The 202,749-nt window shown below is 52.1% G+C and overlaps 2 protein-coding genes and 2 long non-coding RNA genes across 13 annotated transcripts; 3 read left to right on the top strand and 1 right to left on the bottom strand.

The window, feature by feature from the left end:
• Nucleotides 1–3,698: 3,698 nt before the first annotated feature.
• Nucleotides 3,699–29,322, top strand: SREBF1 (sterol regulatory element binding transcription factor 1). 4 transcript variants are annotated; one of them, XM_044980134.1, is made up of 19 exons: nucleotides 3,699–4,069; nucleotides 16,697–17,068; nucleotides 17,842–18,008; nucleotides 18,115–18,255; nucleotides 19,134–19,352; nucleotides 19,762–19,876; nucleotides 20,329–20,528; nucleotides 21,217–21,418; nucleotides 21,889–22,058; nucleotides 22,673–22,934; nucleotides 23,343–23,509; nucleotides 23,857–24,025; nucleotides 24,556–24,664; nucleotides 25,008–25,117; nucleotides 25,477–25,609; nucleotides 25,939–26,101; nucleotides 26,863–27,048; nucleotides 27,230–27,341; nucleotides 27,988–29,322. In XM_044980134.1, the coding sequence occupies exons 1-19, from the start codon at nucleotides 3,964–3,966 to the stop codon at nucleotides 28,209–28,211; spliced, it is 3,327 nt and encodes a 1,108-aa protein (XP_044836069.1). In that variant the 5' UTR covers nucleotides 3,699–3,963; the 3' UTR covers nucleotides 28,212–29,322. The 4 variants fall into 4 exon arrangements, with proteins under 4 accessions (XP_044836069.1, XP_044836068.1, XP_044836067.1 ...); XM_044980133.1 differs by having other exon boundaries at nucleotides 16,697–17,122; nucleotides 17,845–18,008; XM_044980132.1 differs by having other exon boundaries at nucleotides 3,700–4,069; nucleotides 16,697–17,122.
• Nucleotides 29,323–37,747: 8,425 nt separating this feature from the next.
• RAI1 (retinoic acid induced 1) lies at nucleotides 37,748–165,703 on the bottom strand. 6 transcript variants are annotated; one of them, XM_044980052.1, is made up of 8 exons: nucleotides 77,490–77,626; nucleotides 75,430–75,645; nucleotides 73,574–73,666; nucleotides 72,682–72,822; nucleotides 46,355–51,977; nucleotides 41,801–41,894; nucleotides 39,494–39,543; nucleotides 37,748–37,910 (listed from the first exon to the last, which is right to left on the bottom strand). In XM_044980052.1, exons 5-8 carry the CDS (start codon nucleotides 51,959–51,961, stop codon nucleotides 37,896–37,898), a joined length of 5,766 nt encoding a protein of 1,921 aa, XP_044835987.1. In that variant the 5' UTR covers nucleotides 51,962–51,977; nucleotides 72,682–72,822; nucleotides 73,574–73,666; nucleotides 75,430–75,645; nucleotides 77,490–77,626; the 3' UTR covers nucleotides 37,748–37,895. The 6 variants fall into 6 exon arrangements, with proteins under 6 accessions (XP_044835987.1, XP_044835986.1, XP_044835985.1 ...); XM_044980051.1 differs by having other exon boundaries at nucleotides 72,682–73,666; XM_044980050.1 differs by lacking the exons at nucleotides 75,430–75,645; nucleotides 77,490–77,626 and adding an exon at nucleotides 74,212–74,336.
• LOC123344171 lies at nucleotides 164,624–172,548 on the top strand. The gene is made up of 3 exons (XR_006572476.1): nucleotides 164,624–164,853; nucleotides 171,475–171,588; nucleotides 172,224–172,548. It is a non-coding gene; the product is annotated as an uncharacterized LOC123344171 (long non-coding RNA).
• Nucleotides 172,549–174,013: 1,465 nt separating this feature from the next.
• LOC123344170 lies at nucleotides 174,014–182,931 on the top strand. 2 transcript variants are annotated; one of them, XR_006572475.1, is made up of 3 exons: nucleotides 174,014–175,536; nucleotides 176,170–178,141; nucleotides 182,490–182,931. It is a non-coding gene; the product is annotated as an uncharacterized LOC123344170 (long non-coding RNA). The 2 variants fall into 2 exon arrangements; XR_006572474.1 differs by having other exon boundaries at nucleotides 174,018–176,339; nucleotides 176,442–178,141.
• The last annotated feature ends 19,818 nt before the right edge of the window (nucleotides 182,932–202,749 follow it).

The following is a 202,749-nucleotide window of genomic DNA, read 5'->3' as shown; positions in this document are numbered from 1 at the left end:
TCCACTCTGGCCGGGCTCGCCCATTGGCTGCTTCCCACTGGTTCTACAGGCGGGGTTTCCCTGCTTCTCAACCAAACTTCAGCCGGGGAGTCCCGCCCCTGAGTGTAGCCCATTGGTCGCCTGAAACGCGTCCCCGCCTATGGAGACTCGTCCTGTTTTAACCCCTTCTTCTCCCCTCTAGCCGGCATTGTTCTACACGGGACCCTGAGGAAGCGTGTGTGGGTCTTAATAATCCCGCAATAGGCTGCATCCACATTAGAAGGGGCTGAGCCCTGCAAAATTCTGCTTCTGCAGAGCAGGGAGCTTTCTGAGGGCCAGGAACAATAAATACTTGTCACGGTAATTCCTCAGGGTGGAGAGCCACTGTAGATTTTGTGTGTGGACCAGTAAATGTTCAGGACCATCTTTTAAGGCTGATAACTCCTGATCTTTCCCCTGTGCTGTTTAAGTCCGAGATCAGCCTGAGAAGCTCTTACTACCCCTTGGGATACACTTCAGGAACAAGTATCAGAGGGGTAGCCGTGTTAGTCTGCATCTGTAAAAGCAGCGACGAGTCTTGTGGCACCTTATAGACTAACAGACTCACTTCAGGAACAGTAAGAGATTCTCTGAAAGAGAACATAAGAACAGCCGTACTAGGTCGGCCCAATGGTCCGTCTGGCCCTGTATCCAACAGTGGCCAGTGCCAGAGCTTCAGGGGGAGAGTACAGAACAGAGCATTTGGAGTAATTCATCCCTGGCTTCCCCTCCTGGCAGGCAGGTTTAGGGTCACTCCAAGCATGGGGTTGCATTGCTGACCATCTTGGCTAGTACCCATTGATGGATCTTTGTCATAAACTCATCTAGTTTTGGCCTTCCCAACATCCCATGGCAATGAGTTCCACAGGTTGTGAAGTGTGTGGAAAAAGTACTTTTGTTTGTATTAAACCTGCTGCCTATTAATTTCCTTAGGTGACGCTTGATTTTTGTATTGTGGGAAAGGATACATAACATTTTTCCCCACACACACCATTCATGATTTTACAGACCTCCATCATATTCCCGCCCTTCACTGTCTCTCTCCTAAGCTGAGCAGCCCTCATCTTCTTAGCCTCTCCCCATATGGAAGTTGTTCTATACCCTTGATCATCAGAGAAGGGGAAAGCTATTACATGATGCTTGCTACTGTGCCTTTTGCCCAAGAGGCTGAAGCAGAGGAATTTGTGTGCTCTAGATTTTAGAGCAGAGTGGTGAATTGGAACTCCTGGGTTCTGGTCTCATCTCCGCCTGGTAAATCCCCTACCTCTCTGTGCATCAGTTTCAAGCCTCTGCTGAAAGGTGCTGTAGGAAGAAAGGGTATTCTGCTGTGTGTAGGCCACCACTTTCAGTGAGATACATCCACATTCTATGGCAGGAGTACATCATGTGTTGCTTGTGTTTAAAACATGGAACAAACTGAAAGATGCTGTCTGGATTGGAGACAGGCAGGCACCTGCAGGTTTCTCTCTCTGTGCATTAATTTACAGCTAGCTCTAGACTGTGTCAGAGGGCTAGGAGCACCAGCCTGGCTGCTCATTACCGACAGGGAGTGAGGGGGCATGGAGGGATGCCAGCTAGTCATGTCTTTCAGAAGCAGGTGGCTGTTCTTTGATACTTTCCACTGAATGACTGATGGTTTGTTTCATACCTGGGAACAATGGCCCTGCCTGAAAGATACTTCTAAAGTCCTTTGCCACGGTTTTGGGTGAAAGCATCTGTTACGCACACTAGGGTCAGGCAGAAGGGTATCTGATTTCATTCCAGGCATTGAAATAGGCAGACTTGTGACACGTGCATATGGAAAAACCTTTCCAGTTCTGTCACCTCTAGACCATCCTTCAAGGCATGGTGTGAGACTGCATGCATAAAGCGTGAGTGCTTAGAGCCGTGCATGGATACAAAATTTGTATCCCCATCCAATCCGTGATCCGCAGACATGGTCTGCAGGTATCTAGATATAAAATTTGGGTCCAGATCGATCCAAAAACATAGTCCATGGGTGGCTGCAGATATAAAGTGGACAGCGGTAGATTGTCATGGCTCTACTAATGTCACTGACTTGATATGAGCTTATTAGATGATTACACGATGGTAACTACACCTCAGAAACACAGCCCTGGGCCTGTTCAGGAGAGTTCTACTTTCCAGGTTCACCACCACCTCTTGCTTCAGAGTAAGTCTCCTTCCAAAGGGTTCTTGCTCGCAGGTGTATGTGAGCACTGACTTCTGCAGAGTCTCTCAGACAAGCTTTGCAGAGACTAATTGTGCTGTCTTCCTGGGCTGTTGCCTCCATTAATTCAGACTCCTCTTGGTGATAACACAAGGGATTTCTTTGAGATTTGGGGGCCAGCTAGGTGGCACTGTCTCTAATCCTCCTCTTCCAGGCATTTGGAGTCCTGCAGCTCCTCTTTATCCTCCTTGTTAAACCTGCTAACTGTCTGTGAGGGCGGGGGAGTCATACCGGCAAATCATGCTGCAGAGCTGTGCACAAACCTAGGGTTAGGTTGCTACCCTGCAATCGCTCTCTTAGGAGAGGGCTACACATGACAAAAATAAATAGTCCCTAAAAGGCAGGCAGGGCTGGGGAAGGCTTTACTTTCCTCTGGGTCTCTTTCCTCACAGCAGTTCTATCTAAACCAGATATAAACCTCCTAGAGGGTGAGTCGACAAAGGACACGGGGTGGCTACAGACTGCACATAGGGATCATGTTTTCTCCCCAAAAGCCAGGCCTCCTGAATGTTTCCTCCCCGCCTGGCGGTGTGTTCTCCGTGCCTATGGCAAACAGAAGGGGTAGCAATTCTAGCGATTGTTTTTCTAGTACAAGGCTGCTGCAGGGTAGGCGAGACAGGCTGTGGCTGCACTGTGCTAAGCCCCAGGGCTTTCTGCTGTGAATAACGGTGGGTGGGGGATAGACTAGATCGGGATAGGGACGCTACCTGCAGAAGCGGAGACCCTGCCTGGAATTTTATATTCCCAACGTAGCCTTGTGCCTCTGCTCGCTATGATGGAGGGGAGAAAAACCCCGCTTGCATTTCTCCCCCTTTCGGAGTCTGCGCTGCAGTCACAGAGATTAGCCAAGAATCAGCCACGCGGCGCGGATTTTTACTTGCAACGTAGCAACACTGCAACGTATATCGAGGCGAGGTGGGAGAGTAACTGTACCCCGGGTCAAAGGAAGAAATGCAGCACCACCCCCACCACATGAAATCCCAGGCGTGCTGGGTCCTGCGCCCCGCTCCCACTGCAACTCCCCCGGCCGAGCCAAGCGGGGGGACCCCGCTTGTCACCCGGCGTACGCTGCTCGGTGCATCTGGAAGCGGAGGCTCGAGAAGTGCTGCAGCTCGCCCTGCTGCGGGACACACGCCCGGTCTCCAGTGCACACGGCGGAGCCCTGCGCGAAAGCCCTGCCCGCCCCCCCGCCAGCAGCCCTGCCCGTTGCATCCAAAATCCAAACCCAATCCCGCCGCTGCCATGGGCCGCTCCCTCCGGGGGCACCTCCGCGCCTGCTCCCCTCACGCAACGGATCCCCGGCGCTGCAGGCTCCCGCTCTGGTCCGCAACCCGGTTCAGCCCAGGGGGAGGGGGAAGGGTGCGCCTGCCCTAAAAGGCGGTGGCTGTCAATCAGGCAGGGGAGGCGGAGCCAAAAGCTGGAGCCCCGCCCCTCCCTCCCCTCTCCAGTAGCAGGTTTGAGCACAGTTCAATTGAGCAACTTTCCCCCCCCCTCCCCAGCCCTAGCCATGGAGGTGGGGGCCGCGGGCAGGCTACGGCTGCTGCCCATAAGTTGGGCTGCTCCTGTTTGCTGCTGAGTGGCGTGTTTCCATGGGCTTCTCCGGGGGGAGGATTTGTTAGCAGGGGGAAAAAAGGGGGGGAAGCCCCCAGAGCCCAGCAGCACCCGCCAAAGTGACCCCCCCAGCCGGGGGGGGACACTACCCCGCAGAGCCGACAATGACCAGCCTCGGCTTTGATGACACTTCCCTGGACAGCCTGGACCCTTCCCTGACGCTCCAGGAATCCAGCGAGATCACTACCGCCCTGCTGAGCGACATCGATGGTGGGTCGCGGCCGGGCACGCGGGGCAGGGCTGGGGGCGAGGAGCGGGCATGGCTGTGGGGCGCCTGGGGCAATGGACAGCTGGGTCCTGACCCCAGGGTCTGGGGACAGGGAGGAGCAGGGGGTGGGGATGGGGGGGGGGCTGAAGGCGCCTGTGAACCCAGACGCCTGGCTTAGGCAGGGGGGGCGGCGCTTTATTTCAGTGCTTTTCACCCTTCAGCGTGGTGGGGGTGGCTGGGAGGGTCCCCCCCCCCCCCCCGACCCGTGGCTCTGTGTTTCTAAGATCCGGGGTGAAGCCGCTGACGTCGCACACGTGGGTATGCGAGAGGGGCAGCGATCCGCAGGCTGGCACCGCCTTTCGGGGTCCCTCGGTGCATGGGTGGGGGGCTCGGTGCATGGGTGGGTGTGGGGGGGGGGTCTGTGATTTCCGATCACGCTGGGGGCTCCCCAGGTCATTACCCCCTGATCGATGTGGCTTTCCGGAGCCTGCTGCTGTCCCCTGCCCACCCCCGCTCCCCGGGCTGCCGGCTGCAAGTGGGGTGCACGCTCGGGGGGCTCGGAAGCCAGGCCCGCTAATAATAAACCCAGGCCGGCCGCGGGGGTGGGGACGCTCCGCTCCGCTCTGGCTCCGCGCCCGCTGCGGCGCTGAGTTGTGGCCCCGAGCCCCGCCCCTTTGCTCCCGGGGGCGCTGACGTCAGCGGGCGGGTTACTCGCGGTCATTTCCCTCTCGCCGAGGAGAGTTCAGCCGCGAGCGCGCGGGCGGCCTGCAGGCGGCGGGGGGGGCGTGGTCCGAGGGGTGGCCCGTGCCCCCGGGCCGGGCATCCATAGGCGGGCAGCAGCCCTGCTCCTGAGCCGCTCTGCCTGCGTGATGCACCCGCTGCCTGCTCCGCACCGGGCCCGCGGGCTGCCCAGAGAGCCCCCCAGGGCCGCTGGAGAACAGGGGCACAGTGCAATGGGCAGCCCCCCCAAACCGGCATCTTCCCCGGGCCGTGGGGAACCCTGGTGGGTGATTGGGTCACTGGCCCCTTTGCCCGAGAGGCTTTGGGCAGGATAAAGGCGTCTGGCGGAGCGTGGCGCAGTGGGTTGGAAATGCAGCATCACCGGTTCGCCCGGCAAACCGCTCCTTTGCGAGCCCTGATGGGTCCCGCGAAAGGCTGTAGCCCACAAAAGCTGATGCTCAAATAAATTTGTTAGTCTCTAAGGTGCCACAAGGACTCCTGGTCTTTTTTCCGGGCGGTAGGGAAACCTTAGGAGCCACTGCTGTGGTTCGGGCTGCCCACGGGTCTCCGTCAGAGCCTGTGTTCCTATGGGTCTTGTTTATTTGGGGAGAGCCCAGGAACGGGTCCCATCGTGCTAGGCACTCGCTGGAACGTTCGCCTCGTGAACTGCGGCTCTCCAGGCCTGGACAGTGCCTGGATTAGATTTTATCACATGCCCTTTTTTGCGTTCAGGGACAGTGGGGATGAGGGGGCACATTTCGGGGGGGGGGAGAACCCCCAAAGTAATCATGGGTGGGTGTAAGGGCTGGATCCAAAGCCCAGTCGGGTCAATGGGAGGCTTTCCGGTGACTTTGGATCAGACTCTAAGTGAGCTTGGTGTAACAGAGATGACATTTGTGTGGTTCTGCACGCTCAACCCGTCCTTTCCGACGTCCGTCAGTCCAGGAGTGTCGTCACATTCTGGTTTTGTGAGTGATCTGAAGCCCCTGAATCAGTTCCAGTGGGTGCTGCATGTCTAGCTAGTCAGAGGGTGCATTTTGTGTCTCAGAAGGGCACCTGTGGCAAAGCCACTGGAGCTTGTGAGGTGCTTAGGGCAGCTAGCTGTGGAGAAAGGCATGCATGCGGCTGTTGGACTTGTCAGCTGAGTTTGTAAGTGGTGGAAGGCAATTTCTTTTTCTGCCTCCACAAATTAAAAGCAAACAAACTGGAAAATAACCTGCCAAGAGGGCACTTTAATCAAGCAGTCAAAGGCAGGAGGAGATCAATGGCTGGAAGACACTGGACTAACCCAAAGTGGAGTTAAGGGCCACGTGTTTAACAATGAGGGTAAGTGACCATTGGCCAAGGGAAGTGGTTGCCTCTCTGTTATTTGGCATCTGTGGGTGAAATTCTCCTTCTGTTGGAGTTTTTCCATCGATTTCAATGGGGCCAGGGCTACACCTTTTATCTCCAGAGTGGATGTCTTTCCAAAAGACTCGCTCTAATTCAACCACAAGCTTAATGGGCTTGATGCAGGAATCTCTGCGTGGAATTGTCCGGCCTGCGTTGTGCCAGAGGTCAGGCTAGATGATCACAACGATCCTTCTGAGCTTTAAAATGGATGGAAAAGTGACAATTAAATGCAATCTGAAGTCTGTGCGATCGGTCACTCAAGTGGAGGATTGCCCAGTGCTAAGCCTTCTCCTGCCATGTTGCCTGGCTGGTAGTTTATATTCTCTGAAGGAATAACAAAGAGCAATACATTAAGGGTTACATTTAACATGGGAAAGACCGTGGGGGTGTGTGTGGCTAATGTGGCAAAGTTTTAAGATTGCACTGGCAATATTAACTCCTACCATCATCTCTTCTGGGGGGTTAATTTCACAGCTTAATGATGCAATCATGCTGGCTTTTTACATTGACTGTCCTTGAGCAGATTAGTAAAAGGCAGTTATGTTATATGGTCTATGTATTGCACACCCATGGGGCCCAAGCTATGGAGCTGAGAGCCAGAGCAGAGGGAGCTTTGAATCTGGTGTTCGTGGTCCAAACCCACCTCCAGTTAATTGCATTCTATTAGACAGTAAAACCTGCCTTCATTAACCACTCAAAGGACCTCCTGCTCCCCCATTCCCTGCCATATAGTCAGAGGTTTGGGGCATGTGCCCTTCTGCTAAAGGTGGAGATCCTGCAAGCTGCTGACCTGGGCAGACCCTGACCCGCTCGCTGAGTCAATGAGGGCTCTGGCTCAGGGTTTGCTGCGCTGACCTTTTTTGAAAGGGGTGCTTGAGTGGGTTCCCTGAGCACTGTGAATAGGTCACCCCTGGGGCCCTGCTCCTACTCCCGTTGATGTAAGGCAAGTAACCTCCAACATTGCAAACATCAGAAGATTCCACCCTCCTCCAATCACTGTGAGAGCTGGGGGAAAGGCAGGGGCTGCTCAGTGGGTCCCTTATCGCTCCCCCCACCCCCGCCCCCCGAGGCCCTGTGCACGCCTTGTCACGTATGAAACGAGCACTTTTGTATTAGCTCACGTGTGAGTCATGTATGCCCAGCACAAGCCTGACCCCACTGATTTTGTGCATTCAAGGGGCCCTGTTGTTCCGGGCACTGCATGGACATGCAGGGAAAAGCAGCCCCCACCCATGGAGCTAGCAGGCTGACTAGGGCCGAGACATGTCGCTCGGGTGGCATTCATAAATACAGTGAACCCTGCCGAGAGGCCACCCGTCCTGCCTGAGCAGCTCCCATGAGGATCCCTTCTCCCATGATCCGCTCCGGCATCTTCCTTAGGAGAGCCCCCTGCTGTGCACACCCCCTGCCTCGGTCCCTTAAGACTGTCGTTTCTTTCTGCCCCTCCCTGCCCCGTGAAAGCTGCTGGCAGCACATCTGACATCACCATCCTGCAGCGTTGTATGCGGCGATGCCAGTCGCCTCCGTGCGTCTCCTCACCAGCCAGCCCGCCTCGGGGGTTCTCCCCAAGCTCCGGCAGAGCCACTCAGAGATGGGGACAGGTTGTTTCTGCCGATGCCGATAGGAGCTGAGCTCACCTGCAAGCTTGGCTTGCTCTGAGATGGCCTGTGTGGTTCCTCCAAGCAATGAGTAATCCTGATGGGTTGGCTGCTGCAGCCGTGGGCTGGGTATGGTACCAGCAAATAGGCCCCACTGGAGTTAGAGGGAGCCCTGCTGAGGGTGTGGAGAGCCCCTGATGTGAGCTGGGGAAGCTGGAGCAGGCAAGGGCTCTTGCCAGCAACCCAACGGCAGGACTGACCTTTGCAAGGACTTGAGCAGCGTTGCATTGTGGGGTCAAGAGCCCAGCTTTACTGCCGCTGCCTCGCTGTGTGATTGTGGGCTAGTCACTCCCACTCACCTTTGCAACCCCCCTTGAGAGCTGCACAAGGAAAAGCACTCAGGGTCTGATTTTCAAAGGTGCTGAGCCCCCGGGGCTCCGCTTGATGGCCATAGGAGACACGGACACTCGGCATCCGTGGAAATCACTGCTGAGTGCCAGGCAGTAACCTCGCTCCCAGGGGAAAGATGGGTGCATCAGCAGCCTCTTCCGACGCAGAGAAGAATTGGGAGCTGGCGCAGAGACAGTGAACCCCAGCCTGGCACCTGTGAGCCTTGCAGGTGGCTGCATTTGCTCTTTGCCCTGAGGGTATGACTGGTGGAGCAAGACTCACTCTCCCCTTGTGTCAAACTGACATCCCGGCATTCCCCAAGGTGGGCACGATGCCCAGAGCTGTTTTAGACGAGAGATTGACAACAGTCTGAAAAGCAAACGTGCCCTCCTGCTGCTCGGGGAAGTCAGAAGGTAACTTCCGGTCAACTGCAATTCAAACGTGGACTTTATCCCAGGGCAAAGGGCTCGCCCTGTTTCGGAAATGCTGCACAGCTGTTGCTGTTATCTCCAGGAGCACAGTGTGGCTAAATTCCTGGCAGGGCTTCAGTTTTGATGCAGATGTCAGTGGCTTGCTTTTTGTCCCATGCTATGGGCCAGATCCCCAGTAGGTCAGTTGCATTCTGTCTGTTAAATTCCTCCCTTCTTCTGTTTTTAATTAGCTGCCGTGTCTCTTACTCCCTGTTCTAAATGGCTGTTCCAGTGTTGCTGTGCGCGGTTAGTAGCTGCCGTGTTGTGCTCCAGAGGTGGCTGCATTTTGGCGATGCTAGGGAGAATGTCATTCCTGGTAATAAATAGCTTGAGCTTTGGCAGCGGCAGACTATCCCATTTCACGTGCTCCCATTCCGCGGCTGGCTGGGATGACACACGTTCCCAAGGGGGGACGAAAGACAAGGGAGAATGAGGATAAAAGGGTGGGGAAGAGCTAAGGGGTCTGAACTAGGCTATTTTGCCACCCACGCCCATTACCCCTCATCCTCACAGCACAGCAGTGAGCTCCCGCCCTGGGGCTCCGCCGGGGATCCTGGACAGAGCAGTGTGGTATTTGGTGGGCAGAAATGAGGCATTGTGAGTATCTTCAGGGGAGTCTTGCTGCATTTCTCCTGGGTCCTGGTTCCCCGTTGAAAGAGGAGGGGGCATGAGCCGACTATGCCGGGAGCGCACAGCTGGTCGGAGATGGGTGGCTCAGGCCAGGGAGCTGACCAGAAAAGGGCCAGAGCTATCCAAGTACGAGGGAACCCCGCAGCACAAGCAAGTTTTCTCTGACCCTCTAACAGCGCATGGACTTGTCCCTTTGGGCCAGCGTCATTCCCTATGGCAGCTGGTTCCTCCGTGGGGCCTTTGGGTTCACGTATTCGGTATCGGCATCCTCTGGATTGTGTGTTCCTTGCTGTGAGGCAACAATAAAGAATTTCTCTGTTGTGGAGTTAGCCATTCCCCCCCCCCCCCCCCGCACACACACACACACACACACACCCAGCTGGGGTGACCTAGGCTCTCCTGCCCAGTCAGACGTGCCCTGGCGGCATGTGGTGCCCACTGACAGCAAGAAGCTTCGGGTGACCATATATCCGGAAGTGAAAACGGGTCACTGCGTGGGGCTGGCCCCAGGCCCCTCCCCCCCCCGATGGGCTGGCCCCAGCTGCTCCCCCAAGGAGCACCCCCCAGACTGTCACTGGTCACTCGAACCCTGCAGGCCCCCTGCTTGAGGCTGTCACTGATCACACTCGCCCCCCACACCACACCACACTTTTTTGACAGAAGTGAGCATTTGTCCTGTTTGCTGCTGCCAACCTGATCAGTCAGCGGGAGCCAACGAACGGGACAAATTCCCTCTTTTGCCAAAAAAGTCAGGACGGCCAGGACAGGGCTTAAAAAAGGGACTGTCCCGGCCAAAATGGGAGGTCTGGTCACCCTAGGACAGCGCCACCTCACATCTGGAGCGGAGGGCTGTGTGGAACTCTCGTGAAGCCACTTAAATCGAGAGGCTGCAGCTTTCTCCCAAGTTGCAGACCTGGGAGTTTGCAGGGTGTGGCACTGGGGCTCCGTGGGAGAAGCTGCGTCCTTTGCTCCTGATCAGCTCCAAGTCCCAGCCTGCTAAACAATCCTGCTCAGGCCCCGGCACGTGGCTCCCATCCAGGGATCCTCCAATTCTTCCATAGCGCGGATCGCACCTTAATGGAGGGACTGTCTCGTGGCCCCTCCGTTCCCATGCACCATCTCTTAGCCACCCCTCATGCATGACCCCATGACAGCCCTATGGCTACAGCAGTGACTGCTGACTTGGACAAGCACATCAGGGAAGCGTGGGATACCATTGCACGTGCTTCTAATGCTGTTCAGCAGCTGGGTCTGAGCAGAAGGGGCCAGCCCCATGTGACAGGCCAGCCCATTGGGCTGCAGACTCCCAGCAAGAGCTCCACGGGCCCTGGCCTGGGACTCTGCGAGCTAGTTCACCCCTTCCGTGTCTGCTGAGTGGTCCTCCTGCACTCCCAGGCAGTCACAGGTCTCTAGATGCCGCTAGACTTCAGAGAGGAGCTCTGGAGTCTCCAAGCACCAGGGCAGCGCCAGTTCCAGGGGAGGAGGCAGCTCGAGATTGCTTTCGCTCCAGTGGGTTTATTCGTGCGAGGGGGGCTGGAATCGGTGGATGCTCATGGTGTCCCTGCTGCGCGGTCCTGGTGTGAAAGGTGCTGATGGTAGAAGTGGGAGGGGTGGATGGGGACAGAGAGGTTACACGGCCGCGTTTTTGTTATTCATTATCTGTGTTATTGCAGTGCCCGGGCCCCCCGGTGCTAGGCGCTGTACAAACTTGTGCATGGTTGCCCGTTCCTCAAGCAGGCCACTAGGGTGTCTGGGGGCCAGGGGCTGGCTCCAGAATAGAGCCTCGACTTGTTTCCAAGGCCAGATGGGACCATCTTGGGCACAGATAGCTGAGGGCCTTGGCTCTGGAGGGTCCAGCAATCTGCCCTGCTGCCTTGGCGCTCAGGGCGCAGAGCTGGCGCAGTGCCACTGGTGCCAGCAGCCCAGAGGGCTGTGCACGCTGGCACCAGGGTGAGCAGGGCGGAGATGCAGCCCTGGATTCTGCAGCTTGGCAGGGTGGGGATGGAGGAACTGGTTCACCTGCCCTGTTTTCGAATGGATTTGTGCTATTCCCCCCAAAACCCGCCCCGTTGTCGGCCCGGCCAGCGCCGGGGGCTGGCCCCAGGTTTTTAGATTCTCACTGCGTGACTTGTCTCTGCTGTTTTTATGCCAGTCCCCCGGCCGCACCGCTGGGCTCCAGCTATGCTGCGTTTCCCGGGCTCAGTTGGGCTCCCCGTTTGGCCAGTGTGGCATGGGAGGGGGGCTCTGCTTGGAGCCTGGCTGGCAAACGGATGGGGCCACATGTCCCCTTGCCTCGCATGGAGATGCGGCACCCAGCTCTACCCCCGATGGTTGTCGTTGGCTTGAAAGGCACAGGGCCAAATGCCTTTGTTCCGAGTGGGCAGCGTCTGCCGTCCGCTCTGCCCACTGTCTGATCCCCGAGCCTGGGATCCTCCCTCGCTAAGGGGGGTGGGGGTGCAGCTGTGTCAGGTGGAAGGAGAGAAACAAGGCACTGCAGGGCAGCGTCCTTCAAAAGCGCCTGGCTCCCAAGGGGTTAACTGTGCATGACCGAGAGTAACCCTGGCTGGCAGCGCCGGGGTTAAGGCAAACGGCCTGGAGTAACCCAGCGCCATTCACCTTGGAGGCTGCGCGGGGAGGCCCAGGCTGTCTGGGGGCGGTTGGCAGGGCCGGATAGCGAGGCCGGGCAGGCGGGTGCTGATTGGCGGAGAGGGATCACCTCATGCAAGAGCCGTGATTCACAATTCCACCCGCACTCCTTCCCCGACGCCTGGGGAGGCGGGACAGGGCGGGCGGGAGGCACCCGGGTTTGAAATAACCACACACGGCCCCGCTGCCCAGACTCTGCCACTCTTCTCCCTCCAGCCGGCCGGGCTGATCTGGGCTCGTGGGCACCTGGCCTGTCCCTGGGCCACGGCTGGGATGGAGTGCACTTTCGAAGGTATCTCCCCCCCCTGCGCACACACTGCTTATTCGGTGCATATGGGCGTCCAGATGTGCAGTCTGCTCCCCCCCCCCCGCCCCGCCAGATGTGCACCTGTCTTGTGGGGAGACTGAGGTGGGACATGTGGGCGAGTGTCCCCCGCCTCCCCCCAGCAGGCGAGGGTCACCTCTGTTTGCGGTGCAGGGGGAGGCTGAAATCTCTCCTGCTTGGTTCCATTGAATGCTGCCCGACCAGAGAGCTGGGCACCCCCTTCTGTGGGGTGCAACCCATTGTTGGCCTGCAGCACTTGCTGAGCCCAACCGTCCCGGCGGAACTCCAGTGCCACTGGAGTGGAGTAAGAGCAGTGCCTGGCCCCGTCCCTTTGGAAGCTGCATTGAGGGGAGGGAGGGAGGATTGCACGATTCTGCAGGCGACTGAGTCTGGGGAGCGTGGGGTGAGCGAGTGGTGGGAGAGGCGGGGAACTACTCACCTATAACGGGTGACAGCCTGTCTCCTGCGGGATCCACTCGCTCAGGGACTTCCCTGGGCTGCAGGCTTTTGTATTTTGCCTGAGTCTGTCACTGTCCTTCTAGCAGCCCCCAATCCATGTCCCCACTGCCCTCCCACTTGCTTCCTGAGCTCTCCCTTCTTGCTCCGTTTGGAAAAGGACATTGACAGCATCCCTATAAAGCGGAATAAACGTGTTTGTGGAAGAGTGGAGTGGGGGGCTGTTACCTGCCAGCTCTTCGGTGACCACCTGGAAATGCGCCATGCAAGACCTCTGAATTATGCCACGAAACCATGGTGAAGGCCACATCGGAAATAGACCAAGTGCATGCTCCATAGTGTGCGTGCGTGTGCGTGTGTGTGTGAGAGAGAGATTGCGTTATAAGTATCTAATCACACTATGTGATCTCAGATAGTCCATAACCCCTACAACGTGCTTCCTAGCGGTGAGAGTATTGTGTTATAATTGTATAATGCTGCTCTGTGCAGATATACAGACCCAGAGTGCAGCCGTTTGTTACCTGCGCTGAGGCTCTGCCCAGCACCGTACAGGTGTGATCACAGCAGGGACAGGAGTTACCCAAGCGGTGCTAGGCTCTGCCAGAGTGTTACAAATCTGCCCTGATTGCACCTGTGGCCTTTTTGTGTGGCAGGGAGATGTGAGCAGTGTTCTCAGGCGGCGGGATGGGTCGGAGCAGGGGCCTGGGACCCAGGACTTCTGGCTTTTGCTGACATGGTGCATGAACTTGGGCAAACATTTTCAGCCTGGTTCTGGGTGTCTCCAATTTTGGGAGCCCAGCTTAGGACCCCTGGGGCCTGGTTTTCCCAGGTGCTGAACAACCACAGCACTTCAAGCAGGGTTAGAGGTGCTCAGCAGCTCTGAAAATCAGGCCCCACGCGGCCCAGGCCGAGCTCCCAAACTCAGTGCTGAAAATGTAGGCTGAGATTTTCGAAGCTGACTAGGAGAGTTAGAATCAGGACTCCCCATCCAATGAGCGGGGCTGTGAATCTAACTCTCCTAGTCAGCTTTGGAGACTTCGCCTCAGAGACCAACCACTCCGTGCCTCAGTTTCCCCAGGCACATGGTGAGGACAGTGATATCGAGCTACCTGGTGGCTGAGCTGGAAGGATCAGTTTGGTAAGAGCCGGCAGAGGAGGCACCAGGGCAGCGCACAGTGTTATTAGTGGCCGGTGCTAATTGCAGCAAAGCCGTGGCCATCAGAAGGCTGGGTTCCGCTCGAGAGAGGCCAGTGGCTCAGCGTGTGACCGGGGGCCATCTCCCCGTGCCGCACTTGTAAAACGTGGTGAAAAAAACCCAGCAGCTACTGCTGCGTGGGAGTGGAGTCGTCCAAGGTGAACAGATGCCACAAGAGACCCCGCGTGGCCTGGCTGGCTGCAGCTTTCTCCTTTCCCTGCTGGCGTCAGTGATGCCTGCGCAGCTGGTGCCTCCTGCAGCCCCAGGCCCATGTGGCAGCCTTGTCTAGGTGAGGAGGGAAGGGCAGCTCCCAGGATCTGGTGGAAGACTGTAGCTCTTGAACGCAGGTTGACCCTGGATGTTCAGAGCGTGCGTTTCCTGCCCACCTGCCAGAGGCTAGAGTAGCGTCCCTGTGGATTCTGGCCCTTTCTCACCTGATCGCTGGGCGTGGTGGTGGAGTAGCCATCCCCTCCCCCCCCAAACTGAGATGTTGGCCCATGGGAAACACTGCCACGGCAAGTGAGCGTGATCACCGAGGGCTGTGTTTACCCGGCTGGGGGCCCTGTCCCCTCCTTAGTTTGAGCAGCCTCAGGGCGGTATAGACAGGAGGGTTGCAGGTCCTCTCACACTGCAGGTCACGAGCTCATGCCGTGGGCCCCGATCTTGGTCCCTGCCCTGCACTCCCCCTGCAGAAACCCGGACGCCAGGCTCCATGGTGCAGGGAGAACTGGGGCAGCCTGCAGGAGACAGCAATACCTAATGGGATGGGTCCAGCTGACTGGAGACATCTCCTCTGTGCCGTGCCTGGGCTGTTTCCTTTCTGGGGGTACAGGATTGACATGGCTCAGACCCAGATTCTCCGCTCCAACTGCCTGCAGCTCCCCAGCTCTGTCTGCAGGTTGGGCCTGGCCCCCAGGTGCTTTGCTCCAGTGTTGGTGTCATTGGGACATTGGATCACAGCTGAATTTACATCAGAGAAGTCCACGACAGGGGCACTGAGCAGCCATGTGGAGGAGGAAAGGAGTGGGGCGGGGGTTGGGTTTTTTAGTACAGTTGGTCCAAAAAAGCCTCTGGAAGCCTGAAGCAAAGCCCAGACGGGGCTGTAAGTAGCGGGAAGCATCGATCCACAGGGAGAGGGAGGGTGATGGCTGCTGGGCTGGGACACGAGAGACCCAGGTTCCATTCCCTGCTTTGCTGTAGACTCCTTGGGCTAGTCACTGACTTGCTCTGCGCCTTGGTTTCCCCTCCGTACAACGGGGCCAGGACGATAATCCTGCTTTTCCCCTTCCCGTTGTTGTGGGGCTGGGCAGCAGGGCTCTGGCTCTCGTCGTGAGTACGTATCGCCCCTAAGCCAGTGGGTCTTTATTGACCCTCTGTGCTACCGCAATACAGAAAACAATAATAACCCTGCCCCATGTACAGCCGGCACAGGACGGGGCCCTGCAGCCTCTGCTCCAGCCCAGGCAGGGGGCTTGTCAGCAGCCCAGGACGTCTCCCTCCTCCTGTTCATTGTTTTCTTGCCATTCAGCCTAAGGGTCCCCTGTCAGTTCCCCCCGCGGGCTGGATGGGGTAGAATCCGGGCCCAGCCCCCTTGCTCGTGTGAGTAGCCCCCTGTGAAGCCAGGGCAGCAGCCCGCGTGAGGAAGGGCTGCAGGATCGGGCCCTCTGGGGTCCGGCCGGGCATGGGGCAGCCGTAAGAGGAGGGGTGTCTCCTCCCTGCGTCTCCCACTTCTTGCCTGGATCCCTAAGAGTCTCCCCTTGGTGGCTGGTCTTCAGGCTCCGCCTGCTGGCAGATGCGGTTATCACACCCACCGCTGACACATGCCAAGGACGGTACCCGACTCCCCTAGGCTGGCGCGCTGTGCGTGGGTGGTTTGTACAGAGCTGGGGTGGGCTGGCCAGGGCCCAGTGGGGCTGAAGGCTTTCAGTCCAGCCTGCCCGGCTGCCGTTCTACCCCCTCGGAAACCCCTCCCCCCCCCCGCGGTCCTGTGCGTGGCACTGATGCTGCAGCTGGGGGCAGCTGATGATGGGGACTTTGGCAGCTGGCCCTGCAGCCACCCAGTAGGAGGTGCTTGAGGAGCCCTGCCTTCTCCCCCGCACGCCGTCACTGAGCGCTGGCGGCTGGGACCCCGTGGGACAGGCCGGGATGGAGGGAGCTTTAAAGCACAGGTGCCGGAAGCCAAAGGCAGCCTGCAGCCACTGAATACGGAGAGGTGACCCGCGGGGGCTGCGTGTCCCAGCGCGCCCTGCTCTGCCCATCACGGAGCAACCTGCTTGGCCTGCTGGCAGCACGACATGGTCTGGGCGGGAGGGTGGGTATCCCCTGCTGGTACCTGCAATAGCCAGAGGAAGGTGCAAACGGGAATGCTGAGTGTGTGCAGTAAAACTCGGCCTTTGGCCCCAGTTGTTGGTTCGGTCCAGCCTCCCCTCTCCCCCCCCCCGGCAGCTGAGATGAGTGTGTGGGGTTCAACCCCGTTTCTAAAGGTGCCCACTAGTCAAACACCAGATTCAGCGGCGAGGCCCAGGGTGCTGTGCCAGCCCTGAGGCTCAGCTGGTGGGGCAGCATGGGGGAGCTGGCCTGGCTGGGGAGACAGGGCCTCCGGGTTCTGTTTTATCCAGCACCAGCCTCTACCCTGCTGGCAGTGTAATAACCGAGCTGGGTCTGGTTGCAATGTGGGCAGCCCTCACCCCGCAGGGTGTGTGGATCCCCCTCCCTGCCAGACAGCAAGCCCTGTATTCAGGGGGACGTAGATCTCTGTGGTACGTGGGATCCCTCTCACGGCTGGGCTGGCTTGGGGTGTTTTCCAGACATGCTCCAGCTGATCAACACCCAGGACAATGAGTTCCCGGGCTTGTTTGACACTCCGTTCGGCGCACCTGCCACCCCGATGCCAGAGGCCAGCACGCCTGTGGGGCTGCCGTCCACACCCGGCTCTCTCGACGGCTACCTGGGGCCCAGCCAGGCGCCCCCCTCCACTCCTGTGAGCATGTACCAGGTGCCTCCGCCGCTGCAGAGCTTCTCACCGCAGCCCCAGCTGAGGGCCGGGCCAGGCCTGGCGGTGTCACCTGCGTCGGACATCAAGGAGGAGCCCATGGCAGTGTCTGCCAGCCAGCCCCGGCCTCTGCCCCAGCCACAGCAGGGGGTGATGACAGCCCAGAGCTTCGTCCCGGCTTCCCAAGGCCAGTTCACCCCACAACCCTTGCTGGGCTACCAGGGGCAGCACGGCTTCACCGGTGAGGCTCGGGATGGGGGCAGGGCCCCTTGAGATGGGGCTGGGTCCCGCTGAGCTCCCCTGTCTCCTGTGGGACTCCGAACTGGCCCTGAAAGGGCTGTAGTCTATGGGGCAGCACTGGAGTGGGATCAGCTCCTGTAGATGATGCAATGTCCCCCATAGCTAATACTGTAAGGGGTTCATTTAAAGGCATTCTGTCAAGTAATTTAGACCTAATCTTTTGGCCTCAGTTTTTTTCTACCCTGGGTGGGAATATTCTTTTGGGTCTTTAAAAACATGAATTTAAAAACCAAATCTCACTGAACAGTGGGGTTTTTTTGTTTTGGAAAAAAAAGAAGTGGGAGACAGTGTTTATATAGGACCTATAATATTGTCACCTCTGCTGCTGACGGGGCAGCCAGCGGGAAGAGTGCAAGCTGAGCACCAGTCATGAGGCCCTGAGGGGGATATCCCCGTGGGGGGTCTGATTAATGGGGAAAGGGCAAAATGGGTGGGAGGCGTGGGTTGATTTCAAGGGTGTGATCAACTCTGGCTGGTCCCCTGGCAGAGTGTGGGGCGTGATGGGTGATTGACAGTCTCTGGAGCATCCCGAGTGAGGACAGTAGATGAGCTGGGCCCTTGGTCTGCCTGGCTGACGCAGGCTCCTGGGTGGGCAGGGCCCCTGGAGTGTGAGGAGCAGGCTCCACACTGCGTCTAACTCGCTCTCCTTTCCACCCTCAGCAGTGCAGCCCGGAGGGGCTGCCCAGTCCCCGGCCAGCCTCCCTCACTCCTCTCCACAGATCCAGCCCGTCACCCTTCAGGCTCACGTCCAGAACATCTCGCCCCAGCAGCTGCTGGCCACGGCCACCACCTCCCAAGCTGTCTCCTCCCAGATCCAGCAAGTCCCGGTAAGCTGGGGCCAGGAGCGTGGACAGGCAGCAGGAGATCCAGGCACTCCTGCCCCCCGAGCTGGGGGTGTGGAGCTCCTGCGCTAACCCTCTGCCCACCCTACAGGTCCTGCTGCAGCCCCACTTCATCAAGGCCGAGTCCCTGTTCCTGACAGCTGTGAAGACTGATGTCTCTGGGGCAAAGACCTCCAGCCACACATCACTGGCCACCACAGCGGCCGTCCAGTCTGCGCCGCTGCAGGTCCCGGTAGGTGAAACCCTCTGGGGTCCCTGTGTGTGAGTCTCCCCCACAAGCCCATGTCTCCACCCCCAGGCTGGATCTGCTGCTTGGCCTCAGGCAAGGGGGAGGGATAGCTCAGTGGTTTGAGCATTGGCTTGTTAAACCCAGAATTGTGAGTTCAATCCCTGAGGAGGCCAGTTAGGGATCTGGTGCAAAATCAGTATTTGGTCCTGCTAGTGAAGGCAGGGGGCTGGAGTCAATGATCTTTCAGGGTCCCTTCCAGCTCTGTGAGATAGGTATATTTCCATATATATATATTTTTACCTTCCCTTCCTCCATATCCTTCCTTGGTGCGGCAGCCAGGGCCTGGGACTGCCAGCCCCTCAGCGGCTCTGTCGTGGGGCATGGCTCATGGCACGTCCCCCCTGCCATCTGCAGACCCCCGCCAGAGGTGGGGACCTTCCCTGGAGACCAGCAGGGGCTCAGCCAGTTAAAGCCATAGATAATATCTGGGAGCGGGGTCAACGCATTGGCCAATTGCAGCTAGAGGGCAGAGCTCGGGCCCTGGCTCAAAGGGGACGCGTTTGGTGGGTCTCAGCAAGCTCCACATCTCAAAACTAAAATGGAGCTTGGCACGGTCGAATGTCAGCCCCAGAGCGGTTCACGGGTGGGAATGTCAGGAGGGGGCTGTGGGTTGGGATTGGGGGCAGGAGCAGGGGTTGGGGGGATGGAGCCCAGGGCTGGAACGACAGGGCAGGGGGCTGCTGTGTCAGGAGCGAGGCGTCCTGGCAGAGCTGTGTGGGGGAGCTGTCTGGGGTAGGCGGAGGGGCTCTTTCCTCCCTGCACTGTGGGAGGGTGGGCATAGTCCTGGCTCCAGCCGGCCCCAACGCCCTGCTCTCTCGCAGACCCTGGTGAGCGGAGGCACCATCCTGGCCACGGTGCCGCTGATGGTGGATGCCGACAAGCTGCCCATTAACCGGCTGGCGGCCAGCGGGAAGCCAGCCTTGGTGCAGAACAAAGGCGAGAAGCGCACAGCGCACAACGCCATCGAGAAGCGCTACCGCTCCTCCATCAACGACAGGATCATGGAGCTCAAGGACCTGGTGGTGGGCTCGGAGGCCAAGGTACCCGGGCAGTGGTGGGGCCTGTCGCGGCAGGGTGGGGGTGTCTGTCCCAAGACGCAAGCGCTGTGGTTCCCCCCTCCCTCCAGCTGCTGGGTGCTGGGAGGTGCTGCAGGCTGGGAATGAGGGGCATCGGCAGAGCTGGCTGGGGGTACGGTGGGGCGGGGGCTGACGGGGCTCCTGCCCGTCCCTGTGCTGCCTGGGTCTGGCGGCCATGTCGCATCCTGTTGCCACCGTGACACGGGCATGGCCAGTGGGTTGAGCTCTGCCGCCCGGTTGCTCCTCCGCAGGGACAGCACCCGACAGCGGTCGGCACGGGGGTGGGGGGAGGGCAGACCTTCTCCCCGGGGTTGGCTGCGTCCGGCGGTGGGGGGCAGCTGTGCCTGAGCACCCGTGTCCCTCTCTCGGGCAGATGAACAAGTCGGCCATTCTGAGGAAGGCCATTGACTCCATCCGCTTCTTGCGGCAGAGCAACCAGAAGCTGAAGCAGGAGAACCTGGCCCTCAAGATGGCCGCCCAGCAGAACAGTGAGTGCGGGGTGACTCTCCCAGCTGGAGGGCAGGCGGGGGGTTGGGAGTTGAACCCAGATTATGCCACCAGTGAAGTGAGTTTGGTGGGTCTCAGCCTGGCCGCAGCAGAGGCCCAGGACTACAGTAGCAGGTGTGAGGTGTCGTGGGGGCTGTGGGTTGGGATTGGGGGGCAGCAGCAGAGTGGAGAGGGGAGGTGGGACTGCATGAGGGCTAGGCAGGGGGAGATGATGTGTGGTGGCACAATGGGGAGAGGGGCAGTGGGAGGTGCTGTGGGGTGGGCCAGGCAGAGGGGCAGTGGGGTGGATGCTGTGGGGCACTGCCCAGCTCAGGGCGATGAATGCCCCAGCCCATTGCAGGGTGGCACAGGCTCTCCAAAGACACGGGGCTGGCTCAGCTGCCTGGCGGGAGCTGTAAGCGGCAGCCTCTCCTCATGCCCCCTCTGCTTTCAGAGTCCCTGAAGGACCTGGTGGCCACATGCGGCGGGAAGACGGACGTGCCCATGGAGGAGATCAAGCCAGAGATGATGGACATGCTGACGCCTCCGCCCTCGGATGTGGGCTCCCCCTCCCACAGCAGCTCCCTCTTGCTGAGCAGCGGCAGCAGCAGCAGCGATTCGGAGCCCGACAGCCCACTGTTCGAGGAGACCAAGGTCCCGTGACGGGGGTGCTGGGCTGGGCAGGAGACAGCTCTGATGGGACCCCGCCTGGATCCAGGGGTTGGCGGGTGCCCATGCGGACCTAGGGACGGTCGTGTCAAACACCTGACCCAGGGGCGAGCCCTAGTCACACTGCTTAGAGTCGGTCCCTGGGCCTGGTCCGTTACCCAGCCGGCAGACATGCAGGCTCCTCTCGGGCCCAGCTTGGTTTGCCCTGGGTGAGGGGGTGACGGATCTGTGCAGCGCAGACTGGCTCCCAGCCCCCCAGTCATAGCTGGTGCCTTTCACCTTAGAACCATAGAATCATAGAATCTCAGGGTTGGAAGGGACCTCAGGAGGTATCTAGTCAAACCCTCTGCTCAAAGCAGGACCAATCCCCAACTAAATCATCCCAGCCAGGGCTTCGTCAAGCTGGGCCTTAAAAACTTCTAGGGAAGGAGAGTCCACCACCTCCCTAGGGAACCCATTCCAGTGCTTCACCACCCTCCTAGTGAAATAGTGTTTCCTAATATCCGACCTAGACCTCCCCCACTGCAGCTTGAGACCATTGCTCCTTGTTCTGTCATCTGCCACCACTGAGAACGCCCTGGCGCGCTCCGTGGGTACCGTCCCTCCAGCTCAGCCGGAGCAGACCCACCGCCTGTAGCAAGGACTCACGCCCACCTCTGTGCTTGGCTTTCAGGGGAAGAAGGAGCAGCAGCTGTCCACCGGCAGCCTGGGTATGCTGGATCGCTCGCGCATGGCTCTCTGCGCCTTTGTCTTCCTCTGCCTCTCCTTCAACCCCCTGGCCTCTCTGCTGCGGGGCACCAGCCCCGAGGGCACCCCAGAGAGTGGGGCCTCTCCTGGCCCTGGCAGGAGCATAATGGGCCAGCCGGATTCCATAGGTAAGTGCTGGGAGCAGCACGGAGCCAGACATGCTAGAGAGTGGCAACCAGGGCCAGAACCCCCAGGCTAGGTGGCTGTGGTGATGGGGGCCAGGCCTGTGGGTATAGGGGCTGGGTGGCTGTGGCGATGGGGGCCGGGCCGGAGGGGAGCAGGGGGCTGGGTGGCTGGGGCAGTCGGGTCCAGGCCTGGGGGCAGAGGGGGCTGGCTGGCTGGGGCGATCGGGGCCAGGCCTGGGGGTAGAGGGGGTTGGGTGCAGTCATGTGTCCAGGGTGCTGGGAGGAGCAGCCAGTGCTGGCGGGGGGCCCTGCGTTTGGGGGGCGTCCCCACGTGGCCCAGTGGGCTGTGACACCCCTGCTGGGTGATGCAGTCCGTAGCGTGGGGGGCACTCCGGGCCGTTGATGGGGCTGGAGGTAGCTGTGATGTGCTGCTAACGCCGGCCCCCCCATCCCTCTCTGCCCCCTGTGCCCAGACGAGGCCTCAGGCTGGCCCACCCTGATCTTCTGGCTGCTCAACGTGCTGGTCGTGCTGGGAGCCTTCGTCCGGCTCTTCATCTACGGTGAGCCTGTGACCCGCCCCCACTCGGAGCCGTCCGTCCTCTTCTGGAGGCACCGCAAGCAGGCAGACCTGGACCTGGCCCGGGTAAGGAGCAGCGCTGGCTGGCTGTGCCCTGGGAAGGGGGCTCCAGGCTCCCATTGCCCCAGGGCAGGTCCCAGCCCGGAGCCTTGTGCATCCACCCCACGTTGGCCCTGGTTTGATTTCTCCTTCCTACTCACTGGGTGCTCAGCTGCTCCTAACAGCCAAAATCCTGCCCGCCTGGCACAGCCCCACCCCCAATTCCTGCCAGGAAAAGCCCCACCCCTTCCTGCCCGCCTGGCACGGCCCCACCCCCAATTCCTGCCAGGAAAAGCCCCGCCCCTCTCTGCCCACCTGGCACGGCCTCACCCCCAATTCCTGCCAGGAAAAGCCCCGCCCCTTCCTGCCCGCCTGGCACAGCCCCACCCCCAATTCCTGCCAAGAAAAGCCCCGCCCCTCTCTGCCCGCCTGGCACAGCCCCACCCCCAATTCCTGCCAGGAAAAGCCCCGCCCCTCTCTGCCCACCTGGCACGGCCCTTCCCTGGCCCTGCCCGCTTGCCATGCCCTGCTCCCAACTTCCCAGAAAAAGCTCTGCCCTGGCAGAGGCCTGATACTCAGTCGGGGGATTCCCCACCCCGCAGGCCGCGCGTTAACACCCTGCATCCTCTCCGCGTTGCCAGGGGGACTTTGCTCAGGCCTCCCAGCACCTGTGGACGGCCCTGAAGGCCTTGGGCCGCCCGCTCCCCACCTCCAACTTCGACCTGACCTGCAGCCTCATGTGGAACCTCATCCGCCACCTGCTGCAGCGCCTCTGGGTGGGGCGCTGGCTGGCCGGGCGGGCGGGCGGCTTCCGGCGAGACAGCGAGCTGAAGGCTGACGTGCGCAAGAGCGCCCGCGATGCCGCCCTGGTCTACCACAAGTTGCATCAGCTGCACATGACAGGTAGGGGGCATCTGAGGGCCTTGCTGGGGCTGTGATTAACTGGGGGTTGGGCCAGAGGGATTGGGTCCCCCATGGGGGGACTGGGGCTGGATATGTGGTTGCCCCATCCCTGAGCGGGTTCCGTGCCAGCCTCTCACTCAGCTGTGCCTGTCCCCGTCAGCCCTGACCCACAACTCCCCCCTACCGCGCCCTCCCCGCGATTCCAGCCCGTGCCATGCAGGGGGCAGAGGCGCCAGGTGTCCAGCTGCTACCCCCCTTCCTCCCGCTCGCGCCGCGGGTGACCTGAGCCCTGTGGGGAGCCAGGAGCCCTCGGGGGCCATGCCCCCCGACAGGACTGAGTGTGGGGGGCCTGGCAAGGCAGGAGCGCCCCCCGGGCCAGGCTGATGTCCCGCATCCCCTCGCCCACAGGGAAGCACGTTGGGGGCCATCTCTCCGGCATCAACATGGCGCTGAGCGCCGTCAACCTGGCCGAGTGCGCCGGCGACACCGTCTCTGTGGCGACGCTTGCTGAGATCTACGTGGCCGCGGCGCTTCGTGTGAAGACCAGCCTTCACCGGCGCGTCCACTTCCTGGCGGTGAGGATGGCTCGGGGGTGGGGCTTGGCTCAGGGGAGGCGGGGTTCCTCCATGCCCCGCCCTCCCAGATTGCAGACACCGACTCCGGGCCCACCCGCTGGGCTCCTCCTATCGGGGACGCTATGGGAAGCCATCTAGCCTGGCACCCCAGCACCACTGGTACCCACTGCCAGGAACCTATCCACTGCACTGGGCCCATGTAGCTAGATATCGCCTCTCCCTACCTTCCTGCTGCCTCAGACCTGCCCCTGGAGCTGGCTGCCAGCTCTGGCCATGGCTCTCTGCCCAGACAGCACCATCCTGCCTGGCTGCCCCAGCGGGGCTGACCCGTGTCTCTGCCCTGGCAGCGCCCCTTCCTGTGCAGCGCCCGGCAGGTGTCCCTGTCACACAGCGGCACTGTGCCCCCGGCCATGCAGTGGCTCTGCCACCCTGTGGGCCACCGCTTCTTCGTCGATGGCGACTGGTCTCTGAAGGGCACCCCGAGGGACAGTATCTACAGCTCCACCGGCAACCCCGGTACCCCCCCCCCCCCCCCCGCATCCCACTGCCCAGCTCCGTCTCTGCGGGGCACCAGACTGGGGGTGGGCACTGCCCCGGTGGGAGGCAGACAGGGGCTGTGCCCACACTTCCCATACTCAGCTCTGCCGATGCCCCTCACTCCTGACCCACAGCTGCCCTGGGTTCACCTGCGGCTCTGCCGATGCCCCTCACGCCTGAGGTTTAGACACTGTGGCCTTTGTCTCCAGAAAAATGGGCCTCTGTCACACGACCTAAAGTGAGCCTTGCCTGCCCTGCCCTTGGCAATAGGGATGCTGGGCGCCCTGCCAGGCTCCAGCCTGCCCTTGCCTTTATTAACATTGTGGTGCCTGGACCCCCTGTGCCTGGCAAGGGCCCCGGGGTCTGGAGATGCAGTGTTTGGGCTCCAGTGCCCCTCAGCTGGTTCCTCCCCCCAGCCAGGATGCTCCAGGCACGGGGAGGTGATAGGGCCTAATCCCCCCCTGCCAACCAACTAACAGGCCTCTCTTGGCCTTTCCCATGGGGCCCAGTGGACCCCCTGGCTCAGGTGACCCAGCTGTTCCGTGAGCACCTGCTGGAGAAGGCCCTGTGCTGTGTAGCCATGCCGGAGCCCAGCCTGCCAGTGGCCCACGGGGAAGGGTAAGTACCAACCGTGGGGCCCAGGGCAGGGATGCACCCAGCTTCTGGCTTCCTCCCAGCCTGCAGCACCCTGCCAGCGACCACTCAGTCCCCGTGCTGCAGGGATGTGGCCCAAGCATCCACCTGAGGGTCATGCCTGGTGATCCCTCCCACCAATGGCTCTGTGCCACCAGCAGGGCCCTGAGCACCTCGGCCCTGCTGGGGTGAGCCAGTGCCACCCCATATCACCCGGAGCCCAGCTGCTCCCCGCAGCCCCTCTAATTCCTGGGGAGGGGGTGGGGACCCAGGATGGTTCCTTCTCCTGGCACCCGTCCCTAACGGCTCTTCTCCTCCTCGGCCCCAGGGAGTTCTCCGATGCCCTGGAGTACTTACAGCTGCTCAACGGATGCTCGGACACCGCTGGCACCCCCAGCTGCACCCTCTCCATCAGCGCCGGCATGGTGGCTGGCACAGGTGAGGCCATCGCTGATGGGTGTAGGCAAGGGGCAGGGGAGGGGGGCCCGGAGCCTGGCATGTGGCCTGGCGCTGAGACGCAGGGCTAAAGCTGCGGCTGGGGCTCTGCATGGGAAACTTCCTGGAGCACACGGCACCCGGGGTGTGCAGGCCGAGGTGGGCACAGTGACCCCGGGGAGCGTGAAAGTTACCGGCTGGAGATCCAAGGTGGGGCAAGTGGGTATGGGATTGGTGTGGGGGGTGCTGTGCAGGGCAAGGCATCTGCGGGGGTAGGAGGGGGTCGGCCAGGGCAGGCGAGTGTCTGTTGCTCACCATGATAGGTTGGCTGATGCCATCGGTCCCGTGTCCCCCACTCGCAGGCAGCGACCCTGTTGCCAAGTGGTGGGCGTCCATCGTCACCGTGGCGATTCACTGGCTGCAGGGGGATGACGAGGCGGCTGAACGGCTATATCCGCTGGTGGAGACCATGCCGAGGGCCCTGCAGGTGTCAGAGTAAGTGTCTGCAGGGATCGGGAGGGGGAGCGGGGCGGGAGGTGCATTGCTGCGATGGGAACAGCGTCCCCTTGGGACAGCTGAGCTCTGCAAGAGAAATGCACCAGGGATCTCAGGGTGGGGGAGTGACACAGTGTCATGTGATCAGCTGTGCGGTCACATGATCTCCAAAAGGGGGTGCCCATTGCATCTCAGGGAGCCAGCTTTGGGGGTGAGGCCAAGAGATGGGGCAGGATTGAACAGGGGTCGGTTATCCCAGCCCACCCCTCAGTGCTGGGAGACCCCAGCCGGGGGCCCCATGATGACCCTCTCCCCCTCTGCTCGTGTAGGAAGCCCCTGCCCAGAGCCGCGCTGCACTCCTTCAAGGCCGTGCGGGCCCTGCTGGGGAAGCAGGACAGCAGCCAGGCCAGCCTGGGCCAGTGCGAGAAAGCCAGCGGCTACCTGCGGGACAGCCTGGGGCTCAGCTTGCCCGCCACTGGCACCCTTGACAAGGTGAGTCCCTGTGGCCTCGGCATGGGGGTGGGTGAGCAGCTGTGTGTGATCACTGACTGTTCTCAGGCGTGTAACTGGACTCTCCCCTAGCGTGCACCACATCCACTGAAAGGCAGCCACCTCTGGGGCAAAGCACGCAGGGCTCCAGGAAGCAGGGTACGGTGTCGTATGCAGTGGAACCATCTGGCTGTCTCGGGCCACGCATCTAGCCGTCCCCGGGGCCTGGCACACCAGACGCACGCCTCTGCAGGAAAGGACCATCCGGGGGGCGCAGCACAGTGGCCGCAGCTGTGGTGCATTGTAGTTGCATTGCATGTGTGAGAACAGGTGTGCAATGCCCCTGCAGTGCAGCCCAGATGGGGCTTCTTCCAGCACCGAACATCAGCCTGCAGCAAGGCGCCAAGGCAGCAGTGCCCCCGCTGGGTACTGCAGAGGGCTACTGTCCAGCACCAAGCACCGGCCCTGGCAGACCCCGGGGAGACGCCCCCAAGCCATAATTCCCTCGCACCGGCCATCGCCTGTCAATGGGGCATCACCGTAGCCACCAAGGGACTTGGAAAGATGGGACTCAGATGGGCCAACCAGTTCCATGGCACTGCGGGGAGAGGCAGGGGAGGGTCAGGCCCAGTCTCCCTGGGCCGCGCTTGCTCTCTGTAGTGTCTCTGTGGGCACAGCCCTGGGTGGCGTCTGTGTCACTCAGTCTGTCTCCGCCCAGCGTCTGGCTGCCCCTCCCCCTCACTGGTGCCCCTCTCTCCCCCCAGGCGGTTCAGCTCCTCCTGTGCGATCTGCTCCTCGTGACCCGCACCAACCTGTGGCAGCAGCAGATGAATGTCAGCCAGCAGCTGAGCTGCGTCTACCAGGCCTCAGCCCTGGAGCTGCGGGGCTTCCAGCAGGACCTGAGCAGCCTGCGGCGCCTGGCCCAGACCTTCCGGCCAGCCATGCGCCGGGTGAGCCTCGCGGGGGAGGGGCTTGGGGGGGGGGTCAGCTCTTTGATTGCTTTGTCTGCTGAGCACATGCTTCCCCCATGGCTGGCACTGTGCCAGGGGATGGGGTCAAAGTCCCTGGGTGCAGACCCTCCCTGGGGGCTGGCTGCCCGGAGGCTGACTGTCTATGTGGGCTGCTCCCCAGGTGTTCCTGCACGAAGCCACTGCCCGGCTGATGGCCAGAGCCAGCCCCACCAGGACCCACCAGCTGCTGGACCGCAGCCTGCGCAGGAGAGGGGCTCAGAGCAGCAAAGAAGGTGAAGAGGGAGCCTGTGGCCCCGGTGGTGTGGGAGCAGCAGGGGGAAGGGAGCCCATTGCCTTCTGCCCCCCAATCTCGGGGGGCTCCTCTGGGCTAGCAGGGACTGGGGCATGTGCCCAGCCCTGCCCTTGGGCTGGGAGGAGGATGCAGCCTCCATGGCCCTGTCTGTCCTGGGACTGCCAACCGGTGCCAGCTGTGGGGCTGTATGGCCGCCCCTTATGAGAGGGGCTGGGACCCAGCAGCTCATGACATGGAGAAGTCCCACCAGCTTAGGGCATGGGTGGGCTGGGCTGAGGACTGCATGCCCGAGTGGCATGGCACCAACCCACCCTGCCTGTGGCAGCAGATGGGCTCAGTTCAGCCTACCTCTGCAGCCTGCTTGGTACAGGACTGCGGGGGGCCAGCCCCAGGCCAGGCCGGCGTGTAGGGATCAGCAAGATCCCCAGTGTGTGGCTGGCAGGGCTAGCGCTGGAGCAGGTGTTGGCACCCTGGGGACAAGGGGCAGGACCAATCCCCCCGTCCATCTTTGCACATCCCCCTCTGTGCAACGGGCGCGTGATCATGGCCTGTCCCTCCCCTGGGGCCCCTCTGTCCGTGCTGGCAGCTAGCGCTGAACCAGCAGGGCCCTGTGTTTGCTCTTGCAGCCAGCGAGCCGGAGAGCCACCCCACCCCGCGGGAGCACGCCGAGGCCCTGCTGCTGGCTTGCTGCTACCTCCCGCCCAGCTTCCTCTCTGCTCCAGGCCAGCGCGTGGGCATGCTGGCCGAGGCCGCCCGCACCCTGGAGAAGCTGGGTGACAAACGGACGCTCCATGACTGCCAGCAGATGATCATCAAACTGGGCAGCGGCACCACGGTCACCACCGGATAGCGCTGTGGCCGGAAAGCCATGGACCATGGGGGTGGGGAGGCCACCGCTCTAATGGGACTGATCCAGTAAGAACTGCTCCATCAGGGCTGCTGTGCTGTGTCGTGGCCAATGTGTCTCCTTGCTTAATTGGCGGGAATGTTAGTCATTACTGCTGGGAGGGGCTGGGAGCCAGGACTCCTGGGTTCTATGCCTGACTCTCTTCTCTGACCCTGGGCAAATCACCCACGTGTGCCTCAGTTTCCCCATGGGTGTAATACACTTCCCTACCTCAGGGGGGTGCTGGCTGCCAAGTGGTGACACTGGTGGTGGGGGGCTGCCCTGGGAGCAGAGATGCTGTCATGGCGGGAGGAAAGGGCGGGTGCTCTGAGGGGGCAAAGTGTAGAGGTTGGGGCTGGTGGGTGGGGGGTTGCTGGCCGGGGGTGATTGCTGAGAACTGGCCCCCTGCACCCACAGGTGGAACGGGTCCAGCCTGGCCCTGGCTAGAAGAACGCCCCCAGCATGTGTGGGGTGCCAGGGGCCCCGTGGCCCAGGCTCTGTGCGGGCGACCGAGCGCTGGCCCTTGGAGACACAGCCAGGCCCGGTCCGTGGGCACCCAAAGAGCCTCCCACCCCTCCCCTGTGCTAGGGCCTGGACTCCCAGCTGCTCTCCTGCCCTCACCCTCCAGCACAGCCCCCCACCCTGCCCCAGCTCTCCCTCCCTGCTATGCTGGGGGTGGGCACTGGGGACCTCTAGTGGCACCTTCTCAGTATTACCGTATGGGTCCCTTGCTCCAGCCCTTCTCCCTCACCTCCAGGCAAAGCGTTCTAGGCTGCTGCCCCCGCCTCTGCCCCAGCCAGCGCCCACCCTAGAGTTCCCCGGTGGAAGGCCTCTGCCTCCCTCCCTCAGCCGCTGGCAGTGCCTACCCCGGGCGTGCACAGTGCTGGTGCTGGGCATCAACTCGGGGGGCTTCAGGGAAAAGGAAGAGGGCAGTGCTGAGGGGGTGGGGGGGCATCTCCCAGGGCTCACAGCATTGCCCCCCCCCCGCCCTGGCCCCTTCGCCTGCGTTTCCTTTTTAAAGGTTATTTTCATAGTTGGAGAGTTTTGTACAGACAATTAAAGCTGCTTATTTATAGCTGTGCCTGTGCTGGATTGGGGGGACCCGACACCCCACCTTGGGACAGTCACCGAGCGCAGCCTCGCCAGGGCCAGGCACATTTGGGGGTGGTATCGCCGCATCTCCCCAGCAGGATCCCGCCGGGGTGTGTTTCATCCAGCCCATCAGCTGAGCCCGCAATAAATGAGGATCAGGAGGCTCCCGCTGCAGCCGGTGCACCTCAGGGGAGCCAGGTGCTGCCCTCGGCCTTGCTCCCCCCTGCCTCTGGGGACGCAGCCTGGGTGCAAGGATCATCTGGCCTGGGCCTCTCCTGGAAGGGCAGGGGCACTAGCATGGACCCAGCAGGGAGTCCCTGTGCCCGTGGCCTGCTACTGCTGGCTCAGCGCCAAGCACTCAGAGCTGCTCCCCTAATGTTGGAGCCTTTGGCTTTTTCATGTTGCCATGGAAATCTAGGGCCAAATCCCCCCGGGTGCCTGGCGGGATGCAGCATGAATGTCAATTCCCAATGGCTGGGTGCCAATATGGCCCCTCTTGCTGTAGAAATTGGGGGACCCCGTCTCTGCCCTCACATTTCAGCTGAACAGAGGCTGACTTTGCTCCCGTCAACGGGGTTCGTAGCTCACTCCGCACCGCGTCCCCCGAGCACAGCCTGTCCCGGCTGGCTCCCATCACAGCCTAGGTGGTGCCTGGAGAGCCAGCAGCCTCAGAGGGCCGAGAGCTGCTCGGCTTTAGGGGTGGGGTCTCCAGCGCCCCCAGCTGGTTCTAAGTAGAGTCACCATGATCCTATCCCACCCTCCTCCAGCTGGGAAAGGGTCTTGCGCAAGCCAAGACTCCTGGGTTCTATTCCTGCCGGCCATTGCCTGGCTGCATGACCTACAGGGTACCACTCCCCCTCACTGGGCCTCAGTTTCCCTCGCTAAGGGCAGGAGGGACGTGCTGTGTCACAGGGGCACCACCTGTGATGCACATGGGGAGGGCAGAGGCACAGACTCCTGGGGCTGGGCTGTGATGAGAAGAGGGGAGGCCAGGGCATCAGCACAGGGGGGCCAGGGGATAGGCCCAGCTCAGCAGGGAGGGGAGGGGGACAGGGGAGCAAGCTGGCCCCTCCTCCACTCCCCCTGCTGCTATCAGGGACAGGGTCTCTTCCTGGGGGGCACATCACCCCACCTCTGAGTCTGAGCCTCATCCATGTGAGCTAAGCTGGGGCCCACATGACCTTCCCCCTTCGGACCCCTCCCCTCTTGGCTGGCTCTACTGCTACCCTACCCCCCCCCCCGCGCCGTGGCCTGGCGCGGAGCGCCCCAAACCATCACCACACACCCCATGGCCAAGTGTCACACGGGGCAGGCTCAGCCAGCCGTGGCAGCTCCGCCAGGGCATGCCCAGGGTGGTCAGCAGGGCTGGATTAAGCCTTGTAGGCCTGGCACCAAGAATGTTTGTGGGTGCCTATGGGGGTAATGGAACATGGCACCGGGGGGGGGCTGGCCAGGGTCATGGCATGGCAGGGGTGGCCCTACTCCGCCCAGCCCTGTGCGAGGGCACTAGTTACAACCCGACAGTTGCCAGATGCACAATGGGGTGCCCGGCCCTGTGCTGCCAGCATGCCCCATGCTGCGCCACACATCCTCCCCGCCCAACACTGGACCACCCTCCTCCCCGATTCCCCATGGCCAAAGCCCCCCTGGACCCACTGTGCCCAGCACCCCCCCAAACCCTGCAACAAATGCACAGTGCCCTGCACAACATCAACCCTGCCCAGCACCCGCCACAGAACCCTCCCCACCCAATCCCTAGTGCCCCAACACAGCGAACGTCCCTGCCCCCTCACAGCCCAGCACCTCCCCCCAGAGACCCACTCCCCCAAGGGCTGCCTCCCGGCCACACTCACCGGCTCTGCGGTGAGGCAACTGTCTGCCGGGCTGAGCCGGCAGCGCAGCCAGGGCTGGTCCCAGGGCGAGGAATCGCTCTGTCCCCTCGGGAGTGGCACAATCAGGCAGGCCAGTGCCTGGCCCGGCCGGGGGGGGGGTCCCTCAGGACCCACTTGCCTGGAGGCTGCCCCCCTCCCAGCCCCCAACTGACAGAGCCTGGCCAGGCTTGTGCACCGGTGCCAGGCGTCTCAGCTCCGGGGAGAGGTGGGGCCCCACAGGGGGTGGGAAGCAGAGCCTGCCCGGAGCTGGAGATGCCCTGGGGTCCGGCCGGGGGCAGAGAGAGAGAGAGGCTGGAGGGTGAGGCTAAGCGATGGGGTGGAGCCCTTAGCCGGCCGGCGAGCAGGCCAAGAGGAGCAAGTGGGGGGCGGGGGTCAGCGGGCTGGTGGGAATCTCAGGCCACAATGCCAGCAGAGCAGGACAGGGCCCCTTCTGAGCATGGGCCCAGCACCATGGCGCCATTGTAAAGCCAGCACTGGTGGGCAGAGACGAGCTGTGGGCCCCACCGCAATGACTGGGTTTCCGCCCATGGCCTAGGCACGGCTCGGCTGAGTGATGCTGGATGTGTGGGGTGGGGGTGGGGGTGTGTGCTGCTGGTGCGCGTAAAGCACAGGGTGGTGAGGCGGTCCCAGGGGGGCAGCCCTGAGCAAGGGGTGCGGGAGAGCAGTTTATTAGACGCTGGGTTCAGGCCCCAGGAAGTGGTGGCAGCCCCTTTGTGTGAGCTGTTTAGGGCTGGCTGTGGCCAAGACCAGGTTAGGGGACACCCACCCCCCCCCCAACCCCGCAGCAGCCAGGGAGCTGGGCTTGGCTAAAAGGGCTTAGCCAGCTCACCCCCTCCCCCCCCCGCCAGCCAGTAGGCCTCATGGGAGACCTCCCGTGGGGTGTGTAAGTACAGGAGCACCATGGGCACTCAGTGCCACCTGCACAGGGCAGAGCTGGCAGCTGAGCCAATGCGTTGGCGCAGCCCCATGTGTGCACACGCACCACCCCCCCACCTCCCCGCCCCCCACACACTCCCTGCCCCACCCTGCGCTCCAGCCCAGCACCACGGGGCAGGGGCTGCTGCTTAGCCTGCAGGCCCCAGGGACGGGGCACGGGCGATGGGCTCCCTGCCGCTAGCCAGACAGGAACGAGGAGCTATGGGCATGGGGCTGCCTGTGGTGTGGGACAACCTCCCCACCCCCCATGTGCCTGCGGGGGCGGGGGGAAGGGATTACGTGCCCCTCAGGTAATGGTAGGCAGGTGCCTGCCCCACGTGCCCACCTCCCAGCAGAAGGGCGGGGGCACCAATGCGGGGTCACTAGGCACAGCCTCAGGCTTCAGCTGGGTTGATGCTCGGGGAGGGGCAGGACTCTGGCTGGCACCGGGCTGGAGTGGCCCAACAGGGCCTGTGTCTGTGCGGCTTCTGGTGCAATGGGGCCTCCCCCCCAGTCCCAATTCTGTCAATGCCCAGTGCTCCGGTGTGGCACATCGCTCCCCCACCAGGGGGCATCACGCTCCTCACTGGCTCTGCAGCCCTTCGCGCTCCCGCCTGCCCCCAATCCACTTGGCTCCTTGCACTGGCCCACCTGCCCCATGCCCCCGCTCTGCTCCGCTGGATTGGCAGGGCAGGGGCCTGTGGGAGCAGCATGCGTTGGCGTTAGCGCAGCAGGAGAGCAGCCCAAGGACCAGCCCCCCCGCGCGTCTAATTGCTACAGAGGGGGGGTCTGACTGCTGAGCTTGCAGCACCACACCCAGCTCAGTGCTACCACCGTGGCATCACTGGCCTAGATCCCTGCATCCCTCGGCATGGGGCACATTAGCCTTGTGTGGGCAGCCCTCCCTGCCACCCCCACCCCGGTCCAGTTAGGGCAGCCAGGCCAGATTTGGAGGCGCTGGGACCTCAGGGGAGCCGTTTCCAACACCGTGTTGTGCCCTAGCTAGGCACAGCAGCAGTGCCCACAAGCAGCGGGATACCCCCTGCCAGCCCAGGGAGCTCAGGCCGTGCCAGTGCCTGCTATGCAGGCATCACCGTCGGGCAGCAATGCAGCCACACACAAAGCCGGCAGTGAGGCTCCGCAGGTGTGACCAAGGCTGGAGATGGTACTAAAGGCCAGCTCCTTCCAGCCATTAGGCTGTGAGCTCATAGCGGCAGGTGGCAGAGGGGGTCTGGAGGTGGCCTGCAGGGTGGCTTTGGGGCTCCCTCTGGCGGCCGGGGGGGCGGGTGCTGCTATGGCAGAGGGCAGGGCGGTGTTTGCATGAGCTAATGATTCCTGGCCAGACACAGCTGGTAGTGTTGGCAGGAGGAGACCTGAGGGGACCCTGGGCCGGGGCAGATGCAGGAAGGGGCTCCGAGCCCAGAAGCTGGACCGTGCTGGGCTGAAACAAGAGGAGTCAGTGGAGCGGGGGAGATGACACGGTCAGGCCAGGAGCAAGGCTGGGTTTTGTGGATGTTGGCGAGACCCCAGGAGGAGGACGCAGCCGTCAAGCTTGGGAGGCGGACAGGGAGCTTTGGCTGGCTGGGCCGAAAGAGACAGGCAGCCTTGCAGAAAGCAGAACAGCAACCAGGGCACCAGCCAACCACTGGGGTGAGCAATCCCCATCCCGTGCTGTGCTGCAGCCTGAAGACAGGCTCCCAGCCTCGCTGGCCCATGCGGGCTGAGCCATTCTGGCATGGGCCCTGAAGGAGGGCCAAGGGGGAGGAAAGGAACTAGTAAGGGCAGGCCAGAACTCCACTTGCTCATGTTAGCCTGGGGCTGTGTGCACAGAGGGGAGCTTCCTAGGAACAAACACTCCCGATGGGAATGGGGAGTCAGCGAGAATATGCTCTGACACAAGGCCCAGCGGGAAATCATTGTTGCAACCTGCATTCTCTTCCTCAGCTGTTGCCAGGGGAGGCGGGTCGGCGAGAGAAAAAACAGGCTACGACTGGACGTCCACATACTTCCAAAACAATTGTTGAATCTTTATTGACGTTCTGAATGCAATGACCTGTTTTTTACTCTTAAGGAAAATAAACATCTTTTAGAAACAGCTTGTTACACACAATCTTCAGTGTGAAGCAATATACTAATAAGTACACTAGTCTTAACATTTACAGTCTTCATATATATTATATATATGTATATGTATACATATATATACACTATATAATGAGGCAATATATAATACACACGATTTACCATTTTACAGTCATATGTACAAGATGCCACTAAAAATAGCCAGGATTTCAGGCAATGGTGCCAGGGACGCAGATAGTTTTTTTTCCCATGGTCCGTGGCAAGCTTCTGAAACAACAGACATTTCTTGGCCAGCAAACATTGAGGGTGAGGTGAGTGGTGGTGAGATGGCTAGCCAAGCGTGGCAGCATGAAACGCGCACACTACTACCAACAGACAGGTTACAATGGGTGAATTGGCTTTGCTTGGGGAGGGGTGCAGATTCTTGTCTGGCACGATGGAACAACTGCTTAGGCTGTCGGGGATAGGCCGGGGGGGGGTTGTTGCTCACATCCAACCATGTGTGATTCCAACCCGAGTGTGATGTTAAACAGCTCTCAGTTCTATATATATATATGTAAGTAGAACCTCAGCGTTACAAACTCAGCGTGAACGGAGGTTGTTCATAACTCTGAAAGGTTCGTAACTGGGAACAAAACGTTATGGTGGGTCTTTCAAATGTTTACAACTGAACATTGACTGAAGAGAGCTTTGAACCTTTACTATGCAGAAGAAAAATGCTGCTTTCCGTTCAGTAGTTGACGTTTAACACAGTCCTGCTCTGGATTTGCTTTTGTTTTGTTTTGTTTTTGGTCTCAGCTGCTGCCTGATTGTGTAATTCCGGTTCCAAATGCGGGGTGTTTGTCACTCTGGCGTTCGTAAGGCTGAGGTTCTACGGCAAGTCATTTTCAGACGGGCTCATTCTTTCTGGCGTAAGGCAGCATGGCCAATCTTCAGTAACAATGCCATCCAACACACTTGGGCAAATACCAACCCAAACTGCCTTTGACCCTTTTAAACTGTGCGTGCGGCTCTAGTTCGTGTCTCTACGTTGCTGACTATCATGGATCGGATTTTGGAAATCTCCCGTAGGTCATCTCATTGGTGTCAACGGGCCAACACACCCAAGGGCTGGGTGGGTCTAGTTCTGCACTAGTGGGCTGTTTCCGTCCCGTTCAGCCCAATCCATTTACTATCCCTCCAGCCCCTGTGATGGAGGCAGCATTCCCACAAGAACAACGAATGGGCTGTGACATCATGGAGTGAACCAGCTAAGTGGCAAAGGGGCCAGGTCATGGTTACACAAGTGTCTCTGCAACTAGCAATGCTGGGGAACCAAAGACACGGGGCGCCTGTATGCTGTTTTCATGGGGGGGAGTGTGTGTGCGTAGGGGAAGGAGCTGGTAAATTCCCACAGCTCTAAATGGTTGCTGGCTGCTCTCCGAGGGTGATTCTAACAAGGGGCGCTGGAAGGTCACCTGGTTAGGCGTCTGTGAGTTCAGGACTCACTAGTTTTAAAAAAAGGATGGGAACAAAGCTAGAACTGCTTCCAGCCCCAGCCGCCTCCAGCTGGAGCCCAGTTAGCCAGCCCCAGGGGTCACCCAACCCAGCAACGAGAGAGGGCACTGCAGAGCCCATCACCTCTCCTGTCACATGGGCCTGTTTCTAACAGCACGCTTTCAAGCGGGAGGTGATGCCAGTGGCTGTTTGGGCTGGCTCAGGCTACAGCTGCTCCGCGACTGAACTGCTGCTCCGCATGGTGGCTGCCAGCTCATCACAGGGTACGGTGAGGGAGCGCCCTTCGCCCACCTGAACTCCCACCAGTGCCTGGGCACAAGGGGCGGCTGTTGAGCAGCACAGAGCAGACGAGCTACGGCCCTTGCTGAGGTGAAAAATGCTAGGGGGGTCTGAGTGGCCCAGAAGTCCAGTTTCCAGCACGCCGGAGAGATGGGAGCTTGGCCCAGGTGTGACCCCCAGGGCAGGGTGCTGGGTGAGTGTAGGTGGCCTCTCAGCCGCGTACTGAGCCAGGCCAGCCCTGCGGAGAGGGTGAGATCTGACAAATCCCTGCCCAGCAGGGCGACTAGGACAAGTGCCAAAATCCACATCTGCTCCTTAGAAGCCAGCTGCCAGCCAGGCACCTTGGTCACTCTGTGGTTCCTGGTTATGACAACGATGCACTCTTATCTAGCCCAACAGCGGGGAAAGCGCAGCCGTAAAGCTCACCAGCGCACATGGCGGGGGGAGGAGGGAGGGGTTGGGACTCTTGCATGGCACACAGCAGCAGCAGGCAGCGTTGGGGACAGAGGGAAGAATGGCGTGCCGGGTTGCTGAAGCCAGCAGCCAGGGCAGGGTCCAGACTGGTCTAATGGTTAAGTATTGCTTGTCACTCCCTGCCTGAGCTGCTGCGGGTGCACACAATGCTCCCCCTAGAGCAGCACACACCAGTACACAAGTCCGGTCCAGAGGGAGAGGGAGTGGGGGCAAGAGGGAGGTGCTGAAGGCCCAGAGACAATGCAGGGAGGCGGGGTTGAGAGCAAACTCCCTTTTCCCATCCTGAAGCTCAGCCCAGCCTTCAGTGTCGCTGCAGCAGGGGAACCTCCGAGGGCCAAAACCGCGTTTCCGCCTCCCCATGCACACACCAACTTCCACCCCCCCAGCGTCTCCCACAGCAGCCTCTGCCAGTCGCCCCCCGCCTGCCCACATGCGCCCCCCCCCCCTCGGGGTCGCAGCAGAGGACCGGGGCTGAAAATGAAAAACCAAACCAAAAGAGCAAAGTGTTGTTTCAAACATCAGGCCATTTTTTTTCTCATGTCGAGCACATATATACAGACAGACACCATGAGGTTTGCTGAAGGCAACATCTCAGATCAGATCAGAGTGAGATATGGAGGACTGGAAAGCTCTCATTGTCCAGCTGTTCCAGAGTAAGACAACATCATCAGTAACCCTTTTACACTGTACCCCCGCCCCGCCCCGCTCCCCATCCCACCCCATCCCCACCCCTGTGCAGCTAATGTAGTTCTGAAACATAGTCTGTGTTTGCCATGGGTTTTGTTATTTGCATCATCTGGGACCGGGTCAGAGAAGCCACCGTCCATGCGCCGCCTTCGTTCTCTGGTCAAGGGAGTCCCACCGCAGCAGGTGTACCCAGAATCCACTTCAAAGGGAGGTGCTGAAAATGCTCCAGGCCGGGATTTACCCGGGGCCTTGTCCCAGGTGAAAGATGTTACTATCAGTGTCAGTTACAGGTCCTAAAGGGGAGAGGAGGAAAAACCTGGAACTGGATTTCTTTGCCCACTGGCTCCGGGGTAGAGTTCAGAGGGGGAAGGAGAAAAACGTGGAACTGCTTTTATGTGCCCACCTGGAATGGCTCTGGATAGAGTTCCAAGAAGACCCTGGAGCTGGATCTCCGTGCCCATCCGGAATGGCTCTGGTAGAGTGTTGGGGGGAGCAGAAGGGAAGAAGTAGAACCTGGAACTGGATTCCCACCTGGCCTGTATTCTGGGTGCTCCCCCGTCCCAGGTAAACACTATTGCCCGGGGGAATGGACGCAGATGGGTACATTCTGCACTTTCGTCCTTGCCTTTCCCTGTGGGATCTTGTCGCTGGCAGCCACCGCTGAGACAGGCACCAAGGAGCCTCTGGGGTGACCTGGGCCTGGCGGAGGGGCGACTTCCCGGCAGATGGATTATAACGGCTGCCTCTGCAAAAGAAGCCGAACAGGTTAATGGATCGGCAGCGAAAGGGTTAACTTGCTGCTCTGGGGGGCCCACCCCCTCCGAGGAGGAGCGAGAATGGTGTCGCCTTCCCGCTGAGCTGGCTGAATGCCAGGCCTGGCTTTGCCAGCACACGGGGAACAGGGTGGCATGAGGCAGCCGGAGCCACCTTGAGGACTCCCTGGGTTCACCCTGCGGCTGGCACTGCTCACCTGCGCCAGGCACAGTGCGAAATAACAGCACACTCCAGCCAGGCTGCAGGCCTGTATCTGCAGCCTGTCAGAGATACAGAGAACGGCCACCACCGGGGGGCAGGAAGACTCATCTCTCAGAAACCTGCCCTCCTCTGGCTTCTCCCTTTGGGTTCAGTGCCACGCTAGCCATCTGCTGGCTTGCGGGTATCCTGCCCTCCCCACGGTCTTCCAGAGAAAGGGATGCGTGCACCTCCCCCCGCTGGGACAGGTGTCCTCTTCGCCATTGGTCCTGCACCACAGGAACTGCCCTGCACGGCCTGTCCCTCCAGCCTCAGCTATTCACTCTGCATTCAGCTTCACAAATCCGCTAGTGGGAGCCCATTCGTCTACGGGGTGCTGGGCCCACAGCCCCTGGCTTCCCTCCCTGGACATCAGCCCGGAGCAGCTACCAGACACATCTGCACATTTCTTCCCACTCATCAGACCAGCTGGTGATAACCTGCCCGGTCTTGTCCCAACCGGATTACAAACGACAGCTGGGCCTGGCCCAATCTGCCCCCTTCTCCCCACCCGATCCAAACACTCAACCCCCAAGCTTAGTCTGGATCCGGGTTGTGCAGCCCCGACCTCCCGTCTGATTGTCTGTAATAAGGTGCACGTGCTGGGGAAGGAGAGAGGCAGGAAGCGCTTTTAGCGCTGATTAAATTATCTCCCGCCCCATCAGCATTTGGAAATGAGTTCCTGAGGGAAGACAAAGCCCTTTAGTCCCAGCCCTTCTCCCGTTGCTTTGTGGGGAGGTGGTGGCAGCAGCAGTGACACTCCCCACCCCCCCACTCACCTCTTCCCCTCCAACGCTCCCGCTTCAACCTCACTTTGTTCCCTGCCTGCTTACGCCAGGCAGAACAACGCCGACAGGCGCAAACGGCTCAGGCTGCCCGAGGAGCAGGAACCTAGAGGCAGCTTGAGGCCTTCTCTCTGGGAGCTGGAAGGGAAATCAGGGGGTGCGTTTCCCCAGGAGGGCAACAGACGTCTGGGACGAGTTGCCAGAAGCTGAAGCCAACAGAGCAAGATGTATAAAGAGGCTTCAGAAGGAGCTGAAATTTGGGGGCAGGAGTGGAGGGCGACATGGCCAGAGTGCAGAGGTGGCTTGGAGGCCAGGCGGGGTGGACAGGCCGTTGGGTTTGATTCCTGCTCCATTGGGCTGGCCATGAGTTGAGCCCCTGGGCTAGGAGGACGGCAGTGGGGCTACCCCAGCCAGCCTCCACTTCCCTCAGCCTGCTGGGAGCTGTGCAGGGGAACACACAGAATTGCCGGGGCTGTGGCCAGGGAAGCCAGGAGGAGAGGACAGATTCCTGGGTGGGGGGCTCTGGACTCACCTTATGTTTGGGACATTTCAGAGAGAAGTTCTCTTCAGTTAATAAGCAACCTGTGAACAGAAAGCAGAGCCCTACTTTAGAGGGTGCGGGTGAGGCAGCCGTGTGTCCCCCCCAGCCTCTCACAACCACTCACCATTAGCCCGCGGGCTGAGTGCAATGAGCTGGGGGCGGTGGTGGAGCTGTGAAGCCTTCTCCCTACCCCTGCTGATTTCCCCTTTGCCACAGGCATTGTCCTGCAGTGGCCTGAATGGGACTCACTCTAGTGTCCATAATGGCTCCTCCTCCAGCAGCCAGAGGGGCCGCTCCTGGCTGATGGGAAGCCCGGCTTACATCAGCCACAGCTAGAGCCCGGCAGGGGCCGTGCCAGGCCCCCCACGGCTCCCCCAGGACTCCTGACCCTCGACCTGCAGCACCCACAGAGCTCTGCCTCAGCTCCTCAGCCTCTTAAAGCCCCAGGACTGGGCTCTGCTCTGCTCTGCTCCCCCAGTCCCGCCATTGCCCCTCGGCCCCGAACTCGGGTCTCTCCTGCCAACCACACTTCATTGCGCTAAATGAGCAATGGAGTTTGCTGTGGCCACGTTTCTGCCAAAGAGCTAAGCTGAGACTGGTCATACGTATTCCCCTGGGGGCTTGAGTGGGATTTGACGCAGGCCGTCCAGAGGGTAGAGTCTAGGGAGATCTTGCTCGGTGGAGCTGGTCCTGCCCCATCCCAACCTGACACACGTGCCTGGGTGACTGCTGGGGGAGCTGGCGCTAGCTGGGAATAGGGCTGGCAGCAATTCCAGGCCTCTCCTCTCCGCGGGAAAGCTCCCAGTACCAGTGGATGTCTGCGAGGCTGCCAGTATGGCAGCACAAGCTGTGAAAGAGGCTGGGGCTGTTCACAGCCTCCTCCGGCTTGACAGCTTCCCCCACCCGGTGAGGCCGCCAGGGGACGGGACACAGAGAGACAGGGGATGGGGAATAACGCTCGTGGCTGCTTTGATTCGAAAGCGCCTTCCCAACACCAGGCCCAGCCGTGTGACTCCTGCGGAGATCTACAGGCTGACTCTGGCCCCTTTACCTTAACTGCTTACTGCCCACAACATCTCTGTGCGGTGGGGTCCTCACCCCCATGGATACACTGAGGCGCTGCGTGTGGCAGGGTGCGGATGGCAGGGATGGGATCAGAAGTGCCCTCCTCAGCCCAGCACCCCACACTGCTCTCTTCCTTTCACTCTCACCCTGCATTCCTTCTTGCCTTTCTCACCCTGCCTTTCTGCCATCGAACCCTCTTCTCCCAGCAGCCTCCAGGAGAGGGGCTGGGTGAGCTCTTTATAGCGCCCCCAACGGGCATCTTGCTGCCTACGACAAATTTGCGATATGGCAACAAACTCCATCATACTGCAATGCCCTTCCCTGCACAAGTCCCTCGGCCGGGCCGAAATCCTCCCTGAAATCTGCGGGACACAGAGTGTGGCTCTAAGACTGGCTGTGGCAAAGTGCCCAATGGTGCCACGCTGAAATTACCTTTAAGACTGGGTCAGTGGTTTTTGACTGCCCCATAAATACCGTCCCATCTCTCTGGCGCACGTGCATGGCAAACTGACACTCAGTAGTAACAAAATCGATTGCAGGGGTGTGCAGAATAACACACTTGGTCCTGGCCTGTTAAAAAGGCTTTTCCCTTCTCTGGAGCCTTCCCGATACAGATCACCAGTAACTCTGGCACCATGAACGAATGGGAGGTACCATTATACCCTTTCACAAAGGGGGAAGCTAAAACCCAGTGAGATCGAGTAACTTGCCCAAGGACATGCAACAAACCTACAGCAGAGGCAGGCGTAGAATGCAGACCTGACTCCCAGCCCCCCTGTTCTAACCACATAGTGCCACCCTGTGAATGATCACGAATAGGACATAATACAAACTAATCAGGCCACCCGTGGTTCCTGTGAAGTGGGGACTAGGCCTGGAATAGGAGGCACACTGGTCAGAACTGGCAGTGCACTGGCAGACCTGCTGAGGGAACTCAGGCCTGGCATGAGTGGCAGAGGGCCGGGTCTGAAGTGCATTGAGGAGCGCAGCCAAAGCTGGCTGCAATGCGCTGGTGCCTCTCATTTATGAACCCCCAAATCCCATGGAGCGTTAACGCTCGGAAAGGGGGTCTCCGAGCCAGCCGCAATGGAGGCTTATTCCCCATCTTGTATAACTCTCTTCATGCATAGGACTCGGGAATCGCGCCAGGAGCAACCGAACTCTAGGGAGCAGGAAGTTGAGGTCCTTCAAGCCCTCTTGACCCAAATCCCTCCTCTCCTAAGCGAGCCTTACCTGTGTCAATGGCACATGCGTAATGATAGGTTTGGACACATCCCTTGTGGCAGCACCCAACGGTTGCTCCTGCTTGTTGGCAACTAGAGCATCTCTTTAAATCCACCAATGGGGCAGGGGGGAAAAAGAGAGAGAGAATCCAGTGAGGTCCAGTGAAGTAAATCCCAGATACAAGAACTAGCTAGTCCCCTGGCAGCCATGGAAAGGCCAGGAAAAGCTGCCACCTTCACATCCCCACCAGGTTCAGATTTACCCCGTTCATTCCTCAGCCTCACAAAGCCTGGCTGAGCCCTACTAGTGTTACCAAACTCATTCACTTCCTCATGACGGTGCGATGTAACCCTTACTGCGGATTTGGCAACAGAGCATGCTTCCATTGCTCCCAATGACTTCAGTGGGCACATGGCTGGTCCCTGGAATAGCACTCCTGCCCCCTTCCTAGCCCCTCCAGTACAGGAACTCTGCCCCAGTTACCCCCTTTCCCCCCACAACCACTAACGAGTGAGCTATGCAATGGACATAGCCTTTAACCTGTCCTCTCCAAGGCCTACCACTGGGTTTTGTTAACCACCCCTTTTCCGTTGACTGGAACCAAAACTGCAGGCCAAAGAACACCTGTAACCAGACCCAAATTGGACCGCTCAGAGGCTGTGGCAACCCTTTATGTTCTAAAAGGGCATTAGCCCAGTGGGGTGCTGGGATGGGGTGGGGCTAATGCAACCTGACTGTGTGTCAGGGGAGGCAACTCCTCTTATTGCAGTGGCACAAAACGCTCTTCCGGTGACTGCCCAATGAACTTGCTTGATGTATAACAACGGTCAAAATACTCTGCCCTTCCTGGTGCCTTCCACCAGAGGATCTCAAAGCGGTTCCCAAATATTCATTAATCCTCACAGCCCCCTTGTGGGCTAGGTAAGAGTCGTCCTCTCCATTTTACGGAGGCACCCACACGTGGAGTGACCTGTCTGAGGCCACCCAGTGAGTCAGGGGCAGAGCTGGGTCTAGAATCCCAGCTCTCCATGTGCTCCTGTCTCTAGCTCGCCCTGCGCTGCGTGCAAAACGTGTATGGATTTTGGGTGTGCTCCTCTTTCTGCACCGTTCTGGGAACATGAGCTGTCCCTTACAAGGCCTGGAAAACTCGGAGTCTGCATACGCTGCACAGCATCGAACGGCCGTGCTGGAGAACCCTCCAGGTTCCCATAAAATTGTGGAAATCCATCACCCGTGGGGACTCTGAGATCCCAGTCTGCATACGCTGCACAGCATCGAACGGCCATGCTGGAGAACACCCAGCCAGGGACCTGCAGGTAGAAGGGGCAGGATAGAGAGGGCACCTTGCACTGTGCAACCTGCAGAAGCCCAGAGGGTAGGGTGCATGTGGAACATAGCCCAGAAGGGGAAGATGAAAACTCTGGAACTGCGGGGAATTGACTGTTTGATCCACCCTCCTCATGCTAACTGATCCCAGTTCCTAGCCATGACATGGGGTTCACTGCCTTAGCATATCCTCGGGCCATATCCACTCACTCAAGCCAGCCTGCTCTACAGCAGAGCTCGAGAGCAGAACTGGCCCTTTGCCTCTCCGCTGTCCTGAGACTCAGCAACTCCAAGGTACATCACTTATAACAGTACAAGTGCGAGGTGCAGGCGAATGGCGGTCCAAGACAAGGGATGGCCGAGCAAGCTGGACAGACCCACCCCTTCAGGGGCTTTGCAGCTGGTGATAGAGGGCGAATGGATGTTTAAAATGTTCCAACCCTGATTAATTCATAAAGCTATTTAAATACTAGTACTGACATGCTGTAAAAACACAGCAGAACGCTGTATGCCATTATCTGCACCCAGCGATACCTCTCCGCACTCTGAGGGCCAGATCCTCGGCCGTCATCAATCAGGTTAGCTTTGCTGAAGCCAATGGAGCTATGCCGAGTGACACCAGCTGAGGATCTGGCCCTGATTGGCTCTCCTTTGCCCAGCAGGTTCTGATGATGAATTATTACCAGTTCAGTGGCCCCGCTGCTGAGCATGGTGCTTCAGAGACACGGAAGAGGGCGCAGAAGAGATCTCTGCCCGGAGAAGCTAATAATCACTCTGCTTTTGAGCTTGTCTAGTCTGCTTGTGGAACGGTGTGTGTACAAATGAGGAGACACACTTAGGCACAGGTCTAAATGCGCCCAACAGTGTAAATGGCGCAGGCCGAGGGACATTGTAAGAACAGTCCAATGTGGCATATCCACTGACAGCCTCAAACTACTTGGTGTTTTGGGGCATGGCTGCCCCTTCGGTAAAACCATGGATTTACAGACTTTCAGCTGAACAAGGGCCATTATGATCCTCTAGTCTGACCTCCTCCATAGCCCAGACCAGACAACATCACCCACTATCCCCTGCATCCAAATTTGGCGGAGCTAAAGGTTTTTTTTAGAAAAACATCAAGTCTCGATTGAAAGGCTTGGAGCCTTGGAGAAGCCATCACATTCCCTAGGTAAATTGTCCCAGTGGTTAACTACCCTCACGGTGCGTCTTACTTGCACTAGATCTTTTCGGCACAGAAAAGAAAAAGGGTAGAAGTGAAGGAAGAAGGGTCCCTTGGCCCTCTACTCTGCCTGTCACTGTGGAATCTGGCCAGGCAGCTTCTGTTTCTTCATCCCATTTCCCCTTTCCTGTCCCTCCCTGTTCCCAGCTAGCATTGCACCTCTGAGACGCACGCCAAGCCGGCTGCGGTAAAGGTGGAACAGTTTGCTTCCAGCGGATCTCAGAGTCCCCACGGGTGATGGATCTCCACAATTTTATGGGAATCTGGAGGGTCACCTTCTCGCACAAAGAAAGTTTAATTTAAGGCCTAAATAGGCAACTTGAGTGGGATTTTCAAAGGAGCATGTGTCTCACCGAAAGTCAATGGGACTTGTGCAAATACATCACTTGGGTGCTTTTGAGAATCTCGCCCCTGGCTTTCAGCTTCTGCCTGGGCCTGATGCATGGTTACAGGACACCTGTCGCCAGACAAACCCCATCTATGCCTGTGCATTATTTTTAATTTCCTGGGAGCAACATTTCTTAAGACAATTGGCGGGTTTTCATTGTTGCTCCTCAGGCTTTTTATTAACGCACCGTTAAGCCTGGCTGTCTAACTGCACCCGTGGTGCTGCTGTTTACTGCGTGTGCAACAGCACGGGAACCGCCTGGGGGGCAAGGGCAGAGTGGTATGGGACACTGTTCTGTCGCCCGCCGCCCATCCACAAAGAGCCTGGGACTGTAACTAGAGCCGTGGAGACTGGTGAGGTGAAGGTGAACGTGCTAAGGTGCCATTTGGAGCCAGTCGACAGCAGCAGGTAAGGATCACGTGTCTGACTCAAAATGAGGTAGGTATTGGCTCTTCCTAATAAGACTCGGCTGGTGAATGTTTAAATCCCCTTTTCCTTCCACCTTCCTCTTCTACTTATTAACACTGTGTCAAGTCTGGGGACGCCAAGGAAAGCTCAGTACAGAGCCAAACCCTGCAGTCTTTACCCAGGCTGACTTCCCACTGGAGTTGGCAGGATGTGGCCCCAAATGAATACTAAAGACACATGGTTGCTCATTAATTGGTGTTCCGGTTTCCAATGGCTTCCCACCAGGGGGCACGTGGCGTTTCGCTGGTGAAAAGGGCCCTGTGGGGGGGTTTAATTGCCCTATTTGAAAGTCGGCTGTGTTCTATTGGGACGGCTAGACAACGGGCTCTATTCGGGACGAGCATCGAATGGCCAGAAGAACGGGAACACGTCATGGGGCTCAGTGCAGGGGTAACCGGGTGAAAATGCTCTGGCCTGCGAGATACAGATGATCTAATGGTGCTGTCTGGCCTTAACATTCTCTGAGCCTCTGACAGCCTCCCGCTAGTCTTCAGTCCTATATCAGAAAGGGTCTGCACAGGCCAAACCCCATATTTGCGTGTGGACGTTGCACTGCATGTCTGTCTATCTGCCCAACTGCAAAGGCGGATGCAGTCTCTGCGGGCAGGTTCAGAGAGGCTCTTTGGGAATCTGGCGCTAAGCACTGCGGGCGTTACCTGTTTGTTCCTGCGTTCAAATGGGGGCACCCAGCGCAGGGGCATTCAGGAGGATGCCCTGCCTAGGCGGGGCGTTAGCTATCTGGAGGGCCTAATCGTGTCAGGTGCAGTGCACCCTTTGCTCCAGCGGAGGGGGCTCGACACCTTGCAGGATGCAACTGCGAGGCACCCGGGGTTGGAAATCCGAGCCTGCCTTTCAGGCAGCCCCGTGCGCACTGGAATTCCTTTCCTAGGATGGCCTCCTAAAGGGCGACACCTCGACTCCCCAGCCAGTGACTGCAAAGAATGTGGTTAGACTTGTTTGGAGGATACAATCCTTATGTCTTATGGTAAGGCTCCTCTCCCTCCCGCCCCAAATGCCCCTCGCACAATCACAGCTGTGGGTTTGACCTGCCCTCTCTGATCTGGGCCATCCCAGACTTTGGCTAACGGGAGGCGGGTGTGTAGGGCTGGTGAGCGGGTGTGCACGTTCCAAATGGCCCTTTAGCCTAAGGAGAGGCTCTTACCACTTCAGCAGCCACCTTTATCGCCTCCTGTAGCCCATACAGCTTCCCTGCAACCAGGTAAACCCCAGCGGTCCATATAGCACAGGCTTCGTGAACCCAGTGCTCCTGCGTGTCTCCCACTGACTCCTGAGACGGGGACTCGGCTTTGTTGCACTCGTGCCGTCTGGGCTTCTCTGCCGCCTCCTCTCCCTCTGTCCTCTCATCACAGCAGTAACAGCTTTGTAGTTTCCTAAACATCCCCCTGGAACTCGACCGGAGAGCGCTCTGTTTCGCTGAGTCAGCGGCACTGTCCAGCCTTGGCGGCTTTCCACTGATTGTACTCGTTGTACAATTATTATCTGTCGTTTTGAGCGTTCGCTCGGCCGGCGAAGGCACGGGAGCCTCTTCGCTGGGCCCCTCCACTTTAATCTTTTCTTTCAGCCTCGATTTCTTTTTCGGCAGGCAGTGCTCTGGGTAATACGGACCACAGAGGTCCCCAAGGTCTTTGTAATTGGCTGGGTTCCGGCAGAGGCAGCAGACCAGACAGGCTGCGTTGAGGGCCTTGGACACCACTGGGCCCAGGTGCATTGTGGAAGATAACGGCAGCGCCGCCTTGGGCTGCAGGGAGGCCCCACCCGAAAGCAGGGCCTGGGCCGAGGACGAAGGCTGCTGCTCCTTGTGGAGCCGGGCCTCCTCCCCGGCTGAGTTGATGATGGTGCAGGTGGTGGTGAACTCGTTGTGCTTTTCCACCCGCACGTAGGGGGAGAAGGGCGGCGCTCGGCTGTCCGTCCGCAGCCGCTTGCACGAGATGTACTTGAGCCTGATTTCGGGCTCCGCGGGGTTAAGCAGAGGGGCCTGCTGCTGCCGCCGCCGCTGCTTCGCCCTGCTCTTACACCTGGAGGCCACGTTCTTGGCCTTGCTACGGGTGTGCCGTTTCCTTTGTCTCTTGGAGTAGCCGTTGTAGTTGGAGTGGTTCACTCGCTGCTTCTGCGCCCGGGTTTGGGTCTGGGAGCTTCTCCCCTCGGGGGGTTCCTTCTTGGCAAAGTCTTTGTCCTCGGTCTTTGGCTTCTTCCCGTCCCTTTGTCCGTCTTCCCCGTTCCCCAGCGCGTCCCCCGCGCCTGCCCGCTCTCTGGCCGTCAGGAGCAGAGCAGGGGCCAGATGCGCCCGCCTGTCCAATGGGTTTTTGGCCACGCTGAAGGCTGCTGCTTTCCCTTTTCGGTTCCTCTTCTTGGGCAGCAGGCTGATGTTCTTTGCAGCCATGCTGCTGCTGTTGTACTGCACTGTCTCAGGAGATGAATAGGCCTCACCCTTGAAACAGTCAGAGGACAGTTTCTTACTGTTCATTAGTTTTCCTTTTAAGGATCTGTTGTTCGAATTTCTGCATAATTGCTCTGCTACTGAAGCGGCAGGAGCCTTTTGTGCCATGCCCTGGTTTAATGGCCCCGCTTCTCCCACCGCTGGGGTTACACTTGCATTCTTTAAGGCCCGCTCCTTCTCTGCGCCGGCAGGGCTCAGAGGATTACTGTGTGCAGTAGCGGTGGCAGCGGCCGTTTTGCATGCAAACTTCTTTAAATTCGGCGAGGTGATCTTCTGCACAATGGCCTCCAGCTTGAGGCCCCTGCCTTTCCTCGGGGGCAGCACTTTTGTCTTCATGGCCCCCTGAAATGCTGCCCGGGAGGTGATTTTAATACAGACGTTGGGGGGTTCTTTAGCTGGAGGGGGCGTCATGGCCGCTTCGCAGGAGCTCTTTGTGGGCAGTTTAGCTCTTGCCTTTTTGGTTGATGGCATCCTTTTAAAGAGATTGGGGGAGGCTTCAGGCTTCTCCTCTTTTGTGCTGCTGCTGCTGCTCCTTAAAACTAAATTTCTCTTTTTGGTAGGGATAGGGGACACGAAGGTGGATTTTCTCTTCAGCGAATGCAGCGGCCGCTCAGACATTTTGCTGCCCATTCCGGGCCCGGATTTAGGGAGTTTAATTCTTTTGCTCACCTTCCCTTCTTTGTGTGGCCCCCCTGGGGGTGTGATCTTGAAGGTGGGGGGTAGATGGTTGTTTGAAAGGAGCTTCTTGGGTGTTTTACAGTTTTTGATCCTGACCTCTGCTGTCCTCTTCTCCCTTCTCCTTTTCGTATAGACCTCCTGTGTCTTGGTCCTAGATCGCAGGATCATGGATCTCTGGTCCTTCACCTCTGCATCGTGGGGCTCCAGGCCTTTAGCCTTCTGGCCAATAAAGTCCTCGTTCTGCACCAAGTTTGGGACCAGGAGAGAAGTGGGATCGCTGGGATTTTGGACAACTTTTGGGGCTGGTCTTCCGGTGCGTTTCCTGGCTTTGAAAGCAACTCTCTGCTTCATGCCACAAACTGGTTTCTTCCCTAACTTTTCTTGATGGGCCAACATCTTCAGTCCTTCCAGTGGGGCTGGCGTCCTGGGCTCGCTCAAGGCAGTGAAAGAGCGGGTACACATCCGAGCTGGCAAGCCTTCATTTGGAAACCTAGGAGTTTGGCCATGGGCATTTTTGCTTGTTGTTTCTATCGGGCCATCTGGCCCTACACATGTGTTGGCCACCATGCCAGCTGCCTGGATGTCTTTGAACGGGCTTGGTACTGGTTTTCTGGATTCCTCTCCTTCTGACAACCTAGAATGAACCCTCTTGCTGCGAAGAGTCTTGCCCCTCGAGATTGATTCTGATTTTACCAGCAAATTTTCCGGTAGCATTTGCTTCTTTACCTTGACCAACAAGGTTGTTTCGGTCTCTGTCTTCTCCTGGAGGACACTTTCACCTACCGTTGAGTCCTCCTCAGGTTTAATGTGAGGCAGGGAAGATTCAAACCAACTTTTCACCTTGGTTTCAGTGCCGACTGCCGGGCCTAAGAGGATAACAGACTGTCCAGATAAACGAGAAGAGGGACCTGAATTTTCTTTCTCCACTGTGCTTACAGTTTCTTCTGCTGATACCGGCACATCCTTGGAGGAGAGCACTGCAGCATTCTCAGGAGGTTTAGGTGGGGATGTATCGTAGATCACAGACTTCTGCTCTGAACTAGCCAGCTCACACAGAGATGAATATTCTTCTGGTTCCAAATCAGACTCCTTCAGATCTGGAGATGATATCATCGGGATTTCACTGAAGTCCCCACCTGAACAGCAGTGCCTGGTATCCTCCAGCCACCTCTCACTATCTGCTTTGGTGGCCTCATCATACGTCAAAGTGTCTTCCTCTTCCTCCCCCATCTGCTGCTGGCTGAAGTCCTCGGCTTGCTCATTCTTGGCTGGCTGTTCACCGTCACATATATCCATGCAGCAGGCATTTTTTTTCTCTTTGCAAGACCCGGCCAATTTGCTGTGGAACAAACCCTTGGAAAGATCTGACGATTGTAGGCATGGTCCAAGCTCCTTCCACCTCAGGCATGATTCACTGATGCTTTCATCTGGCCAGTCAAAAGTCTCCATGGTGTTTTCAGAACCCACTGAGTTGGCCGTGGTGTTTGAATAGCAGCTGTAACTGGTGGCCCCAGAACTCGAAGTAGCAGCTGGGATATTGGGTTTGGAATTATATGCTAGGGAACCGGTGACTTTAAGAGCATTCTTTGTTTCAGTTGTTGTAAACTCCACCTGGGCATTCTCATAAACCTCTTCACTGAAATCCTTACTGTTGTTTCCCCCAGAGGCTTTGTCTAATTTCAGGGGTTCGGTGTGGGTACCCGAGTCGCCTTGGTTGGACCAGGTGCTCTTAACCATTGAGTCCAGACACGTTCTGTGATTTTCTACGTGGAAAGGGGATTTCACGGAGTCTTTGTTTAAAGCAGGGGAGTTGGCCCAGGCTTTGTCTGCCTTCTCGTTGATAGCGTCCTGTAGCACAATGATTTCGGAAGCCAGTTCCTCCTGAGATAGCGTACTCAGGAGAAGCCTCGGGCACTCCCTTTCATTGGTCATGTACTTGGTGAATGTTTCCAAGGGCAGGCTAGCATGAATACTCTGGAAAGAATCATCGGACTTTGTGGACATGTCGTCTGGAGAAGTCACCGAGCAAGTAGAGACCGACTCTGGCTTGGCCTTGGAGTTGCTGTTGACCCTCGCTGGACTGCGGCTTTGACTGCAATAAAGGAAATTTCTCTCTAGCTGATCTTCAGACCCGCTCAGATAATCGGCATCCTGAGTTTCAGCATGGACTGACTGAGGAGTGCTAAGAGGGTCCGACAGGGGGGTCCCTACCTGCTCGGCAGAGTACGTGCTACTCTCTGGACTGCAGTGTTGGCCTTTTAGCTGTTCTGGTGTCCTAGGAGGGTTTTTGATGCCCTTTTTCTGGGGCACTGCTGATTTTGAAAGGAGAAGCTGCTGGACGGTGTTGGAAATATTCTCGACTTGTGAGGTGAGTGCAGTTAGACTTTGCAAACTGAGATCGGACAGAAGATTTTCAGGGATCTTCTCCTTCTGCAAGTTTTTGCAGTTCCCAGACTGAGCATCTGGACTCGTCCCATCTGTTGGAGAAGGATTCAATAAAGGCATGAAATGGCTGTGGTCAGTGATGCCTGCAGGGAAAGACCCTGTGCTGAGAGATTGCTGGCTGTATTGGAAATTCTCCAGGTTTGGCATCAGAGGGGATGGAGTGGAGCTATAGGATGGAGATCTACCAACAGAACGAGCTGGAGAATGACTTGAGCTAGGACTAAATGTCTGGTAATATTGCTCTGGGGTCCTCACTGGAGCATCAGTCTGGCAATAGGTCTGGCCTGGCTGGTTATAATGTTGGTACTTTGCTAGGTTTTGATAGTGAAGTGTTTCCTGGGCATGATGCCTTCCTTGCAAGGGCTGCTGCTGCTGTTGCTGCTGTGGTTGCTGCTGCTGGTCGTAGCTAATTCGGTTTGCCTGATAGCCATGCAGGTTCTGTACTCGCTGCCCAGATGCTAGGTTAGCAGCCCCTCCAAGAGGCCGCTCGTGCTGTTGGCTGGAGGGCGCGGTGCAGCTTTTATAGGAGTGAGCTGCCTGGCTCCCTCCTGGGACAGAGGAGTACGTCGAAGATGCTGGGAACTGGGACTGGGAGTGCTGGGTAAAGTGGCCGGTCTGGGAAAAGGACATGGGTGAGGAGACGTCATTTTGGATCTTCTGCCTTTGCAGCTTGGGATACGTCAAGGCAGGTGGCTGCGGCGGCGGCTGCTGCGGCAGGTGCAAGGAATGAGTTCGGAATGGAAGCTGAGCCGTTTGCTCGTGGTACTGCCTGCTGCCGGCGGGAGCCGGGCTCTTTTTCATCAAGTTTTCCTCATACTTTGCCACTCCTCCGGCTAAGGATTGTTGCTGAGCTCCCCAGGGCTGCAGGCTCTCCTCCCCAGAATAGCGGGCCGGGTATGGGCTATTCTCTTGGACTGCGTAATTCGAAAAGGCCGGCCGGCCTTGCAGCTGCTGGCCAGGCAATTGCTTATTTCCCCTGTGATATTTCTCCACGGCGCTGTTCTCGTACCCCGGGTAAGGCAGCTGCTGCTGACTGTAGTACTCTTTCGCCACCAGCCTCTGACGCTCGCAGTTCGGCCCTGCCTGACTTTGATGCCTGTAATTCTCCAGGCGTGATGTATCTTGTGAAGTCTGCTGGTAGTTCTGCTGGTTGCCATGGAAACCACACCTTTCTCGAAAGGACTGCATGGCTCGGGCTTGTTATCTGTGAAGAGAGAGAGAGAGGATTCAAATGAACCATTTTCTTTTACCTTGGCTTTGGGAAGGGTGGGGGTGGGGTGGGGGGGGAAGGTGCGTGTTATTTTGATGTTTGTTTGTTTAAAAGCCGGTGCGAGATTTTAGAGATTTGTGCCTGTATTGCAGCTGTTGTTTTGCAATGCAGGCCTCCCTACAGTCAGACACCCCCCGCCCCCAGCCTTTAAAGGGAAACAAAACAAAACCAAAAACCCCAATGACAATTCCTTTCCCCCCTTCTTTCTCCCTTACCAGCTGCAGTCTATTGACACCCTCTGGTTCAGGAACACTGAGCCCATCCTGCCAGCCCCAGCATCCCTGTGGGCTCAGATCTGCCAAGGACGGCAACCAATGCAGGCGGCATCTGGATGTGGCTTGAATGGTGTTAGGTTGCTCAGTGTTTCACGCACCTGTTTTCTCATCCCCCTCTGCCCCTCGAGTGCTGACAATCACTTAGCAAAACGATCCTCCCTCCTTTCCCCACACCCTCCCTTGGGATTTCAGGATCCTGTAATCCAGTTACAACGCCTCGGGTTTTTTTAAATTATTAATCATTATTGTTGTGTTATTATTTGACCTATCAGCACGGAGGACAGAAACACGGGCTCTGCTATGGAAAGTCATTTCAACTTCCTGGTTCTGCTTCTCTGCCCCCCCTCCCCCCCCAACAATAACCTCCTCAATTGGTGTGATCCCATCTGGACTCTGTCTGCCCCTTGAAGCAGACGTCTATCAGAAGAGCAGTGAGGCACAGCCATCATAAAACGTCCCCGGTTCCTATCCCCAAATCTGTCAGGAAAGAGCAGCGCCTGCCTCACGTCTTCCATCTTCTAGGTAGGCAAACAGCTAACGTGCCGTGAGACAATGCGTGCTCACGAAAGGGTAAAGGTACATCAGCATGGACCTTAAGGGCCCGATCCTGTGAGGTGCTCAGGGCCAATGGGCATAGAGGGGGCGTAGCAAGGAGCAGGCCCCACCAGTGTCTCTCTAACTTGCTTTCCTTGGAGGGGCCCAGGGTGAGGATTTACTGTTGGCTTATCTGCACCCTGCGCCGCCCCAGAGTTTACCGAATAGCGCCAGTGGCGTGTGAAATCCCCTTGGTGAGGGATACCGCTGCCTCTCCCACCCCAAACCACCCTCACAGCTTCCTCTATGGCCTGTTGCTGGGGCCAGGCACAGGTATATTCCCACACTGGAAATCACATGATCTATCCACATTAGAGAAGGATTCTGGTCATGCGGGTTTCCTTCTGACTCCTTCCAGGGGGAGCTAATAAACGCAGAGGGACCTTTCTGGTCACATCCCACTAAGGGGATGCGGTCACAGCACAGTTAACCCAGGATCTTACCTGGGGGTTTAGCCCCAACCCCCTACCATCCACACACCATGTGACCTGGGTTTGGAGATGCTTTAAACCCGGGCTGCCTGACACGGCTGGGGGTACAGGTGAGAGCGCAGGCTCCGGTTTAGCTCGGGCTGAAACACACCCGCTTTGCAGCAAGGCTGCATGCAAGAGCAAGAGCTGACAGTCCTCCAATGCCTTCCCACAATTCCCTTCCAGTTCTCCCACAACTGACGGAATGGATTGGGAAAGAATCCTGGAGTGTCTCAGCACAAAGAACCTGGGATACGCCCCACATGGGTGAGTGTAGAGACGGTGAGGGCGCAGGGCTCACACCACCCAGGCTAGACTAACCCCGGTGCCAATTGCCCGGGCTAACTGTGCAGTGAAGACGTCCCCTACAACGGGTGAGAAAGAGCTCGTTCTGCAGGCCTGTCCCCAGAGATGAAAGGAGGAGGAGACGGAAAGAAAGAGGAACGGCTTAGCCGTGTGCAAATGGGGAATCCTCCACGTGAGTTAGAAGGGTTGGTCTGACTCCCCTGGGAAGCACAAAAGGGAGGGGGCACCTGGAGGGGACCCACTAGTGAGGCAGCATCCCCATTCTTGTTGATTGACTGGCCCTAAACAAAAGCACCGTGAATGCTTGGGGGGCCCTGATCCCGGCCAGCCAGCCTGCTTTCCCCACCAGGCGTGGTGACAGAAAGGGCCAGTGCCCCATCGTAGAAGCTGGGGTGGGACACACCATAAGGCCAGCCCGGTTCCTCTTCATACCGCTCCCATTCTCTGAGGAGCAATCTCTCTCTCTCTCTCTCCCTTCTGTCCTCTCTCCGTGTTTATTAAGGAAATGACTTTAACACGGGGAACAGCCTCTCGCCCTAGTTCCCCACTTCGATTCCGGCTTTGGTTGGTGCATCTAACACATTACACCAGACACCTGCTGAGAGAGTCAAACCAGAGCTGTGCACAGAGGCGGGATTTTTTTCTCTCTCTGTTTTTTGACACGGGCGTCTCTCTCTCTGTGCAGATCTGAGCCGTCATCTGCTCCTTTCGCTAAAGACTTCAGGCTGGCTGTTAAAAACAAACCACCCCCACACAGACCCACACGCAGCCCTCCCGACACATGCAAAACACATGCACACACATCAAAACATGTGCACGCATGCACCCTCCCACATGCAGTCAGACATGTGTGCACGCCCGATCAAACATGTGCATGCACCCAGACACACAATTTCATTCCAGTCTCGTAACAAGCGCGGACACAAATCCCCATCACAATGGCCCCTGCAGCATGTAGCCCATGAAACAAGGTTACCCCCGCCCCTTTGCACCTTCTCCAGCGTGACCATAAAATCCCCACATTCCATGCAGCCCCATCCAGGGAAGGTTGCGCCCCCCTCGTTCTGTTGCACTGGGGGGGCGGCATATTTACGAGGCCAGAATGTGCAAAACTCTGCGTGGCTCTAAATGAAGCTGCCTGCACCTTTGCCTGTTGAGCCTTGTCTATCTGCACAAATTACATTTCTGCTTTTATTAGTCCCAGATTGCTCTCATTTCCTGCTGAGTGTCCTGTGGATATCATTAACATTTCAGCACCTTTTATTTATTTATTTTGAAAACCGAAGCCTCCGAAATACATGACCAAAAAACGCTGTTAAAAGCTACTAAGAAAGGTGGCATTGCTAATTTCCCAACCCCTCCAGCGCCCCGTTATTCCACTCCCCCTTCCCCTTGAATGGAATGCTGGCTCCGCTTAATCGAGCTCTTCTGTATTACAGCTGGATTTCCCAATACGCACAAGCAGCTGGATGCGGTTAAAGCATGTATCTCGGAGAAAAGACAGTTCGATTAAAATACGGTGAACCTAGTGCTCAAGTCACCCGACGCAGAAATCATGGCTTAACATTCCCCCGTCCCACCAAAGGGGTTAGGGGGGAAGGAATCGGGGAACAAAAGAACACAAATGAAAGAGAGGCCCTGGGGACACGGGGTGGAGGGAGAAAACGAAAGGGTGGAAAGGGCCCAAAAGCTACACAAGGAAGTGGGTTTGAAAAATGAAAGCGGCTTGAAAAAACACTGAGCTGTTGCTTTAATGGAAGACTCCTTCCTTTCTCTTTGATTATTAATTATTATTACTTTTCCAAAGAGCCCAGGGAACGCCAGGCTGAGATAATGACACCGTTTGGCTGTGGGGGAAGGAGGGACGTGACATTAGCACAGAGAGAGGGGAATGAACCGGGGGAGATGGCGAGGGAAGGATCCAATTAGAATCAAAGCGGGTTTGGGTCGCGGTGACATTTCCACTGAACTGATCCCCTGCTGGAAATGCACCGGGCTGGATGAGGATCCTCGCATGAGGATCTCCGGATTTGTCTCTTACCCGCCAGCCTCCAAAAGCAATAGTCTGTGAAGCCCCTGGAGCCAGCGAGGAAAGAGAAGGCCTGGAGCAGCCTAGCAGTGGGAACTGATTAGCACTGGGGAATGTGACAAGTGAGGACAGCAGCCGCCTCCTGACAATAGCTCCTCCAACAATTGATGGCTCTGACGATCTGTGCCTCCCAGACCGTAGGCTCCCCTCCCCCAGCCCCACACATTGGCCAACACTGAGCATCAAGGGCCCCATCTATCTCTGATGTAACCCCTTGGATTTCTATGGGGACCCCTCACTTCTTTGATACTCACACAGTAGCATTAGGCCCTGTTTGCATTATGCCACACATTGGTAGCACAAGTGGGTTGACACCCGCTTTGGTTCAGCAGTGTAGTTAGGGCTGACTTTTGCTACAGATCCTAAGCTAAAACCTGGCTTTCAAAACCTGGTTATAAACCCACCTGCGCCCATCCACTCCGGCTGTGCAAACCACATGATCGCGCAGGTCAGCCACACAGCCGAAGTCAGCGAAACGGGGTTGTTTCGCCTCTTAGCCAGGTCCTTCAAGCCAGTGCAGCAGCATGCAGCATTCCAGGACAGCATGCCCTGCTGCACAACAGCCAGGGAGAGGGTTGTGTCAGGGTGACACAAATACCGTAGGGCTTCATGCCATAAAGCGCCTTCCCTCACTCTCCCCTGGACTGAAAGAATCCGAATGCAGAGATAAGCGACAGCAGGGGGGAGAGGCGGATTCAGAGTTATGGGCAAGGGAGAAAGCTGCTTTCAGAGGAGACCTGAAAAGGGAGAGAGTCAATGAGGCCGAGATGATAAAAAGCGGCTGTTGCAGAGACTGTGGGGGGGGGGGGGGGAGAGACACAGGGAGGAGGCTGATCTGTATGAGGGTTGGAGCAGGGACGAGGCTAGAAAGGGGGTGGGGTCTGCGATACTGGCTACAGCAAAACCATGGAGGGTTTTAAAAACAAGGCCGATGAGCTGGTTCAGGTCAATGGGAGTTTCACCCCCGACTTCAGCAGGAGCAGGATTCAGCCCAAGGGGAAGCAAGGCAAATAAAATCGACAGAAGCCGTGGGCCGAAGCCGTGGGCGGATTTCCTCCTGAGTACGTCTCAGGGGCAGCCCATCAGCACAAGGAAAACACCCACACAACCCTGGATATTCCCCCTGGATCCTCTGCTATGCTTGTTACACACAAGGCTGCATTCTGCTCTCTGTTACTTGGGACACATCCAGAATTCCTCCCCCCAAGCCCAATTCTGCTCCCGGTGAGGCCGGTGTAAATCCAGGGAGGAGCTCTGTTTGGAGGAGTTCAGTGCTCTGGATTTATGCAGCACAGAGTTTGGCCCGTTTCCTTTGCTCCCACATGCTGAGGGTCCTGACCCGGGACACTCCGGATCAGATCCATTCCCACAGCCTGTGCTGGCTCCAGCGCATCAGACATTCCATCCCCCGGCACCTCAGCCCCCACGGCTCCAGAGCAGCGAGACCTTGGCAGTATGCAGTTGCCATGGGGACAACCTCTTATCTGACCAGTGGTTCGGACGATCACACTGTGCAGTGCAGGAGATGCTGTTCAGCTGCCTAGAGCCCCTCCCCCACACCGGCTCACAACTCTGACCGTGGGAGTCTCACAGAGGGAGATCCCCCAGAAATTATATTTCACGGCCATGGGAGAACAGCCATCACTTTGGAGGGGAACATTATTTGCCCGTGATTTTGACCTGACTCCTCTGAAAAGAAGTCAGCGGAGATGAAAATGCTGGAAAAACCTTTGCAGAAATCTATGTTGTTAAAAATAATATATAAATGTTGCCTTCCTGGAATGAGCGATGAGACCTAAAGTGCATCAATAATGTACAAATGCTTTGCCCTTCACAACCCCTCTGAGACAGGGGAATGTCATCTCCCATTTTACAGGTGGGGAAACCGAGGCACGTATTAGGCCCAGGAGGGTATGTAGGTAGCTCCCTGCAACACTCACCACAAGCCCCTTTGATGAGGCAATTTTTTTTCAGCTGCAAGGAGGAATGATGTGGCAGGGGAGCTTTTGAGGGCAATGATCACAGCATAAGGTGGGAAGGATGTTGCGATGGGCAGATAATGGAGGTCATGGCTGGAGAACAGAACCTGTGAAAATATCTCTGCTCCATCTTGGAAGGGGTAAGGGAGAGGGGAGAGCGTCAGCTGCTCCAGCAACAATCCCACTGAAATATGGAGATCCATAAATACAGTGGCGGACCCTATGGAAACTGTTTTAACAGCATGAGTCTTACAGACATTGAAGATGATAACTGGTGCCTCAGAGCGCCTGTACATCTCCCTGTCCTGCCCCGGTCAGATGGCGTCTGCACTTGTTGGACTGGTCCCAGTCTCTCTCTTTAGAGGGTTGCGTCCAAGGGCAGCTGAATTTTCCTGCTCATGAATATTAAGGAGCAGGCAAGACTGGCATGATAAGCAGTGATGACGGGAACTCCTCATATCCATCTGAAGCACCAGTGCCCTGTGTAAGCTGACCAAGAGTGACCCTCAGTGCCCCGGTTAAGATGTGATTTTATTCTTCATGTTAGCTCAAATCAAGGCCTCGCCCTTCCGCAGGCTGGCCATTCTGTTACAAAGCGCTACCCGGAGAGACTACACGACTGACACACAGGAAGGAGGAGCCCTATGGAGTCCCCATTCAGGAGAACAAACTCCTGGCAGTGTGTATCTCGTCCTTCTCTACTGCCGCTGGAAAGAGAGACCTGGAGACAAGTTTGGATCAGATCACGCGTGAAATAAGCTTACTGTGCTCCCTCCCCACCCTGCAAACTGTGCACACAAACTCAGCACTGCCAATGATCCCTGGTCAGGAGAGCTGGCCCAGCAAGCGGACAGGAGCAGAGCTGCAGGTGCTTTTAGGATGGGGTGTGGGCTCAGGACTGGCACAGCTGGCCACGCCTCAGGTCAGGCTTGAAGTGCATGGTGGGCAGGCCTGGGGCGGGAGTATCTGGCTGCATCTGCGGGTCAGGCTTGCGGAGCCCTGGCCGAGCTGTTTGGGAGAAGAGGGGGGAACATGCACAGCACTCACTCCCCAGCCAACAAACACTGAACAGGAATTCACTTTCCTCACTCCCACCCCACAGAAGGAGGCAGATGAAGGGGCTGACCTTACGAAGTGCTGACATCAGCAGGACTGGAGGATGCTCAGACCCAGCCAAGAGCAGCATAGCACCCTGCAGGATTGGTTCTAAATGCAGGTCCCAGTATCCCTGCTACCTGCAAGAGAGCCAACCCCTCCCTCCCTCCCTACGTCCCCTTGCTAGCAGTCTCCCAGCCTGTGCTGTACGGCTGGGCTTAGCCAGGCGAGGTCTGTCTCTTCTCAGCAGGTGCAGCTTTGACACAGCTCCATTCCCTCACCTCTTTCCCTCCTGACGCTCTGTCTCTCCTTGTGGCCTGGCTAGCGTGGAACTTAACAGATGCTCCAGCCTCTGATGCAGGCTGGCCTCAAGTCAAGCTGTCTACCGGGCTGAGACCTAGCCCCCTCACCCCCACATTCATGCTCCCAGGTGCTCCCCCTGCCCCCGCGAGACTGCTCAATGCCCTATTCTCCAGGATCCCAGCTTTCAATTAAGAAGTTTCTAGCCCAGCCCCGTGATCACAATCACAAAGGAAATCAATAGGCAGCTGTCTCATTGAGTCTGCAGCCTGACAGACTGAAACAATAGCACTGAGGCGAGGTGGGAACAGCCTCTCAGCTTAACCTCCACAGCCTAGTTCAGACTGTTGAACCAGCAGGCCCAGCTTGCCAGGGTTTTGACTCTGAGCCTAAATAAATACTGCAAAAATAAACCAAAAAAACCCCACAGTGGCACCAAGACTCAGAGCCCGGGTCAATTGACTCAGGCTCAGGGGGCCTGGGCTGTGGGGCTAAGAACAGCTGTGTAGACATTCCCGCTCAAGTGGAGTCTGGGCGCAAGGGGGAGGGTCTCGGAGCCGAGTGGGGCCAAGGCTATTTTTAGCCCGGCAGCCTCGGCCCCAGTGAGCCCAAGTCAAGTGATCCTGGCTCTGAGACTGGGTGCCATGGGTTTTTCTTTGCAGTGTAGACACACCCAGAAAGCCCATCCAAACAACCACCCCCGCTCTCCACCACGCACCAGCTGTGCACACCCAGGCGTGGGTCCGGGCCGCAGCCCACTCCTGCAGAAGGGGATATTTTCTGAGGGCACGGGGTGGGGGGCGGAGACCACCAACAGGGGGCATTCGCTTGTCAGAAAAGCAGTGTGACAGCAGTTCTGATGAGCGTGAGAAGCAGAGGCGGGACCCAGCAGCACTGGCCGGCTCCAAAGGGCAATGAGGAACACTCTTTGGCTAGAACGGCGACCAGGAAGGGGAAGGAGAAAAGCAGAGGCTCCGCAGAGGAGCCCCTTAGGCAGACGGAAAGCTCCAGGTACTGCCCACTACCACCTTTTCACGCAGGCGACAAACAAATGCCGGCGAATGGCAACTTGGGATATTGGAGGGGCACTTTCTGGAGGGTCCCCACACATTTCCCTGCTGAGTCGGAGACTCCACTCCAGCGCCCCTGCAGACATCAGCGGCACGCTTACCTGTCTGTCAAGTCCGACACGGGCGCGCTCGGCCAGCGGGACAGACGTTCCCCACAAGAGTACAAAGAACCCCTCTCTCTCTGAGGATCTCAAAGCACTTTACACCACTCCGGGAGTTGTGTCTCACAGCCCCTGCCCCGGCGAGGAGGTCAGGCTTGTCCTCATTTTACAGAGGGGGAAATGGAGGCACAGTGCGGGTCAGGGACACGCCCTAGATGCTATAATCCTATTTTCTAACTAAAGGACCTATTTTTACAGCCCGTTGCCCCCTGTAACTTCACTTCAGTTTTCACCTCTCCATTTTGGAGGGGGATAAGAACACGAATTAGCATTAAAACACCCACTTGACGCAGGGCTGGGAACGTGCAGTCACTGGCCAAATCCGCTACAATCCTTCACTTCCTTTCACAGGGACCCGCCACTTGTCATCAGCAGCATCCTTGTGAGTGGTCCACAGCTGACCCCTCTGTTGCACTAGGAGAGGTGGGCCCAGAGCTTGGGCTGGATGTGGGGCCAAGTGCTCCACAGATGGAAAAGGTCAGAGAGCCTCAGCCATTCCCAGCAGGCGAGCTGGGAACTGCTTAACTCACCGCCCATCTCATGAGAAACCTGCATACTCTGTGCGCACCAGCCCCTTCAGGTGCCCCAGACAAGGGGTTTACGCTGTCGGGCCGGACAAGCGAGATGGAGCCATGCGGTGGCGTTGAGGTGTCACGACACAGCTGTGCAGACGCTCGCGGCAGTGAACGCCAGCCGCTCAGATGCACTGAGCCTTCCGCCGCCGTTTGTGATGGTTTTCTGATGCCCGCTCGGGGGGAAGAAAAAGACACAGAACTCTGCAAACGAAGGCGCTGATCCAAAGCCCTCTGAAGTCAGGGGGACTCTCCGCACGGACGTCAGCGCGCTGAATGAAAGAACGGAGGCTGAGGGACGTCACCCTCTGACGTCACGCTCTCTGCTCGGAGGGGCGGCTACCGGGAATGGCACACGTTTTCACTGACAATGCCTTTGGACCTTGTCACTCGCCCCTCCAGCCACTGCAGTCCTGGGCTGCTCCAATCCTCTGCCAGCTCCCCGCACCACTCCAAGTCTGTCTCCTGCTTCCAATTCTCTAAGGGCCTGATCCTGCGAGAGGCTGAGCGCCTGCAGCTTCCACTGACTTCAACAGGACGTGGGAGTGCTCAGCTCCCCACAGGATCAGGCCCTCGCTGCTACCACTCAGCTGCTCCAGCCTGTTCTCTCAGTCTCTGGTTGCACGCTCTTCGGGTGATGTGACATCAGCAAGGTCTTGCAAACTAAAAATAACCAGTGCTGTTGCATGGTAATAATCTGGGGAAAGCACTGTCATTACGGCTCCCTGACTGTTCCCAAGCCCCCAACCCCCCACTTCCCCCCGGAGCTCTCCAGATGGAGTGTTACAAAATGCAGCCCCCTTGCTAAGCAGCAACCCCGGATGCCAGCTGTCAAGGCACCTAGGCAGCAGGCTGCCGACCATCTAGCCTAGATCCTGGGTCTGCCCACCCTCCGCCAGGGTAGTAGGGGAAACGGCAGCCCCATGCGGTGACCTGCCCCCGCCCCCCCAGCCCCACTGGGAAGAGAGCTGCAGTGGGCGGGGGGGGGGGCAGGTTTCACATTGCAGCCCGATCATCCTTTGCACGGGGAGCCGTGGAAAGGCGGCAGAGGCTGGCACGGTGCAGCCCTGCCCCCTGGGCAGAAAGCGCCTGGCAGCCCAGGAGCTGCAGGCTGGAGATGCCAGCAGCACTCCCCAAACCATGCTCTGGCAGGCTGCCACACCGCAAACTGCTGCGTGTAATTTGATTATTAAGGCGGGGGGGGGGATCAGAAATTGCCCAGCCCCCGCCGGGCTATGCTGCGCCGTGCTAAGATGGGGGCCCCTCTCCAGCTGGCAGAGGACAGAGCTAATTGTGCAGCCACTCTCTGCTCGTGGGCACTGAAATGAAGCCGGGGCCCGCTCCCAGCAATTAGGCTGCGACTCAGGGATGATGTCTGTTAGCAGCCTCTGAGCGAGAGATGCGCCGTGACCCCCCCCCCCCGCCCGCAAACTGCATGCACCCGCTTGGTGGGGGATCTGGGTGCACAGGTGCTTCCCTCCCCAGGGGGGTGGTTTGTGTGTGTGGGGGGAGGGGGGGTGCCTCCTGGCGCCCATGGGGTTCGGGCACCCATGGCTGGGATCCGAGCGTGGGGGAGGTGGCAGCCAGGGCGGCTGCTCGCGACAGCTGTTCCCTCGGCGTGCTAGACCGGCAGCAGCACGCCCTGAGCTGCCGGGGGAGTGGCAGGAAATCCGCAGGACTCCCCCGGGGCCAGGTAAAACTTCCTGGGGCTCATTTCTGCTCTTCGCAGCCCGCCCCCTTGTCCTGCCTGTGCACCGGCACCCAGTGGGCTACTTGGGGCGATGAGCAGGCGCCCAAAGCCCCTGTCCCTGCCCGGGGCAGCCTGGTGCAAGGTCACCCGGCAATCTCGCCACTGCCTCCCACTGCAGGGACACAGGGTGGGAGAGGGGCAGGGCAGCCCCGGACTTCTGCCCCCCCACCCCAGTATTAATTAGAGCAGAGGGGGAAGGATTCTTAAGCCACCATCAACAAGCCGCAGCAACTAGCCCCTTGGCTCGGCCTTTCCAGACATGAGGGCACGCACAGGGACGCAGGGGAAGGAGGGAAGGGGGGCGGCTGGGCGAAGGGGACCCCCCCCCCATAATGGGGAGGAGGCAAGAGAAAGCAGCTCTCCTCCCCAGCCTCCCTCATTCATCTTCCTCGATTCCCCGCTGTACGCTCCCTCGGAAATCAGCCGAGTGAAGCAGCTGTTCCTTGCACACTTCACTTGACCACAGATGATGATAAATGAGGCTGGGGCTGTGCCGAGAATGTGCGCGTGGGGGGAGGGGGCGGCTCACTCGCTGCGGCCACTTGCAGCCCCCCTCGCTCCCCCCCCACCCCCCCAGACAGCGGGGAATGCCCTAGGCGGGTTCCTCCGAGCTCAGCACAGGGCGCAGTGTGAGGGGCTGGAGCCTGCCCCACGCTACACCGACGGCACCGGCTGCGAGCCAGCGGCAACGCCAAGCCCCCGCGGGCTCCGGGAAACGCGGCGCGGGGCTCGGCCCCTGAGAAGCCCTGCAGGGCGCAGCGGTGCTGCCGGCAAGACGCCCTGTGAGAAGGGCCACGCTGGCTCAGCCCAGCAGTCCATCTAGCCCAATAGCCTGTCTCCGACCATGCCCAAGCCTGCGCCTGGGAGCTCCGCACATGGGGCTCCATTGTGCATCACTGCAGGCAGGCAGAGCCACCGCTTTGTCCCCTCCCTCCAGCTCCACTGCTGCTCCTCCTCCTCCAGGCTCCACCTTGGAAGCTCCCCCCCTTCCCACCCCCTAAAGGCTTTGGGTTGAGCCTCCCCGCCTCAAAAGCGCTAATGCCTGGGTCCCTGCTGAGCCCCTCCTCCGCCTGGCGTGCATCCCCCTACCCTGCTACCCATTAACAACCGTAAATAATGGATCTCTTTCCTCCAGCCGCCTGCGACGCGAGAGGTGGCGGCGGTGGATGGAGATTGCTGAAGGATGCTAATGATCAGGTGGCACTCGGTGGCAGCACGCAGGGCTCTTGGGGCGCTCAACCTCCTAGTTAGCAGCGCGGCTGGCGCTCTCCCGGAGGGCTTTGCAATGCTGGAAGCAGTGCTCTGAATTCAAGGGGGAGCCCTGTGAATGCCCGAAATGCTCAGTAACTTCCCGGCCAGACAATGCCTCCTCCCTTCTCCACTGGGGTATCTTCCTTCCTTTGATGTAATACATTACGCTGTCCACTGCAGCTTCTGCCCACTTCCTGCGTCTAGCTCGTCTTAGAGGCTTGTTGCTCTCTGCGTTTATGCTCACACTCATCCCTGTACCCATTTGGAAACCTCAGCCTAGCCCTCCCTTTGGTCCTCAGCCTGGAGACTCCACTCCTCCCAATCTAGGAATTTCAAAAGAAAACACTGGCTGGAAATCCGGATAATGACTCAACATTTCTTCCTACCACCCAGGATCCGATTCTCCTCTTGCATGCATCGCTAATGCTCCACCGACTTGCCCCACGTCCGTTTGAATCAGAGCGTTCTCACTCTTCTTTTGGAGAACGGCTCAGATGCTGGCTGTGGGGTTTTTCCTAAAGTAGCTCTGGTGCATTCAGTCTCACACCAGATGTGGAGGAGAAACGGCCTGGGTGTATTAATCCCTGTAACCCACACCTCCCCCCTTCCGTTTTTGATTCTTTCTTCCTCAATTTTTCCTTTCAATTCTCTACCTTTCCCAAGCAACTTAAAAAAAACAAAACAAAAACAACAAACTGTCAGCCCTTAATGTCGTCACAGGTCAAAAGGGCAAAGGTCCGTCCTTTTCACCTCCTCCCAAGGCCGCAATCGCCAGTGGAATTACAAATGAGTGAGGGGAGGCATGTTACACTGAACTCCAGCCATGAGAATATTGGGAAGATCCTGTGTTCTAAAACCCTGAGCAAGTCTCCTAACTCCCCAGTGCTTCAGTGAAATGCCAGCTGGCACGCTTGGTTCAAAAAAAGCCAGGAACCTCCCTGCAAACCAGATGCTCAACCTGAGCTGAGCATTCCCAGGCAAGTGATTGGTACAGGAGGGAAGGATGCAGTGGCGCAGAATGCATAGCCCAGGCTTAACATGTAGGGAGGAAAAACTCTTGTTTATTACTTTTCCCACCAATCCCCCCTCCCCTGGATTGGCATCAACCTTGAGAGGCTTGCAGGGGAACGGCAAACAAGCCGATCGTTATGCAGAAAACAGAACTAAGGGTAACGAGGGACTTGGCACTTCAGCCTCTGCACCTAAATCTTTTCGGCACTCTGCCTGAAGCTTGTGACGCAGGAAGACAAAAGCAAGGACAGCTGGAATGATATACTGACCCTCTGGCCTTCACGTCTCTCACTGTGCCTAGGTATTGCAGCAGGTTCAGAGAACTGATTTCAGACCAGTAACCACTGGAGGAACAATACAACGCCTAATGAAAGATAGTGCCTCATATACTCAGTACTGACCTGATGGCCTTCTCTTAACCGACGGACTTCACAAGTACTGTCCATCTCTAGTTTGGAAGTGTTCACACTAACAAGACTGACGCGAAATAGTGGCGTGGGAAGACTTAAAGACCCAGTGTTATGAGTTGTCCGTTCTCAACCTGCCCCAAGTGGAGGAAGAGAGACGGTGTATTAAGTTCATTCACGGGGGTCCCCACAACGCACCAGACAAAAGCATTGGCAGTGACTGAATGGAGCCTCTTGCTTGTCATATCCACTGAGGAGCGTATTGTGGTGCCAATCAAAGAACAGTTCCATAGGTGGACAGAAGGGCACACGTCTCCGTGTAAGCGCCAAAGCTTCTCTCTCTCACCAACAGAAGCTGGTCCAATAAAAGATATGACCTCACCCACCTGGTCTCTCTAATATCCTGGGACCAACATGGCTACAACAACACCGCATATGTCCCTACTGTCACACATCTGCTTGGCCTGTCCTGGCCCCCTCTGCATACGTACTCGCTTATGCAGCCTGCGCTGCAGCCCATGACACTGCATCCTGATTGCTACTTTTAGCGAGCTAGCCAAGTTAAATCTAGCACAGGTACGTCTACATGAGCTGTCTGATTACACATCCTAAGGCCTTGGCGGAGCCCTCCATCACCTCGAAAGAGCACCCGGCCTCTTCTTTCACCACCATGGCCCCACACCACTTCAACCAGGCTTCACAGGAGGATCAGACGGGGTCCCTTCAAAGCCCAGCAGTGCTGATCCTTAAGAAGTCCCTACAGCACTTTTGTCCATACCCCTGAAGGAGAAAACCTCCACTGGTTTTGTAAAAGACCCCACTAGACATGTTGCCTTTTGTGTGAATTTCACACGGAGTTCTTGGGCTCCTACCAGGTGGCATGGATGTTGAGCACACACTGGGAGCTGAAACGAGGGGTCCTCTCACCGCTCTAGATCTGAAAACAGGGAGTCCTAGTGAAAATGCTGACACAACTTTAACTATAAATTGCCTGAAAGTCTCCCACAACCATGATAAGGTTTGGATAACCCTCCGCTGCTACTCAGAAGAAAGCGATGGGCCGTCCGGATGGAAAGCATTTCCTTTTTTTTTTAACGTATTTTCTGTCTTATAGACTGTGACTTTCCTTCCTTCAAAAGAACTATGAGATTCCACAGTAGTTTAAATGTAAAAGAAAACACCCCAACAACCTTGTGTCTTAAAAGAACCAAATCATTCCCCATGCTTCTTTATAGTATCATTCTGTTTTAAATTACAGACAGTTCATTTACACATTTCTAGTTAACCTATACCTCACTCTCATTCACCATTTTCAAGCCATTACTGGGCAAGAGCTTATAAAATTTTAGGTGCATTCAAAATCCACACATATTTAATCATGGAATTAACTCATTTGCTTATGCAATCACAGTGAATGTCCTGTACGAAGGGAACACATAGGAGTTGTCTGATCACAGCTTGCCAGCAGAAATATTGGTCCGGGCCTAATAGAAGAGGGGAATGGTCTTGTGAAGCAAGGTGTGTGTGTGTGTGTGTTCTAGTCCCAGCTTTGTTATGGACCTCCTTAGGCGAGTCACTTCCTCTCTGCCTCACTTTTCCCATCACTGAAATGGGGATAGTAATGCCTACCTAGGAGGGATGTTGTGAAACCAAATTCACTGCAACTTGTCACAAGCGTTACAAGTGCTGTTATTACTATTAAAGCTTTTTTATCCTGCCTCTCACTCTAGCGCAGGGGGTCTCAAACTGGGGGTCAGAACCCCTCAGGGGGTCATGAGATTATTACATGGGGGGTCGTGAGCTGTCAGCCTCCACCCCAAACCCCACATTGCCTTCAGCATTTATACTGGTGTTAAATATATTAAAAACTTGTACTTTATAAGGGGGGTCGCTCTCAGAAGCGTGCTATGTGAAAGGGGTCATCAGTACAAAAGTTTGAGAGCCACTGCTCTAGCGCATACTGTGTATGGATCACAGAGTCTTCTCTGCCTGAGCTGATAATGGTGAATTGCTCTAGGAAATTTAGTTCTCTGCTCTCATGCAACTGGTTGGAGAGGCCTCCTCCATCAGACCCAGTTAAGTAGGGTGTGAAATGCCCTTTTACCAGCACTGTGATCGGACAAGCTGTGTCACTGAAACTATAGAACAGGGGTAGGCAACCTGCGGCACGCGAGCTGATTTTCAGTGGCACTCACACTGCCCGGGTCCTGGCCACCGGTCCGGGGGGCTCTGCATTTTAATTTCATTTTAAATGAAGCTTCGTAAACATTTTTAAAACCTTATTTACTTTACATACAACAATAGTTTAGTTATCTATTATAGACTTATAGAAAGAGACCTTCTAAAAACATTAAAATGTGTTACTGGCACACGAGACCTTAAATTAGAGTGAACAAACGAAGGCTCGGCACACCACTTCTGAAAGGTTGCCGACCCCTGCCATAGAAACAAAAAGGCTGTTTCATTATCACGAGGCCAGGTGAGGAAAGGAACCACCAGAGTCCATGGGCCAAATTCTGCAGTGATGGAAACGGCATGGTTAGGTGTCAATCGGTGTCAGTCAGAACCTCGACTGATTTGGCTTTGAGTGGGTATGCAAAACGAGGCCACCTAACCTGCCGAGGGGGCAGACGAGGGTGGGGAGGAGAGCAAGAAAAGCAGAAGGAGCGGGTATGAGAAGGTGAGCAGCTCGCTGGTTTACAACCTCCTTTTGCCCCCTGTGGCTGTCTTAGGAGCCAGCGTCCCAGGAACTGAGTGCCCACAGTGCTTCTGGAAATGGGATTTAGCCATCTCAGTCACTTAGGCCTTGCAACTCTACGCGGAGCAATGCCAAGACACCTATAAAAATCTAGGCCACAGTCACTCCATTACCTGTTTAGGCTCTAGATTTATATCTGTGTAACCGAGGGCAGAATCTGGCCCCGGTCTGTGTCTATTACCCTCGCTTTGCACACTCACTGAATGTCAAAGGCATTTGGTTTTACCCTGCTTCACCATTTCCATCCACTTTCTGACCCACTTACTCCCACTGAGTAAGTTGCACCATTGTTTACATCGCCTCTGAAGTCAGCTCCGAGGCGTCCATGGGCTCCGCTCTCGCTCCGTGCTGACTCTGGGCTCCAAGGGGACCACGCTTGAAATACTGGTTCTGTCTGTTTGACGAAGGAAATTAACCTTTTAGGAGTAAAGATCAAATCAATCCTTTGCTCTGTTTATGGATCACACTGCTTTGTAAGCCGCTTCCTCCTTTTCCGGGGCTAAGCACCTACCAGGGTCTTCGGTTCTGCCTTCATTTGCATTTGAGTGTTTCTTGCGGTTTGCTGGCTAGAGCTTTCAAGTCCTGTCTGAGGAAGCTCTTATATGCTCTGTCTACCAATACCCTGGGCTCCACACTGCTGGAAACTCCATGCTCTGTCTGGATGATGTGTTAAATAAAGACCAGACAACTGAAATCCCGGTAAAGACTTAGGCCAGGGGTCTCAAACACGCGGCCCGTGGAGTTATTTGCTGTGGCCCGCCAAGCTCCCTGCGCCCTCCCCGTCCCCCCCAAGTTATTTCTTGCGGCCACCAAGCTCCCCTCACCCGACACCCCCCTCCCACCCAGTGCGCTGCATCCCTGCTCCTCTGCCTACCTCCAGGTGTGTCCCGCCACCAAACAGCTGTTTGGCGGCGCTTAGCACTTTCCAGGAGGGAGGGGGGAGGAGCGGGGAGCCATGCACTCAGGGGAGGAGGAGGAGGAGAGGAGGCGGGGCAGGGGCAGGGATTTGGGGAAGGGGTTGGAATGGAGGCGAAGAAGGGGTGGGAAGAGGTGGGGCAGGGGCGGGGCCTCATGGAAGGGGTGGAGTGGGGGCGGGGCCGGGGCAGTGGGGGGTGTCAGTGATGCGGCCCTCGGGCCAATATACTAGTCCTCATGTGGCCCTCACGGTCATTTGAGTTTGAGAGAGGAGAGGGTTAACCCTTGAGGTGCCAGCCCGTGGGCTTTGCTGATTCGAAGCACTGTTTTCCTAACTCTGTGATCCCACCAGATCATATAAACTAACAGGGTTGCGCCAGGTCACGATTTGCACTGAGGCCTACGGCAGGAAGCGGCAATGATGATTCAGCAAGTGGTGTGTAGCAAGGCTGTGCAGTTGGAGGTGGTCTCAGATGAGGCTCTGGCCACTTGCGGTGACTGAGGAGCCTAGGGCATTTTTCGTAAGAGCGGGCGTCTTAGTGTCTGAATAAACTCCACCTCCAGTCATTGCGAAATGCCTGTTTCAATTCTACCGGCTGTTAACTGGAGACTTCCTCTCCTAAACTGATGTGGAGCGTTGCTGGGAATTGGAGAACAGCTGCTGAGTAACAACACCCGTGTGGGTGAACTGTTACCTGTGTGCTGGATCCCTTTCCTGTTGCTCCAGGACGTGGCCAGTCCTAGGCCGCCAATGTCTGTAAAGCACTGCCAGATCCCGGTGCTGTAGGAAGTCTAAGAGCTCATGCTGACTCTAAGGGAACTGCTCCAGTCGCACATCTCCACCAATTTCTCACTAAGAGAAACACCTTGTAAAAACCTAGAATTAGGGACTACGGGGACGACACTACACGGGGCACCAGAAACTGATATGGTGTAAACAACACAGGCTTGTTGGCGCTTTTCCAGGGGAGACCTCCCACTGGTGTCACTGGGAGCAAGACTGGCACCGAGGGTTCATTTCTCACCTCTCCGCCATCTCCAATCCCAAGGTTTGCCAAAGCAACTCCCGCATACAAAACAGAGAAGCCACAGGGCTGCTCTAAATTAGGCCCATTAGACTAATCCCCAGGGAGCTATTCTGCCTGCCCAGGATCAGCAAAAGGCAGAGTGCTTTGCCTGCCTTCCCACCTCGATAGGCCCCCTTCTTGGAGATGTGGCGAGACAGAACTGGATTCATGTTCCTGGGAGATTCCCCAACAACAGAGGAATCTCCAGCTGCTGTTTTACCCCACCAGAGGAGCACAAAGGGGACTTACTCTAGGCGGAGGATCAAGTCTCCACATGGGTCCAATGAGGAATCAGAGCCAGAGAGGAGATTCTCCCACACTTTGCACGAAACTTGGCTGACATCTGTAGAGGTTGGAGGTATTTTCGGACGGAATGAGGCAAGGAGCCTAAATAAACCTACTCTTCCCTTGTCTGTGTTAGACAAATATTTGTCCAGAATTCAAAGGACGATTCCTTTCAGAAGACAGAGGCGGCTCTGTGCATTCCTGCCCTCCCTGAACCTTGCTTAGGTCAAGTCTGTGCCCAGTTGTTGTTCTGCTCAACACTAGCCCAAACAGACACACGCGTTATCTCTCCTCTCTAACCCCTGCAGAAATGATTACACCTCAACAAGGTCACCGCTTAGCCACTCCTTTTCCAAGAAAGAGAGACCAGGGGCCTGATTCTGCCCACATGCTGCCATTCCCCGATGGACCTCAGCGTGGTTACATCCTCACTTACGCCACGGCAAGATCAGAATCTCTCAGCATGCTGGCAGCACTGTGCCATGTCTCTGGCCCTTCTAGTATATCATGTATTTGTATGGTGCATCCCCCATACAGAGCATCACAGAACAATTGAGAGAGGGAGAGAGCACCCTAATCAGTGACTGGAGAGAGAAGGCTGTTAAACTGCAGTTATAGTTTAAGGCTTAATCACCAATTATGGTCCCAACATTATTGCAATAAGGACCCCCCCCCAAAAGTCAATAAGGGATGTCTTAGGATGAGATTTACCCCTATTAGCGTTAGGCGGATGGGGACAGTAGCCTCCCATCCCCATGCTACCCCCGAGGCTGAGATCTTGGGATATTCCAATGCCAATTCCTTTTCTTCTTGGGCTTCTCTACACTTAAAATGTTACAGTGGCACGGCTGTAGTGTTTCAATGTAGACACTACCTCCCCTGACAGGAGAGGTTGTCCCATTGGTGTAGGTAATTCATCTCCCTTAGAGGCAGTAGCGAGGTTGACAGAAGAATTCTTCCATCGACCTAGTGCTGTCTACATGGAGTGGTAGGTCGGTATAGCTGTGTCTCATAGGGGTGTGGATTTTTCTCACCCTGAGAGATGTCGCTATACCACTGTCAAATTTCAGTGTGGACCCAAACCTCTGTTTCTCTAATGTTTGGAGCAGATTCGACAGACATGGCTCCAGTCCCCAGTCCTGTCCTTACCTCTGCTGCCTTCACGCCCATCTTTGCTTTCATTCTTGCAAATCTCTGAGCGGGAATCCTGACCCCATGAAGCCAATGGTAAACTCCCACTGACTTTGATGGGGCCAGGACTTCACCCTATGCCATCTCCATTCCCATCCTCGATCAGCGGTGTGTATCCACTGCTGCTTTTCCTTCCAGTCCCCTACGTAGCCACTGCAAACCAGGGAAAGATGGCAGCCTCTCCCCCAAAACTGAAACACAAACCAGTCGGAAGTAGGAGTTGAGCTAGGAAAGGAGGGTTCTGCTGGAGGAAGGCTCAGGGGTGGGATTCTTTCAGGGGAGAGGTTGGTGGGGAAAGCACTAGTGATTGCTTTAAACTCGGAAAGGTCCTGGAAGTGTGCAGTGGTGGATTACATCAACTATACACTGGACAAGGAGAGAAAGGCGGGAGGCAGGCAGCTACTGAACTGGAAGGGGACTGATGGCAGAGGAGATGATGGGAGGTAGAAATGGGACGCTGAGTTACAGGTGAATAAATGGAGAATGAAGAGTCAGTGAGCAAGGCAGAAGTGGGAGTCCTATATGTTTTTTAATCTTTATTCCGTTGATAACCCAAAGATCAGAAGGGCACCCAGTGCTCCAAATAGGGCCTCACAAATCCCTTAGTCAGAGCTAGAATGATTTCCACCAAATAATATTGGATGGGTCTCTCTGTGCATCACCATAGTACGCTAGCTGTCTAGTGCTGCTGCTGCCAAGCACTACACAAAGGGCTCCGATGTTTTACTCAAGGGCAGTGTGGTTGAATGGTTAGAGCAGGGAACTGACACCGTGTGACCTTATGCAAATCAACCTCACTGTGCCTCCATTTCCCTGTCTGTAAAATGGGAGTTAATGCCCATGCCAGAAGGCTACTCTCTAGCTTAATGAACTACAGTTGTAAAGTGCTTTGAGATCCTTGGATGGAAGTTGCTACGGAAGGGCAAAGTATTACTATGATTCCTCTCTTGTGCCGTGTATTTGCAGCGTATGGCCAAGCTGGATAAAGCCCTCTTCCACATCCACCATCTCCACCCTCCTCACTGCCAACCCATTTCAGAGGCCTGACTATGCCAGGTTCCATGAGGATCAGAACATTTCTAGTGCGCTCACCTCCCTTCTTAGGAGCTTCTGCTTGCAAAGCGCCCACTGTCTTTCAGAGCCGTGCCAGTTCTATTTCCACTCAAGCAACTTCCCACCTCTGATGTTCGTCTCCCTGAACTCTTGGAAGAATCTTGCACGGCATCAGAGGACCTGCATGAAAAATAGGCCCTGGTCTGTCTGTTCTGTGTTTCTGTAGTGCCCAGCACAACAGGGCCCCAGTCCATGACCGGGCTCTCAGGTGCTGTCACAATACAACTCACCACTAATAACAGTAAATTATAGAGATGTGCCAGGACCCAACTCCTGGGCCCACATGGAGCAGTTTGGCTCTGTTGCCAGTCAATTGTACCCACAGCTTTCTCCTTATCCATAACTGGATCTTAGATCAATGGGATTCAGGAATGACATTTTCCCAGGGACGTGATGGAAACTGCTCCCACTCTTTGAGACATTCAGAACTAGGCTGAACACAGAGCACTGCCTGAGAGGCCTTTCCCCATCTAACTTCTAAGGGTCAAATTCCGCTCTTGTTTTCAGCAGTGGAAATCCAAAGTCGCATCACTGAGTTCCAATGGGCTTACGCCGCTGTAGCTGAAGCCAGAATGTAGCCTTTGGACTCCGTAATGAGCATTCCCCAGATCTGCCCCCACTCATGCCCGTATCACTTTCCTCATGAAGACTATGCACCTGATTCCACTCACTGTGGCCGTGTTATACTGAAGTAAGTGAAATCAGTCCCTAGGTCCAGCTCTGCAGTTTCCTGGTCCTCCTCTCAATCACTCCTTGGTTACAGTCTCTTTACATTAACTTCTCCCATTTCCAAAGAGGTTTTAATCAGATGGAAGTCTGGGGCTGTGCATGGTATTTTGTCATTCTTCAGGCATCGTCATTTTTTGCTCACCTATACAAGCCCCGGCCTGATTTTCTTCAATATTTCTTCTCCTTCCCCAGGGAAATTTCTTTCTCCTGTTCCAGGATCCATCCTTTTTCTCTCCTTTGTGAACATGGAGGTGAAGAATTCATTTAATTTTTTTTTAAAGCAACGATTACCTCTTTTTGCCAATAAATTACCCTTTCCAACTCGTAGGGGCTCCTGCTGTCTCCTCCTCTGACCTCTTGTTTCTTGTGTACTTGGAAAAGGTCTTATTATTTATCTCAACCTTTTATGCAATTCTCCCTTCAATCTGCACATTTGCTTTTCTTACCATCATTTCACTCTCTTAATTTCTGTCAGTAACCTCCTCTGTTACCCCATGTCTCACGTCGCACACAGCCCCCCGTCTGACACTTGATTGCTATTTGCTCTCCCTGGCTCAATCCACATTGGATTTTTCAAAACACACACACACACACGCTTTTTTGCTCCCTCCCCACTGATGTGCAGCAGGATTTATGTCGACAATTCCCAATAGCATTATTAAGTTTTACCCACATAACCTCCTCCACCCTCTGCCACGTATCAATGTGAGACCAGACCACCCCAGAGTGTATTTATTGCTTGATGTTATACCATAACCCTTTGGGCATAAACGGATTTACCTTTGAACACTCTCCATTTCCCCTCTGTGTCCTTTTCGCTTTATTTCAATCAATTTCACCTGAGCGTGCTTTCAAAATGGCTCTGCTGAAATTCAAGGGCTCAAATCCTGCTCTTGGTTACATCACTGTAAATTCAGAGTAACATCTGGAAATCAATGGAGTTACTCCTGATTTACACCAGTGGAACTAAGAGCAGGATTTGGCCCCAGGTCTTCATTCCCTTCCCTGACCCCACCCACCCTTTCTTTTCTTTGCATTAAAATGGGCCAGAACCAAAATCCCAGAACTTGGCATCTCATTGACAGTCTAATGAGTTCATAATCACAACAGCTTGGCTGCTCCCCCATTGGTCCTCCCAGCCCTCTAGTCACATTGCTAGGATACGTAAAATCAAGGAGAGAGTTACTCCCCGCCTCATTTTCCTGTTTAGTTTAGTTATTTTTAAACATATTGGGCCCAATTTTCAACAGCCCTCTGAAAATGCCGCCTCCAGCCCCTGTACGTGCAGGCAGATAACAGGGCCTCTGTGCGTCAAGATCAGGCAGACGCTTGCCCGGATTTTCACCTGCTGGCTTTTTGTGGGCCCAGAGGAGCACCCTGCACATTTCAGCAGCAAAAGATTTTTGTACCTTTCACAGTCAGGCACCCAACTCCCATTTAGACCATTGAAAATGTCCCCTTTAGCGAATGCATTTTCAGAGGGTCTCATAAAATGTTGTGTAAGGGAGCTGCCTTGCGCTGCATCCACAAAAGGAATCTGAGGCCAAGTCGTGCAAATCTGGAGCCCCCAGCAAAGCCATTTGATTTATGTTCCCGATATAGTCCCTCCTGAGGCATCGAATGTTTGGATTCCCCTACACCTCCATCTGGCTCACCCTTGACCTGAGCCCCCCGCCACAGCGGGAGGTTTGGCAGCCTCTCTGGGCCGGGTCTGCTGATCAGAGTAATGCAGCCTTAGTGAAGTGTGTTGTAGACCCTGATGCTTTCCCCTGACTACACAGTCCTTCAAAACAGACTCCTGAGAATAGAGACCATCTCTAGACACAAAAAGAGGCAAATGCCCCTCTGAACAACCCGTGTGACGCGCAGTGTTCTGCAAATCACGCTGCGTTCGCTGCATTTCCTTCTCCCGGCGTTTAGCAATTGCAGAGACTATACTTCACCAACTAAGGAAAACCTCCCCCCCACCCCACCCCGCCTTCTTTCTCCTCCTCTCACCCGTTTGAGGCTGAGCTTTGGCGTCTGCCGGCAGACAGGTCTGTACGCCAGAGATGTATGCAGCTGTACTGCTGCCAGGAGAGCCCTCTAAGTCATCTCCCTGAGAGGAGCAGACAGCTCTGTAATGAAGCGTAATGCTCTGACGCTCCCATGAATGACACTGGCCAACACCAGCTGAGTCTCAGCAGCTTATCAAAGCCTCATTTTTCTTTTTCCCTGTTAGAAAAAAAAATTAACATAAAGCCCCCTTTAGAGCAGTTATCGTGCGTGTAACAAAAGAGGCATTTCTTTAATAGAGCCCCCGCCCACGCTACACGCAGCCCTTCCTGTGTGCAGCCAGGTCAACGTCTGGGTCTGGCTCGCTGACTCCAAGCTGTTGGCCATGGGGAGGGGGAAGGTGGGGCAGAGAAGACAGGAAAGCTAAAGGAGGAAGAGAGCGGGGAGGGGTAAAGGTGGGTGATTGCCTTCTTCCTCCAAAGGAGAAGAGAAGATAGAGAAGCGGGTCAGAGCTGCCTGCACAGCCAGCCTTGGTGGCAATGGAAGGAGATGGTTCTAGGAAGCAATTTCCTCCCCTTTCCCAGAGAGGGAGGGGATGGAGGACGGCTCTCAGCAGCGCTTGGGGGCCATTGGAAGGAGTAGGCGGCTGCTCCACAGGGAAATACCCCCCCTCCCCCCCAAAAGCTCTCTCTCACTGACAGGCTCAGCGGTGGAGTCACAATTACTCTCCTACTCTCCAGTCCCAGCCGGTGCTTTCCCAGTCCCTCCGCAGCCAGACGCAATCCTCACTGTGCACGCTGCCCCTTGGACGCGCTGCACCCCCAAATCTGCTCCCCCCTTTCCCTGGAGGCAGTGTAATGAAAAGACCAGGTGTGTGTGCAGCGGGGGGAGATTCAGTGGGGGAGCTCAGGGGAAATGTTACTGCAGGCTTAACCTATTTCACAGGACGCCAAGCAGGAATCCCAGGGAAGGAAATCAAGGTCTGCTGTGTGGGGAATTATTTCGGTATTATACATTCCCTCTCTGAATCCTGAAGACAAATACTCCTGCAGGTTAACTAGGAGAGCAGGTTTTCAAAAGGCCGCCTTCTCTTGCCCTTTTATTGACTCTGTCAATCATCCCAACCAAGGCCCCTAACCTCACCTCCCTGTAAAATCTTGGCTGTTCCTTTTGTTCCAGCTGGGGAAAAGAAGGGGGGAGCGTGAGGGGGAATTTGGGGCAGGGAACTTCCAAAAGGGATGATTAAGGAGTTAATCTGCCTGAGATAGATAAGGAGCTTAGAGCCGCTGGTATTTTACTGTCCAAGTTTGGATTCAGTGCGTCTTAAACACTGGCTGGAATGTACTTAGATATGACCAAAGTACATGTCCCCCTGGGGAATTACTAGGCTGCCAATTAGATTTGCTTCCTAGATTCACTCATCCCCTCACAAGCTTCTTCAGAGGAGGAAAATTGCTGCCTGTCCCCAGAGATGAAAGGAGGAGGAGGCGGAGAGAAAGAGGAATGGCTTAGCCTGCTGCTATACATACGCACAATCAGCGATGCTGCTTTCCTTATGAATGAATAAATCAAGGCTACTCGGATGCAACTTGGGGGACTGAACAGCTGAGTGGTGCTCTGGATGCATGGGCAGGCTGGGAAAGCTAGACCTGGGGCTTTTCGGGGCCTATGTCCTTTTTCGTTTCCCGTGAACGGGAGAGAACAATTATGGAATTCGAGCAGAGCCGGCTGACCTTTTGACCTTGACAGGTATTAGCTATGCTGTGGTCAAAGTGTAGTCGCTGCAGGAGGGGGAGGGAGCGAGGTGACGGGGGACGTCTGGTGCCAGGCAGACTTGCTCAAGAGACAAGCCGCTGTGACACGGAAGTGGCTGATTCCCAGGAGTAAAGGAATCCTAACAGTGAGTCACTTCGAGAGGCCTGTTTCTATGTGCTTTGATTTCCTGCCTATTACAGAGAGCTCTAAGTGCACACAAGCTCAGCCGCTCAGCCGTAGGAAAGTCAGTATTAATAATAATTATACATGTGCAGGACAATAGACAGCTAGACAAAATAGATCCAAACCTCTGGAGGCTTCACAAGCTAGCCCTGGATCCAGATCGGAATGCGACTGCTGGTTCCTATGTGATCACTAGAAAGGGCTCGGTTTCTCCCAAAGGAAGGAAGAGGGCTGCAGAGTCAAAATGTGAATCTGGTCTCATCTGTAATACAGATTTAACCCAACGTGCTCATGGCTGTGGTTCTCGTGCACAGACAAATCCAAGTGCTTCCAAATACAATGCAAATTAACCAGTAGAGACTCCCCACCTGAACGGGAGTGATCTGCCCCTCTCTATATGCCCTTGCACTGGAGCACAAGGTTGTATAGTGCGCAGACGCAGACCCATGGACACTGCTAGTTAAAGTCTCCAATCGTGAGTGCACGAGTGCACAAGCATCCTGCGGTGGAGCACCCACCAGGACACTAACTCAAAGAAGAACCAGAAGACAAAGCCAGCCCCTTTGGGCAAAACCTGACCAAAAAGAGGCGCTACCCTCCATGCTCTGAAGGTTGACGAATTCTGGTGATGCGACGGGGGAAGCGAATGTCAGAGTCAAGGGCCCGATGCTGAAAAAGCCCAGCCATTTAAATGTGGGGAACCTCTACTGAGAATACACCAGCTGACTTCAGTTGCCACGGCAGTGCAGAAGAAAGAAGCAAGGACCCAAACCACAATACACCAGCAGATATACATATATGCAGCAGGACCTCACTAATTGATACTCATGGCTAGGAGACGTACGGCAAATTACTAGGATTTGCGAGTTGGCAAGTAAGTGGAGAAATACAATCTAAAAAGCAAAATCCAAATAAGCAATAAGAAAAATAAGCAATAAAAAGCAAAGATTTTCCATCACAAAATATCATTTGTTCATTTATTTTCACTACTATAGTCTAGTTTTCATTATTTATGATACTCCGTAGTGAACTGGCAACGTGCTGGAGTCTATTTAGTAAAAGTAATGAAGTTTGGGGATTATGAGACTTCATTACAGCGCTGGCTTGGCCATTAAATCTTTTCTGAGCATGGAGAGAGAGATATTTGGGGGTAAAAACGAGAGAGCACGTGCATCAGCCATACAGAGAGCAATATTCACACACCCAGCCAGCCAATGCAAAGCGACAACATAATCTGAGCCGTTTACGCAGTTGGCCCTACCCAGGCTACTCGAAGTACGGAATGTATGTTATAAAACTCTCGGAGCTAGAGGGATGCGCTCTGTCTCTCGGAACATCTGTCTTCCCCAGTCCAGTTCTCTGCCCTTCTTTTTGCTATCAAGACGTGATCCTCCCACTGACTTCAAAGTGGGCAGGGTCAGCCCAAAGTCAGCACCACGGAGGCTGGCACCGGCAGCTGCTACAACAGCGAGCAGATTTAAGGCTAAGGGATTGGTATTATATGTAGCACCTAGAGGCGGCCATCAGGGATCACGGCCCCTCTGTGCTAGGCACTGCACAAATGTATAACAAAAGGACAGACCCTGCGCCCCAGGGCTTTCAACCTGAGAGATGACGGGTGGATACAACAAAGTGACGAGGGGACACTGACGATGCAGACGAGCCCAAGGTAACAGTGAGATGATGATGATTGGCGGAACAAGCAGTATTCTCAGCACATCAGCAACCTAGGACTATGTTCGCTGGAGTCCCGCAGAGCTCAGCATATGGCCGCTCTAGGCAGCTCAGCTCAGCCCATTTGGTTACACACGTTCACCACACCTTTTTTGCCCCCTCTTGTTCCAGCTCTAATTGTTGTTGGGCCCAATCCTGAAAGTCTCGAGTTAAGCTCTGGATCCAACAGGACAACTCACGTGCTTAAAGCTACACACAGGCTAAGGCTGCATCTACACTACGAGCTTGGGTGCAAGTCCCCTGCTCATGCAAGCGGTCGCACAGGTAGTGGCAGCAGAGGCACGGCTGAGCTGTGCCGAGTACAAACCCACCTGACAACAGCGGGTACGTACTCAGCACTGCTGTTTATACTCCCACTCTCTCCCAATCAGCTACCGCGAGCATGTGTGCAGGAGCCGGGGACTCACCCCCATAGGTCGGAGTGCAGGCAGCCAAAGAGAGGCGTTCACAGATAGTTGCATAGATCAAATCTGCAACCACAAAACAGGTGGACTTTTAAGTATGCAGACAGCTCACAGCTAGCTACTTATCCTGGCCTCATCGCCATAGCAACTGAGTGCCGCACAGTCATTAATGGATTTTATCCTCCCAGTGCCCCGGGTGAGGTAGGGAAGTGTTACCCCTATGGTACAGATGGGAAACTGAGGCACAGGGAGATTAAGCAATTTGCCCTGTCATATAGGAAACCTGTGGCTGAGTCAGGAATTGGTCCCCAGTCTTTGGAGTCCCAGTGCCATTAGACCATCCTTCCTGCCCAAACTTTAGTCACGTAAAAGGGGTCAGGAAAGGAAAGGGTGGTGGTATTGTAGTTTAAGGCACTGGACGGGGACTCAGGAAATCTGGGCTCATTTCTTAGCTCTATCACAGTCTTCCTAGGTGAGCTTGGGCAAATCACTAAGACTATGTCACAGTACAGAGGTTAGGCCGGCACAGTCCCCTAGTGCAGACACAGCATACACAAATAGGAATATTTCTGCTGGCACTCTTCTGTCGGCATAACTGTGTCTACCCGAGGGGTTTTGTCAGTGTAGCCATGGCGGTTGGAGGGTGGCTTTCCTACACCTCTAACAGACACAGCCATGCTGATATAAACCTTAATCTCTATGTACCTCTGTTTCCCATCTGTAAAATGGAGATAATTATCCTACCTTTTGTCAGTCTTGTGTATATAGATTATGAACTTTTTGTGACACATACTGTCTCTTACGTAAGTACAGTCCCCGGGAAAACGGGACTTTCATCACAAATGGGGCCTCTGGCTGCCACTGTCAGACAAAATAACAATGATCTAGAAGTCAAGGCAAGGAATTTGAAGACAAGCTTCTAACCCAGACTCCGCCACTGACTTGCTGTGTGGCCTTGAGCATGTCACGTGACCTCTCTTATCCTGCTGTAAAACAAGTATAACAATACATCCCTCCCTCCTGGGTATGTTATAAAGCTTCTTTCATTACCGCCCCTTGAAGCTCTCAGATGAAAGGAAATACATAAATACAAAATATTACCATTGTATTATACACTCACAACGATACCCACAGTAGCGGGTGGCGATAAAATGTCATGTCTCCAGGATCCTGACGATGTACTCCCCATGTATATAAATACATATATATAATTTACAACAAGGAGAGCTTGTATGGGCTGCATTTGCTAACTCCCTGATTAGTTTCTCTGATTGTTTTCAAATCAATTGAACATGTACCAGGAACACCAGCATGTTTCTTGCTGGGCCTGTCTAGTCATCGTCATCCACCGCTGGAATACGCTGCTGTGATTTAAAGTTGTTGGAACATCAGCGTAAGATGCAGAGTGTCTTGGTAACAGTTGCTATGTAAAACATTCTGAGGTAGAATTTACTGTCACAGTTAATAATAGATGAAGGTTTTAGAATTTTTGATGCTTTACATTTTAAGCCGTTTGATTTTTAATGTTTCAGAAAAGGGGGGGGGAAGAAAGGGAAAAAAGGCAGAAGTGGAACCGCAGCATGCGGTAAACACACTGAATCTTAAGACGACAATTGTAGGGGTCCATTTCTCCATTGCTACCCACATCTCACGCACAGTAATGCTGACAGGTATCACCTGTGCTCAGTAATGGGAGAACAGACACCGATTAGTGGGCCAGATCCTGCCTTTGGATATTCCCATAGAAAACGCCCCATTCAGTACCCTAGGGCAGAATGTGGCACAAAGGGTCAAATTCATCCCTGGTGTAACTGCAGCGAGGTCTTCAGGGCTTGATTCTGATTTCATTTACCCCAGCGTGAATCAGTGGAGTTACTAAACCAGCGTAAAACTGGTGAGCGAGGAGAATCAAGCCGGTAAGTGTTTAAATCGCTCACAAGGCATCACTTTCTTTCCCCTATGACATCTTTTATCTTTGCCTCTCTAATTCTGCAGGCACCTTGTGGGTGTTTTCCGATGGGAGGGCTGCTTCTGTCATTTATTTACGGGGTGCTTTTAGGTTCTCTCCCCTCTTGCAGGTGTATTTCAAGTAGTCTCCTGAAATAGAACAGGTCTGTGCACCTGTGGTGGCATGCTGTTGTGCTCTGTTGATTAGAAACACGGTGCCAAAGAAAAGAAGATAAGGTCTTATTTTCCTTTTGAGATGCTGTTGTGCGTCTTACAAGATCCACTGACGCCTCATGGTGGGAGAGTGCTGTGCTGGGGGGCAGGTTCTGATCTCAGCTACCCCAGTGCAAACTGGGTGTAGCTCCACTGAGTCCAGCGAAGTTACTCCAGATTTACACCTGTGTAACTGAGATGCAAAACTAGCCCTGGCCTGGAGACAATACAAGGTCCATATTACGGGTCAAAGGCTGAAATCTTTACTTCGTTTTTACTCTCTCCCTTCTTCGGCAAAAGTCTCATTTAGATCAGTGAGAGAACTCCTGAAATCCTTCCTTAGTTCTCACTCAGGATAAAACTCCTTTGGGGCTAAATCCCACAGTCTTTATCTGTTTTCTCTTGGTCCTCATTCAGGCTAATTGCCATTGACTTCAATGGCAGTTTGGCCTGAGAAAGGACTCAATAAAACCTGAGTAAAGACCTCAGGATTTGGCATCAAACATATTCTCAATTTTCTTCCCTTTTTAAAAAACAAAACAAAATAAACACACCGATTAATATTCAGGCTCAATCTTGGGGGCAAAAAAATTCATGGTGTCACTTAGTCGATTGACTGAAGTGAAGTTACACCAGGGAAACATTTGGCTCTTTGTTTTTAATAGACTGCAGAGCTCCTTGCTCACCTGGAGCTATAAATCCTGGTACATCGCAATTGGCTGCTGTGAAACCATTTATATGACCACAAATATTAAATCCTTGAAGGATCAGGATGGCTTCAGGAAGGGAATAATTAGCAGGAGCGGAGGAACTCTAATGACACACTCTTGCTGCTTTGGCACAGATCTCCTTGGTAATTAGAGCGAGGCAGGAAATTTAGAAAACTTTTGATAAAACCTGGGGAACAAATTATGAAAGACATTTTCTGTTTTCCAATCAGCCCTACCAGTAATAATGAGCGAAGGTAATACAAGGACTGGTCCAACTGAAGGCAGTGGCAAAGCTCCCTGGAGTTCAGTGGCACCAGAATTTGCCAACTGTGACATACAAAACGAAGGGAAATAATGATGTGGCTGGGAATCAAGACAGCTACGTTATACTCATGGTTCTATTTCATACTTCCCGAGTGACCACTGGCAAGTCGCTTAACTCGCCTGAGCCTCGATCTCTCCCGCTGTACAAGACGTATAATATTTCCCCTCCATGTTGAGACTGGCATCATTAATGTTTGTGAAGCACATTGAGAGCCTTGGATTTCAGGTGCTACCATATGGAAAGGCAAAGTGGGATTGTTCTACAAACCAGAATTGTTTGCAGGTTTCCATGAGGTCTCAGCAGTGCAGGAGGACCTCATGCCCATACATGTTCTGCCATGGCTGAATACTGATGTGGGACGCACTGTTGCATGAAGCTCTCACAGACACCCTGGTGAGTTCTTTGGCTGCTTCTCCAGACCTTGTGATCTTACATTATCTACAGGAGATAGATTTTCAACGGAAAGGGCCAAGTTCCACCCTTGACTGAACCAGGTGTATTACTCCCATTGAAGTCATCCTCGAGGATGGTCAACAGCATCATCTGCAGGAGATCACCCGGAAAATGAGGCCGTGACAGGTACATTTCCACCTAGATGGTGCACTGCAACCAGCTGTGAGTCCGCTGGAAATGCCTGGTGACTCATTCGAACACGTATCCATCTGCAGTTAACGGGAGCCTCCTTGAGCATCCAAGGGCACAAAGTTGGCTTTACACGTTTGCATTCAACTTACTGGCAAAGCCACATTACCGGTCATCACTGACAGCAACATTAAAGCCAAGTGAAAACTGACTTGCAGTCTTTGCCACGGTGTGCCACATCTGCAGAGGTCACCACCAGCAAGATGGCGAATGTGCAGCAGGTTCACATAAGCCAGCTTTGGGCCTAATTTTCCGTCATTGTATCCAATTTTACCTGCACAATCGGCTGCCCCTCCAGAAGTACTCATGGATTTGTTTGGGACATTCATAAAGGGAAGTGGAGCACTTGGTGGGTGAAAATGTAGAATCTGCATGCACAAAACAGGTGCTCACCCAGTTTTCAGGATGCAATCAGTTGCTTGCGCAAAATCAGAAGCTGGCTGAAAATTTGGCCCTGTAGTTTATTTACAGTTTATGAATTTGGAGACAAGTGCTCGTCCCCGTGTCAATTTCTAGGCGCTGCTTTTTGCCCTTTCAGAGAGCGGCCCCACATTTTCAGCTATGACATGATATGCATGTCCCCAGCCCTCTGTTACTCTTACCTAATTGCGGTATTTGGAATTCCTGTGAGCACCAAGCTGAATATGTACCCACTGATGTCTCAATTAAGGATGGTATACTGCCTACAGCGGGATTTGCATAGACACAGCCTCTACGAGGGATAGTTTCCTTATAAAACTTCTTTGACAGATAAGGTCTCTTCCCTTAATGAGGAGAATATTCTACAAAGATCCATTACTAATGGGCTTCAGTATGGGTAGGAACTGGAAGCAAACTCCTACCACAAATGATGAACCAAAACCAACTTTATTATTTGTCTGGTTCCCACCAATCTCTTGAATTCAATTAAAGATCTCGCCTCCACTCCATTTCCTCTTTGGTCATCCTGCGACTGGTTTTTTTTATTTTAGAATTTCTTGACATTCAGAGCTCACATATTACATTATCCTCTTCCCTCCATTTCCCAACTGCATATCAATAGCACATCTTCTGGCTTCTCTTTATAGTCACCTCAAGTATCACCCCTCCATTGTCTCAGAATCCGGCTTTCCAGCACGGGATCCCTCCCATTAGCTTTGTATCTGTTGTTGCATATTAACCTCTGCTCCATGCAGTTCACTACCGTAGCCTCCTCTCCAAAGCTTCCACTCTCCCATGTCCCCCAAAGTCTCAGCTTCCCAGTTTCTCTTTCCTTCTCGTTTTGTTTTCCAGCTGAACAACAGACCCCACATTCGATGCTGTATTTGGGAACCTTTCAGAGAATACACTGTGCTGTGGGCAGATTGCTGTCTTTGCAGGAAAAGTATTTCCCAGTCCCAAGGAGTATTCGAAATATAACGCTTTGTCAGTAAGGTATGCAATTCCACCAAGTGCAACTGAAACCTCATAAGCAAACTCAAGAGGGACAGTTCCACCAACGCTCCAAACACGACATCGGGCTACAAACATTACATCATCACAACAAACCCACCATGCGGTCACCCTCAAAAAGCCCAACTCACATGGCAGCTGGTTCCTTTGAAGGTCCTGCACTTCCCATGATGGGGACTAACTGGCTGACTCTCTCCCCAGTGGGAAGAGTAGTCAAGTGTATCTCCCATGGTCTCATGCACAAACTAGCTAACTATAGCTGAGGTCTCTAGCCCAAGAGGCGCAAACCAGCCCAAGAAGAGCACTGGGCTGGCCAGCCAGTCTGAGCTATTTTGTAAGCCCTTCTCTCCATGAGGACTTCAGTGCCTAAAACTTTCCCCATAGAAACACAGGTGTTGAGGTCTTTAGGGGCATAACCCCCCAAGGGGTCAATGGATCACTGCTGTAAATCACTGCTCTCTGACAGAGAACACTGGCTGCAGACGCTACGGTAGCCGTAGGCCCGCAGAAGGGGCCGTGGAGCAGTTCCGCTGCCACTCCATGAAGTGTGTGTGTGGAAAATCCATAATCCCAACCGCACCGGGCCCTTTGCATCTAGCCAGTCAAGGTGCAGGAGGAGAGGATTTGCGCTTACAAATGGTAACATGTGTGACTGTATGTGCATTCATGTCACACGTGTGTTTGCTGGCTAGGAATGCTGAAGCAAAGGGAACCGCTTGCTCTGCTCCTTTGCATGTCAATACTCAGCATGTCTTTTCCAGCTCACAGCTATTACACAGCAATGCTGGTGCCTGAGCTTTAGGAACAAACGGAAAGGACTGAGTGTTGCCCCTGGGTGCCTTCCACTCTGCTCTGCAAGCCAGAAACAGAGCGAGCTTTCCTCTTTTCTAGCCTCCAGCCCTTTCTTGCAGGCACTGTCTACGTACAGCTGTCGGGGATATTACAAAGGGAACAGTGCAGTGGGCTGGTGACGGATCAGATCATGCCAGACGCAGGTAAAACTGCTGCAGAGGTTGAGAGCGTTCAGCCTGTTACCAAACATACGCCCTCTCCCTCTCTCAGGATTGAAGATACTTGACCCTACATCGGATCCTAAGCATATGGCGCTCCGGTAAACTGTATGTATTTAGGTATCTATATATAGCTCTCTCTAGTCCCTGAGGGTACCTCTGTCTGCAGAGGGTGCCTCATTAGCCTTTCTGATTCAGGAGATTTGGTGATGCTAAGTTACCGAGCTCAGTGTCTCTGCCCTAGACACCCTATAATACAAATATAAGTGCACTGAGTCCCAGGGCACTGTCAAAATATATTAATAGAAAGGTACAAAAAATAAGCAACAACAAAAATAAACTACATAAAGGCTATAGGCCTACTCCTGCTGCCCTTACTCGAGCAAAACTCCCACCAACTTCAATAGGGGTTTTGCCTGGGCACGGGCTGAGTTACGGCTGAAGAATTTTGACCTATTGCATTGAAATTACACACATTTTCCTTCCCTCCTTCCCCATCTCCATGTAACCATGTAAGATGGAAAAGGCTGGCAGATACACTAGGTCTGTCCATGAGCAATTAGTTCCAGAAGCACGAGGTACTTTTCTCTCTACGTGCAATTATAAGGTTAGGAATGTGGAGTCAGGTCAAAGTGAATAACTTGAGGGGGAAATCTTGCCCTGCTGATGGCGATGGGAGTCTTGCCCGTGCTGCTTGTTTGAACAGATAAACAGCTCTGTTCTGTATTGTTGTAGGCGACGGTGCTACCAAGAGATTCCAGGTGACATCCTGAATCACGAGAGGAGCCCCAACAAGCGGCTGTCCCTAGCATTACAAGATTTGCAATTGCTGAGCCAACCCAGTGATGCAGAGGCAGTTGGGTAATGGTGTAAGCAAAAGAAAAACTACCAGTCAGGAACTGCTCAGTTCTCATCCCGCTTCTACTGCGCACCCTGTCTGTGGTCTTGGGCAAGTCGCTTACTCGGTCTGCCTCAGTTTACCCATCTGTAACAGGAAGGTAACGATACTTGGCTCCCTAACAGGATCGGTGGGTATTTAAGAGCCCTGCGCACACTGAAAATGTAGAGCCCATGTAAGTGCTAAACATGAGGTTTAGTTCTGGTCCCCCCTAGAGGAAGGCAGCTTCCTTTCCCCTATTGAACCATCCTGCTCTCTTTGGCCTTAAAGATAAGTCAGCCCAAAATACAGGGGTGCCTGATCGGTTAGAGAATAAAAGAGGAAATGCAGAGAACATGCTTCCCCAAAAACCAACATCCGGCCGTTTCTATTTGGGAGGTGTGATGTGGGCACAGGGGTGGGAGTTAGGAACTCTGGCACGCTAGTTCCCATCACTCCCTCGCTCTGTGCCTCAGTTTCCCCACCGGTAAAAAGGAAAAGATAATACAGCCCTCCTGGGTGGTTTTCATGTCTCTAACGCACACTGAGACTCACTGAAGGGAGGTGCTAGAGACATGTAACGTCTTATCATCATGTGTTTAAAAAAAACCCATCAGTTATAGCGTCTGCCTTACCGTGGGTGTAGAGCAAGCATCAGCGCTGGGGTTTTAACCGGGAAACTGCAGGTAGGGGAGGCTTCTCCCGAATGGAGAAGGAGATTGATACGCCACCTCCCTGCCCCCTCCCCCCGAGAAATAAAATGCTTGCTCCTTCCATGGGAACCTCTCTCTATCCATCCAAATACATGCATTAGCCCCGGCGCTTGCAGGGCGGCTGGAATGAATGCACGTACATACCTCTGCCTCAGCATGCGTGTTTGCTCTTCTCTTCCTCGGCTGTGATTGATTAAAGGATCAGGGACATCTGAGAATGGAGGCAGCCGCGGCAGCCGCGGCTCCCTTTAGACTTGAAGAGCTTCCTTGCCTGCTGCTTGCTGCTGCCGTTGGCTGTCAGGCAGCTTTTAATCAAGGTTTGCTTATATCTGCAAAGGCCTTTCCCAGAGGGATGAAGGGGGGGGGGGGGAGAGTGCATTAACATGCCAGCCACCCTTCCTCCCCCTCTCCTTTGTTTATCGAGAGGGTCAGTGTTTAGAAATGCCTAATAGGGATGAGGAAAGGGGTTGCAGTGGGGTGACAGGGGGCACTGGCTAGGGGAGCAAAGCGTCTGGCTGAATGGTGGCATATCCCTGCTCTCGGCTCCCACTGAGCTTGGGGGATAAATAGGCAAGTTAGGGTACTGGACAGAAGGGCAACGTATTTATCTGATGAGGAAACAAGAGCCCAGATCCTGTTGGCCCTTACTCAGGGAATCAAAATCTCCTCCACTTCAACGTGGGCTGTGCCTGACCGGGGACTGAGGAAGGACCTCAGGGTTCGGCTCAGTGAGGGCTGGAAAAAGTCCAGATTCTTTAGGAAATGTGGTTACACCGTATGGAAGGAGCATGGTCTAGTGGTTAAAGCCGGGAGCTGGGACTCCGGGGTGCAAGTCCACTGACTTGCTGTGTGAAGGGGGGCAAGACATTAGACTCTGGGCCTCAGTTTACCATCCTGTACCATGAGAATAAAGCCTGCCTGCCTCCCAGGGGTGCTGGTGAGAATCGAGCCTGCGGGAGGAAAGGGCTCTAGTACAAAGCAGCGGTCTGACTCTACAGTTAGAGCTGGCAGCTCAGACCATCACAGGGGGAACGGGCCACGGAAGGGGAATTACTCTCCAGAGTCCTTAGGTGAGTATCCCTTAGGACCTGCCATAGACAGAGGGAGGGGCCTTTTCAAAGTGCTCTACAGACTTTATTTAATTAGCGCTCCCAACCCTCTCCAGACAGATATCCCCCTGTTTACTGATGGGGAAACTGAGGCAGAGCTGTGCAGCAACATGCTCCAGTTCCTAGAGAGAGTGAGTAGCAGAGCCAGGATTAGAACACAGACGCTCAGCCCTGCGCCCGCTCTCCATGGAGACGTCTCAAACAGATTTTCCCTGATAAAAGCGGGAGACTCAGGACTGCCATGTCTCTTTACAAAGAGCAGAAGCAACCTATTCGGGAACAAACCGGGGGGGGGGGCATGTTTTCCAGGTATGTCAACGTGCTTGTGACCCCCCCTACCCTGGCAGGCTTCCCTGGAAATCAATGGAGCAGGGTGCTGCCATCCAAGACAGGGCCCGCTAAGTCCAGTGGCATCGTCACACGCTTATGTGGGGGGGCCGTTTAGAACAAGTCCTCGCAGTAAGTGCTGGGATCTAAGGCTGGCCTGGCAGCGAGGAGGCGGCAGAACACTGTCCGGGCGGGAGGGGCACGAAGGCAGAGTGCCACCTGCTGAAGGAACCGTCCCATTGGTAAAGTGAGTCGGGCCGTCAACGCCGGAATCTGTCCCCGGCGCTGGGCCGCGTGGGTTAGCACAGCTAGGGGCCAGCCTGCCGCTTCGCGGAGCTGCTACGGGTCTCCCCATGGGCACCCACTCTGATCCCTCCTCCTGTAGGACTGCAGAGCTGGGGCCCAACCCAGGCTTTCTCCTTCCTCCAGCGTGGCCGTGAGGGAGGGCCAGACAGGGCTGTCTCACCTGACGCTGTGAAGTGGGTTGGCAGACTCCCCGTTAATCTGCACTGGGTTCTAGCTCCTCACACTGAGCCCACATGGGTGATGAGGACAGAGTCTGCTGGCTCCACCTGCCCAGCAGCAGCCTCAAGAGCAGAGCAGCAGGGGGGGAAACGAGGAGGCTCTTTGAAAGGCAGGAGGCAGGAGAGCTGGGCTGGAAATCAGGAGTGTTTACATGTGTGGCTCATTCCTGTTTATCCCTAATGCAATCTCATTTCGCCCTCCCCGGCTAGGACTTGCAAAAGGAGTGAGCTAGAGCTCAGGGATGGTGGACCGTGCCCGGCCAAATCTTTTCCCACTGCAGCTCCTGACTGTGCTGTAGCTCCCCAAGCAATGACTCAGGCCCATTATCCCACACGGTACAAAGGCAAAGGAAGACATGGTCCCTGCACACCAGCTAAACAGCCACCTCACACCTCTTCTTCCCGATTCCAAGCCCTGGAGGCAGGTCCCAGCTCACCGCCAACCCCTTCCCATTCTGTGATCTCAGGGCAAGCCATGCATCTTTCTACGGGTTGCCAATTCCCCCTGCCCCTGCCTCACCTCACCAGCTATGAGCCCCTCCTCCCCCTTTCCCTCTGGCACTGCCCAAAGCAGCGTGGACTGGCATATTCATCAAGCCATCTTAAGCTGCTCATTTTGAAGCAAGCCTCTGCCGTCTGCTCTGTGCCACCCCTTTCCACAGCAGCATCCCTCTCTGCCCCTCCCATGTCAGCTGCTGTAACTATGCAGCAGGCTGACACTCGGGAGGCTCCTGGAATCAGGTAGCAAGGATGCGCTAAAACCAGCTTCTGCCTCTGTGGGTGGATTGTGTCACAATCCATGATGCTCCCGGCAAGGAGCCAGGGAATCTGTCACTCCTCGGCCCACTCCTTTCTCTCTCACACACACCAAACTCGCTGCTTTTGTTTCTTGCTGTTTACCTGGCGATTTGGAAAGTTCCCGTCACATACACAGCCCCGGCTCATGCTCGTTTGCTGCCGGCGCTTGCATTAATAACCCTCCATGATTTATTTGTAGGGGAAATCCAGCATCACCCTCCCTCTCAACTATCTGCTCCCTGGCTCTCCACAGCCAAGAACTCCCCTGCCTGGGAATTTATTTTCTTCCCTCTCGGCTTGTCTGGGGGACTGATCCTGCTGCCGCTGGCGCCAATGGGAGCAGGAGCCGCCCCTATAATGGTCTGGGGCTGGCATTGTCGCGTATTCGCAACGGGCCAGCGCCCGCAAACGTGGGCACGCAGGAATGGTCCTGATTCAAGTGAGCCGTCCCGGGAGAGCCAGTGACTAAGGAACGCTCTCAGGCTCGAAGCACCACCCCCGTTTACCTCTGCCTGCAGCTTCGAGACCTTTGCCAGTCGTCCCACCCATCCAGGAATTTCACATGTAAATCACTGATAACCCCATGCCTGCAACAAGACTACAACAAGGTTCCTAAGCCCCTCAGTTCATAGCTTTGATTTTATCTTCCATGACCCTCTAGGGTACTTTCTACGCTTCTTTAACACACTGCACAACAGCAGTCTTCTCTCGCTCTCTCTCACACACACACACACACACACTGGACACATGGTTTTTATTAATTCCTACTCGTTTTGTTTTTTAACTGCCAGGTCTGGAGCAACGGCTCGGCCCCCAAAGGGAACGTCTGTCAGCCTGCGTCGCTCTCACCTCTGCTTCGCCGAGGCGCCCGCGGGCTGGCAGTGTGGCTGACAAAAACAACAACAGGACCGAAACCAAAGCAAGTCATGCACGGCAGCGAAAACAAGGGGGCAGATTAGCGGCTCGCCCAGCCTGCTGCTTTCCCGGGCTTGCGTTTGAGACAGAAACAAACCCGAATAATCTGGAGACGAAGAACCCCCCCCAAAGCGTTCAAATACCAAACCCGTGACCAAAACCCTCCAGTCCATTTCTCTCCTTCTGCCTGGTTTATCCTGACAAACGGCTCCAGAAGGGCAGGTCATTATCCACCCTCCCCCACATGCCCAAATGAACACAGTGTGAATTTTTCTCAGCTGCTGTTCTAGCGCATCACTTAGGTTCTCCATGTTGTCCTATTGCTCAGCTAATGACCTGCTAAAAGTATTATGTGAAAAACCCCACTCTTAGCCAGCCATTAAACTGGTTAGGACCAGCAGGTCATGCTTTATTGCCTTAATAACTGAGTTTATGAAAGGTCGTCTCATAACTGATAACATGCATAATTTTTGTAACTTAATTAATGCTGCTAATATAGTGAAGTCTCCATCAGTAGCTGTTGCAGCAGCTGTACAGTTTGCATACTGATCGCAGATTGTTACCGTTACCCAAACCAGATTGCGTCCTGCCTTTCTCACCCAAGGAAGGCATAAAAAACCTTGGACTGACTCAAAACTGGCCCAATCTCAGCGCTTACAGCAAAGATGCCATGTAACTTCTCACTTCAGCTGCCCCCTTACCAACTGGTCCTTTCAAAAGGGCCACTGGGCGATTTGGGTCGGACAAGGGGCTTTTTTCCCTTTCTTTCATGCACGCAACGTTCCAAATGTAAATGAAATCTCAGAGCCTGATTCTATCCTCTTTGTTCCTGCTAAGCAGCGTCTTCCTCACAAGCGCCCCAATGAGTAACAACAAGCCTTCTTGTGAGTACGGTAGTACTCCAACGTGAGTATGGATGTCGGAAGCGTGTCCTTTATGTTTGACACCTCTTGGGCCAAATACCGCTCCCAGTTACCCTGCTTTAAATCAGGAGTAACGCCACTGACTTCAGCAGAGTTTTAACCAGTGACTTCAGGAAGCATTTTGCCTGAGTAAGGACTGAGGGTCTGATTCTCCTCTTATACTGGTGTAAATGAGCAGTAATTCCATTAAGGCAATGAAATTTCATGGGTGCGCAAGTGACACAAGAGGCAAATCAGGTGCTGAGTAAATATGAGGAACCCTGAGTAAGGACTCCAGGGTTCAATCATATGGCAGTTTTGCCCGACTAAGGGCTTCAGGATCTGGCCTCTAGCTTACTTTTAATTTCTCTTGGTTGCTAAATCAAATCAAGATCCTGGAGGCCAGATCCTCAGCTGGTGTCGATCAGTGTAGCTTTATTGGAGTAAATGGAGCTATCCTGACTTACACTAGTGGGGGATCCGACTTGCTATTTTTCTCCTTAGTGCTTCACACTTGTAAGTACATCCTTCAGGGCCAGGATGCATTTTTCTCATTTTAAAAAAAGAAATCAACTTTTCCTCGTCAGCTCCTAGTGCCTGCACACCTGGAGAGCTGGAACCCACGTTAGGAAGAGTCTGACTGCCAGAAGCTGGGACTGGACGACTGGGGATGGATCACTTGACAATTGCCCTGTTCTGTTCATTCCTTCTGGGTCACCTGGCATTGGCCACTGTCAGAGACAGGATACTGGGCTAGCCGGACCATTCGTCTGACCCAGCATGGCCATTTTTATGGTCTGATTTTAATATGCTGGCAATTCTAGGCACTCTCCACTGAGCATTGTAACTGCACCCAGCCCTTGCAAAAGAATGTAAATAGAAAACCAGGTGCAGCCAATATGCAATTCACTGATATGCGGCAATGGGCAAATATGGTGATCTGCAAATCTGAGGCACTACAGCTAGTATATCTAAGCCGGCAAGTGCTAGCTTCTTTAGTACGTCTGCTTAGTTTTGCAAATTATTTTGTGCTGGCTGAGAAAAGCCAATATGTCTGCTGCTACTGTTACACTGCAATAATTGTTCTGAGCCGGTTGTCATACTGTCAGAAAGGCACCAGCTACTGCGGAGAAACTCAGCTTGCTTTAAAGGCATCTATATTATTTCGTAGCAAATTAAGTTTCCCAGGGAAGCTGGAGGAATCCTCAAGCCTTTCTGCTTTTGTTTTTTAAAAAGAGGTGCACAGGAATCTGCTATTGTACAATCCCCTCTGCTCTAAAACACCCGTACACACATGCAGAGTCGTCCCCCGGGGAGCAGAAGCTTTGCCCATATTCTATGCAATGATCCTGCAGAATGAGGCTATGATCTTTCATCAATCATTGCCTGAGCAGTCATGCGCACGCACGCACACACACACACACACACTCGCCCACCAGAGTGTGCACATTGCAAGTACAAATTTTGCAGCCCTTTTTTCCAAAGGGACAAAGCCACCTGGTGTAATTTCCCTGGTCCTGGTGAGAAACGTATTTAGAGATAGGTATATGCATCGGCTGTGGGGAAAGCAAATGAACCCAGACCCTCAAATTCAACTCAAAGGGTACCTGGGATTGGTTGATTGCTGCAGGCTGCTCATCGTACTGTCCAGTATTTTCTGTTTGAGCTACCGTATCTCCAATCACACACAGCATGCACTGTGCAAATCGGGGAGATGCAAAGGCTGCATATAAATCATAGCGAACACTCACATGAATACCATTATCTGCTCCAAAGTTACAGCACCTCCTCCCGTCACTGATCCTCATTAGAAACATCATCTCCCCCCCCACTCTCTCCCCGCCTCCCCTCCACCACCCTTAAGTCACAAGCCACTTTCTCGCTTCTCAAGAAGCCTCGCAAAGAAGGTTGATCTCTAGCGTTTAAGCCGAGTTAAACTGTGGCTCTGTACTCACACAGCTGACGTGGCCATCTAGGACTGTCGCTGGGGGAGCCAATTAGACAGGGCTGAGGCCCCCCCCGTGCTCCCCCAGTGTGGGAAGCGGAACCTCGCTGCGTAGGATTCCTAGCACCATCCTTGCTCACCTAGCGGGCTGAAAGCAGGATCCAGATCCACAGTCTTTGAGAGTGCAGCGCAGTCTGCGTCTGAGAGAGCGCGAACAGGCGAGTTCTGTGACTCTCAAACGCCTGGGCTCTCAGTTTCCTCTAATAACCAATAAAAGGCACTAGCCTCAGAATAGAAACAGGAGCACAAAGCAACAGCAAGAACAACACAACTTCTCTCTTGGAAAAAAAAAACCCCAACAGCTATTTGCTCATTCCATCACCTCCCATGTATTCATGGGTGCCTGTGCGGAGATCCTTGCTTTCTATTCTGTTCTGTTTAGGTTCTGGCACCACTCTAATCACGCTGCTAGCTGAGTGCCTGCTGTCTCAGGGTGTGCATGTCGATGTATACTCCAAGGGGAAAGCTCAGTTTTAATAGCTGATTCAGGATCTTTCCTGTCAGGCTGCTAATTATTATAGCAAGAAGGAGTGAGAAAAAGAGAGGGGAAGACAAGGAACCTGGTTCCAATCTTACTCGCACTGGATTTGACAGCAGAGTCACTCTGTTGACGCTAGGGGAGTTACTCCTGATTTACTCTTGTGAGTGAGATCAGGATCAGACCTACGGTTGGCGAGGAGGGAGAAAGCTGTTTCCCCATTTAAGAGAGGGAAAACGATTTCAATCTAGAGACTCCCCAATACTTGGAGAAACCTGGCACCCTGACATCCCTCCATCTCTCCCGTTCCCCTTTATTTGTGGATCTGTCTGCATCCATATATCTGCGAATACCAATTATGGTTTGGGAGAACGTATATCTGAGATGTGCAAACACAAAAGGCAGGAAATAAAAGTCATCTCTTACTGAAGAGGAGAGGTAACCATGACTACCTGGGACCTCATTTAAAACTGTGCTGGCCGCAGGCTAAGAGGCAACACTTCCTATTGTCATACGCATTTACGGAAAGCTTTGAAAATGCTAAACCCCTGGAAACCATCTGGGAAGTAAGAATGAAAATGAGAAAGGGGGGAAAATAGAAAAGATATGTATTTCTGTTGGGTTCTTGTTTCCCTACCCAGGAAAGCAAGCAAGCTTGAGGTTCAAATGAAAAACTTTGGAGGAAAACAGGAGCTGATCATTAGCTCTCTTCCCTCCATCCCCAAGGTGGGGAGGGACCAGAAAAATACTCATTTTCAGAAAAACAAGCTTATGCTAAAGAAGGGTTTGAGGGTTTAAGGTACTGGGAATAAATTCTCTTGACAATTTAGCCCTGTTTTCCAGTTTGTGACAGGATCCTGATTGCCAGAAATGCATTCATTGTTTGTATTTGCCAAATGGTTTGGATGAACAATTTTCCGCCTATGGGATGGTTTGCAAACTGTTTGCTAGTTGTTATTCATGGCATGCGATTGGTCACCTTGATCATGTTGCATGGTTTCTGCTTCCCGATAGGACAACCGACACTTTTAGAACAGGAGAATAACAAATGGCGAACAGTGAGTAATGACTACTCTTCTTCGCTCATGTGAATGGGGCATTCATACGAGATGTAACTCATTCCTCTGCAGAGAGACCAGGCACGACTGAAGTCCTTCGGAAGCCCTCACAATAGGCAGGGCCTCTGTACTGGGGTGAATTTCACCCAGGAAGAACAACCATTTCCCAGTGCTCACAAACATCAGTGCTTCAGTGCTCACAAACAGGTCCCCGATCCTGTGCGGTGCTGAGCGATTTGGCCGCAAACCAGCAAAGCAATTATCATTGCTGCCAGCTCTGGTGATTTTATCACAAGTCTTGTGATACCTGATGGTTCTCTGATAGCCCCAGCTCCAGGAGCGCAGTGGACAAGGCAGAATCTCGGCTTTCGTTTAAAACAATCGCACATACCAAAAAACAAACAAAAGGTAAGTTTCTAGCTCTCATGGTTGTGGAATTAAAGCTTGAAAATGTGAACCTCAAAGGCTCAAAAACCAAAAGGCAAATAAAAGGACCCCGAAATCGTCTTTTTTTTTTTTTTTTTTTTTTTTTTTAAAGCTTCTGATTTTTAAGGCAAATTCATGATTTTGGAAGCCTGGCTCCTGATTTCTGCATGCTTGAGGCTGGCAGCACTGACATGTGTGTGCTGAAGTTTAAGCACAAGCAGTGGCACTGAACTCAGTGGCATCACTCACTTGGAGTTCAACATGAGCTTAAGGACTTTGCAGGATCCGGGCCCAAGTGTTCGGGACCTTGCAGGATTGAGCTGATAGCGGGGGAAACAAACACGGTGAGACTAATTTTTTCAGAATTTGAATGAATGTTCACGATCTGGCAGCGTTCGACCGGCTCTAGTTTAAAGGCTACACACGCGGTGCCTTGCTCTGTGCAGGGGAAAATCCACGACAGTCTTCATTTATCCCCAGCCCTTACTCTTCTACAGGCCTCAAGATAGGGCGCCCTTATGGCCTCATCCTGCGCCCACTCAAGTGAATGGATGGACTCCCATTGGCTCCAATGGGCCTCAGCAAAACCTAATGGGAAGAGCATTCACAGGTCTAAACGCCTTCTGCCATTTCTGATCCCAGATGGGACAATATCATCTAGTCTCCCTTGGAAAGGGAAGAGCTCCGAGGATGGGCCCAGTGCTTCAGCTGTGTGCTCCCCGTTCTTCTAATATAATCCTGCTCTTCTTTTAAAACCTCAGGGAACTGCAGACCTCTTGAAAGTGAGCACAAGCAGATGGCAATCAGGTTTCTCCTACACAGCTCTGTTAATGGATCTTAGCACCCACCCCAACACACGCACACACACACACACACACACACGCTTCTAGATTTTGGGAAGCCTGGAGCAGACTAGGTACTGGGCCAAACTCTGGGAGGGTTTTGTGAGCTGGATGAATGTCTCCTAGAAACAACGGGCCTCCTCCGCATTTACACTAATAGAACCTTAGCGTAAATAAGAATCAGGCCCCAGTGAGAAATACCAAGTTTCCACGGACCCATGATAAAAGTTAAGAGGATGAACAGAGTGGCCATATGTAGACTAGGAAAATACAGGAGATCTTTTTTTAAATGTTAGCTCACACCTTTAAACTAACAGATTTTAAATGCTAGTGTAGACAGGACAAGTTGTGTTTGAACATGTGTTAGCTGCTGCTGGGCAACCTGGAGGGGCACCTAGGTCACCCATGACTTCTAATGTGTATTTACACGACCTGCCCTGTCTACACACGGGTTTGCTAACATGTCTTTAAAAACAACCTCCTTTCCTACTCTAGACAGACCTTGTGACATGACATTCACTGCCCCTCAGACATCTTACTTCAGGCAGTTATAAACTAGCTGATTCACCTACTCTCCCACTTCGCTCTGACAGAAGAAACTCTCAGCTGTCCCATAACGGGGATGCCACTGACCAACATCCTTAGGCCTAAACACAGTGCGAAGTGCCCTCTAATCGAGGCTCCTGTATGCCAGGAACTGGGTTTTTTTTAGCCAAGCACATGAACAAAGCGAAGGTTGCTACTTCTCGTTGCCCAAGTGGGCATTTGTAGCGCCTGGCCTGGTTGTCAAAAATGTTCATCCCTGAGGGGAAAGGTCAGAATTCCCTGCTCCACCAAGCCTGAGTCCAGCACTTCTCTCCGAGACGAATGTCCCAATCCAGTCACTAAGACAGACATTATTTTTAAAACCCTTCCCGTCTTTGTTCCCTTCATCTTTCCCAAAAATCGTTTGACGGGTGTGTCATCCATCGCCTTCCTGAAGAGTCCTGAGCTGGTCCTGTAGCTTGGCTGCATGGTTCAGGCCATGCTGTGAATGCTATCAGAGCAGGCTGCTTGGACTGGTTTCCTCTTTATCTGAAACAATCAGCGCACTGGTAGGGTTGTCACCTCGGAGAGGATAAACAAACAGATGTTTCTGTGAATCTGGAAAATACTGGAGGTGCCCAGAAGTCTCCATCCAGATAATAAAGGTCACAGTGCTGACCCTACTCCTTACAGTATTTTATATATTCTGTGTGTGATGCAGATTTGCCTGTATGTACATGGAAATGTAATATCTCACATGCAAAGACGCTATCAACATTAGCCTGTGTCAAGAGACACCAGATAGGAATAAAAGGAACAGTCCCTTAAAAATCTACAATGAGCCAACGTGTTCTAGTGGTTACTATATAAACATGAAGGATGACAGGGCTAGAGAAGTATAATCCTCATGCAGCCATTTATTTGTTGTTTGGCAACAAAGAAAATTAATGATCATCTTGTTCCAAAAACAACCTATGTGTAAAACTGGGCAGGAAAGTGATCCCAATGGCCAGAGCAGGGAACTGGGGGTCAGGGCGCCTGGGCTCTATTCGAGACTCCGCTACCAACTGGATGTGGGGAAAGACACTCTGACCGCCTCGTGCCTCAGTTTCTCCAGCCCACAGAATACTTACTGAACAGGGGGCTAAGAGACCTAATCCACAGATATCAGCAAAATGCTCTAAGACATGGGGTGAAAAGGGAATGGCAAAGCTCTCTGGGGCAAGGGCTGTGTCTGTACAATGCCTCGCACCAGCAGGCCCTGGTTCAGGATTGGGGCTCCTAGGCACTACTGCAATACAAATAAATAAATCAGTAATAATAATCATAATAATAAATTAATAATAACTAGACCCTCGTTTAAAGAGCAGGAATGTCACCGAGAACCAGCCGCTGCTTTTCAAGTGAGCTGTTTTGGTAACAAGGGTAATGGAGAAGATGGGTGTCTTGGATTCTGGGTTACTGGGTACGGTGGTGGGCACGGCAGCAGAAGAGACTCGGCGATTCCAACGCCAGAAGGGATTGCTGTGATCATTTAGTCTGAACCTCCTGCGTAACGCAGGCCAGAGAGCGCCCCCAAAATACTTCCTAGTGCAATTCCTTCGCTTTTACAAAAACATCCCATCTGGATTTAAACATTGTCAGTGATGGAGAATCCACCACGACCCTTGGTAAATTGTTCCAACGGTTAATTACGCTCAGTGTTAATAATTTCCGCCTTATTTCCACTCTGAATTTGTCCATTTTCAACTCCCAGCCATTGGCTCATGCTATCCCTTTCTCTGCCAGACTTAAGAGTCCGTTATCAAATGTTTCTTCCCATGCAGGTACTTACAGATGGTAATCAAGTCACCTCTTAACATTCTCTGGTATCCGTTCCATCTCGCTTGGGATTGCACAAGGGAAAACCCCAAGACAGCACACTTACTTGTGAGAAGAGGATACAGATACCTTGTAACTTCCTAGGGCGCCAAGACCAAGGGCCATCTCTGTGGTGGAGGTGTAAATCCAGAGAAACACTACTGACTCCAGTGGGTTTCCTTGTGCTTAGTCTGGTGTAACCGAGCGGAATTTAGCTCAAAGCACTTACTGAAGGAAGTTTAGCTTTTTCTTCTGCCTAAACCTAGCTTCTGCCAACAGCAACCTCATTCTACCCAGGGGTCTATTATTCTCTTTTGAGGAGATGGTCTTCCAAGGTTTCAAACTGGACTAATCAACTTGCTTTTATCCCTTAGGTGAGCTCCCCTTGGTCAGCCACCCCACCCGCTTCGCTGCGGGTTTCCTGGGGAGATTTCACCTAGGACCACACAAACTGGATTCTTCCCCTCCAGGCAGGCACCCAAGACAGGAATTATGGTCTGTACAAAAGACAATGACAGTGAATCTTGTTACTGGCTTTCCAGCAAATGTAATTCCTTTTTATTAGAAAATTAAAGGGTATGAAAAGCTTTCCAAAGCTGAGGAGCTGAAATGTGCTTTCATAAAATATGCGGTGTCTGATAAAACGGATTTGCTCGTCTGCCTTCCTCACCCCCCTCCTTATTATTATTCTAACAAAAAAGGTGATGCTTTTTGCCAAAATATTGACTCCTTGTTTGGCCAGCTAACACGTCAACACTCTGTTAAAAAGGATGTTGGTGCACCTCAGCCCCCTGAATTTCTGCTCTGGGATAACTACACAGGTTGGATTTTTTTAAACTAAATAAAATTCCGAAGGACAATTTCCCCTCTTCATCTTGATAATCCAAGGTTTCAGGTGAAGGCTGACAACAGCTACTCCAAACTGAGCAACAAGGAGGCAGGCAATTACAGAGAGAAAGATAGGTAAAGAGAGGCAATTACTGTGAGAAAGATATAGATTACCCCCTAGCCATCTCACAAAAAGCAACTATTAAAAACCTCCTAGGCAGTCCTCTCCCACAGAGAACTCCTTGATCCCCTCCCATTCCTTGGCAGAAATCACGACCAAGGGTCTCTCTCTTGTTAATGGGGCAATCCAGAGCTCTCTGGAGAATCTTCATATACAAAAGGTGATGAGCGCCTGGAAGCTGGAGTCATTAGAAACTGGGTAACTAAGGTAACCCGAGGAATCTAATTTTCTTTTCTTTAATGTTTCTCTCTCCTGGTCTCTCCTTTTTCCAATGGTCAGATTCACCCTTCCACGTTTGGAAGTTTTAAGATTTCTTCTTCCTCGCGCTTTTTGTTTGGGTGTCTGTGTAACTCCCATTAATAACGCTGCCCTGCTTTTGTACAGGCTAATGGGAATGGCATGCAAGTGCTGTCCATGTGTCTGATAAGTGGATATTACAAACAGAAGACGGTTCATATGCAGTACTCCAGCCTCTCACCTTTCAAGGGCAATGTATTTCTCACCACCCTTCCACAGTCGACAACAACGCTGGATTTTTCCCCCTCCCTTTCACAGGAATAGGCTAGTTTTGCCTAAACTTTGCTCTGTACATTTCCCCAAAGCAACCCAGGGACTGTAACATAACCAATGCAGGACAAACACGACCACGGCAAAGGGAGGGTTTAAACTGAATTGCTGCTAAATGCAATCATCAGGAACAAAAACACCACAAAAGGAGCTTAATATTTGCTATGATTCTAAAAATACCTCCGCATGGCCTTCCTCCGCACCTGCCACCCCGTGGTCACAAATTACGGCTCACAAAATCCCTCGCTTTACCGATGGGGAAAGTGAGGCAGGGCGAGGTGATTTGACTTCCCTAAGATCATGACTGTGAGCCAATGGCAGAATCGGAGATTTGAACCCAGGAGTCCTGAGTCCTAGGCCCTCGTTCTAACCATTCGACAATGACACGAATTGCAGAGAAGCAGATAATTTGAGGGAATGGGTCGGGGGGAAGGAGTCCGTGTGACCAGAGAAAAGAGGGCGCTGTTTCTGCCCTCTACCCGGGTGGGCTGTAGTAATGAGCGATGACCCCGTCTCACAGTAACGGTAGGGTGGAGGGTGAGCCTGCTGTCCCTTTGTCTGGACTGAAGGTGAGTGGGTCGGTCTGTGTGGTAAGCCGGCTGGCTGGCTGCCTGCCATCAGCGCCTGAGAAACAGCACTAGCTGCTGTGGCACGCATCCCAAAGACAGTCTGTAGGTCAAGCAGAGCCAATGACAATTTCACTTCTGATGGAGGAGCTCCCTGGCACTCCTCCTCCCCATCACTGCAATAAACGAGCGAGCCCCCGGCCCCAGGGCTCTGTCAGCACCCCCCCAGCCACTGGCACCCACAAGTGAAGCAGCATTCAGAGGAGGCGAGAGAGGGCTAGCCTGCCATGGAATCCAAACCAGGGACTGGAATAAAAGACAGAAGGAAACTAACCTAACCTAGGGAGCTGATTTGATCCTGCAGCAAGGAGAGCTGGGGAGGGAGGGAGGAAGGAAGCTGGGGGGGGGAGGGGCGACAGCTAGCACTAGAGAGACAGAGGGTCACTTCCCAGCTACAGAGGTTTTATCCTCAAGCCCCGCAGACCCTCCCTTTTGGTGCACAATAGCCATGTCATTGTCCTGAGTTACTACCGGCACAGCCACTGGGGGGGGGGGGGGACAAACCCTCCCCCCCCCCCCCCCCCGTACTTTGCGATGTCCCCCTCGGTATGGCTGGAGAATTAATGCACACTCACTCCTGGGCTCCCTCAACTTCTTATTTTTATGCGGTTGCACCGCTGTGGCTTGCTAAGCAAATGTACCACAAATGAGATATTGGATTTTCATTTACACCCGGTATTCATTTCCCCTGCTTCCCCGGAGCTGACCTGTCCGGTCCCCCTCTCTTTCTCAAGCAGGGCTGTGCACGTCACTCCTTCTCGCTCACTATTACTACAGGAAAAGCTGTAACGTTACAGCCTCAGCGTTCAGCCCTGCTACAAATCAGGGTCAGTCAGCAGTGCTGTTAGACAGAGTCTCACCGTACGTGCTTCTGATCTTAATGTCTTCCTGAGCACACTTAATGGGGACAGGGAGGAGAGATCGGTGCAGCAATGGAGAGACTCATTCCAGCTGCTAATCCAGGGGTTGCTGCCCTCCACTCAGTCTCCATCACAACCACTCCAGCTCGGGGCCACACGCTCCTTTTCCACATTAGCTGTGTCTTGCCAGAGCCTTCAACTCACATTGCGATCACTACTGCATCACGGCCGAAACACTCCAAGTCATGGTCCCCGGGAGGCTGGGCGCACGAGCAGCGGGTTAGCGCGGTAACCTCTCACCACTGGCAAACCCCGAGTTCTACTCTGGGCTATGTCCTGAACTGGTCCTCATTTACACACACCGTGATGCTTTCCCGTACATCCTGCAGAGGGTTAAAGCTGGTGATGCTGGGGAGTGAGAGGGGGAAACTTCTGAAGGGCTCTGGGATTATTTTTCAGCTTCAGTGCCTACGGAGTTGGTCTGACTTTACCTTCACATCTGCAAATGTGGTTAAAAGTTTGTTGATCCTATTTTTAGAGCCTTTCACCACATGCAATTTCTCCACCGTGAGACAGGAAATGCTGATGAGGTCGTTCAAAATGTAGCTTATTTCTCCTCTCCAAACGGTCTCTGAACTGGTTCGATCGGTTCATTATTGCAACATTCTCTTGGCCTCCCTCCCGTCACTAGCACCCCCCATCCAGCCCCCGCCTTTTTTTTTTTTTATTCAAAAATGTTGGTGAACTGTGGTGCTGGCGGAGGTGAAAGGACTCGCCCTGGCAAGGTGTGAGCTCAGCGAGGTACTGTGTAAAGTTTCACCTTGCCAGAATCTGTCACGCCGATCTGCAGCAGCCTTCCTCCCTTAGCAAACGGGTTGGGTCTTGGCCTCCGTGAATAATGGAGCCAATGTTTAGGGAGCCGCTTCGTGGCGCAGACAAAAAATGTGCTAGGAACTTGAGTGCGAGACCACACTAGGAGCTAAGCTGAGACCACCCAACTCAGTTCAAAGGACTCCAGCCAAGCATCTAAAGGTGGAGAGATCCTGCCTCCCAGACGCAGTTTAAGGTCTTGTCCACTCGGGGATGGGAGCTTTGCTCACTACAGTCCTACTTAAACACAGCGGCTGCGAGCAGGGCTCTAGCACGGTTTACCTGACCACCGCAGACAGGAACTTTTTTTTATTGGAGAACCTGTCTAGCCAACCCACACGCCAAACCATCTGCCATGGTTCTAACACTGTTCTCAGACCAAAGCTCCTTGTCCATGGTGGTCTAGGAAACCATCATGGAACTATGTTTAACCAAGCATGAGTCTGCTCCTAGTGTGCAGATGGAGGCAGTGTGAATTACACCCAGTGGTTCTCTGCTTTTTCCATGTTACAAAGGGAAAAGGGCCAGGATTCCCGTCCCAGCTGGCCACACGGGAAGGCTAGACCTCCACGTTGAGAACCAATCTACTGGGTAAAGCAGAGGACTTGGAGTCTGGAGAACCAGGTGTCTATCAATGGCTCCGGCTCACGGTATAACATTATGCAAATCACTTTACCGCCATGTGCCTCAGTTTACCTATCTGTAACATGAAGACACTACTAATTGACCTTTGTCTAGCTCTTTGAGATCCTCCGATGCAAGGTGCTAGCTGGGCCCGATCCCGCAAGGCACTCAGGCCCAGATCCTCAAAGGTATTTAGGCTGATGGGAGCTGGGTTCCTAAGTCCCTTTGTCTCTTGAAAGGAGCCGAGCGTGCTCCGCTCACATGGAAGGACTGGGCTCTAGAAGTGCAAAGGTCAAGTTCTGAAGCCTTCCATCGGCCCAAGCTCACGCTGGCATCAGTGGGCAACTGACTTGATTAAGGATTGCCTAATTCGGCTTGGCTTTCCTAGTACTACTGTCGTTAATAATAAATGCTTCCCGAGTAGAAACCGAGAGCCCACCTGCCGTCCGTACTCCCTTCTGCTGCCTTTCACAGCCCCGGCTCCCCCGTGCCTGGCTCTGCACCATCTCCACAGATAGCAAACAAGGCTCATGCTATATGGTACAGTACCTGCTGTTTGAATGTCAACACCTCATTTGTATGGCTTGATTGGCCCTTATCAGCCATGCTGTGCTACACCTGATTGCTGGCTGTCATCAAGGGGTGTCGTGGCAGTCTTCAGATGATAATTTTATTTAATTGGCCCTCTAGTCAAAGCAAAAAAAAAAAAAAACCCAAAAAACAAAACAACGCCCCCCCAACCCTTTGTTTTAAAACATTAAAAGACAGCACATTATTAATAATAATACTAATAAGGCTGGTATGTCGGGAAGCCATCAGTGCCGCTGGGGGAGGAAATCCTTTTCCACAGCCTCATTAGGGAATGGCTGGCTAACCCTGCAATGGCTGTACCATCCCATGAGTTATGAGATCGTTTGCCCACCTGTGGATTCAATAAATTTCCTCTCCCTCTCGGACCATTACGCAGCCCTCCGTTTATGTCATGCTTGCCTGGGCCTCTTCCCTCGCACGTTCTAGCAAGTCACTGAGGCTGAAATTTCAATTAAGAAAGAGAAATAATTACCCACCGCTCCAGATTTTCCTCTAAAATGGTAGCCAATGTCAGTAGACCAAGTCATCACTTCCTGTTGCATCGTGGCATGTAAGAATGGGCTGGTACGCGTGACGTTTACAGGGAGATTTCCAGTCTACAGGCTGCTCGCCAGCAGCGACCACTTACAAAATAAATGAAACGAGGGGGGCAGAGCTATCTGGCTGTGGGAGGCACTTGGGAAAAAAAAGGCTGTTTGCTCTCTTTGAAAGAGCAGGAACAGCCTGAGCCAGAGTCCCCGTCTTCCCCCCATTCCCATCACTTAAACTCGCCTTCTTCCCTGTTCCTGCCGCTCACGCCATAAGTTGCCCTTTTGGTCTCCTTGTCACAATCTCCCCAACTGCAGGCTGCCACTGTTGTGGACTCCCTCTCGGTTGTGTGTCAGAGGCTCTCCTCTCACCTGAATGGCACTGCACGTTGAGATCTCTATAGTCCCGTGGGAGAATTACTCAAAGACACAGTCCCCAGGAGGCCGGGCAATGGGTTAGCACCCTGGCCTTTCCCATCTGAACACCCTGAGTTCTATGCCTGGGCTAGGTCACAAGCGATAACGAGTTGGCAGTTCTTATCCTAGTCCCTATTTAGTCACATCAGGGAATCTTCACACAATTTCCTATGACTGGCAGCTTCCGCTCATGAAAACTGGGAATTGTAGGAGGCTGCTGAGGGTCAAGATTGAGATGCACTGGCAGAGCCCAGCATGGCTTTCAGGATTGGCAGCTCAGGGATGCTGCAGATTAGGATTGAGGCAGAATGGCGGTGCTTTGTGGGGGGGTGCGGGGAACGATTAACGAGGGCTGTCACAGGTCAGGACGGAGGTGCACCGGCCAAGGTGGGAGACGTGTGTGAGGGGAAGACTCAGGCCAATGTGATTATCTGAAGAACTTTGTATTCACTCATTACCAATGTGTGCTCGCTGGAACGTGATATACCGCAGGATATTTTGCAGGAGCAAGAAATGAGGGACACCAAGAACAGGACAAGGCGGGCCTCCGGGAAGCTCCGAAGATCTTTTCTAATGGGTGCAAACCCCATCAGTCAAGATGGCTCATATCCCAGAATTTTTTCTTAACATTTCCCCGCAGTTCGGACCTTGTAACATACAAATGTACTTGTTCTACCTTAGAAACAGGCTGCGCACGTCTTCAGCCTCCCACAAAACAAGCATTGTGGTTGGAGAGCACAATCATCTACCAAAGTGAAATGGTCCTCTAGGAACTGAGGGGCTGAACATGAGCTCCCAACGTGATCCTTGGATGCATAAACTGGGACTCTCAAGTAGGAACTGGTTATTTTACCTCTGTATTTAGCACTGGGGCGACCACTGCTGGAATACTGTGTCCAGTTCTGATGCCCACCATTCAAGGAGGAAGTTGAAAAATTGGAGAGGGTTCAGAGAAGCGCCACAAGAATGATTAGAGGATTAGAAAACCTGCCTTATAGTGATAGACCTAAGGAACTCAATCTATAGTTTACCAAAGAGAAGGTTAAAGGGAGACCTGATCCCAGTCTTTGGTTAAACAACCGCAAAAAAAACGGTTACTAACCTTTCCGTAACTGTTGTTCTTCGGGATGTGTCGCACACGTCCATTCCGGTGTAGGTGTGCGCGCCCCAAGCACAGTCACCAGGATTTTTCCAACTAGTGGCATCCATTGTGTCAGCTCCAGCACCCTCTGATAGCGTGCGCTCATAGCGCCGGTATAAAGGGCCCGGCCAACCCCGCTCCCCTTCAGTTTCTTCTTGCCAACTGCCTCTGAAAAGAGGGGATGGAGGAGGGGTTTTGGAATGGACATGTCACGTGTAACACATCTTGAAGAACAACAGTTACAGAAAAGCTAGTAGCCGTTTTTCTTATTCAAGTGCTTGCACATGTCCAGTCCAATGGAGGTGACTCACAAGCGGTGGTCCAGGAGGTGGGTTCAGAGTTCAAGGACAGGCTGACGGCAAGGCTGCGCAGCTGAAACCGGCCTTGTCTCTATCCTGCTGTGTAATGGCCTAGTGAGTTGTGGATGGGCGAACCGAAGACCAGGCTGCTGCTCTGCAGATGTCCTGAATCGGGACTTGTGCTAGGAAAGCGGCGGAGGAAGAGGCTTGAGACGTCGTGGAGTGAGCCGTTAGATTAGCTGGGAGCGAGAGGCTCGCGAGTATGTAACATGCCCGGATACAAGAAGTAAGCCATGAAGAGATTCTTTGTGCAGAGCTAGGGAGACCTTTCATTCTTTCCACTATCGCTAGGAAGAGCTGAGTGGGTCTGCAGGAAGGTCTGGTTCTTTATCAGTAGAAAGCCAGGGCCTGCCTCACATCCAACGAATAGAGGCGCTGCTCCTCTCCATTCCCGTGCGGTTTAGGGTAGAATACTGGCAGGGAGACTGCTTGGCCGCAGTGGAATTGTGATACCACCCTTGGGAGGAATGACAGGTGAGGTTGTAACTAGACTTTGTCCTTGAAGAACACCATATATTGGGGCAGGCCGAAGTGATGGCTACCAGGAAGCCCACTTTCCAGGAAAGGTGTAGCAGTGAACACGTTGCTAGCGGCTTGACCAGGGACCCCGTAAGCTTTGCCAGGACAAGGTTCAGGTCCCAGGGGAGAATGGGATTGCCAATTTGCTGGTACACTCTCTCCAGTCCTTTGAGAAAAAACCACTAGGAGAAAGATTGCCTGAGCAATGCGGGATTCCAGCAACCGTCACGGGCGGTAAGAAGGAACTGACGGGGAGCAGCGTTGGCAGGGCCCTTTATACTGGCTGTATGAGCGCGCAGCCCAAGAGGGCACTGGAGGCGACCCAACGGATACCACTAGGGAGAAAAAAATCCTGCAACTGTGCTCAGGATGAGCACACACCTAACATTGGAATGGACATGCACAAGCACTCGAAGAACAAAGAGTAACTATTAATGGAAGGATGTCGGACTGGAGGGAGGTCTCAAGAGGGGTTTCACAGGGATCCATTCTGGGTCCGGTGTCATTTAACATCTTTATTAATGACCTGGATGTAGGAATAGAGAGAATCCTAATCAAATCTGCAGATGGCACAAAGCTGGGGGACGGGGGAAGGTTTGCCAACACTTTGGAGGGCAGAGCTAAAATTCAAGGGGATCTTGATACATTGAAGAACTGGGCTATAAACAACAAAATGAAATTCAACCAAGACAAACATATGGACCTACACTTAGGGAAGAAAAACCAAATGCACAAATACAGAATGGGGGGACACTGGCTTGGCAGCAACACTGCTGAGAAAGATCTGGGAGTTGTAGTGGATCACAACCTCAGTGTGAGTCAGCAATGTGATGTTGCTGCAAAAAAAAAAAAAGCAAATACAATTTTGGGTTGCATTAACAGAGGCATAGTGTGCAAGTACCGCTCTACTCGGCGCTGGTTAGTCCTCAGCTGGAGTACTGTGTCCAATTTTGGTCACCAATGGACCAATAGAAAGGATGTAGGCAAACTGGAAAGGATCCAGAGGCGAGCGACGAAGATGATCAAGGGGAGGGAATGCAGCCATACAAGCAAAGGCTGAAGGAACTGTGAAAAGAGGAGATGCAGTCTTCAAATACTTGAAAGGCTGCCATAACAAAGGTGTGGAAAAGTTGTTCTCTCTTGCCACAGAAGGCAGGGCAAGAGGCAATGGATTCAAACTACAGCAGAGCAGATTTAGATGAAATCTCAGCAAAAACGTCCTAACAGTTAGAACAGTAGGTCAATGGAACAGACGGCCTAGGGAGGCTGTGGAAGCTCCTTCACTGGAGGTTTTCAAAAGGAGGCTGGAGAGCCACTTGTCTTTGGTGGTTTAGACACAACAAATCCTGCATCCTGGCAGCGGACTGGAACAGATGACTTTTGAGGTCTCTTCTAACCCTATGATTCCAAGTATCTACCTGAGGAACAAATATTTGCTAATGGGCTCTTCCATCTAGCAGCGAAAGGGAGCTGGAAGATGAAGCTAGACCAATTCAGACTGGAAATAAGGTGTCAAGTTTTCACAGTGAGAGTAATTAACTATTGGAACAACTTACCAAGGGTCATGGTAGCTTCTCCATCACTGGCAACTCTTAAATCAAGATGGAATCTGCTCTAAGAATTATTTTGGGGAAGTTTTACGGCCTGTGCTATGCAGCAGGTCAGACTGGATGGTCTCTTCTGGCTTTGGAATCTATGAATTTTTAACAAAAAAACAAAAAACTCTCCCCTATGGAAGACAATTGCCATGGTGGTGGAATACTGAAAACAGCTGTCATTTGCCCCATCACACATTTTCCTCCCCCCTCTTCTGAACTGCTACATGTTGCTATCCCAAAAGACCTACCACCGCCAAAGAAAACAAACTACACACACCCCTAGGTAACCTAAGCTATACGACGTGCATACAGAAGAGAACTAAAACGAAGCCTCATATGATGATCTTTATTTTTAATCACCCAGAGAGTCGCACGCAACCGAAGTTCCACCAACACTGGTCCTGATTCTCATCACACTGACATCAAAATGTCAATGGCACAGGACCCAGCACTGAAAAAGCAATTAACACGAACTGGCTTAGCCCACATACTGTGAAGATGGCTGCTCTAGAGACATGCCAGACAGATAGATATAGATATGTTAGTGCTTGGCAACGTCACTGAAATCTGCCTGTGACATCCTGTACTACAGTAGCTGTTACCTGAGTGAATAATAATTACACTTTGCACTTCTACATCTGAGGATCTCAACACGATTTGCAAATATTCATGTTGCCGCACTATCATCTCAATATCGCCAACCCCAAGCCTTCAAAAATCATGAGTCAGGCCCAAAGCCAAAAGACAAGATTGGCTCAAAAATCATGAGATTTTATTACAATATAATAAATGTGGTGTTCTTTTTATTTGTCTTCTGGTTTTTGAGCTCCTGAGGGTTTCCACCTTTTCCCTGCAACCTTAAGGGCTAGACATTTTTTTTTAAATGAAAGCTGAGATCTAATGTAATCACCTGACTCCCGGAGCTGGGGATTTAATAAAAACATTGTGAGATATCATGAGACTGCAATAAAATCATGAGAGTTGGCAACAGTGTTAAGGCCTATGATGCAGATTATCCCCATTTTACAGCCAGGAAAACTGAAGCACAGAACGGTTAAGTCACTTGCCCAAGACCACCCAAAACATTTCTGCGGGAAAGCCAGGGATAGTACGTAGGGCTCCTGTCTGCTCTAAACCACATCATCATCCTTCCTTCCCTGGGAAGAGAGACCAAGGCAAGACCACAAGTCTCTCAGGAATTCCTGTAACGTTAGACCCCAGCATGTGACTTCATGGCTCACACACGCTGGAATTATTTTGCAAACGATTCCGTGTGCATTATGTGTACAGGGTATGCATTCAAAATTATAATACAGTGGCTTTTAAAGCCCCATCTAAATGCAAATCTAATTACGTTTTCCCCTGTCTGTTTGGCCAGCCAAACTGCAGAAACTAGTTTAACCAAAACACTGTTTAACTGAGTTTAAATACGGTTCCTTAACACCAGCTAAAACATGTAGGAGACTTAAATTGCATGGCAGCCGCAGCATACAGCCATTCATGTCCCTACAAATAGATACGTTCCTTTCCTTACCACTGCAGCTAAGTGCCGCACAGTCTTTACCCACCCTTCAAATGATAATTTATGACCCCTGACCACTTACCCCTTCTAAATCAACCTGATCAATAGAGAAATCAGACAATCCTTTTAAGAAACGAGCCCATCTGATCCTTCCAGCTAATGATCTCTGCTCTTCTTACAGCTGTTTGCAGATATGTGGCATAGGCTGCTGAGGAGGGAAAAAAGGAAAAGGTTCTGAAAGCCATGGGGCAAAATGCTGCTCTCATTTACATCCAGAGAAAACTGGAAGCGACGCCACTGAAATCAACTGAATCATTTCTGATTTACATGGGTGTAACTGAGAGGAGAAACTAGCCTGTTCCTTCATGAAAATGAGCACATAAGCTCCTCTCCCTGATCTATTAGGTGCTGTTCTGAACACTCCTGCAAACCTTATCTCAAATGCCAACTGCTGAGCTGCAGATTGCCTGAAAACGCTTGCTCCTAAAATGTGCCTCCTAATCAATCTCTCAGTCCCTCCTGCAAACAGTTGTGAACTTTCCCTTCCAAGACCCACAAATGTCTCTTATCTTGGACTCATTCATCCCTGCTCCTCCTGCAAATTGAAATCTCTCCTGATGGTTTTGCATCATGTCCCCTGCAAAGAAAACCCAGCGAAACAAAAACAAACCAACATCAACAGAATCCCGTCACCAGCTGGGCTTCAGCTGCTTGCTCTTGTGGTCTACAGCTGCACCTTAAAGACCTCCCAGAGGGACTGGCACTATGACTTTCTGCTTTGGATTTTATAAAGGGAGATCTAATAGGAGAGCCTCTCTTTCGGAGTAAGACCACTGGCATGCTATGTCCTCACAGCCCAAATTACTGTGACTGCAAAACCCCGTTCCCTCCCGGGACCCCTTTATATCTCTTCGTCTCTTTACCAAAAGGTTACAAGAACATCTACATTCTGCCCACATATTAACTAAAGCAGTTTGCTAAAGGGGAAAAAAATGTACAGTGCACTACATCCATTCAGAACATTTTAAAAAAAAAAGGCAAATTTATACAACAAAGCCTCTGTATGGCTTCACTGTCCACCCTGATGTTTGTATTTAAGGAGTAGGGTCAACCAGCTAATATGGACGCATCACAGAACCCTTTACATCTTCACAGTAAATCAGCTCCTGAAACGACTGCACTGAGCATGGCCCCTACTTCTTTACATGCATGGGGTTATTTTTACATTTATTGCACCGCTAGAAAACCAGCCAGAGGAATTTCCCCCCCACTTCTTTCTATCGAATACATACTCCATCCATTTCTCTGCCTGAGGCGTCGGGTAGGGATTTCACTTATAATGCAGGCAATATATGCAAACACAAGAGAGCCCAGTTAATCTGTGAACCTCCTATAATTCATCTCTCAAATGCTGCAGATGGAGCTTGAACCTGCTGGGTGCTGGATACTCATTCAGGGTTTGATCCGGCTCCATTGAAGTCAGTGGGGGTTTGCCACGCACTTAAATGGGAACTCGTCCCTATCCACCCCCAAGAATCACTGCTGCAAGGTGCTAAAGGCTCTCAATCCTTACTGAAATCAGCTGGAGTTGAGGGAGTGACGCAGCAGTCAGTATCTTCCAGGATTGAGCGCAGAATGTACATTCAGAGCCCAAGCCACTACCGACTTGACCTAAATCCTGCCCCTAGTTTCAATGGGGTATACAGCTTTTCACTTCCTGTTTTGTTTAGCAGTGTTGTTATGAGCTTTTAAACAGTGTCTGTTTCCACTCAAGAAGCAGATGCATTTAAGCACTGGGGTAACTGTCTCTTGCACACAAAAAGTTTCAGAAGTGGTCCTTTGGTGTGAAAGGTGCTGTCTAAATGTTACAGCAGCATACAGCTGAAGGAAACGGACATGTTCACAACATCCTACAGGGTATCACTTTGGTGTACTATATCCTGCGAGCCCAAGGAGCAAAGATAAAGGGAGAGAAGTATTATTACAGGGCTTGCTATGAAACAGCAATAAAACCACTTAAATGCCTCACTTTGGCCTCTACTGTGATTAATCTATGATTCCTTGGTCCTCTGCTTTGCTTCTTAGATCGTAACCTCTCTGGGTCCGGGCACTTTGTACGTGTTTGTGCAGTACCTGGCACAATGCGGCCCCCATCCTCACTGGGACCTCACAGCACTGCCGCAACAGAACAACAATAACAAACGGCACCAATGCACAGATGAGGCGTCTACAACTACCCATAGTGAATAGCAGTGATTATACCCTTTCTCTGGCTTTAGAAGGGAGACGACTCCATCGGACCACGTTATTAACATCTGCAGGGGAAAATTTATTTTCACTATAGAGTAGGTGCCCAGATTGATTTCAGGTAGATCAATCTCTACACACCCACTGAAGCCTTAAAGATCTCCTCACTTAACTCAAATTTACACCCCCACCTCCAAAATTCAGCATCATCGGATCTGAGCTGGACAAGACTGGGGTCTCTTCATGGGCATCAGTTCTGCAAGGCCTTCCCTTCTCTTTTCCCTCCCTTTCAGTGATTGCTTTACTTCTCCCTACTTTCTTTCATCCATCTTCTCTTGGTCTTCTCCCTTTGCCTGTATCCACTCTTATCTCTTGTCCCATTTTCTCTTCAGCTCCTTGCTTGGTTTCACATTTTTTCCCCCAGTGGCATTAGTCCTGGCTCAGAAGCCAGACAACAGATAGAGAGGATGCTAACGCCAAACAGTCTTAAAAACTGACACAACATAATACAGGGCAGGACTGTTCTGTGGATCACATCACAATAGTCACAGTGAATTACAAGGTATTAGAGGACTCTACTGTTGTGTGTCTCATATAGCAATAGTCACGCTGAAGGACATGGTATTATAGGACTATACTTTTCTCAAGCGCATACAGCAACAGTCCTGGTGATGGGCCATAGTATTACAGACTATACTGTTCTAGAGATCATCTAGCAATAGTCATGGTGAAGGACATGGTTTTATAGGACTATGCAGTTCTGTAGCTTATATAGTAAGAGCCATGGCGAAGGTCACGCTATTTGGTGAATACAGTGTTCTGTGGCCCATCTCTCAACAGTCATGGGGAGGGATACAGTATTACAGGACTAAATCATGACCCTTCCCCCCACCCCGTCTCAGCAATAAACCAGGTATTAGAACATTAGCGATGCATTCATTTTAGCAGTCAATAGGCAGAACCATTTTTAAAACAATTGTTCTTGTCTGTTGAATGCAGTGTTAACTTTTCATTTGCATGAACGCCTTGTCTACATGGGGACAGGGACTGGAATGGCTCTTTCAGATCAGCTCCCCACACAGACCTTCAATTGCGGATAGCGTCCACACGCGGCCTCACAAGGAGCTAGTCCGGAATAGCTTATTCCGCCATAGGGATTCTGGCCAATTTCCCTGTGTAGATAAGGCCTACGGGCACTGCCCTGCCAGTGTGATTTACACTCCCTTTAAGGTAGTGAGCACAACAGCAAGTTTTAGCCATTACCATAAATGCAGCAAAAAAGGTATCCCCTGGTGAGACATCAAGCCGTGACTAACAATAGAGATGCAGTTAAAGCGAAGAAAGCAAAGTCTGACTGTAAGAAAGTAAAAAATAACCCCCAAAACTCAAGGGGTTTTACTGAAGATGATATTCCAAATTAAAATGAAACCAGCCCTGTTTCATCTGAGCTTAAAACCTGGGGCTAACCAGAGTTTAGCCTCTTTGCACCAGGACTGAATTTGAACCACATTTATAAGGCATGACCCTACACTCCTGAAAAAACCACAAAGCTCCCATTGAACTCAATGGGAGTTCTTTTTGCATCAGGACTGCAAAGCTAGGTCCCTTAATGGAACAAATTTTACACACACACACACACACACACACACTCTCTCTCTCTCTCTCTCATTGGCAGGTGTGGTGTAAATCGTGCACGGCTTGACATATTTATTCATATTTACACTGCTTTAGCCCCAGTGACATAACCATTCGTGATTTTTGCTTTCCCCATCCACTTGGGTATAATGCAGCCACCACAAATGGAGCTGAATAACTCTTGTTTCAAATAAGTCAGCCCTACAGCATATTCCCTACATACCAAACACTACACAATGGGCCAAATTAATCTCCAATGTATCTCCACTGACTTCAACAGAAGGATTGGGCTCGTTCTTTTAAATATGGCACCCTCCATTTTTTTTATTTCTTTTATGCTTGTGAGTAGATTAAATAGATAGATAATCTATTTTCTATATCCATCCATCTAGATACACCGCTATCTCGATATAACGCCACCCGATATAACACGAATTTGGATATAACGCGGTAAAGCAGCGCTCTGGGCGGGGGGGGCTGCGCACTCCGGTGGATCAAAGCAAGTTCAATATAACACGGTTTCACCTATAACGTGGTAAGATTTTTTGGCTCCCAAGGACAGCGTTATATCGAGGCAGAGGGGTATATGATAGGAATTTCTCTGTCCACTCTCTAACTTCTTGTAGGCAAGTGGGATATATGCAAGAATGTCTCAATCAAGACATAATAATTTTAATTAGCGGGTGAATCATTTTCTGGGCTGATCTCCTTGGGGACAAAAAGGAAAGAATCTCCTTTAAGATTTCCTTTTGCCTCGCTGCTCTGGTCCCCCCCCTTTCCACTAGTGTATCTTCAATCTCAAACGCTGCATAAAAGGAAAAACGCCTTGATATTTAGCCTTGACTTTTGCTAAGACTGGGACACATAAGAGGGACTTGAGGTGTTTTGTTTGGTTTTTTAAACATTCAAGATCACCTTTTCCACAGGGGCTGGGGGAGGTAGAGGGCAGAAAGGAGAAACATTTTTTCCCCAGCTGCGATGCAAAGGCTGTTGACACCTTCCTTGCAGCCTGGCTGTTCCCCAAGGGCAGGGAGTTGAAAGGTTCACCTACATCAAGTCATAAGTAATGCAGCAGGAAGCTCAAGCATATTGTAGGCAGGGAGGACCCGTAGCTAGAGACCAGCATCACATCCTTTGCAATTGGTGCTTATCCTGCATCCTCCTCCTATTCCACGGATCCGGAGCATAGGACAACGTCTCTCTCTCTCTCTCTCTCTCTAAGTGAAAGTGTGATGCGGGAACTTCACAGGCACTGACTGACTGCAATTATTGACTGCCTGCTGCAAAGGCTCTCTCTTTCCTTCCCACTCTTCTCACTTGTTTTCGTCTGTGCAGCAGAGTGTGAGCCTTCAGAGAGTACTGCTGCTGGAAAAGGCTGGGACTCACGGAACGTTGGCTTTTAGCGATCACTTTCATGCGGGGAGCAGAGGGTGACCAGACAGCAAGTGTGAAAAATTGGGACAGCAGGTGGGGGTGTGTGTGTGTGTAAATAGGAGCCTATATAAGAAAAAGACCCAAAAATCGGGACATCTGGTCACCCTGAGGGAGCAGTACGTGTCCTGGTCCAGTGACAGAAGCTTGGCTATCTCCAACACCCCCACCCCACCCCGTTGCAATCAGGGAGATGCACTTAAGCCACAAGAAGCCTTCTCCTCTCGGCCTCAGCCTGCTTGTGCTTTTCTGACGCTCTCAAGATGCTAGGGGAGAGGAGAGAGTGGAAAGTAGCAAAAGGGGAAAGGATTCTTCTTATCTGAACAGTCCGCCCTTCTGTGGGATTTTCCTCAAAAGTTCTCGAAGGGTTTGACAAACGTGTATTGCCTACCTCAGGCCTAATTAGGTGTCACAAGGCCCATTTGATAGATGGGGAAACTGAGATGCAGAGCGACCAAGCGAGTTCCTCAAGATCACCCAGAGAGTCAGTGGCCTGGCCAGGAATGGAAGGTCTGAGTTCAGACGCCCCCTCTCCCTGCATTAACCACAAGAGACACTGGGGCCAAACACTGGACTCGTTAAAGTCAACAGGAGTTTAGCCATTGACTCAAATTTGGCCTTAATCAAAAGACAATTAAAAGCTGAAGAGCTGTTGAAGGACAGGTTCTTGTAGCTCACGTGCCTATGCAATTCCCACAGGTGACGTCAGGTGCCCAACTAGAGGTTTTCCTATACTGGAGATCTATAGAGATGACACAAAAGTGGAGTTCCCGCTTACGTGTCAAAGGAGAAGAACTCTAATAGGGAGGCTGAGAGACTCAAGGCACGTCTACAGATACAGTGCTGCGGTACACCTGGTGAAGATGCTCTATGCTTCCGGGAGACAGCTCTCCCATCGGCATAATAAAAGCCCCTCCACGAGAGGCGCAGCCATGTTGGTGGGAGAAGCACGGTCCACACCAGCATTTATGTCGGTGTAATTTGTCTCTCTCAGGGAGGTGGTTTATTCGCACCCCTGAGCAACATAAATTAAGCCAACATAAGCTGCAGTGTAGACACAGCTTTAGTCTTTGCAAAATGCTTTGAGATTGTCACATGACAGGCGCTAAGTAGTATTATTTTGTACAGCAGTGCCTGAAATTAAACCCAACTCCACGCCTGTGACACCCTGTAATGGAAGGACAGGGACCAATGATATAGAATCTGTAGCTTCTGATGCATCACTGTGAATGTCAATATGCAATCCTTTAAGTGAGCTGAAGTCTAGGTTAACTGCTTCCCTTCATTCTAAACCTACCTATTGATGGTATTTCTAAGGAAGCGTTTAAGCACCAACCTTTCCCCTTCTCCCTGTATTATGTAAGTCTGCAGCCTTGCAAACTGCAAATACCACAGAGCAAGAGCCGATTGCTCTCCTGATTTTTAAATCTACATCTTAATTGTAGCTGCAAAAGGTTTCTAGCGGTGGGAGAGGAACAAAAGTGGAGTGAGTCAGTGGGGCTTAAGAACTGGCACACCTAGGAGTCTGATCAGGCAAGCCTCTCTGCCGCACAAAACCCGACCAGCCTAGTCATTGCGTCCTGCATTGCTGTTCAGGAGATGCCAGTTCAGCTCCCAGGTTCGGCCCTGTTTTTACCCAGAGTGGCAAAGGGGATGCAAATGCTATGGACACTCAGTAGCAATCTCTAGCTGATTAAGGAGCAGCGTTACTAGGCATCTTAGTGGATCCCACTGTATACTCCTCGTTGGCCAAGTTGGCTGTCAAGCAGTGCCTGGGTGAGGGACACCAGGAGCACAGGGGGAAAGGACAGAATCACACTGGCGGTGACAAGGCTACTCTCAGAAGACCCCTTAAATTAATCCAAACAAATATATGACCACTCAGCAAAAGAGATCCAACATGCTCACAGCAGGGGCAGGAGTGGTGTCTATGGTTCTTCAAGAGGTCCTCCAATCCCCTAGAGAAAACTCCCCCCAAAAGGGGCAGATATTATTATATGGGAGGAAGCGATCACAGTGAGAAAGGAAACAGTGAACCGAGTCCTACATTATGGGCTAGATCCCCCTCGCCCCAGCTGTGACTGAGCTCTGCTCAGTGCAGAACCTGAGAAGGGGGCAAAGGGAGCTGTACCCCAACTTTTTGCTCCCCCTTCCAATCCCGGGGCTGGCCCAGGGCCAGTTTGGCTGTTGACGCAACTTAGAGCAGTCTCAGGGCTGCTACAGTTTGCTTGCAGCCGTAGCAGCCCCCGGGATGGCGGCACAACTCCGGCCTCACTCCCTTCCCCAGTTGCACCCCTGGCCCGCCTCCTATGCTGGCAGTTGGCCGTGCCAGCTCTATGCCACCGGTGAATTCCTGAACGCAAGGGGAATCCTCAGCTGGCTGCTTAGGAGAACTTTAAGTCTGCTTTGCACTGCTCCACTGGGGAAAAGCAGACTTGGTGAGGCTGAGGATCTGAGCCTATGTACCCAATAGAAGCTTTGCTCTGACTTGGGTCCCAGCTCCTACGGTCACCTCCCCTGCTCCGCCTCAGAAAGGGTGCATGCCTATAGCAGGGGCCCATGTAAATTTCACTCTCGAGTCTCATCATAGTTACCCTGACCTCAGTGAGGATCCTCTGCGTTTACACCACTATAACAGAGATCAGAACCTGGCCCTTAGTGTCCCACGGAGCCTGAAGGACACTCAGGCACGGAGATTGCCTATTTTTAACCCTTTGAATTCCAGAGTTCCAGGGTGTCTCTCAGCTGACCCTGGTGCATCCATCAGAAAACGCCAAGCCTACCCAACCTGAAAATAGCCTGCGTACTGGGCCACTTACACTGAGAAGATGCCCTGGCTGTGTACGGGGGCACCTTGCCTGCCAGGGGCCAAAGTGGAGGGTTTAAAAATAGCGCGTCTCTCTCACACACACCAAAAAAAAACCCCAAACCCAGACCGAGGCAGGAATAACAAAAGCAGTGATCAGTAAAGAATATCCCAAGAGGCTGTAAGTTCTTCAATTAGAGCTCTCATTCCAGGCCGAGAAACGCCACTCTCTTCTGTACGACGAACACATTTTTTTTTCCCTTTTAAAGAAAAAAAGGAGGGAGGGGAAAGAGGAGGAACGCTGCATCTTTAATGCCACAGACAGGTCTGCTGAGATTCACTTTGGCTCTTATTTTGACTTTCATCTAAAAGAGCTGCCCTGGGAATCCATTAAGTCCAATTTAAATCGACTCTCCGCCCCCATGCTTTCTCCCCGCCCTTCCCAACCCCCCCCCCCCGACTCTTCTCCCCTTGGAAACAAACAAACAAAACGAGCCGGGGGAGGGGGGGGGAGCAGAGCCTTGCAGGAATGGGGTTTTTTTTTATTTTGAAAGACGTGCTCCAAGGAGTTCACCCCTCCCAAGGCACTTAACAGATTTTTATTGCTGCACAAAAATAAAATCCAGAACAGTGGCCACACTTGGATAGGGTCTCAGTATTAGTATCTCAATCACCACCTTTCTCTGGCTGATAAGGTTTCAAAGTCCATGGGCTCACGCTGTACTTTTGGTTTCTAATTTTCACGTGTTTTTCCTCTTCTAGCTTTTTTTTTTTAATTACTATTAGCTGGCTTTGTAACAATATCAGCCAGTAAAGTTTGAATGGATCTGATTTCATGTACCACTTCAGTTCCGGTTTTCCTCTGCTAGTTCGACAGTTGCAAAAATCATTCTTTGCATTCAAAAAAATCAAATTCCATTCCACACACACGCAAGCCCCTGTGAGCTGCTCAGTAATGATAGCGAATGGACAGCCCCCCTTGGCTGTCATGTACTACACGGTCATTCAAGCGCTGCTTCTGTAGTATAAGCACTTTTCCAACCCCCCGCTCTCCCCCTGCGCCATACACACACATTCTGCATTGCATCCTATTCATATGTTTTCAATCATTGCCATTTCTTTATTTAAAACAAAAGCTTGCTCGCTCTGTCTCTCGCACACACACACATTCTGAAAAGTGAAATCTCTGTAAGGGGGCTGTGAGTTGGTTGTTTTTTAATGACAATGGACGGGTTTTGTATAAATTTGCCATGGGAAAGGAGGAGCAGGAGAGCATGTGAAAGTCTCACAGAGGGGGTTTCCGAACACCCAGCCAGATGTGCAAATCCTGGGATTACTCAGATCTCGGCTAGAACAATTTTTTCTGGCAGGCGCGCCTGATACACACCAAATCAACGAAAGACAACAAATCAAATCAGGGTTCTCACACAAAGACAACAGCAATGATTGTGGGACGCTGGGGCTCATCAGTGCTGGAACTTTTTAAAGTAGAAAAACATGCACACGAATAACTCTACCACTAAAAAAAAACCTCCTTGACAGACCTCATTCCCATATTCATCTATAAACCCCGGTTTTTATTATTATTTCAACTTCCAAAAAGTGGAGGGCGAGACTAGCGACATGAAGAAATCTCTGTCGTACACACACACACACACACACACAAATATTCGGAGTCTCAGCTGTATCTCTGTTCAGATGCCCATTACCAATAAAGTCACTACAAATTTGCAACAAATTCAACCCCCTTTTTTAATTACAGAAAAAAAACAACAACAAAACCCCCCCAAATATTGGAAGCAGGACACAGACAAACTCGGCAACGCCAGAAACGTACGGTGTCGTCTCAATTGGAAAGGGCAGCAAGTTGCACAAGAGAAAAATAAATCAGGAAAAAGCGCTAGAAATTCCCAAAGAACATTCTGCAGACCCTCCAGTAAAAAAAAAGGCACAAAGATGTAGCTGGTAACAATACCTGCAATGTTTCTTGTGCTCCTCTCTCTCTCTTTCCCTCTCTCGTGCTGTCTTTCTCTCTCCTTCTCCTCTTCCAGAACACAGTAGCCAGATTAGATCCTTAGGAAAAAAAAATGTGAGAAATAGCACAATTCTTTTTTTTTTTTTTTTTGCTTTCCTTCTCAGCAACCCCTCTAAGCTCCTTCAGTAGCCATTATTCATGGACCACTAGGGGATATAAGGTAATTAGAAACGGCCCTATAGCATCCAGCCTGAAAATTTAATGCCAGTGGTAGGAGTGGTTGGGGGGTTTGGCTGCAGGCTGCTACACCAGACAGGAGGGCGCTTTGGTGGAGCTAGGGAAGAGGTGAGGGTTGGGGGTGGAGGGGAAGGAAGGAAGAGAGCGTGGTTTGTCCAATCTCTCGATAGAGCTGTCAGGTCATTGGGCAGGATGGCCAGAGATGCAGAGGGGCTAGTGACAGTGTGGGTCTTTTTATTATTATTATTAATTATTATTATTATTATTATTGAGTGGGTAGCAGGCTTGCCTTGCCTGTGTGATCTATGCTAGGTTTGTGTGTGTGAGTGTGTGTGCGCGTGTTTGTGCCAGGAATAGCAATCAGCAGCAGAAGCAGCACACAGAGCACAAAAATGCCATCATGCAGGGTCAACAGAAAGCTGCAGACATTTTTTTTTTTGGCTTAATCCTCTAGAGGGGGAAGAGAGAAAAGGAGGAAGGAGGTTGCTGGTTCCTTTATAGTTTTTCATTTTTCTTTCCTCAGTCTCAAGTGGTCACATTAACAACAACAAAAAAAACAAAACCACCCACCCACCAAAACATCCCAGCTCTGAACTAAGCCTGCATCAGAGAGATACAGAACAGTCTTGGGGTCTGAGGCTGTGTTTCATTTTTGAATGCAATGATCAGATAGGTGGACGCGTAAGGTAGCTGGGAAAAGAAAGAGCGCGGCAGAGAGGGGGGCGGAGAAATGAGAACAAATCACACCTGCAGCTTTCTCTGTTCTGCGTAGCCAGCTGCAGCCAAGGCAGTGACTGACAGGAAAAATACAGAAGCTCGGACGCCAAGCTTTGTGCATCTGTTGGGATTTAGGTAGACGGTGGCTGGCAAATTAGATCTGACGGCAGCTAATCTCCTTGCATGGTGGTTTTAGGTTTTGTGTTTGGAACGAGGGACGGGGAGCATTAACAAAGAGCAATCCTTCCCCATGCACCTCTTCTAAATGAAAAATCATGAGAGAAACAAGGACGTTAGGCACTGCCAGGTTAAAGGAAATCAACGGCCCTATGAAAAGTTTCAAAACCAGAGGAATCACCATGACACTGCAGACCATTGGTCCCCAAAGCCAGGTGTCCTGCTTCCAAGTGTCCCATGCTGGCTGCCCCAGAGGAAGTTGTAAAACCCTCTCACTACAGTTCTTTGGGTCATACTCGCCCATGGGGAGAGTGGGAACTTTTGCCTGACCCCAGCTGGTGATCAGACGATGCCCTGAAGTATGAGGATTGATATCCCCTTCTGCAAGGGCTACTCTTATTTTTTTAACCTTACTAAGTTATTCGCCTCAATGATCTCCCATGGCAGCAAGTTTCAGGGTTTCATCGTACATTGTGAAAAAGAGAATTCACCGGGATCCATTTCCAGTCTGTTGGCTTTTAATTTCACATGGAACCCCCTGTTGATGAATTATGGGGTAGAGCACATGGGAGCCTTCTTTTCACTATTATTTTTTGTATATATTCAGAAGTCAAACAATAAATAGAGATCAATCCTCATAAGGCGGCAAAGGTTTGACTCTTAGTCTTCCATGAAGTCCAGAGTCATTCAAAATATCTCCTCCTTCACCCAATTTCCCACTCCTTGGGACTGTTCTTCTCCCAGCTGTCTCCTCCTCCTCCCCACTCCTCCAAGCTCTCTCCTAGCTCCAGACCCAGTTGGGCTGATTTATTCTCTAACATAATACACTATAACAAATCCGTGATCACTTAGGACTTCACACGTGTCACTTTGCTGTACACCCCAGCCAGTCAGAACTTCAAGGCAGTAGTGGGGCTAGCACTCAGATCCTCTTAATCCAAAAACACAGATCCCTTTCTACCACTTGACCTGAAAGAAAATCTCCTTTAGCACTTAGCAGCAGAGGGGCTATGACCCATAGCTGGACATTTTTTATTCCATAAAGCAGACGGGAGACACACACTAGTTAATTCATCACAAAAATATTTTTTCTAGTACCGATATACAGCTCCTTGGTCTATAGTTTTTATGTCACCTTTGAGTCCCATAAAATATGCAGTATTGTCAACTCTATCATGCTGTCTTAAATCCCCAGCTCCTGGAATCATGTGATTGCATGAGAATCTCAGCTTTTGTAGTTGTTAAGTTTCTAGCCCTCACACTTTCAGAGAAAAGCTTGACTATGTGAACCTTAAAAGTCCAAAAGTCAGAAGGCAAATTAAAACAATCCAAAATGTACTATTTTTAAAATCTCATGATTTCAGAAGTGTCTGCCTCATGATTTTGGGATGTTTTGGATTGGCAATGCTGACTATGGTTCAACATTGCTTACCCGTTGGTGTACTGGTACAGTAGCTATTTTAATGATACGTTACAGCTGTCTCAGCCCGATCCAATGGAAGTTTTGCTTGAGTAACGACTATATCTCACGCCTCTGCTTATCAGATTAATTACTTTATTCTTTAGCTCCTTCAGCGACCCCAAGTGAATTATACCGTCCAGTTGCGAGGAATGGGAGGTTGGGGTCCACCTTTGTTCCTGGAGTACTGCTCAAGCAGCACACGGGGATATCAAACAAAGCCCATTCTTTATTTTCAAGATCTTGCAACAGTGGGTTACAGTTCTCTTGCTTAGCACGGTCAGTGACCAGCACCAAGCAAATGACCGCCATTGCCAAGGTACCATGAATACAGGGAACGATAAGACACTCTAGCGCATGGTACAGAAAGAACCGCCTCCCTGCTTCACCACTTATCACGGCCCCTTGTTCCACACCCAGCTCTAGAGGGCAGAGTTCACTAGGCTAATAAGAGGCAAGGGCTTCCCTTCAAGTAACACATCCCCGTTGCACCATCACTTCTCAAGCTGTTAGAACAACGCCACCCGAGTTCTGTCAGCGTCTCAGCTTTGCCACCTACAAACAGTAACTGCCCTGGTTGTGATCTGCTGGGCTGGGAGCTCCACCGAGTCTCCCATGGGGCTTTCTATTTCCCAGATATTGAATTCATTTCTTGTCATTTCTCTTTAAGACATAGGCTCTTCGTTCTGCACATTTCCTCTTCAACTCCAGTTTACGCCTAACCTCACAAAGTTTACGTTCTGTTCTATCATCATTACTCAGTCTGGATTTCCATTTTCTCAGGGATACTTGGCTTGAAACAACCCTCGTACCTTGCCATCTCGCTGTACTGTTTACTTCTTGTCCTTTGATTCCTTATTTGTAGGGAATATTCAGCCCTTCTCTGACTCCAGTAAAGTATCTTATGCAGTCTCCAAGCTGAGCCGATGGATTTTCATTTCCTAACTTTGTCCTTCAGGCTGTTTTCTACTAGCTTCCTCATTCTGAAAAAAAATCCTCACAGCATTAACTCTCAGTGTGATTGCATCTGCAAGGATGTTGGACCTTAATTATCTGTGGTCACTGTTATCTGTGGCCAGTCACACCTTACTTCTTGGGCCAACTCCTGTGCATGAGTCAGAATTAGGTCACGAGTCACCTCTCCTCTTCCAGAACAAGCTGTTCCATGAACCAATGGCTCATGATCTTGAGAAATTTTTTCTCCAGATCATGTCCTCATGTGACGTTCAGTTTATATTCAGGTAGCTAAAGCCACCCATTTTTACTGTTTTGACTAGAGTTTGTTCCCTCCCTGACTTCTCACAGCACTCGGTATTCACCACCCATGTTCTGATGCAGAAATTGACAGCACAACTCACTGTTTTCATGACCTGCAAATTATATCTACAGGGATTCAGCCTCATGACTACACATCCCCTCCCCACTACGTGGATGCATTTGTGTAGCTAGGAATTACATCAGCCCAATGGTTATTCTCATCACAGATTTCAGAAATGCCAGTTAACGTCCAAGCCTTCTTCCAGTGCAGGCTGGTACAACTTCCCCTTTTGCTTTTAAGCTTCTCACACTGTGACAAATAAGGATGACAAATGGTGACAGAGCAATCTGCCCATTTTCCATAACTCTTTTTGCCAAACCGTTACCTTATTGGACGGCTCCTCCTGGACCCCCGCCTCCAACCATAGTCACTGCCTTATTCTCTGCCATCCAGAGCAGATTTCCTTGTCCAGCATGAGTGCGCCTCGGCACCTGCTTCTCATTTAAATAACTTTAATTTTCTTCATTTGTCAGCCGTCAAGCTCTCAGCTGATTCCAGTGGAGACTTTCTGTGCAACCTGTCCCTTCCTCAAAGGCGTTCCCCTATGTCTAATCAACTCAAATCCTACACTCCAGCTTCAGCCTAGCTGGGGCTACATGGAACCAGAAGCACGTCAGAGGAAGCCACTGTAGAGGCTTTGAATTTCAACAGTCACCATCAGAATGATCTAAATTTAGTTTCCAGGACTTCCTTTCTGCAGCTCCTTACGCCACTGCTGCTGACATACACTGTGATCACAGGCTCCTCCCCAGTCCTAAGGGACGGAGCCTGCACCTACACACGTCAGCAGGAATTTTGTCATTCACTTGAGTGTGCGTAGGATGGGATGTAAAAGGCTATGAGCCTGACGCTCCTCTCACTTACGCTGGTTGTACACCACTGACTTGAATGGGGTTACTCCAGATTTACACCATAAGTGAGCGGTGCGTCAGGCCCCATCTATACACCTTGTGAGAGCAGACACCCTTAAATATGGTAATCGGCTGTCTCTATGAGCCATACAATCTTTGTCACACACTCAGCTAATGATCCAACCCCCTGTGACCACAGCCTGTCCACTTAGCACAACCAGGTCCCCTGCTCCCCGAAGGGCTGCACTGGTGGGGGAGGAGTGATTATTTGTCTCAAAGGGTCTGTTATAATGGAAACCATCTCTCCATTCCTCCTTGGTCTCCTTCTGCCTTGACCCAGGCTTCCTTGAGTGGAGTTCTGTTCTGAGTCAGTACCTTGTTTCCATGGAAAGAATGAATAGCAGAGTTCTCCCAGTGGTTTATTAGAATTCCTTTTACTTCAATGGAGAGTCTAGAGTGGAGTAAAAGGCTTTAATGTGGGGCTAATGGAGCCCCTGGGAAGTCCAGGAAGGAAATCTCCCCTGGAGAAGAAGAGGCATGAGGGGAGAGAGGGGAACTGGACAGGTTGAAATTTTTGCAGAAGCCATCTCAGGCAGCGAGAAATGGAAATGAATGTTTGTTTTATTTTTAACAGATGTTACAAAAGACCTGCCAGTAATTCAGCGAACGATGCAAAACCTAGATCCCACTCACTTTTCCCCGCATGCCTCCCATCTCCTCCCTCTCCCTAGGCTGTGTGAATGCTTATTTGCATTTAGCAGATCTTTTTTTTTTTTTTTAAGGTAAGCAATAAAATAATCTTAAGCCATTTCATTTCCCCTCTCCCCAAGGTTTTGGTTTAGATCCTTGGTCCTCGCAGCTATTAATTGTTTTTCATAAATTTCACTGTCTCCTCACATTTTACGAAACCATGTACTTCCCCGCTTTGGCAGTTCACTTCTTCTCCTTTCCCCGCGTCCGTTTCTGTGCGCCATGTTCCCGGCACTGCAGCTTTCGAGTCGGCAAAGCGTTATGATGATAATCACACCTACGCTGCTACCTGAGGATCTCAAAGCGTTTCACAAACACCAGTGAAATAAGACTCACAACACTCGGGGGCGGGGAATAAGGATTATTCACCCCATTTAAAAGACAGGGGAAGATGAAGTATAGGGAGATTATACCTAAGATAATACAGCAAGTCGGTGGCAGAGCCATGATTTGAAACCAGGGGTGAGCCTGTTCTAACCTCTTTACACCTCAGAAAAGGGTCTGAAAGGCATAAAGGTCTAAAAGACCTCTCTCCTGCAGCAGGAGGGTTCTCCTGGGGCAGGCACCGTGTAATATAGCCTCTGAAGAGCCCCCTCATAAGCCTTGGCCTAAGAGTACGTTGAGGGCAGGGCGGCAGCCCACAGTGCTGTGGAGATTCTGGGCAGACTCCTATAACAGACAGGCCCCTAGAGTGGTCTACGTTGTGCTGGCAGCCTCTCCAGAATCTCTCCCCCCCGGGCGCAGCACAGACTCTCAGCCCAAGGCGCCTGCCTCCCATTCCTGGGCTCTAACCACAAGACCATCCTCTACCCTAACTCTCCCTACAAAGCACTGGGTAAGAGAGTGCTTTATAGGGAACGTTCGCTCTCCCTCTCACGGGTACAATTATAACACACAGCACTTTGTTAGCACAGCTTCTAGGGGCTGCAGGTGCCTGGGCACTGAGCTCCTGAACACGGGAGTTTAATACCCAACACTGGCACACTGGAAAACCATGATGCAAAGCTAAGGACCTCCACTCCCGATATCCCGTACCAGAGCGTTACAGGAGAACAAACCACACACGCAAAAGCTGCCCCTACAAGGATGCCAAGAGACGCTGATGTTCCCAGCTCATCTTACCCCTCCCGAAGCCTTTTGCCGATTGCGATCTTTACCACACAGCAAGAATTACTCCCCGAATCAATGGCGTGATGTACATTAAGAGTTGCACTGCAGTGTCTTGAGTAAGGCCCTGATTTGAAGCTGCAGTGGACACCAAGAAAACGGCTTCAGACCTTTCCAATCGTGTACGGCCCTCTTTTCTAGTTCTGCAGGATTACGAGGTGTTGGGCCTTAAACCTGTCACTGACAGCACTAAATAGTGCCCATTCTGGTCCTTGGGCCTGCTAAATTTTCTGGGGAGGCAATTTTGAACCTGATTGTAAACTGAACAGAGTCCTAGTAGAGGCATTTGAGGATAGGTGTGACACAGTCATGGCTTTTGCTGCATGCAAGATGGCAAGAAACAGTATTGTACACACAGTGGAGTCTGGAGTTCTGAGATCTAGAGACGTTATGGAAGAGGGACCTCCAGAAATCATGGTCAGATGACATGAAGGCCTAGATAGGAATTCTAATTGTGCTGTTGTTTACATGGGTGCCAGGTTCCTAGAAGCTTGGCAGCTAGCACTGAAACTATTTGTTAAAATTTGAAAATAAAAAATAAACCAGAATGCCAGGTTTTTTGGTTAACGTTTAAAAAAAACAAACCAAAACTATGACCCCTGTCCTCCCTTCGTGAATCCAGCCTTTAGCAAAGCAGGTTCTGAAATGACAGTATATACACCTACCAGATTCTTTCCACCAAAGTTGATAAGCCCCATATCAACTTCACATATCCAGTGCATATATGGATAATGGATTTCAGCATTTCTCAGCATGTGGTAAACTCCCACATACTGCTGGGAAAAGCTCTGAGGACTTCTACAGATTTTAGTCACAGGGGAAGGGGGCTTGCTTTTCAAAGCAAGATTTGGTAGACAGAAGGGCAGAAAACCCAGAAGCCAACTCTGTCTAACTCAGTTCTCATGAGTTTTAATGTTGAAGTTGCACTGGTATCCCACTGAATGTATGGGTTCACTATCTTCATTTGGGAACAGAGGGTCATCATAAAGCTTAGCAATGAAAGGACCAACATTTTCCATTTCTAGCTAAATATAAAACCTCTGTATGTTGGATTTCTAGATGGAAAATGGAAATCATGTACATTCCCCAGGTGAAGTAGGAAAATTTGCTGCTATCTTTGTGCCTTCTCTCTGTCACCAACTTGGATTTTCCATCCAGGTAGTGGTCCCGCAAAGGCTAATTGTAGCCAAGGTTTATATGTTCACTAAGTTCGATCCTTGTTACATTGCGGTGGGATACGTGTCCGTATTTTGTGAGTAGACTGTAGCTGCCTCACGCTTGGGTGGATCACAAAAGTTTGAGTTTATAAAAACAAAAATAAAAAGACAACCACCACACAGGAACATGTTTATTTCACAAGCCGGGTCAGCTCCACGTGTGCCTCAAATTCACATGTGGCTTACGGTTAAAGGGAAATCAGTTCATGTGATGTTGGTACAGCTGTCCTTTCACGGAAAGTGCTTTTAAGGGGTTAGGATTTTCTAGCTGGCCTGCTTTTAATGCATGGTAGAAGGCCCCATCACTAAATCTCTTGTTTGTATAGGGACTGATCATCTGAGGCACTGAACACTCACCTCCAGTTGGGTGTGAAGATCACTCCGCACCTCACAGGATCAGGCCTTAACAGAGTAAAGGGCTGAAACTAGCACTCAGCTACCTCATTTTGTTGTTGTTGATTTCAAATCGCAACAAACACCTGTCCTACAGCTTCTATTTCTGGACCCCTCCTGGGATGATCACCCTCCGTTCTCAGCCAGCCTCAGAATATAAATGGTTTTGCAAGAGGCTTGAGTCCTTCTGAGGCGATGCAGCTGGTGCCGTGCAGGCTTTAGGGCTGCTGCTTCCACAAAACCCAGCAGCTTTCATCTCGGGGAGAGAGAGGCAATTGTTGTTTTCCTTCACTTCTCCCTACAAAATGGAGAGGAATTGATTCTAGAAGGAAATCGCTTTTGTTCTAACCCCCTCACTGTAACCGGATCTCCTCGCATTTCGGCGCGGGAGCCTGAGCTGATCACAGAGCGTTTATTTCTTCTCTTGGTGCCAGACTGTCATAGTCTCACAACGCTCCATGAGGGAAGGGGAGGTATTTCACAGAAAGCTTGTTTACCTTGGAGCCAGTACCTTGTTAATGAGGAAAAGCTGTGAGGAACAGCTTTCAAATTTGCAGCATCATACCAACCCCCCCCAAACTCTCAAGCTGCCCCTCATTGTCAAGGTGCCCCACGTGATCCCCCCATTTACCTCACTCTGGTACAGTCTTGCCATTATGGGTACATCAGTTTGTCTGCAGAAATGCTGATTCACAGCGCACAACTGGAAGCAAAGAAAACCACACAACCCCTCTAGGTGCAGTCGTCTACCTGATCAGTGTCTCAACCCGAGTAATCTCTTCTGAACCCCTTTCTCCCAGCCGCCCGGGCCTTCTCCAGGTGCTTTCACACTGGTGTTCGGCCACAATACTTGGATGTGAAGTTTCTGCAGATTCATCCACTTTGTGCTCATGTGACACCTTTTAGTCCAGGGGCTCATCATTCTTAGAAAGGTTTATTACATCACACAACCCCCCAGAGGGGTAGCGCAATAATTCTATCCTCATTTCCATAAAGGAAAAACTGAGGTTCAAAGATTTGCCCAAGATCACACAGCACAGGTCTGTTGCAAATCTAGGCCTAGCTGTCTCTAGCCACTAGCCCATACTCCCTCCATCCCTGTCTCTTTCTTCTGCTGCAGAAGAAGCCCTACCCTGGCTTGGCATGTAAACTTCAGAAACATGTCACGGTCAACGCAATGTGATTGCAGTGGCTGTGGCAACATGATACGACTCATATCAGCTTCTTAATTCCACCACACCTACTTTATGATTTGCCTGGAGCCCAGTTCACCTGGCACTGTGCTCCTGTCAGATCTCACACGTTAAATGGCCTCAGTCTTTGGATGGGAGGGTGGTGCAGGAAGTGGGCCTGGTGTTTCCATACAGCGGGAGGCTCTCTGCCCTCTGAGCATACAGCGAACCAGTTGTACGAGCTGCTGCCTTCTGGAAGGCCTGAGGATCTTGTTATCAAAGATCTGATGACAATTTTCATACGAGGCGTGTTAACCTCAAGTCGTGGCTAAGTTCCAACTCAGGGACGTACATTCAGCCCACTTAAATTCACCCTGCATTGTCAATTGCATGCAGCGTCATTCTGCCCTTCCTCCCCTTGGGCCTACACTTCACCCCAAAGTTGGCTGCATTTCAGAGATGGATGCAGTGACCCATATACGCTGACTGTAAAATGCTGTAGCACCTCGTGGGTTGAACGGCACTATGTAAATACAAGATATTACACACTCAGCCGTGCAACTTCTATATTGCATAAGTGCAGCCCTCTAAGCAGGGCTCTATTCAGGCTCGATCTCACACACTGCAGGGGACGCAATAATGCGCCCTCTGAGCAGAAGGCAAAAAGGGATGAGCAGGGCAGTGAACACGGGGCACTGGATCCTGCTTTGGTGAAATTGCTGCTCTGCAGCAGCCTAGCTCCTCCTGCCTGATAACAGGCAGGGGGCTATAAAGGGAACTGCACACCTAAGCCCAAGGGCATTAATAATTTTTGGATAGGTCCCCAAGACAGCCTCCATTCTATAGGCATATTCTTGCATTCCCATGATCATGCATCAGTGTGTGAATTCATGCATGCATGCACCATGGTGCACACGCTCATTAACATATGCAGCCGTGCACATGCTGATGATCACGCATCTGGCCACACACCTCCCCAGGCACTCACCCATTTAAGTCCCATTTATCCTGCAGCATGAAGGAATCTGCTGCCTCCGCTCTCCAGTTTCAACCCTCCCCCTGGCTCCCAGCACTGAAGAGGAGGAACCTGCAGGTGAGGGTGCAGAGGGAGGAGACCCTGACTGACCACTCAGCAACAGGCCCTGGTATAGGAGGGAATGGAAGCAGCAGCAGTGGCTGGAGCTGATAAGCTGCCAGCAGGCCTGCCTGCCCCGGCTCAGCCAAAACCCAGAATAAATTTGAATAAATTTACATCTGCAAGTGTAAAATCCACAAATGGGTACCCCAAAGCCATCAGTGACCCACACACAAATGAATCAGCTTCCTACTAATACGCCGTCAATTCTCCATCTTCCCGCTGCCATTATTCCTGCTCCATCTGGTCAATACACCTTTCTCCTTGCACTCCTTCAGTCCTACCCCTAGTTCTCCCCTTCCGCCCACCACTGATCCTCGTCCTCCTCCACTCACCCCAGTCCCTTACACACCTGCTAAGCTGGCAGCTTTCCTTCCCTCACTCCCTCTCTGCTTACCCTGCAGGCTGCTAGTGCTCCCTCCTCTGCTTCTCTGGCGGGACCTCAGGGCAGGGGTCTCCCTGGCTGGTGGGCACGGGAAGGAGGAAAGGGAGTTTCAGCCACTGGCTGCACCCACCCTGGCCCCCAGCCAAAAGCCAGCGTCACAGCAGGGGGAACAGGGAAAGGAACCCACAAAAGCTGGCGGTTAGGCAGGTCTAGATGCCAGAGCACTGCTGCTGGGCACTGTGCCTGGAGGCCCTTGCACCCCAGTGCTTCATAACATCCGGAAGATTAAGCCAGCTCTGACACACCCACTGTCTGCCCACACCCTGCCCCATCTTCACCCGTCGCTGAGCAGAGGCGTGGGCTGGCAGAGGGCTTGTGATTTATGCCTAGCGCTTAGCCCAGTCCCCACAGGCATCCTCCACTTACAAAGGCCATGCACGACCAAGGCCACGGTGTTCTTCCCTGGCGGCATCGCTAAAAGAAAACAGTCCTGCTAAAAACAATGTGCAAAGGGCTCTCCAACAGCAGCAGATGCGGAGACAGGAAACAGAGCTGAAGTCTCTGCATTAATCCTATCAAATCTCCTCCTTTTTCATCCATTTCGAGTCAGGGCAAGACGAGGTTCATACGCTCGCCTAGCAAACCGCAGAGGACGACACGGGGCCTGTCTCTTGCATTGCGAGCAGAGCGTGTCAAGCAATTAGCAAGTAATCAGGAATTCAGACACAGTGGACAGGACTGGGTCCCTCCAAAGACAGAAGGCAGCAGCAGGAGCAAGCCCCATCAGGGAGCTTTCAGGTCAGGCAGGGAAGGCAGCAGAGAGAGAGCAGGAGCTGTTGGTGAGACATCTGCAGTGAGAGCAGACAGCTACAGTGGCAGCACAGTCTGCTAGCATAAACCATCTCATGTTTAGCTTGTGCTGTAGCTAAGAGGCCCCAGGCATTCAAGCATAGAATTTCCCTCACTCATTTCCAACGTCAACCAGGAGCTAGGCCAACTGCAAAGTGTAGGTCCTAAGGCTTTCTCCCAGACACTGCATTCTGGGACACCTGAGATTCCCAGGATATTCCCTCTCTCCACCCCTTAGCCGTACCCTGCACCTTTACACCAAAAACCAGTGTTACTGCCCGAGGCCCCCGACCCCAAACACACACTGGATTTCACTCAAAATCCTCACTCAGAGCCAAATCCTGCTCTCATTGAAGTCGGCTGCAAAACGCCGACTCATTTCCATGGGAGCAGGTTCTAAGCAGTGATGAAAACAGGACGATCCCAACTTCATGAGAATGATCCCATTTCAAACCTCCCGTTTCCCTGGTGGATTCTCCTTATTTAGGCCTTGTCAAGTCTGGCCAAACAAACATTGGCACAGTGAGTAAATGCTGCCATTTTACGGCAATCTAGGGCTGGGCCCCAATCGCACCCCTTCGCTGGATTGGTAGAGCAGTCGCTCCTGACCACCCGGCCAGCGGGGGCAGGCTAGACCCACCCAAGAGAGGAGATGAGGGGATGGAAGAAAGGTCAGTGTGACGCAAGACCTTTTGCTGTAGTTGAGAATTTGAGGATCTCACTGGATCCTCCTGGAGGGGCCGGGGGAGACCATGAACATTGTTTCCAATCGTACCTCTCCCAGCCCCAAACAGTGTGTCACCCCTAGTCCCTGTGAACACACCCTGCAGCGGGGATGATGGGACACAGGCACAGACAGGGTAAGCGTCTTGGTTGAAGACCACACCAAGAGCGAGTGGCAAATCTGGGAACAGAACTCACCGCAGTCTGCAGCGAGGCTGCAATGCCACTAATAGAGATGGAGTGTCACGTCATGCAAGGAAAGCGGCTGGCTTTGTTGGTGACTTTCAGAAGGGATGTCTAGTCTTCCACCCTCCCTTCCTCCATGAGTCGAAGGTGACCAGCCTCCGGAGCCCCACCCCGTCCAATGAAGGAACGCGCTGAGGTTGCATCTCGCACGTAGCATCCTATGAAGCTATCTGCTGGGTTGTCAGCCTGACACATTCCCTTCTTCCCCTTCCATCTGTCTCCACATGGGGATTTTTACCACTCCAGCCAAACTAATACAAAAATGGATCAACGATGCTTTGCTAACAAAACAATTTTTGTGTGTCGAGCCCTCTTCCTTGTGGTTTTTCTGAGCCCCCACTGGGTCAGCTTTGTGTGGCGTCCTACATTTTTTGGTTTCTTTCACATTTTCAAGGCTCCATATTCTGGTACAAAAGGGGCCGGCGGAGCAGCCTTTATCTGGGAGGCGTGATTTGACACACGCGCATACCACAATTGCGGCAGGAGCTTTGTGATGCGGCGGTGAAGGCTAGTGTCAGGACCTTCCGAATGATTACGCATTATTTTCAGAGATTTGTGCCTCTGGGATAAATATTAGTGGTGGGCTGATTCTGTATATTACGTATCTATGGGGGCTGCAGTCATGAAAGGGATAGGATAGATGAGGCAAAAGAAAGCTGGAGGAAGGGACGGACGGCTTGTCTTCCGCCCTGGGACATTAAACCTTTGCAATGGTGTTTGCCACCCTTTGTAAAGACCTTTGAGATCTGCTGATGAACAGCGCTACACAAGAGCTAGGTACTCAGTTAAGGGCAGCTGTGAGCCATTCCCCAAATCAGGGGCTTGAGCCCCTACGTGAGGAGCAGATGTCCCAAAAGCTATATAAGGGTGAGGGGTTTAAAACACGAAAACCAGACCTAAGGCTCTTACTCTGGGCAGCCACGGAGACCCTGTGACCTAAACCACAAACCTTTCTTTTTTGTCCAGTAAGAACGCAATGGCGGCCTTGAAGCCTGAGCCCTCAATCCCGTAGGGTACGTCTACACAGCACTTTGGAGCGAATACCCGGCCCAGGATGACCAACTCTGAAGCTGCAGCTTGGGCTCTGAAGCCTAGGTATGGCTTTCATACCGTCCCAGGTGACTTCCCCCCAGGGCAAAGCCCTGCTCACCTCTCTCCTTTCTCAGGTGAGCGGCAGCCAGGATAGGGAGCCCTCGGTGAGTTCTCAACAAGGGCTGGCCTGGCGTGGGAATAAGAACTTTTGGTTTTGTGTCCATCATTTTTCTGCTCTGTCCGTCTCCTGGGACTGGCCCCTGGCTCAGAAATCAAGAGAGAAGAGGCCCAGATGTCAGTCATGTCCTCTTCTCTCCAGCTAGGACTCAGCTCCATCTGTGGCTCCCTCCAAAGCCACGTCCTATTGTTCTTCTACAGCTTTGTGCTGCCTCTTCCATGGCCTGTCTCTGAGACTGCTTTCCACCGCTGCTCCTTGCGGATTCCCCTCTCCCCTACAAAGCTGGGGTTGCACCCTTATCCTAGGGGCGGCATGGCACCCATTTCCACACAACCATGCTCAAAGAACGCTTCTCCCATTGGGTCCCTTCAAACTTGGCCGCATCCTAGGAACATCTGAATTGCCACATGGGATCAGACCCGAGGTCCTTCTAGCCCCATATCCTGTCTCCAATATTGCCAGCACCTGATACTCAGAGGAAGGTTCACAAACCCCAAACGCTAGGCAGATGTAGGATAATCTGCCTCCTTGAATGTCACATCTTAATCCCATACAGTTCAAGATTGTCTTGAACCCTGCAGCATGAGATTTTATATCCCTTCCAAAGTTTTTGTTAGCACTAACTATTATAACTCTGGAATATTCTTGTTATCCATGTAACTATCTGATCCTTCTTTGACCCCTGCTAGGTTCTTGGCCTCAGCTATTTCCTGTGAGTTCCACCGTTTAATTGCACGTTGCACGAAAAAGTATTTTCTTTTGTCGGTTTTGAATGTTGCCACCTGTTTATTTCATTGATTTCCCTTGTTCTTGTGGTATGAGACCAGGAGAACAGTAACTCTTGATCCACCTTCTCTAGACCTTCATTATTACAGGCAAGACTGGTAGTGCTGTCTATTATTAAAGTTGCCCAACACGTCTCATTTTAAGACCTGGTTTTCAGTTGTGCATAACTTTGCCAAACTTTAACCATCTGGGTTGAAATTTTCCATGTCAGGTGTCAGTCTCAGGGTGAATTTTTTTTTTTGGAAAATTTCAGCCAAAACAGTTCAGCCATTTCCAAGAACAAGGGCAGGGAAAAAAGGGTTTTGCGCTTATAAAAAAAATTCTGGTGGCCTTTTCTTTGAACACTTTGAAGCACTCCCATGCTTTGGAGCAGGGACTTGAAATTCGGCGGGGGGTTGGCCTTTGTGTCAAGGATGTGCCTTTTGTTGTCCCTGGGAAAACCCACCCAAGTGTGGCCAAATTATAAGCCTTTGAGGAGAAAAAAACATCACAGTTTGCACATGGTAGGTAGAGAATAATTCAACTGTAGCAGCTAAAATGGCTCAAGATTCTGTCCTCACTGAGCATGGTCCATCCCCTCACAGACCCTACTGCTGACCAAACTGAGAGTCTGCCATCCCCACAGGGACAGGGGTGCTGAAAGAATATGTTTAACTCTATTACATTCACCCTTTTTTCTTGCACCTCATCCTAATCCTTTGCTGAACCACAGGCCAGAGCTCTCTCTTTTCAGGACTTTCAGAAAGCATTGCCCACAGCTAAACCTCAGGGCTATTTATGCAAAACCCTGAATGCAGCTGCTCCAGCCAGTTGAATGTCTTAGTATGACATAACTACTTGTTAGTAAACAATCACTTACTACACACAAAAACATGGTTAATGGTATTTGGACTATTTCGGAATACTTTTAAAACATAAGCTATTAGGCAGTAAATCTACTGGTTCTTCTCCAGGCTTCCCTACTTTGCTGCTGTTACATATATTTAAATGCAAGGTTTTGATGGAACATTTACGCTTCTGTACTTTAGCATACACTCTCCCATCATCTTCTCTCAGAGATGAATGCTTGGTCTCTATAGTGGGGCCGTAACAGGTATTGTGTCACCTGGATTCTTCAGGGCTTGAGAATAACGGCAGCATCTATGTTCTTTTCCAAACATTTCAGCGCCTCGGCAGCAAACAGAAGTCTGGGGATCCTTGCAGCTCTTGGGTTAACTGCTGACTGGTCTCCTTCACTGCTGGGCCCAAGTGGGATCAGCATATAAAGAATCCATCCCTGGATTTCTATAAGACTTTCACTCAACAGGCCACTATCTTTTCCCCATAAGCCCAGCTAAAGCCAGGTAAGACTTTACATACCTTCACCTCACTGAGCTCTACCCTGTTCTCTCTTTAACTTGGACAAAATCCTAGTTTAAAGCAGTTAAATGCAAATTCTTTAGGCTCTGTAGCCTCGAGGAGTGAAAAACGCTCCCCTCCCAGCTCTCCATCTAGGTCCAGAAAACACACTCTGCTAGCCCACACCCTGTCTAAATGGAGGCTTTCCCTAGTAAGTAGATCTGGAATAGCACTCACCTAGATCCAGAATGATACGGATATTGTCCCCCCCGCAACAGACATCTCTTGGTCCTGCCTCCATCAGCAGCTGACTCCACAGGGCTTTCATTAACTCTGACATTTATAACCTTTTCCCTGAGCTCTAATAGGCTCTGCTCTCGGATGGTGAATATATGTGGGGCCTGGAAGACTGCATGTCCCAAATGAAAACTTTTTATACAGCATCTGAAACAGGTACCGAGTACGTCTCCTGACACCCGCATCCTAGCTCTGGGAATTGCTGGGCCTCTCTAGTTGATTGGCCTTCCCCCGCACTCTGCATATGCGCAGAGACACAGAGTATTCCAACAAAAATCCATGGCCCCTGCCCACTGCTTCACTCCCTTTCTCTGGGTCAAAGAAATCAAATGCTGCGGTATAATGCATGTGGGTTACACACAGAATCAAAGGGTTAGAAGGGACCAAAGGGTCATCTAGTCTAATCCCACATCTGCCATCTCCACGACTAAGCATGTTTCAGCCCAGGGCTACAGGAGCAAAGCCGGGCTTCGCCTGTAATGGCTGATCCCAGCTGAGGTGGGGCTGTGCAACCGAACTGAGAGCAGGGAGCCTGCCTGTCCTGTGCTCTCAGTGATCCCCCCCTCCCAGTACCTGCTGGCGCCTGGGCAGAGTAGAAGAGGATTCAAATTCAGAGTGGCCAGATGCCAGATCAAGTGGAGGGAAGGGAGTAGATTGAGCCAAGGGTTCTGGTGAGACTTGGACTGGACGGATGTAGGGGGAGTGAAAGTGGGATGGGCTGCATATGGAGACTGGGACTGGGAGCTGGAGGGGAGAGGAGGCCAAGAAAGGAGACTGGGACGGAGTGCCGTGGTGTGGGGAGACTGGGACTGGAACTGGCGAGGGAAATGGGCAAGGGGACCTGTTGGCTATGGGGGAAACACTCAGATTGGACGAGGAACTTGGGGGATGGAGTGGAGATGGGAACTTGCTGGACAAGGTGACTGGGAGTAGGAACCAGTGGCAGGGAGAAGGGAGGGGAGGTAAGAAGGTGCAGGGAGAGAACTGGGACTGGCTGGGCAGAGAGATTGGGAAGAGGAGCCAGGGAGCGGAGAACTGGGACAAGGAACTGGAGAGGGAGGACTGGGGAGATTAAGAGGAGCCTGGGGAGACTAGGACTGGGAGGCCAGAGACAGGTCTGACAAGAGCCAAGAGGAGGAGACTGGGGCTGATTAGGGACGAGATGTGGCCGGAGGGGGGAGCTGGAACTGGATGTGGGTGGGGGGGAGACTGGGCATGGCAGAGAGCGATTAGGACTCGGAGTGAGCCTGAGGACTGGCTGCACGAGGAGACTGGGATGAAAAAGCTTGAGGAGTGGAGACTGGGAGGGGCAGGCTAGGAGAATGGAACTGAGACAAGAGCCAAGCGTTCAGGACTGGGCCAAGGACAGGCTGGAGGGGGTGAAGCAGAAGAGGTCAAGCTTGGGGGAAACAGGCAGAGAAGTCTGTGCCCGTTAGCACGCGCCCCTCCTGAGTCTCACCATTCCGCTGCTGTCAGTAAACATCTGTTAAACTCACTGGCAAAGGGTGTGTCTTATCCCCTTCTAGTGCAGGTCCACGTAGAAGATGACAACCTACTACTGCTATAAGTTACTCTGCTAGCACAAGTTGCAGAGGTCTGTGTGGTGGATCTAAACTCTGCCGATGACCCATGTGGGTGTCAATATAATGCCACATGATTGAATTTCTGGTTTTTTCCCCAGTTTGATTTTTTTTTAACATTATTAGGGTTGCAAAGTCAAAAACTCAAAAGTTAGGAAATGCCAAAATTAAGGGTGCCTTTGCAACCTTAATTTGGCACCCTTGTAAGCATGAGGAGTCTTTAATTACATGATTGCATATTATTTTTTCCACAGGACTTCTTCATTCAATGCCCAGGACGGATCTGCCCTGGGGATGAGTCAGGGTTGTGTAATGAAGGAGGCTGTTGTCTGTTGAATCCTGATTTATTTGCTGCAGAAGTGAAAAGGTCTGTAGTGACCGAGGCAGGGGACTGCAGGAAGAGAAAGGGAGGATCTCACTGTTAAGGCAGTTGAAAGCTGCCTTGGAGAACTGGATTCTATCCCTGCCTCTGCCACAGAATTTCTTTGTGATTCTGGGAAGTCCCTTAAGCCAAACTTTTCAGAGGTGGTCACTGATTGTGTGCACTTCATTTTCTGGGTGCCCAACTTGACACCCTGGGGTCTGATTTGCAGACTTGCTGAGCACTCACAACTGGAGCTGGGCTTTGAACACACAGAGCTAAGGACTCTGAAAAACCAGGGCTTAAGTGTCTCAAATTGGACACCCAAAATTAGTGGAAATTGTTTACCTTAATCTCTCTGTGCCTCAATTCCCCAGCTGTAAAATGGGAATAATACCATCCCCACGTCACAGGGATATTGTGAAGATAAATCCACTAACATTTAAAACACAGTCAGATACTACTGTGATGAGCATCAGAGAAAAGCCCATGAGAAAATGAATAATTCTGTCTTCAGAGCTGGGTCTGAATAGCATGCAGTATGTAAGGCCTGGGGCCAGATATTGAACAATAAGGAGAAAACCAAGTATTGATCAGCTGCTTATTAAGTGAGTACTGTCCGTTCTGTGCACCGAATGAGGCAGGGATCCTGTGGAAAAAAATAGTATGTGATCACGTATCATAATGCATACGCACAAAGGGGCTGGATTAAGGTTGCACAAGCAACTTTCATACTAGCATTTCCTTACTTTCGAGTGCTAGACTTTGCAATCTCAATAAGGGTTAACAACAAACAATCCCAGTCTTTTCAATCTCTCTTCATAGGAGAGTTTTTCCATGTCCCTAATCCTTCTCTGAACCCTTTCTAATTCTGCCATATCCTTATGAAGATGGGGTAACCAGTACGGCACCCAGATGAGGCCCTACCAACTTCCCCTTTGGTGCTCTCTTAAGACTCCCCTCAAAGGCCTTTTATCGGCCCAGCCAGCCCCTTGGTGGTCTTTCCGCCATGTCTTTTATGCAAATCGGCCTCTGACAATAATTGTATTATGCAAATAAACCCCCTTACACATAGGAGAGGGAAGGGGGGAGCAGGGACGGTTTGTAGAGTGGCAGTTAAACTGCCATAATGGATTTTCTTGCTTACTATTAACCCAAGGAAAATCACTATGGGGAGAGGGCGGGAGGGGGGGTGTATTTGGAGGGATTTGAGCCCTGCCACTCATCTGAGCCCGGCTCAGCCACCATATCATACTACGCGATTCCTTTAGTTTCTAAAAACAGTCCTAGTGAGTTATGCCCATGTCTTTATTGCTATTAGTTAATGTTTGTAAAGCCTTAGGTAAGTGCTCAGATACCGTTGTAATATGTGTGGGAGGGATGGACAGTTAGGCCAAGTCAGCAGTTCTCAGAAGGTGGCCCACAGAACAGTTAGCTGTGAACCTGTGGAGAGCTACACTGGTTTCACTGCCTAACCTTCCAGTTGGTTCTTTGGGCCTGCAGGCTCTTCCTTGTAAAGAAGAGCCTTGGTATCTATAGAAGCAGCTGGAAACAAAGAGGAGCAGCCAGCCTTGCAACCTTCGCTAGGGGCAGGTCTATACTTAAAATACTGCAGCTTCGCCCCTGCAGCACGTTAGTGAAGACATCAACTTAGTGCTGTCTACACCGGGGGGTTAGGTTAGGTTGATTTAACTGTGTTGCTCAGGGGGTGGATTTTTCACACCCCGGAGCAACATAGTTATATTGACCTGATTTCCTAGTGTGGACCTGGCCTAGAAGTCGCCTCTACAGAATACAAGGAGGAGAGAAAACAGGAACCACCTTAAGGGACCAGAGCCACCAGCTGAACAGTTAAAGATGACTAAATACTTTCCTGACATATATTATTTTTCCATGTAAGCAATTGCTGTTATTGCCCCTGGGGTGTTGCACAATCACTGGGAGAGGAGGTTGTTCAGATGATTGTAAACGAGGGAGGAGGTGAACACGTCAGTGTGAAAAGAAGGCAGGTGTCCAAAAAAAGGCTCTGCCTCCAGTAAAATGTGGTCCACTCTATGAAAACACTTGGGAACCCTGTCGTGGGTATTAGGAATAGTCCCACACGGCCATGCTTTCCACTTCCCTTCCTCCACATGGAGGACTGAATGGGAATCCCTTTAGGACCCATCCACACCACACGCCAGAGGAATGACAAGCGCACTCTCTCCCCAGCCCCTCGGGCTAAGCATGTTGCCTCCACAACTCTTCTAGCATCTGCTGCCTCAGGGGGCAAGAGGGCGAAACTAGGAACTGAACCCAGGTTATGCTTCATGGCAACAAAGATGCAAAGGCTGCCATTCAGCCTCTCTCTCGCTCTGGACCTTCGTTTCATGCAGAGCAGCTGGTCTTTGATGCAGCGGGAGCATCACACGGAAGACCGGGTGGTTAAATTCCCGAGCGCTTTTATTACTGACGCTCAGACAGGGGCATCAGACTCAACCCTGAGTCATTTTTAATGTGATGATCGATGGCAGGACACAAAACAACACAGAACTAACATGGATCCTATTGTGCTTTCTATACCAGTCCAATGATATTGCAGGTAAAACACTGGCCACTACAGACACCAGCTAATCTGCGAACGTGCTGGATCCAGGCTAGATGTTCAAAACCGTCAGCTCCCAAAGCAGCCTGCTGCTGCTTGAGCTAAAAAAGAATCTCTGTTAGATGTAGTGGCAGGTCTTAAAGCTGCTGTGGGCCATTAGACGGCAGTGCTAGTCATACAGCGAGCAGGCATCCAGCAGAGAACAGTGCTGACGCACATGCACCTAGCCGCTATATAGCCATTCGTTAGCATTACCTGAATATATAGCACCATGCAAAGAGCAGCCTCCTTTTAGCAACATACCTCCTCCCCACCACACCCTGCCCTTAGAAGAATGACTTCAGCTCTTTTGCGGTATACCGGTGCTCGCATTCATTCAAGGCGCACGGATGGCACACGACGTTGCGAGGCGTAACTATACGCCGTATCTGGGACGCGTTCCTGTACTTTCGGGTGGCTCATCTTCATCGGGCCTCATAAATTCGTAAGGCAACCTCTGCCCATAGCTGCTTCTACAACCACAATAAAATTCCCCTGCTCTCCTAACAGATAGATAAAGAACAGTGTACCGGGGTGGTTCACACTGAGATCTCTCTTAAATCGCTTTCAGACAACTTATTTCGTGCCTTGGGATGAAAGGGGATGCATACAAAATGCCTTGTGCACCAGTGATCACCAGCTGTGTAATGCCCCGGGGAGTCCCTACCAGCCAGTGGGAATTAGAGCAGCCCCTAAGGCTGGTTGTGTGTACTCTAAAGACTGAATTTTAAACCACCTTTGCATTCCAACCTGTGATTCCAGGAAATCTAGGTGCCTTCAGTGGAGCTATTTCCAATGAGCACCACTGTAATGAGAAAAGAATCGTGCCCTCTGAGGTATTCAATCATAAGCCTTTGACCACTAAGCCTTCCCTCCAGTTCTGTCCGTTCTTTTATCTCCCTTCAGTCCCCCAAAGTCTGTCACTATTCCCTCCATTCCCACACCAGCCTTATCTCATTCCCCTTTCCACTATGATCGGGTCTTTGATTGCGTGATCACACAACTATAATGAGACAAATATTTATTTTGCAGCTATCGCTTAATCAGGCTGCAGGTATAGAAATATTTCATATACTAATCAGAGTATCTTCAGTAATCAGTATAGTAAATAACTCGGGTAAATTAACACAGGAGAACTTCCCTATCAGGTTTTAGCCTTACACATATGAACATTAAGGACTAATTTCCTCCCAGATTTGGGCCTGATCCTAAAAGGTGCTGCGTCCTAGCTCCCATTGATGTTGGTGAGAGCTGCGAGTACTCAGCCCCGGACAGGATCAGACATTGGTGAGGCGTATTTAGTCATGCAGCCGTTATGCTTTGTTTTCTGTGCATCTCCAAGGACTGTGCTGTTTGCATTCGTTTCATTGCAGACTGTCACCGAAGACACACTGGGGCAGGTTCTGTCCCCTGCTCTGGTCTCCATATGCCACTCTGGCCATGACTAGGGACCATATAGGAAACTAGCCAGAGGAAAAGTCCTCCTGCACTCGCAAAGTGCAGGGCAGCCATATGCAGCCCTATGCTGCACTCCTTGTAAGCCCTGGTGGAGGGGCCACGCTGGAGGTGGGGTTGGGAGGGGACAGGTCCATAGCACATGGCACTACAGCCACTCAGGAGGGGTTGACATAAGTTAGAGCAACTGGGGGTTCTCCATGAGAGCCAGGGAGTCTCTCCGCATTGAATCCTTCAGGTGAGACCTGAAACAGACAACCTGCCGGCTCCGCATGGACATTAATGATCCCAAATAACACTTTCTGTAAGTGTAGGGGCTGCCCAGGTCAAAATGCACCCCACCCCCACCCCCAAAGTGTGCAGTTTGCTGTGAACAGGCTGAAGCCTTTTAAACCAGTCCTGAGGCGATTCCTATAACTACAGAGGGCTGTATTCTGCTGTTCTCACTCAGTCACAACTCCCACAGAGCACAAACCAGGCTGGGACTTCAGGATTTTGCCCCTAGTGTGTGAAATGTTTTGGGATCCTTGTGACTAAACAGTACTAGATGAATGGGGGATATTAGGATAATGATGACTATAAATGTAATTAGTGCAGGAAGCTCCTGAGTGGATTTCAAACGACGTCGCAAATCCTTGTGTGAAAACAAGCCTCTGTATTGTGGTCTGGTCTTGTTGGTCAACACATGAGTCCCCACTGAGCTATCTGACCAAAATCTTTAGTGCATTCTTTAGTGTGCCTCCTTTAGCCCGAATTTTCCCACACACTGTCACATTCCCACTGTCTGGAAAACCTAACCATAGAGCTACAGATGTGCAACTGTCTGTCCAGAGTGTCATTCAAAAGAACCCTTCACTACAGCCCAGACACGCTATCCCGCAATCTTAACTAATACATCCTGGGGCCCTCAAGGAGTTGATAGATGTATACAGTTCCTCTTCCCTACAGCTGCAGCCCTTTAGAGTGGGTATCTAGACTCAACAATAGACCTGCTGTTGCTTTCAAGAAAGAACCTCTTCAGCCAGACTGAGCTAAATTCTGCCCTCGGTTACACCCTGGTGATTCTATGAAAGTTCAAGAGGGTTGCCAGGGTAGAACCGAAAGCAGAATCTGGCCCTTTGGAGACAGTGTCTGTAGTTTCACCTTGCGCAACAGCCTCAGAGAAGTCTGGGAAACTGGCTGGAATTGAACCACTTTGGGGACAAGGCAAGCAGAGAGGAGCAGGTAATAAGATTTCTAACTGGTGCCGGTAGAAAGAAGGAAATATAACAGTTTAATTAATCTGTGCCTATTAGCGTTATTAAAGAAAACAGGGAGCGATTGGAGATTTACCTCCGAGAATATCATCAAATGGGGGAAACATCTGCAGGGAATTATGTGTCTCAGTGCCCAATTTAAATACCAGCATGGAAGTGTGGTGTTACTGACAGGTAGTGCTCAAATGCCACAGTGCTTAGAAGTCATTAGCTGGGGAAACAGGGAGAAAGAGAATGGAGGAGGGGGGCAAGGGAGAAACAGAGAAGGAAGGAAAGGAATTAATTTAATAATTTAATTAAAAATGATCTTTAGAGTCTGCTTCTTGATTGGTGTGGTTTTGGGGCTTGGCGGAGCTGCGGAGAACGGTATGGAAGGAAAATCAAGGTTGCTGGGGCTTTTTGAAGCTGATAAAAAAAATAAGCACACTTTTCATGTTCAGGAAGATAAATCCCCATTTTCTCAGTCTCAAGACAATCCAGTTATTTACTGACAGTTTTACTGTGAAATAAAAAGGGCTTTAAGCTTCTTTCTACTTGATGTCTCCATAGCCTGAATATTATTAGATCCCACCCTGGTGCAGACCGAGTTTTGGTTAATAAATTTAACGTCATTAGACAGGAAAGCCTTCTACTGAATGCTGCAATTTTTTATTATTTTTTTTCTGTTGTTGCAAGTCAGGCTGTAAGTAGGTGGCAAGAATCAAAAGAGAGGAAGTGTGCTTGGCAAACGGGGGAACTCAAAGAAAACATTTCAGTTGGGCTAGGGTTCAGCACGTGGAGGTTTGTTTTGCCAGGGTGATACTCAGCTGAATCACAATCTGGATAGACTGAGCGCCTCTCCCGTCCAGTAATGTCCCCCCAAAGCTGAGAGCTGGTGCCTACTCTCTCTAAAAATTGAGCATTTGTAGAGCTGGTGTAAAATTGTGGATCCCTCACTTAAAGCATCTTTCTATAAATGCTCCTGCTTTTCTCAGAACCCAAAATCAAAATAGAGCTTTTTTTTTCTGTTGCAAAGGTAACATCCTTCACTATAATCGCCAATGCACTGCCGCCCTAGGAACCCAGCCTAAACCACACCCAGCGACAACCGACAGCAGCAGTAACGGTGGAACTATTAACCAAGTTACGGCACTAAAGGTGACACACAGCTGGGAAAAGAATGGTCTTTATTGCCTGGTGCTAGTCACCTGACAAAGGACAGGGTTACCCACCGCACATCAATATCTATTGGCTCCAGAGGCAAAGGCACAGTTGGGACCAATCACATCCTTTCTTACCGGCAGTCACTTAAACCAAAGCCCTGACCCTCGATAGTGAGATACGTAACTATGATCTTTACTGATCGCATCTGCACCGCTTGGGCATCCACACAGCTACTGCTCATACAGTCTCTCTTCATGGCAGGGCCCGGCTTAGGGTACGAAATGGGATGGATTTTCTGGGGAAAAGTCTCCTCTTTAGCGGATCCAAAGTCTTCATCAGGAATGTTGAGGGATTGCACCCAGGACCTTATAGGGTGGGCCATTTAATATTAAGGATTTAAGAAACAAACACTCAGCTTGAGTGTATGGACCCGATTCTTGGATCCACGACAGCCCTTTGGGGCTGCAGAACTAGTGAATCTGGCCAGCCCTGCCATGGCTTTTCTCCTTAAACGGAGGTTTCATCTCCCACAACACAACACTCCCTCTGCACGCAGGAAATGAATCAGCTGATAGGCAGGACCGAAGGACTAGAACCCTCTTCCCCCTTGCCAGTCCGGAGACAAAACCCACTTCTTCCCATCAATATCATCTCCAGAAGCTGAGGCGAGCAGTGCTGTTTCCCTCGAGAATCCAGGCCCTCCATGTGGCTTTCCCTGTCACTTACTCACCGATTTTTATAGTCTGGCCACTGTGCATTTGTATTATAGCAATCACGCAAGTGAACTAGAGGAGGTGAAATGCATCAAACCACTCAAAGTTAATTCAGGCAAGGGAGTTGGCCAAGAGCGGTATCAGTTGTTTGGGAGCAAGTGCTTGGTCAGTTACTGGGGGCATTCGCCTACCTGCTGCAGGAAAAAACAACTGGCAACTATAAACACAGACCTCTAATTCTGGGTCAAACCCTGATGCAACAGCAACAAACGTGTAAAAGAAGCCAAATCCCACAAATTTAGGGATTAAGGAAAGATCTTTAGATCTTTGGGATCTGGGCTCAGCTGAGTGTGGCAGCAAGTCCAGAAGAAACCAAGAATCAAATCCTGCCCTGACCTATACCCAGGATTGTGATTTTAACTTGTGTAAAAAGCATAAGAGCCTCGGGCAAGCCTTTTTAAAAATAAATACTTAAAGCTGGAGGATGGGGAGAAGGATAGGAGAGGAAGATCAAGCAGTGACGGGGGGAAGAAGTGGAAAGGAGAGTCTGCTCAGTGAACAGGACTTGGGGAGGAAGTGAAAGGAGCCCATAGGTTAGGGGACTGGGAGGAAGTGACTGTCAGGAGTCGGGAACAGTCTGTTTTGGGACACTGGGGGAGAGATCAGGGAGGCCAACAGGAAGCAGAACTGGCTGGGAGGAAGTGTTCAGGGAGTAGGATTGAGAGGAAGGCTCCTTTGGGGGTGGGGAGGAAGGGTGCATGAGTAGCGGGGGACCGAGGAAGAGACTGTGCTAGGAGCGTCATCGTTTTTGGATGGCCCCTGCAATACTGCTGGGTTTGGGCCCTATCTGTTCTCTGCACAAAAAGTGCTAGGTTCCCCCAAGTGCTTTTTCTCTGGTGAATAAAAACAAAACGAATAATTGCACAAAGCGAGTCGCGTTAATTAGCAGCAGATGGCTTGCAGTGACAGGCACCTTCATACCTGTGCACCCCTACTTAACCGCCTTGCACTTGGAGGTGCTCCCAGATTCTGCCGCTTTCGCCAGCGGAACAATCGCAGACCTGCGAGAAGCCCAGATACTGTAGCAGAGACAGCAGCTCCCCGAGCTGCTTTAGGGAAATCCAGTTTACAGCCAAGGCAAGGCATGCGGAGTCATTAATCTAGGTCTTCTGCCAACAGGGATGGCTTTGCATTAGCGCCGGGCCCCTTTGTAGTTCAGACAATCAGCCGTATTCAAACAGCGCGAGATAACACTGCAGAAAGCTGAGACCCCACTGCAGCTCATTCCTCCTGTAACTGGGGGGAGAGGATTTACAGGCGAAATAGCATTGCATTAATGGGACTGCTCAGTATTCTGCACAGACGCTGGCGGATAATGTCTTTGCAAACTAACTGCAATAAATTAATTAAATTAATCTACTATGCTGTGCTTTTCCCCACCCAACAGGAAATCCAAGGATGATCGGGGCTTGCCTTATTCTCCATAGCCTATGAAAGAATCTGATCTTACTTTCTCCGAGTTTCTGAGGCACTGAATTGCAAAGTACCACCTGCCTCACTAAACTAATCACCAGCCTGGTGGTTTAGATCACATCAGTTTTACATGTAATTAAGACTGTCCAGGAGGGCATGCAGCTGCTTACATGGTTGTTCCCTCTATACAGCAACCGTGCCTCCTGCTCAGATAGGTGCAATTAAACAAGCCTGTTCACAGTCATTAAGCATTAATGCACCTCATTAGCATAAGAACTGGAAGAAGCTTTGATGCAGGGAACCCCGCAGGAGAAAGCGATAGAGAGAGACGTACACATAGACAGAAAGGCAAAGGGCTGGCCCAGTATTTCCTTGTGGCACCGATCAGCCATTCTGGGTCCATTTCTCCAAAGCAATGAGCCATACCACGGCTCCCTCCCCAGAAATGCGACTGGGTTTTCTCCTCCCCTCCCCCTTTCTAAATTATGCTGGTGGGGAAAAAATAACTGTTGGGATATTAACCGAGTGAATCCATTAATAAGCTGAACTCTCTCTGTTGGCTTTGACACTACACACTAAAGCTTTAAAGAGACAGTGCCCCAGACACTGGAGACGGGTCAGGGACAACGGTGCTAACAAAGAAGCACTGTTGCCATCAGGGAGTACAATCCCTGGCAGGTCCGGTTCTCTTTGGAGTTATGTTTTTCATACACAAAGAGCAGCTCTATATTTTCAGTCTGAATGACTTATTTGATGTTAAGGAAAATGAAAGGAAAGAAAGAACCAAAGCAAAGTTTTCATTGGAGAGAGCACAGTGTGCGCGCGCCCTCAGTAACAAGCTGCGGACTTCGGAAGGCACAATGGCTGCTGTCTCTGCAACACAGGCGGCATGCTCTGAAATTTACAGCAGTGACGGTATCAGTGTGAGAGTAATATACACCTCTGAGAGCAAGGTTGGTGAGTGGGGACTTAGATTTACTTAGCTTACTTAAACTGCAAGTTCTCGTTATTGTGTGTTTGTCCAGGGTCTAGCTAGCACAACAGGGCTCTGCTCTGCTCTCTAGGCACTACTGTGATACAATAATGAACAACAACAATCTGCCTAAGTAGATTGGAATCTTCTTAAGGCCGCGACCATGTCTTCCTTTGCGTTTGTACAACACCTGGCACCAATGGAACCGCTCTGGACATAGGCGCCGACTCCGTGGGTGCTCCAGGGCTGGAACATCCACGGGGAAAAAATGGTGGGTGCTGAGCACCCACTAACAGCCAGTGCTCCCCCTCCCCCACCAGTACCTCCCGCCCACTGGCGGCCCCGCCGATCAGCACCTCCCCCTCCCTCCCAGCGCTTCCTGCCCGCTGCGGATGGATCAGCTGTTCCGTGGCATGCAGGAGGCGCTGGGGGGAGGGAGGAGCGAGGGATGGACGTGCTCAGGGGAGGAACAGGGTGGGAAGAGGCAGGGCAGGATGGGAGCTTGGGGGAAGAGGTGGAGTGGGGGCGGGGGGGGGGGCTGAGCACCCCTCGGCAGATTAGAAAGTTGTTGCTGCTGGCTCTGGACACCAGCACAATGCCAGTAAGTGACAACTCCTCAGCCACTGGCCACAGACACAGAGATTCCCAGTACAACTCCACAGGCGCTTGAACCAGAATCCCAAGCTCAGTCTGGGAGGGACTGATCTCTCTACGGTGGTCGTAACTGGAAACCAAAACTGAACTCTGGCACAGGGCCATGCAAAATCTAGACACTCAATTCAAATGTCACACTCGGTGCCTTGATCCATCAAGGGATGAGTCCAATACACGAGCGGGGAGGTAAATTAGAGATCCAGATTTCTCCCCCTACTGAATCTTTATCATGGGCCAAACCAGGACCCCACTTTGAAGTCGGACTTGAAATCCAGGTCTGAAATGTCCAGCTGCGGCTCCTATATTATAAAACCTTTGCACAGCACTGAATCATAGAAATTAAAGCTGAAACCTGTGAAATCACCTATCCCGCTATTGATAAAGTGAAACAAGTGCAGGCTTGTTCCCTACAGAATATTCTCTGGCTCAGTTTTAAATGACCCAAGTGTCCACACATTCACCTCCTCCCTGGGAAGAGCGGCACACAGCTTAACCAGATCTCACCAGTGGACAATATTTCCTAAGACGCACCCTGTACTTTTCTTTCCTATTCCTCATTCCATTGCTGCTCGTCATGTCCCCTTGCACCAGTCTCTCCCTCCTTGGCATTTATATCCTCCAGCTCTAGACAGTTATCATATTTCTCTGAGTCACCTGGCCAAGCTATGCACATTGATAACAGCACCTTCCCTTCTCTAGCACCTCCTATCTCGGGGTCTCCAAGCATTTTGCAAACGTTAACTGAATCAGTCTCGCAACCCCCTCGTGCAGTAGGTTAGTATCTCATCATCCCCATGTTACAGACGGGAGACGCTCAGGCATGGACTGGTTACAGGCCGGATCCTGCTAAGTTCTGGGTCACCTCAACTCCCACTGGACACAATGTGAACTGAGCGCACTTTGCATTTTATAGGATCTGCTCTTAAGTCACCTGAGATCACACTGGGAGTGAGTGGCAGAGCCAGATCTGCACCTGAACCACAAGACCATCTCCTCTCCTTAAGAACCTGACCCACAGCCCACCAAAATCACTGGCAAGGCTCCCATTGACTCCAGTGGATCAGAGCAGGCCCTGACTTGGATTAATGCGGCTTTTTTGGGACTAATCAACCAGCGAGCTGGGCTTTTAACCAGCAGTGGGCTGGGAGAAGGACTGATGCTGAGGATGATCCTTGGTGAACCCAGCATAGCACTGCTCCCCAATCCCTCCCCACCTGCCTTTTTGTTATTGCAATTGGGAAAATCACCCTCTCCGCCATTGTCTGGACCGAGGCTGGCTCGCATCTGAGCACTGCAGCGCCCGGCCCGCTGTACTGTTGAGAACGGGATAGGAGACGCTTCGGGTTTTATTGAAGGCAACTTCAATGGCACATGGAGGAAAAAGCCTTGAAAATCCGCACCTCTCCTCTCCCTGCCCCGCCCCCCCAAAAAGCAGAGACGGTCTTTGTTATTAAACCAATGCCTCCTTCCTATAGCTCTGCCCAAAGTGAGGAAATTTCTCGCCAGTAGCAGCCGTCCCAGGGCTGTGACATTGCTGTAATGCTTGGCGCTCAGCTCTCTCTCTCTGGCAGCAGCAGTGTCCTTTTGTCATTATTGGCTGTGATTGCAGGGGGTGCAAGCCAGCTCTCGCGCTGACACAGAGCTGCCTCCTCCTCTCCCCTCCCTCTGGACGACCTGCCCTCGGAGAGGGAGTCCGTCTGCCGCTACCTCCCCTCTGTGAGCTCCACAAGCCCAAGCCCACATGGATAGGTAGGAGTCCCAAAGGGGGCAGCTGGGACGCTCATTAGGAAAGTAGTGACAGATGCATTTGCTATTATAAGGGTGGGGGGAGGGGGGGAGTTTGCGATCAGAACTAAAAAAAAAAAAAAAAAAGCGTCACAATTTTAACACTGTCAGATCCTTTTCGAAAGGGTGTTGTGAAGCAGGAGGGGTTGGGGAAATCTCTCCCGTCCCCATACTTTCTCCGTCTCACATAACTTGCAGTCCAGACCAGTATTTAGCATGTGCCCACCAGCAACGTATCCAGCATTGACCATCCACTGTGGAATACCACCAGCCCTCACTGCTTGAGTTAGGTTTTTTAATGGGACTGTGTTGGGTCCCCAACCCCCACCCCTCCACATTGCCCCAGGTGCATCCAAGCCTCTCCTAAGCAAGGTCACTGGCACCTTGCTGGGAACCCAAAGACCAGCCATAAAAACAGAGATACCGAGGTGCAGCTCAGAGAGACGACAGGTCCCAGCATGAGACGCACCTTCTGGATCTCAGCAGAGGCTGCTGGGATTGCACAGGAGCATCGCGTGCTGAGACCTGTCGGCCGTACAGGCTCCAGCAATGTGTTATATAAAGGGACGGTCACAGGTCACATTGTATAACTTCAGAGTCTGTGCTTGGCCCGCCGCTGTGCTCTGGCCACCTCTGCATTGCCCAGAGCACGACTGAGAGAAGAGCCAGATCAGCCCCACCTAATGCTGTTAAGAGAACAGCTCTAGTGATAACCAGAGAACAACAGATGCTGCACCTGCAAGCCAACTCCAACACAACACAAGAGTCGGAATTCACATCGCAACCGCAACAGCAAAGACCCTTCTACAAACAGCAGCAAGAAGCTGGGATCAAAACGCTGCTTCCCAAAACTCACTCTCAGCACATCTATTGCCTTCACAGATTTTGTCTTTAATTATTATTATTCTACGACACAGAGCACTGCTAATACCGAATGCAAGAGGGGCTATTTACAGCTGCAATCATGTCTCCTGATCTTCTCTGCTCCTGCTTTTTAAAATAGGCTGAGATTTTCAAACCCAACTGTGGGGACTTTTCCCCTCCAACTCCCAACAGGAGCTGTGGGGCTAAATGCCCTTAGTTACCTTCAAATTGCAATCAGAATCTATAAACCTAGGTATAAAAAGCAAAAATCTCCCCACTGGTGAAATTCTAGCTGGCCCCCAGATGCCTTCCAACAACCCCAAATGAACCAGGCCTATTGTGTGCATAAATCTTCGCACGGGGCCCACACGCCTCCGCGCTATTGATAAAGTGAAACGAGACTTAAATATTTAATAAGCGAATAAACCTGTTAAGAGGATATGATTAACTGCATGCCACAGCTCTGCATTTAAGCTATCCCCACCGTACCTTTACAGGGGTCTTATTTTTAAGGGAAATCAGCAGCAGCAGCTGTTGGTAGCAAGAGGCCATGGAATGTGTGTGCTGTACCAACAAGAATGCTAACACAATGCTCCACTTTGGAGGCATAAATATGCCATGCCAGTGTATGTTATTAAGTGGGGGGAAGGGTGGGGCCTTACTGACTCACTCTGATACCAAAAGAGAAAAAAAATAAACCCTAGAACTGAAGAGATTCTACAAGAGGTGGCAGGAGCCAGTCTGCCGGTTAGAGAAAATGTCTGAACTCTGTGCACCATTTAGTTTTGATCTCTAAATGGGAGAAAGGAGGCTCTTGTGGTCAAAGCACCAGAGCAAGAATCAAGAGATCTTAGTTCCATTTCCAACTGTATCACAGATCTTCTGCGTGACCACAGGCGAGTCACTTGGGTCATAAACTGCCCTGACTCCAACTCTGTGAGAGACGGCTGGAGTCTTGTTTGCACAGGGTGTAAATCAGGGAAGTATTTGGTCCTTGATCTCGCTCTGCTTTACTTGCATCCTATTCTGCAATGAACACCAAGGATCAGAAACTGCAGTATAAAATGGGATCACAACACGGACCAAACTCACAGAGGGCTTTGGCTCAACTAAACGGTGTTTGTAAAGCACAATAAGATCATGAGATGGAAGGGTTTATAAGCAAAGTATTGTTATTATCAATGTCTTTTTACAACATTATTTTTATGTATGAAGATTATTTTGATTATTATTATTACTGGAACTAGGGGAATTCTGCAAAAAAGTCTCCATAAACCTTCACTCGAATTTCTACATAAATGAAATTCGGCTGCACTTGTGCCACTTTTGTGTTTACATTCTCTGAATGTTGATGCCAATGCGTTTAGCAGCAGGAATATTCGCCAAAGCAGTTATTTTTTGAACAGGGATTGCAGGATATTTGGAGAAAGTGGATTTAAAATTCTTACCCGCAAGTACTCGCACCAGAAACCTGACTCTAAGAGTTACACTCATCCAACCAGGAAACAGAAACATAGCATGTGACCTAAGAAGCCAATTAAAACACCGCTAATTTCTGAAATTGCATATTCACAATGAACGCCTCACAAAAAAGCGAACATCAAGAATTATTTGCAGAAATCATCTAGAGAATAATTGTGAATAACGAATACAATTGGGGGAACTCAGAAAGTAATTTTGAATAATGAATGCAACTGGAGGAAAGCACAAATGACTTGTGAACAGAAAAGAAGTGAAATTCATTGAATAAATTGTTATGAATTATTCACGCAGCATTAATTATTATATGATACCAGTGCCCAGATGCTAGGATAGATAGATCGATCCCACAACATTCTTGGTACTGTACAAAACACAGAAGAAAACACACACTACAGCTTCAAGATGTATAGAATTTTTCATGCAAACTCTAATCCGAAACACTTTCCAGAATTAACAGTAACAGCAAGATAAATTACGTATTGCAGGCAAGGGGGAAATTATTTGCAAACCAATGGCAAGTTAATGAAGCAACGAGATACAGGAAGGCTGCTCCAGGTGACAGATGCTCTTGCACCAAAAGCAGTTTGGTTGCGTGTAGGGACCAAATGTAGAGAAGCAGAGTGACGCTGAGGTCCCTGAGACAGGCTGGGCTGAGCGGGTTTAAAAACAAGGAAGACATTTCGGGACTGGGTCTTGAAATGAACAGGGCAGCCAATGCTGGCGTTTGAGATTGGGGTGATCTGACAGAGTCCTGGTTTTGCTTGAGAGAGCGGGCTACACCATTCTGCACGTGCTGGAGGCTAGACAGTTGGAACTCAGGGCAGCCTCAGAACACAGAGTTGGACGAGTAAGAGGAAAGGTAAAAAGCGGAAGGCCAGTGTGACAGATTTAGCCATTTCCTGCAGTATCCCGGACAAACCCGACTGAATTAAGTTAAACCTTATCAAACTATGTTTAAGCATTTTAGGAGTGCACTGTATTGAAAATGCAAATATTTATGTACAATTGTGGGATTATCTAGAACGTCTCTGGGGGGGGGGGGGGAGGAGACATGACTAATGTAAACCCCGGGAGGTGTTCTGAGTCTTTTAACCAATGGTGCCAGACACGAACGAACCCTTTGCTGAGTGGGGTTCCTAGGAAATACATGGGAGGAGGGGAATACAAATGCTCACTTCCAGACCAGACATGCCAAACCCGTGAAAAAAAGAGAGAAATTGGGCTTGGTTTTGGGTTAATTGGCTTGTGCGTTGCTTGTTGGTTAGTTTTTGGCTTGTAGCTTGTTTGGCTTGTAATTTGTTGGTTGCTGTAGCTTGTTGCATCTTTTTTTTTTTTATTGGCTCCCGGCAAGCAGGGGCAAAGGGGGGGGGGGAGAGTCAGGGGTGCACAGCGGGCCCACCACAGTCCCAGACTGCATGCTGGGGGGCGGATCTAGTCACATAGAATGTTGGGGTTCTTAGGGACTGGCTTGTTTTGAACTGAGAGTAGCTTGATTTTTGGCTTACTGTGAAAGTCGGGGTGCTTATTTACCGTGTGAAAATTGGCAACTGAGCTCCAGACCCAACCTTTTGAAGCTATGTCCAGAGGAGTTAACCCATCGTCTGTTCCCAGGGTCCCAAAATCAAAGGCCCAACCTGTATAAAGCAGTGACTCTCAGATTCATGGGGTGGGGGTGTTGTTCTGAGCAAAAGGTGTTGAGAACTTGTAACCACAGAAAAACCTCTGGGTGGGGTTTGAAGGACTGATCACCTGCCAGAGGCCATGTCAGTGTTAGGATGATCTCTGGTAAAACTTATTAGCATGCGTGCAGGTTCTTGTATTGGTTTTAATATGTTTTCTCTGTAATGCTTTCACCTGCAGAATACACGTGCTTGCTTAGAGAGCTCTGAGTGGTAACTGCTAACTGTGGGCAATTACGCTGCTTATAGTCTCTGGGGAGAAAGCGAAGCAGGCCTGTGTTGGCTGTCCGGCTCGCTGGGGACCTCAGTGTTGGCAAGGAGCTGTGCAACCTGGAAAAACCCATCAGGAGGGAGAGAGACGCAGGTCTCTACACAAGAGACGTGACAGCTTAGGAGCCGGGAGCCTAAAGTGGGTGTCATTGCTGGACCATGGAGGGGAAGTACCTGTGTGACTGCCCTGACCTGTGACAGATGGCCAAGTGAGTAAGGCTTCAGCCTGGGACTTGGGAAACCAGGATTCAATTCCCTGCTCTGCTACAGACTCCCTATGTGACCTTGGGCAAGTCACTTAGGCTTAGAGTTTCAGAGGTATTTTGGCACCTAACTCCAATTGATTTCAATAGGAGTAAGGCCCCTACATATCTCTGAGGAGCTGGGCCTTAGTCCTTCAGTTCCCTCATCTGCCTAATGGGGATAATAGCACTGACCTACCTCACAGGGCACGTGAAGATATATACATTAAAGACTGCAAGGCACTCAGATACTCTGGTGATGGAGGGGGCATGGTAGTCAGATGAGATTTTGTCAGATCCCAGCACAGCTCTGTACTTCCCGCTGTACCAGGCTGAGTCAAATCCCCGGCCTCATCATGTAAGTGGTTAGAGCAGCCTTCCAACCTGTTTTAATGTGTCTGTAGCGGGGAAGGGCTGAGCAGCCAGAGGCAGGCAGCTTAGCCTGACCTGTCCTTTACGCTAGGACTGAAACGCTAGGGGCTCACTTTGATTTTATTACACGGTGGGTTTTGTACGGCCGTCGCCCGGCTCGGCTGCTGAATCCCCAAGGGGGCTGGGCTTGCGCTGATGGGGAGGTCGGCCTGAAATAGGGAGCAGGGCGGTAGAGGGGCGGTGTAAAGGCAGATGGAGCTGGGAGCAGGCAGGCATTTCAGGGAGGCAGCAGAGGAAGGAAGGTGGGACTGGAGCCTGCCGTTTAGGGACCATCTGAGAGGAGAGGCACGGGGCACGAAGGGGGCCCTGGGCATGAGAGTGAGTTGGGACGAGCTGTTAGGGTACACGGCTGCAGAGGACACGGTGTGAATACAGAGCTGCGGCTAGGTCAGGGAAGGCTGAGGGTGTGTAGAGAAAAGGGCAAAAGGAGAAGGGGGCATGTTTGGAGGAAGGGGGCTGCACTCAGGAGCTGGGGGCGCTGTCACGACAGCCATGCCAAAGCTAGTCGGCTGGAACAGCTGACTGGCACCAGTGCGTCGCTAGGCTGATTGGAGAAACAGCATCTGTCAGTCACCAGCCAAGTGGATCCGTTAATTTGCACTGCCGCCTCCCATCGCTCCTTCTCTCCGTTTCTTTCATCACTGCTAGCTAGAGCCACTATAATGTGCCTTTCATTCCTTTGTGTTTCCCTTTCTTTTTCACCCCTTCTTCTGCGCTGCTCTGCTGGAAAAAATACCAATGAGGGGTCCTGGCTTTAGACCAAAGGGCTGGTACATCCTCACTCAGAGCGGGGGATTGGAGAACAGCGGCCTAAGCTGACAGGGCTTGTCCATCCTGAAAAGGATTAAATGTCTTTTAAAGTTCTCCGTGGACCTCCCCAGCAGGTGGCAATGAACACCACTGAGCCTCACAAGGGCTGACAGCTCCATGCGGCTTGGTTAACGCCATCGATAATAGCGCTGGTGGCCTGTTTCCCTGGCAGGCAGAGTGAACCAAGAGCAGCCAAGATGGCCCAGGCCCTTACATTTAACATGGAGGTCTGGGCCTTGTAGACTACATGACCCAGCATGCAATGCTCCAACTGGATCCAAGTGAAAGTCCCCTGCCTCAAGATGGAGCACTGAATGCTTGGAGCCCCATTCTCTGTGTAGGAACCTCACTGCTGTGTCAAAGATGGGAATTCTGCAATTGGCGCCCTATTTTTGCAAAGCTCTTTGCTAGTGGTTCACTTTCCCTCTGCTGGGCAAAGCCTGTTGGTACCGGGTGGATCACGGGTAACACTATGTGAGGATACGGACTTCGACAGGTATTACTGCTGTAATCAAGTGTGAGAACACGGGAGTGCTGGGCTGACAGGAGACTGGTTTTATTTCCAAGTGACATGAATGTCTTACCCCAGGTCACACGACAGGGGTTGGCTACCACTGCACCTTCCCTTTCTTGTGAAAAATCAAGTGCAACAAAAAAGTCAACCAAAACCACCCACCACAAACCAACGCTGGCAGTTACCAAGGGACACAAATAGAGACGGCCAGGGTGGAGGCCATCAAGAACTATTGCACCATCTCTAAATCTCAGGGGTTTTCTGATCACGCAGACACTTCTTGACAGCCAAACAATTCCTCTGGCTGTGATCTGGCTGGCTGCGGCGGCAGGTCTGCCACCTGGGGCCTACCTTTGCTGTTTTTGTCATTGTCGGTAAACTAGAGGGGCAAGTGTTACTTTGGTGAGTGCATGGGCACCTGCAGCACCATTCTGAACGTGCTAAGGAGAGAGCCCAGCTTTTTTTGGTTTGCTTCAACCGTCTTTTGTTCCTCCAGCAGCACTGACCCTCAGGGTGGGTTATCATGTATGACACTAATGTGGACAGTACAGTTGTTAGCTTGGCCGCTTGCCAGCCATTCTCTTCCACTTGCAAAAGGGGTTTCTCCTCCTCTAATTTCCTGGTGTATAGCTCTTTTGCAGCTACTTCAGGGTACATGCTCGTTGGCTCTACAAGCTTGCTACAGCCAGATGCAGGCATTATGGTGTTTGTCCTCATAAGTCTCTGAACTGGTGATCCTAATAAAGCATTGTGAGATGCACTTTCATTGGAACTTGTTCAAGTATCTTCTATTTGTACCAATTTTTGATGAGTGTGCACAGAAAGGGCTTGGCATAATGTGCTTGGACTGATGCATCAAAAAGAACGGTTGAAATTCGCCATTCATGAATTGAGGGCCACTCATCTGGAATCCCATGGTGAGCAAACTACATTTTTATAATGTGGTGTTGCTTTGTTACTTGATGTGTAGTGCAACAGACCAAATTTTTAAAAAGTTGAGTAGCCCACTAATAGGAGGTAATCTTTCCTATTTAGTTCCCAATGACACCAACCTTGGACTAAGGGCAATTAGGAATCTCACTGTGGCTTCAATGGCTCTTTTTGCATTCTCTTTTCTGTGTTTATTGCCGTTTCATATTTGGATACATTATCTGGTCACAGTAGGCCATCTCAGACTCTGTTCTTACACTTCTCCATACCCAAGTAGGCACTGGGGATGACTCTTAGTATTTTCAGATTCACTTTTCACCTCTTTCGGCAGAGCCAAACAGTGTCCCCTGGAAGGAAAGTGATACTGCACCTGATCAAAGCTCACAGAAGATGCCGCATGGGGAAGGGGAAAAAAAAATCAGCATCTTTTCCTTTTCTTTTCAAAGAAAAAAATCAATGGAAAAGCTTCCAAAGATGGGAAATCATGCCAGGGAGACAGAGAGCATCCCAAACTCAATGGGCTCTCCCGATGTCTCCTGCAGTAGGAATGCCCAAAGGGATTAACCTCAGCAACAGCTTGGTGGCTATGGTGTTTGCATAATAAAACAATGTTATGCTTCAAATAGTGCCTTTAATCCAAGGCTCTCAAACCTTACAATGGTGGGTAGCTATCACCATCCTTGGTTTGCTGAGGGGGAAGCTGAGGCCTGGCACTGTTAACTGAGTGGTCCAACGTCACAGCACGAGTCAGCAGGAAAACCAGGGAGCAGAACCCTGGCATCCTGATGTTGTAACCATCACAAACCATCACAAAGCCTCATCTTCGGCCGGTCTCTCTCTCTAGACTGAGTCCTTGCTTTGCTACCAGGCGGGCCCGCTTCCTCTCTGCCATTGCGTAGCGCCCCTCTCCTGCCCCAGCGCCAGTCAGCTGGGGAGGGCAGGCGGTCACCAGGACTGCCAGATTTCCCTCCGCATCCCACAGAACCCTTCTCCGTTGTGACACAAGCGGCTTGCGTCAGCTTCGCCGTGGCTGGAAACAGCAGGGCTGACAATGACATTTGCTGCCGAGCGCCTGACATTGAACTCAGCCAGTTAGAACATCGGGTGTCTCGCTGGCAGGAGCAACCGCTCGGCTTCGACACCGCCAGCCAGCGCGGGGACAGGGGAGGGAGGGGAATGAAAAAGCAGAAGCGGCAGCCAGACAGCTGCCTCCTCCTCCTCCTTTTGTGCAGAAATGTGTTTTTGTTTGTCAGTCAAACAGATTGTTTCCCCCTTCTTCACAGGCCAATTGTTTCTGCTGCCACGAGATAAGGGATTGAAAAGGGCTATATTTTGATGGTTCTGAATCTGGGACCTCAGAATTGGAGGGTAGACATTGAGGGGGAGGAGATTCATGTTCAAATTGTCCCTTTTTTCCCTGTCTCCCTCCTTCTCCTGCCTGGAAGCTGCTTCTGCCTCCCAGCTCTCCTGCTATTTAATCTCCGCGTCTCTGGTGCACTCAGGAGGTTTATGCAATTTCGTCCTCTTTGCACCAGCTGCCGAGAAGAGTCCTTCTGTCACCTCGCTGGTCTCTCGCCACGGCTCCTCCCTCCATTCTCCCACTGAAAAATACCAGCAGAACAGAGCTGGACCCTCTGCAGACGTACATCAAAGGGCGAGGCCTTGGTGAGGTGGTCCCCACCATGGTGAAGATTCTGTGCAGGAAGCTCCTAGAAGGGTCAATGCCCTCAATGGGCTTGGACAGTAAATGGAGACGTGGAAATAAACTAGTTGGTAGGAACAAGACTTCATCCCAAGAAGATCAGGACTGGCAAAAGGCCAGCCTAGGACAGGCCACCAAAACAGCGCTGACGTCCAAGTTCAGCTGGAGGGAGCGTCTTCTGCAATGACCCATCTTGGCTGCTTCCCCAAAAATTAATACTGGCGATATTTAGGCCGATTACACCAAGTTTCTGGGACTGTGGAGAGATGAGAGGCTGGGGCTGAGACCCCCCAAACTCTGTATTATTAGGATAAGTAAATTATTTATGTTCTGGGAGCACCCAAAAGACCCAATCGGGATCAGGGCTTGTGGTGCTGGACTCCGAACAGACACAGATAAAGAGAGTCCCTGCCCTAGAGGCCTTCCATCTAAGATATCAGGTCACACTGGAGCTTGGGGGGGATCAGTCACTGATGCGAAGGCCCAGAGCGAGAGCCCCTTTGCTCCTATATACTGGTCACATCTTGTTTAATTATCCAGTGCTCAGGAGCAGAGGGAGGGGCTTTGCCTCCCATCCTCTGGGGATCACAGCCTGGAAGGGGCCAGCGCGGTTCATATCCAGCTCATAAGCCTCTCAGAGCTCAGGCTTGAGGAGTGAGATTCACTCAATTAATTTTGCTTTGGCAAAAAGTCCATTTTTATTGCTATTTCATGCCTTCAGTATAGATTTTCTCTGCTCGTCTCAAAGGGATAATAAAACCCGACTCGTTCTTTTTATAAGAAGTCTCACACTCCCTCTCACATCGGGCTGTCGTGTTCCCCACCTATACATGTAAATTTAAAGGCAAAGAGGTGTCACTTAAAGACAAAAAAATGACTCAGGGAGCCAATCTGTGAGCAAAACCCAGCATACCCTCAAACTAGGGCACCCAAACTTGGTGACATCAAGGGCTGCCCTGTCAACATCTAACTGGCCTAGAATGGAGCAGCCTGGAGCTGCCCGTCCTATTTATTAGGGTGGAGTGGCCTGGGAGACAAGTCCTAGCAGGCCATGCTCCATCTTGCTTCAAAACTACTAAGATCAAGATGGCCGAGGGCCTGCTGGGAGCTATAGTATTCATGGGCTGCACAACCACATTACAGGTGACGGCCACTTGGGCTGCATTCGGCTCCTTGTCCACACTAGGGCTGTCTTTGCTGTAAAAAGTTCCACCTGGATGTGCTAGACCTGATTCCCTTCTACCTTACGCCTCGGGCCCTAGTGACCATTGCTGTGCAGTGCTGACACAAAGGGGTCACAGGGCAGGTGCCAGGGTTTCCCCGGGGGAAGATCCCTGGTGCACGTGTCCCCTATGCCAGGAACAAGGAATGTTGCGGCGTGGGCTGAAGGAGAGGGGACAGGAACCCCCCCGCCCCAAGCTATTCCACCCCCCTGCAAAATCTTACTGGGGCCACTGCAGCAGGGTTGCAATTTAAGGGCATCCCTCAGAGTTGCCCTAGCCTGCATTAGAGGTCACAATGAATAAGGGAGGTGCAAATTGTCTCTCCTCTGCTGCTGCCAGCACATGGATGATTCCTGGTGTTGTCACTTACATGAACAGAAAGGGGTATAGGACTACACCATTCCGACGTGGCAGCGTTTTCACACTCAGGGTAAATGACAACCCAAGGTGCAGGGCAGTGGGGAGTCGGGTGGCAGCAGCTGATAGGAATAAGGAGAAGACTTCAGCTGAAACAAAGTCTGTGTTTCCCAGCTGTAACTGTATGTTTGATACAACAACCTGCATCTAGGGGCCTAACCCTGCAGCAGAGCCTACCTGAAAACACTGGTCCTGATTCTCCTGTCACTTACGCTGGCGTGAACCAGGAGTAAACACCAATGGAGTTAATGAGGCAACATCTGTACAAAATCAGGCAAGGCCCTGACTTCATGGTGGCGTTTTGCAGAAATGTAGCTATATCAGCGTAGCTGCATAAATGCAAACCGTTAGCACAGATATGCTGCGCTGATTTGAAACGGGGCTTCTCTCTGTATGGACCAGGGTAAAGTGAGAGGCAAATCAAGCCCAGCTGGTGAGGATCTGACTGTTTACGGTAGATTATAAATGTGGAAGTTTGAGAGGAATAATTGTTTTGTCTTTTTTTCCACCTAACCTGCCCCCGCACCTCCTTTCCCAACCCAGCCTGTCAGCCATCCTGTCGGGTCGCTTTTCCACTTCGTTCTGTGAATGCAAAGCCTCCGTTGCCAGGCATGCAGCACCCGCAGCGAGAGGAAACCCACAGATGGGTCTGCTCCTGCAGGTGTGGCTGCAACTGACAAAAGTTTTAAAGGTGGCCTGCGCTGGAATGGGGGAAAACGATAAGAGGAAACCCGTGAGAATAAAACCCTGGTTAACTGAAACTCTCGGGGTCCGGAGGTCGGTTACTGGCATGTCGCCTAGGGCTCAGATTCACGGTGCTTTCAGGAGTTCACGTATGTGAAGCTGCAGCCTGGTTCTACCAGTTAAACGAACCCTCTAGTATCCCAAAGGTTCGGGTGTTTCCACTGACCAGTGAATGAGCAGGATTCACAGCTCACCTTGTCTTTAACAGCCAAGCACTAGGTGGTAACAAAGATGTAATTTAACTAGGGATGGTCCTGAATGTAAAGCCTAGATCTAAGCAGGCCTGTATTTTGGAGAAGTTTGGGTGTGGAAACTTCATGGGTGAGCCCTATATGGAGTGGAACCAAAACCCAGATCTGAATATCCCCAGATAAGAACCTAACATTTGCAGCTCAGAAGGAGGTTTAATGCAAGAGAAAAGACTGGCTTTGAAGGGCTCTCAATGAAGTAACAGGTGAGGTCCCATCTACAAGGATAAGCCTCTAGGCTGCCTTCTTCCAGCCTGTGGCTCCCCCTACTTGGGATCTGGCAACAGTTTGTGGGGGAAATCAAAATGGACCCAGTTACTCAATCTACAGAGTAGTAGTAGAGTGACTCAGAGACAATGGGTGGTGGGGACTTTTGGGAGAGGCAAACCATTTACCTGAGTGCAAGGTGTGTGTGTGACAGATGGGCCCCTTAAAATACATGGTTAGCAGCAGTTGCCCTGCCTAGATGAACCCAGAAACTCTTTTCTGAGAGCTGAAGAGGAACACTGTGGATTTCCAACTATACTGGGAGATGCATCTTATGGGTGAGGCATTGGACACAGGTCCCCAGCATGGGTGATCTTTTCATGAGACGAGGATGGTATCCGTAGTTGTCTTGTAACTAAATTCCCAATTTAGATCTATTCTACTTCTCTAAATTTCCCCATGTAGCTTTGAGCGGGTGTAGTATTCTTCCTCATTTCCTGTTCTGAACAACTCATGTCCCACCCTAGAGGAAGCTGCATTTGGTTGCTGAAGTGACCTCAGTGCAACCTGCAAAGCACTTTGCAGGCCTCCTGGACAAAAGGCAGTAGAGAAACATTAAGTCATTGTCATTATATCATGCGGCTGCTATTTTTAAAGCCCTGTCTTAATGTAGTTGGGGACCTGGGTCATCCTTATGTCAGTGGGAGATTCAGCGGGGTAGGAGAGAGACCTACCATAAAACAGGTCCTTTTCTCCATTTTTACCGGCAGCTTAGTATCCTTTTCTAATCCATCCCCCAACATAGCTCAAGCTGCATTTTCATCAGCCATTGGGTGCAACGGCTGAGCGATTAAGTCACGACTACAATCCTGAAGGTTTGCATTTGAGTCTCGCTGGATCTCACACTGAAAGGTCACCTCCAGTTCACCCAGCTGCAAAATGGGTACCCAACCCATCAGGTTAGGGCAGTCCAAGGCAGTGGGATGTGATGCGGGCCACATCATCACTTCCTCCTGTCCCTTGGCTGGGACAAGGGACATGCTTCAACCACATCAGCCCAATGAGCCAATGGTTCAGGGGAACTTTGATTGGTATAAATGAGGGAAGTCCAGCGGATAGGACTGGGAAATCAAAACTTCTGGGTTTTAGACCTGTCTCTGCAACTGACCCCGGGGTGAGACCCTGGGCATAACCACTCCTGTCCCTCTGCTCTCCAGTCTTTAAAAGCAACCTTTTTATCCCCATTTGCAAAGTGTTCTTAGGAACAATGAAAATCCTTCCTGTTACAGTGCCCTGGGCGCGGATCATTACGTGACCCAAGAGTTGAATACAACTCACAGACCATCCCCTCCATCACAACAGCAAGGCCGATGTCTCAGGTTCTAGCACTACATTGGTTCTGTTCAGATGTTGGGGGGGGGGGGAGCAGAGCTGTATCCCTGGGGTGGGTAGGATCCTGCTCCTCACCATGTGCTGTCAGGGAGGCACTTTTACAGGTAGCGCCGAAGACACGCAGCATGAGGAAGCTGCCGGGTGCTGAAGCGTCTTTGCAGGCAGGAGCAATTGGATCTGCCTTGTGAGAGGCCCTGCACCTTTGGGGGCCCCAATGTGATCAAACACCGTGGCCATATGAGCCCAGCCCATCCTCTCCCAGGCCTCTGGGCCACTCCCCTAGCCGGAGTCCCCATCTCTGATTCAGGCTGAGTACATGGCTCCATTCTGAGCCCTCACAAGAGGCCAGCTGGAGGGGCAGGTTGCTTGGCAGCAGCTGCACAGGGAGCAGGTAGGGCCCACTGGCCGCCGCAGGCTTTTGCAAAGAAGGGATTGATCGTGTCTCAGGGGCCGCTTGGTTTTCCTGTCCGGGCAGCAGGGAGCAAACAAACACCCCAGCCGTTCTCCTGCTCTGACGTCAATTAAAGGCTCCGACAGGTCCGCGACGTCAGCCAAGATGTATTGCAAACAGATGGAAAGCCCTTGAAAAGTCTATTCCTCGCGGAAGGGAACTAATATACAGTGTCTCCTTCAGGCTGGCGCTCAGGCCGCCTGGTGCAGGGGGCTGTTTACTCGCCGTGGAGAGGCCTCAGGGCTCCCACTGCCTTTCCTGTCTGAGGATTTCTGTGCTGTAGCCAGCGCTGCACAAAATCAGGTCTGCGGCTGAAAAAAAATCTGCTCCAGCAGACGAGGTAGACTGGGGCTGCCAGGGCTCCCAGGCCGGGGGTCCTCAAACTTTACTGTGAAATGCAAAGTTCTGTCTCGGTGCTAGAGGGTTTGGTTCAGGGGCTCCCTGCGCTTGGGAACCGCAGCAGGAGCGGAGGGAAAGAGCTGATCAGCAGGGCTTGTCTTGTTCCTCTCCCCGGGAGCCAGGCACGGGCAGCTGCCGGGCTGGGCTCGTGGGGGTGGGTGCAAGGGAGAGAAGCGCAGCTCGAGGGCTCCCTGGGAAGTTGGCAGCAGGGCCCTGGCGGGGAGACGCCCCCGCAGTTAGGGAATCACCGGGGGGGCCCGGAGCACAAACCCCGCGCGCCCAGGGGTGGGCTGCGGCCGGTCGGGCCGCTGCGACGTGGAGTCAATTGCCGCCAGGGGCTCTCGCCTCCCCGCGGGGCCCCGGATCGGTCTCCGGAGCCGGGCAGCGGAGACGTCCCCGGCCCGGCCCCGGCGCCTTGTCCGCCAGCCCGGCCCGGAGCCCCAGGGCACGCTCGGGCCTCGCCTGCCCGGGGAGCCGCTGCTGTCGCAGCCCCGTGCGCTCCGCTCCGCTCCCCCCGCAGCCGGGCGAGGCTCCGCCGCTCTTACCTCGCTCCGCCGCCGCTCACCGCCGGCGCCAAGCGGGGCAGCCGGGCCAGGGACGCGGGGCGCGGAAGCTCCTCCGGTGCCCATCCATGGGAGCGCCCCCCGCGGCCGGATTTCCGCTCCGCTCCCGCGGGCAGGTCAGGGACTGCGGCCCCCGGCGTGGCCCCGCTCCGCCTGCAGCCGAGCGCGCTCCGGCGCGGGTGTCGATGGCAGCCAGATCCCACTTCGCACAGGAAGGGCGAGCGGGCGAGGAGGGGGGGAGAAGAAAGTTAGAGGCATGGCTGGATGCTGTCGGAAGTGCACGCTCATGTTTCCCTCCGGGGAAATCCAGGTGTTCTGCCCGGGCCGACAGCCCCATCTGCCGGCCGGCCGGCTCGCAGCCCGGCTCGCCCGCCTGGCAGCCCGGCCCTGCCCGCTGGGGTTGCAAAGCTGCCCCGCCGTGGGATGGGCCTGGCGGGGCGAACCTCCCCGCCGCCGCCGGGCCAGCCGCTGGGGGTGTCCCGCACGCAGCCTCCCGCAGGACGCTTGTGGCAGGGAGCCATCAACTCAGGAGGGGGGGTTGACTTAGGAAAGCCAAACTTCTAGCTGGAGACAGGGCACTGAGGCGTCTGGCTGAATGGAGGTGGCGTATTCCAGCGGTTTGGGAAGCTGCCTCTCAGTGGCAGTTTTGCTGTTAGAATTGAACAGGGCTTTCAGAGCCCAACCTAGGGGAAGGAGGGTGTATTTGGAGCTGAAAGCTCCTGTGTGGGCAGATGAACCTCTCCTCCGATGGAAGTGCCCTGAGAGGTGATAAATCCACAGCCAGGTGGGGTCACCATGCTGCACACGCTGGCCACTTGGAGGGGATTTCATATACTCCGGCTCCAATCCTCCATCCAAAAGAATAGTGATGTGAAGGAGAATCTCCATTAGCAGGGCAGGGGCCTAGGAAATCCAGGCCAATAAAGAACAGGTTTCTGTCTACACTTTAGCTTGAGTCCCAGAATTATAAACACATAAGGAAGTGGCAAGACAAAACGGTATTTATTTAGGTTGGCCTGGCAACTTGACAGTTGTGTATCTTTGCATGGAGTCAGCTTGAAGGAAATGGGGTGCGGTGGGGAGGCAGGGCAGAGGAAGCATATTAAGTGAAGAAAATTGGCTGTAGCCAGCTGTACTGACTAATGCTTATTTTGTATTTTCCTTGTTGTGGTTTTACAATCACATTTAAACAAGTATTTTCCTCTCCCACGTTTTTGCAAAAGCCCCAAACAAAAAGAGGGCAAAGTGCCTATGCTCAGAGTGCTGTGAAATGTGTAGAGCAGGGGTAGGCAACCTATGGCACAGGTGCCGAAGGCGGCACTCACACTCCCCGGGTCCTGGCCACCGGTCCAGGGGCCTCTGCATTTTAGTTTAATTTTAAATTAAGCTTCTTAAACATTTTAAAAACCTTATTTACTTTACATACAACAATAGTTTAGTTATATATTATAGACATAGAAAGAGACTTTCTAAAAACGTTAAAATGTATTACTGGCACATGAAACCTTAAATTAGAGTGAATAAATGAAGACTCGGCACAGCACTTCTGAAAGGTTGCCGACCCCTGGTGTAGAGGAAACGAAGTGAAATACAGAGGCTGTTTTTCCTCTATTTTCTTAGCGACAGCCGTTGTAGCTTTGGCTAGTAGCGATAGTGGGGGGAAACCATTTGTAGACAGATGTATGATTTTTAAGTTGACGATTTTCCTTTAATCACAGAGATGGCCATCATCTAATCTCTCTCCCCCCCCCCCCCCGTGCCTGCCTGCCAGCCAAGGCAAGTGATAGTGAGCAAGTGGTGTAGGGGTCCTGCAGGCCGAGGCCTTTGGCATGAATGTCCTGGCTGACTCACCTGTGCTGTCTGGCACTAGCCTGACAAGGAGAGGTTGTTTCTTTGGTTTGAGTTTTAACAGATCTTAGCAGCTGGGTGCATTTTGGGTTCAGCACGTCCCTTTTGAAACCAGCTAGACATGCAGATGGAGGCCAATAGCAGGAAATACCTGCAGCTCTGCTGCTTCCCACTGCGAAAACCAAACAACAGCGAAAGTGTTAACAGGGCTTCTGCCCTATTCTACGCTGCAGAATAGCAATCCCAGGCAGAAGGGGTCTCCAAACAGACAATACAAGCCATTGTTTCTTCAACTCTTGGGATGCTAATTGAGGTCAGCCTGTCGTTTGACTCCAGTTGCTATTTAGACTGGTCTAATCCCAGGCTTTTAATAGGAACCTAGCAATTGCCATACAGGGATCCATCTAGTATAGTATCCTGCCTGTGACAGTAGCCCAGAACCCGTTATGGGATATTCTGCCCCCAGGGAAATTTTTCTGCCAGCCCCCAATAGTTAGAGCTTGGCTTATGCCCCGGGGCTTATATCTTTTCCAAAGCTCTTGTTTATATTTCTGGTGTTTACTGTTAGAACGCTGGATAGTCTTGTTATCCATACACAGGCCAAATCCTTTTTTGAATCCTACTTAGCTCTTGGCCTCAGTGATACCATGTGGCAATGAGTTCCACTGGCTACTTGTGGGTTGCATGAAACAGTATTTCCTTTGATCAATGTAAAATTTGCCACCTCTCAATTTCCTCAAATGGCTCCTTGCATATATACCTTACATTTACATCACACCTGTTAGTCCCAAAGAGCCAAGAATTCTTTTTTTTAAAAGCACCACATATGTGATATTGCAAACCATTTTGTACTCAAGTAGTTCCATAGAAGTCAATGGGCTTACTTGTGTGGAAAAAGTATTATTCCTGTGAGTGAGGGTTTCCAAGCTCTGCCCTATGTGTAGTCCAGAAACAACAAAAAACATTGAAAGAAATAATCAAGGTTGCCAAGTGCTAACAGTGTATTTCCCTATCACATCATCTAGAAGAGCAAGGAAATTAAAATCTAAGGACTTTGTGAATCTTAAATTGGCCACATAATAATAGTGGCTATCTTCTCTTAGTTCTGTGTTTTTACAGTGCCTAACCTAGCACAATGTGTCCCTGGTCCAGACTGAGGAACCCTGGGCCCTACCACAATGCAACATAAATAAGAATAATACATTTATTATAACATTATAATATAATGGGAGATATAAGATAACATATTCTTGCCCCCTTTGGCCTGAGCGTTTAGCCAATTTTGGGGGCCTCGCTGGGTTTTTCTAGTGAGAGGAAAAATTGATGAGCTGAGTATTTATTTATAAATTGACAGAAGTTGTTTTTGGCCGACATAACTGCTGTTTCTTTAGAATAATGTTGAATATGTACAATATAACTCCCTGGTAAAATTGTGGAGATGTTCTGTATGGGCTTGTATTTGAAGTTGATCAATATGTGTTATTAATATGTACATACAAAATTTTGTATTTTGAGATTGCTGATGAAGGAATCATTTTTATTTTGGGTCAGAGATAAGGTTGTTGTATGTATATGCAATTCTAAGCCAGAACAACGTGTTTCTATTTATTATTTAAGCTATGCTGGATTCATGGTGTCCTTAGCTATTCCTTTCCTTGCTTTTAAGAGCTTCTGCTTTTACAAATGATGTGAGAGTAAATACATTTCTGTCGCTTAGTGACCTTAACTGGTTCTTTAAACAAAGTTTTTTTGGTTTTGGAATTTCCCTGGTTTTTTATTTTTAAACATCTTTCATTTTTTCTTGTGTCACCAAAGCTGAAGAGATCATTTATAAATGTTAACTAAATGGAATGGAAGGGTCAGATAGTTAAATTAAAGAAGTGAGCAGAGCTGTCCGAGTTAATGAGGGCTGCCAACCTACCTCTAAAATCCCCTAGCAGCTTTGAAATTGGAATGAAATGACTATCAGTGAAAATGCCCTGTCCACAAGCAACTCACTACCCCAGTAGCTTTGCTTTGGTCACCGAAAGACCCTGTTTTAATAGGGGCCATCATCAAATATATTCTGTATTCTTTCTTTTCCGCGACTGCTTCAGAGGCAGAGAGCCTCGTCTAATCTTCCAGCACTAGCCATGTCTAAGACATTTTCCTACTCGTGCCCTTAGAAATGGCCTCTTTCACCAACCAGTATCAAAGTCTACCTCTGGCTCAAATGTTGCGGCCTAACGTGACCTTGTTAGGCAGATAGAGGGGTACAGTGTTAGGGTCTGTCTTCACCGCAGAGTTAGCCTAGACACTGACTCAGGTGTTGCCCCTAACTCGCCTCCTTTCCACACACCAAACCTTCTCACCCGATTTCAGTGATGCTTTCAACCCAGGTGCCAATTCCCTGCGTACGCCTCGCAGGACAGATAAGAGCTCCTACAATTTCCTGGAAAAAAAATCCTAGCTCAGCTCAGTGTGCTGCAGCGCAGGGAGCCATCGGACACGCACCCCGAAATCCTAGCAACACACATGAGGGAGGAGAACAGCCCCAGTGTGGACACAGTAACTTGGGTCAGGCTGTGCCGTGGGGCTGTTCACCCGACAGCGAGGCCAACCCTGGTGCTGATCCGTTGGGCTAACTCTGCAGTGAAGACATCCCCTCAGGCGCTTTGCCAAGACTCTGTCGAGGAGCTCGGGGCAGCGTTTTGGGCCATTGCTGTCGTTTTGAAGAGAGGCTTTCCCAGCAAGGTGCATGGCAGGGCTGGGCCCCGGCGGCAGCAGAACGCTAGCTAACCTCTCTCTCCAGCAATTGCTGTGGCCATTTGTGGGAAGAGAGTCGCTTCCAGATGGAGGCTCCTTGGCTGGTTTTGTTCAGAGTGTGAGGGGCGGAAGTGTCACTCGCAAGGGGGCATCATCACCGACGTGGGGGCTGGGGGAATGAGGAGAGAGAATGGCATAGAAATGAGAGCAGCAGCAGATCTGGTAGATCCTATAGGAAAACAACCATCTAGCAACCATCTCATGCAGAGAGCTGGGGTCACATGTATTGTGTGGTGAAGACACTAAGTCAAAGCCCTGGAGTCCCTTCTCCTTTGATCTGTGTCCCAGGGCCAGCTTTGCAATTTGCAAGTCTCCACGCCCTAGTAGGGTCACAGGCTGCCAGAGGGGGTGGGTTTGGACCGGGAGCTCCCTCCTCCTTCTTCAAGGAGCAGTACAGAGCAATAACATAAGTCAAGGCTAGAGAGGGACCCAAGCCCGTATTTGTGTTTTAGGCTGCCCCTGCTGTGTAGCCAAGGGGATTTCCCCAGGCTTGGGAGGCTGAGCTCAGAGGGGAGGGAGACAGGAATCTGACAAGATTAGAGGGGTGAGGGCCCCAGCCGAGCCAGCGTGCATTTGAGTCTCAATAGATTTCAGAGGCTCCAAATATGTTTTCAGATGAAAGCTGCTCCGAGCCCCTCCCCCGCAAAGGCAGGTCAGTGCAGGAAGCTCCATGCATGGAGAGAGGCTGCAGGCACCAGATTTGTTTGACTTTCTTGTTATTTTGCTTAAAAAAAAAAAACACAAAAAAACCCCAAACCCACCACCACACCAAGAAAGGAAAGAGCTTTAATAAGCCCAGAAGATGTCACCATAGTAACAGAAATCAGAGCCACTCCAAGGATTCTGCCGCCTGGGAAGGAGATAAAATGTTTTCTATCGATCGCTGTCGGGAAAGTCACTGTTGATAAGCCATCCGAGGCGAAATGGGAGCAGACACAGGAAAACGGGAGCTCTTCAAATGAGTCTCCAGATGCTCCCACAATCTCCCCCGCTTTGCAGTTTGGGGTTGGAGGGAATCAATTGCTCCTTTGTAGCGAGAAGATTTCCAGTTCTCCCGCTTTGCTGTGTGTGTTTCTGTGTCCCTGGGTGGGTGTTTGTGAGAGTGTTTGTCTCTCTTGGGGTGAGGTTGAGAAGAAATCTGGGAGCGGGGGGGAGCGTGGGTGCAGATGTTTTATGGGTGTCTGTGCACGAGCCATAATTAACACACAGCAGAAAGCCCTACATAATTCTCCCGTTTAGCAGCTTTTCAACGTGAAAAAGTGGATAAACGCTCTGTTTTAGGACTGTCCTAAATAAAGAGCCTGCAGGTGACTTTTCACCCACGCTTCCCCCTCTGCTGTTATCAGGCATGTCACTGCCGTGTGGGAGGAGAGAGAGAGAGAACATGGCTGTGTCCACACGGAGGATATTTCCAAAATTACCCCACTCAGACCTCCTTTTACCACGGGGGTTAACAGCAGGTCAGTTGAATTGGTGCTAGCACTAGTGGGGAATTTTTGTTTGGTAAATTTCCCCTTTGCGGGCAAAGCGTGCATGACTCAGGCCTGTATCTCCTCCATATCACCCTCTCCTAGGTGTTTGGTTGTGGTGTGGGAGTTTGGTGGGGTTCAATCCAGCTTTATCTCCATCACAAAACCCATCCCCACGGCTAATACTAACTGTCCCCCTCCTTGCCGACCATCTCAGCCGGGAAGCCAGGGATGGAACGGGTCATTGAGACTGACATAGCCTCTCGGCTTTGGAGCGGATCAGTTCAGGTTAGGTTCGAGGCACATCAGCGGGGCAGGTCTGGAGATAGATCCAAGATGTTGGTCTCCAGGCCTGCTATCCTGGTCTCTTTCCATTCCTCTTGGCTGTGATCACCCCTTTGATATCCATCCAATATGCCCATCACTGTCACTTGGGCTGGGCTGTTCTGTAGCTGTCTTATAAATACTACTACTATTTGACCGTCTCCTTCCTGTGGCAATGCCTGGCAAGCCCGCTAGCTGCCTGGTGGCTGTTTCTCAGCGCTCTGCTCAGCAACGGGGGGGGGCTGGCCTGCGTGCCCTTTGAAGAAATGGAAAATCCTATTATCTGCTCATTCTTTTCACAGCATGAAGCCACAGAGCATTCACCAGGAATGGAGTGTGGTCTGCAGCTCAAAGCCCTGCACCGGCTTGGCTCCCACTGAGATGTGAAGGTGCCCGGGTCAGCACCAGAGGATGGGCAGCCTCTCAGCTCTGCTATCCATATTCATGTAGCTGGAGTGGGAGCTCTGGGTGAGGGCAGGGGGACAGATGGGGGCGCAGACCAGGAGAGAGCAGCTGAACCTGGGAGCAGAGAGCAATCAGCCAGACTTTGTAGGTCTCTGGCCCTTGCAAATGCCTGATCATCCCCCTTCATTGGGTGGCAGCACTGCCTATGGGGACCCAAGGGAGCTTGTGTATGTATGGGGGGGCTGGGTCATTTTTTTAACCCCTTGAGCACTGCAGCTGAGCATGTTCTGCCCAGGTAGCAATGTGAGAAACTTGAAGTACCTGTAAGGGTGCAGACATCAGTAGGGCAGGGAAGGAGTTAATGTTACATTCTCTGCTGTTGGCAATTGGCAGCAATAAAACGGGCAGTGAATTTGGGTCTGCGTGGAACCAAGGCACATTCAGTTCTGCAATGAAAACTGCACTGGCAGCAGGGGGCATTGGAGGACTGCGCTCCCAGACATGATTTGCAGCCCTTGAGAGCTGGTCAGATGCCACAGAAGGCACTTGCTAGGGATCGTGTTAACGACGCGGGCACAAGCCTTATGCCCTGGCCTGTGCTAAAACCCTGGCTCGCAGAAGCTAAAGAAGTTTGGCTTGATCTTATTCCAGGTGTTTGTCTCTGGCTTGTAGAATACTTGTCTGTTATTGGGGTGGCTCCATCACGGAGATAAATAAATAAGAGGTTAGTGGGTAATTTAATTTGTTTTTAAACTGATACAGGACACTTACCTTAGTCGTTTACTTCTGAATGTTAAAAACGAAGCCCAGTGACAATGACTGGATTTGTGTAACTATAGGAACGTGATATTTTGATAAATAGTGACATGTGCCATTCACCAAATACACTGGTTGTCTAGAGCAAGCCAGATCTGGTGATTCAGACCCATTGGTTGGAGTTGGAAAGTAGATGAAGGAGGAGTTAGGAAGGTCAGCTGAATTCCACTTCTGTGTTACTTGGATTATTAAAAACAAAAGGATTTATTTAAATTATCCAATTTCCTTTTCCACACTTGGCTCAGCGTGGACAGTGCAGAAGCCCTGGTCAGTGTTACCAGGGCCGGATTAACTTTTTGTGGGCCTGGCACCAAACATATTGGTGGGCCCCCCTGGGGAATGATTGTAAGAGGGGCTGGGGGTAAAAGCACAGTGGGGCGGGAGCTAGGGTTGGTCTCTGGAGCAAGGGAGGGGTCAGGGGTAAACTGCAAGCGCAGCAGGGCTGGGGAGGGGGTAAAGAGAATCCCCCCCCCCTGCCCCTGCCCACACAGAGTGGGTACCTACCTGGTTCTAGCCCATTCTCTGTGTCTCTCTCTGCACTGAGCTGCCCCTCCTCCCGCAGCAGCAGGACAGGTTCTCTTCCAGCCCTGGGGGGTGGGGTGGGGGGTTGTTGGGAGTGGGAGGAGCGGAAGCTAATGTGGTTACTCCTATAACCAGACATTTAGTTTCCAGTCAGCGCTGCTAACCGGACACTCAGGTCCCGTTTTCTACTGGAGTTTCCAGGCTAAAACTGGATACCTGGCAACAGGGCTGCCAGAAAAGCCTGAGGGGGGGGGAGAGGGGGAAGCAATCATTTTTAAAAGTAAGAGGGCTAAGCCTTAAGGGGGGGTGGGAAGTGGGGGGTGGGCTAGGGAGTGGAGAGGAGCTAGTGGGCAGGGCCATGTCTGTTGTGCTGCTCAGGTAGGTTGGAGACTGTGGGGATCAGCTGACACAGTATCCAGGGCCGGTGCAAGGATATTTTGCACCCTAGGCGAAACATCCACCTTGTGCCGGAACATCGCTTATTATAACTTTTCAAAAATGAATTCAGTGGAGTCACATCTTACGCGGGGGTTAGGTTCTAAGGTCAGCGCATAAGAGGAAAATCACGTATAGTGAAAGGTACAGTACACACAGTATACACTAGAACAGGGGTCTTCAGCCTACGGCACGCATGCCAAAGGTGGCACACGAGCTGATTTTTATTTATTTTTTTAATGGCAGGCTGCGGGTCCCGGCCGCCGCTGAGCCTGCTGCCAGCCTGGGTTCCGTTCACTCAGCTGCCCGCCGGGGTCCCAGCCGGCGGCTCAGCTCAGCCTCCTGCCATTCACTCAGTTCTAATGTATACTGTACTTTATGGTAATTTTCACTATACACGATTTTCCTCTTACATGGTGACTTTAGAACCTAACTCCCACATAAGATGTGACTCCACCGTAGTGTAAAAAAAAATTGGGAGGCACATGACAGCCAGTGGTGGATTTAGAGTTGATCAGCTACTAGACCAACAAATAAAAGGCCAGGTGTCCAATTGCTCCCCGAGTGGCTAATTCATGTTTTTCTGTGCCAGGTGTTTCTTTGGTGCAAATACAACAGGGATCAGATTAGAAGACTTGTGCCAAAACCAGAGAGGTAGCCAGCCAACGCCCAAGGGGCTGAACCAACCTGCCAGTCAGAGCAGTGAGAGTCGGGGAAGTGGAGGTGGGGGAAGGGAAGGCAGGATTCTAGCTCGAGTTGCATTAACCCTTGTTTCAAGAAAAAGTTCCCGTGCAGCCCCGTACTCAGGAAAAGGACTAGCCAGCACAGGCAGATAGTGGGCAGAGGGGTTGTTCCTAGAGCTCTGTGTCTTTTGCAAATGGAAAGTAACACAAAATAAAACAAACTGCAGCGGCGGCTTCTGTCCCACGGGGCTGGACCCAGCAACCCCTTCTGGGCGTTGTGATCTGGCACCACAGATCACAGAACTGCTCCGGTTAGGCCTGGCCACCCTTTGGTCATGGGGGGGGAGGCCAAATTTGTGTGAGTGGCTTTGCAGCCTGGCGCAGGGAGTCACAGCACCATTCACTCAACTTCGGCCCTGCCATCCCTCCGTCATCATTGCTCTGCAACACCCCGCATCCATGGGGCTCCCATCCTGGGGGCAGGGCCTACCTCCCCCACCCCCTGAGATCTCCCCCCCCTCAAGGGCAGGACCTGACTCCCTCCCCCATGATAAAGTGAAACAACACAAAATCCCCCCCCCCCAAGGAAAAAATAATTTGACAGCAGTGCTAGTGGTTTCCAACCGGCGCTTAAAGCACGTTTGTTTTCATCTTTCATTCCCAGCAGAGCTCATGTGAAGATATTTTGAACAGCTGCACAAACCACTGTGATTGGAGTCACACGTTCGTGTCCCAAGTAGGTGGGGCCTAGCAGGTGGGCAGAGCCTGGTCACGAACCACTAGTCCTGCCTCTGCAATTCAAGCCCTCTGAATTCTACTAGGACTTTCTTATGTAACTAAGCACATTTATTGTTTCAGGGAAGATGTGGGGGAGAGGGGGCAGAGGACTGGATTGAGACAGGAGGTGCCTAGATACTCTGGTGATGGGCAGAGACAGATAGATACTTGTTTTATCTGTAATGGTGTGTTTCTGTAAAATTACTGCAGTATTGTCACCCCAGTTGCTCCAGCTCTGGTGAAAGTTAATCTAGTGCACAAGCCATTCCAGTGTGGAGCAGACGCCTGGCACTCTGCAGTGTAAGGCTGGACAGTCTTAAAGGGTCAATGACAGAATATTTTACCACCATCCTGGAAACATTTTCTGCCCCTCCTTTTCCTAACCTTGTTGGTGACCAAAATATTCCTGTGTAAACAGAAACCTCTTTGGGGTGATAATCCCTGTCCTTCCATCTGACCTGACCCACTCATTAACACCACCATTCCGTGTTTATGACATCATAAAGGGTTCCATGACGGTTGCTTCCGAGGTCTCAGACACAGGATTCCATATCAAGCACCTGAATGGGGGTGGGGGAGCTGGTTATGAATGAGAACACATCTGTTCCAGGCAAAAGCTTTCTGGAGTCAGCTACATGAGGACAAAGGGAGAGAGTAAGAGAGAAAAAAGAGAGAGCGAGGAAACAAAGCTTTCCAGGATTCTGGAGACAATACAGGTGTAGGTTGGTGGATCCGGGCAGCTGTGTGCACCTCCCAGTATGATCTCATCTATTGATAAAGGTGACTACTAAAGGACAAATAAGGGGGTTGTGTCCCTTTTTGATGTACACAAAGGAGGCCTGGACGTTTTTTTTAATCGAACTACTTGTTTTTTTGCATTAGAAATTCAGGTCTCATTGACCCCCGGAGACTCTATGGATGACTGGAGAACTAGCATGTTGATGACATCACAGATCCCAATGAAGTGAAACCACATTCGCTGAGAGGGGAAATTGGTTTTATTCAGCCTCTTTAACCCTGGCTCCGGTTTGGTTTTTGTATCGCCCGTTTAACTCAAACACCCAGCAAAAAGATAGAAGAGATGACAGTTTTGTTAAAGATTCATATTCCCCTGACCCTTCCATTAAAGACTGAGAAAATGGCCAACGCACATGTGAGACCCCGCCCCTCAGAAGGGTAAAGGCACAGTGCAGAGGAATAGCATCACCACTTCAAGCTGTATACACAGCAAAGGGCTGACAATTGTTCCCTCGTGGTGATGGAAACGCTGCTCCCCCAGGAGAGCCAAAGGAGCTGAGAAGTGTATCCCAGGTGCCCTGTTTGCATCCTCTGTCCCCAGCATAGAAGTGTTGACCCGCAGGCTGCCAGGAGCTGGGGTGGGTTGATGGCTCTGACGCTGATGTAACTTCCCAGCTAGTGGACTTACTGTCCCTGGGGCTCAAAACTCACTGCCCCAAACTGAATTGAGCCCTAAGCCTTTATACAATCTACCACTCAGTTGCTGATAAATAAAAAAGACTCTGGGCTTTCTGTTGTCATTTACAATGGTGCAAAGTGAGTGTATAACGCCACCAAATCTTGGATGAGATTTTCAAAGCCCCCAAAGGACACCTATTTCCCAGTCACGCAGTTGAATGGGAACCGGCTGTTCAAATCTCTTCGGTGCCTTTGAGGATGTCAGCCCTACTCTCTCTCAGAAGGCAAATGAAAAGAACCCACTATTATTATTTTTTTACTCCCTTCATTTTAAAGACAATCTCGAGATTTTGACCCCTTGAGGTTGGAAATGCTGCCGTACAGCACTCGTGAAAGGGTTTCCTGCCACGTGACCACCCACCAGCTGAGAACTGGGAGCGTTCATGTGATCTGTCAATGTTCAGTGCTATCAGATGATTATTTTTTTTGGACTCCCCAATTTCAGATAAGTTGTGTTTCCTTATTAGGCTGTCAGTGCATCGTTTGAACCTGGAACCTTGGTTACTTTCAGTGCCAGGGTGGCGTTAGTCCAGTGGCAGAGGGGCAGAGTTAGAACCTTAGTGTAGTTCGGGGCGGGGGGTGTTAGAACCTGGGTTTGTTTCAGTGGCAGGGGGGCAGTGTTACCCCCAGGTTGATAAAGATTTTTCATGGAATTCGGGAGTGCAAAAGACCATTGTACCGCCAACATAGTTCAGAAGCGTTTTGTTAGCTCAGAGGCAGAATTTCCAGACAGAATGTTTGTTGTTTATGTTAGAGATGGACAAAGCTCTGTGGGAGGAGTGGGCTTGGGTCTGGTTCCTGTATTTAGATGAAACCATACCCCCCCCCCTCTCATGCCACAACCTTAGGAAAGTGGGAGCATTCAGAGAGATGGTTCAGGTGTTGCTCCAGCTGGTTTATTTATATATGGCTCTATCCCCATCTGTGCTGAATTACCAATCCTTTGAGTTGATTTATGTGTGTCCTTATTGCCTCATTCTCAATCAGGCTCATTCTTGCTTTCCTTTATTTTTCCAATCCTTCCTTCTGGGCTGCTGTGTTAATCACCTGAGATGAGAGAAGCTGTCTGTTGTCATGACGACTCCATCTCTGCTCTGGGCTTCCCGGTAAGTCACCTGCGGATGTTTGATTTGTGCTGAGTCCTTTTGGAGGCCAAAGTGCTAGGAAGTTTTTCTCTGTTAGAAAAGTTCAGTTGATTAACTACATCTTTTCCCAGCCATCAGCAAAAGCTCCAGAGAGCCATTTAAACGGGTCCAATCATGAAAGCCAAGAGGCCACTGGCATGGCCTCTGTGCTCCCGGTTGGGGCCTGGGGGTTAATGGCATTATTACTCTCAGTTTATTTTAAAATGTGGCTATTTGGACCCAGGAAAGTGAGGGGTTATGTCTGGAGCCAGGCCAGGTGCAGCCAGACACTGCAAGCCCCCTGCACACAGCTCTCCCAAGCCCAGCCCCACCCCCGCTCTGCCTATACCCCTCAATTCCAACCTGCAGCGCCCACCTTCCCACAGAGCTCTGCCAATGCCCGTGAACCCAAACCCACAGGCTTCCTGCTATTCCAGTCCTGCATTCTCCTCACAGCTCTGCTAATGCCAGTCAAGCCTGATCCATGGCTCCTCTGTTACTCCAAACCTGGGCCTTTTTGTGGTGTGGGCAAATAGCCGCTTGAGATTAGGCTGACATTGATAGATCTGCCCAAAGTGCCCATCACCGTGGTATCTGAGCCCTTACCACCTGTGACCTAAGAGAGGATCTCTCCCTGGATGAAAGACCTAGAGCCTGAGTCCATTATACCACCTTGGCCTCTAGCACATGAATTTATAGTAGAAATGGCAGAATTCAGATTTGGGTCCACATTCTGAACACCCCCAAGTTTGTTTTGGACCTGGGCTGAGGGCTCAGTCCACTCCACAGAGGAGGAGCTGGACTCTGGGGGTGACCAAATCATATGTAGTAAGAAAGAAAGAGTGTGATCCAGAGCCAAGCAAGCGCATCCCCATCCAAGTTCACCGTGGAGGATAATGAGCCTTAATGAGCAGGCCACACTAATTGGTAAGTGACCTCAGAGCCCCCTGTGCCTGAGGAGAGGGGGAAGATGAAGAGCCCAGGGGAACAGCAGTGGCTCTGCGGCAGGCTCTGGGTGAGTGGAGGAGGCAGACTGTGCCAGTGAACCCCAGGTGGAGTGGGGGTGCAGCCATCAGCTCGGCATCCAGCTAAGATCAAGTGGTGGGATTAGCTGCGAGGGGAGAGATGAATTTCTTTTAACCCTTTCACACCAGCAGGTGCATGGGTGTGAATGCTAGAAGGGAAGCAGCCTTTCCTGCGTGGACACCGGGGGTCTCCTACTCCACTCCAGCTGAGACAACTGCAGCACAGGAACAAGGGCGGAAGGCAGGGAGAAGTTGCTTTATGGCCTCTCCTCTCTGGGAGTCTAGCTGACCCCTGCTGCAAATCAGAGCAGCTCGGGGGCTGAGAATAGCCAGAGCACAGCAGCTTTCTGGCCACATGCCCTGTACCAGGGAATGCAAGGGGCTTATAGCAACTATGCCAGCTGGGAAAGGCCTTATGCTGGTGTATTGCCCAGTGGGCTGGTCTGTTGCCTGTATGGCCCCTTTGTGCACCAGAGCAGCATAAAGAGGCTGTAGGGCCATGGAGAATTGGGCCCTGTAGCCTCCACCCCTGCTTTCTAGCTCAGCTCTGGGCTGCTGCTCTGACAGGTTAAAAAGAAAAATAAAGATGCACGAGACATGCAGATCACACGATTGCCGCAACCACTCTTCCTTCCCAACTCCACTGCACCTGCCCCACAGTGCAAGGCCTGGATCAGACCCCGACGTAAGGCCCACCATGGTGGTCACCTCCCTATTGCACCTGCTGAGACCCCACAGCAATGACTGGCCTTTGGCCAGGAGAGTCACAATGCTGGTAGGGCCAAGGTGCATTGGGCAGCCCCCAGTTGCACTGAGCCTGGGAAAAGGTGGTGATCCCTGCTCCCCTTTCTTTACAGTCACATCTAACTTACCTTTGGGTAAATGCCTGTGACTGGAGGAGATGAAGGAGGAATTGAAAGCCGTAGCGTCCTCTTCCCAAGCAGGCTGTTGCTCTTGCAGTGATTTTAGTGGGTATCAGCCCAGTGGTCGCTGCAGGGCACTATGGGGGAAGTGCTGCACCCGCAGAGGTGAGGTCCTTCCAATCGGATGTTGGACTGAGATTGCTGCAGTCTGTATCTGGGAGATGTATCAGGGGCAAGTTACAGCTCTGACTGCACCATTCACAGAGGGCAGGGGCTACCCCCGGCTCCCTGCCAGCGGGCCAGCTCTCACGAGGTCAGGTTCGAATGTCCAAACCTGTGCATTATTACTGAGCACATAAAAACTTCTTGCAATGCGCTGCATTGGCAGGTTGCATTGCCATTGTTCGCCGGACTGCATGGTGTTGACTGGCCGCATTGCAATGCCTTTTGGGCTGAGTGAAGTAGCAAAGATGCCATAAAAAAAAATCTGTACTATTGTAAAAACTGAAGCGACTCTGAAAGCATCAGTAACCTAAGCTCGGGCAGCTGAAGGCCAAGGTGTGTGACAGCCTGTCATTTCCCCAGTGCTCTAAAATGCAAAGGAGCCCAGGTCCTCAGAAAATAGTCACCTGCAACAGTAATCCGGACAGTGCAAACTGTGGCATAGTGCAATGGCTCATGCTGCCACCTGCTGGTAGACTCTGGAATAAGTCTTTTTCCCCCAGGGCATTCTTTCAGCATATTGCTTCCATGTGCAGTTTTTCTGGCCACTGTTACAGTTGTTCCTGAATGTCATGCAAACAAAGCAGAGGTGGTGCTATTTCTGTTGCCCAGTATTTCTGCTTGGTGAATCCAGCTTGTATGGCAGGAAGCAGGGAGGGCTGACAAACAGAGCTGGCATTTTTGGTTGGACTACTCTCCTGCCTAAGGATATGGCTTGGGCCACTGGAGGTGGTTACATCTGCTTTTTGCTGCTTCCAGTATAGAGCCCTGTATCCTCCCCTCTCTGGACTGCATTTGACAGTGAGAACAGTCAGCACTGACCATTTGCAATGCAGACTGCAGGTACAAAGGGACAAGCATCCAATGAGGACAGAAAGTAACACTTTGTCCTTCTGTATCCCTTCCATCTAAGGGTCCAAGAGCACTTAAATAATAATTAGACAGACCCCTCCAGCTCCCAGGGAAGGAGATACAGATGGGAAACTGAGGCACAGGGAAAGGAGGTCACCTGCCCACGGTCTTGTAGAGTCTCTTTAGCAGAGATGTTATTAGGACCCAGGAGTGCTGTCTCTGCATCCCGTCAGGATGTTTTTTTTCCAATGTTTGCATGGGGGTGGCCCCCTCCTCTGCCCCTAGGGATACGTCTGGAGCCCTCTCCGAGACAAGAGGTCAAAGAATCAGTAAAGAAATCTGACCATTTATAAGGTGCCAATCACTCGAGCATCTTGATGCCAAGACGGTAATGGAGAAATAAGGCTCAACCAGAGAGGCCTTTCGTTAACAGCTACATGCAAGATTTGCAAAGATTTCTCACTGGATTAGCTACGGGCAGCTCCTACCTGTCCTGCCAATGGGAGACAGGGTCCCTGGGAGTGTTTTAGGCAACTGGGGGACTAGTTTTTTCCCAGTTGTCAGATGGGGCTAATTGTACAGGTTAAGAGCTGCTGAGAGGATGCCTCCTCCTGCCACCCCAAACACAACATCCCTGGATGGATTGATGGCCGTGGGGATTGAACCTTGGACCTTAATGCCTGAGCCTGCACTGCGTCTCCCAAAGCCGCAGCAGGCTCATTGACCTGTATATATGGCTCAGCCACCACTAGAAGGCAGGCAGAGCACCCAACCGAGTGGGTGTAGCTTACAAGTGCACAACAAGTTCTATTGGTCCTACAAAATCTGGTCTCTTCGCCTTGTCCTCGAGCGCTGTCTCTCAGCACCTGATCTATTAGCTAATAAACTACATATACACAGACATCTCGTTTATGGAGCACTGTTGTAACAATATTTATCTCCCCGCTGCTGGGAGGAGCAGTCCCTGTTTGCATAGTGCTTTGAACATGCACGGTCAGTGCTGAGTGCTGGCCAGATCTAAACGTAACAGAGGCCACGACACCCTGATTGCTAACAGGGACCATCAGTCCCCGAAACCAGGTCACTTGAACGGATGGAGACCTTTTTAAACCGTGAGCTAGTAGAAGGTAGTTACTGCTACTGAGACCAGCCACTAGAGGGAGACAAGATCACGACCACTCAGCCAGCGTATTACACTGAACTTTGACGGCTCCCAATACAGAGCTGGACCTGAATGTTGTTGCTGAATGCTTCCCAAAGGGAGAAACAGTCACTGGTGTTCCCTCACAGACCAGGGTGGCGCTGCCCCGCACGGGGAACTCTTGGCCATTGGTTAGTTAATTGGCTTTAATGTCTTTTCTTCCTCAGTGCCCAGAGGCCTGCTGGTTTTTGTGAGCTGTCATTGGAGAGAGATGGGTCAGCGGAGGAAAAAGAGCTGTGACAAATTAGACAGCAGTTGCTGTTCCAAAGCTCTTTAGCTGCTGATAAATGGAGCGGAGACTGCAAGCGACTCCAGAGGAGCCAGTGAGGCTTTCAGATCGGGCGTGTGTGTTGTGATTAGCAGATGGTGGGATGAACCCGGGTTTCATTTGTGTCCTCAGCCCTCAAGCTCGCTGTGATACAGACAGGAAGGGGTGGGACTGACTGGCCGGCAAGGTCAGGCAGAGATGTACAGTACTGATGAGGAGATCTTAATCAGAGATCATAGTACACTCTCCTCTCAAATGGACTGGAATAAAGCTATTAAGCTAATATAACATCATGGAGGAAGGACGTTCTGTTGATGCAATCTCTGGGGAATCTCAGCCGGAATGAGGAGAAGAGGCCAAAGGTGCCAAAGCTCTAGCAATAGACATGGCAGACAGCACATTTTTCTGTGTGTGTAGGGGTGGGAGGATGGTAGCACACTGTGAGGTGATGGAAGGACTAGGGGAAATAGCTCAGGACTCCAGGGTTCCATTCCCAGCTCTGCCACTGACTCACTGCACAACCCTGGGCAAGTCCCTTAACTTACTTTTCCTGCCTCAGTTTCTCCATCTCACACAGGGCGGGTTAGTTCACTAGTATTTGTAAAGTGCTTGGAGAGCCTCTGAGGGCAGGCGCTGTTGGCTGAGCATTCTGTTAAGGGGCCTGGAGCCTGGCAGTAGTTAACGTCCCCTCGAACCTACATGAAAGAGACGCTGTCAGCCTGGACGCTCCATAGTTGCTGGGGTTGTGGAGGGGCCTGGAGAGAAGGGGTTTCCTTGCACCTCTTCATATTGCAGCTGGCAGCTCTCTGTACAGTGTGTCTTGCACTGCTTTGCCAGTGGTCCCGAGTGCTGCTGTTAGGGTGACCAGACAGCAAATGTGAAAAACCGGGACGGGGGTAGGGGGTAATAGGAGCCTATCTAAGAAAAAGACCCAAAAATCGGGACTGTCCCTATAAAATCGGGACATCTGGTCACCCTAGCTGCTGTGAGGGGAGCTCAGATGCTCCCCCTTCCTGGTGCCCTGGCCCTGCTGTTAGGGGAGGGGGAGAGCTCACATGCACACTCCACCCCCACCCTGCTGTTAGAGGGGAGAGCTCATTTGCAGGATCCACTGCACTTTCCCTGCCCATTGTGCCCCAGGCCTGGTTGACCCCCGCAGGGGAGGGAGAGCTCTCATGCCTGCTACACTTCCCCCACCCTCTAGGCCCTGCAGCCTGGAGGTAGCTCTGGGGCATGTGGGGTTCAGGGGTCACAGTCCCCAATACCGCACTGCATGCCCCTTCCCAGGCCCCGGTGCCCCGTGGGAGCTCACTCACTCTGAGCCTTTGGTCCCAGGACTGTCCAGCCAGCCCCTTTCGCCAGCCCCAGACATTCCCTGTAACCTAAACTTGCTGCTTTTCCTCTCCCCCCATATCCGCTGATTTGCCTGGTCTAGGGAGAAGCTGCTTAGGAGCAGGGCCAGATTTAGGGGCAGCCGGGCTTGGGGGGGATACGTTTTTTTGTTGTTAGCGACAAAAGGGAAAAGAGAATGTTTGAAGTAACATATTTCAGGTATGCCACAGGTGGGTTCATTTTTCACTAACCTCCGAGAATGTTCCGGACCTTTGTAGAATCTCACGGAACCTTCCAGACTTTCTGAGAACTACATTTTCCTCGAGCCTTCTAGAATGTTGCCAGCCCTGCCCTCGGGGGTATATAAGAGGCGGGGCATCGCCAGTCAGTTGCATAAGACCGGGATAAATCATGCACACAAATCGTGCATCTAAGTTGTGAAACGGGCTACAAATGCAATAAAAAATAAGGCATTGAAAAGTTTAACAGATCGGGTGGGGGGCCGGCCCTCCTTGGGACAGTCAGGGAGACAGCTTGGCTTCCCCCGACCTGGTTACGGGGGAGCTCCAGACTGTTCTAGGGAAACCAATTCCCTTCTCCCATGGGCCCCTCTGCTGTGCTGTCAAAGCCACCCTAGGGTCAGCCAGGCCCTGCCCAATGGCTGCTGGGAGTTCACCCAGGGGTAGGGGGTTACAGCCTGGAGATGGTGGAGGAAGGGCTGGCGGCATTCATGTTCCAAATGTCACTTGGGCCAGGCCCCCTGCCCGCCTCTTGTTTGCCAATCACCAACATTCTCACAGATGGGGCTTTGTTCACGTTAACGTCTGGGGGATGGTCTGCTTTGAAGGCTGGTGGTTCGGCCACTAGCCTGGGCCGTAGGAGGCCTGCGCTCAATTCCCAGCTTTGTGTGATTGTGGGCAAGTGTCCCTGGGCCTGCATTCCCCACTGCCCTCCCTCATGCTGGGCTGTAAAAGTACAGATTGGCCCGCAGACATTATAATTCATTATTTGCATTAGCCTAGAAGCCCCAGGCATAGAGCAGGGCCCTATTCTGCTAGGCCGTCTACCAGCTCTAGTGTTGGGGGCCAGCTAAGGCCTACAGTCCATAGATTTGTGCAATTATGCATCTTGCAATGGAAAGAGCTTTTGAGTGCCAGTAAAGGGATCCTAGCCGCCTGCTTAAAGAGTTTGTCATCAAACCCAGTAAGCCCTTTGGGGAGAGACTGTCTCTTTGTTCTGTTTGTTCAGCTCCTAGCACAATAGGGTCCCGGCTTGATGGAGCGCCTATGGACTTCTACAATATAAATAATCCAATCCAGAAACAGAAACACTTCTGTGTCACGTAGGTGACCAAACAACATGGATAGTTGGAGGTGATCAACCATGAAGGCTAACTTTGGTGATAAAAATTCCCCTGCTCAATTACAAAGTGCAAATAAACCCCTAAGAGTCATGCACACGTGCTGAAGAAATGGGCTCTGTTTGTCAGGTAGCTGATTTGCAGCAAGTAACTTCTGATGTTATCCATGATGGGGAAGAGGATATTTACCAGGTCAGTGCTGCTTCTGGTTCCATGACTTCACCATGAGTTAGCAGATCAGCTGCCAGCATTTCAGAGCTGATTTTGCCAGTTCCTTTCATGCTCTGGGGGTTGCGGTCCTGGTTAGAGCTGGGCAAATAAAGGATTTTTTGGTTCACTGGCGATTTTGAACAGTAAATGACAACAAAAAATGTTTTTGGGGCAGACTGAAATTGAACATTTTTAAAACTCTGGGCAAATCAAAAAGTAAAAGAAAAATCATTCTGGGTGAACTCAAATGGTTCATTACAAGAAAACTGCAACATTCCGCCGACTATTTTTCAAAATGGTTGAATTTTTAAAAAAGAAAATGAAATGAAATTTTGAAACAATAAGTTGTTTCAAACCAAATAGTCTCAATGTTTCCTTTTGAAAATGTTGAAACAAAATTGGTATGTTTTTTTTTCTGAAGTTTTTCTTTTTAAACAAACAATTCAGTGAAATCAACAAATATTCATAGAATGTTTTGGTGTTGGCAAATCTGTTGCTGTTACACAAACACACTCACATCCTATTGAGTTTGTGCTTTTCCTTTGTATCAGCCTTTTCTATTTCCTACTTTCCCTCTGCCTGCAGCGCTGTCTGGCATCACGTGACAAGAGTTACAGATCCCAGAAGGGATCGCTTTCTTCTAACACCGAACAAAGGAACTTTATTAGAACAGCGTTATCCATAAAGTTACTCTGCCTTTCCCTCTGCTTCTCTTTAGAGTTTCCTGCCTAGAATTACCTTCTCTCAGCAGCTTGCTACACCTTTAAAGGAACACTACCACACATCCTCCTGCAAAGAGGGGACTTTTGGTGGATCCACTATGATCTCTGAGTGTTTCAGGAGTAACTGAGCTCTAGTACTAAATTTAAAATCACAGTGCTTTCCCTTTACACTTATAAACTAAAATATACCCCAATCACTGAAATGCAACTACTTCTGGGGTGGAACATGGCAGCTGCTTAACACCAACACTACACAACAGTTTAGGACAGGAAATGAAGGTTACTGCATCCAACTGAAGTCCCAAGGGTAATTTTAGGTAGGCAGAACTAACCTCAAGCAGTCAGGACCTTCATTTGACACAGAGCTACATGGCCAAACTCAGAGCTGGTGTAAATGCAAGTGCAGCTCTACCAAAAACAGTGGATTCGCACCCATTTAAATGTGATCCACATTTGTCTCATTGTCACAACTGTGTTTCCAAAGCCAGTGAAGGCTGGGGGAACCAAGGGTTAAAGTAGGAGCTCTTACATTTATACCGCTGTAGTGCATAGAGGCCTCACCCTGAGACTAAATGGCAGGTTCTCAAAGAGCTTGTAGGGTTCTCCATCTGGCTGTGGCATTATCCTCATTTCTTTCCCTTACCACCACCGAGTCTCAGTGACTCGGTTCTTTTTTCAGCCTTATCCTAATTTACATGCACATTAAAAGCCCAAACCCCACAGGCTCCTGGGTCCTTTGGGCTGGTAACGATGCTGTACTCATTAGCGTCACTCGGGCAGCATCTCCAGGGAAGCTCACGGAGAGAGACCTGCAGTTGCTTCATTTCTGGACTGTCCTGTCCCTCCGGTTTGCCATTTACTACACCCCGTAGGACGCTTTCCCTTTCGCTCAGAAATGAATCGCCTTCAAGAAAACAACAGAGCTGTCCTGACGTTTGCCCGGTGAGTCAAGCTCCGAAGTGCACATCTGGGGAAATGGCAAAGCCAGAGCAGGACAGGTCGTAAAAGCGTGTTGCAGTGATGCTGAGATGGCCCAATGCAGTTGTGTGGCCCAGGAGGAGTGGAAATGGGTCATGTGCGGTGAAAAGCTAGCCCTGAGAGCTGCTGTTGTACTGCCAAGGGGACATGATGAGTCAGGGAGGTGCTTAAATTAGCTCCATGATAGTGGAAGAACAAGCAGCCAGGGTCAGAAATAGCAGCTCCTCTCACCTCCTGTGACATGAGCCTTTGTCAACTGCAAGAAGCCGACACCGTGATGTGCATGCAAATGAGCGTGCAAATCTCTGTGCACTATCCTTGTGCACACGAGCATGGGCAAACACAAGGCTGGGGCCACATGGCAAAAGTAGGACCCCCAGTTGATCGGGGGCGCAGCTCCATTGGTGGCAGCGAGGCTGGAAGCTGTAACAAATGCAGGGCTTATCCCCACAGTCTTGTCTAAGCTGCTCTGAGCAGGCCGGGTCACAGATCTCAGAAGGAACAAACCCGGAGAGACCACTTCAAACTGGCTTTCTGTGAAAGCTTCAGGAAATACACGTTCACAAGACCTGTGGGGATGACCGGGGTGGGGAGCGGGTTGGAGCTGTCGTGTTCCACAGCAGACCTAACCATTCTGCTCCCCCTTACTCAGGGGCAAGCGGCACCGGACCCCTCGAGTAGCCCTGGAGACGGTGGTAGAATGCAGCCCTGAACTGGCTGAAACCTCCCACCAAATTCTGCACTCAGCGGCCGATGGCTCAGCCCTGCTGAAGTCAGCGGTGTCGCTGTGACGGGAGGGAGAGCAGCATTTGGCTGGCTGGCTGACACAGTGCAGGGCATTAACCAGCTGGCTTCTGTGTAGCGCTTGGACGATGCCAACTGCACTTTAAGTGCTGCTGTTATGTGACGACCGTACCTGCAAAGCTCTGCAGCCAGCATGTCAATGGACAAGCTTGAGCTCTGTAGTCAGCAGCTGTAGCTCAAGACTGCTGGGTTCGGCTTAGCGCCAACCCTTTGCAGATTGTAACGGCATTCAGCGTGCCGGGGGGATGCTTATTAACGAAGGGACAAGACGCCCATGTTCCATCATGTGCTGGGGAGGGAGCAACTGACCTCCAGGGCATTCCTGCCGCGTGGCTGACAGCCTTGCCTGTCCCTCTCCTGATGCACAACCAGCCAGGCCGGGACGGTAGGTCTTTTCTGCCTATGGCCCCCGTCACTGGAGCACCTGACGGGTGGGTCACACAAGTCACGGACATGATACCATTTGTGGCAGGTCTCCGGAGAGCCGGCTGCAGGATTTCTGCTTCCCAGCTGCTGATAGCACAGGCTGCTTCGGGCAGCTCCTGGCTGCAGCTTGGATTTCCTGTCTGCCACTGGACATTTCGGCTGCACCCAGCTAGGGCCCTGAGCCCTGGGGGCTTTAGTCTGCCCCTCAAGGTTAGCATCTCCTCTCCTTGTGTGTGCATTAGCACTAACGGGATGTAGCACACACAGCAAGGGGAGAATGAGCAGAGACATAAGACCCTTACTAGGAGCAGAAGAAGAGACAGCCCCTGACGCTAGCTGGGAGGGACACTAAACAGATCCTGGTCATTTCTGTATAATCTCTCCCTGCTGAGCTCCTGCCATTCTACACACCGGGCATTTTCTCAACAAACTCTTCAATCCCGTTAAAAAATCCTGTCATCAATGGAACGTTCACGAGCAACCCTACAATAACAAACCAGCGCACACCAGCCCAATGCTCACCAGCAACCCTACAGCAATACACTGCTTCATCAGAAGCTTCCCTGCCCTAAACTACTGCCCATAGGGTGGGTTCTAGTCCCAGGTCCGCCGCTGACTTGGTACGTGACCTTGGATAAGTTTCTTCACCCCTCTGTGCCTCGGTTTCCCTTCCCCACTCTGTTGACTATCCTTTCTACTTAGATTATAAACTCTTCAGGGCAGGGACTGTCTCTCACTGTGTGTGCACAGCTCCTAGCCCCGATTTCAGTTAAGGTCTGTACAGAACATAAACAATTGTAACTCACACAACCCGACTGTGACCCTACCATAACAATCTAGCAGTGCCGCATGCTATATTTATGGCAGTGGAGTCCCCTCTCTAGCTTCCATTAGAAGCAGCAGCCTTAGTGTTTCTGTGATGCTTTTTGTTTTTCAAAGGCCTTTGCAGCCGCTGCTATGTTAAAAGTAGATTTCTCATCATCTTGTTTCAAATCTTTCAAACACGGTGCCCTTTCAAGTCATCCGTGGCTAGTCCATAAAGGGTCCTCTTCCAGCAGGAAAGATGAATTTTGTTCAACATCTTCATTAATGATCTGGATGATGGGATGGATTGCAGCCTCCGTAAATTCACGGATGACACTGAGCTGGGGGGAGAGGTAGATACACTGGAGGGTAGGGATAAGGTCCAGAGTGACCTAGACACATTGGAGGATTGGGCCAAAAGAAATCTGATGAGGTTCAACAAGAGTCCTGCACTTAGGACGGAAGAATCCGATGCACAGCTACAGGCTGGGGACCGACTGGCAGTTCTGCAGAAAAGGACCTGGGGATTACAGCGGATGAGAAGTTGGATATTAGTCAGCAGTGTGCCCTTGTTGCCAAGAAGGCTAACGGCAAATTGGGCTGCATTAGTAGGAGCACTGCCAGCAAATCAAGGGAAGTGATTATTCCCCTCTATATGGCACTGGTGAGGTCACAGCTGGAGTATTGTGTCCAGTTTTGGCTCCCCCCACTACAGAAGGGATGTGGACAAATTGGAGAGAGTCCAGTGGAGGGCAACAAAAATGATCAGGGGGCTGGGGCACATGACCTGTGAAGAGAGACTGAGGGAACTGGGCTTATTTAGTCTGCAGAAGAGAAGAGTGAGGGGGGATTTGATAGCTGCCTTCAACTACAAGAGGGGGGTTCCAAAGAGGATGGAGCTTGGGTGTTCTCAGTACTGGTAGATGACAGAACAAGGAGCAATGGTCTCAAGTTGCAGTGGGAGAGGTCTAGGTTGGATATTAGGAAAAACTATTTCACTAGGAGGGTGGTGAAGCACTGGAATGGGTTCCCTAGGGAGGTGGTGGAATCTCCATCCTTAGAGATTTTTAAGGCCCAGCTTTACAAAGCCCTGGCTGGGATGATTCAGTTGGGGTTGGTCCTGCTTTGAGCAGGAGGTTGAACTAGATGACCTCCTGAGGTCTCTTCCAATCCTAAATCTTCTATGATTGTATGAGCTGCAAGACGCAGCACCTTGAAAATGTGGGAGGGATGTTAGGGGAAGGGTGTCTATTTTAAACTAAGATGGATTCAAGCTACAAAATCAGGTTCCTCTGACGTTCTGAAGATGCTGGAAAAGCCAGGATGGGATGAGAGTCAGGTTTTGAAAAGCTGGCATCACATTTTCCGTCTCCCCGCAACCAGGCTGTGACCCAGCTGGCGCGGAAACAGCTCACGTCCCAAAACGAAGCTTCTCGCCAGCCCCGCCCGGTGTCATTACCCCATGTGGGATCTCCGCTAGCAGGGCTGGCAGATGAGCTCATGCTGCTGTCTATATCAACCAGCTAACACCGTCCTTGCCAGGGCCAGGGGGACGTGCGCAGGGCGGCTGGGTCTGGTCAGCAGCAGCTGGGGCTGCTCGTTAGGCAGGAGGGTTTAATGAGTCGCGGCTTGAAGCTGGGTTGATTAATGCTGGAAAATGAGCTGATGGCTGATGCAGCCTGCCCCGGGCTGGAGGGGGATGGTAACCGGCTGGCATCAGGGGATGCGAAGGTGTTGTGGTGTGACTGTGTCACATAAGGTGTCACTGAACTCCGGTGAGCCCCATGGAGCTCACAGGGGGATGGGAGGGAGGGGCTCAGGACCAAGCCCGGCCACGGGAGGGAGGAGTGTGAACCCCACGGGTAAAATCAACGCTCCACGACCTGCAGGTTCTGCTGTACGGCTGATCGCCTGACGCTCCACGTATTCGCATGGGCTCCATGTGCTTTGAGAGAGGCTGGGTCGATGGCAAGCGAGAGGGAGGGTTGGGGGGCGGGGGCGATGCTGCTGGTAGCCAGGTCTAGGCCAGCTGGGTCTGGCAGGGTGAGGGCTGCACTAGTGAATTGTAGGACTGAGAGACAATTTGAATGCCCCTGCGGGAAGGGAACAGCGGAATAAGATACTTCTTGTCCTTTGCCCCAAAAGGGCTGGGTTTCCTGTCGCTTAGGATGGGCTGGAGTTTATGGACGCCCCTGAATGAGTCTCTGTTATTGGAGGAGCCCTGGTTGGCAGCCCTTCTCCTGCTCCGTTGGTGCCCCAGACAAGGTCAGAGAGGGGGCACACGGCTGGGTACAGCTGTTCTGGAGATCCGCTCTCCCCCAGGGCAACGGCCAAAGCTAGGCAAACATGGAGCGTGTTCCTTTTCTTCTGGACCCAGCTGCTGGAAGGGAGATGCACAGAGACGTCCGGCTCCCTACAACATCCTCCCCCACTAAATGAGAACAAACCCTGATTAGGAAATTCTCAGACCATTCTTGAAAACCCAAAGGCTTCTGCTGTGCGAAAGCGCTGGGCGCACAGGACTCTGGCATCCCGGGGCCGACGGGATGGTCATTGAGCAAATACAGAAGATGTCTGATCAGAGCTTTCCTCGGCAGGCCTGACCCCTGTAACGCTAGTGAGAAGCAGGGGCAGCTCCATCGAAGTCAGTGGATGTGATGGCTGACATCACACGCACCAGAGGAAAAACCATTCAGTCTCTCCCTGCCAGCATCTGCTTCCGACTCCCTCTCTTGGCAGTCTGGGCCGAAAACTGGCTCTTCAGAACACCCCCTTCACATTTGTCCCCGAGTGGTAGTATTAGTTCTCAGCACTAAGTGGCAGTCTTTGCCAGGTTTTGGGGGCAGAGTATGCAGAGCAGTGTAAACAGGGAAAAGGCCAAACTTGCTGATGGCACCGGATTACTTAGAGGAGTCAAGAGGAAGGAAGGCTCTACGGGTAGGTCTACCCCGCAAAGAAACCCCCGCGGCAGCGAGTCTCAGGGTCCAGATCAACAGACTCGGGCTCATGCTACAGTGCTGAAAAAGCAGTGTGAACGTTATCTCTTGGCACGGAGCGCCGCCTCTGAAACCCAGTGCAGGGTGGGTCTCAGAGCCTGAGCAGGTGCGTCTACACTGCTATTTTTACCACCATAGCGCAGGCCTGAGTCAGTAGATCTGGACTCTGAGACTCACTGCCCCAGGTTTTTTTTTTTTTTTTTTTTTGCAGTGTAGACGTGCCCTGATGTACTTCAGAGGGGCCAAGGGAAGGTAGGTGAATGGACAGCACAATGGCAGATGAAATCCAGTGTTGGCAAATGCAAGAAAAATGTACACTGGGAGGTGACATTTGAACTACTTTACTCCTACACATTACCGGGTTCTAAACTGCCTGGCCTCTCTCAGGATAGAGACCTGGATTATCACTCTGGGCAGCTCAATGGAAAATGTCTGTCCACTGTGCAACGCCAGTCACAAAAGCAAGCCCAGCACGAGGTGGGATGCATAAAGAATGCACCTCAGAACACGATGGGAGGTGAGATATGACAGTCTCCAATCAAAGATACGCATGCCCGATACAGACACACACACACATGCACATACAAATATAGATTACATGCATGCTAGTATCAATCAAAATTGTTGCGTCAATTTTTTGTGTTGAAAAGTGAACTTTTTTCTAAAAGAAACTGTTGCAGAAAATTTTCACTTTTGAGATTTTTCAGTTTGGTTCTTGGTTGAAAATCCAGAACATTTCCATGAAGATTTTTTATTTCTTTACAATTTTTTTACAGTACCATTTTCTGATAAGCACAAATATAATTATATATTCTATCATGTAACTAGATAACAAATATCATATAAATGTTATATTTAAGAATTATAATGTATAATCAAATAATATTCTGCCTCTATAAACTGTTACCTGTAGTTGTAAGTGGAGAAGCTATATACACCTGTTATTATAGCTATTATTATACACCTCTACCCCGATATAATGCGACCCGATATGACACGAATTTGGATATAACGCGGTAAAGCAGTGCTCTGGGCGGGGGGGCTGCGCATTCCGGCGGATCAAAGCAAGTTCGATATAACACGGTTTCACCTATAACACGGTAAGATTTTTTGGCTCCCGAGGACAGTGTTATATCGGGGTAGAGGTGTGCCTAGACAATGTAGGTGTATACATGTTATATAATAATTTGTGGAACTCATTGCCATGGGACGTTGTGATGGCCAAAAGTATAACTGGGTTCAGAAAAGAAATAGATAAGTTCATGGAGGATCGGGCCATCGATGGCTATTAGCCAGGATGGTCAGCGATGCAACCCGAAGCTCCGCATGACCCTAAACCTCTGACTGCCAGACGCCAGAAGGGGAAGACAGGGTGGATCTCCCCAAGTGCCCCATTCTGTGAACTCCCCTGAAGCTCTGTTACTGGCCACTGTCAGACACAGAATGCTGGGCTAGATGGACCCATATGGCAGCTCCTATGTTCTTCATATATTTCTATGTACTTACATATATAAAGGATTTTATATAGCAAGGTCATTACTCTGTATATATTTTCACATATATGGCATATAAAGATAGATACTTTCACTGTTTTTGTCTCCTTTATTGTACTATTTAGTTTGTAAAACCTGAACGGTTTATAAGGTGGGAGGTGCTCAGGGAACATCAGGTTCCTATCTATGAATTATAGCTTTTCCCATGCAGTCTAATGACAATGTCAAGGTATATGCATGCCCTAGACAGGGCAGAGTTTGTCCTGGCTGATGGCTGGGGGACTGTTCAACCAGGAGCAGCTGTTTGCCATTTCAGAAGGAGATGGGAACATCAGGTGGGCACACTGCGTTATTGTACCCGGGTCGGATAGTCCTGCGTCGCGATATGACTGTGTGCACCGGGCACGGAGTACATCTGCAAAACGTGCGTCGTAATTTTCCATTCAAATGGAAGTTCAGTTCCTGGACAAAATGTTCCTCATCAATTAACAAAAGTGCTGCTCAGCGAAGAGCACACTCCAGATTAACGTAAGGGGCGAACCTGAGACATACATCTCTGTCCCTTCCAGCTGCGGGACAAGAGGCAGTGCCTTCAGTACAGCTCTATGCATCCCGCCTAGATGGGGGAGCTTGTGTCTTAGCACTGCCTCCTGGCTGGGTAGAGGGAACCCATCTGACCAAGGCACCGCTGCAGGCAGGAGCCGTTCTGAGAAGTCCAGGGCAATAGGCCCTGAAGGGTAAATCAGTAACGACGTGAGAGGCTTGGGAGCGGGGTGTGCATGACTCAGATGAAAGAGCCGGCCGCGGCAGGAGAATGCCCCCAGTGAACTCATGCACCCACTGCACTTAGTGTCCCCTGAACTCATTACACCTGCAGCTGCCAGGAGCTGAATTCCTCAGGGGCAAGACCCTGTCACAGGGCTCTACAATGCTGCTTGGAATGCTAAGAGGCAGCCAAAGATTCTTGCATCATGGGGCCCTCGTTCGAAGGGGACTGCAGTGTAGTGAGGGGGTGTCCTTGTAGAAATGAACCAGGCAGCCAATGGCTGCAGATACGGCCGGGCTGCCTTCCTTCCCTGCTAACGGACATTTGCAGAGGGCTTTCACCAGCACCTCCCAATGCCCACCTGTACTGACCCCCATGCAGACATGCGTTTGTGCCGGTTTTGAGCACTGACCCATGGGCACCAGCGGTAGCATCTACCCGTTATTACCCTTCCGCCAGGGGCTTTCGGCGGCAACAGGGGCTGGGTTCAAATATCTAGGGGGTTCCTCTTGAAATGAGCACACACCACCGACTCGAGACACCACCCGGAAACCTGGTAAAAACTAAACACCTTCCCTTACCAGGCAATACAGCCCCACTCGCCCACACCGAGTCTGGGGATGAAACAAGGAAAGACTCTTAGTGGACAGAGCATCCACTCGGGAAAACACAGCAACAATGTATATAAATGGGTAAGTAACATCCCCACCCCGACGGTATGTGAGTTCAGATCTTCACTCAGCATGTCCAATAAGCGTTTGTGCCTTTAACAGGTCACATCCCACTCGGCTTCACCCCACTCATGGCTTGGTGCCGGGGGGCAGCATAGTCCCAGAGTCTGGGAGCGCACCCAGGCAAGCCTGTCTCCAGCCCCCTGGCCTGGTCTTCCTCCACCTGAACCGGCTATAGTGATTTCAACTTTCTTGTGCTTGGCTGGGGGGCCTTCCGCAGAGCCACCCCTGGGCCATCTCTTATCATGGCGTTGCCTCTGCACATCAGTGGAGCCCCTTCTCCCCCCTTCCCTGTCTCAGCTCAGGCCCACTACCCCACTAATTTGGGGTTCCGGTACGGTTCTGGTGAGTCTCCAGTGACACCTGGCAGACCTGGGATTGATTGGATCTGGTGTTCCAAAGTTCTTGTGGTAGAGACATGGTATTTTTACACCCTGCAGTAACACACCCACGGCTGGCCCATGTCAGCTGACCTGAGCTCGCAGAGGCTCGGGCTGCAGGGTCATAAAACGGCAGTGTAGACATCCGGGTTCGGGTTGGAGCCCTGGGTCTGGGACCCCGTGATGGGGTAGGGTCCCAGAGGCCAAGCTTCAGGCTGAGCCCACCGTCTACACTGCAATTGAACAGCCCCTTAGCCAGAGCCCAATCAGCTGACATGGGTCAGTGTAGACATACCCACAGAGACCTGCGGGTGAGGCCTTGCTTTGTTCAGCCATCCTAGTCTATTCTGCACCTATATCGTCATCCAGAGCAGCCACCACTGTCTATAGGCAGAAACCAGGGACTGCACTGGATGGACCACGCCACTCTGGTCTGGCAGGTCCAATGTTCGTGAGCCATTTGCAAAATCTGCAGATGCTGTCTCCTTCCTAACCAGCCTCTGCTTCCTGCCTGAGTCATTCAGTGACACCGAGGTTTCCTGGAGTGGAAGTGGATGGCGGCATCACAACGTGATGATAAAGGAAAATGATTTCCCCCCTCATCTTAGCTTTGTGATTAGCAGGAGGCTGAAAAGGGTGTGTGTGTGTGTGGGGGGGGGAAGTGGAGGGTGCCACCCGTATCACGCTCACCTGCAAACCAGAACAGCTGGGTATTTCTGCTCAAATGACCAGTGGTGAAAGCGTTAACAGTGTTGATACTCAAAGTGCTATCATTAGGCTCAAGAGTCAACACCCCCCATTGGGATAACTGGGGCAGAGCATGTCTGGAGTCTCTGGCTGTCTCTTTGCAGCCTCCACGCTGTCCTGGCTCACATGGCAGGTGCTGCTCACAAGCTAAGGAACTCAAACTCTATAGGCACCGACGGGGCGCTGGGAGAAATGCCAGGCTGGATAGAATGGGTCAGCCGGCTCTCTAGTGAGGAGGGCTGGAGAAGAGGTGTGGCCGCAGCCCCAGAACGCGTGGCAGAGAGAGTGGCCTTGTCTATTTGCAAAGCAACTCCGCCTCTGAGGGCAGCCGGGTAAAGCTAAGGGTGCATCACTGAGCCTGCCTGAGTCACGGGAAAGAAAAGCCACTGGAAAGCAGTGATGGGAGGTGAGTGGAAAGTGCAGATCAGCCTGGAAATCGCAAACCCACTACATCTACATATGGCCCCAGCCAGAGGCGGGTTAGGAGTTTGGGGGCCCCTGGGCCAGAACAAGTGGGGGCCCCTCCCCACTCCTTCTGCCTGCAGTCCCCCCTGCCCCCTCCCTGTTCCTGCTGGGGAGCAGGGTTGGGCACAGGGGCACCCATTTTTCCAGGGGCTCCCCAGTTGATTGGGGCCCTTGCATGGGTGCCACATTTGTATAATTTTTGGTGGTGCCCAGAACAGGCCCAAGCAGAACTGTCCCGTCCATAGGATGGACAGGTGCAACCACCTCAGGCCCTGTGCTTTGGGGGGCCCTGCACTTCAGGGGGATGCAGGGTCCAGGGCAGCCTGGGGGGTTAGCAGAGGGCGTGGCGCCAGCAGCAGTGAGAAACCTGGCTCCAGCCTGCCCCTGCTCTGCCCCCATTCCACCCCTTTCCTCCAAGCCCCTGCCCCACCTCTTTCCGGCTTCCACGAGGCTCCCCGCTAGTCCCCCAGTCCACTTTGGTCCTGCGTTCCCCTGAAGCACGGTAAGCCCAAATATTGGTGGAGCCAGGCCCACGTTCCTAAATATTGGTGGAGCACGGGCACCACGGGCCCGGACCCAATTGGCCCAGTGGCTAATCAACCACTGGCCCCAGCTCCATAGAATCTGGGCATCTCATGCTCTGTGATGGAGCCATTCTCACACCATCCCTTACTCTGGGGGAGGTCTAGGTTGGATATTAGGAAACACTATTTCAGTTGGAGGGTGGTGAAGCACTGGAATGGGCTCCCTAGGGAGGTGGTGGAATCTCCATCCTTAGAGGTTTTTAAGGCCCGGCTTGACAAAGCCCTGGCTGGGATGATTTAGTGGGTGTTGGTCCTGCTTTGAGCAGGAGGTGGGACTAGATGAGCTCCTGAGGTCCCTTCCCACCCTGATATTCTATGATTATGAGATATTTTCCCTCCTGGCAGATGAGCTGAAACAGAGCGATTAAGGGCCACAGTCCCAGCAGGTGTAAATCGGATGCTTCCGATGTGATCGTGGGCATTCAATGGAGCTTTGCCGATTGCTACCAGCTGAGGATCTGGCCAGAACTGGGTGATCTCTCAAGGTCCCATCCAGCCCTACATTTCTGTGATTCTAAGCGACTTGCCGGAAGGTGACGTAGGAACTCGGGGGGATGGGGGAGCGGGGACTTGAACCCAGTGTTCCAGAATGCCATGCCCGGGCCTTAACCTGCACAGCATATGCGCTTGCCTGGAAAAAGCACATTACAAACAGCCCTTCAAAGAGGTCTGTTGGGAAGGGCAACAAAGACACCCCCGAGTGTTCTTTAACCAGACGCGGGGCTGCAGGTGCTTCGGGAAAGATGCTAAATGCTGACTCCAGATATAGTAAAACCCCAGAGACAGGCATGCTCTGCACGTCAGATTTCTTTATTTCATTTCAGACTGACTGTGCCATTTACAGACATTAGCCTTTCTAAAAATAGCCTTGGAGCCTCGTCTGAGCATTGGAGGAGGATGTTAATTGCTCCCCCAGCAGCGTTCAGCTTTTGCTTTTCTGAGCCCAGCGCCAGCTTCGTTTGTGTCTAATGAGCCCCACGTAGCACGGCGGGGCTATTTACGGCTCTGTTTATGAGCACGGCGCAAATGGTCATTTCCCAGCTGGGCCCTCACTGAAGCAAGGTTAATGGGGGGGGTGCATGTATGATGCTGCAGCTGGAAGGTGGCTCTACAAACTGTATTGATGATAAGTGTTGAAATAAAGGATGGCACTGGAACAAACTATGCCTGGGTTCAGTTCCCGCAGACCTGGGCCAAGTGAATCTCTCAGTGCCTCAATTTCCCCCCCATGTAAAATGGGAATTATGCTTTCTTTGGCTGTCTTGCCTATTTGGATGGTAAGTTCTTTGGGGCAGGGACTCTTACTCAATTTATGTACAGCAGCCAGCATCAGAGGGTCCCAATCTGTGCTGGGCTTCTCTGGGTGCTACCAATTTTTTTTCCATGGAGTCTTTTACCCTGAAGGATCCCAAAGCTCTTTTCAAATTGCCTCCGACACTCACCACTGAAATGCAACTACTTCTGGGGTGGAACACAGCCACCGCTCGGCCCTAGCGATGCCACACAGCAGGGGGGGCGGTTAGGAGGGGAAGTGAAGAGACATGGATTTGCTCAGGAAACTAAGGCCTTATTGCAGCAAATGCAGGGACTGGAGCCAGGGTTTAATCAGCTTCTGTCGGTGGTTGAGTGACAACAATTGTCTCACAATGGAGCCTGGCCGGCCAGTGAGAACAAAGGTCTCCTCAGGCCTCCGGGCACAAGTCAATCCCATACCCAAATGGGAAGGTGGCCCAGTGTGTCCTAACCTGGGAACAAACCCAGCCATACCATCTTCCATGCAGCCCCAGCAGCGAACAAGGCAGGGGGGCAGAACCACCAGCCACTGGTCCTTTGGCTGCTGATGGTGCCGTTAGGCTGGTGGGGGAGAGCAGCCCCTTTCTGCTGCTGCTCAGACACCAGTAAAGCAAGTGGCGAAGTCTCATTTAGCTGCGGCTCACAGTGGCCCTTTCTCTGCCGAGCCATTTCCCACCTCTTCCCAAAGAGGCTGTGTGTGTTTCATCAGGGAAAGGTCAAAAAGGAGGTGGGGACAAAGTTAAAGCATCCTCTCCACCCCCCCAAAGGGGACCCACGAAGGAATCATAACAAGTCACTGCAAATAACCCCCCCAATAATTCACCAGGAGACCCAAACCAGGGCACAGCACGACCGGTTTCCTAGCACAAGGGCTCCACTGGGACACGCTGACCTCACCTGCTGAGTCCAAATCAAGCAATTACAGAATTCACCTCTTGCCAGTTGAGATCTATTGCAGGACAATGGAGACTCAAGGCAGAGGCGGGCACCAAATAAGCCCGTTTCCTGGAAAACTGCAGCTGCAGGAGGGCACCCAGCCTGGGTTGAACTGATTTTAAATTAACCCACAGGCTAGTGGAGCAGTGAGCATTCCAGGGGTCTAAGACTTTGTATCTTCCATTTCGCTCTCCCTCGTCTAAGGCTGCTTATTCTATGATCTTTTTGTTTGGTGGTTGTTTTACCGTGGAGAAATAGGGCATTGTACTAACAGTGAGAGAACCTGGCAAATCCTCTGCGGGTGTAAATCAGTGGTGCTGGGCTGATTGACACCAGCACCATTCAAAAGTGCCTAACTGAGTTAGGAGTCCCTTTAGGACTTAGGCACTTGCACTAATACATAGAATAGAGGCAATTGATCCATACGCTTTAGCGGACCCTTTGACAGAAAGATGCAGCAATTAGCTATTATCCTGTTGACAGTGAAATATTTACTAAGGGCCACTGTCCATCCCAAGCTTCAGCCTGAGCCCACCGTCTACACTGCAATTAAACAGCCCCTTAGCCAGAGCTGGGACAGTCCCAGTCCCAGTCCCACAGGACAGGACCTGCTGCAGCCTCACTCTACCAACCCCTCCTCTCCCAGGGCCTCCCATTCTGGGGAAGATGGAGGACTCCCCTAGCTCCATAGTGCACAGGGCCCCAACATTCTTGAATCCAACCTGCTGAGCACCTTAGCTGGTATAGATGATTTAACCCTCACAAAACCCTTGGGGGAGATGGGGGTTGTGAGCCCCATTTTACAGGGAGAGAAGCTAAACTAGGGACATTAAATAAATGACTTAGCCAAGGCCATATGGTGAGTTACTGGCAGAGCCAGAACTGGTACAAAGTTCTCCTGCCCACTAGTCCTGTGCTTTAACTAGTCCATACTATCTCTCCCCCCTCTTATAATGCAGACTGCATTTGGGGCATTTCTGCTAGAGCTTCAAGCTCACCATTCAGTGACTGGCACGGGGGTCACTACCATCGTAGAGCAGGGGGCCAGTCTGGTGGTGGAGTACAAGATGCAGAAGAAAGCCAAAAACAAGAGACTTGCCAAGCTGCAGCCCAGTGCCATACAGTCCCACCCCACTAGCCTGGCTTGCACAGTGTAGTTTTCTGCTGATTCCCTTTACTGGTCTATACTTCATCCTTTTAAATGTAACACGCTAATAATATATTTCTGAGACTGCATCACTCCCTCTGGAATGAGACTAAAACAGCTAGACATACTAGCAGCAAAGGAGGAAGGACTAGGTAACCTGTAGCATGCAGGTGCAATATGATCCCTGTAAGGCTACAGTGGTGTCTCTCTCCCAGATTTAAAGGACAAGCAATCAGCCAAGCATGCTGGGAAATGAGCTTATAAAAGGGTGAAACCAAAGTGATGGGATTAGTGCTGATCAGATAATGGTGGGGGAGGCTGCTTTTAGGGAAGTTGCTGTGAGTTCAATGGGTAGTCTGATCTCATGCTGGTAGAAATGTAGGGGGAACTGGGTGAGGTTCTCTGGGCTGTGATATGCAGCAGATATGATAGAAAGGTCTAGGAGTAAATAAGGAGACTCTCCTGGAACAGGACTGATGTAAAGATATGAATCTGCCTTAATAGCTAACTCAAGGTTTAATCCTGAGATTTTGTACTTACCTGAGCATGATAATAAGCACCTGGAAAGTGTCTAATGGTTGGAAATTGCTGTCTGATAACTCCAGCCAAGCAGAATGTTGCTAAGCTTCCCACACACATAATTCTGGCTCAGAATAAGCAGGGGATAGTCCCAGCTAAAAGACAATGTTTTATTTTCAAGTCACAAGTGCCTGCAATCTGGCTTGTTCGGATGGTGCCTCCTCACCCTTTGCCTTACCAGCTTATTCTGATGATACAACTGTGTTTTGTGAATGGAAGGGCTTGGCCAAAATCAGACAGGAAAATCTCCCCCGAGTGTAACTCCATAGCAAAGGTCTCCTATCCCACTGAGTCAGCTTGTTCCCCTGAAATGTGTGCTCACAATGGCACCAGCTCTAGTAGAGCTGTTTTCATGGCTCAATCTGGAGTCTCAGGAGCCCCTCTGGACTCAACAGATCAGACTGTCTGCAGCCTTGAGCCCATTTTTCTAGTGGCATTTCTCTTTATGCTGCACTGTTTGCACAGGGTAACGTCTCGTAGGAAAAGACGTCCGAGTCATCTCCCTGGGCAGCATGTCTTCCTGATAGACAAGCAGAGCACAACTGATACGCAAAGCTCTCCGTGCATCAGTCCTGTGTGCTGTGAATCATCCCCATGTGATCTAAGCAGCTACGTAGTCAGGCCTATTTGGATTGAGTCCAATGGCCACAATCGCACAAGTTCTTTCGGTGCTTTGACTCAAGGGCATAACTTGTGTTTGTGTCCAAGACCCAAAGAAAAATTCCAGCATTCTCTAGCGTCCCTCATCTTTTGTTCCTGCCTCACAGACGGTAGAGAGGGTGCGTGTCCACAACTGGAGCTGAGCCCAAAGTGGGGAGCTCTGTGTCCAAGATCTGATATTCTGGGGGCCCTGTGTGACCCAGAGGGTTGGAACCGAGCCTTTCACAGGAAAGTGACTTCTGACAGGTGTGAACTCACCCAACATAAACTGGTAACACCTGCATGGAGAAACCTTTGTACATTTCCCATGACTCTGCACACAGCCCAGTGCATGCTGGGATGGGACACATATCAGATGTAGAGAATAAATCTGCTAGTTCTTTGCCTTTATGGCGAGTCACAATGCTGCAGTTCCAGGCTCCCCTGGTCAAGAAACCCTTATGGATGGTCCCGTGGTTAGGCCAGTGGCTTAAGACTCTAGAGACTGGGGGTTGAATTCCTGGTTCTGCCACAGACTCCTTTTGTGAGCTTGAGCAAGACACTTGTATGTGGGCCTTGTTCTCTCACCTTCGCAAGGGAGATAATGTTAACCTACCTCGCAGCAGGGGCATTGTGGGGTAGTCAGGTGTGGGTTTGAGCCGTTCAGATGCTACAGCAATGAGTGCAGCTGTCTGAGCAGATAGATAGGCAGGTTGTTTCCCCTGAGAGTCAACTTACACCTCCTTCTCTTCGGTCTAATCCCATTG

Source organism: Mauremys mutica, chromosome 11, assembly GCF_020497125.1.
Source record: "Mauremys mutica isolate MM-2020 ecotype Southern chromosome 11, ASM2049712v1, whole genome shotgun sequence".
NCBI classification, from domain to species: Eukaryota; Metazoa; Chordata; order Testudines; family Geoemydidae; genus Mauremys; species Mauremys mutica.
This window is presented reverse-complemented; position numbering and strand designations above follow the sequence as displayed.

Bases quoted from the DNA above. Each gene is read 5' to 3' on its own strand.
- RAI1 (XM_044980047.1), bottom strand. From the start codon at position 51,961: ATGCAGTCCTTTCGAGAAAGGTGTGGTTTCCATGGCAACCAGCAGAAC. The intron at 41,895-46,354 runs GTAAGAGCCTCT...GTGGATTTAAAG, and splicing joins TAAAGGTGGCTGCTGAAGTG to AGATGCTCTAGTTGCCAACA. The intron at 39,544-41,800 runs GTAAGGCTCGCT...TTCTGTTCACAG, and splicing joins CGCATGTGCCATTGACACAG to GTTGCTTATTAACTGAAGAG.
- SREBF1 (XM_044980132.1), top strand. From the start codon at position 3,964: ATGACCAGCCTCGGCTTTGATGACACTTCCCTGGACAGCCTGGACCCT. The intron at 21,419-21,888 runs GTAAGTGCTGGG...CCCTGTGCCCAG, and splicing joins GGGCCAGCCGGATTCCATAG to ACGAGGCCTCAGGCTGGCCC. The intron at 25,610-25,938 runs GTAAGTGTCTGC...CTGCTCGTGTAG, and splicing joins AGGGCCCTGCAGGTGTCAGA to GAAGCCCCTGCCCAGAGCCG.